Here is a 288,358-nt window from a genome sequence, read left to right on the forward strand (position 1 = left end):
TCATATATGGGTACATATATATTTATTTTAGTGTCTAACAACCACTTCTTTTTACAGGTAAGTAGACAGAAGAGTAGGGAAACAGCTGAACCCTCCAGGTTTGAACAAGAAAATGAACATGCTTTTCTTTTCCTTTTGCCATCTATGTCTGCCTCATCTGGTCAGCACCTTTTTAGCAAGTATTAAGAGTGATTTTCATGGAATAGACTGAAAGAGTGATCTACTTCCTTGTTACAATGATTGGTAAAAAACGGAATTTCCAAACTTCTCTGGACTGCAGATTTACATAATAGGCTGTGTCTCTATTTAACTGTACATAATGACTTGAAAGCTGATAATGACTGATAGCTGATAGTAGTATCAGAAAGTGTGTTCTGGTGGCAACAGTCAGCCAGGAAATCTTTCTGCACAAACCATGCTAACAAGGATGAACTTGAGTAGTTACAGTTTCCATATTTAGTGCTGTCAGATTAAACAAGCAAACAATGCTGCAGCAACAACCTAGCACAGTTTTTTTTTGTGTGTGTGTAAATATATTACAGGTTTCAGAGCTTTGTTCCTAAAGCAGTGATTTTCAGGTTTTCAAAACTTTGAAAAATTCTACACAATAAAGGTTAAAATGGTATGTTAAACCAAATGTTTAAAAATATATTAGCATAGATGCTTAATGCTAGTTGAAATCTATTTCAGACAAGAACGCATCAACTTGTAAGCCTTGTACTAAGTCTTAAAGTATTAAAAAAAAAGCTTTTATCCATCTCATTGTCAGTTTGCAATGTTACTTCCAGGAAAACTTATAAAAATCTTGGATCCTGAGTACTTTCTGTAGATTTCTTATTTCTTTGAACATGCAAAAGAAATTAGCATCTGTCCCTTTCTGAAGACATGAAATTTTGTCTTTCATTCCCTAATTAATACAGAAAGTGTCAAAAAAATTGCTAACTTATCCCTTCCTTTAATTCACCTGCTAGACAAGCACTTCAAAGGCAATTAAAAGATGGGTAATTAGGCAATTTCTCAGGGCTTATGTGTTATGATATGAAGTAAATAATCAAAATTAAACAAAATTTGAAATTTGAAAGTGTGGCCAAAGAGCAATTATGATCAAAAAACCTTTTCTAGCTTTGAAAGTAACTGCTCCCCAGCTTTGCCTTAGTCTCACTGGTAGCAATATTTTAACATCCCAAAACCCAGAAATGATTGATTCTTAGTCTGAACTAGACTACCAATAACAATGCTTATGAACCATGATAGAGATTTGGAGAAAAAATCAGTGAACACATGATGAGGGCAGACTGTTAGTGACTCTCCTTTATTTATCATTGCACAGGAAGATTTCTAATAACTTTTCCATTTATATCTTTACAATGAAAAATAATTCCTAGCCTTGAATGTACAAACCTATAAACGTGCAAAACCCAACCATAACCCAGTAGCATGTTTTATGTATAGCAAAGCTGGTTTTGGCCAAGTGTCTAGTTTCGCACCTTTCCCTGTATTTTATTTTATTCCTTCTCTATCTATGCACAGTGGCATTCACGAGAACTAATTCACTTGACAATAGAGAAGGAGACAAACAAAAATAGTCATTTTAACATTCTAGCATTTCCCCGAAATATTTCTGAAAGAATCACAATAACTATGTCATTATATATACAAAATACATGATTGTATGGGGCGCTAGAAAGGTTTTCCTGGCATGCGTATGTACTGACCTACATAATTCATGAATGGTGAAGAATAGGACCATTATATGCAGCAAAATGAAGACAGCATTGAATAATACCAAACTTCACAAGATGTCTGCAGCAAGCTTAGCTTTTCAGTGAATCAAATAGATTTTATTCAAAGCTTAGAAAGTACAAGGTCAAACAGTTTATTAAAATGGAGATATAATAAATAGATAGATTCATGCCCCGTACTGAAATTCATGCGAACTTCATTGGGTTAAGTGGTAGGTCCAGCTGTGTGAAAAATATCAGCATTTGGCCCCTTGCCACAAGTCATTTTAGTAACATCTCTATTATTTTTCCAAAGGCTGCCACGGCAGTTCACAATGCAAAGCCAAATGATCCACCTCTTCCACTTCATGTTGTGCACCAGATGTTGATACTTTTGTAGACACTAAGTGCCCTTTATTCCATAAGGATATACTTTTACAGCAATGTGGCCCTTAGTGATCTTTCCTGTTGTGCATCTATTTACTCCAGATAATGTCTAAAGAATCAAACTTCCTAATTTACTTCTTAGATAACAAATTGCTGTACTTTGGTGCCTGCAGCTGAAGAGTCTGCCTGTGTGAAGACATTAATAACAGGTTAGTAAAAAACCTAAGTCAATTACTGTGTTTGAAAAACCAGGGTCCAGATGTATTTCTCTTTAGTGTACCTTTACATTCTAGCAGAATAAAGTTGGATATTTAAAAATGGTTTGGGTGAAAACCATGCCATTTTAGTTGTCATCCCAAAATATTTGTCTGTCAACAGGCAGAATCTCAGCCAGCAGCAAATCATAAACTATATCAAATAAGCTTGTTTAGCAGTTTGAATTATGCTTAACTTTACTGTACATATTTTTGTAGTGGGTTCACAACAGAACTGAAGAATGTCAAATTAACACTACAGATAGTGGGAAGTCTTACACTCTGTATAAACAGGGAGTTATTTAATAACTGCTGAAGTACGTGTAGGGGTGTGCTGGGAAGAAAACCATTTTCATTAATAGAGGAAGGAAAAAGCCTTATGTTAATTCAAAACCAGACTCCAAATAAAACAATGAATTTCAAAAGAAATTCAGAAAGAAAGATTCGATGGGTCTTAGAGCTCCTAAAAACCAAGCAAAAAGTTTGGTTGTAAGAATATCTTTGGTTAGGATGCTCGTCTAAGACCCTTTGTTAAAACATGAAAAATGTTGTTGCCAGGCTGATGTAAAAACAGACTTGAACTAATATTTGTTTACTTTATATGCAATAACCCTTTACATTCACTCATTTATTTTCTAAAAAAATATCTTCTTGATGCCTTGAGAGGCTACCTAGAACAGAGGCTAGGCAGTTTTAAAGGAATAAAGTAGGTATTTATTAAAAAGGCTACACCTTGGGCAGTACAAGAGCCTGGCCAACGATACACCTAAGATGGATGAAATGCCACGAGTTTTCACACTTTTATAAGTTTGATCCATTTGCATATTGAGGTTAATTGTTAATTGTCCAGGACAATTTACTGGGAGATTATGAAATCCCATCCTCCCAGATTGTTCTCCTCAATTTGCTGTTTATACTTTGTGGCCCTGAAGCTGAAATAGTGTTCTTGGTTCTCAAGCTGGAAAAGGATTATTCTGTCTGACTAAACTGTGACGAGAACTTGCCAGCACTTTATATGAAGTTCAGAGTTACACACTAATGCAGTACAGTGTATGGAAAACATGAGAGCTAAATCTTAAGGTATCATTCTGAATATGACAAATGTGTAGTTGTATGTGCTCAGGTTTTGCTTTGTCAACCACAATTCAAGGTAACAGAATAATAGTTACCAGCAAGCATTCCTTGACTTAAATGCAGCAAATTCAGATGCTGGGAAAGCTGAGACACCATAACGAGTTCCTTAGCTCCTCTGTCTGTCTTCTGCTCTTAGACAGTGAGAGTTTCTTTGAGGTGGGTGGGCCAAGTGCAGGCAAAGCACGTGCCAGAGTTAATTAACAAAGGGCAGAAATGTTTTGAAAAGACAATTTATGAAATTAATGGCTTTCTAGCATGCAGTAAGGTACTGGGGTACATGACTGAACTACAAGAGTCATAGGAAGAATATCATAGTAACAGTCCTTGTGAATCTTTCCCCCCACTATTTCTAAGCAAAGTAGGTTTTATTTTTTGAATAATCTGATCAATTTTTATATAAAAACTTCAGAAAACAATGGATGATTTTACCCTAATGAATGATTTTCACATCAAATCATTATCATCAAAAGTGGAAAAATGTATGTAACCAAATTAGAGAGATATGATCTCACAGGTAAGATCTAAAGGATCTGTTACATATTGCAATATTCTACTATTCAATGAAACAGAATTAAATTCTCTTTTGTGGAAGTGTACCCGGGAGAAAATCATATATCATGGATCTGAAAACATCAGATAGAGAGGTTGTGGCAATGAAGGCAAAAATTTCCACTTAGAATTTGTCTAAATTAACATTCATCTACCAGAAAGTTCTCGGTGTGGCTTCAGAAGATCAGAAATTCTTCATAGCAATGTTAAAATCATCTCGAAGAAGTAAGCATTTATTTTAGAAATATAGAGCTTAGCTCATAGGTACATGAACAAGGTATGCTTCAGACTGCTGGAAACAAAAGACTCCAGCTTGTAGTTATACCACTCTTCCTAGCTTTAGCAAAGTGACAATTAAGTGCAGACTATGGGTGCAAATAAAAAGTTCCCTAGAAATAAATAAAGTACATGGCCCTAAAAGTAAAATGGTACCTTGTATTCATTAACAAAATTCTCTATTATCACTCAGCTGCATAGAGAGTATTTTTTATAGTGGTAGGGTCAGAAGATCCAGCATTCCAAAGGTGATACATCTGTGAACGCCTTTCAAGCACTCAGATAAAGCATGCAACAAGCCTTCTAACATGACCACAAGTCTATTTTCTTTCTATCCCTAACTTGTTTTATTATCAGAGCAGGTGTGTTATAACAATTAGAGCTTCTGATGCAACCTTATCTCAGAGAAATAAGCAAATAGAGCAACTATGCTATGAATTCAAAGATATTTTTTCTCTCTTAGAAGAACCACCTGGTAACTCAAAGGAAAATGTGGCTGAATGCTTACACATTTCTCTGAACAGAGTGACAGAATTAACACCAACCTTTTGAAGGTATTACTGTTATAGTAAGTGGGTTTTCTGTACCTTCCTTTCTTTTGTGGGTCTGGAAGAGCACTTTGACATTTCACCATATGCACAGTGTATTATGTGTCAAGGAACTAGTGGATATAACAACAGTTTTAGCTCATTTTGTTTTTCATAAGAAAGAAAGCTTTGCTGTGATGCTGGTTCCTTTTATACATATTTACTCCTATATTATTTTATTCTCCTTTTACCTAGGAACAAAACCTTAATTTCATATCTCAGTGAAAATTAATTCGTTGGCATCACTAGCCTAGAAAGCCCTCTGGGGCCAGCTATTTTCAGCGCTGCCATTTTACAAGCATTGCAATCACAGATATATGACTAGGTAAACTGATAAATTGTGGTAGATGTAAGAAGATTGAATATTTTTTGTTCTTTACGTGTCACATATATTTTGCACAAATATTGTCTCATCTTTCTTTGTTTCTACTCTTCATCACTGTAGAACTGATTAATTAATTGATTGATTGATTGTGTTAATTCACAGCAATTTTTTTTATTTATAGCAATATTCATTGTCCATTGTCTTGCCAGGATCAGCAAAACAGCCCTATAAAAAGTAGAAATCCTGGCAGGAACTATACTTCTCTGATAATTACTGGAATACTCCTATATGTCTGTCTTTCTTTTAGTGCAGATACTAGAGCTGTAAAATCACAAAAACTTTCAATCTGGGGATCTTGGGAAGGCATCTTGAACAACCTGTAGCCCAAAACATGGTCAATACTGATTCCAGGCCAGAATGTTTAGGACATTTTATAGTCCAGACTTAAAATTTTCAAAGATGGAGATTCCCCAGCCACTCTGGATATCTTGTTCCAAGATGTAAGATGATATGGCATTAACAGGATTCTGTGTGTGGGATTTGACAGGAGAATATAAATTCATTCATTCAAACCTGATTTCCTGGCTTCAGGAAATCTCCTTTCTGGCAGACTAAGGCCAGCAGTTTGTACTGATGTACTTCTGGTCACTGAATTCTGCAGGGATGATGAGCTCCATCATTAGAATACTTATTTTCTCCAACAAATGTCCATCAGGGCTAAAGGAGACAAGAAATACATTTCATTGCTTTCCATCCAGGATTTTTATTCTTACTGAAAATACTTACAAGATCATGGCTATACTATCTAAATAATTTCCTGTCTCTTCAAGACTACATAATCTTAGAATTGTTTGGAGTGGATCCATTCTTCTGTGTTTCTCTGAAATATGTCTGTGTGGGATAAAAAGGTTAGAACGCCACAAACACAGTTTATGCCTAATATCCAGGTGATATTGCTAACCTGAGTTTTAGTTTTACTACAGGCAGAGTGCAATGTGTCTGGAGACTACCTTGCTTGGAAACAAAGTAAAAAAATAAGAACTTTAGCAGCTGTTTCTCTAACACTGATTTAATCTACATTACATTAGGAATTCACTGAATGGTTTGACTGATGAACCTGCACATCCTGAGCTCCACCTATAGCAAGTGAAAACACCACTAAAAAATTGTCCAGATTTATGTAGGCTTAGAAATTACCTTTGGAAGGTAAGTGTGATTATTGTTCAAAACTAGGAAACCCTGTTGAGGGCCATGAATGAACACTGCAATTGAATAGGTTTTTACCTTTTGCCATCAAGTCAAGAGCCATCTTCTGTGTTGCAGCAGCAGTGTTGGAGATGATAATGCATAATTTTTCAGGAGAAAGTTGCTTTTTTGCAGTGGAAGATGTACACTTCAAAGAACTCAGCCTCTAAATTCAAGTCGAAATTTCCTGAGTATTAGGTTCTCAGACAAGTACAGCTGGTTGGTTTATTGGAACAAAATGTTTTACATCAGTGCAGTAAATAAACATGACAATTTTGTTTCAGCTGATCCAAAACAAAATTTGTTTTTGAATTTGTTCATGGAGAAAATTGTCAAAACTGAGTCTAAACTGCAAGTCGAACAAAAATGATCGATTTATTTAGACATCTGATTCAGCAAGGCTTCAGCCTAGATTTTTGAGCACAGTTCTGTTGTAATCACTAATAGTTGTTATAAATCAGATCTGAGGCCCTACTTAGTAAATCTCAGGTTGTGTACACAGAAAAGCAAGAGTATGCCCAGCAGCCATGTGTGACCATGCATCTGCTTTATGCGCAGGATATCTGTGTGTCAGAAATAGCAACTGGCTGTAGTCATGCGGGGGAGGGTTTCCATCAAAGGCCATCCTCTCTCCGCTTTTTCTGAATCCTTTGAACACAGCTTCCAACCTGCACAGCAGAAGCAGCTCAAAGGCACCAGCTCTATTTCACTTAAAACCAATCTTTTTCCTCAGAACATTGACATGTAAAATATATGTCAAAAGTATTTTGCAAGTAGCAGTCAGTATACAACAGCACAAAATTTGAAACTTAAGATCACCATGTATCTCAGGATCAGGACATCACCTCCCATATTAAGACAAAAAAGGCTCCTTCTTTGACATGTCGTTGATGAAAATGAGCATTACCAGTATGTATGTGTTTTTAAAGAGCCACATACCCATCCGTTCCCCAGAAAATTAAAATCCAGTTAATCAAAACATTTTAGTGAGTAGCCAGTTTACACACTAAAGAAAAGTGATGATAATATTAAACTGGTAAATGAATAGAATAGAATAGAATAGAATAGAATAGAATAGAATAGAATAGAATAGAATAGAATAGGAGTGAATATTGGTCTCTCTGTTGATTTTTGTTTCATACCATGAGAAATCTCAGGAACACATTTGAACATCAATAAACCAAAAAATCCTCAAGGATAAAAAATACCCTTATATGTTCTAATACCTGGTACTTCCTCCAGGAGATAAACCAATAAAAGATAATTTTTTTTCATTCACACCATTTCATTTCATTTCATTTCATTTCATTTCATTTCATTTCATTCCTTTCTGATTTTGTGTCCTTAATAGCCAAAGCAATGCAAATTAATTTCTTGTTCCTTTCTATATCTAGATAAATTAAGTAGTTTTTATTTTTCTCATAAGTATATAAATTTCCCATATTGAAATAGGCACTAAAGAGGGGAATACTCTAGATTTAACTGGAATAAAAAATAAATCTCTTTCTCTTTGCAGCACACAAAACAAAACAAAAAGGAAAAAGAGAGAGAGTTCAACCTAGTAAAATCCCTTTCTATAACTATGGTGCACTGATGCACTTCTGGTTTTCTGTATTGTGATCCTCCTGAAAATAGAAACTTTATGTTTAATTGATTTATTTGTAATGATTCTGGCTTAGGGAAGAGACTCTTTGAAGCTGATTGATTACTGCAACAAGCTTAAGATTTCATACCACAAGAAACCTTTTTGTACTAATAAACAGTGGGACAATAAAGCTCTGGGGCATGGTGTTTCCCTTCACATTAAAGTGAGGATTTGCAACATAAGTATGTGAGGGACATAGTTTATGTGCTCCCAAGAAGCAGACATAATGAACTATTTCTTTTAATGGCAGATTATCCCTGTTTCTATTTCCTGGAGTGAAGACCTCGCAAATTGATGTATCTGTCCTCTGAGGTTTTCAGAGAGGCATTATGGCATTTTAAAATATTAATATGAGAGTACATTTAGCTGAAAGTAGCTAGCCTGGTAGTCTCTTGTGGCTGCCATACAGGTCACCAGAGACCTCCTGTCTCTCAAGGCAAATGATTTACTCTAAGTGTATCATTAAGATATACTTTTTTTTGAATTTATGATAGTGCTTTCTTACAAAGTTATACCTTTTCTATAAAAATTTAAGCATTTTTATGCTATTTTCTCCCTTCACTCACTGTTCCTTAAAAACCTGGTCAGTGTCACGGGCAAATTGAAACTGCCACCCCCTGCACTGCAGTAGTGGGTCTGTGTTGAACACTGATTAGCTAGGACTGGATGTCACATCTTGTTATAACTTTACATAGCTGAAAAATTTCCTAGGAGATTTGAAAAGAACTGCAATTATTCCTCCAATGTAAAAAAAAAAAAAAAAAAAAGAAGGAGAAGAAGGAGAAAGAAAGAGAGGGAAAGAGAGAAGAAGAGAGAAAAAGAAAGAGAGGAAGAGAGTAAGAGAGGAAGAGACAAAGAGAGAAAAGGAATGAGAGAATGAAAGAGTGAGAAAAGGAATGAGAGGGAGAAAGAAAGAGACAAAGTAGAGAGAGAAAGAGGGAAGGAAATAAAGAAAGAGAGAGAGAAAGAAAGGGAGAAAAGAGACAGGGAGAAAGAAAGAGTGGGAGAAAAAATAGAGAGAGAAAGACAGAAGGAAAGAAAGAGAAAGAGAAAGAGAAAGAGAAAGAGAAAGAGAAAGAGAAAGAGAAAGAGAAAGAGAAAGGGAGAAAAGAGAGAGAGGGAGAAAGAAAAGAAAGAAAGAAAGAAAGAAAGAAAGAAAGAAAGAAAGAAAGAAAGAAAGAAAGAAAGAAAGAAAGAAAGAAAGAAAGAAAGAAAGAAAGAAAGAAAGAAAGAAAGAAAGAAAGAAAGAAAGAAAGAAAGAAAGAAAGAAAGAAAGAAAGAAAGAAAGAAAGAAAGAAAGAAAGAAAGAAAGAAAGAATCTCAAATGCAATAAATTTCTAGATTAAAGAAATGGAAAAGTAGTAATTAAAGACATAGCAACATATCAGCTGAAAAAGTTTCCTCTAATGGGAAATATGGTTGCCTATTTCACATTTTCTTCTCCATGATATATAATATTAAGGGTGAGTCTGTGACCTTCAGAACTTCTAGAGGAGTATCATCCGCTCAGCTTAGAGTTATTAAAAAAAAGGAAAGCAGACAGATGCAATTTATATTTGCTGAAATTGTATTGGGTTTGGTACTTTCCCCTTCATGTATCAACACACACAAATTTTGTCTTTTTACAAGTGGCAGAGTGTGATCCTTCCCACATATCTGTTCTTAGAAGATCATAGATATGGTTAAGGAGATGAAGGCTTCTCAAAGAGGTGGTTTTCTGAAAAGCAATCCAAGGCTAGCTTGGATTTAGTTTAACACTAAAATCAGTGTTAAGCTCCAGCAGTGTAGGATCATGACCCAGAATATTAGAGGTTAATTTAAATACTGGTCTTTGTTTTCTGTCTTGATTTATTTAATCCTAAACTGATCAAAGTAACATACTATTATAATGTAATAGCTGAAATGTAGTTTTTCTACATTTATAGTACTGCATTTGAAGCATACCTGCTAGATTTCTCCTCTCTGTTGTTAGTCTGTTTTGGTTCAGTCATCCACAGAAGGAGAAAAATACAGAGTTTACATCTGAATTTGGTCCAAAACTGAAGCCTCAGAGAGAACGGCATAATGCTTGAATATACAATGCATTTCCAAGAAAATCATCAAAAGATAAATTAAATAATAATTTTAAATCTTTAAATTCTAGCACAGTTGAAAACCATGTTCAGAACCTGGGACAGACACTGAAATTTTTGAGAAAGAGCACAGCCCCACAACTTTATGTCAGCTGATGCTTTGGTCCCAGGTATGTGTGCCACAGTGTTATTGCCCATTTCTTTAAGCACTAGTATCCTCTACAACATGTGCATCAGAGAGCAGCAGATGGGCCTCTGCTAAAGGCAGAAGACCCTGGGGTGTCTGCATGCGGGAAAAATGTGTCCATGTGGCTTCCAAGCAAGACATTAGATAGCTGCCACCTGCTCCTCCACACCACTGCCTGGGTTAGCTCTGTGCTGCAGAGCAGGATGCAGAGGGAGGTGGGGAATAGGTACAGCCAGCCATCCCAGATGATGCGCTCCCTTTCCAAAGCTGTGGGATTTTAGATAGCTGTACAGCCACTGCCAAAAGGCAACATCAACTCAGAATCCCCTGTTCAGCCCTGGGGAGCTTGCCATGGGCACAGCTGTGGACGCACGCTCGGCCCTGCTGGGCACCCGCGGCAGAGGTGGCGCAGCACAAGCAGCCTGAGTCTTGCAGAGTGGCAGCTTGTGAGTCCATGTGCTGGTTTCCTGATGGTTTTCCCAGCTGGAAAACCCACCTGTGCTTGGCTCTGTGTGCTTTTTCCTCTGTACATAAGGCAGATTGTGTTGCACTTCGCATCTGCAGAGGAAAACTGGGTAAATTTTTGGAACTGCCTGTTTTGAGCTCTAAGACATGGTCAATGTTCATTTCAAGTTAATCTACACAAAGTTGCTTCCACTTTTCTGTTGTCAGCTTTACATTCATGTGTGTAAGCAGTATGATAAAATTTGCAAACATAAAATAACAGTATGATACTATTTGCAAATAGAAAATAATTATTTTTTTAACACTTAGCTATCAATTTTGACATTTTGAATTTTTGACAGAATTCCTACCAAAAAGTGGAATATTGTCTAAAAATCATGTCCACAAGAAGAGAAAAAAAAAATAGGTATTTATAAAACAGACTTTTGGCCTAATTATAAATTTTTGAGGCTTTTCTATTTTTTTAAGAATTGAATGTTCTTTTTTTTTGCTTTTGGTTTCACATTATTTTGACCCTTATAACTTGCAAAGAAACAAATATTTTCCATTTTCTACATGACAAAACATATTTAAGAAACAAAAAACACTTCTCAGAGGGAGGACGGTAGAAGAGGTAGAAGAAAAATACAAGGAAAATAAGAAGCTTAAAAGTCCTCAAAAAAGGATGGAATACTGATTAATGAATAAACTCTTCATACATTCATCATTCTTATCTAAGTTATCAAATAAAGCAAAAATTATGAACTCTCTAGACTTACACAGAATGATTTTCTAGTTTTCTAATTTTTGAGCAATTCCATTGATAAAAAAACATATTTCAGATGGTTAAATAGCATTTTAGATAAGTGCTTTACGAGTGCCTTTAGAGAAACTGTAAGAGACAGAATACTTCACTTCTGAGATTTTTTTATACATAATTACATTTGCCTAGACACATCTATATTTCTGTGTTAATTCAAATGGTTGGAAAATACCAGCAAGGAACATAAATGTAATAGAAAGTCCTGAATAACACAGACAACCCTACTCTTTCATTCACACTTATTCTGTTTTTTCTTGAAACTATTCTGAGAATGTTATTATTAAATGTATCTTAAGCAGCATAATTCCATTTTATATTACTAGAGAATTCACATCACAGGAAGTGCAAAGACTGATGGGTACTCTTGTGATTCTTTTCCTCCATTTTTCATGTACATATTTTTGGTGGGTTTTCTTTTTTCTTTCATGATGTTCTGTTCCAAATGTGGCTAACTATATATGTATATATATAGTTATATAAACTTATAAATATAAATAAGGGTACATAAAGGATTATATAAATAAGGGTACGGAACCTGATGATGTTGCTGCTCAGTGAATCACAAAATTATTCTGTTGGCAAATAGTAAAAATAATTTCTCTTTCTGTATTTCAGCTATGTCAATTGTGAGTACAAATACCCATATTTAACATCACATTTGAATTGCAGGAAGAAGCAGACAGCTTAAGAAGGCTCCTTAAATATGATATGAGGAAAAGTAACAGTGATAGCTTCTGCAATGATAAGTATGAGTGCTCCACTTGCAGAACAGATAATACAGGGATCTTGTCAACTGTAGCCTGTGGGACAGCAACTTCAGAGCACAGCCAGTCTCTTCTCATTATGGTGAGGGAGCACTTGTATCTTCTGCCCATCGAGTGTTTAGAGTGCATACTAAGTGATATTGAAAGGTTTTTTATCAGCAATCAGTTCAAAAAAAGTTAAGCACTTTACTTTCCTAATAATTAATCTTAAATGCATCCTTAAATTTAACTCTAGCCAGAAGATTGAATGCTATCTTGGAAAAAAAGAAAAAGTTAAAACTGAAAAAAAAGAAAAAGGTAAAACCAGTGCAATGGGAACTAAAGGGACTATTAAAACTTGGTTTTGCTGTTTATTTGCCTCATACTTTCAAAATATTGGCCACAAAGCTTACAAGTAACATATTTAATATATGTTACTGATTCTTCTGTCATGTTTTGGTGCAAAATAAGAGAAAATGCACTGACCACAACTAAATCTAGACCAGATTTTGATTGATATATTTGTAATAATAGACCCAATATTTGAGAATATTTAACAGGACCAGTTACAATTTTAAAATAGGTACATAACTGCCTCATAGGCCATGCATATGTAACATATTTAATAACATATTTAATATTCATAAGTATAAGCATAAGTAACATATTTAATATTTAAGAAGAAAAAGCAAATAATTTTTTCTTTCATTTACAAGGAGAATTATGCCTATGTACATGTAAAAACTCTTTACTTTTCATCAAATCCCTATTAGTGACTTTTGTTTATCAAAGGAATAGTGATGTTCAGTATCTGTAAGCAAGACTTCTCCTTCAATATGAGTCTTATCTTGAATCTGCCTTTGATGGTTTAGCCCATAAAAGATGGTGCTATTGTAGAGCTTCTTGACATTCCTCAGGTGGAGCAGCCAGCTTCCTCTGGACTTTCAGGGAGCTCTACATGTTCACCTTAGAGCTAATCCTGCTCTATAGATGACATCAGCCATGTCTGTACTTACAGACTTGGACTATTATAATGGGAATATTGTATGTTTCATAAGTCATCTTTGGTCCATTCTTGCATTATTTGTTAGTGTTCCATCAGTGACAGTGAGCATAATTCCTCTACTGGAATGATAAGAGCCCAAAGCTCCAGAGTGGTTTCAATATTCAGGTGGTTTAGGGCTGGATTCATCACCTAGTTTTAGTTATCTTAAGCTGATATAATCAGTATAAAACATCCGTTTGTGCTCTTTCATAGTCAGTGCGGGGACTCAAGCATCTGAAGAGCAATCTATCCATGTAACTTTGACACTGACATGAAATATGAAACTCTGTCCAGGCATATCCATTTGATTTCTCTGATGACTGTAGAAGAAAGCAAAACTACCTTAGAACAACTTGCAGGAACTGAAGTAGGATGAAGGTGAGTCTTGCCTATCACAAAGACGTTTTTTGAGCATAAACACTTACTTTTGGATTCTCATGACCGTGTTTCAATTGCCAGTTTTTTCTTCCTTTAAAAAAATCCCTGGAAAATATAAACCAACACTACATGTTGAAGTGAGATTGACAGTGACTGAAACAAAAAGGAATATGTTGGTATAGGTTCTACTAGTGCAAAATTAAACAATTTTTGTAAAATTACAAATTTAAACATCCTTTATAGATAAGGAGACATGAAATGCATGGCCTATGAGACAGTTACGTACCTATTTTTAAAATTGTAACTGGTCCTGTTAAATATTCTCAAATGTTGGGTCTATTATTACAAATATATCAATCAAAATCTGGTCTAGATTTAGTTGTGGTCAGTGCATTTTCTCTTATTTTGCACCAAAACGTGACAGAAGAATCAGTAAATCTCAATACTATGCACCTACATAGTCTCATATTGTGCAAAATGAAATTTCTCAATATAGCTGCTTGGAGTTCTTATTTATAATATAAGGAAGTTTCTCATTATCTATGTAAAATTAATGTTTAATGTTATGAGATAGTGAAAATTTTGATATGGGTTTATCGAATTCATGATCCGTCGCACTTAAGCACTTGACATATCTTTTCTATGCAAATTATCTGAGAGGAACATAAGTCATTTTTAATAAATGTGGGGAAAGGGTCTGAGGTGAAATGAGGTTGGTGGTTGGGGCTCAGATTCTAATAAGATAAATTAAGGCTACTCACTCAGCTAACACTCAGTGCAGTTGTCAGCACTCCTGGTTTTAAAAAGGAAAGAAGATCGAAGAAAAGATTTAAAGATGAATGAGCCATGTGGGCTAAAAGCCCCTCTCCTTTCAGTGGGTAGTGATTCTACAGGGTCAAAGTTGAGGAGTGATGGGAAGAGTATTAAGAAATCTAGCAATTTAGAATGGAGATATATTCTCAAAGACATGAATTATATCTTCAGAAGGTATAAATTTGGATTCAAAAGGGCTACTTTTTCTGGACATTAGCTGAGAAAGTGGCCTGATCCTTGAACCTAAGTCCGGGTTTTCAATTTTCCAATAAGTTTCCAAATTTTGATGGAGAGCAATTAACTTGTGTAGTCCTGTATCCCATTCTCACGCAGTCTTCCACATCACTTCAGAGAACTACATACATGATAGCGCCATACAACAGGATCTTAAATTTTCAGATTGCATATTTGATAAATTACACCACTGAAACCAGAGTGTTAATTCTCTACAGTGATGTTTATAGAGTAGCTGGTATAACATATATAGAGCACTGTAAATAGGTCAGGTTTTATTGTTTATTTTAACAAATGGATAGGGTTGCATTAGCATTGCAGAAAATGTATAAATATTGATTTGAAAACCTGGTGTGCACAATAGAAGAGCAACCCTTGTAACCCTTTTAGAGAAACCCAGCCATAAATAAAGTTCATCTCCATTTTTCAACAAAACAATTAATACATAATTCATCCCAAAAGTATTATCATGCCTATTGGTACCAATGGCAACTAAAGGATTCTAACACTGCTAACACTACTCTGTGAAGACTATATTTATTTGTATATCTGAAGAAAGGACATAATAGTATGTACTGCAACAGCATTTTATTTGTGGTAGGATCTATAAGGGTAATTTTTAATAGCTCTGCATGGGCTGAGTGCTAAAGGATGCAGCTGACAAATGTTTGTATTATTCTGACCATGTGAAAACAAAATCAATAAATGCATTTTTGGAACTAAGGAAACAGTTATGTATTGTCTTAGGTCATGTCTTGTTCATTTAATTTATATCTTCCTGTATGCAAAAAGCTCTCTACAAAAATATTACTGGTATACAGCTGTATATAATTAGAGCCTTTTTTTTTATTAAGTAAACTTTACCTAAGTAGGATATTAACTGACTACAGCACATATGTATTCACAATAACCAAAACTAACCAAAACTTTAGGAGATTCATTTCATTTTAGATGGACACCAGACATTATCTAAGCATTCTGCTCTGGGAGTTGGGTTTGAAATCTCACAATCAGGACTTCTAGATATATTTCCAGTACCCTCCTGCTCTACCAGGACTGAAAGCAAGAAAGAAGTAGCAAGCATCTCATTATATAGTGTGAATAAAAGAGGAAAAGGGTACAGGGAATTTTTTCAAAGCTTGCTTCCAGCCATGAGATGGATCTAACCTCAGGTACCTGTCATATCACAGCCCAGGGGAGAACAATGAAGAGAACAGCATCCACATTAGTAAATCTTCAGGGCCAGCAACTGCCTTCTACATATGGATGGCAACATGTCTTGGTTGGAAGATAAAAACAACAGAGAAATATCAAAAGATAAAAACTGGATTCAGCTAGGGCTAAAAGCAAAACACTCTAATTATTGGATGTCCTAACATCATTTGCAATAGCTTGGATGCCATTTTAAAAATAGTAAAATGTTTGTGAAAATAGACATTTTGATACCATTTAAAAACAGAAAACTTTGATGCCAAAAGCCCCACTAAAGTTTTAAACTGACAAATTTCTTCACTGAAAGAACACTTTGTTTTACTGAAAAATATTAGCAGAACAATTCTTTTAGAAAGCCTTTTTGACTTTGTTGGACGAAGGTTTCAGTACCTGACTGTATTTTATCTTCTGTTCATTTTATGACTAAAAGTTCACATGCAGAGCAAGTAAATCAGAATTTTCTTTTCAACCATCACAAAACAGAAGAGAACAACATTTGCCGTTCAGTGAACCTCAAAGTGTCAAACTGGCTATAATAGGAGGCTTTACTCTGCATTCACCAAACTCTAAAAAACTGTATGCTCCGTTTTAATGGATATTCTTTATACTTTCATACCATACACAGATTTGAGAAGACATGTACAAAGGACAGATGATTCCCTTGTAAAATCTATAAATTTAATAAAAAGTCCCATTTTGACATATTTAGGGTGAAGAGATGTTAACACACTTCTATGCAAGCACATACAAAAAATCTCACATTCTGAATAATTAACTAAAGAAGAAGTAAAAATCACATGTACTAGCAAGAGAATTTGATGTAGTTACAGGTTTAGATTAAACTTCATAGAGTTTTAGCATGATTGAAGTGTTGAAAAGTTGACACAGAAATGTGAGTTAATTTTTGGAAATTAATCTTAACTTTATCCTTCTCAGTTTATATTTTGAGAAGATATCCTTAAAAATAGTACAAACTAAAAAAGTAGTTGGATGTCAACTCTTTGTTTATTTAGGAGCATAACCATTAGATTTGGCTTGAATTCATGGAGGTCTACAAGCCTGAATGTTGAAGAAGAATTGGACAAGTAAGCTGCTTCTATATGGCAAATTGTGTGAATATTTGAAGGGTAGCTGTCTGGCATCTGAGATCATTCCAAGCCTAGGGTAATAAAACTTCAGTGACATGAGGAATTTTATTTTAGATTACTTTATTTATTCTTACCTCTATCTCTAATACTTGAACTTCAGTGGTTTGTAGTGTAAAAATAAATAGTGCAATTTCCTGCATATGTGTGGTATATCCTAAGTAAAGATTTTTTTAAAGTTCTGAAGGCTCCTCTTTTATTAATTTAATAATTTAATTTTTTGAAGTATTTTAAAAAAGAACAATAAATGTCATAAGTAAACCAAATATATGTGCACCTAACATGTAATGCAAGATAGATGTATGTGTTTTAAAAATTTTCTGTGGGATGGGGTGAGATTATTTGCTTTTATCCTATGATGAAATGAATAATAAATATCTTTGAAACATGGGATGCTTTAATTTTATATATAAATAAAGGCAGAAGAATTTTACCCAAGACTATAATTTCAGAGAGGAATTAAATGAATCAAGAGGGAAATGAAAATAAATATGATGAGAAAACGGTCATGACTCAGTAAGAATTTTAAAAGTTTAAAAATTTCATTTTATTTGAAGAATCTAAAAAAGACTTTTCCTGGATGAGAGCTTCTCTTGGAGAGATATCTGAATTCTCACCACATATTCTACTTCTTGATTTTGGAAGAGGTCTTCTAGATATATCTGAAGGAAAATTATATAAATAAAATACAATAGCATTTTTCTCACCACAGGATGGTCTTTCCTATACAAAGCACTCTGTTCATTACCAGCACTGTTCCCCTCCTTTTAAATTGATTTTTAAATGTTTCTAACTTCTGCTAAAGTGATATAATTTTCCCTGAGATGCTGTACCTTCAGTTTTCTGATCTATACTGCCTAAATAGTGGTATGAGAGACAAACAGTTTTAAAAACAGTGTTCTTTCCTACCAGAACAGCAACCACTGCTGAAATTGTTCTGCACCCTCATGTATAGACCACTTCAGTGATTTGATGTTCTCAATCCTTGTGGTGATGGTGTAGGAGGAAATTCAGTGCTCTGAAAACCCAACTCAGGCAATCTGATTTCCTAGATAAATTTTAAAACACGTGTTCTCCATATAAACATGACTTTTACCTTTTGTGAAGCAGTGACTGGATAGTCCCCTTCTTCTTCAGAGAGGCACAGACATATGATTCCTCTGTTCCCATTCCAGAAACCAGTGCTGAATTTCTCTATGGCAGAAATTTCAAATACTGCATTTATTTTCCCATAAACACTTTATTTACCTGAAATTTCACTGGACTTCTAGTACAGAAATTTTTTAGAAAGAAGCCAAATATTCAGAATTACTTTTTATTTCTTGTAGGATTTTTATACTGAACACATCAAGATGTCCTGAAAGTTATTACAGTTTAATCTTCTGTGTTTGAATAATATTCACAGTTTGCAACAGAAAAAAAATTATCCTCGTCCAATTTTGATAAGAAATATCAATTTGATGTTATTCTAAAGTCCGACCTAGAAGTAAAAGAACAAAACTGAGAAAATATGTAATTAAAAAAAGATATATTCTCATGTTTCAAGGTCTGTCAGGTATGAAAAAGACTCTTTGGAGATGTGATTTGAATGATCTAAATCTCATCTCGAGGGAACATGGGAATATTTTACTACAGAGAATGATGCAAAGAGATAGCTAAATGACATTATTGGTCTTCTCATCTAAATTTTCTCTTTCTTTAAATGGACATTTCTATCCAGCCATCTCTGTGAGAGTTTTTCGTGATTAAGATAAAAGTTTATCCTCATATTTGTTCCTGGCCATTCACAATGAAACCAGGATACTGTTAGACAATATATAGGCAGTTTCTGTGAAGCCATTGTAGGGGATATGACATCAAAAAGTAACTTAACCAGTAAGGTTAAGCTAAAACTGAAACTAAAAGTTAGCTGGAAATTTTCAGATGAAAGTGTTTCTTATGCAACACATCACAGAATCAGAACTAAATGTAAATGCTCCAATAAGTGTGTATGAAATTTCTGGACAGCAGCTCTTCAGGTACAATGAAATCTCATGGAGTGATTTGAATTGTTGACATTTTTATAGTCAAAGGAAATATTTGCATATGTGTGTGTACACAGTTTTCCCATTACAGTCAATAACAACAGCTACTTTTTATGTGACTGCAATCATCTCTGTCTATGTGTTTAGTATTTTTGTCAGTAATCTATCTTCTCCCAAGCAGAAAAGAGAAATAAGCTAACCAAAATATCCCAAAATTATAAGCATGAAAAATATCACATTAAACCATGAAACATTAAGGACTATTAATGTAGTTGATTTAGGGTTCCAGTTCAGTAAGCTTTTACTTTTTGTTTAGCAAATTGCAGAAGATATATTTAAATACTAAGTTTCCTCTTCAAAAAATAACTTAAATTGGCTATTAAGAAAAAAATTATTCCAGTATAATTTGAAATCTGTGTTACCTAGTACTCAGATTCACTATAGAAGGATAACTAATACAACTTTCTGTTAATCATTTTTCAAAATTCTCATATAGGTACTGTGTCTCCTGTATAGATGTCACATAAAAGGAACATATGCACTCTTAGAGGTAGATTCTCTTTTTATTATTTTTAATCTCTGAACAGTTTCTGAATTTGCAGTGACTGCATTCTTTTGTAATTGAAAGGTTCCTAAAGATTTATCCTGTCAGCTTCAATCTTCCTTTTGGAAGCATTACCATCATAACTTAAAATAACATTTCCTCAGTGATTTTCTCTAGTAAGAGCCTGTGTGCATGTCAAATCAAGTATGTCAAAGCAGGTTTCCATAGGATAAATTTCAGTCATTTTCAGCATCTCCAAAAAGGTGCTCATACAGACTTTGCTATTATTAATGCACTTCAATAATGAAAACAGAGATATGGCCATAAAGATTTCTTATATGTTGTACAAAACATAAATGAGTGGATGAAGTACTATTTCCTTCATCTACTGGAAATAAATAGAAAACAGCAGTGGGTGTAATGACTACATACTGATTTAGAAAACAACATTAATAGCTTGCATGCATAAAATTTTGCATAAATAAATGAGTAACAAAAGAGTGGGTGACTGAATTTCGAACTACCCTGCAGCCCAGAAACATAAATGAAGAAAATGGAAATGGGTTAATGGGACAAATACATATGAACAAATTTAAAATTCATTCCAAAATTTAGCATAAATAATTTTAATTTTATCTGGAACTCTAATGATGTTCGAATATACATTCAAGCAGGAGAACCATTTTTACATTTTGCAATAAGCCATTACATTACATTGCAAAGAGAGCAATGGAGACACCACTTCTTCGGAATTCCTGGTGCTTTTCTGCATTACACTGTAAGTATTTTACACTGGGTTTCCTAAATTATGACTATTCTATGCAGGAGTCAGTATGACACAACATTTCATTTCATATTCTGAAACAAAATTTAAAATGATCATAAACCAAAAATAGGTCGTATATACTTGAAATTGTTGAGAAACAGTAGTTAAAAAGAATTATCTGAAGGGCTTTATATTTACGTAGTAAGTTAAATGTATGATGAGGGAAGAACCCTCCCAGCTGTTCCTGTTTCACAATGTGAATATTGAATAATCTGACATTTCTTTGTTTGGATCATGAAGTTTGAATAATTAAACAATAGGTTGTTTGAGCTCTGTTGTGTCATCAACTAATTACTACATTTATGCTTGTCAATAGCAAACCCACAGTAGTATTTTAAATTCCATTTATTGTGCTTTAGCTTAATGCTTACTGTTACTTTTCCTCCACATTTTTTCCCATCATGAAAATTAACCCACAATATATCTTTCTGGAAAGAAAATAAACAGCTCTCTTGCCAAGCCTTTCATTACACTGTTGCTTTCCATTATGAATTGTGGTCTAACAGTAGCCTAGTAAAAAGCCGGGGCCTTTGAAGTGTTGTGCTAATTTGATTAATACGTAGTTACATCCTGTTATGATGCACTTTGCCTTATGCATTTTAAATGGAAAATGCAGAGTGGATTACATTTGTGTTAAAAACACAGCATACTAAATGAACAGCATTGAAAGTGGTCTATAATAACAAGAACTGCAACCACTTTAAACATGTAAAAGGTTATTGCTCGCAAGTTAATGATAATTGTACCAAAATACATGATTTTATAACAATTAAAAGGTCAATATAAATACTAGTGAGATTCACACAGCTGCAGTGGAAAATGCTTGATTTAAATTCCATGAATAAAACAAAATAAAATATTCAGAAAAATCCTCTGAACTGTGTGTCCTTCCACTCATCCCCATAAATATTTTGGGACTTGAAGTCATGGTTAATTCACCTTCTGTCCTAAAAGAAAAAAATTTTATGTGCTTTCCCCTTCTGTTTACATGAAGACTTAAACTCAGCTTCCATGTTGGTTCATATAAATTTTCTGCCTCCTAAGAGAGGAGAAACACACTATTATACTGTGTTATTGCTTATATTTGGGTTGGTTTTTTTCACTTATCTTTTCAATAAATTAAATATATTGTTTTATCATAATATTTTGGGATACCAATAATCACCTCAGAATAAGAATTAGATTTAACTTCAAGTCTACTGATAGCCAAAGATATAAGCAAATCTAACTTGGTGCTTCAAGTGTGCATCAATATGGTTTCATTATTCTTGCACCTACTAAATTTTCACCATGTTAGTACAGCAAAATTTTTTCCAGAGCCAGGAGGAAGCATCTCATCAGAACACTGTCCTCTTATTTACTCATGCTAAAACAGATAAAATGTCAACAACCAATGATGACCCCAAAAACCTAAGTATACTTTTAAAAATTACAGATATTGATTATGATTTGCACAGGAACTGCACACAGATTTGTTTCATTTTTTACAGCTCTGTTTGAAGACAGAAAGTAACCATTCTATTAACTCTCTGTGTTTCAATATATTTCAGTTTTTGATGTCATTTTGTTTCTTACTTGCCTAATCTTCGAAGCTAATCTGACACTTCTTTTTTTATATGTATTCTAGCTGGAAAAAAGAGGCACTGTGGACTACAGCATCCTTGTTATTGAAGAAGAAGTCCAGCAAAAGACAAAGAATTGAATTAAAAAGCATTAAATCACTGAGCAGTAAAATAAAATGTGGAGCTTATTTCTGCCTGTTGTATGGATTTGTTGGCAAATTCAAGGTGGCAGACACTTGTTATTCCATCTACCTCCCTCCAGGGAGAGACAGCATGTCTGCATGTGTTTCTAATTTATTTTTAAACAGTTTAATTAATGCTTCTTACCTATTCATTTGAAAAAAACATAGTCATAATGTTTAATTTGTGTTCCTGAAATCCAGTAGACTTTCTTTCTCTACTCAGTATAGACTTCTCTGCTCAGCTTTTATTTAGTCAGTAAATAATGCTGTCCAAACTTTTTTCTTAGAAAGTTTTCATGTGTTTGCAGTTTTCTTAAAGCTTATTCTATCTTGCACTAGTTGATCATTATACTGTTAACTGTTACTTAAACTCAGAAGAAATATTCACCATCATGTTTTAAATATTTTCTAAATTTTCTAATTTTTTCAGTTTTTCTTAGTAACATATTATGCAATGGTTATGGAAACCATTTATGGAGCACATCAAGAGAACACTTTTGAAAATATTTTTAATTCCAAATATTTATATAATGAAACCCTAATCTGATCAGACTGCAACATCTGCAATAAAAATGCAGTGAAGTCAGCTGCAAAACCTTTCCCTTTGTCCACATGAGTTATTAGACCAGAATCAGATAGTACTATTGTCTCCTTTCCAATATGCATTTCATTGACAGTGTATATGGAAAAAACTCTAACCTATCTTCTGAAAAATCTTGGATGCAGCTCTACACCAAGAAACTGAAATTTGTCCCTTTTTTCTGGTTCTTCTTGTCACTACTTGGCAAACTTATAAATTATGTAATGTCCTTGTATAATGATACTTTTGAGCATTTCTTTTACACCTCATAGGTTTTAATATGATAAATCTGTCTTCCTAGTATACATCACAGATATGCTGGCAACACAGGTAAGTCTTTATATCATCATCAGTCAGTACTGTCACCTAAAGCTAATAAGGCCTACTGAAAACAATGTAGCTGTCTCAGATTCCAGTCTTTGATGAATAACTTTAAAGAGAAATACTAAGCGTAGGCTCTAGTTCACAATATGAATGAATTGAACACTTTTATAATAGCTTAATATAGTATAAAGCATTGTAAACCAAGACAAGTGCATTTTAAAATTTAACTGAGATTTTAATTTTTCATAAGATTTTGGAAAGGTATTTTAAGAAAGTCAATAAGCAAAATAATTCCAGATAGTTGAATTGCATTTTTAATTATGATAATCAGCAGCAGAGAGATCTGAACAGCAAAAGTTTATTCTTTTATACAGTCAAATCTTTATAAAACCATCTATCTTACCAAAAGTCACACTGATTTCTGACCTTGAATGAAAGAAGACAATGAGCTTAGTGTGAATAATAACCTGGGAAAAGATTCTCCTTCTCATAGCCTCCTGTTCCTTCTTCAAAGAAGATTCAGAATATGCCTGAAGAAATAGAGTTGAACTTGGAAATCATCAAAAGTATTCAAAAATCATCACCAATAACCTTGATAATATGAATTAAAGGAGAAGGAAATCTTGTTGGTCAATGAAATTACTTGGAGAGTGATACCTGAAAACTATGAATATTTACCTAGGAAATAGTAGGTATAATCTTTATTATTTGTATTATAAGTCTGGATGTTATAATATCATCAATATTATTTTAAAGACATTCGGAAGTCCACACAGAATAGAATAATAATATTTCTTGGATCTTAATCATATTCAATGCATAGCTACCAACAAAATTTTCAATTTTGCTGAGGTTCTGAAAGAATTAAAGACCAGGTGCATCACAATACTCTATGTATCATCAGTGGATGCATTGCAGTTGCTTACATCTCAGAATTCTCAAACCAGAGCCTCTACAAGCTAGTCACTCTTGCCATTAATGCTTCTTCAACATTTTACCAGGAAAGACTTTTTGGATAAAAATGTGAAATTCTTTCTGAGACTGTGGTGGTTTGACAGGAAATGTGTTTTTTGGGATGCTATGTTTTTGGCCAATGGATATTCAGACTTTAATATTGGCATTTAACCTGGCCATTAGGACATGGATCCGCCTCTGAGAACACGGGGTTAAAAGCAGAGCTCTCCCCTGGGAGGGTTCTCTTGGGTTTCCGGCGGGAAAGAGTTCGGGTCTCTGCCCCGGCCCAGCTGCTGGCTGGGCAGGGGGAGGGGAAAAGCCATGTGGCCGGGAGAGGTAGGCCTGAGCCCGGGAGTAGAAGAGTAGAAGAGAGAAGAAGAGAGAGAGACCGGGAGCCATCAAGCAACCCCCCCTGAGAGACACAGAGAGAGAGAGAGAGCCGCTGCCTAGAACTGTAACCTTGAAGCTTGATAAACATGGGCCTGCGCCGGCAGCTGAGACGGAGAAGGGGGGGGAGTGCAGCCGGCCGCTTGTAAGAGCTTTTAACCCCTTTTTAGAGAATGAGAACTTTACAGAACATTGACCTTTCCTAAAAAATAGAGTAGAAGATGAAGAAAGAAATGAGCCAGTGTGAGAGAGGTCTGGGCGAGTGAGAGATAGTAGAAGAATAGAGAAGAATCCTAGTAAGAAGAGATGATGGAGTAGCTTTTGCTGGACTCTTTTTGTATAGCCATGGACAGAACCATGTTCCTTGTGATACAGAGACTGCATTCTAAAGGGAGGCAATGGCCTCAGAACCAAGAGAGTTCAGTGTTGATGCCCCTCGGCCCCAGGGGGTGAAAATATAGGGAAGACAAGTGTCCCAAAAGAGAGATTGTGGAGACAAGTGTCCCAAAAGAGAGATAGACAGACCCATGTTCCTTGTGATACAGAGACTGCTCAGTGTTGATGCCCCTCGGCCCCAGGGGGTGAAAAAATATGGGGGAGACAGGTGTCCCAAAAGAGAGATTGTGGAGACAAGTGTCCCAAAAGAGAGACTGTGCCTTTTTTAAATCGGGACAGAGCATCCTTAAAAGACAACCCTAGAAGCAGTTCTAGTCCGTGTTCAGTGGTAAGAGCACTAGACGTGAAAAAGAAGAAGTCACGACAGCAGATGTACTCCGAGCAGTGCCACAAGTGACACAGAAACACACGAAACTTCGACTGTGTTTCCAAGAAAAGCCCATAGTACAAGAAAGACTCCTCTCCTCTTGATGAACTGAAGATTGATTGTCTAAAAAGTGCTGCTAGACCGAAAGTTAGTGATTTAAAGAACCAAATATATTGTGTTAAAAATTTAGTAGAGAGAAGAAAAAATGCACTTGTGAAGTTTTCATTTTCCCTGTGTGTGTGTTCCTTTTTATCTGTAGTTGTAGAGTAGTTAATAAAGTTCTAGTTCTTTTTCCCTACGTAAGAGCCTGCTTTGCTTATTCCTAGTCACATCTCACAGCAGAAACCAAAGAGAAAGTATCTTCATGGGGGCACTGGCATTGTGCCAGTGTCAAACCATAACAGAGACCCAGGACAATTTACTGTAACCAGATAAGGTCTTTAAGAAAAATTGATAATCCTTCATAATCAAAGACAGTGTGATTCTTTCATGATGGAATTTTTATTCTGAGCTGTTGAAATACAAATGTAAACAGTGCACAAATGCATTACACTCATTAAGGATTTCTAAGCTCAACCAGATCTGTCACCATACTATCCATACATCTGAAACTAAATCAAACCTTTACAGATTAAAGTTTGCCTACCTGATACATCCAATGCATAGCTTATTTTATCTGTAATTGAGTTAGACCCTACTGTTTATATCCAGACAGAGAGATTCTTGAATTCACTTTGAGTTGTGCTGCTTCAGTAGAGCTCTCCAGAAGTGTTGCAAAACTGCAAAATAGAAGTTTTATCTTTTTCTTCAATGACTTGGGTTGGCAGTTCCCTGTATGAAATGCTCATTACCAAGTAACACAGTTAATCTAGGATTTCCAACAGAAAATACCAGAAAGGTAGGCATGAAGATGAAAGTACTTTCAAACCCACACAGGGGAAAGGACTGACTTCATTTTTAAAACTATATATGAGCTATAAGTGAATATGAAAATTGGTCCTGAACTTTTTCTGATTATTTAAATACATAGTTTAATACTGAATCTTTTTTATTCCTGTCACTACAAATACAAGCTTAATATTTATCCCACATTGGTAAAAGGGAGAGTATAAAAGAACAAAGTACCAATCCTTCCCCTTTGTTGCTTTAAAAGGAATTTTGAAAAAATTCCTTTTAATTGAATCCCTGTTCATTGGACATGGGGGGAAACAGTGAAAAAGGATGAAGAAAACACAGAGAAAATGTCTTCTTTACCTCACTTTTCAATAGTAGGACCAACTGGGTTTTGAGTACTAGGCCTCCTAAGCTGGAAGGCAGGGACAGGGAGCAAATGAAGTTCCATAATCCAAGACTACACAGTCAGAGGTCTCCTACACCATCTAGACACACAGAGATCTATGGAACCAGATGAGATCCTCTCATGGCTACTGAGGGACCTGGTGGAAGTTCTCACTGAGCTTCTTCCCATTTATCAGCAGTCCTGGCTCACTGGGGAGCTCCAGTTGACCAGAGGTTGGCAAACATGACCCATCCACAAGAAGGACAGGGAGAATCAAGAGAACTGCAAGCCTGTCAGCCTGACCCTGGTACTGCAGCAAAGCTGGGGAGAGGTCATCTCCAGTGCCATCAAGTGACACATGCAGCACACCCAGGGGATCAGGCCCAGCCAGATGAGTTTATGAAAGGCAAGTCCTGCTGGGCTAACATGATCTCCCTCTATGACAGACTGACCAACTCAGTTTATGAGGAAGAGGCTGTGTATATTGTCTGCCTGGACATTTGTTAAGCTTCCAAAAATGTTTCCACAGCATTTTCATGGAGAAACTGCCTGCTCATGTCTTGGACAGATGCCATTTTCATTTGGTTAAAAACTCAATGGATGGCCGGGCCCAGAAAGTGGTGAATGCAGATAAATCCTGTTGGTGGCCAGACACCAGCAGGGCTCTGCAGGGCTCTGTACTGGGGACAGTCGTGTTTAATGTCTTTGCTGATGAGCTGGATGAGGGCATCAAGTGCACCCTCAGTCAGTTTGCAGGTGACACGAAGCTGGGTAAGAGTGTTGATCTGATGGAGGGCAGGAAAGCTCTGCAGAGGGATCTGAACAGGCTGGACTGATGGGCTGAGGCCAATGGTGTGAGGTTCAACAAGGCCAAGTGCTGAGTCCTTCCTTTGGGTCACAACAGCCCCAGGCAGTGCCACAGGCAGGGGCAGAGTGGCTGGAAAGGACCTGGAGGTGCTGGTGACAGCAGCTGAACATGAGCCAGGCTGTGCCCAGGTGGCCAAGAAGGCCAATGGCATCCTGGCCTGGATCAGCAATGCTGTGGCCAGCAGGGCCAGGGCAGGGATTGTCCCCCTGTGCTGGGCCCTGCTGAGGCCACACCTCCAGTGCTGGGTCCAGCTCTGGGCCCTCACTGCAGGAAAGGCACTGAGGGGCTGGAGAGAGTGCAGAGAAGGGCAATGGAGCTGGGGCAGGGTCTGGGGCACAAGTGCTGTGAGGAGCAGCTGAGGGAGCTGGGGGTGTTTATCCTGGAGAAAAGGTGTATAGAGAGAGAACTTATATTTCTCTAGAAGTAGCTGAAAAGAGGTTGCAATGGCGGGTGGTGGGGGGTGGGGGGGTGGTGGAGATGGAGGGGTGGGGGGTTCAGTCTCTTCTCTCAGAAAACAAGTTGAGTCAGAGGAGATTCAGGCAGGATGCTAGAGGAAATTTCTTGATGGGAATTTTAACAGGCTGCCCAAAGGAGTGGTTGAGTCACCATCCCTAGGGGTATTTAAAAGATATGTAGATGTGGCACTTCGTAAGGTGGTTTAATGTTGACCTTGGCAGTGTTAGGTCAACAATTGGATTAGATGACTTCAGAGGTCTTTTCCAATCTAAATGATTCTGTGATTCTATGAATGTACCACTTGGCCCTCTAGCTCTTTATCAGCCTATAGTAATGTTTTTCTGCAGCAGTTTCCTGAACTGAGTCTATTCTCAAGCTTGTTTTCTTCTACTTCCATTATCAGACTACAGTAATGTTTTTCTGCAGCAGTTTCCTGGACTGAGTTTAGTCTCAAGACTGTTTTCTTCTACTTCCATTACCTGATACCAGTAGAGGAAACATAACCTTACTTCTGAAGCACCTCAATATTCGGCTAAGATCTTCAGAAAGTAGCATGATGACACAGCGTTTAAAAACAAACAAAATAAATTTTGAGACTCAGTCACATGTGTCTGCATTTCTCAGCTTGATTTAAATAGCAAGAAAATACAAATCCCCTATCCTTACATTTTAGAGATTAATATCTATAAAGCATTACACACATTATTTACTTACAATTCATAATAAATAAGGAAAGCTTTATGCTGAAAGTAAATTCAAGCACAAGGACTTAAGTAATCAAGTGTTTTAAATCACTCTGATTAATCACTAGAATATTTCAAAGGATCTGGTTTCTGCATATTTTGCAGAGAAAATGTCTTTTACTCAAACTAACTTCTCTACTTCTCTCTGGTCTATGTGTAATTCATGAACCTTTAAACATTATGGGATTATAGAGAGCTAAGCTGACATTTTTACTTTCACTTAGCAGTCTGAATAATTGGTACACTCCAAGCATTTTAAATACTAAAATAATCATTGCTTTGAATTCATCTTGTGATGTCATAGCAGCTTACGATTGACATAATAAATTTCAAGAATATGAAAGCTTGAAAAGAATGTTAAACATATCTTATGCTAATACATAACAATTAAATGATCTATAACTAGTAGTATATTCTGATGTTAACTTTAATGAAATGCTTTTTAAATGTATAATGTATTGTTATTGGCTTTCCACTTCAGGGCAAGAGGAGAATTCATTAAATTTTTTAGTGTGTTTTTCTCAGAATCACAAAGAAATATATAGGAAAAATTTCAAATTTACTTAATATCTTGAATAAATTGGAAGTTCAGGGATGAAAATTAAAAATTTTACTTTAAGTATTGGAAACTGCCCTGGAAGCCAATCACAATCAAGTAACAAATAGCTGCAGCACGTGTCAGCTGCAATTTAACGTGAAAACTCAGCTGGCAATTCTTTCCTAAGAGACATTGGAGTGGAGGACATATAGCCCCCCAACAATCAGCACATGATGCACTTGATCCCGTGGTTCAGAAAAGTACACAAGGCCATGCCTTAAAGGAGTAGATAAGATCTGTCACAAGCTACAAAATTTCTGGAATAACCCCCCACAATTTAGAGTACTACAACCACTTCTGTCCTAAGGGAGACTTCTTCTGGTTGGTGGAATTAGAATGGATTTAGTATGTTCAACAGATATTGAACAGAAGACATCCATCAAAACAGAAGACCAAAAGTTGAGTTTTGGTTTTGGATCTTCCTAAATTAGCTCTGAAATATTGCTGCCAGTTGAAGAGACATCAACAAAATAGGAATTAAGAAAAAAAGTAATTTTTTCCTTAGAAATAATTTTTTCTATATTAGCTTGTATGGAGCCATGTTTTTTGTGTTGGAATGTGTGGAACATATTGGGATGATTTTGTTATTGCTAAACAGGTCTTAGACAGAGTCAAGGCCACCTGTTCCTTATCCCCTCCCACCACTGAGCAGGATGGGGAAGTGAGGACACAGTGAGGACAGCTGACCCAGCTGGCCACAGGGACATGGTGTACCATGAGACGTCCTGCTTGGTACAGAAAGCTGAAGGAAGGAGGAGAAAGGATGGGACAATCACAGGGACCACTGTTACATGTGATGAAGCCCTGCTGTCCTGAGGATGGCTGACACCTCCCTGCCCATGGGAAGCATTGAATGAATCCCTTGCTTTGCTCTGTATGTGTTCACAGCTTTTGCTTCCCTATTAAAATGTCCATATCTCCACCTGTGAGTTCTCTCAGTTTGCTCTTCTGCTTCTCCTCCTCATCTGCTGTGGGAGCATGAATGAGTGGCTGTGTGTTGTCAGCTTGGATCAAACCACGACAGCAGAAATCATACTGCCCTTCATAGATACCAAGACGGTTATTGAACACCAACACATTGAGACAGGAGAAAAGTCCCATTGTCCTTCTGAAAAAAACCTTAATTTTTTTAGGAAAAAAAAAGTAGCTTAAAAAGAAAGAGTAAGAGAGGTTGCTTTTCCCAGGCACAAACCACACAGAGATAGTATTTGTATGCAAAAATAGTAAGATATTTCTTTTGGACTGATTCCCATCTGCTGCTGCCAGTGTTCTCTCCTGTCATTTATATGATGTTCTCCCCTGGTCAGAAACAGTAACAGGGAGAGGTTTCATTAAGTGTGGAATTTTTTGAAAGGAAGGCAGAAATGAGAACAAACTGCTTTGTATTAGTAGTCTTTTGCTAGAAGAGGGTCTGTAGCTCATAAAGTCTCAGAAGTTTCTCTTTCACCTCCAAATTCAGGTACATTCTTGATCTTCCTATTGACAGTTCATTTCTCCTCTCTGGCTTTTATATACTAGGGTTGGAGTTCTTTCTGTATGGTTACAAAGAATGTTAAAATTTAGTGGTAAAGTATTTAGGATTCCAGTGTCAAAATCCTTGTCAAAAATGGAATGCAACTAAGAGATCCCTGACAACGCATAAACAGCATCAGTAGAAGGTGATCGGATCTGATAACTGTTTCAAGATAAACCTCACAGAAAATAGAACAAGAATAGTATGAAATTCTGGTTTATATTACAGTAGTACAGAAAATCTCTTTTATATTACAGTAGCACCAAACATTCACAAGGAAGACTGACATATTCTTGCTTTGAATACCCTACAATCACTCAGCACAGAAAGGATTTTCTTGGAAAATAGCTTGCTCTAATTCAGAAGAAGCATCCTTTACTTATTCATCTATAATATATGTAAGGATAAAAAAAAAAATCAGTTAAGCTTTTGAAGCTGCACCACAGTAAGCAGTGTAATTGTTGATTGTCTTCAGCTTGGTAATGGATTACACAGGAAACAGATCTGGAATATACATACAACCACACAACTGCCAAGCAATGATCATCATACAAGCATGATTAAGCTGCAGTTCCAAGTAAATATGGCAGTGACAAAAACTCCCATGATAGCAGTCTATAAACAAGACAAGTTCTCCACTGCAGAAGAAGAGGTTTTACATTTTCTAAAATGAGTGAACAAAGATTTCCATGTGGATAATTACTGCAAGGCTGACTGGAGTTTATGCAAAATAAATCACTCAAAAATGCCTGTCACCTGGCATGATGAAAGGAAATATGAAAATTGAATTAGTCATAAATGTAATTTTATCACAGCATCTAAGAGCAAAAGTACTGAATTATTTTTAATGCACAATTGTTTTGTTGATTGTTTTAATTGCTAAGGAACTCAGAGATCTGCAAGATGGCTTCTGCAGAAGGAATACTGTGGTATGTCATTAACTACAACATCAAATTAAAGTGTTCCACAAGATTCACTTATAGCTAAAGTGCCTATATTAATTTTTTCTATATTGCCGTCAGTGTATTGTTTCTTCCTATAAGTGGAGAAACAATTAAAGAATTGATTGAAAGGGACACATCCATCTCCTGTCATCGCTGATGCTTAAAACTCTAGAAAAACAAAAATATTTATGGGAATCCTTTGCTACTAAAGGGAAAAAATTGTTATATTTTCTTTTTTTTTTTCACCATTTTAAAAACATGAAATGAAATTTAAAATATTTTCAAATGCATATTAAAATTTAAAAGTTTTCATTCACAAATTATAGTGACAACTCTACCAGGTAGACTTTTTTTTTTAATTAATGGATAATGAAAATTATTCCCTGCTAGTTGTTGAGTTATCTCATTCTTTCTATTTAAAATTTTCTGTTTATTTTAATTTCAAGTCCTTTTTTCCCCATCTGTCAAGATAGTTTCAAAGTCTTAGAGGGTATATCTTTATGTCCACCTTAAAGAAATGAAAATTCTGAGATATAGAACAAAAAATAAATTTATTTATTTATTTATTTATATATATATACACCTTTCAATTAAAACAGAATCAGAGGAACAAACTCCAAAATGTTTTCCAACACACCAAAAATTACTTTAGTATTTTATCTGGATAGTGGCCTGTTGAAAAGCTTAGTACTTTAAGGGTGAGTGCTAAGGCACTTCTCACAGATGAAAATGGCATCTCTCTCAGTAAAAAGGTCTTTTTTTTTTTTTTTATGACACAGTCTTAAAATTAGAATAGTCTGGTGTGTGATTAAATTTATAACATAATGCATTTTGCTGAAGGATAAATTATTGATGACACTATCCTTAGTCATAAATGTAAATCTATTCCAAAAAATACATCACAGCAAAGCTGAAAAAGGGAATGAAAGTTCAGTTTTATTTATTACCTCTCATATACTTTCGAATTATTTTCCATCAAACAAATTACTGAAGGCCAATACTGCTGCTTCATCTAAAAGAATCCAAACTTTCCAGAAAAAAGTAACATTAATGAAAGCTTGAAACATGACAAAAACCTGGATGAAGACTGAGGAATTTTAAGATGAGTGTAACATATTGTTAAATTCCATGGGCTGTTTGACCTTTCTTCCACCAACGAGTATGATGTGAATATGTGTAATGATGCCTTGTCATGCTGTAGTTCCAGAGATGTATTAAAACTTATGGAGTATGTTATGAACACTTTAGATTCATCAATATAAATAAAGTATTTATTTTCCTTTAGCAAACATATTCAGATAGGTGAGATTTAAAATGCAAATAATAGGTCTAATTTAAAATGCAAATAATTTTATTAACTCCTTTCTGGGAAAAAAAAACCCAAAACCAATCAAACTTAATTATATAGAATCTACTCAGCTGTGGTTTGTCACATCTAGATTGTACATTCAAAGACAGTAGAAATTTACTTTTAGGGTAGAAATACATGAAGTTTTGTTAGCATGCCCCTTAAAGTACTGTGCCTGTGTCATCCTTTTGATGAAAGAACAATAGAAGCTTGATGTTTTTGTACCTCCCATTCACAGTATGTTTGAAAAATAACACAAAAAACAATTAATAATTAGATTTTATAAACAAGGTAATTAATTGCTTTGTCTTTTGGAGTCAGCATGAGCAGCAATCTTGCCTACTGCCCTATGAGCAGTATATCTATTTTTTGCTGCCTTTTGTGAAAAATTAGATGGCAAAGTAGCAACCTTACTCCAGTATGAGTTATTTGCAGTGTTGCTGCAAAATAATAAGAGCTTGCAACAAAGCAATACAAACACAGCATGAGATTTTATGAGTACTGAATCTTGAAGGAGGAAGATAAACAAGTCATGAAAAATGTCCCAAAGGACTGAATGTTTTTCAGTGTTTTTTTTTCCCCAAATGTGGAATGAAATCCTAAAGCATTTGTTTCTAAAATCTCTGCTATAAACTCTCCCTTCCCTATAATCTCGTCAGCTCTGGGGCAACAGAATCTCTAAGGTCAACCTTTCTGCTAACTACAACGCTTATATTTCTCCTCTATTTCTTGGCAGTAGAAAGGAATGGATGATTTATTTTTAGTGAGTTGCTCAACCCAGCACAAGGAACTCGGTAAGTGACTTTTTTTTTTAACTGTCAGGATTGCCAGCAATAGCACTGCTCACAGTAGTATTAACTGCATCTATAAACCCCAGCACCACTTCTCTTGGCTCAGCCACAGTCGTATGTTCTTCAAATTTCTTTCTGATATTTCAGGCTCTCTTTTCCACAACATGATGAGTAATGTGTGAGATAAACTGGCATGTGTTATGAGACTAGCACAGCATGCATGGGTGAATTAGTTGCATTATCACTATAAATGACAAAAAAGTTTTCTGACCCATAACATATGTTTGGGTGAGAGGAGAAAGATGCAAGAGAAAGCAGTAATGACATGATACTGCTACTCCATCTTAAAACAGATGTTTCTTTTAATCAAACAAGAATAGTAACCACAAAACAAAAAGTTGTTTAGAGTTCCTTATTCTTTCCTTAAAAAAAAGTTTATTTGGGAAATTAGAACATTTTAAAGAAGTCTCTCCTCTGTTCCCAGGCTGATCAATTTAAATTTTCACTCTACCTTAAGTGGAATTTATTTGCTTAAATCTCTCCAGCGTTGACTGAAGAATTAATACTACAGTGTCCTATCAGAAGTCTCTCCACAAATAAATCATCAAACACAAAATAAAAATCTGTAAAATCAAAAACAATATTAAAGCAAAATACAGAGAATTATGTGCTGTTTTCTTTCAGCAATGTTATGAAGAGATCCCATTAAAAAGTTTTGTGAGCATACAGATGATTTTTAACACTCAGCTGTCTAAAATAGTAGTCCATAAAAAGGAAATAGAAAGTAAGCTTTGTTGTCTATGGAAATCACTCTTTAAAAGGTTCTTTCAATTACAATATATTGAAGCAGGTCTGCAAATGCTGACTGCAGTACTAAGTTCATTTTACAACCAAGACATGAAAGCTGGAAGTGTAGATCCCAGGCAGATGAGAATGGCAACAGCATTTGTTAAATCATCAGGAAGGCGCCTTTGTGCTCTCTTTCTTTCTGTCTTGCACATTTCAGGAAGTTATACACAAACAGTTTGAAAATTCTTTCATTATCATTATTCCAACCTCCTCAAAATACTCTTTCGCTACATTCCCTTAATGGGGCATGATGGAAATCAAGCTCCTGTTCCCCTGGGCTACTCTGGCTGTGGGAGATGCCACAGTGCAGGGCCACAGCAACCTCCCTCTGCACGTGGGGTGGGTCACAGCCCACAGGAGCCTCTCAGTCTACAAGGGGTAGCTGGGCGTGGGTGGAAATGCAGCTGCTTCAGAGAGATGTGCAACACCCAGTTTCCCCGCCCTCCCTCTGCTCCTCTGCTCTGCCCTTGTGCCACCTTTGGTTTCCTGCTTTAGCTAAGAGTCACTCGGGATGGGCTCTTCTCTTTGGGGTCCTGCATGCTTACACCTCAGCAGCTGCGCTTCTGCGCGCTGGTAGTGCTGAGCACACAAGCAGAGGTGTCCTCTTGGCTTTGCTACTGTGACAGGACACTGTGACGTCTCTGAAAGCAGCAGCCTGCGCTCAGTGGGACCCCAGCGACCCCCCGACCCCTCCAGCTCTGGGGGTCCCACTTGTCACACGGGTGGAGCCACGGCTGTGCACCAGGGCAGGCAGGGGCTGTGCACGCAGTGAGGCACTGTGAAAGGTGAGGAAGGTGATGCTTCACTGGGGGCAGAGTTTCCAGCGAGCAGTTCGTGGAGTTGCTTCTTATTGGCAGAGGTTTGCTGAGTCCACGTGGGATTCCTGACATTTCCTCATTTCCTCCCACCAGGTCTGAGGTTCAAGTAAATAAATAAACTGTAAATGACAAGGAGAAAGGCCAGGAGAGGGTTCCGGCTGTCATCATGCAAATCCAGAATGCTTTTGACTGCAGCTATATTCCATTTATATCAACAAATTAAAACACAAAGTCACATTTGTACAAAAAAATTAAAAAGATGTTCTGTCAGAAAATTATTCACAAAACTATCATTGTTTATGTTATATTCTTTCTTTACATATTTACAGTATGATCTCAGCAAAGTGATTCGTGTGTAAGTTAAAAAGAGAATTTTTCAATTCTTTTTGTGGCACCAATGAAGGGTAAAAAGGAAGGTACATACTTGTCATGCAGGTATAACTCCATTACCTCCCTGTCTCATTGTACAGCAAGGCAATCTATCCACACATTAATTATTTACATTGAAAGACTCCTTCATGTACAAACAAATGCTCTGTAATAAAGTTGGATGAAAAATGTTATTTATATTTTGGCATCACAATAACTGGCCTATCTCCACTATTACTGACACAAGAAGTGCAAACAAACTTCAGCTGGTAGATCTAAACACCAGACAAGGTCTGATTCTGACACAGCAAGCTAATCAGCTTCAACCCTCTGTTTAGTAAAATAACTTTCTGGTTACCTGGACAGTTAAACTTGCTAATATATATGAAGAAAATTTAGGTTACTTATTTTGATATTCAGTTCATTTCAATATCCCCATATAGTCATATTGTCTAAATGTATGCTGTGCTACTACATCAAAGAATTTAAAATTTTTTGCAGACTTTTTGCATCCAAAAAGATACTTTTTTTTGTGAAATATTTCATTTTCTGGGTATTCCCGTTGGAAACATAAGCCATGAAACAGCAGCTTCAATACATTCCTGTATTTAAATTGCTCTTGTCAGACTTCAGAGTCAATACCCACAAATAAAGAGTGGAGACTTAATTCATCCAGTCCACATGAACTTCTGCTTTCAGCTTTGAGGTCTCAAATGTAGGTTTTTCATGACTGAACCATTCCTGTGGGTTCCCATGTGGACAAGAGTTCACCCTCTGTTTTTGTTTCAGGCATGGTGATAAGCAACAGACAGTTTAGGTAACCTGCCATTTGCAGTCTTGATCTAAGTGGACCCCAATTCCTCCTCTGGAGCTTTAATGCTTATTTACATTAAGGTACTTTTCATGAAAAATAATATCTTGTGTAGCGCAAATATGTTTAATGTTTACTGCATTTATTACATAGTAACTATTCTGCTTAAAAAAATATTTACCTCAATCTGAAAGCCCTCCTCATTTTAAAATAACACTAAGCTAGTTTACATAGAGACTTTACAATCACATTATTTTTCAATAACTTATTTTCATTGATCGGTGTAACAGTTTGACATGTTATTTATGGGCTACTGTGATGAATCACATCCGTTTCCAAGGTAAAGTAAGCAAATTCTCTGTTTATAGGATTAAAGTTGAAGGTCAAACTTTGATTATATTTTCTATTCTACTACAGCAATATAAAGCAAGGCCTTTAGACTTCAGAATTGGCAACCAGTCATATGAGATGCTTTTATACTTAAAAATTGACCACAAATTTTGATTAAATCACAATTAACATCTGAGAGGCAGGAAACCTAGCAGTTAACTGCAATAGACTCAGAGAGGAATTTATTTTGTGTTTTGAATATGCTTTTTTTTTTTTTTTTACCTTGCAAAGAGGATTTATTTATTTTTAATCTTTTTTAAGAAAAGAGTTTTTATTTACTGGAGTGTGAGAGCTGATAAAACACTAGCCTTCAATGCTTATGGTGCCTTGTGGTATTTATCTAATTCACTGGCCCACTGCTGTTGAACTCTACCACTGTATATTTATCAGTTGGCCATTGGCAGGTGCAAGTGAAATTTTCTTTGTCGAGAAATGTAATGCATAAACAACATTTAACCCCTTTTTTTAGCAACACATTGTTAAAGTCTCAGCTGGGGTCTCAGAGCTGCTGAAGCACTGGCAACCTTAAATTGTAAAGGAAGTTGTTGTGCAATGCAATAATTAATTACCCAGATGCTCTCCGCTCCAGTCAAAAGCAATGCCCCGCACACTTACACAGCCAAAGGGAGAGGGCATAGATGATGGAAACATTTGTGTTAAAAGATAAACGTATGCAGATCAGAATCCCATCCAAAATATCCCTACCAAATTATTTCAAAAAGGAACAGGAAAGGGAAGATGGTGAAGTACGTGCTTTCACTGAGCTGTGGAAAGGTTGTTTCAGAGGTTTCTTGATACAACATGAGTATTGTTGCATTTAGATTAGAGGTACTGACCTTGCTTCATCACCCAGCTTTACAAACCTGTCTCTATGCTGTATGTCTTTTTTGTCTTGCAAGGATTTATGTCAAATCATTTGTTATCACGTACATTGTTGTGCCAAGATTTGCAAATCCTGGCTTGTGACTGCAGCTGTTCTTTTAGGTCAGGATTATGGAATATTTTTGGTACATGCAGTAGAAGCAGACATGACTCTCCCTTCAAACTAAACTCTTCTTCAGAGAGATCTGAATTATACTTAGAGGTTACTACACAGGGAGGTTTTGCTCTGTCCTTTTTAAGCAAGGGAAGAAGAATCCACTCACACAGGGGCATCCTGATTCACGGAACTTTCTAATGCTAGGTCTGTCCAGGGACCTGTCCCAGTACTAAAAGTGAACTGGTAGAGCTTAGGAAGAACAGGTTTGTACGGAAGGACAGAAACATAAACCATGCTGTGGCACCATGAGGAAGGAGGCTGTGTGAAAATCTCTGTACATTACTGTTACAGGCATAAATCTAGAAATCTCTCTACTTCTTCTTCAGGAACCCATATTGGCCCTTTTTAGCTTTCCTGGCACATTTCAATGGATGAAAAGGATTGAATTGACAAAGTAGACTGAGCTACCTCCTGGGTGTTGTAGCTTTAACTGTATGGATTGAGGTGTGGATGAGGATGAGCTGAAAGAATATTAGGGAAGTCTGTCAGAGCTGACTGCCTTCAGGATGTCAAGACTGGATGCAGAGCTCTCACAGAGTCCCAGAGAGCTGATCAGTGACAGTTTTTTATAGTTTTGTGACTCAAAGTGTGCCTTTTAGGGCAGGCTTAGGCCTGAGCAATAGGAGATACATAAACACCCCAGCCCAGAAAAAAGTCTCAGGAAGCACAAACTCTGGAACAGTTTAGTTCAGAGACACAATTTGTGCTAGAGCCCATGCCCAAAAATTGCTACATACTCTCATGCCATTTTACTTGAAATGGCATTTGTGAAATGGCATTGGTGAAATGGCAATTTCACAAAAAGACAGAATGAAGGTTATACCTGTTTCCTTCCCTGATTACTTGCAGGCTTAGATAGGGGAAAATTTACACCCAAAAGTGAGGGTTTTGATAAGAGAGCAACTGAACCCCACACAACTCCTAATAAGCACTCTGTGGATGCCTCCTGCCATCAGCTATGCATTAGTTTAGCATGGCTTGAGCCAAAGTTTATGCAGCTTGAACAAGATGAAAAGTGGAGCCCCTGCTCCTTTTTATTCTCAGGGAGAGATATGGATGTCACACACGGCCTTGTCCTTACTGAAGAAAATTTTGCATTCTCTTCAGCAATTCAGTCTTTATCTCTGAGTTTCTGCACCCACACCAATTAAATGATTCCATCTTTAGCACTAAAGAATTTGTCTTGTAAAATAGGTCCTCAGCTTTGAAGTTTAGTACAATTAAAATAAAATACTGCAAATTAGGAATGCAGTGAATCAGTTATTACACAAATGCATTCTATTAATGATTTAGGACTACTCTCATGAGCAAGAATTCTCAGGACTGGATTCCATACTCATTAAGGGAGAGCCTGGTTTTACTGCTAACTTGCAAACACCAGATGGAACACAACAGGATCCTTACACAGCATAAAGGTGAGCAAATATATAATTTCTTACAGGATCAGAGTCCTCCCAAAGCAACGCTTGTACTTCACTGATTTCTACCAACAAGGATTAAGCTGTGCAGTTTTCTTGTGTGCTGTGACTTTTGACAACAATAAAATGTTCCCTATTGCCATATGACACAGCCAGGTCCAGATGTGCTATTTTGGTTTGAGATGGTTAAACTTTTTTTTGTTACTATGGATATTATCTACTGAATGGTTTACTTACAGCCTCAAGGCTGTCATCGCATACTGTTTAATTTATAGAGCTGGTCCAAATCTCTGTGGAAAAAAAAGTCACCAATATTTCTCACAACTTTCTTTGATTTATTTTTCAGTGTCAACCAAGACATAACATTTATTATGATTCACCTTAGCATGATGACATTTCATTATTCTTACTGAAGAAGATGTTCCTGAAAAAAAAGAGATCAAAATCTCCTTAGCCTTGTGGATATTCCATAATAAATGAGGGGATCTGTTTTTCTTCAGTGCCTCAATAAGAAGAAGTGTTTATGTTTCAGGACCAAGCCCCCACAGAATATTTACAAAATTTGTTGCGAGGTGTTGAGACATAAATCTGAAGTTCAAAACCTACATCAAATACAAATGAAGACCTTTAAAATATAGAGTAAAACAAAAAGTCAGAGATAAAATGTAAATGTTTTTAAGAATTACTGAAATCCTTGTGTCTTCCCCATAAATAACACATAAAAATCATTTTATCAGATCAGATCATTTTATCATTTTATCAGTTGTTAACATCTTATAAATTAATTAAATTGCAGTGTGCTAAAATAAAAAAGCCAAACATTCTAGAGTTACTATATATAGCCACCAAAGCCCATTACACTCTTCCTTGAGCAAGCAAGAGAGAAAGACTTACAGTAGCATCTGCTTTACATAAGAAATTGTTATCAGAAGCTAAAACCCTGAATTGAAAGTTACTTTGAATTTCACGATGGTAAATGAATATGAATTTATTTTATTAAGGGAAAAATGTCTTCCAGAAATCTCATGGAAAACAACCCAGAGGAGGACATAGTTAAAAATAAGAATAACCAGATAATCTTGACTATAGTTCCTTAGAAAACAGCATCACCCTCATAATTTCAAAATAGCACTTGTTTTATCTCATTCCATGATCTATAAGGCATGCTAGAATTTAATTGCTTCTGGAAAGATTTAGAAAAGTGTCCTGATATATTTATATATAACTGATATTTGTCAAAGCATGCATATTTATTTTTCTTTGTATTTTTGTTTATTAACATTAAGTAATTTATATTTAAATATATACTGAAACAGAATAAATCTCATATTAAGCATTGTATGCAGAAGGAAGCAGAGTCTTGGAGGCATTTGTATTCTGGTCTCAGACTACTTCCCAAGTCATACAAAGGTAGATGTCATAGGGTTCATAAAAAGGTCTCTACTCTGATACTAGCTCTGAGGACAGCATCTGTGGGAACACACGTGAAAGATTATGTGCTTTAAAAATGTGCAGCCTTGCTTGAATGCTAGGACACGAGCAGCTATACAATATCAAGCTCTTATAAAATAGTTTGTGATGGCTGAGGAAATGTATTCTACAAAACAAACTTTTCATTGCTGCAATCAAGTTCATGCATCAGTGTGAGGTGTCAGTGCATCACACAGCTCAGAAGCATAAAGCTGTTTTGTTTCCCCACCTGCATGCTTTCTTAGTCAACCTTGCACTGGAAATGCCCTTTTCTTGCTTCTACCCAGAGTTATACTTCTCTCTCATTCTCCCACCTGCACATGGAACACCAAATGACTGCCTATTCCTTTGGATTTTAGACTAGGGCCAGGGATTCTGCTAGCTATATCTTCACAGTGGGGGCTATTTAGTGACTTTATGCAGCTGAACTACTGTCATAAATATAGGCCATTTTTTCACTAGGTAATTTTTAGCCATGATGTTCCCTGTTTCAGCTGCCAGTGCACTACACAAACACACATGTCAGCACAGAGCAGAGGAGAAGTGCAAGGGTGTGAATAAAAGGCTGGAAGAATGGACAGGAAAGAATTTTCATGGCAGCAGCAGCTTCAATTTGCATCTTATTACAGGCTCACTCAATCTTCCTCTAACAGTCCTTTGCTCAGGTCTGTATACCCCCAGTTGTGGCTTCTAGTGTCTACAGCTATTCCATAACTAGACACTTAATTGTGCCTTTCATTTCACCAGAAGGAAAGAGTTTTAACCCATCTGCTGGTCTTAACACATTCTGCAGTTTGCCCACAGTTCAAAGGTTCATGTGGTATCTGTCTTAATTACTGCTAGGGCAATGGGGAAGCTCTACAGTGAATAGAGAAGTTGGTTTTAATTAAAGAAATAAGTATTTCGTTGTCTCAGCCAATCTGAAGGTTTTTTTATCAGGAGAAAACATTGAACATGTCCCTCTTCTTGTTGTGTAAGTCAAGGCTGGAGTCACAAAATGGGAACTGTGCATTCTACACATCAGGACTGCACAGGTAGGAGCAGCAAAACCCTGGAAACATCAGGTATCTGGGGTAGATAGAAGGTGGTAGGTCAGTCTTGTAACACAGATGGGTTAGGAGGGTTACAACAATCCAGGAAGAAAAGAAAGCAATAGTGTATCCAAAAGCTACATCTAGAGCTTGGAAGTGAAAAACTGAATCTGGTCAAGGAGCTCAAACTGTGGAGTACTGATGGCAGAAGGAAGAAGTGATGGCTGTGTGAAGGCAGGTGGGAGAAGGACTGGTGTGGGGGTGGCCCTGGAGCCCCTCCCCACAAGCTGGGGCCAAGCAGCGAAGCTCTGCTGTGCTGGAGCCAAGGGGCTCCCCCTGCACAGAGCACAGAGCTCTCTGGCTCTCAGCACACACATCTCTGCACCTGACTCCCTTGTGCTGTACAGATTGGCTCTAAGACTCTTTTACGTCACTCTGGGAATGAAATACAAGTAAATCCAGATTAAGGCTTTTTCCTACAGCCAGTGTGGGATAAAGCTTTACTTTCCTCAATATGCACACACTCATGCACCACGTATGCACACACCAGCTTGAGTTACCCTCTTTTTACAGATTCAAGCCCAGCCTTAGACAAGGGACCCTGTTGTAAGCATATATGCCTCGTTATTCTCTGATCAACAATGCATGCAACTTTTTCTGTAATTTATGACATAGTTGAATTTGGCCTACATATGTCATTAGCATCGGGTTCATTTTTTCTAACTCCACTTTTGTCCAAAGATCTTTGATAACAGCATAAATCATTGCCAAAGCTTAATGCTAATCTCCTGAATTTTGAAAGCACAACAGGCAAAGTCAACCCCTGAATATGTCTGAGACATAAGCATTCAAGATACAAACATTTGCAGAAAATAACAAACAAAGCCGTGTTATTTCTACAGTCAAATAATAGCACTAGTACTGAACAGAGAACAATTTAAGAGAACAAAAACGTAGTGAGATTAAAAATATACCTGATTAAATGGGACTTTTTGTTTTGCCAAATGCCTGGGCTTTTGTTAGAAACAGATAATTCATTTCAATTGTGTGGGTTGAAATTTGTGGGAATGAAACCAGCAGAAAGTGTAGGACATGATTTTTGCAATGGGTGGCCAAGCAGTTACTTATATGCAGTGCTGCCACAATCAAGACTTGGTTTCTATTTGCTGATGAGTGAATTCGAAGCTGAGGGAGGCATGGGGAATTTGCAATGATCTCACTTGGGTGCCCCTCATTCTCCTGCCAAAACTCAGGAATACCTAAAACAAAATTTACTTAAAAACAAGTTCTTCCTTTTTAGCACAGATCATGATGTTCCAAATAAATGGCTGTGTCCTACTGCTAAGTATGATGTCACATCCCCTCGTCATCCTTTCCCCATTTAGACACACAGTGAAATTAAAATTGCATTTAGACCAATGCACACAAAGCCAGACCTATTTTCAGAATTACACTGCAAAAATTAAGAATTTAATTGCTCAGCAAAGCAAGCTTCTCACTCTGTTATTTATTTCTCCTTTTAGTTGATGAAGATACAATCTCCTGCAAACATTCAGATGAATATATCCAAACAGTGAAATCAAGATCCAGGAAAGAGAACTGAAAAGCCATCCCTGGTGACAAGTAATAGTAAGCAGGTAAAAGGAGTTCAGACAAGACAGCAAAGATCATGTTTTTAGCTACTATAACCATCACAAAGTATTGATACACCTTTTCACTAAGTAAATAATAAAAATCTTGGCTTTCATAGTGTTTCACATGGCCTGCCTAGTAGGGGTGGAGAAACACTGCCTAGCATCCCAGACAACTCCTCTAGGCTCAGAGCTGTCCTCCACTTGTGCCATGCCACAATCTGTGAGAAATGCCCACTCACTCACTGATGTTAACAGGAGTACAAACCCCAGCCCAGTCCTCTTCTCACCTCTGTGTGTGGCACAAGGTGCACTAATTTCTAAGCACCATTGATCCCAGGCTCAAGCATTATGGCAGCAGCTGAGCAGCCCAAACTATAAATTATCCCTTTGCAATGGCTGGTGAAATAGGGCTTGATTCTCACATCACTTACACAGCAGGCTTGCACCAGTGGAACTGCATGGATTTTTACTGAGGTATATTCAATTCATTCCAATGTAAGCAAGAAGCAGCAGTTACTTTCCAAGTCAAGGGGTTGCTCTGGCAGAGCAATATGAGTAAGGGTGCATCAGCTACCTAAGAGTGCCTTGCCCACAGCAATGCTAAATGCTACCCATGTCATCTGCTTTGCATTCTTCACAAGTCTTCAAATCTTATTTTAAAAAAGGATACAAAGAATTACCATCAAGAATCTATCTCCATTAGCTGGTCAGTCCCTTTCTAACACACTCCAGCCATGATTACCAACAGGTTACACCTTGTGGTGTATAAAGACAGCCCTGTTGAGGTTTACCTGGTTGGTTTATAGGCAATCAAATGTAGATGCTGATAATACCCATCCATCTCAGTCCTTCACTCTTCCCTCCTGGCACTAGTAGAGTTAGTGATATGATATGTTGGCACAATTGGCTGTTTAAGCAATATTTGCTGAGAAGCAGTTCAAAGGACCTATGTGGTGTGTCTGTGTGCACGTGCATTGATGCACAGAAGAGACTGAAAGATCATCCTGCAGGGGTAAGAATGAAGACCATGTCATTTCTTCTTGAATCTGTTCTCTTCCTTCTCTATGTTGAGATTTTCTTAGGTCTCCCAGTCCCTTTGTTCTTAGCCATGGTAGCCTGGGGAATACATAAATATTTAAGAGACAAGAGGGAATGGTGTGAGAAAGAATTATCTCTTCCAAAGAATTACTGGAAAATACTGCTTGGTAAAAGAAAAATATATCAAGTTCCCCTGCCTTCTCTCTGATCCATATTTTTCATCATATCCTTTCTTCCGGTAAGACATCCTTTTTTCTCTCTGTCTTTCCTCTTGCATTTCTCTATATTTTTTCCTAAGCTTTACCTCAGGTATTTTATCTAATCTGTGACATTTTAGGTCGTACCACTTTACTTAAAGCTGAGGTGCAGTGATGTTCTTAGCACCAGAGTCACAAGGCAAAAAACCAAAACAGAAGATAGGGTTTCCAACTTACAAAAGAAACACCAAGCAGGGACCAGCATTCTGATTCCAGGTTTGACTAGTGTGTGGCCCATCAGGGTTTGGTCTCTGACATAATCATCTAGAACAGCTGTAATAATATCTAAAAGACAATCTGCCAATTAATTATTCTCTTAAAGCCACTCCACTTGTCCATGACTACTCTGGAATTTGTGTATTATATGCTGCTGGTCTTCAGCTAATAGAAGCAAAAAACCTCTTCTTTCATGATGAGAAAATTCATCTAAGTAGAGGATCCTGCAGCCTGGCTTGGTCACATCTGCAGGCAATTGCATGTAGGTACTCTCTGTGTTGGTAACTTAAAATTACCCTTCCTGAATAGTGGTTTCTGCTCTTGATATTTTGATATTCAATATCATATTCATTTTCTCAGCCCCAGAGTTTCCAGTACAAGGCATGTGCCATTCTGAAGTGTCAGGGATGTAAGGAGGAATTTGAGCACTTCACAAAAGAGTTTTAAAATGGGTATTATTCTACATCAGAGTGGGTACATTTTGGAATTCACTACATGCTCATATGGAATGTATTAGACATATTTTTCAAAAACTGCACTGTATAAATAAAGCCTAGTAAGAATAATGGAAAATACTAGGAAAAAATGCTTGCTGTCCACTGCAGGGTAAAAATCCAGGATTGTATTAAATAGTAGATGTGTATGTTTTTACCATTCTCTTCCTATAAATTGAATATTAAATTTATTTCAATATATTACTTTAAGTATGTCTTAAAACTTAGAAATATATATGGTTAAAAAACTCCAATGGAATATTATGAAACACTAAAATGGAGGAAATCCATTTAGGGCACCTCATGTTAATCTATATACATAATTCATATGAAGTTTAGGGATCCAGAAAACAAGATCCAAGACACTGTGATCATCTTTCTCACTACAGAAGCACAAATTTGTGCTAAAATTCTCTAATGTTTTGAACTGCACGTGCACATAGTAGCAACACGCTATGATCCCCTAACTGTCGCTGTCTCCTACTGGCCAGCCTCTGAATATATCCAACATCCACCTGGCATAAAACCCTCTCTTCCAGAACAAAGAATGACCTGGATGATGCAAGCTATTTGTTTTATTAGGAACATCAGAGAGTTAATAAGAAAATAGTAACTCGAGAGTGTGTCACAACACAACTATGCAACCAACAGAAATACAAGAATGAAATGAACATAGGACCTGAGGTAGGACAGAATTTGTTCTTCTAAGACTATTTGGATTCCCATGTTAAGTTTATGAACTTTTGTTATGAAAATAAGTGGTGAAGATTATGGAAAATAAAGATTGTTAGGAGCTGGAGAATGTTTTTGGGTTTTTTTCCTTGTTTAAATGACAAATATTCAGAGATGAATGGGTGGCAAACGAAGACTTTATACAGGCCTCATTATATACCTTCTTCAATGGTGGTAGTTCCTAATTCTAACATCAGCTCTCTGCCCCAACTATGTCTAATTAAGAAGCTGATGCAGACTAGATTGTTACTATTAAAATTTGGGATGTTTTAATTTATAACAGATTTGGTGCCTGATATATACACATGAAAGATTAGTAAAATTTGATCACCTGGGCAAGAAAAGTTTATAAGAAAGGTTTTAATGTCTTTTCAAGAAACTCCCAGCCAGTCAAACAAACAAACAAACAAAAAAACAAAAAAACAAAAACCAAAACAAAAACAAAAAACAAAAACAAACCCACCAGTGTAGTTTCTCAGAGATAGATATTATACTGGTGTGCTACAAATCATGAAACTGCTGCACAATACTCTGGTGTGTGCACTGTGCGTGAATGAGCGACAGAGAGACTTTTTGGCCTTTGCCATGTTATTCCCACAGTGTTACAAGGGGGAAACTCGGGAGCTGTTAGATGTTATCTCTCTGCAAGATGACTGTCACGTAGAAATGTGAACGCTACAAATTCACTGCTGTGAATTTTAAGCAGGGCATCAATTTTCTGTAATTCATGAGTTGGATGCTAGTCAGCCTTTGAGTCATGCTTCGGGTAGCTCCTACCGGGTGGTAAAACAGCTTGTGAAGAGTCAGGCACAAGGCTGAGCCTGATAGTACTCGAGAGCCCCACGGCAGCCCCTGGCAGCGTCCCTGGCAGAGCTGCCGGCAGTGACACTCCTCTGCGGCCGGCTGAACTCCAGCTGCAGTGTTGTTTTCAGCTGGGCTGAGGCATGTTGTAATGCCTGGAGGTACAAACTGCAGGCATTTTCCCTGCACTGGAGAGCTAGAGAGACGCACTTCACTTTGAAGGCTACAGTCACGGTTAAGCAAGGATTGTAAGGCATAGATATGGTGCGTGTGGGCAGGAGATACTTGCTTAGGTGCATGGAGTTCACAAGTGTACGTTTCTGTATAAATTGCCTGCTATTATGATCGAGGAAAGCTTTTAAATTATTCGACTCGACAAGCAAACTAGAGGGAAAATATCTATTAACCCACCCAAAATCAGAGTGCATCCTGGCGCGGCGGCCCCGGTAGCTGCCCGCCCGCCTGCCAGCGAGGGGAGCCCGGCGCTGTGTGACCCTGCCCGGTTCAGCCGGCCGCTGCCTCTGCCGGAGTTATAACCCATTCATGCCTTCTGCTTCGGGCTCAGAGGCGTGCGTGGGTGTGATGTCTAAAATTATGCAGACTGGGATTTTTTTTATACACTAGTTTGAATGACTGGTGCAATGGGTAGGAGGGAACAATAGGACTTTGCGGTGCGAGGTGATATGCAGTGGAATAGGATTAAGGAGGACAATAATTATATGGAAGAATCTTGTTTCCTAACCTCCTACGTGATAAGGTGTAAAGCGTAATTGTAAATTACAATTAGCCGGAGAATAAAGGTTTCCTCGGGAGCGGGGTGGAATTTCATCGCGGTGTATTGATGAATATTAAACCCGAGCGGCTTGATCGCCACCGCCGAGCTGCGGCTTTGCCCTTCAGCGTCGTTTTGCGGAGGGTCTGAGCCGCTGCTGCCGGGAAGAGGGAGAGCAGCCGGGGCCGGGGCTGCGCGGGGCTCGCAGGGCGCGGAGGGGCCCGGGCTCGGGCTCGGCCGCTGGCAGGAGAGGGGCAGCGGCTAATCGGATTGGGTAGACTCCCGTAATCCCAGCCCGATCGGCGGTGGTGTCCCTCTCTCTCCAATATCACTAATGTCACTTCTATTAGCTGCATTAGACAGATGTTCAAAAGCTCCCTCTCGCTCGCTCGCTAAATCTGATCCCCCTGTAATACTTTCACTGGTATTAAATCCACATGCACCCACTCTTATTCCCTCCCCCCGCCACCCCTCCTCTCCCCACCCCCGTCATCCCTTTTACTTTCCTGAGTGGACCCTGGCTCCGTTTGATCGTCTTTTCCAGGGCAAAACGAGATCCTCTGGCGAGCAGACAATGGGATTGCCCTCCCTCCCCATATGGTTGTCTCCCACTGAACCCTGTTTTCTTCACAACCAAAAAAAAAAAAAGGGTAACAAACCCAAGCAAACAAGCAAACACACAGAGAAACTCCAGCCAAACTAATACTGCCTGGGATGTCACTGCTGCTGGATCTGATTTGATTTGATTTTCAAATCAGAGGATTTGATTCCACGTTCATAAAAGAGAGAATTGTGAGACTTACCTCTTCGATGCAGGATTGCAATTATTGTTGGGATGCTCTAGATCTCCCTATATAAATGCACAGATGGATAAACAGACACACATTTGTTTAGATAGATCAGATACACATTTTCGGCAGGTGCGTCTTCCCAGTTTGTTTATCCCGACCGACATGTCTTTTCTCTAACTCTTCTTTTTTAAAAAAAGGTTAGGGAACATCCAGCCGAACGGGCTTTTAACTTCATTTTCTTGCTCTGGATCAATGTTCCTTGACACTCTTTCCTGCTTCACTTCTACTGCTCTTCCTTACTTTTTGCAGTCCTTTTTCGTTGTATTCGCCTTTCCCTCTTACAGGGTCACAATCCTCTTTGTAACTGTATGTTTTATTCCACACACACTCCCTCCAGGTGTCCTTTTGTTGTTTTCTCCGACTAACCCGCAGAAATGAAACACATATGCAACTCTGTCTCCTTGCATTTTCAGATGTTTCTCTCACTATTGTCTGCTACAGCTCATTGAAAGTGCAAAGTGAAAACAGATGTATAAAAGATAAAAAAATATACACGCACGAAGTCCATGGAGCAGAGAATAAATCTGGTAAATCCCAGCAGAGAGAAAGAGGGAGAAAGAGAAAGAGAAAGAAAGAGAGAGAGAAAGAGAGAAAAGGGGAGAGAGAGAAAGAGAGAAAGAGAGAGCGAGAGAAAGAGAGAGCGAGAGAAAGAAAGAAAGAAAAAAAGAAAGAAAGAAAGAAAGAAAGAAAGAAAGAAAGAAAGAAAGAAAGAAAGAAAGAAAGAAAGAAAGAAAGAAAGAAAGAAAGAAAGAAAGAAAGAAAGAAAGAAAGAAAGAAAGAAAGAAAGAAAGAAAGAAAGAAAGAAAGAAAGAAAGAAAGAAAGAAAGAGAAAGAAAGAAATGCACCTCAGCTTCTTAATTAGCACAACAGGGCATTTTCATGAGATTTGATCATTTCCTTCTGCCCGGACAAGAAGAAATCAATGGGGTAGGAATCTATAAATCAGTCAGCATGTCAGGACAAATCAAAATAATGCTTCTATTATTTCAATCAATAAACCATTTTTATACCTAACATCTGATCTACACAGTGTGTTTGTGTTGGAAATTTGCAGATCCGCTTTGCACAAAAACAAACTATTAACATAAGTGTCAATCACATTTTTAACTGTTTGAAATGGCCGGAGATTTCAACGCGGGGCTGACTGAAAAATTCCGAGAGAAACAGAAATGCGCGGAGGGGCGGATCGCGATGAAAACACTTCCGAAAGTTTGTTGCTTCTTTATTGTTTGCCTTCCTCCCTTTCCTCTACTCCTGCCTCAGCCCTGAGCTCTGCGACCGGCTGAGCCGAGAGGGCCAGGTGGGGAGGAGGAGACGTGGGTGGGGAAGCGGGGAGGGCACGCAGGACCCCACCGGGTTCTTGCCCCGGAGCCCGCAGGCGTCCGGCTGTGCCCCGCAGGTGCAGCAATCGCCAGCAATGCCCAGGCCAGCGCCGAGCCCCGGGCAGCTCGGGCAGACGGGAGGGAGGATATTGGCTGCCGGAGGGAAGAGCAGCCTCACGCTCCCTGGCCCGCTCCCTTCGGGCCGGCTCTGCTCAGCGACTCCTCCGCTACCTGTCTGGAAACCCCTCCAGCTCCAGACAAGGATGGGAAAGGTGCCAGATGGGTTTCCTCTACATCTTGCTGTACAGTGCTTCGCCTTGCTTGTTTGCAAATCCACCAAATAATTCATGCCAAACAACCATTTAGAAACCATTTTCTTTGTTTCTTTGAAACCCTACTGTACAGCTCCATCTGCCTGATATAAATGAATAATCCTTCTTGATACCATTCCTAATCCATTTCTTTACAGTCGAATTGGAAGGGGGGGGTGGAGATGGGATTAATCATCTTTAAAAATGGAAACACCCAAACAGCCACAGATCCGGCGTATTTATTGCTTCAAATTAAACAGATGTCCCCTCACCCAACCCTCTCCCTTGTGGCTGGATTTAGGACAAACAGGGGCATTTCTCAGAACCAAAATCCCATGCAAAATTCTTTGGAGTTCAGAGCCTGGACTCTTTTTTTCCAGGGCTAAGTAGCATCAGGCATTACTCATATGTCTCGATCAATCCTTCATTAGACAAGAGGAGGAAGACGAAGCAGAAAAGCGAGGAGGAGATTTTGGCCTGTCGGAGGGAGTAGTCCCTCGCTGCCCTGGGTGTCCATCCCTGCAGCTCCTCACTTCCCTCCCCTGCCCAGTCCCTTCTGGTTTGTTCCTTGTTGCCGCATTACAGCGGGCACGGGGCGATCATCTCTAATTCATTGTTTGTTTGGAAGGGAGAGAAGAGTAGAGAGCGAGGGGAAGAGCGAGTAGCAACTGGAAAGGTTACAGATTATGTTGTTTTGTGTTGGTTTGTTTTTGGGTTTTTATACCCCAGGAAGGATAAACAGGATGGGGAGTGTTTGATGGATTCTCTTTTCCCTTCTTCTTCTTCCTTTTCATTTATTCTTCCTCAATGTGCTAATATTTTTTCGCTATAAGGATGACTTGTGTGCGCCCCTGACAAGGCATATCGGAACAAAGAACGTTTTCACCTCTTCTCTTGGACAATCAGCGCCTGCTCACACCAAGCACCTTTGCTCTGCCCCTACTCCAACACCCCTCGGGTTTTGTTTTTCTTCTCTTCTTTTTTTTTTTAATTTAAATTTCTTAATCAAATTTCTTCATTCCCTCCTTGATATTTTCATGGATGTTCTACTTCCCGTCTTCCCTCTCATTTCCAGATCAAACGAATCCTGCCTATCTTCCCGAGCTGGCGGGGGTCGGGGGATTAAGATATTATTAGAAAGCCATATTCCCACACTCAAAAAGGAAGAGAAAGGGAAGAATCTCGGGATTTAACGCAAAACGTTGAGGAGATCGGTGGACACCGGCGGGCAGCCCCGGCCGGCGCACGGCGACCTCGGCCCCCACGGGCGGCCGCTGCTGCGGGGGCCCCGCTGCCCCCGGCCGCTGTTCACACCGGCACCAGCCCCGCTGCCACCGGGCTACCACGGGGCTAACGCGGGGCTACCACCGGGCCTAGCACGGGGCTAACGCGGAGCTACCACGGGGCTAACGCGGGGCTACCACCGGGCCTAGCACGGGGCTACCACCGGGCTACCGCCGGGCTATCACTGGGCTAGCACCGGGCTATCACTGGGCTAGCACCGGGCTAACACGGGGCTAACACCGGGCTAACACGGGGCTAGCACCGGGCTATCACTGGGCTAGCACCGGGCTAACACGGGGCTAACACGGGGCTAACACGGGGCTAGCACGGGGCTATCACTGGGCTAGCACTGGGCTAGCACCGGGCTAACACCGGGCTAACACCGGGCTAACACGGGGCTAGCACGCACCCGGCCGGCGGGGCTGGGGCGGCGGGAATGGCGAGCACTCCCTGCCCCTGTGGCCGTGGGCTTTTCCTCCTCTGTGCCCGTGCCCGCCGCCCGCGCGTTTGGGCAGCGCAGATTTAGGTCCTCTCCTTGAAACAGCAACAAAGGGGGAGACAGAAGACTGACAGCAGATGCTTACACTTTTAAAAGTCAGAGATGGTACAAGTACATTCTCGGCCGAAGAAAAGAATCAGCGATAATTAATGGATTAAGTTGTTGCCGTTGTTATTGTTATTGTTGTTGTTGTTGTTGTTGCTGTTATCGGAGTGGCTGTCCGGTTCCGAGACGAGACCTAAACATTTTTTTCAGTTTCATAATTTCAAACAGAGTTAAGTGCTGGATCATCAGTTTTTCCCTTTGTCTGCCCCGGTTGTAAATAATGGCTTTAAGATTAGCTAATTATGGCGCATTAATCACTGATAGAGAGGAAATAAATCAAAGCTGAGTTAGAATTTTCAAACTCACTAGTAGAGAGGTGCATAGCAACTCTATCTGCAGGAGATAGGTGCTGTTTAAATTACTGAGGCTATAGAGTAAACCACATCCACGTCACTTTAAATAATGAAGATTTTATTTATACATACCAGTTGTGCCATTAAGTGGAGGTTTGGGGAAATTTTTTCAGTCTGGTTTTGTAAAAAAGTGCTGTAGTCTGAAGCCAGCAACGTTGACATGTCGTATTAACAAACTTCTTGTAATAAAAGCAGAATATAGAGGAGACAAACAGAAAGATGTGAGAGAGAGAGAGAGGGAGAAGAGATGAAAATAAAAGTCCTGTCAAAAAGACCCCTTATTATTTTTCCCTGTTACTAGCTTACACAGAACTCTGTATTATATATGTATTTAACATATATATTTACAGAAACTAACATTCATGTCAGTTACCGTATTTTTAAGAATTTCCCTAGCCCTCACATCCTCCAGTCCTCCCGACAGCACAGCGATTTTTGTGGTCATGTCTTCTCAGTATTTTGAAACATTTATCTTCGGGGGTGGGAGTTAGATAAGTATATGCCAGAAAGCAACAAGCCACCTTCTAGGGGAAGAAATCGTGTAGGTCTTCAGAAAAAGTAGAGTCTGCAGACGAAAATTCGGAGCCCCAGCCAGAACACCTACAAACCCCCCACAGACACGGGCGGACACACACACGCACACGCACCAAAAAGCGCTTCTCCAGCTGTAAAGAGGCAGAGACCGCCCCCGCCCGGGTTTTCCCCAGCCCGCCACCATCCATCCCCTTGCCCTCCATCCCCTTGCCCTCGCCCCTGCCGCCCCGGGCCGTACCTTCGCCGGGCGAAGCTGCGGCCGCTCTCCGCGGCGGGCTCTCGGCCCGGGGCTGCCCGACAAGCGGGGCTGCGGAGCCTCCACAGCGCGGCCACCGCTGCCACGAGCAGGTGGCCAAAGCCCCGAGCACCGAGCCCACCGGATGACACCGCCTCCCCCCGCCTTTTAGTCAGGAACCTTGTAATTAATTTCAAGTTACTCCGCATACCGTATCATTAAAAACAGTCCGGGGAACGGCGTCAGCCCCCGGGAGCGGGGGATGGGGAAGGGGAGGGCGATTTGCATACAGCTTTGTCTTTACCGCGGGCTGCTCGGGCGCAGGTTACACCGCTAATCGCACCACACTACCCAGCGCCTCGCCCTCCACCGCGGCCCTGAGGCCGGTTTCCCCGAGCAGCTCCGGGCTGTGCCCCCGCCGCGGAGCCCCCGCGGTCAGTCAGGCCGCGCCGCGGTGCCCGGGCGGAGCGCCGTGCCCGGGGCGGGCGGCGGAGCAGCAGCGCGGCCCCGCGGCGGCGGCGAGCACAGCCCGGCACAGCCCGGCCCGGCACAGCCCGGCTCAGCCCGTCCCGCGGGGTCCTGCTGCCACCTGGCGGGCCGCCGCCGAGCGCCGCCGGCTGCGCGCCCCTCCCGCTCCCCGGGGAGCTTCTGCTGCCGCCCCCGGCCCGGACCGAGGCTGGGGCGTGATTTAGAGGGCGGTCGCAGGGCTCCTGAGGGCAGCCTGTCTCTGTGGAGAAGGTCCAGGAGGCCCTGCGCAGCGGTGTAGACAAAAGAGAGGGACCGAGGGAAAAAGGCGACAGCCTCTGCTGCCGGAGGTGTAGTGCAAGCTATTTTCTTCTGCCTCCGTTTTCGGTGACCAGATTTGGCACATCGTGCTTGCTACCAAGTGAGCGTTTGTCCAAGGCAGTGTTTTCTCCTTCATGGTTTTGGAGGAACGCACATCATCGCATTATGAAATGCAACTGTGATGAAGGGCAGAGATCAGGATAGGGACAAGAGCAGAGGAAACATCACCCCTACTGCCTCAGCACCCATACAGTCCTCTCTTGAGTAATCTGATGTATGATGATTGCAGAGTAAGAGGACTAAAAAGACATGAATTTTCAGTAGAATAGTCCTTCCTTTCAAAATTTTGCTTAAGACTTGCGCTGAATGAGTTGAGACTAACTTCAATATTAACTAATATCTAAAATGAACAAAATACAACTTTTCTTTTAAGGAAACAATCTTCTGCATGCCTTCAGTATCTGTACTAGTCTGAGATTAGTTATTTCTACTTCTTACATCTTTCCCTGAGCTGGTCCCTTCAGAAGAACTAGTTGTAGACCACAGCCAAGCCAGGGGTCTATCTGTGCATAAGCTCATCCCAATCTGTTGTGTCCAATGAGTACCGGGATAGAATTCCTCAGCAATTACCAATACAGGACCTGAACATGAGCCCATTTTATGAGCCATTTAAGCTAATAAGGAGTCACTGGTCACTTCAAGCAGAACCCAAGATGGGTATCTGGTAAATCACTGTGTTTAAACTACACCTCACCTGCCGGACACATTGCTGTGCAACTGTGCAGATCCTGATGGCAGCCAGGTCTCAAGGGATCCCAGGCCACAACTGGTATCCTAAGGACATTTGCAGCACAATCTTGTGATTGTCTTGCCTAATAATTAGTTTGATATGGTTAGTTATCATTAGCTTGGCGTAATCCAACCTGAGAAGGTTTTTTTTCTGTGGCAGAACAAAAAGCCATAATTCTTACTTCCATTACTGTGTAAGCAAATGACACAACCCATTCTGACTGATGGTATATCTGAAGTACTCACTAGCCACCAATCCACCGTAGAAATCCAGTGGACTTTGAGTTTAGCCCATGCCTTCCTCTGCTAGGTAAATATATTTGTGTCCTTTCATTAACTCTTTGCTAAAATCTTAGATGAGGGATTCATACATAAATAGGGACAAAGCATGCTCATAACATTTATATTTATTTCCAGATACTATTAGAAATCCATGGGTCATGGGGACTTATGGATCAAATATTCTTACATTGAAGTACTGCAAAATTTGTATCTGACATGTAAATTGCACACAGAGCCATACTGACTGTCAATAAGTTACCAAGATGAGTGCAAATGACATTCTGTGCTTCAAAGACTGATAGCTCTTTTATCCATCCTGTTGCATCCCTCATCATCCCTTTTTAAATAAAGAATTTTATTGACCCTAGAAATTCCACACAGATTCTTTCCACAGGCAGGACAAGGATCCCAGCTGACAAAACAATGAGGTGAATGTTTTCTTCATTATTATTGCAGAAGTCTAGGAAATTTTGAATGTATTCCTTGATTCTTGGAATGTATCACTGCGGGAATCGCTCCTAATCACGTTTAAATTGGAGTAATTTATTAGACTCATTGGGGACTAGGAACTGGGAAGTCAATGGCACTAGGGCCATTGCCCCTGCTCAGAATGTGGCTATATGAACTAGAAACATCTGTAACAAAATTAATTAGCTACAGAAATTTCACTTGTCATTTCCCAGCAATCAAATGAAATGTAAAACAGACCCTTTTTTTTTCTTTCCATCACTACTTCTTCTTTTCCTTCTATTGAAACTGCTGAAAAAAAAATTACACCATGAAATTATTTGTATGATCATTTCATCAGTTCCCTAGGAGAAAAAGAAAAAAAGAGTATATATAATATATATGTGCTTATCACACATATATGCACATATACATTTATGTGTCTATATAAAATTTGTTTGTAAATGTATAAAAGTTATATAATATATTAATCCATTTAGGCCATGGGTAAATTGTTAATTAAAGTGACCGGATTGTTAACTATTAGATATTATAATAGAGATGAAATATTTACAGTAAAAGCTGTTGCTACCACGTCTACCACAACTATAATGGAACTAACAAACTTTTTTTCCATGCTTTGGATTATACATCCTTGGTTTATTCATTAATTCACAAATAAAATATTAATAAAATCTCTAAAAAACACCTTTCACATGTATACTAACAACCGTAATAACCATTAATATGTCTCTTTGGTTTCATATCTGTTGCAATCTGAAATACCTCACAAATTCAGCAGCTGGAGAGCTGATGTTTTGTATGCTATTCCAGCAGGAATTAATTCAGCCAACACACCTGCTGAATTCAAGTGCAAGCTTGTGTCTCACCTGCTCTCTTTACACTTGGATTGCCCATATCACTGACATTTCCACTCTGCAACATTTCTCTTTTAGCCACTAATTTTTATCAAGATGTCTCAAAAGTCCACTAGCATTAGCATTTTCAACATCACTTCTATGTCCCCAGGGCTTAGTTACACCTTGTGCTCTGTGGCAGAAGAGGCTATTACATCGTTTACTTTTATCCATGCTCTTTTTTTATCCTGGGAAAGAGGGTTGTGGGAGAATCCTCACAGGGGTTCCTACCCCCTTTCCATTGCTATCTTGTCAGTTCTGCTCCTGAGACAATTCCCTGAACAAGACTTAGAGAGAGCAGATCATGAAGAGACAATCTTTCCACAGGTGGGGGCAGAAGCTAAGCGAAGCAGGATAACCACAACTGAACAGGGAGGAAGTGACAAGAGCACTCTTATAATGGAGAGACGGAGAAGGATGTGGTTTCATAAAAATCAAGAGTGCTTGGGATTAGGCCAGTTAGAAAGAAGCAGTGTGCACGCAAGCCCAGGGCATCTGCTCTCCATGAAATATTCAAAGATGAGGAGAAAAGAAAAAGCTTCCTTTACCAAGAAGCAAAGCTATTCTGCATAAAATATCAAACCTCAGCTTAGTACATGGCAGTGTCTGCATTTGTATCCTCCAACAGTACTATGGGCATTTCATTACATTACGAAGTTTCTGAGGCAAGTGCCACCTGTGTTTGTGCAGTTGTGGAGCGTTTGGGGGTAACAAAACAGGCGCTTATTTCAGGTTTCAGGATAAAAGACATCAAAAGCTGCAAAAGTCTTAGGCCCTATGCGTAGTGTCATAACTGCATGAAAAACACCTTCTTTGAGAATCACTTGATCGCCTGTAGTTAATTATCATAATTGACATATGAAGTCTCTTGTGTCTTCATGGGCTTTTTTGTGCTTTCTCTTTTTGACAGTGTTGGGGCAGATCTTGGCATTTCTTGTAATTCCAAATCTAGAGTCAATAACTAAGGAGAACTATGAAGTGGGGAATTACACAAGGTAATAGGGATCCCTGTCATGTGGCATTTGCTCAGGTAGGGTATTTCTCAAGATATAACAATTACATCACAGAAATTCTATTTTTAGCTTCCTTATGAAGTTTAAATAGGCCCAAACAAAATCAGTGCATTTTCCATATGAATAAATAACAAAGCAAAGCAAAACAACAACAGCAACAAAAAAATTAGATTACAGAATTCTTAAAAAGTCAAAATATTCCTGTTTTATTGCTGTATGCCCAGTGACATACTTCTCAACCAGCAGGATAACTGAGACACAGGTAGAATAAAATGAGAAAAAGACCAGTTTTTTGTTGTCTAGATGTTTCCATGAAGAGGATCCATTATGTAACTCTAAATTTGCATATAAATTAAACCATTAATAGCTGCAACATGCTTGTGATGGAGATTACTGCTGTATAAAAGAGTTGCTGTGCAAAGAAGGAAACCCATGGTACCTCCACTGACTGCAGCTTTTTCATAGACTGTCTTAACACTGAATTACCTGTGAGGTAAGGCTTGGTTTGTTTTATGCATTTATGAGCAGGATCTTATGAACCCAAGAGAAAATTCAGTTACTACAAATTTGTCTCTTGGAGGAAGACAGGAGAGAGCTGACAGCATCACTGCTGAGTCAGTAAGTAATGTCTGTGCTTTGGTCCCAGTTACAGATAGACCAGGGGCTAAAATTGCACAGGACACTCTGACTGTCCTAGTGTTTGTCCACAGGACATTTTTCATCTTGTGCTGAATTTCACAGCACTCCAACATTTGCAGAGAGCTGCTTTAAGGCTAAGCGAGTCCTCCCCTCACAAAAAGTACATAAAAACAGCAGACCTAGTGAAACTCCCACAAAGTGTAAAAAAACCATGCCTAAATACAGTTTGTATTCATCAGCCTTAAATGTGGAGTAATCATTAAGAGTGCCTGTTAAGGCTGTTTAGTGCAGAGTGGTTATGGTGTTTTAAAAAAAACCAAAAACTTACAATTTTTCTTCTTAGTAACTCTTCCAACTAATACAAATTGATTCCGTATGTTGTATTTCCAAGCAACCATTTTCCTGGAAGGAAAAGTGCTGTTCCTTTGGGTCAAGTCACTGAATGTGCATTTTAAGGTAAATTATTATAGAATAACCTGTACTAGAATACTATCCTTGAAGAAAGTAACTAAAAGGGCTGCAAAATGGTATATCTGAGTGGAAAACTTTCCAGTACTCTTGAACAGTATAAATTCAAGTCAAAGTCTATGCAGGACATTAAAAAGCACCAACAGGAGAAGGCAGTGCTCAGGAATCATAGTCCACAAACACAATTTCGACTACAGAGAGCACTGAGACCAAGCAGCATCTTTAAAAGCAACATGTTAAAATATTCAGATTGTGAAGTACCATATATATCCCAGATAAAAGGTTTTTATGAGTACAAACAGAATATTATTGTAAATATTTGACCACAGGATACACCCAGCTGTGAGTGGTAAATAGCTAATAAGCTTTGTTTGGAAGTGATGTACCCTGGGCAATCTCCAGAATATCTGAAAGAACTGACAACCCCATCACCATTTCCACCATGAATAGAAATACAAATAGGTGCAGCACTTTCTTTCTGCTTGCCTAGATGTCTGCATTCTACTAGATGTCAACTAGATTGCCTAGATGTCAACTCAGCCTAAGAGCCAACTCAGTCTTCCTTATACCTTAAGACTTCATATAGCCAGCATCAACATTATCTTCTCCAGACAAACAGCCACCATTGAAACATAATTGAATTCTAGTTACCTTATTTTAAGAGTCTGTCTCACCAATAACAATCCTAAGGACAACTCCTTTAATATTTCTTTCATCCCTTTCAAAGTACAAAAGGGATGTTCTCACACAAAGTGGTGCTCTGAGAAATTGCAGAATAAATAATGTGTGGTTAGTGTTTTAGCTTGTGACCATCCCAGAGCTGAGTGCTGAAGCCTTTGAGTCAGACATAAAACACCCCTGACATCAGCATTTCACTTTGATCCTCCACCCATCCGCTTGGCACGTGTGAGGCTCATTACAAGGCACCTAGTGTTCCTGGCTTTGGCATGAGACCAAGCTGGTCTGTATTGACAAGACTGACAGACTTTAGGACATGTAAAGAAACCGAGAGAGTGAGAATTAGCCTCCTAAACCTGAGGATCAGGATCACTTTCCTTTGTGACATTCCCAAGGTTATAAAGGAGGCAGGTGAGGAAAAAGGGAACTGAGCCCAGGCAGCACAGCCCTGGTCAGCTGAGGGGAGAACATGGAAACAAGCTGCCTGCAAGGGACTGTGGGGAGAAAATCAAACCTGGGCCTCTGCTGAAGGCAGAGTACATGAGACCCTGGTATTAAGTCAGTAACAGTCAGGGAGAGTGCCAGGGTTTGGCTGGAAGGAGAACTGTGTTTCTCCTTTCCTTGTTGCTTGGCGCCAGTCTGGAAGTCCCCATCCTGTATACAAAATCTCTGGTTGCACCACCCTATTCCTCCATTGCTGACCCACCTTGCCTGGCCACTGGGACCAACTGAAATTCATTTTCCTGTATGCTTGCGCCTGAACAGAATCTTAATTCTGAGGGACACATAACTTGTCTACATAGGAACTTTGCAGACCTGATCCAGGAAGTGAATTCCTGCCCCTATTCTTTCTCCATCTTTTTGTGAGGTAAAATAAGTACACCAACTCTAATAGAACTGACCAAAGGGATGTTCCAAAGATATGACATCATGGTCAGTATTTATAGCAGAGGGAAGAAGAGGAAAGGAGGGGACATTTGGAGTGTTGGAGTTTGCCTTCCCAAGCTGACTGTGGTGGGGCCTGACTATCCTGAAGATGGCTGAATGCCCACCCAAACATGGGAAGTGGTGAATCAATTCCTTGCTTTGCTTTCCTTGTGTGTGCAGCTTTTGCCTGCTACATTAACTGTCTTTAGCTGAACCACAAATTTTCCAGCTTTTACCCCTCTGATTCTCTTCCCCAGCCCAGTGGTGGGAGACTGAGTGAGTGATTGTGTGGGCCTTCGTTGCTGGCTGGGGGTAAACCCCACCACCTGTCAAACAGTTGACAATTTGTCATGCTTCATTGGGATTTTAATAAATGCAAAGAAGGCAAAAAAGTGTCTTGGGTAGAGTCAGAAATTGATCCAAACATTGAAACTTTTCCTATCCCAACACATTGCAGAGAACTCTTGCCATTTTTGTTTTGTTTTGGGAGGTTTTTATCCTTTGTATTTTTTGAAGACCAAGCTATAAACCTCAAAACAAGATTCTTCTCTGCATATGAGCCATGAGGATCCTCAGTCGGGATATTTGGTTCTAGGTTTTGGGTCATCCAATTACAACATTCTTGAGGCTGCTCAAAGCAGCAGCACCTCCAAACCTCCCACTGAGAGTAATTTTCACAAGTGGGATAGGCACCTGCTTAAAAGATGTTGGTTAACATCCACTGGGTTCAAAATTTTCCACTGTTAAGGGTTTTTTATTATCTGCTAAGGAGTGATGTTGGCAGCATTTTCTTTTTATGTCACTAGACGAGCAGTAGTAATGATTTAAAAGCCAGGAGCTTTGAATTATTGCTTAAGGTTCTTGATTAGCTAGGTACTGTATTCTCCTTACATTTGTCTACATGAAAAGATGCATTTATGGGAAGTTTTCCAGATGTCTCTTCATTAAAGTGAAGAGGTCACATTTTATTTGCTGCTAAACAAAACAGTACATTACATTGCAGATTATTGTACCTAAGTGTGTGTGCTTGGATGATACTTTACAGAAAGCAAATCAAGTACAGAACTATAATTTTTTTCTTCTTGAGAGCCATCTTGGCTCAGAAAATACCTTTTCTCTCCAAATGGTAAAGGATTTGTCAAACACTTCTAATCTTGCCTTCTCTGTACCATAATTTCAAATGCTTTCTGCCAACTTTTAAAACATAAATCACAGGATAGCAGGAGAAATTTTGCCTAGTAAAGGCCTGGAAACAAATTTCTACTGGATTGGAGTTTTACAGGACATATTTGTGCTTGTAATGTTTGACTTACACGTGTGTATCTGCCTCTTGAGCATAACAGCTGCAGCTGTATGTCCAGAATGCAATTACACAGTCTGAAATCTGTGACTTAAAGAATGAACCACACTTCTGAAGTTAAAAAATAGAATTGTCTCCTTTGACACAAATAAAAGTTGTACATGGACCTCTCTCATCTCATCTTTTAGGAATCTTAGATGGTATAGCTTCACTCTGCAGAAACAATTAAAGATTACAGGATAGGTAGCAATCAAAAAAACTACTGAACTGCAAGAGGACTGGTACCTTGACCCAAAGGAACAGATGGAATAGTCTGATGGAATAGTAATCATGCTATTTGAAAGTAAACCATCAGGAGAAATGAGTCCCACACATTACCTCTGAGAGAGATTTCAGAGTTAAAATTTAATAGAAAAATTACAATAAATGCAATCCATAGGTGGGGTCTACTTTTCTCCAGACCTTCTTCCTGGTCTCCTGAGCCAGGGATTCCTTAGGACTGGCCACATCAGTGAAGACTGAAGCAAAATGAGTGTTCAGTCTTCTCTGCAACCTCTGCTCCTTTCAGTAGCAGGCCAATATTTTTCATAGGCACAATTTCCATTTTCCTTTAGTTATTAGTATATTTGAATAAGCCCTTGCCTCTCTCAAAAGATACAGAATACAAACCTTTCTCTTTCCAACAGTTTTTGTGTAAGGTTTTTAGTTTCTACCCATATATCTCTTTGGCAAAACAACATGAAAGGAAGCACACATGCTGGTTAACCAAAACAGTTTTGCTTTTTAAGATAGGCTTATGTGCCAAAAAGCAAGAGGAAGGACTAGAGTGCTGGAGAGACTACATTAAACATTCAACCAATAACTTCTGTTTTATGAATAAATACCTCAACCATGTGAAGTATTATTTAATTTAATGTCAATTCAAGATGCAGCAATGCTTACAGTGATGAATGAGACTTCCATCTCAGTAGCACTGGAAAGTTCTAGTTCCTGACAGATTTTTATGTAGCTTAATAAGGAGATTTCTCTGTGGTCTCTGCCTTACTACCAATATCAGAGTCATGGGGTTCCTGTAATTCCACCCACTTACTAATAATGTTATTTAACCTGAAAATAACTGAATACGCAATGCAATTCACAGTAATTTTTCCAGAGGTGTAATTTTTTTCTGAGGTGATTTTGGTGGCCATACAAACCTAGGAAGTCAAGTGAAATGGTAGCAAGGTGCAGGATTGCTACTGACATGGGTTTTACCTTCCTGCCGGTCTTGTACTCTTGGGGCTGCTAAAGCTGAGCTGCTTGGTACAGTGGAAGTTCAAAATCCTTTGAAAAATCAGTGATGAAACCATGGTTTTTGTGAGTTTGAGTACTTGGGGGACTTAAAATGATACACTAAAGAGGACTACAGACTCTTTTTCTTATGGAGATCTTCTGTTACATATGCAACTGGAAGCTTAGCAGCAACTAAGGTTCAGATTGCATCCTGTTAACTTCAGTTCTGGGTACCAGAAAATAACCACTACCTGTATCATGCACTACAGTTCTCATGCACCTAATCACAACACTCCTGGTTACTTCTTTCTGTTCCATTCTTTCCTGCATGCACCTTCCCCTACGTGCCAAGTTCACTCTACAGTCTCCTATTTCAATTACCCCAGTTTAAGGAAATGTCATGTTGTGCTGGAGTTTAAGAATAGAAGGGGCTCATCAGTCAACATTTTTATAGAGTGCTAATCATCCCTGCAGTGTCCTGATTTAGTACTCTGGATTTTGACCTCTGCCTTGGTCAATCACTGAGCAGTTCTATTCATCACCTACCTATTCTTATGGATTTGTTTTCATCATGGACACCTAGATTAAAAATAAGGAAAAAGAGGACAAAAATCATAAAAATTTATATCACCAATGAAAAGTATTCTACACAAACTGAATTTAATAAATTTAGAAGCTTATGTTAACCTATGTAAAAAAAGAGCACATATTCCCCCCCAAAAAGATCACCTGGATTATGAATAAATATATAATATGAATAGATGATGTAATCTGGTTTTATAAAATAGGTTTGTTTCTGAAAAAAAAATCCCTACTTATTAGAAAGAATGGTTTTCTTTCTTCAAAGGCATTAATAGATGGAAAAATTATATTTTTTATGTATTGACATCCTGTACAGAAATGCACTTTGCATACAGAACTTTAGTTCTTATCCCTACTCATTGTTCCTGTGATTAAGAACCAGCAGAGTTACTCTGATTATAGCTTAAGTTATTTCCAGTGTCAAAGAACACCTACTCATATTATAAAAAACAATTTTATAAATATGTTCGACAAAAGCGCTGAGATTCTGATACACAAATGCTCTCGCATTCTTTTGTGAATATCTCACCTACTTTTGACAAGAAATAATAAGTATGCTTAATAAATAAGTACATATGAGGCAAGAATATTCAGAGCCATATATACCTAAAAAGTATATGGAAGAAGACCACGGATTCAGAAACTACATTCCACCCCATTTCTTCATAGTTACAGCCTCCCACCAAGTATCATTTTCCCTAGTTAACCTCAGTTTGGTAGCTGCCCTGAGGAGATCTGATATTCATGTAACATGGGAAGACTTTTCCTTCTTTAGTGAATCTTGTTCTGTCTTATCAGACTGTATCATGATTATTGGGAGCACCTGGAAACAGGAGCATTTTCCTCCCTAATGGATTGCTGACAGTAAATTGGTTCATTCTTACTGACCTCTACATCCCGGCCATATTTGAAGGAAAAAAACTTGATTGGATTACAACAAGAAACAGAGATTTCAAAGAATTTGCTCACTTCTGAGAAAAATACTTGTCATACTGTGCAGATCTTGCATCTTTGGCCATAGCCCAAGTGTACCCTAGCTCTGAGTTAGCTGTCTTAAAAGCCTGAGGGTGTCTGCCCAGGCCAAAGTTAGTGTCTATAAAGTCAAGAATACTGTCCTGCAGGGCAACATCCTTTTGAGTAAGGCAAATATTTTAAATGAATGAGGGCAAATTCACAAATGAAAATATATCTGCTCTGAAGGGGCGTGGATTTCTGTCCTATATTTAATTCAAAAATATGGAAAAAGAAAGACAATTACCTTACTGAAGAAAATAAGAGGAGAAAAATCAGAACACAACCTGGTCAGGCCTAGTGGTATTATGAAACATAACACACTTTACCTATTCACCAAATCCTAATATGAGTCTAGTTTGAAAGGGTTATCTAGATGTGGTAGTTCATGTCTTGCCTGAAGCTGGGATAACTTGAAAGTACAATGAGATTCTTCAGGATCTTGTACATTCAAGTACTGAATCTCTTCATGGGTGGATATTCCTATGAGGGACCTAACATTCTAGTTCACATTTCCTTTTTCCTTACAAAAAAAAATATTCATTGAAATACTCTGGCATTGAGCTTCTCCTAAGTACCTTTTTTTCAAAAGATTTCATTTTAGCTTTTTTATCAGAGGCCTCACAAATGTTCATTTTGTGCCTATGAAACTTAGTAGTGTAGAAGTCTGTGAACTGACTGCACGTTCTACCTCATTGTCCACCAGGGTGTGCAACCCCTGACCTTGGCTTGGTAGCTCATCCCAGTTTTTAAATAGTTCTTTATCCCAAGGAACAAGGGTCATTTTTAATGTAAAGAACAATTGTTCCAAACAGGAATAATTATATTCCTCCTTGAGGAAGAAAAAAATGTGGTAGCTGTCCTCATTCCACAAATATTACTGTGCTGAAATCTTTACACAAGAACTTCCACTACTTTTTGTAAGGTAGCTCTCAATGGCTAAGTAATTTCACATCTTTCTCCATTTCAGTGTGCTAGTAGGTGTTTGCAAAACCCAGTCATTTGTACTGAAGATTGCTAAAATTTCTTTTTCCTTGGTGTCTGGAGCTGCGGAAGACAGGTAGGAAGCGGAACACTGAGAGGTTGTGCTCAAGAGAGGCACCACAATTCTAAGCCTAAAGGAAGCCCAGTACAAAAGCAGTGTCAGTGAGAAGAAACTGGATGTTCATCCAGGATTTCAGGGCACACTGCAGAGGTGCTGCTACTGCTCTGGGACATTAGAAACCTAAGAATGTTGTAGGGCACTCAATGATATTTAAAAAGAAAGGGATGGCACAAAACTCTCCTGGTGTTCCCTGCAAGCTGTGACAGCTGTGCTGTTTCCCAGGATGCCACAGAGCTGTAACAGAAAGAATGCAGCATGATGCTGCTCTGTGTTGCTGATTTATATTCTAGAATGAAATATTTTAATTAAATTATTGTGTAATTAAAATATGATAATTTTCAGTAAACAGAGTAATTGGACATTAGAGGAGGAAAATGAACTGTGACTGGGGCAGCAGTTCAGTACTGCAGGAAAATTGCAGTAAGCCTAATGAGGTGCTAAAAAGGAAAGTGAAAGCAATCCCAGCTAGACAGTTGATTTAAAAACGCAGTTGCTTTAGGGCTTTCATGTAAAATGTATCAACCTCATTTTTATCTACAGCACTTTATCTATTATTGTCAACCACTGTCATGACAGTGTGAGCTTCACCAAATGAACACAAAGACAAGGGGAAGTCGAAGTTAATTTAAAATGCACTATTTTAAAAAAATTAAAACCTTATTTAAGCCCTGGTCAAGTATTGACTCTCTTTTACTGTAACAGTCCTGAAAGTAACATGAAAAATGGAAATAAACTTTGAAAGGCCTTGCTATTTCATAAACAAAATATGTATATACAGGGTGTCCTCTAACATGGCTGTTTAACCCAGAGATATGCATAATACTAAATATTCACCAAAATAAATGCATTTGCACACTGCCTATATGCCTATTATGCATATCTTTGCATTTATAATATATAGGGCATTTATAAGGAGCACTGGCTTAAATGCTGTAAGGCATTCTAGATTTCAACATTTAGCTCCACTCCATATATAATTTATTTCTTTATATCTGCACTGTTATCTGTTGGCTAATTTTAAAATAGGCTTTCTCAAACAATTATATTCATTACTCCAGTGTGATCACTGAAATCATGCTACACTCATGAACAAGCAAAGCACATATGTATATACTTAATTGTGCCTAGTAGCAAGTAGATTCATTGAGGTCCTGTGTGGCTAGAGCTGGACACAGCAAGGAGCATTCCACAGGATCTTTCCAAACTTTTGCTATTCTTGTTTGAGGAGGTGTATGACAGCCAAGAGAATGAAGGAGGTACATGGTCTGTAACTCAAAAAAAGAAATTTTGAGGAAGGGGGGTTGTCTGCAAATAGAAAGCGAGATGGGAGGTGCATTATACTCATTTACTATATCTTGAATAAAAAATAAAATCAAGGCACGTGTCTGCACATTTTTCACCCTCTGTGTATGGGACATCCTGTGTCCTATTCAGATGCCCTCTGAACAGAGAGAAGCTGTGAGACAAGCAGAGAAGAAGGAAAACACAATTCTTATCTCGCTTGTTGTGCCTGTGTTGTGCTAAAGTAGGATGCAGTATGGAGATTGTTTACCCAAAGTGAGGATGTTTTATTCCCTTGGCCTATCAGGCCTATCAAGAAGAGTGTGTGTGTGTGTGTGGGACTGTCATGGGACAGTCGCAAGAGAATCAGAAATGAGTGCAGTGTGAGCAGTTGTGAGCAAGAGTGAGTGCATGGCAGATTCAGTTTAGATAAAATGTACATAGTATAGTATAATAAAGTTATTCTTTAGCCTTCTGATGATAGAGTCAGATGCATCATTCTCTCTCCCCTTCGTCCGAGTCACCATTGATTTACAATAACATCCCCTGCTGTTGTGGTGTGATGTAATAGCCTGTCCATCCCGGTTCTTTCCCCAGGTGTGCCAGTCACCTCTACCTTCCCCTCCCCTTGCCCCCTGCTGACTGCTGCCCGTCAATCTTGGCATTCCAGAAGGGGTGTCGTGTGATTGGCAAAGTTCAAAAGATGCCTCAGCCCTGGGGAACATTGGGCCATCCGGGTGTCATTTGTCCCCTGAGACTCCCCCCCTTACCTGGTCGGCGGGATCCCTACCCCTTCCCTCCCCCTCTCCCGGGGTTCAAAGGCACGGCAACCACGCCGTTCCTGGGTTCTGTTGGAGCTGTTGCTGCATTCAGAGGCCTGTGTGCCAGGAATAAAGCTCTGGATCAAAACCCTCCAGCAGAACCCGACTCCTTTTCCTTCACCTTGCCTTGAAGCCTCTCCGCCAGAGGTAAACCTGAGCTCCTGCATGCCTGGACTTGTCCCAAGCGCCCAGCTGCAGCACCCAGCCAGCCAAAGGTGTCTCTGAGGTGAAACCGCCACAGCTGCCGCCTTTGGTCAAGCAGCAAGGGCCAGACCAGCCCAGGCGTGTTCCATCCGGCTATATTGGTATTTAACTCCAATACCCTGTAAATTTTTTTTTTTTTTTTAATTAAAAGGAGGTACCAGCAAACTGTCACTGTATTGTAAAGCCAGAGCAAGTCTGACAAAGTATAACATGTGAACCAACCAAGGGAAAGAGTGAGTGAATTTGGAAAGATTATAGAGTTAACAACAAATCATCTCAACCGCCCTTGCCCGCGGGAGTAAGCTCCTCCTTGGGCAGGCAGAGCTGGCTCGGCAGCGCAGCCGGCACCGCTGCGGGGCAGCGAGAGCCCAGCACCACCGTGAGCGGCAGCCCCGAGTGCCCCCAGAGACACTCCTCCCAGAAACTGGTACAGCTGCTCCTCGCTCTCAGAACCCCTCTGTCACCGCCTCCCTTCGGAACCAGCAAGTTTTTCTCAGGCAAACTGTACAACCATACTGAAGGATTTATAATAGTTTCTGATTTTATCATGAGGAACTCCCAAACTAAACGTAACTTCCAACTTGTAATTTAAAAAACCCCAGCCGAACAAATGAACAACAACAAAAAGGTTTCTTTCAGCCTGCATAAAAGCTCCTGACACCTACGACTCAAAGAACCAGAGAACACAGTGACCTGGGGGGTCTAGAAAATAAGTCAAATGAGGAACAGCCATCAAATGAGGGAGCTGGGAGTGTTTATGCTGGAAGAAAGAAGGCTCAGAGGAGACCTTATCACTCTCCACAACTGCCTGAAAGGAGGCTGTGGCCACGTGGGGTTGGCCTCTTCTGCAGCAACCACTGACAGGACAAAAGGACATGGCCTCAAGCTGTGCCAGGGGAGGTTCAGTTTGATCTTCAGGAAGATTTTCTTTTCCAAAAGTCTTGAAGAGCATTGGAATGGACTGCCCATGGAAGTGGTGAAATCACCATACCTGGATATATTTGAGAAAAGACTAGACATGGCGCTAAGTGCTAAGGGCTACACTTTAGTTGACAAGTTGATGAAAATTCGAAGGTGGGACTCATTGATCTTGGAGGTCTTTTTCAGCCTTAATGCTTCTATGATTCTAAGACTCTAAGGATCTTGTTCTGGACTCTCCATGACCCAAGTGCTCTCTACTGGCAGGAGACCTAGAACTAGCTAAGCACCTAGAACACCGTGCACTGGATTTATGACATTAGTGAAGCTACTTGAACTTAGCTGGGGGTTTGGAAAATGTTTCTTATTCTCTGTCATGCCTTCAGTAGGAAGATGCTAAAATGCATTAAAAAAATTAGGTCAAAATGTCCAGCTCACTTCTAAAAATAAACTGTAAGATAAAATTTGCAAAGTCAAAGGGAGAATTTAAAAAGCCTCCAGGCACACCAAAGTACACAGTGGGTTCAAGAGAGGAAAGTCAGACTTGGATCCCAACTTCTTTTGAATTTCTTTTAATTGTTTTTATTTATGCTATTAAGGTGCCTAGATACAGCTGAAAGCTTTGTTTACTTAGCATCCAGCTCCCACCTGGAATTCAACATGATTCCTACCTGCAGACAGCACCTCCAGATGCTGACTCATTCCCTTAAATGTGTGTCGCTTAGGATGGGCTAAATTATTGTGTAGAGGTTCTTGCCTTTTTACCCTAACAGAAGAAAGTAGGTAATTACATAAACTCTTAACATACTGCTCACATTAAATGACCTTATATAACTACTCCACACCCCCAAAAATTGCCTCAGGAATCATACTAACCTAAAAATTAATCTGACTACTCATTACCAGAAGAGGAATTCTAGTATTAGATGATTTCCTGGATGTCCTCAGGAGGTATAAAGATTATGACAGACCCTAAGAAAGAATATTCTTCAGGGAGATACTCTTTTGGAAAGACAAAACAGATCCAAATGCAAAAGACCAGAAGAGAAAATTGTATAAATGACTTAGATTTTATTGTCACAAAAATTTAAAAATTCTATTGTCACAACAGAGCTGTCTGTGTACATGGCTCTGCACAGCCTCAGTCCTCATCTCCCATGCTGAGGCAAGGAGAGACAAAGAGCAGGAGAGACAGGCCGGGTTTCGTTCTGACTGCTGGACAAAGAGGACTAAAAACACTGAAAATTTGGTCCAATTTATGTTAAAATTTTAGCAGAGAAGAATAACAAGTTGATATATACATTGATGCATTGTTTTAAAAAAGTATCTGAAAATACTCTTCCTCAGACCTAATCCAGACTACAGGACAGCACCTGGTGCCATTAATCAGTTCTGCTATTTTCATAGGTGACACTAGTAATAACCTTGAATAGGTCACAGTTCCCCAGACTGATATGTTATAGAAAAGTCCTAATGTTTCTGTTTAAGGATTGCAAATTAATTTTCCCTTTTTTCCCCATCCTCTGATTCAGTTTCCCACTTTCTGACAACTGTCTTACACTTTTATCTCAATCAATAATGTTGTGAGTAGTCAGAGAACCTGACAGATGACAACATCTTTGTTATTTAAGGAGGTCTCTTACGACATGGGACCATCTACTAAGGGCATTTTCTGAAAAAAAAAAAAAAAAGCTTTTACTTTATAATATACTGCAGATGCAGACGGAAAGTGATGTATTATGTGAAGTACTAAACAAAGAAATAAATAACTAGCTATAGGACTATTTTTTTCCTTCCTGTCACAAAGCAATCTAAATTTTAGTATTTATTCTAGAAATGTCCTAGCTCTTAGAGGCAAATTATGCATGAAATAATGCAATTAAAACTGAAATAAAAGATTTAAATGCAGCCTCTAGAGGCATGAAATGGCACCACACTGTCTCACTCTTTACTGCCTCTTAAAATGATTGCTCAATTTATAGGAAAATCTTTCCATCCTTGCTCTTAGAATCCTCTGGTTTTGATGGCACTAGTCATAATTCAGTTTCTCTACTCCATGGGAACACATGTCAACATTTCCTTCATGCTCCAAAATGAACAAACAACCCCATGACCAAGTACAATGTTATTTTTTATGCAAGAAGGAGAGTCTTCAGCCCTGATTTCTTGGCTGGTTTGTGTCAGCTTTTTCCTCAGAAGATACACTTATATCCCTGCTTAGACTCTCAGTTGGTACTTTTGTCCCTGGCAGCCTAGGGAATGACTTTTAAAATTACTGATGACACCACTATGAAGTGAGGAATATTTGGGAGTGGTGGATGCCATCTTCCAAACTGCTATAAATATAACATCTCCAGCACTAAAAGTGATAAGGGTGAAAAAGACACACACATTTGCAATGGTGTGACATCTTGCAAAGAGCTGAAACTATTTCCTCACACTAAATTGCTAGAGTTTTAACGACAGACATGTAACACCCAGAAACACAAGCAAAATAAATTAACGCACTTTTCTGAATTCACTTGTCAAAAGCAATGGTTTCCACAACCAGTTTCATTTGGGAATGGTAATTCATGGCAAAGGAGGAAGGAATTGGGTCAATTTTCAGTTCACAGAACTTAATAGTTTATATTTATCTACTGGCACATCAGGGCCATAAATAACTTCACTAAAGTCTCTCTGACGGTAGTAAACTACATTGCATAATAACAGAAATTGATTTTCTTGACAGGAACAGAGATCAATCTATGGAAATTTCTCTTTGTGGCTGTGAGCAATGAATATCATGACATCAGAATAACTTTAGACAATTCATTTGCAGTGTAGAAAGCACTCTGAGAGAATGACATATATGTGACTGCTAGCTTGAGTAGCTGAAATATTACTCAGTAATGTCAGGATTTGTTATCACACTATAACTGTGATGCTGGGTTTCTAAAAATCAATCTCAAAAAATCTCAGTAATAAGTTTATGAAAATGAGCAAACCAAAAAGATCCCCCTCAGCAGAGATTTTCAAAGCTTGTTACACAGGAGGTCCAAAATAAATGCCATGAATATCGCCAATATTGAAGTAGCCCAAAAAGTTAGATTTTGCCCATTTCCTGCAGAAGTGATTGACATATTACTCAAAGACTTGCCAACATGGGATCCACCAAAGAGGGCACACTGTGAACATGATCATAGCAAGTCCTGACTTGCCTCAGCCAGTGAAATTTCTTTTTGCATGACCTGCTTTCAGTGATCCAGAAACCTTCTTGTTTAAGTCCCCATGCAATGGGGTAGTAGATGTTTTCTGATGGCAATAATTCATTGAAAATTTCATCAGGTTCCAGTTCTGTCATGCTTGAGCACCATCACATGACCATTCAGAGCAGTGCAGTCTTCCAAAATGTTTAGGTGTTCAAGAAAATTACAGAAGCAACATCTTACATAGCAGAATAGTGAAATTGACTTCCCCTTCTCCATAGCAACAAGCACGTTTCATATGTGTTAGTTTAGCTCATATTGACAGAGATAACAAAACAAATTTTTCAAGGGGTCCGCATTTTAACAAACTGCTTAAAAGAGTGGAAGTAATTTAACTGTTGCAAATGTTCCAAAATGTTTTGTGCAATTATTCACTATTAGATCTTTACTGGATTTATCAAGTCCCTTCCAACCCAAACCATTCCAGCATTCCATGATACTTCACGTTGCTGTTATAATAGTATATTAAAAGGATAGAAATTTGTGCAGAATCCTTTAGGCAAGACTATTAATGCCATAGGTAGAGATTTTAGGCCTAAAAGTGCAGCAAACCATATTAGTATATTAATAAGCTAGTTAATATGTTCCAAGTACAGATTTGAAAATACAATGAAGACAGTGCACATAACCTTCAATATCTGAGAAGTTAGTCTTTGACTCCTGCATCTGGTAAAAACCTTCTTGGCTCAAAAAACATCTTCCAGAGTTGTTAATTAGAATTTTGCCTTGTAACATTTCTTTTATAGTGAAATAGACTCCAGAAAGCTGCAGGTCTCCCACAGTGAGAGAATCTAAAATTCAAAACGGACAGCATTATGTTCCTTTCCAAGCTGCACATAATGTATGCCTCACCCAGAGTTAATGGCAAAGCATCAGCAGTGCCAAAACAGCACTAAATCTTGTGGAAGACAACATACAAAAGAAACCAAATGTAATGATCAGTATTACAGAAATGGTAGTACAAAAAGTATTAGGCAGAGAACAAACTGTATCTAAACAGGCATATCAAACCATCTCAGAATATTGTGTCATGATTGGAAGACAATAACAGAGCATGTGTTAACAAAAAACATTGTGACAAAAGCATCTGTAAAAAACTAATAAAAATTCTAGTTACAGATTTCAGAACATCTGTGTGTCAAATAACCACTACTGACTGGCTTGTGGCACTTACCCATTACAGGCCTATGGAACCAAAGCAGCTGAAAGCAAGAATCTGGAGGTCAGTACAGACACATCCAGATTTGTTGTGTGAGTGGTGTTGACAGAACATGAGAATGATTTATAAAACCTGATTTATAGAGCATGGAGTATTCTGCAAAGGTGAGTGAGCAGAGCTAGAGATAAGAGGTTTTGTAAATGCTTTATCAAAGAGTGTACATATAAATACAAAAGCGGATCATATTGTCTTTGATAGTAGAATTTGATGATTTCTGAAGAATTGGGATTTTTTTACAATGACTCATATCATGACATTGAATCACAAAATATTAGCAGCTATTCATGTTGGCAGAATTATGCTTGCTTGCCTTAGATGTATACACGTTAAATACATGGATGCAAACTGCTGGCTAGGAATAATAAAGGAGACAGGGGATCCTACAGGGCTGGGTTGTTTGGTTTTATGAAGAAGCTTCTTCTTACCCTAGAGGACTAAAAACATAATCCATGCGGATTTGGTGGGCCACATGGAAGAAAAAAAATCTTTAGTATTTGCAGCTGAGGAGCACACAGGAAACAGCACTACAGAATGCAGTCAACACTGAGACAGTATTATCAGTATTTCCCTTCTACTGTCAATTTTCCTGCAGAAATGTTGCATTTGTATTTCAATTTAGCTGGTCCATCTCAGCTAGATTGAAATAGAAAAATATAAAGAAAGAAGAAATGTTACAGTCTTTATACAAGGAACCTATTTTGACAATCAAAAAATATCCAGGTAGTACAGATATGAATGCAGCTAATCAGAACTAATATGGAAAAAATAATTTGAAACAGTGTTTCTAAAGTATGAGATTTTATGGGATTATGATCAGAATTATCTACTTTTCTCTAAAGAAAATTCAACTGTTTTGAAATGACATTGAAAATGCCAGCATTTTCCAAGATTTTAGACTGTGCAGCAACTTAGTAGGTAAAGTGCCAGCAGTCATGGCAGTACTTAGGGCAGCTGCTTGGGGCTTCATGGGTAAATCCCCTATCACTACTGAAGTCATCACCAACTGCAAAGCTTATTGTTCTAGAACTCCAGTTCTAGGTCTAGGAGGAAATTTGTAGTGCAATTCTTGATTTTTTATTGGACACTATTCAGGGTCTGTCTTATGTGAGCTGAAGTTCATAGTATCATTACACCAATCCTTTAAGTGATTGTCCTTAACAAAGCAAAGGAAGACACATACTCTAATGTTAGAAGTCTCCATTTCTGTTTTAGGTTGTCAGAGCTATTTATTATTTTGTCACTGTGTGTTTTGGTGGATATTTTTAAAATCCTCAAGGCATAAGTGTGTTCTGAGGAGAACTGGGAACTGATGATACTATTTGTACTACTTATAGGTACTATTTGATACTAACTGTAAGCATTTTTGTTCCTGGCTTTAAGGTCTGAAACTTAAGTGCAGTATAATTATTTTATTGTCATGCTGTTATTATATGCTGTTCCATCTCTCAACAACTATCTTATTGTGCTAGCTACTGTACAAACAATTCAAGTCATCACCAAACTCCTTCTGCAAAGGCAAGGACTTGGCAGCTACCAGCATACTGCAGTTCCTCCTGCCCTGCAAAACTTCAGGCAGTGCTTGGGGCACTTCTGCTGAGGCTACAGAGATCAACTGCACTCTGCCATCTTAATCATTCATATTTTCCATCTTTTAACAGAGAATGTCTAGTCCTTTTTGTAATGTGTCTCAAGTGTTTGGCAGTAGCTGAGCAACAGCTGCTTAGGAGCATTCACAATATTTTCCATTGTTTTGACTGGACAGAGTTATGAAATCACACTGCTGTTTCATATTCTCTCAGTGTATGTATTATGAAAACCCAGGAGTACACTGCTGATTTAGACATTTCATTTTGGTCTGCTGGGATCCAGTTTGTGCATGTTCATGTGGAGATTTAGAATCAGGGTTTTTTTTCAATTTATAATGATGCCAGTTTCATGTTTTCTGTTATTTTGGAATAGGTATTTTCACTCTTCCTCTAATATTGGCTTAAAACCCTGAACCATTTTCCTGATCATTTGCAAACTCCTCCTCTATCTACATTCTTATCTCCAAGTGCAACTGAGACATACTCTATATAATTGATATCAAATTACAGTCTGTATTTCCCTCTCTCATCTCATGATTTAATGTGAATGTGGGATTAGTGTCTTTAGAAGACATGTAAGCTTGCTCTTTCAAAACAATTATTTGATAAGGCATATCAAAGCCTGCTTGATTTTTACACAATGCTGAAAACAAGTACCAGGCACTGTGTTTCTGAGCAGAAGGACTGGAACTTTATGAGATATGCAGCCTCTAGGTTTGTGTACACTTCTATATTTACAGTTTCCTTAAGCATACACCATGACGGTATCTTTACTTGATCAAGTTATGTTTTATTTTGAGATTGAGCAGAGTACAGAGCAGGGAAGAGAGGGAAAGAAGTGAATTAGAGTAGATAAAAGGATGGAGGAAGACATTAAATTTGGATGTGAATCAGTCAGGATCTTGCTTTCTATTAGCAACATTAGACCTGGAAGGAGAATTAAAAGGCAGGAACTGGAAACTGACTGGTAATTTATTGTAAAAATATTATTATAAAAAACATGAGCAAAGGAATTGTATTCATACGGTTGCCAAGAAGCCTGCTCCTAATGGATGCACACCCGATATATCCACATGATACTTCAGGAACTCATTTTCTCTGAAATATACTATCTGTTTTCTTTTTATTTCACAATTTAAAATCTAATGAAACTTTGAGCCAACATATAAAATAATTGTTTTCAAAGTGTGCACAGGACCCAGCATTTCTAATAAAGCCAGATCAATTTATCAAGGCAGCAGCTACCTGCTTCCTTCTTTTACCTGTTAGGTTTCCCTCTCTACATTCCATTCAAAAACTATGTAACAAGTAAAATATAGATTTATAAATAAACTTACAAGCACAACTCTTAAATTATTCCTCTTGTATACTGAACAGAAAAACTTAGATATATAATGGGTATTGAAAATATTTCTTCCTGCTATGACTCAAATATGAAAGGAAAATAATTGTAAAGACTGATATCACCAGAAAGTTAGATGCATTTGAAAGCAGATGTATAGCTTGGTAAGAAAAGTGTCACCTGACACAAGTTCATGTTTTTATCAGTAGGCTGTCTGTATAGCAAAGTCTGGTAGCACCTATATTGAAAAGAGATTTGTTATTCTTTCCTGATTTACCCTCACTGACTTCTGGCTACAACAACAATGATCTGATGAACTGCAGATTGAAGTAGGATCATATCATTTGATGGATTCACCCTCTCTTAACTATCTAATCCTATTCATTTTTTTAGCCTCTACAACACCCTGTGGCAATGCATTTCATAATGTCATTGTGAGTCATGAGGAAAGCACCTCATTTTTTACATTTGATTTTGTATACTTTATTGTGTGCCCTGTGGTTCTTGTTTTATAATAATGATGAATCATTTCTATTCACCTTCTCTATGGTGCCAACTTTACATAGATTTTGTCCTTAAGGACACTTTTTCCACAAGCTGAAGAGTTAATGCCTGTTTTATTTGGAGTACCTAGCCACATATCCATCTTCCTGCAATATCTAATTATAATAATATATAATTATGTATTTATATTGTAAAATATGTAGAACTAAGTATCTGAATGGTATACAGACTACAGGTTTCACTCTGAAATTCCTTCCTAGTAACTCCTAAAATTCAATTTGACATCTGGACCCTGAATACAGACCTCATATTCTCAAATGACTATCCACAATTACCCCATAGTTTCTTTCTTGTTGAAAATAATTTGCAAATAATGGTTTATTTTCTCACCTTTTTTTCATCTTTGGGGAAAACTTTGTCTCATTAAGTGCAAATTCTCCTGTGAAAAACAAATTAAGTTACTTTTATAGAATTTGTTACCTATGGGAATTAGCCACATATGGGAATATGTATGGGGATATTTTCATTAATTTTGGTATTACCATACTTGCAGTCCCCCTAAAGAGTCTGCTTTATAGTCAATAGACTTGGAATGGCCCTAGTGGGCAAGTTTTTGTACTTTTGAATAGTTATCAATTACTTCTAGGCAGATGTCTGTGGTAGTAAATTTGTGAGATAGCAATTTTACTACTTGTCTAACCAGATAAGAAGAGGGAAAAGTTAATGAAGAGTTTTATATAATTAATACTGTGAAAAATAGACATAGCTATCTTATCTGAGTTCCTGCACAGGCCAACTCATTATGTTTCCCCTTGTAAGTCTTTTAAGCCCTACAGATGTCTTTTAGGAAAGCATATATCCTTTGGATGAAAACTACAGATAACTTCAACCCATTCCCATTGGTTACATCTGCTAAAAAAATGAGTGTAATTTTGTATCCTTTTCATCTTCTAGGGGTAAAATTGTCTTGATCTTTCTCTGCCAGACTCCTCAGTTTGTTTTTTTTTGAAGATCTACTTCCCTGTTTCCACCAAAATATTACAAACACTACACAGAATGGGAAATAAGAGTTATTCAGACCATTACAACCAGACATGATTTGTTTTTCCCTGGAAGGATTACTTGTCCAATTACTGCTTTCAAACATGTTGCAGCTGATGTTATGGAACTATGTGGAGTTAGCAACTATATTTTACAAAACCCTTCAAAAATCAGCACAGATTTCAAAATGGAACCATGCAGGAAACAGTGGTAAGAATGTCTAGAGGAAGAAAAGGGACCAGGCTTTAAAATCTATTACAAGAATTACTGATTTTGTTCCTAAGAAATTTTTCAAAACCGGCTTTATGTCATCTCAATTTATCTCCTAACTAATTTAGTCAACTCTGTAAATAGAATAGGCCTCTCTCTGCAATACATCTGAAAAAATTTTGTCCAACAACAGTAACTCCAAATTTATTTTTTTTTAATAGTTCTCACCTATACCAAATATTTTTCATGCTATCACATGCAGATCAGGTACAGGACAGAAGGTGGAATACAAAACAATGCGTGGATGACTATGGAAGAGGAGGTAACAGAGATTCAGATCACAAGACACTAAGTTTAGAGATATTTTTCTTTTAATATGTGTTGAAATAACCTGCAGTGCAAAAAACAGCTGTAAGCTCAGCGTAGTTGTTTTGGTTTTTTTCCCAGAAAAACAATTATTTGTAAAATAAGAAGTTTGTAGTAGGAAAAGAAATGTGTTTTGTGTAGGCTAGAAATATGCTTACAAATGAATGCAACACAAATCAGATTACCTCCTGAAGAGTTTGGTGGTGGTACATTATATTAACTTACACTACTATTTGGTGCAGAAAAACCAAAGAAAAGGTGACTTTGGGTGGCATGAGAACGTGGTATATTAATTGGTTTATGAAGATTAGTATAATTGATCCTCAGAAGACCTGAGCAGGCAGGAAGGGAAAATAAAACACTCAGAGTGCAATATTAATCAGGTATGAATTACCAGAGGCACAAGTTTAACTCTCATGAGTATTGGCTGTACAAGTGGCAGTAACAGAACCATTACAGTGCTTGGTTGTCCTCACAAAGCTCTGAGCTGCACCGTAGATGGTCAAGTTTGGTCCAACATTTTTATGGGCACCTACCAAACTCAAGAATAGTTTCGGGTTCAAAGTCCGAGTTTGCACTCAGCACTAACGTCTTTGAGAAGTCCTGTTCCATAGAGTGAAATAAAAGCATTACAGAACTGCTATGAGAATGGAAAATCTAACACAAAAAAGCTCTAAAGTAAAACATTAGAGGTGAGCAGTTTCAATGATTCTCAAGGGTAGCTCAACGTGCTGTAGCACAATTCTAGGACACTGACCATCTGCATCCTGAAATCCTCCCCAGTTCTTATTTTCCTAATGCCCTGACAGAGTCCCAGGAATCCTTGAGTATCCTTGGAAGCAGAGATCCTTAACACTGCTGGAGGCTGGCCGACTGCCCAGCAGACAGAAATTTGGGAACATAGCCTCCTCAGCTGTGCACTGGCAGTACTGCTTGTCTCTATTTAATATTAATTCACAGAAGACAATATGTAGGAACACAAACTCATAGAATTGAATTGCCGTGGGCAGGGACACCTTCTGCTAAACCAGGTTGCCCAAAGCCCTGTCAGCCTGGCCTTGTACATTTCCATGGATGGGCCATCCAGAAAGCATTCTTAAACTTTACTGAATTGCTACATCCCAATAAAGTTGCTTTTTCTTTCTAATATTCCTGTGCAGTCTTGCTTCTGGGGCAATAAGAAACCAGATATCATGATGTACATCAGCACCCAACTGGCTGCAGCTGTCCATTTTTTTGCCCAGAAATGATAAAAGTTTAGAAATCCAGTTCTGCTGGATTTCTGCTGGAAATCAATATGCTGAAGTAGTAAAGCAGTTACAGAAGTACTCTCAGCAAAAAGGGTTTTAACATGGAATTTAAGGTTCCTACACATCAAATGCTTATGAAAACTTCCCTCTTGATCTTTGGACAGACTGCAGATCTTTTCTTGCTAAAGAAGTAGTTGGAAGCGGTCTATCCCTGGTCATGGATATTCAGGCAGTGCATGGAGCTCGCCGTGCCACCAGCGGGAGGATACCCTTTTGACATATAAATTAAGCTCAAAAACAAGTCTAAGAAATGCCCTCTTCCTGTGTTTGCACATCTTCCATTAGGGTGTCCTGCTGCTTCTCAGTACACTTTTCAAGATGAAATGTTGTTGCCTCCATTTCATTCTATCTGCATAACCAGAAAATGTGTTTTGCAAGGAGATCTAAGTAGTGTGATACTCTGCCCCTCCCACAGAGCCAACTGCTAGGCAGCTAAGCCTGGCAGCACCTACCCCCTGCACATGGCAAACCCTGACATTTTGCCTCTTTTTCTGAGGAAATGGTTCCTTTCAGTCATTATCTGAAAAAAAAAGAGGGGAAGGACAAAACTTGCTGGTTTTTCTCTTCTTTCCCTTACTTTTCTGTGAATTTAATACCTTATTTAGGAATAAAGTAATAAATGAGAACTGATGACCTTAGAGTCATTTCAAAGATTATTTAAATACATGTTTTAGTGAAAGACCTAAATTTGCTGTGATGTGCCAGAAAATCTGTTCTGCTGCATGAACATGCATCATATCTTTTAATGGTAAGGAGTTCTGGCCCAAATACCTGTGCCGCAGTAGAGAACTCTGAAGCTCCCTTGCTGCTCATTCTGGAGGCAGGAGAATACACTGGAATTTTGCTAGGCTACATAATTATGTCATTTAATTGTCCAGTGCCAGCATACAGAAATCTCTGCCACAAATGAAACATTATTGTGTCAGACATGGCAGATGCCCTGAACCACAAGCTGGCCACTGCACCCTCCTTTTGTGTCCCTCCTACCAGCCTACTGCTACCTCCACCTTCACACTAATCACTTTTTTTGCCTGGATGTACTGTCTTTCCCTGGAACAGCATATATGCTGGAATTTTCACACCAGAGGAAATTTTACTCCCCTCTGCCTCAGTTGCCCTTTCTGAAAGACACAATAATAGTTTTCTTAGAAGAATTGTAAGAAAATTTTAATGTAGCTGTAATAGTACCTATGAGATTTAAGTAAAAGAATCTTCATTCATGAACAAGACATTACAGTCACTCAAAGCATTGCCACAATGAGGGCATCCTAGTAGGCAGCAACCATTTCTAATTAAAACAGATGAGAGACAAATATATGTTAGGGATTTTCCTCACCTATTTATACAAAGTATTTAACATACCACAGTCACTGTGTTTGGAAATAATTTTTATTACCATCATTCCAACAAGAACACCTGGCTAAATCAGCATCCTTGGAAATATACAGAAGAAAGTACATGGTCTCTGCAAAAGCTCCAGACAAGCAAATGTTTAAATTGAACAGGTATGTCTACTCTTATGCCTTGGATATCAGTTCCCAGCAGCTAAAGATAATTTTTGGTTTTAGTCACTTTTGCTGTCAGTCTAACTTTCCTATCCTTTGGTATAAGTAACACTTCACCTATGTATGTGTTACAAGAAAAAACAATAACTCAGAGGAAACACAGGGGTAGGACCATCCAGAGAGTGCTGTATTTTATATCACTACCTTTTAGTTACCCCATGAGATGTTAGTACATTTTGGCAAGTCAGGTTTGTATGTGTATCTCATGTGTACTTCTCATGCTCATGTCAGGGCCAATCTTTCCATGGCAAAACCCTTGCTCTTCTTTGCCAGGATTTAATATATACAAATGTGTGCTCATTTAAGAGTTGCTGGCATGCCAATATACATCTTTATTTTTTAAAGACTGTTGCTAGTGTTCTTTCCAAGTAAAATAAAATATAAAAAAAATCTTATTAAATAATCCTTATTCAAAAGTGTAAATAATATAAAAAACAAATGTGAAAATTATTGGCCATGTTGAGAGCCTTAACTGGTATATTTCTGCAGATGACATCTCAGTGAAAAGACAACCCTTATTGTCACACCAAAAGAACACAGAAAGCAAACCATATCATATTCCAAGAGAATCAAATCTCTTAAATCTCATGCTGGAGGAATATGTAGAAATATTACACATTTTTGGACTGCACATTTTGCAACAAAAAACATAAATATTCAGCTATTCACAGAGATAAATTATTTTATCCTACTCCAGTCAAGAAGATGTATTGATGTATTGGGTGTGCCTGGCCAGGTCTTGGTAGTGAGGGGTCTACAGGGGTGGCTTCTGTGAGAAGCTGCCAGAAGCTTACTCCATGCCCAACAGAGCCAACCCCAGACACTTCCAAGACGGACTTGATGCTGGCCAAAGCCAAACACATCAGGAACTATAGTAACTTCTCTGGGATAATGAATTTGGTGAAGGTAAAAATTTATTGCACAGTTGTAACTGTGGCCAGAGAGGGATGAGAATATGAGAGAGGAACAGCTCTGCAGACACCAAGGTCAGTGGAGAAGGAGGGGCAGGAGGTGCTCCAGTCTCCAGAGCTGAGTTTCCCCTGCAACCCCTGCTGCAGACTGTGGTGAGGGCTGTGCCCCTGCAGCCCCTGGAGGTGCAAGGACGGGCAAAGATCCACCTGCAGCCCCTGGAGGAGACCCATGCCAGAGCAAAGGGATGCCTGGGAGGAGGCTGTGGCCCCATGGGAAAACTCTGCTGGAGCAGGGTCCTCACAGGGACCTGAAGACCAAGGAGAGAGGAGCCCACGCTGGAGCAGGTTTCCTGGTAGGATTTATGACCTGGAGCAGCCTGTCCTTGAAGGACTGCACCCCATGGAAGAGAACTGTTGCCCATGGAATGGACTCATGTTAAAGACGTTCATCGACAATTATCTCCCATGGGAGGGACCCATGCTGGACCAGGGGAAGGACTGACTCCTCTCCCTGAGCAGTGGCAGGAGCAACGTGTGATGAACTGATTGTAATCCCCATTCCCTGTCTCCCTGCACTGCTGTGGGGGAGGAGGTAGAGTTGGGAAGGAGGGAGGGGTGGGGGTGGGGGAAAGGTGTTTTTTAAAGTTTATTTTATTTCTCATTGCCCTGCTCTCATTTTGTTAATAATAAATTCAATCAATATCCTGAAGATGAGTCTGTTTTGCCCATGACAGTATAAATCTCTATTCAAGCCAATATTAACATAAAATTCAGAAAACATGAACTAGATAACATTTTTATAGAGATTAGATACCTGCTGGGTGGCTGCAGGCAAACACTTCTACAAACAATTAGCAGAGAAGGCAAGTGAATTACATATATTCTTTTAAGAAAAACAGAGATTTTTCATCTTCTTTTCCTTATTAATGATTGCCAAAGAAGGCATTGGCTTTTATGAAAGAAATACATAGTTTATCACTAGTAGAAAACTCAGTTCTATGATTTGCTTACTTAGATTGAGATAATTAAATTTCATATCTACTCCACCAGGAAGAAGAGACCCAGTTGTGAGGGACACACCCTGCTGTATGACCCTTTCTATGACATGACCGATTCCTTCTCTGAGCTTTGGGAAATGTCTTGCTATCCAGTCTTCTATAGAGATTCTAGCAGACAGTTTTCTCAGTTTAGGATACTCACAAATTTTAGAAGCAGGACTAAAGGAAGTCCTATGAGAATGATTCATTTGAGTTAGTTTTATGAGAAAAGAACAACAATAAAGATAGCCCTGCCATTTATATGGAAAATGAGTGGGAATATAACATGGCACACACATTTCTCTACCCGCTGAACACTACCGAGAATCCATTTGTTCACTGGTATTTCTGGTAGAAAACACGTTGCCCACACACCCACTTTTCTGCAGATCTTGTTCTGGTAAATTATGGTTTTACCTTTCACAGACTAACCTCCCTCTCTCCTGGACTTTTCTACTGACAGCTGGTGTTGGCTGAGACTTTCTGTCCTGAGTCCACAGTGAAGGGCTGAAGGAATGGGACATCAGCATAGTGCTTGAGCCACATTTCCTCAGGGAATGCTTGCACTGTCAGTGTTGCTGAGGAAGAGCTTTCTTCCCTCTGCCCATGCAACCAATGACATAACTCAGAAAATATTTGCTTTTACTGTACTAGTTTTATAAGCTTAAGAGCACGTTGCATTTTGTAAAAGATGCACTCTTTGTGGTTTCAGTTGTTTTTGGTGTATATTACGTGTGTGGTTTTATGCCACTGTCCTCTTCTTCTTTTGTTGTTGTGCACTGGGTGTGCCTGGTTTTCCATGAGTTATGAACTGAGAACTGCTGCCCTGCACCACAAGGAGGATAATGGAAAAGGGGTTCTTGGAACAGAGGGACGAACCCAAATCCCACATCCTACTTAGGATAAATCACTACCATCTGTTCCTACGTCTTTGACACAAGGCTTTTTTTTTTCCTGTTCAGAAAGAAGTCTCTACCCTCACAGTTACAGATTTGTAGCACTATTTTCCCTTAGGTATGACACACTGTATGCATTTCTGTAGATTTTGAGGCTGATGTCTCTCAGGACTGCTGTGTTGAAGACAGGCTCTGACTTGAATTTAGCATGCACACCCATTAATGGGATTGTGGAGGAAAGGGTACAGTGCATTCATCTCACATAGCATTGATGAGAATCCAAATCTGATCATACTGAGGTGAGCAGAGAGTTTGACAAGTGTTTGAAAGCTTAGGCTGTTATATTTTTGCTACTGCAGTACCGGCATTAGATCTCAAAAGTATCACTCCCTAAGTCCATCAGGGATTCACACATTTTATTTTATTTTTCTACCAGCTGACCTTGTTTACACAGGAGAAGAATCACTTGAACAAATCTGTGTGTCTGGTAATGTGGCAATCACAGCCAGTAGAAAAGCCAGATTTTCTGATGCTGGTCCAGGGCCATGGCCACTTTTCCTGTGAAACTCCTGTATGTGTATACAGTAAAGACAGAGGCTATACTGTCTAGCTAGTAGTGGGAAAAGAGAAGAAACAGGCTTCCAGCCTTCAGAGATTGGCCAGGAGATAGCCAGGTGATTACATTCTGGTAAAGGTTCTCCACACAATCATAGAATGGTTTGAGTTGGAGGGGATCTGGAAAGGCTGTCTAGTCCAACTTCTTGTAATCTGCCTCAACTAGATCAAGTTGCTCAGAGCTCCATTCAGTCTGGAATGTTCCCAGGGATGTGCATTCACTACCCCTCTGGACAACCTGTTGCAGTGTTTCAATGTCCTCATTGTAGATAATTTCTTCCTTATATCTAGTCTGAATCAATCCTCTTTTATTTTAAGACCCTTATCCACTATTGTCCTATTGCAACAGGCCCAGATAAAAAAGTTTTTCTGTCTTCCTTTTAAGTCTCCTACAGGTACTGGAAAACTGCAGTAAGGCCCTTCTCTTTTCCAGACAGAACAGCCCCAGGCTCTCTTGGCCTGTCCTCATGGGAGGGGTCCTCTGACCCTCTGATACTTTTTGTGGCAACAATAGAGTATAGCTCCAAGACAGCATTTATGCAAATGCCTAAAATGTGAGAACAGAACTAATCTAAGAACAATTCTTGGGCAAGAATATGTGTTCTACTGTAAGTGAGCCTTTGGAGCCGCTGAAGCTGATAAAAAATAAGTTTTTGTTTGTCTCTCTCCACGAGACAAGTAAAATGCATTTGGGCTAGTTGGAGAAGGTGAAGGATGCCATGTTTCTGGTGCAACTAAGATAGCACTCAGTTCAGAGGGAATTTGTAGGAATGGACAAATTTTAGGCACACTGCCTGGTACACCCTGCAGAAGAAAACCCTGCCCACCAAGAAACACACTGGAAAGGTATTTCATACCAGCAGTTTGGTCTAGTATGGACATTGAAGGAACAATGCTGTAAGCAAAATTGCTTCCTCAGTTACGTAGCCCTCAGTTGATTGATTTATCCTTACCTAAAGAAATAAAATCAAAGATACAGAGATGAGCTCAAATCACAAGAGAAAGAATAAATTTCCACCAATGCTGTAAGGGCTCTGTGAAACCAAAACCTCAAGTCCAACATTCCTCTTCAAAGCATCTAACTACTATAACCTGATTTTCATCAAGTGATCACATTATATTGATTAATCACTGCAGGAAATGAGTACCTCAATTCAGGTTTTATGCAGACCAGCAAGAGGGTGCAAGGAAGTCTGCCTTGTATATTGCTACTATACCTTTCAAGTTTTTATGACCCTCAAGAGGAATGAGGCATTCATAATGTGGGGGGAAAATAAAAATCATAGAGAGCACCATAAATCTAAGGGACTAACTTGTGGAAATCACATCCTAAAACTGACATAGCTGTGATTAACCAGCAATGGCTTTTACAGTTAGAAAAGTTTTTGGATATAGTTATTTGGCCAGAGAAAGTTTCTGGTGGGGAGGAAAAAAAAACAAAAAGGAAGGGGAAAAAAAAAAGAGCAAGTACAAGTATTTAATCAAATCCTTGTTTTGGGGCTGGTGGGATGGAATATATTGAACAACAAGACTTGCACCTCAAAAAGCTTTGTTCTGAATCTGTCCTGATCAGAGTGAATTAGTTTTCCAGTAGATGTTTGCTCACATTTTTTCATAAAACCACCCACAGGATTCAGTAGTCTCTGTTTAGCAGAGCACTGAAATAAATCATTGTTCATAACTAAGTTCTTGCTCAGCTTTCTTAGCAAGTCTAGACAATCTCTGTGTATATAAAACAATGGTGCCCACTTTCTTGTATTCAAAGACCTACTAGGCAATGAATATATCAAAATTAAAAAGCATACAAGCATATATATATATATACATATATATATATATAGTCAGAGAAAATCTATTATTGTGGATACTGAAGTGTATGTAGAGGCCTGAATGCTGTGGAATGACTTTTACTTACTCATTAGGTAGGAATAATGCTACAAATCAAAATAATAGTATCCTTTATCCATTTTGCATTTGTTTTTGTCATAGAAAACTGTACAAAATGAAAAGCAAGCACAAATGTAACCTTCTATAAAGGAACAGCTTTGTCACTTCACAGCAAAGATCTTGATCCAGACAAACAAACAGATCAAGTCTGACCAGATTGGCTGTGCCTATACAAGCAAAATGAACAGGCCCAAGAACACTGATGGGCATGAAAGGCAACTGATCAACTCACAGAACTGCTAGAGTGACCCCTTGCAATATTTTACCCTACAAGAACCCACACACAATTTCCAGTCAGCAGGGACCATGAACCACATCTTTATTGTACCTTTGTTTCTTTCTTTGCATTCATGCATAGTAGAGTTGGCAGGAATATATATGAATAGAGAGTCACAGAGCAGATAATGTAAAGGAACAGTTTACACAAAGTAACATAATTTACAGACAACAGAATTTGATAAGAATAGTCAGAATTTTTAGCTTTATCCAATGGGTAAATGATACCCTAAAAGCCAAAATCAAAATCAGTCCTCATTGGGACCAATTCATAAATTGCTGCACTACACCAAGAATCTGCTGCCCAGGCCACTGAGACACCACTTACAAAGACAAAAGTAAAATTTTCATAATAAATCTCATGCACACATACCATCAAGTCTTTCAATCCCCTTAAGAAAAGATTTGTTCAAGTAAAAACTCAAGACTTGAGGTTTACAAACATAAAAGAAATCTCCATGGAAAGGAAGCAAATGCCTATGGTAGCTTATTGATCAAAAAGCCCATTTCAAACCAATCTATGGAAATTTTTCAAGCAGATTAATTTAGGAGATCAGTAACACTCTTTAAAGTAATTAAGACCCCAGTAAGCTTTCCTCATAAAAACATGGGAAAAGAAGAATCTGTGAAGGAAAGACCAGCAGTTCAATTTGAACCCTGTTTAAAGACAGAGCAAGAAGTACAGGTAGGGAGTATTTTGAACTTACACTGCCAAATTTGCTTAGATGAAAGGAAATTATGACAGGAAATAGTATTTATAAAACTCTTTAGCTTTTAATAGCATCCTTTTTGGCATACCTATCTGGCCACACATTCTTGTTTTCATGTGCAAGTTAATAGCTTGTACACATGATTTTTGTATTGAAGGACCATAATTTCAATACTTTTTTTACTATTCATGGCTGCATATTTTTGCATTTTAACAGAAATATACTCAGAATTGTCCTTTAATGCTCATATCTGATGCTCTTCTAAAGGCTAGCTCTGTGAGCAATTAAAGCAACAGGAGAGAACCAGAAATTCAATGAATCAGAAATTCAGCCCACATTAGCATAGATATACAGAATGTGAAGTCATTGAACAACATAAGAAACAGTAAAATCATCTCCCCAACAAGTCCTCTAATTTTTTTCTAATTTTTGGTAGTGAAGAAGACCACTGGAGACTTAAAAAAAAAAGGAGATCTTTGCAAAAAATATGAATCAACTCTCAGAGAGACAGAAGTGCCACCTCTCAGGTTTAGCAAGGTGTTTAACAACCACCCAAAAACTTTTGTAACCAGGCCATAAAATGGAGAGATGCAGCTGAAAAAAAAAGCTGCAAAGTTCCAAAGCATAAAGTATCAGCAGGAATCTGAAATGAGACTGGTGCTAGAAGATCTTGGGATTTTTGATACTCAGTACTACTGACCAGAATGGCAAGCATGAAATCAAAGTTTGCGTAAGACAATAAAAAGCCAAAGAGTGGAATAATACAATTTCACACATATGGAATACCGCATGAAGCACAACATGCCAGCTATGATAACACATACAGAGGAGGAGTGACTGAATTCCCCACAGGCAAAAATTTAAAAGCCTCTAGCAAAACATGTCCTTGACAAAAAGTCAGCAAGGCAGATCTACCAAAACCTATCACACTAGGGTAGTTAAAACTTGTTTGTAATACACTGCATTTTTCAGAAGTGTTGTAAACAGTGAAATTTTGATCCTTAGTTTTGAGTCAAAAGTTCTGTTTCAACTTACGCTCCTACAAATAGATGCAAATTTTTAAATATATACTTACATATTTTCATCTATATACATTCAAATTACATTTATACCTATTCCAATTAGTTTGGCCTCTGACTCCTCTCATCTTGAAACTCTTTATACTGAATAAACCTTGATAGATGTTTGTGAACAGAAATACACCCAAACTCCAAACTATTGTCTAGGAGAGAAGGAAAGATCAGGAGAGATTAAGGGGTTTTTTTAAGCAATCAGCAAAATTGTTTTTTCAGCAGCTCATGGGAAGAAGAGTCTGATCACACTTGAAAACCATCAAGGACAGTATCACGCACCTATTCCTTTTCTGGAATATGTTACCTGTACAGACTCCATTAGACTATATATAAAATACATGACTGGCTCCAAGGAACTGTCAGCTAATTGAGACATTCCTCCTTCTGCCTTAGATCACTAAGAAAGTTGCTAACTAGTGCTGTAAGTAAACCTGCTACATGCAAGTACAGTGGGACACTGCCCCAGACATGCTACTAGACTGAACTATCCAGCTGCAGTACAGCAGGTTGAAGAAAACTACTCTTTTTTCCCTTCTCATTTCTCCCTAACAATGGAAAGCTTTCTCTTTAAAAGTTATGAATTAGAATTGCTTTGCTGATGATAAGCTCTGGCTTTTGTTGAGCAAACCATAAGCCAGGAGTTCCTGTATTTTGCTCCAGACACAATCCCTGGAGACTTGTGCTGTTCTTGCTTCTGCAGCAGTCACCGTTCCTGCTGCTAGTGCAATTCCCACAGCTTCAGCATCTTGCAAAATGCCAGTTTTCTGGAACTGGCTGGAATCCAATAGCTGACGCCTTGCACATGGGTTTGCTACAGACTGCTGATGCTAAAAGGGTCTTATGCCCTGTTCAGAGGCTTCAATTTCTGTGTGTTGAATTACACTTCTCTCCCTTAACTGTGAATGGAAAATGTTTGCAACATTTAAGAAAATCAGCCTGAGGGATTGACAACGTTGTTTAATAAAAATGCCAATTTAGTATTTTTTCCAAGTGCTGTTCTTTTTTTCATCTGTTTTGACACTAGATTTTTGCAAGGCTCTGAGCCCTTTGCTTCATTCCTTAAGTTTTCTTGTCTTAAAGTGTTTGCACTGTGCTGAGAGCTGGGCGCAGCAAAGTTGTGGCCCTCGGCTACTACTGGCTTCATTCAATGGATGCAGCTCTATTTAGGCTACCTCAGGAGGACAAATCCCTCTTGGAGGGGGCCAAGGCTGTGACCTCTGTGCAAAATTACTTGCTTCAATCTGCACTGCACACTAATTCCAAAATAGAGAAGTTGGTCAAGTGTGCAAACACAGCTTAATATCCTTTAAAGTCCTTTTTTGCAATTGTGATATTTTCTTAGAAGATACTCTGATCTTCCTCCTGTTAAAAATTCAATGTGGGCATTTGTAGCTCTTATCCATTGCAATAATTTTTTTACTGCTGTCAATTACTGTTTGGATTACTAATCTCTTGGGTCCCACATGGAACTGTTCAACAGGTGAATACAATGTAACGAAGACCTTCTCAGCAGAAAACTTCATATTGGTGCATATTGAGAGAACTTGTGATGTAGCCACTTGGAAAATATAAAATATAAATATAAATTCTGTCCCTCGTGCTCTCTATGGGTACCAAATCTAGAGAGGTCTGAGACTTCCCCACTGATTCAGCTCTTCTTTTGTGAGTTTGGAGGTTACTGCTTCCAAATTCAAGATCCCCAAAATTTGAAATATCTCTTCCATTAGAGAATTCAAGCTCCAGCCTCTACACTTAAAACAAAGGCAAACTATCAGTCATTTAGAATAGCAATGATGTGTCTTTTTGTCTCTCTGACAGTCATATTTGTGTAATATGCTTCACAGCAGTCAAAAGATTATAAGTACCACTTTGACTCTTTCAATCCAAAATCTGCAATCACAAAATAACAAATTTAACAAACAAAAGGTAAAACTTTCAAAAGTTTCAAGCTACATCCACCCATATAATTAAAATGAGCTCACAGGCAGTGAAAAAAACAGTACACTCATTGAATTAATAACCATTCCCACGAACATCTGCATATTTTATGAGTTGCAGATGTGTATTTATACTTTAAACATAGCCACATTAAAGTATGACACAGTTTGTCATATATTTGCTGTGTTTTCATGACAAAAACAGCTCTACAGAAAAACAGAGAACTTCTTTAAAAGCAATTATAAAAAGCATCTTGAGACATCTTTATGCATTTTATGATACTGTACATGCAAAATAATGTTTTTATTATAGTTGGGTGACCCATTCAGATAAACACAGCAAGAAAAGCTGGTTTTAACTGTTCATCTAAGTGTTTTTAAAAAGACCACTGCAAAAAAATTTTACTTCAAAAACATGTGTAAAAGCATGGCATAACTTTTAGATGTCATTGAGATTAGCAAAAGTCAAGAAACTGCTTCAGATGCAGTTTAATTCTTAGATGGCTGTTTTAACTTCCAACAGAGTTCTCAAAATAGTGCCCAAATGCCCAGTGCTTGTTGAACAAATTCTGATTTATTGAAGGTAAACATTTACATTGGCTACAATGCTATAGCTGTTACAAAGCTGAATAAAAGAGGCTTAAATAGCAATAGAAAGCAAGTGCAGTAAAAAGTGAATAGAGAAAATATTTGGCCTTAGTGATCTTCTGGCAGTATTTACATTATCTCCATTTTGTTAAATATTTGAGTTACTCTAAGGCACCATAGGCTAAATAGCAGGCTGCAGTATGATTTTTGTGCACAAAATTTAATAAATTTATTTGGAGAAAAAAAGGCTATGGTGTTAAAAGAAACATTGGCATATTTTATGTTTACATAAAAGACTGGCTGTTTGTTAAAGTTCAAACATACAATATATACTAGGTAAGTTCAAAAATTATTTTTAGAACATTAAATTAAATGTCTATGTATAAGGAATATTTTTACTGACTTTTTGATAAATGATCAATGCAATCTTCTAAACAGGTTTTTAACACAGTAGATATGTTCATCTAAAAACTAATCTTTTTTTCCCCTTTACAAAAGCCTTATGCCTAGTACATGTACAAAATCCCAATGCAAAGTGTAATGGGCAGTAATTTACATCCTAGCTATTCTGTGTCAGACTGAAACTTAGCAGAAGCATGCAATCAAAACGCTATGGAACAGCAGTTCAAGCTGTCTTATTCCTTCAGCTCTCGTCAGTGGCTGTTGCTGCAGCCAGTGAGCAGGAGTACAACACTAACATGCCAGGACAGACAGAGGAGGTCAGTGCTTTCAGACCGGTTTCCAAACACAAATTGGGAAATTCAAACTCCTGGCGACATCCTTGTGCACTTCACACAGAACGGTGCACACAGAATGACGCTCTGCTTGGAGCAAACTTTCCCGTTTTTATTTATCCCCTTTTATTTATCCCCTTTTATTTATCCCCTTCTGAAGCACGTGTCACTCCACTCCTGAGTGGAATTTTTTTAAGGAATAAATTCATCTGACTGTACTCAAGATCATTTCTGAACAACTTCAGGTGTTTCACAGAATCCTGACTGATCTACAAGCAACAGACCTTGCTTGGTTTATTCAACAGGCTCATCCTTCACCTTGAGGTGGTGTTTGTAATGAAGAAATTGCACAGACACCAGATTAACACCTGAATTTTGCAAATAAAACACCACAGGATGCTGTGTGCCACAGGAGAGAAGAGAATGGGTGGCCAAGGCCATTCCAGCTGCAGCAGCACTGCCAGCAGAGGTTGCATGTGGTGAGTCATGGCTCATATTCTTTGTATCTCACTTTCATTTCCCAAAGCCAAGAAAAAAATCTGTCTAAATTATTATAATTCTTCAGTAACTAGATACTACTTTTGCATTTGCTTAGAGTTTGGGGGTTTTTTGTATCTCCTTAACCATGAATCTTTTAATTCAGTTGTTCCCTTTTGGATGTCTTTTTCCATTTTGTATTTATCCTTGTAGGAATTAAGCTAATTGTTTTCACAGTAGTAAGTGATTATAAGCAAAGTTTAATTGATCTATGCACAAAGTCTTAATCTGGAGTGAGTTTTTATTTTTATTAACAAAGGACAATCTTAGCATAATTCATCAGATGCATTTTAGTACCAACAGCTATATGTTAAAATCATTTGGCTTAAGAATTTTTTCAAGGGCTGTAGAGGAAAAAAGTTAAGCCTAAAATATTCCAATGTCATTGATTAGTTCTTGTAAAACATTAACCAAAATATTACACAACCTGGCCACTTTATGGTAAGTAATAGGAAGCCAAAGATTTGGTTATCAAAGCAGTGTAGTACTGTTGAAGACAACAGGGCCATGTTGATTCATATCATAGAAGAAGATACTTCAAATTGCTTAATTCAGCCCTTGAATGCTCAATACTTGCCTGAATCTCAAGGAAGATTTAAAAGCATATTTCTGGATTCCTTTCACAATATTTAAATACTCAGCAGTATAAATACAGCAATTCATAATTAGAGTGCAACATCAAAGGACTAACACAATTTTTTGTCAAACCTTTCCACTGTGAGGAGGGCTTGCATTTTGTTGTAGGATGTAGCAAGAAGTTAGAAAGTTATTTACCTATAACTCCCTTGGTTGCTCCATACTGGCTATGGTGACAGCAATGACTTAGTGGAAATTTCTATCAAGAGAAATGGCAGAGCCTGGCGCTCTACTTGCTTTGATTAAAAGCCATCTTTGGAAAGCCTGCATCTTTTACAGCAGGAGTTACAATGACTGGTCTGTCACTAATATGTGAGCATGGTAAGCGAGAAATGAAAATGCAAGGGCTCTAGCCATAACACAGGGTCTTGCTCTGGGATTTTTATTTTTCATCCCCTGGATTCCATGTTAATGCAAGTTATTTGGAAGCATTTGGCTACATGCAACTGCCACCTTTGCAAAAAACCTCAAAGGAAAATCCTTCAAAGAAAATCTTATCCTCAGGCTTTTTCATTCCAGTTCTTGGTGATAAAAGTCTTTTGGCTTTGACGTTTCCTATATAAGGAGTAACAGATGCCAAATGAACATGCCTCCTTCCCCTCATCTTTTGAAAATAATGAGAACTAATACTTTGTTAAATGATCTGAAGATTCAAATTCCCCTGCAAATAATACAAAGCTTTGGAAGTTTCTCATTAATATACTGGCTAAAGAAAATGTGACTGAGTTTCTGGCCAAAGAATTTTGTTCTAGCTCAATTGCTGTTTATGTGTGACACCAGGCTTATGTCTCTGCACTGTAGCCTAGTGACAGCTTTTCAAGTGGCCCTGTTGCCCCAGGCATGATGCTGGGGCATGCTTGGACTGCCCCATATTGCTATGGGCTGTGTATCCCCATGCTGCAGCGTGGTTCTGCCAGTCCCTTTTCCTGCCATGCACCACGTGGGACCTGAGCTGCTAATGCCATCTTGTCTCTTCAGAACTACCTTTCTCCCTGAAAGGCTTTGCCCTCTTCAACTGGTTTGTAACCCCTGTGCTTGTCACAATCTACCTTTTATTCTTGTTCACTATCCTTCTCCCCTCTTAAGTCAGTCACCAAAGTTCTCCCTGAGACAGGCACAACAGCAAGGCCTCCATACAACTTGGAGTCCTGCTTTCCCCCACACTGTCCCTTGCTGTGGCTCATCCATTTAAAGCAAACCTCGAAGCAGTCTTAAAATTTGGCAGCAATGTATTTTTCTCTTCCCTTTCCTGGGGTTGTACTTATGATGGCACCATGCAAGACCAGTATCACAACCCCACAATCCAAACAGAGGTCAACTCATTAGCTATATTTCAGATTCCTTTCTTCAAGGGTTTAATTTCTGACCCTGCTATAAACTTGAGGGGACGGGGAAGATGACTGTTTACTTGGCTTCTCCAGTTCACTCATTCTCAACTCTCTTTTCTCCTGTTCTTTTTAAAAAAAGGCATCCCAGAGTGGTGGACTATCAGCTCAGGAAATAATCATAGAACATCTTTGTGGACTTGCTTCCCAGTTTCTTTTTGTTAGGCAAAACAGAGTGATTCAGACACATATGGGAGCACCATTACAGAGATGGTCACGCCAGGGTTTCAGCTCCACTTCTGAATTATGTTGACTTTTTGCAGTTACACAATCTATGGCAGTCCTTATGTAGACAGACAAATTTCTGGAAACCTCTTTGTTTCAAGAAGTTAACCTGTGTCCCAACATGAAAGACAACAATTGGAGTAGTGTTTCTCTAAGAGGTCCACCAAATGAGAGGGCAAGTCAATAGAACTAACAGCAAAATGGGGATATGCAAACAGAATTTGCTTTACAAGTCTGGATATGAACCCAGAAAAATTAACACTAAAGCAAATAAGTGTAGAATGCTAAAATACATCCCATCTATGCTCCTAGGCCAAATACCACTATTAACTTGTAGGGCACTTCAACTGCAGCAAGTAATACAGGAGTGTAGCATGGACTAGAAGGAAGGAATCATCCATTACAGCATATCTAAATCAGTTCTCTTTAAAAGAAACAAACACAGCTGTGCTCTCTTGTGCTGTTATTTGGTGCTTTAGTATCTTTATTATGAAAGTAACATAAGAGAAGTTTCAGTCTATTTTGCTTTCTGAGGTGGCTCACAGTAGTTGCACAGATGGGAAAGTTCAACTGCTCTCCATATTCAAGGGTGTGATTGATGCTTCGGGATAGCCACCATGAGGGCTGCCAAAGGCATTCATCAGGGCACAGGGTATGCTTTTTGTCTTGGAGATTGGACCCTTCTCTATCTGTGTTGCCATCCTACTCACTTGGAAAAAACCACAGTTAATTTAAAAGACAGAGATATTTAAATTGATTTCTTATAGCTCAGAAATTAACTAATAAAACTATTTTACCAAGACAAAAATCAGTAGAATTTTGCATTTGTATATATTTTCTGATGTACCAACAATCAACTCAACCATGTAAAAGCCTTAACTCAGCACATACTTTAAAATATGTGGATAAATTTCATCACAGAGCAATTTCACTGAAGTTAAGATGCAAACATTAAAAAATCTTGTTGATCTAATGAAATTGTAAAATCTAGTATATAAACCCAAAAATTCTAAAAAGAAAATTAACAGCTTTAGGTTTTCCAGGTGTTTCTGAGGCTTATATAATTAAAAAATGCAACTGAGCTGCTTAATGGGTAAGACAGTGTTCCAGAGAAAATAAAGAAAGCTGAACATATACCATCACATTCATTTTGCTTTGTTGCACCCAGTAAATAAAAAACGCATTGTTGTTTTCACCTTTGAGTCTAAATTCTAACTGCATTTGAGTAAAATAAAAAGAATCAAAGACAGCTGCAGGTAACCAATCTCTTCAATTTTACATATTCCAGACAACCTTTTATTGTGTTTTAATATGAGAATATTTTACTTATTGCAAAGTATCCTGCATAATACAGGTGCTCCGCTATAAAATCTTCTCTCTTACTTGTAATTCAGTCATTCTAAATTTAAAATACCAGTATACAGTACTAAAACTTCCAATTGAAGTTTAGTATAAAAATATCAGCACGAAAGTCCTTTTTAATGTCTGTTTATTGTGAGCAACCCAAATGCCTATTTAATTATTAATTGTTTTAGTATAATAATAGACTTTGCACCCCTACAGTTGCTAATTGATATCATCTCAGGTATTTTGATGAGATACGAAATACTAAGTAAGAAAACAGTAAGTATTCAAATGGTTAATTTGCTTAGTGTAGTAATAATAAATTAGTTTTTTGCATCTTCTTCAGTTCAAAATCCAGCTTTGAGACTGAGGAAGGCTTCACATCAATTAAATAAGAGTGGTCCTTTTAACCAGTAGCAGTTTGATTGCCAATGACTCGAAGAATCTCTTTATGAATGTTTGGTTCCTGTGTATTTATACTTGTATCACCCACTTGACCATCTTCATAACTAAAAAAAAAAAGTACAGAAAATAATATCACATTAGTGTTTTATTAATCTACGTAAAAACATCAAAAAAATCTGATTCTCTGAGTGCTTATTCCGTATGTTCACGTGCTTCTACTGAGGTGCTCTGCCGTGCTTCATCTTTATATGCAGATCCTAAACTCTGGGGAGTTTAGGAGGCGGTAAGGCTGCCATTGTCACTGAAACCCTGAGGCTGAATTAGCCACTAGGACCCAAAGGGGACAAATATTAGGTGAAAGGGGAAAATGCTCACAGCACAGACAGGAAGTCTTTAATGAATTCCTCAGCTTAAATACACACAGCCAAACAGAAATTGTGCTTCACAATACATGGACAGATTTACTATAACATGAAGTAATGCCACTGAACAGGAAAAATAATGAACTTTCCATTCATTTGTATTAAAGACATTTACTAAACTTCTGACACTAGCTTATCCATACATTTCTAGCACAAGTAAGTACAGTAAAAGATAAAAGATGAAGGAATACTGAACAAAATTAGGAAGAAATGTCTTTTATCTACTTTAATTACAGCTATTGGAGGAAACATAAGAAAAAGGTCTAGTATGAAGTTGAATGTTAAGAAAAGCTTTGTACTCACACAAAGAAAAATCTTGTACACACGTGATCCGTGTTGGGAACTACCCATATCTCCCCATGTTTGTGCAGATCAGGTGAGGTTATCACTGTCAGAGAAAGAACAAATTTCATAGTGATGAAAACATGCCTGGAAAACTGTTCTAAAAGATTTTGGGTTTTATATATCGTAAATGGCCTTTTGGGAATGTGTAGCTTTCCTCTACATGTCTGTGCTGCAGTGCAGATTTTGAGTTGGCTCCTAGTACAAGAAGGGAGATGAACTTGATTCTTGTTTCCAAAATATACTTTTCTGAAAAAATAGATGTTTGATGTATGGGACAAAGTTGTTAAATTGAATGAAAGCTTAAAAATATACTTATTAAAACCTGAATTTAAAAAGCCATAGGGCTGTTAAAGATGGTCTGAGACATCTAACCAGCACTTGGAACAGATATTTGTGTTTAGTGATGGTTGATCTGAAACCAAGATGCTTAAGACAAAGCCTGAAACTGCTATACATGGGATGTGCAGTACTACCAAATATTTAAAACAAAGCAATTATGACTCAAGAGGTTCAAAAAAGCTTGCCAAAGCTTGCTCTACGTATTTGACGAGGGGTTGTTTACCAGCAAAATGAGGACAGCACAGGAGAGAAAGCTTTCCATTGCTAACTAGAAGCTATTACCGTCAATCTACCTTTGAAGATATCTAAATGCATTTGAAGAGCATCCTTCTCAACAAGTTGTTGAGCTGTGTGATGAGCAGGTTCATGGAGTGGTGGGTGAAAAACTGGCTGAGGGACTGAGCCCAAAGTGTTGTAGTGAGTGGGGCAACATCTGGTTGGCGACTGGTCACACCAGTGGTGTTCCTCAGGGCTCCATTCCAGGGCCAGTTCTGTATCAGTGCTGGAGGTGAGTGCACCAGTAGCAGGTTTTGCTGATGATCCAGACTGGGAGGTGCTGTGGATAATTTTGAGGTACAAGAGGCCTTGCAGAGGGATCTAGATAGATTGGAGCACTGAGCAATCTTAAATAGGGTGAAATTTGTCAAGTCCAAATGGTGGATTGTGCACCTGGGAAGGAGTGACACCTGGCACAGGGGTGGAGTGGGAGAGGGGTGGCTCAGAGTGGGTCAGCAGTGCCCGGGCAGCCCTGAGGACAAAGCCCATCCCAGAGCACCGAGCAGGGCACAGCCAAAGCCCATCCCAGAGCATGGAGCAGGGCACAGCCCAAGCCCATCCCAGAGCACTGAGCAGGGCACAGCCAAAGCCCATCCCAGAGCACCGAGCAGGGCACAGCCAAAGCCCATCCCAGAGCATGGAGCAGGGCACAGCCCAAGCCCATCCCAGAGCACGGAGCAGGGCACAGCCAAAGCCCCTCCCAGAGCACTGAGCAGGGCACAGCCAAAGCCCATCCCAGAGCACGGAGCAGGGCACAGCCCAAGCCCATCCCAGAGCATGGAGCAGGGAACACTGGCCCAGGGAGGGGATGGGCCCGCTGGGCTCAGCCTGGGGGCGGCCTCGCCAGGGGCCTGCTGGGCTCTGCAGGTGGAGAAGGATGGGAAGGTCCTTCAGTGCTTCCTGAGGAGGGAAACAGCTGGTGGGAGGGCTGGAGAACATGTCCTGGACAGTAATGGAGGGGTTAGGCTTGTCTGGTTTGGAGAAAAGGAGGCTGAGGGGTGACCTCACCACTGTGCAGCTTCCTGAGGAGGGCAAGGGCACAGTGTGGGAATGATTCAAAGCTGTGCTGGAGGAGGTTTAGACTGGACATTTCAAAGCATTTCTTAATTGAGAGGGTGGCATGCTAGGTTGGACTGGGGTAGAATTAATTTTCTTCCCAGTGACTGGCAGGGGACAGTTTTTGGATTTGTGCTGAACACAGCATTGATAGTATAGACGTGTTTTTGTTATTGCTGAACAGGGCTCACACAGAGCCAGCCAAGGCCTTTTCTGATTCTCATACTGCCACACTCCAGGAAAGCTGGGGATTAATGGGAGGTTGGCAGGTGACACAGCCGGGACAGGTCACCCAAACTGACCAAAGGGATATTCCAGACCATGTGACATCATGCTCAGCATTCAAAGTGAGGGAAAGAAGGAGGAAAGGGGAGAGATGGTGTTGGTATTCCCAAGTAACCTCTACACGTGATGGGGCCTGGACATGGCTGAACAGCTCTGTTGGAAGCAGTGAATTAATTTCTTGTTTGGCTTTGCTTGCATGCAGGGCTTTTGCTTTCCCTATTAACACATCTTTATCTCAACCCATGAGCTTTTGGGCTTTTACCCTTTGGACTCTCCCCAGCCCTGCTGGGGGAAAGTGAGTGGCTGTGGATGCTGGCTGGGGTTGAACCATAATAGCTGGTCAAACACTGGCTTCCTACAGAGTGGTTGGTGTGCCCAACCTGTCAGTGTTTAAGAGGCATTTAAACAATGCTCTTAATGATATGCCTTAAAGTTTGGGCAGCCCTGAATTGGTCAGGATTGGACTTGGGTGACAGTCGTGAGGCACTGAAATAACCTGGTTTATTTTATTCTAACACTAATGTAACTGCATGCATATTCAATTTTTATACTACTTCTTTCATGAATTGCAATTTTTAACAAACATTTCTTGCAATTAATTTTGCATAAAATCTTTATTAATCATCTTCCCTAAACCACCTTCTTACACAGAGAAATGAATATGAAAGCTGCAAAATGTATTTTACCAAATATTTGAAATTGACTCTTATAAAATTGGTAATCCATTAATAAATGAAAGGAAAGAAAAACATGGATGAAAAAGTCCTTGTGAAAGATGTAATTTACATTTAAAAATTAAGGCATAAAAGGCCAAGTAATTAATATTGTTCCATATGTAAGTTTTAGAACTAAAATTCTGTATTTTCTCTACAGTTCAAGTTGCATTTTCATGTTGACTGACACATCCTTACGTCTATACAGCTGAAAGATTCTATTTTTAAATACTACATTTTCCACATTCTTAGTTTTTACTTTTTAAAACAATCAAATGTTCCAAATGATAGGCAAATTAGGTTAATGTAATTTCTAAGACTAGCTCCTAACTAAGGTGCACTTCTTATTCAAATGTCACAATTTGTTCTTAAAACCTGCTGAGGTTTCACTAGTTATTAACAGAATAGCCAATTCTTTCAAGAATGACTGTACTCAAGCATTAGATTTTAACTTCCCAAAATTTCTGAAGCAAACAAAGAGCACATACTGGTTGCCAAATGATCAGTATGCTTGTTTGAACAATGAAAAATTGTTTGGAAATTCTATATTAAAGGTGTTTTTTCCTGACTTTCATGTGTTTAAAGCATTTGTCAAGAGCTTGCAAGAAGTCAGTGCTTCAAATAAAGGACATGACTTTGGTTTTCTTGATGGTTTAGGAAGAGGATCACATTTGAAACACAGACCAGATGATCAGTCACTATATGTATATGATATTCCATGACAACTCAGCATCTGCTATAGGTTCTGTTCAAAGAGAGGAAATGTTCTTACTGGAGCATAAAGGTCAGCTGTTGAGCAGGTACTCCTACACCTACCAGTAGTTTCTTACCTAAACAACCAACTAAAGCTCCCACTGATTTGCAGCCTGTAACCTGTGCATCCTGTGGCCATGACTAAAGCAGCTTCACAAGGGCTTCCAAGCTTACCTTCACATAAGGCTATGCATTTTAAGTTACGGCTTTGCAAAAATTGTGACTGCTGTCCTTTCTTCTGGGACTGAGATGTAAAAAAGTGAGAAAATAGAATTAGCACAGTAAAACAAACAGAGACATAAAGCAACAAAGGAGACAGCTGCTATTTTCAGTGATTTATTAATGAAAAAAGGTAGAGGCAGTCTTTCTAAATGTCTCTATTTTATCTCTAAATGTAATAGAATTTATAAAAAAAAACCCTATTACTTATTTGCATTATTGTAGGAGATATTTGAACTCCTTTATCCAGAAAAATAATATCCAAAAGTGCCTAATTATTGCAAAATTAAAAATATTATCAGAAATATCAGTGTTACTGAAAAACAAATTAATATCAGGAAAAAAAAAAGAAAAGAAAGGTAAATAGTCACTAATTCTTTGGTCATTACCCTGATATTTTATTTTCCTTCCTACTTCTGAGAGCTTCTACTGGGACATGCCAAACTACCTTTAAAGCCAGATTATTCTGTAATTTCTATGTGTTAATCAGGGAGACATAAGATAGTTTCTTGAAATTTAGCCCTGTGCACAGATGCTGTGAGTTTGCTTTAGATACAGCAGAATTGTAATGTTCAACATGTAAAATTTGTGAAAAAGAAAAAATTGCTTGCTATAAATTAAATGCTGCTTATTTCCCAGCAATAACCATTCTCAATTTCTTTTGCATCATTGTTCTGGAAGTCTAAAACTCAGAAGGCAAGGGGTTGCCAGGGGCCATAATGCAGCCTGTATTTCATCTTCATTCTCTTCCTAAATTCTTCTGCTTGGAAAAGAACAGCACAAAGTCTGCAATATGCTCCGTAAATTTTTACAGGAGCAGTTGAACTGTATTTGATATTTGCAGTCTCTGAAGTTGTTGATTTCATTCAATGCAATAACACTGGTAAGTTGCACAAAGGAAATATTACCTCTCTTTCAGCTACTAAGTTCCCAATAATAAATCCCACTATTCTTCCAGAGACAGTTGATGTACCATACCTGTGATGTATTACTGCCCTTACTGCCTGAAGCTGGTTCATCTTTAGCTGACACCTTCTGCTGCTTCTTGTTCATCCCTAGGGATATTAAAATCATGTAAGATACCCTGGCCTATAAATACCATAAAAAGCAGAGTTCACTATGAGAATGGAAGAGGTAGCACAGTGAGAATCACAGTCTGTCTTTTGCATGGCACTCAAAAAGCTGGTTAACTCTGTCACAGAATATCACAATATAAATCCTGTAAATTACAGGTACCTCTGCATGTATTGCAAAGACTTTAGCAAAGTCAAGTTAGCATTAAGTAGGTGCAAAAGCAGATAAACCTGAGCTTAAATGCTACCGAATTCAGATCAGGAATATTCTTATGTGTTGACTTAATGGGGTTGTAGGTCAGCACGTCCTCAGTCCACTTGACCCTATTCAGGCTGAAATAAAAATCTGATTACTGTGGGTGGGAAGGCAAAAATCATGAGAGAAAGAACTTTAGATATACTTCTTTAGCACTTGATGAAATTTGATTAAAAGTCTAATTAATTTGTATGAGTAGACAATTTAAGTTTTGAAATCTACCTTGGTTTGATCTCCTTATCTACACACAAAATATTAAATTATTAGTCAGTAACATTTGATCCAATTCCATCTCAGGAACTGAAACATCTACATTTGTGCCTCAGATTTCATTCATATCTCTCATGTTGGCTTATGTAAAATTCCTGTTTTGCATGATACTAGGGGCTTCCTTGAGTTTCCAGGACCCTGTATTTCACAGAATCATGGAATATTGTGGGTTGGGAAGGGTCCTGAAAGATCATCTTGTTCCAACCCCTCTGCCATGGGTAAGGACACCCATCTTCCGCTAGACCTGAGCCCTGTCTAACCTGACCTTGAACACTTCCATTATTTGGCACTTTGCAAATATGACTGAATTATGGCAAAGCTTAACTCTTTGAAGGAATGTGTAGGACTCCTTCATCAATGTGAATGTGCAGGACTCCTTCATGGTTTTTATTGGCATCAAGGATTACACACTTCAGTGGAACACAAGCCTCCTTTCTGGAGGAGACAGGATGGAAGAGGCCAAGACAGGCAGAGAGAGGAGCAATAGCACATTGAAGTTGACAAAGCAGTATTGTCCAAAAGGAAAGACACTTTGTTAGATAAGGATACTGCAACCAGCACATTCAGTGAGACCTAAGAAGCCTTCATACTCATGTAATCTCTGACAAGCTAAAAGTGCATCTAGAGATAACTGATGTTGAAGTTCCTCAAATAGTAGCTTAAAAAGCTGAGCTCCTAAAACATGACCTAGAAACACTGAGTTTCAGAAAGCAAACCAAAACTCTCAGGATCATATACATGCACATGAACACACACTAAACTATATACCTGCACTTTCATATGTGAGGAAATGGTAAATACTACACATCTAAAGAAGAAAGTCACTATATTTTAAAATCCCTTTAACTTCTCAATACGTATCCACTCAATACGTATCCACTGTCTTGTTTTTAATATGCTTTTGTTTATTATTTCCTTCTTACATGGAAAACTCTGCGCAACTCACTTTAGTATTCAATAGTGGAACAAATTATGTTCCTTCTCAGGCTAAAATAAACACATTGAACTGTACTTTCTAATGTAATCTTGACATGGTGATACTTGGGAATACTCTTAAATATACAGTTTTGAACATGTCTATTGATCAATACTTGTTTTGTCAGATGAAGTCATAAAAGACCATGAACTCATGGGTAAAGTTAGATGGAACTTAGGCAGGTATTGACAAAAATCACAAAGTTGGATTTCAGCAGAATCATCAAGACCTACTACATACAGCATTCAGTATTAGCAAATATTTACTTCAAGCACAGCTTAAGAATTCTAAGCATATTGAAAAATAAGGACAGTGTTTAACAAGGTAATTTTCTATTTTCTTATTATTTATTAAAAAAATTCTCTTTTGGAATAAATTTAATCATGGTCAACGAAAATTAAATTGAATATAATGTTTTAAACAGTGAAGCTATAAGAAGAAACAGCAGAATAAGATACACCCTTATATTTGTCCAACTTTAGAGTGATCTATAAATATCACCTGAGTAACCAAATGATATGCTTGACAATGGACTAAGGTAGATTCCACTTCCAAACATTGCACCATGGAGCTGAAAAAGAGCAGAGTGATTACTTAGCATTAATTTGGTTACCTGGACAAAATAATAATAATTACACGAACAGGTCATAGCATGCTTACCCACCCTACTAATTTATTTCAGGTAATTAACAATGTTCAAATAAGTGTTTTTAAAAATCATGCCCTGAGTATAAAATTATTTTATATATATATATCCTGGAAATTATGTCCAAACAAAAAACCAGATGCCCACACAAAATTCTATGTAAGACTTACACATAAGATTGTGGTTTCTGTTTTTAAATCTAATATTACTATGGAGGATGTCTATAAAGAGTGTTCCTGTACTTGACCAAATATGCCCTGGGATCCTCTTCCAAGGTACATGGACTCAGCTCTGTGGAGAGCTGCTAACCACAATGCTAAAAAACTCTGCATTAGAGCTCCCCAGTCCCTCTGTAGTGCCTGCTTTGCTCTGCAATAGTGGTGTCCTGATGATTCAGTCTGAGAAGTTTGCATTAGATCCCTTATGGCCAGCACACTTCATGCTTCCATTGCCAAAGAAATCAGAGGCAGACAAAGTGCTGCAAGCCTAGTTCCTGTAACTCTAGCATGTTTCATGATCCTAAGACACCGAGACAGTTTAGGCAGCTCTGACTTTCACTTGCGACTGCTTTTAAGCAGTACCGAGCGAAGCCTCCTAGAGGTGCTGCTCTGCAACATAAAACTGAAACACTGATTCCCACAAAGAGATTTTCTAGATGTTTTAGCAGACCATTACTTCATCTTAATTGCATCAGAAAAGTACTTTTCACAGGAAACAAGATGGTATTTGAAATTATCCCTTCTTCTAGCTATATATGGCTACCAGAATGAAACCCCCTGAAAACTTGTCAAAGCTAGTATGTAACCAAGTATGCACAGGTTAGCTAAAATCTATTTTGTTTATTTACCTGCAGCCTTGTATTGGAAGCGACAACTAAGCCGTTCCTCAGGATGGAATGCCAATTTTCAATGTGTGAACCACTAAATAAAATGAAAAAGGAAGCCATAAAATTCACAGTGTAAAATGCAAAAATTACATCAGAAATCCTTTAAGACAGTAGATTCACAGCTGCAAATCTCAAATGCCAAAAGTAAAAAATATAGCATGGCATTTCAATAACCTTTGGTTATTAGGAATACATGTACTCACTGAAATGCAAAGGTACTTCCGTATAGATTTTTAGCAGCTCGGAAATTGGATTCTTTGGCTGGTGGACTGCTGAGAAGAAGGAACTGGTGGGGAGTGTGCATAAACTTCAGTTGCTGTCAAATATAAGAGTGCACATGTGAAGAGAAGTTGATTAATATGAAAGTATTGTAATTCTCTGGTGGCAATCCTTAAGATATCATGCTTTTCCACACCATACATGACTGCATCTAAATAACTACACGAACTAAGTTGAAATTGGTCTCACTTCCACAGTTTCAAGCTGAAATCAAACAGTAAGAATGACTTACAGTTTATGAAACATATGGAAGTTTTTGGAAAATCTAAAATGGCTTTAGTAATTAAACTGAACAATTTCATCATAGTATTCTATCACAGATGAGTTTGAATTAAGGTTATTTGGAAGGCTGCGTATTACTGCGCCCTTAATCAGAAGTTATATGTGGATCTCCTGATACAGAAAGTTTGTGTGCACTGCTTTCTGTACAATTCTGCATCTAATATTCTATATGGTAAAAAAACCAAAAAGTGATGTTTTTCTCATCTAATTCCAGATGATTACAAGGCAGACACCTGAATTTGAGCTACTCACCTCAAATAGGTTTTTTTTATGAACATTATTCCCTTGACCTGTTTCAGATATTCACATGTTTCTAAAAATCAGGACCTAAAACTGCCTTGTCTATTAAAGGAGTCCATGCAATCAGTTTGAATGCATACACCTACGTTTTGCTAGTAAACTCCCACCTAAAATGCTAATGCATAAAAAAGATCAGAAAATAACAAGAAAACCCACAGACACTTACTCTATTCACCGGTAGCTTCACAATATGCGATCTATTACTAGATATAACCCTAAAATAAGAAACAGATGTATTAGATGTAGTAACCAAACCAAACTTAAAAATATGTTATGAATGGCCATCACAAAGCACCCAGCTGCAGGTCTCTAAACCTACCAGATGGAAGTAGGCCAAAAATTAACTAGAAAATTAGATCAGATGACCCAGATGAGGTCCAGAAACAGTTCAGAATAGCTGCAGTTGAGAATACCAACGTTAATTATTAGGCTGACCTTATACCACATTACATTGGTCAAGTGATTATTCATTACAAGTGATAATTTAATAATTATTATCTCTGTGAATCAACTTTATACCATTGTAGAAGAGGATGTGCAAGCGGGTCTTGTTTATCCATCTGCTTCTTTATTTCCAAGTAAGGTGCCTAGAAAAGAGTAATTATGTTATTTCTAGGTTGAATTTTATATGTTACATTGCCCGTGATTTCACCTATTTAACTGAATACATTATTAGGTTGAAATCACAGCTTTACTGATATACAGCATAGTAGAGTTATAAATGTGTTTTGACAACAAGAATTAATATAGCGATTATTTTCCCTAGAGTAAGATAATAAGCATATAATTAGCATCAAAATGACTATATTATAGCAAACACTGGTGATCACAGGGAGAAAAGAAGAAGACATCTATTTTTGTGTGGCTCTTGATTAAGAAATTGGGACATTACAAAATTAAGGTTCTCAAAGAAACCCAAAATAATCCATTTGGTATTTTCAACTGTTTCAAGGTATAAGTACCATGTCATATTACATTTTCTTTTAAAACTGTTCTTGATTTCAATCACAATGCAAAGCATCCCCTTAAAATTCATTAGTCAAGAACTGTTTTAACATTTAAAAAAAGCAGAATGGTAATTATTTTTTATTTTTAAAAGACATTACAAATCACAGAAATGCCTGATTTTTAAAATTTTTACAAAATGTTACACAAATTAACAAAAAAAGTGAATTTTAATTTTCAATTTATTTTATTCCTCTCTATACATTATTCACTCAAGAATCCCAAAGTATTTTGTTAATACAAAGAGCAAGATTGAAAACTGTTCTGAGGATGCATTTATATAGCAGTTGGAAAAGCAAGATATATGGAATAGATTTAAACAACAACATATAATCAGCTGGGTTGTTTGGGAAAGGAACATAAAAATAAACAGATATAAAGGAACATAAAAATAACAGAAATATAACCATCAGATATGCCATGAGAAATAATATGACAGTAAATCCAAGTCCCCAACTATACTTAGTTAATCGAGAATTTTGCTATAATAGAAATAAATATCATGTCATTCAGAATATCATTCAGAACATTTGACACAAGATCAATTTCTTTTGCTTTGGAAGTAAAGCCTCTGGCTTTGACATTTCCAGAAAGGTAGCAGTTGGTGATTACCTCATTACAATGTCTTATTCTGTTGTTATTATCTCTTATTTAAACTTCAAAAGATCTGAGTTCTACTTCATTACTTTTATTTAATTGGCATTAGGGATAGGTTTGTTATTTTGAGCAAACATTTCAATATCATTACAGTTATATAGGAAAGAGATGATACTATTGACTTCCCAACCCATCATAGGCAGGCAATGCAAACATCTTTCAAGTTCTAGAAACAGTGATTAATTAGGTAAATATTTTTACATTTACCTGTGTCATCTCTCTGATGGAAGTGATACTGTCCAATGCTTTCATGACTCGGTCATAGTTCTTCTTCTAATGTGGCATAAAATACACAAATAAGTTCAAAGAGTATTAGTTTTTGGCTCTAAAAAACCTGAATTCTTTGAGTGTGTATAAAACGAAAGCTAGGCAAATGCTGGGCAAAGCAATTCTTTCAAACATTTCAAACCTTTCTTCCACAGACTGTCCTTCATCATCCAGAAAAAATCCTTGAAAAAATATTGTTATGATCTTTCTTCTTTGAATTTGACGGGGATCTCCAAAACACTCAAAAAAATCAGATTATTTTTCAACAAATACTTGTAACTAAATGTAACTAAATTATTTGGACAACATGTTCTTGAGGTAAATAATGCAGTGACCCAAACAGATTTAAAAAAAAAAATGCATGTAAACAGATATGTTTCCTTGGCTAGCAGGCCTATAAAACTTCATAGATCCTTCAGTGGTCCCTCTGCCTCACCCTGATCTTTGCTGACCTGCTGCTTGGGAGCCACTACCAGGCAGCTCCACCTGAGAGAACGGGCTAAACATTCCATGCTCCACCACTCCACAGCAGCTCCACTGCTCCCCATATTCAGGTCTTGCCAACACATTATAGAACACCTCAGCCTCTCCTGACAAAGAACTCCTGCTAGCTGGCCTTTGTTCAGAAAGAGTGAGATAAATCCCAGTGCAGGACATGCCGAGTTCTCCTCTACGCCTTTTGGGAGATGGAATATTCACAGCCTGAGGGCATTCCTGAAAGGCAGCATTTGGAGCCCAAGGAGCACGTAACACAAGCACAATTCTCTTTATTTCAAAATTGATGCTTGTACAAAACTCACCTATTAACATCTCATAAAATTACATACAAGAAAATAACTGCTTGCAGTGAGAAAATGAGATGACAGCAATGACACTTCTAAGAATGAAAAGATGGACTGGAAATCCCCTGGCTTACATGACCTCTATCTCTCAAAAGCCATCTTTCTTTTTGTGTCCAATGTGCACATTGATAGAAAAATACTTGGAATATAAAATTTTTCATCCAGAATTTGTTCCTTAGAAGAGTTTCTTTGCTTTAACATAACCTGCACGTTTGTCATGGTTTAGGGATGGTATTCTCCAATTTACTGTTCCCATTAAGACCTGGCACTGCTCACTGTCCTCTTCCCTCTCCTCCTTACACTTCCCCCCTGCTGTGGGATAGAGAATTGGGAGGCACAAAGGTAAAGATCACGGGTCAAGGTAAGAACAAGCAGCTGGAAACAGCAAAGAGATAAGAAAACCAGCCACAAACAACATCCAACTGCTCCCTCTGCCAAATAAAATGTGAACTCTTTTCCCTCTTTTCCCTGGAAGAGACTCCCCTCCCCCTGCTCCCAGAAATTATGTGAGGTGGTATAGAATAACCTCTGGGTCTTAGCCATATCCCATTCTGGCTACTGCAGAAATTAACACTGTCCTGGCCAGAACCAGAACAAGTCTATATTCAAGTACTTTCTCAGAGACAATAAATAAAAGATGCAAAGTCTTGAAAACACACTTTTTCTATATTCTGGAGCTGTATCACATAATAAAGGAGACTCCTCCATGAGAAATCTTTGCTTTGAAATCTCATGTAGGACTAAAACCAAGTGATGACATAATTAAAGGTAGCTACTTACCCTGGGGTTAAAGGCCAGCATCTGAGGATCATTAGGATCAACTACAGAAGGATATGGCTCAAAAATGACAACTTTCCTAGGTGATTCTAATGCAGACCGACACATAGATACTAACAGATCAACTACCTGGGGATAAAGAAAGACATATTTATTATGTTTATTCAAAATAAAGATTTTTATAGTATATCTTCCAGTCTGCCTTTTTTTACACATTATAGATATATTGTATTTCATTGTTACCTATATTGCCCAAACTGTGTTATCCAGAGGAGATAGTTCAGGACTAAATTTTTTTCACTGACCTAAGCAGAGTTTTATTGGAGATAAATAAATATTGGAGATAAATAAACTCCAGAGCCATGGAGTATTATTCCATGTGTATATACATAGGACCAGTATCTGGTCCTAGAAGTATTATAACATCAAATATATTGCTTGAAGTGTTGCTTGCTCTTGTGCACACATGTGAATTCCTGTATCAAATTTATTCATTAAGGAAATGAAACTGGTGTATCTCTGTATAGACATGCCAGTAAACACTTTGCTCAAGAACAAGGAATAGTCTGTCAAATTTGTACCACTTTCTGCTCTTCTCTTGAAGACTGTAATCACAGAAACACTTGAAAACATCGCTTCTGCTAAACCCATAATACTGCAATGATTTAACAGTCATCTGCACAGTTCACGCTGGGGCATTCTCTTCTTTCCATCCTGTTATACATAATTATAACACTTCTTTGGTTATCTTTGATTTTCACAATTTCCCCACAGGATTGTGCATGTAATGTGCACATAGACGTGTGTACAAAAGTAAATACACCACTCAGACACAGATTCTCAAGTAATTGTGTCAAAATACGTAATTCAGAGGTTAAAAATAGAATTCAGCAATAAAAAAAATGAGAGAATGCAGCTTTCTGGCAGCTGTGAAATGTAAATTCAGCTCATAATGAAATACAAAATTGCTACATTAAAAAGTAGCTGCAGATTAACTCATTTTCTCATGTTTTTTCTGTGCCTTCTGAAAACATTCCTGTGTGAAAATGACTTTTCCACAAAAGAAAGGAAAAGCTGAGACAAGCTGGAGTTAATAGGTACTCCTGGTTCCCCCCACAAGTCCACGTGGTACAGATCTCATCTCACAGCTCATACTCATCTACAAGATTTTCTATGTCTGTCATTGTATCTGATCATTTGTATAGAAAAAAATTACAGTCCTTTAGAGAACCAGAATGAAAATAAGAATAATGATGAAAGGGGAAAAAGAACTGTGCTGTGGTGAGTCATATAGCTGCCATTCTCCTTCTCTGCTCCTTCAGTATTAATGGACAATTTTCTCCATCAGTTTTAATATATTCTGTTAGTTCCAGTTACTAAATATCTCACATATATTGAAAAATGAAATTACTTAAATAATGATCCCTTCCCCAATGGTTCTCTGATTACTTTCCAGTTAATACTACCTGTATGTGAGATGAATGTTTTGAAATAGGGCATATGCACTAGCATTTACAAAGGAGATCAGCAGCCAGATCAGGCAGCAGACTTGCCCCTGTGTAAATGTATTACTGTGAAATTGAGCATGAGTTCACCCTGCTTCTCAGAAGCACTTCTTAGTCTGCTGTCACAAAACACTTCTAGGGAAGAGCTGTTTGAGTCCCCAGATCTTTAAATGCAGAGACTCAAAGTTGTCTTGTCTTATGATTTGCATGATGGGACACTGTCTTAAAACTGGCACAGTTCTACTCAGACACCATCCCTAAGCCCTCCTTTAAACAAACTGTTGAGACCTAGATTGTTTCCAACTCTGCTTTTTTTTTTTTTACACCTGATTTCCCCTGAGGTCATTGTTTTGAGTTGATGCAATGCAAAAGAACTTAAACTGGGAGGTAATCTAATAGAAACCCTATAATAGAGACTTGCATATACATTCCTTGGGAATAGGAAGTGCTGTGGATCTAGCAGATGTCCTTAAAACTGGGCATTAACTCCTCAATCAGAGGTACTGAAGTAAGTAAGGATTAAAATAGCTGTGTGAAGGACAAGACAACACTTGCTGATGACAATTCCTCTTATGACATCAATCCCTCAGACAGGGCCTCTCACTCTCAAGAGACTCTTTACAGGGAGTAGGAACTATCAAGAAATCAGTCATCTAATTTTCAAGCATTTTGCCTACATGACTAACACAAGGCAACCTGAGTTCAGGATGGAAAGTTTTAGAAAGTACAAGCACTTATTATTAAGGAGAGGCTATTAGATTATTTACAGTGACAAAGTAGGGTTGTACACCTCAGGAAATGAGCTGAAAGCACAAAAGACAAAATGGGATATGATTTCTAATGATGGGAACCTGTATTTAGGTTTCCTCACTAGACAAAATGGTTTGGAGGAGGATAAATCAGACAAAATGTGAACACCTACCTTTTACTAGTCAGCCTAAGCTTGCTAGACTCTTGGAGAAATAACCTCTGTGCTGACAGCCTATGCTGTGATTCATACTGTCCTAAACTAATGGCAAAAAGAGCTCAGATGGATCACACTCTAGAACTGATGATTTTTTTTCTGCAAACAGGAACGGGGGGCTCAGTCAGATCCAATATAGTGAGCTGGCTGCAATGCTATCATTAGAAACTTAGCATAATTTAGCTACATAGGTCCAATGGGACAACAGACAAAACCCCTTATCTAACTCTTTTAAGCACTCTTAAGGTTGTAATTGCTTCAGAATTCTACAGTAAAGCTCTGTAAATGTAGAGGTACTCCAGAGATCTACAGCTCTGCACGTGCCTGCAACACTGATACTTATATCAAACAGAGTGAGAGCTAGCCAGGGCCACCTCTCCTCTGCTTAGTCAGCTCAACTTAAAAAAGCTCATACCTAATTCTTTACTCATTTTAGGAAAGCAACCTTCCAGCTGTTCAAAGAGTTTTTCAATAGGATCCCTTGGAAAACTGTTTTCAAGGAGGAGGGAGCAGATCAGAGCTGGCAGATCTTTAAGAATGCCTTCCATAGAGTACAGGAGCTCTCAATCCCCACGTGTAGGAAATTGGGAAAGGAAGACAAGATGACAGCATGGATGAGTCCAGACCTGATGGTAAGACTAAAAGGAAAGAAGAAAATACACAGGGAAGGGATGCAGGGTTAGGAAGAATATAGGGACATAGCCAGTTTGTGTCAGAATGAGGTGAGGGAGGCCAAGGTGCAACTGGAGATCAACTTGACAAGAGATGCAAAGAGTAACGAAGAGGCTTCTGAAGGCATATGAGACAGAAAAGGAAGGTCAAAGAAGTGCACCCCTCTTTGAACACGACTGGGAAAATGGTAACTGCAGACAATGAGAAGGCCAAGGAACTTGACAGCTCTTTGCTTGTCTTCATTGGCAGTCTCCCCTTCATACGCCTCTTGAGTTAATGAAACTCAAGACAGAAAGTAGGGAAGGAAAGTGCTTCCCACTGTCAGCAAAGAGTTCACATTTGAGAGTTCCTGAGGAATGTGAACATAGAAAGGTCTATGGGACCTGATAAGATGCATCCCAGAATCCTGAGGAACTGGCTGATAAAGTTGCCAAGCTACTCTCCATACTAACTCAAAAGGCACGGCAGTCAGGTGAAGTCAAAGGTGACTGGAAAAAGGGAAATATTGCACCTATTTTTAAAGAGGGTAGAAAAGAAGGCCCTAGAAACTACCAACCTGTCAGCCTCACCTCTGTGCCTGGGAAGATCATAGAACAGCCTCTCCTGGAGCTGTGCTAAGGCACATGGAGGACAGGGAGGAGATTCATGACAGCCAGGACAGCTTCACTGAGGGCAAGTCCTGCCTGACCAACCCAATGGCCTTCTGTGATGGAGTGACCACATCAGTGGACAAGGGAAAGGCTACAGATGTCATTTATATTGTTTAAAACAGCCTCTCCCAATATCCTTATCTCTAAATTGGAGAGAGATCAATTAGATGGATGGACAGTTCTGTGGATTATGAACTGGTTAACTAGCTGCATCCAGATGGTAGAGGTCAATATCCTGATGGCCACTGATGATGACTGGTGTCCCCCAGGGAGCAATACGAGGACCAGTGCTATTTAGTGACATAGAGAGTGAGTTTCAAATGCTCTCTCCACAATTTGCACATTAAACAAGCTGAGTGGTGCAGCTGATGTACCTGAAGAATGGGAAACCATCCAGAGGGACCTGTACAAGCTGGAGAAATGGGCCCATGGGAATCTCGCCAAGTTCAACAAATCCAAGGGCAAGGTGCTGTACCTGGGTCATGATAACCCCTGCTGTCAGCACAGGCTGGGCATGAGCAGCCCCAGAGCAGCCCTGCCCAGAAGGGCTTGGGGGTGCTGTGGGTGAGAGGCTGCACATGGCCCAGCCATGGCACTCACAGCCCAGAGAGCCAAACGTGTCCTGGGCTGCATCCAGAGCCCCGTGGGCAGCAGGGCAGGGAGGGGATTCTGCCCCTCTGCCCTCATGAGAATCCACTTGAGCACTGTGTCCCCAACATAAGAAAGAGCTCCAACACCTGTTGGAGCAAGTCAGGAGGAGGGCCACAAAAATGATCAGAAGACTGGAATGCCCTCCTGATGAAGACAGGCTGAAACAGCTGGGGGTGTTCAGCCCGTAGACGAGAAGGCTTTTGGGAAGCCTTACTGCAGCTTTTCAGTACTTAAAGTGGGATGACAAGATAGGGAAAATCTTTTAGCAGAATCCGCTGTGATAGGATCAGAGGTAAAGGTTTTATACTAAAGGAGGGAGATACAGACTAGATATAAAGAAGACTTTTACACTGCAGATGATGAAACACTGACGAAACACTGATGAAACACATGGTAGATGCCCCATCCTTGAAAACATTCAAGGTCAAGTCAGACAGGGCTCTGATCTAGTTGAAGTTGTCCTGGCTCATGGCAGGGCACAGGACCACATGACATTCACAGCTCCCTTACAACTCCAATTATTCTATGATTCTCTGATTCTAAATGTGCATGTAATGTAACATGTGCCTGAATTAAAAAAATTAAATGCTCACAGGACTTCAGGCTGAGGAAGAGGTGGGGCTTCATCTGCACACCTCCTTCCATTTCTTACAAGCCTAAACTGTTATCCCAATATTCAGTATCTAGCTATTACAAATCCAGTGGTCTTCAGACATCAGATGAAGAGCTGCTGTTCTGATTCCAGTCATATTCTCAGTGAGGAAGCTGATCTACACTGCTGCAACTTTCTACCTTTGAGGATATGCTCATGGTTGTATTCAGGTACCTACCTGAATAGTTTATTTCCAGTGACTATACTCACTAGTGCTAGTTAAAGTTAAATAAACTGAAGGTTTGCCCTTCCAAAAAACCCGTGCTACTTACTACGTAGAAACACAGTAACCAGAAAAATGGACACAAATGCACTTTTCCTTAAGATGTTCAGGCTTTTACCATGAGATCTTAAAGGGAACTTAAACGTAAGATCTTTTAACTTTTTTTTTTTTAATGAAACATTAGGTTAGTGATTTGGAAGTGTAATTTAAAATACTTTAAGAAAACAATGATAGGGTTGTAACTACATCAATAACTGAATTTAGAGCTAGGAAGCAGGTTTATATTAAATTCCTGATCCTTGAGAAGAAGAAAGAACCCTATGTAGCAATATCAGTAAGGACTTTCCCACTGCTATGTAATGATGGAAACAACAGATGCTCAGTGGATCCCTGCAACCCAAGACCATGAACAGGAAGTAACTTATTAATTGCATGAGAGTAGTAACGGCTCATTAGGTGAAAATAAATGTGAATTATCTCCAAATTACAATGGCTGCCTTTATTAACAACCCAGGTGACCTAATTGAATACAACAGGGCACAAAACCACAGTTACTCTAATTACATGGAAGCAAAACAATGGAAACACCTCATTAGTACTATTTGAATACAGCGTGCATAAATCCAGTGCATTTACAGCTATAACACTGGACAAATTGCATACAAGTCAAAACACATACCAGAAGAGACAGAGAGGACTGAGTTAACTACAGAAAACTTTAGATAATCCTACCTGTGCCCCAGTTGCAATTTCATCAGCAGCTTCGTTCATCACTCCTAATGTTTGGAAAGCAAATACACAGAGTTCCCGTTCACAAACAGTGGGCTATACAAAGAAAGAAAGTTAATTTTACTTCTGTTCTAATTTGAATTCTTGCTTTTAGCATGTCATGAGCTACAAAAAAACTCAAACACAATTAATTCTAATTCTTCATATTTTAACTGCAACATTAATTTTAAATAATAAATACATATCAATTATTGAGGAAGATACATTAGAGAAACATTTTAATAACCTGAAGAGCAAAAGTGAAGAATTCTAAAACACCTAAGTACTCAGAGAGGCTAAATTTAAAAGAAATCCCAGCACTGTTACAAAACCAAAATTACAGGCATAGTACTCAAATGTTCTTAAGACTATCTATCTGAAAGCTTTCTACATAATTAAACTTAATGGAGAACAAATTCTGAAGCTAATGGGAGCAGGTTTATTCTTCAGAACTTCTTACACTGCTGTTCAGAACATACATAAAAATCTGATCTGGAAAACAAATTTTTTGAAGAGGCTATTTTTAATTTTTGACAATTTAACAAATTATTGGTAGACTATAAGAAAATCCATTAAATTTTTACAGCATAAAGACTATTTTGAAGCCTATGTATTTTAAGAAATAAAGGTATTTCAAGTCTTTTTTCAGATATATATTACTTCTTGTTGAACCAGCTTTTGCCTGTTAAAAAGTAATTAATGATGTCATCACAAATAAAAAAACGTTATCTAAACTGCATATTGAGAATGGAACATTTTGCCTTCATAAGGCAAACAAAGCAGAAACAAATAGGAACACAGCTTTAGGTAATGAAAATAGGCATGTCTTCATGGGCTTCCTAACTGTTTACAATCCTTACAGCAACTCCATATTATTTACTGAAAGATAATTAGCAGACCAACTTTATAAAGGCTCAAGTAATATCACACCATGAATTGTTGCAAGTATTCAAAATGAACAAATAGATGAAAGAAATATGAATTAAAACCTTCCTTAAAACTACCCAATAAGCACAACCCGTTATGACAATGCTGAAAACAATCAAAAATACTTCCTGGATACTATTTATTTGAATGCATAGGATTAAATCCCAGCTCACTGAAACTTAAACTAATCTTTGTAACTGAAAGTTCTGAGTCTAGTGATCACAACAAGTACAAGAACATTTGTAGTACTATGCTTTGAAGTTCAAGCCACTGCCTCTACAAAGCACTTGCAGAAATGAAAAAATTAATTAAACACACAAAGAAAACCTAAAATTTAGCTGAATTCTGTTTCAGGCAACAGCTTTGCCAGTAATAAGCATACTGTTGTCCTTGCAGTCACTTGCTTTGCAGAACCTACAACATTCATCTGCCGTGTTTCAAAGATTCAATACGTCAATAAACATCTCAAATCTTCTGGACTCATACAGTCTCACTTCATTTGCTTTACAAGAGCTATCATCTTTCAAATCTGATAATGTCACCCATTTGATTTAGTTTATCTGTCATGTTACATTGCATTAGGCAGCAGATGAAGCCAAACATGATCAAATTCATTGTGCCATGGCAAGCTGGACAAGAGGTATCTATTGCTGTCATTATTCTTGGGTTTTCCACATTTAGAAGATGGTTAAATCATTTGTTCAGTGGGGCAACTATCATAACCAACAGAATACACAGACTTCCTTTATTTCAAAGCAAGGAATAACTCCGGAATAGGTGAGCAATCTAAATTTGGCCATGCTGGTCACAAAGAAAACTTGTAAGAAGATATTTATTTTTGATGTTTTGTTTACAGTCTCAGCAAAGTAATTTATCCTGAAACTTGATGATGGTAAATTTGTACCATTTCTCTTTTTCCTGCCCCTTTGTTATGATCCCAGAAGTGTCTGAGCATCTGGAGAAGGAAGTTAGGAAAACAGACATTGCACTTATGCCTGACTTTGGAAAAATTTTTGGTGTCTTTTTGGTAGGTTTTTTTGTTTTTTTTTTTTTTTTTTGGGGGGGGGTGGTGGTGGTTGTTTTTTTTTGTTTTTTGGGGGGGAGGGTGGTTGGTTTTTTTTGCCTCAGGCTGACACTGGACAACTCTAGCTATAACGACAAGAAAGACTGCAGAATTTCAGCCCTGAAGTGGAACAGATAGTTCTGTTAGGATCTATACAATTCTTCTCATTTTGACAAACCTTTCTGTCCACTACATATTTTGTCAATACAATCAAATGGGGAAAATAATCCCAACCCTGCAGCTAAAGGGACATTTCAACCGTCTGTCTTCATTTATCTAGTCTGGAGGCCTTTTAGCCCACCCTACAGACATTTTAAAAGTACTTTTGAATTCTGTTTCTGGAATTGTCTTAATTTATCAAAATAAGATGTTTTTAGCTTAAATTTCCCACAGGTGTTAGCAATGCATTCCAAGAGACATTGATATGGCCATTTCAGAGTCCTCTACTCCAGTCACTAGTTAAGCTCAATCATTTGTATTGTTTAAATCCCTACAAAACGAAAATACTAGCTTGCAATTAGGAAGCAAAAGTTTCGAGCACTCTTGTTTGTCACACTCTGTGACTTACCTATTCAGTGTTACTTATTTCCTTACTTATGTTTTGCCTGCAATTGTGCATGCTAGAACCAATGAAAACATATGAAAACTAAGTTAATAAATCAATTCTAGAAAGCAGAGTTTAAAGAAAACCACAAGCTTTATGGGGAAACTGGGATTCAAGGCTGTTCCTACTCTGCTGTCAAGGTTTTGCATATTGATAGTGTGTTTCCCTTTATATGGTGTCCACTCTTCTCTTGTTATGGGATGTGAGCCTTTGGGATGGGAACAGTATTGTTCTGACTTCAGATCAAAAATATGAGAAATGCCCCTAGCCACACCAAACAAACAAGAACATCGCTGACACAATTATAAAAGCTATGTTGTTCCAATGTCATCTTTGGATACTCTTTGGTTCATTTAGATGTAACACTCAACAAGCTAGACTTTCTAAGAATTTTTGTGTCTGTACCTGAAATATTAAATGAATAAGTTTTTACTGATGCGGAATTCACAGCCACACGTGTACAGATTAATCACCTCTTCTTGGATTACTATCTCCCATTATTTTCAAGGGGAAAATACACAACAAAATAGTGCTTAGACACTTAAACATTTATTTCTGAATGAGTTTCATCCTAGGTGCACACAGTTCCACAGATTACAACAACCACCTTGAGGACACTAGCTGACTGTGTGGGGGACTTTGTTGTTCCCTGAAGAAGGCAACAGTAATTCCTCTCAGAAACAGCAGCTACCAGGGTCTCACACGGACTTTATTTTTTCTCTTGAAAATAGAAAATTAACATAAAGCCATTGGTCTTCACAGAACTATTAGCTAAGTGAAGATCACTGGGTGCTGAAACACTGTCATGAGGATCATTATTCCAGTTGGGAAAAAAAACCAGAAAAAAATAAGACGAGGGCAGTTAACCTGAGACTGCAGATGCTTGGAGGCAGAAGACAATGACAGAACCAGAGAGCATCTTCTGAATGCTTGAAGTTTTCAGATTTCTCCTTTAGCCACCCCAATTCTTTGCATGAGCAGTAGCTCCCACCCAGCTGCTGCTGTGGTGAAAGAAGCACAGAGTTCCCGAGTGTTACAATGCAACTGTGGTTTCTTTCTGCAGCGACTGAGACTGGCAGATACACAAACCACTTACACACTGTGACATATCCTGGTTCCTGGACTAATACACTACCTAAAATGTTTTCTAGACATTCTTTTAATTTGAAAAAGCTGAAACTTTCATAGTCTATATCAATCTAGCAGCTTTCTAATGTGGGCTGCAGCTGTGCTCAGAGCAACATGTCACCCTTTCAAGTGTTCTCAGGGATATCAGACACTAAAGAGGCTGTAACATGACTGACACACCTAAAAACTATTGATCTAACATGAGATGCTTCAGGCAAGACTGACTGCCTGACATACAGCAAATGTAATAAATGGTGAAGGTGAAACCATTAGTGACATCCCACTTTTCTTAATGAAAGCAACAGACAAGGAGACAAAATGGAACTTCAAATCTCTGTTCTGCTTCCTACTTTCCACCATGCCAAGTCTTAGTTTTACTGTAAGGTAAACTCTCTGAATAGTCTCTCAATATTCATGTGTTACATGGAACACACTGCTCAAAGACATGGGAGATACCACAGTGGTGATCAGATACAACCTGAAGAAAGATGAGAGTAGTCTGTAGCTGAGTAAGAAATGCCACTTGTTCTGTTTGGCTTTGTTTTGTGTGATTTAAATTTTATTTTCTGGGTTTCTTGGGGTTTTTTTCTGCATCTTACACACCTTCAAAAAATATATTTTTACTTCACAGGTACAGAAAAAATGGTGAACAAACAAGCTTTATAGAATGCTAGATAGGCATGATGCACTTGGTAACTTGTTGGCAACAGGAAAAGCTATACTGCAGTCATTTTACTCTGTCAGTATAATATAAATTAATTGAAATCTATTCTATTAAAATACAAGTTGTAACTGGAAAGGCTTTTTTCATAAAAAGAGATAAAACTAGCCTATTTTGTGGCATAACGATTAGAAAGACCACAGTGCTATTCCACAAAAATCTTGGAATTCCATAAGCATCTTCGCTTAACTCCAGTCTGACTAAACATATTTGTACACCTACACTTTTCTCCACAGTTCAGCGACGTTTATTCTGTTCAAGAAATTTCCCATTATTAAGCAGCATACTCAATGCTCCTGTGTTTTTTTCAGTAGCATCTAAGACTCTTGTATTCAAAGCACAGAGAAATCCAAGACCTCTCCAAGTCAACAAGAACCCTCCAAGGTCGAGATTTCACCCATAGTAAATAAAACATAACTGAGAGCACTTTGGGACAAAAAACATCAAAAAATTCAAGCTTACTAATGGAAGAAATGTATCAGAATTACAAGACTGCACTTATTTTTACAGCTAAATAATATGAACAGGTATTTCAAATATTACTTAATGGTATTTTACCATTCATATTTGATGGGAAAAACATTAAACAGCAGAAATGTATGCACCATAGTACAAATTTCAAAGAAACTGGTTGTAATACTTAATTTTGTTGATTTTTTTACTAGTCCTTTCTTTGTTCAAAGGAGGTCTCAGTCTGAGCTTTCAACACAAGATGGCACTCTACAGAGACTTCTTTACTAAAAAAAACAAACTGGTACACAGATGGTCTTTTATTTACCTTAGTGAATATATTCTGAGATTATTTTGCCCTGTATAATTGTCTCACAGCTCTTTAAAACCCATTCAGTCACGCTGTTCTGTCAATGGCCTTGGTATTTGCAAATGAGGAATTTGGGAAGGCACAGAACAGCAAGATGGACATTAGCTTTACAAATTACACTATGTAAAAGCTGAATAAGATCAAAGAATTACAGAAAGATTGAGGTTGGCAAGGATCTCCACAGGTCATCTAGTCCAACATCCCCGCTCAAGCACGGTCACCTGAAACCAGCTGCCCTGAACAGACAGCTTTTGAATTTCTCCATGGATGTGAACTCCACAGCCTCTCTGGACAACTTATTCCCATGCTCACCTTCGGAAAAGGTGAAAAAGGTAAAAAGCGTTTCCTTTTGTTCCACTGAAACCTCCTGTGTTTCAGGTTATATCCTCTGCCCCTTATCATGCCACTGAACACCACCGTAAAGGGCCTGGCCCCATCCTTTTTGCACCCTTCCTTCAAATATTTACAGACATTAGTAAGACCCCTTCTGTGCCTTCTTTCTTCCAGGCTCTCAGCCTTTCCTCCTATGCGATGTGCTCCAGTCCCTTTAATCATCTTAGTGACCCTTCACTGGACTTTCCCCAGTAGCACCATCCCTTTCCTGTGCTCAGGAGCACAGAGCAGGCACAGTGTGGCCTCACCAGGGTTGTGTGCAGGGGCAGGATCACATCCCTCCACACACATAGACAATTCTACTGTTCAATGTAGCCCAGAACGCCAGTAGCTTTCCATACCACAAGTGCATATTGCTTTCTTCTGTCCAAGCTGGTGTCCTTTCCTGCCCAAGCCAAGTTGCTTTAGCTGGGTGGCCCCCAGCATACACTGGTGCCTGGGTTTGTTCCTCCCCAGCTTCAGGACTTTGCACTTCTCCTTGCTGAACTGCATGATATTCCTGGCATCTCACTGCTCCAGCCTGTTGAGATCCCTCTGAATGGCACCCATTGCTCAGGAGTACTGCACACTTCTCAATTTTTTCCATCTGCAAACTCTCTGAGGATACAGTTTGCACCATCATCTGGGTGATTAATGAAGGTACTAAACAGGACTGGACCCACTGCTGATCCTGGGGTACACTGTGAGTTGCTGACCTCTAAGTAAACTTTACCCTGAACATCACACTCAAGGTCCAGACAATTCCACCTCACTATCTCCTCATTTAGGCCATACATCAACAACTTGTCTAAAAGGATCTTATGGCAGACACTGCCAAAAGCCTTACTCACGTCCAGGCAGACACTATCCACTGCTCTCCCCTCATCTACCTGATCAGTCGCTTCCTCAAAGAAGTTTAATCAAGTCAGTCAAGTATGAATTCCCAGCGGGGAAACCATGCTGACTCTTCGTGAAGATTTTCGTGTCCTTGATGTGCTTGGAGATGGTTTTGAGGGTTAGCTGCTTCATCACCTTCCTACAGATCAAGGTGACGGTGGAGTTCTCTGGATCCTCTCCTTCTTGCCCTTCTTTAAGAGAGGACTGACATTTTCTTAACTCCAGTCTTCAAACATGATATCACATTTTTTATTGCACTTCTTTTAATCAGATCCTTAAATATAATAACCACTTTTGTTAATGACTCGTGATCTCATTACATGAAATGTTTGTAATAGAAGTACATGCTGAATTCCTTAACTTATTTCTCTGTTACAGCAGCAAAACTGTTGCATTATTAAAATGCAACTTAGTCCTTCCCTAGAATATTCTAGTAATAATAAAAGGAAGACTTTCATACAGCATTAAAAGAAGTTAATAGCCCTCTAACATTGAACGAAATAATCCTTAGGTTTCTTTATTACATTCTTAAATCTGCTTTGGAAAATACATTTTTGAGATAGATGAAGCAAATCAGATGGTTGAAAAGGACCTTTAGAGGTCAGTCAGTACATTTATTCTCTCATACAGGACTAACTTTATCTAAACTTTTCCAAAATTTTAGATAAACCTAAAATAAGTTTTTCCTAAAGCTTTATCAAGCATTGTAACAGCCTGCTCAGAGTGGCTGTGCAGTCTCCATCCTTGGAGATCTTCAAAAGCCAGTGTAAGGCAGTGGATGAAACAAATTCCAGTTTCAGGAATTATTCACTAGAGACACATGCCCCATGCAAGAATCTGTCAGTGCTATATAATGGGTTTTGTGGAAGTCATTCAACTTTCCTATGTTAGTTTTTAATATTTAATCGAAAATTGTAGTTTGACGGAAATCAGGATAATTTATGTAACTATTTAAACAACACAGATGTGAATGAAATACCAACTAGGGGAAAAAAAGCTAGGGGAAAAAAAGCATTTCACAATGCTATTGAGACAATCCAATCTAGCCATTTATTACAAACACATAATAGTCCATTCTCACTCACCTAAACAACTTCTCTGTTGAAAACAAAGATGGGAACATGAGGCTAATAATTCAAATGACCAGACCCTTACTTTTTTCAGTATATTTGCCATGTCTGCCTTCTGTGTGTCTCCTCCATCAAACTCTGTCTGACCTTTCACTTCCCCCTTTTTCAAAACAGAGCAAGGAGCTACTTCAGAAGATGGCAGAACTCCTGAGAGCTCTGTAGCACAGGCTGCCTTGCAGGAAGATGCACTGTGATTCTTCATATGAGTTAAGGGAGCTGTTTGGAGACTGTACAGACTGCAGTCCCACATTTGCTAATGATTTAATCTTTCTGTGAAAAGTGAAACATGCGGGATTCTGATCATCATTAGAAATGACTGCATGAAATAGCATTGGTCCATGTTATGTAAGAGCTTAAATAATATTTTTTATTCTAAGGATCCATGTATTCACTGCATTTTTCTTCTGCTTTGCAGAACAACTGCAAATCATTCCATGCAGTGATTTCAAATAATTTTTCAATTTTGGTGGTACTCTATATAAGTGTGTACCTCTAAGTATCCAATTTGGCTTTTATAACTTCTGGTGCACTGGAAATAATACTTAGATCTCATTGTGCTTTTGAAATAAATACAAAAGAAACATGCTATGATGAGAACTTTCATTCATCCCCATCTTATCCAGGGAAGGTGTGAAAACTTACAGGAAAACATTGCCTACTTTACTACTGGGTTTTTTTAAGCACATGAAGTGAAGCAGTGGACCATCAGCCTTTATAAAAAAGAGTGCTATAACTTCAGGATGTGTTATAGTACTTTTCCAAGACTCCTTCTTCCATTCAAGAGAACCTTTGTTCTTCCCCTTCACAGTAATACAGATGCAGTTCCTCATGAGGGCATTAGGTTTGGGCATGTACTAAGATCACACCATCTACCAAATCTGTTTTGTTTTCCACACACACAAACTTGTGGAGTACACAGAGGAACTCAGTATTTAAGTCTGGTCTTCCGAATTTCAGGAAATTTTGGAGCTCAAAAGAAAGCTGGTTATTCTCACAGATACTCACTTTGCTCTGTAAAGAAATTCCTAAGAGAAATATAAGAATTTCTTATTTATTAGTCTTCAGTAGGCCAATAAAGCAGTCCCTTTATTTATCCTCAATAAAGGACTAAGAAGGCCTAAAAACACCCCAAGATTTCAATGTACAACAAGGATCCCTGAACCAGTAGGGTACATTTGCACATTTGCATGATCAGATAATTATTGAGGGTTGTGGACCAAGACAGATGTCCACTGTAAAACCATCAGGTCAAACATATGCAATTGTGTCATGCAGCTGTTCTGCAACAGAATCTTCCATACACTGATACGTCTGCCATGTGGATCTAGTGCCTAAATAAAGCCATACAAAATGAAACATCTTGTTGTCATCAAGTGGTTGTTATCTTATGGGAAAAAAGATGTCAGGATTTTTAAAAAGTAACTTAAATTGAAATAGATATTAAAGCCAGACTACTCCCCCAGAAAAATTTATTTAGGCAAATGAAACACAATGCTGAGAGAGATTGATTGAAAGATACTTTACAACTAAGATAAAATGATAGCCTGCAGAAAGAAAAAGGTTTTATCTCTCAGTTTCAGATGGTTTCTTCAGCTGTTGTGAGGATGAGACATCTGAATTTCCCAAGTCAGTAATAACTAGCACAAAAAACTATGCACAGCGTAAGAGTTTGTGATCAGGTATAGCACTTCATAGTATTAAAAGACTGTAATTGTTGTATGATGGCAATAGTTCAATTTTTTTAACTGCATTTAAGACAATTAATAAACTAACTATAGTTCAGGAAAGGTACCAGGCTGACATATGGGAGGATCAGAGAATCAAATTTCTCTGCAGCTTCTTTATAACTGCATAAAACTCCATAAAAAAATCAGAAAACCAAACCTATGTACATATTAAAGTAACTTTTCAAGCAGTAACTTTACTATGCTTTTATAATTTCATAGGTCTTCTTTGCTGTTGAAAAAAAAGGTCCAAAATGTAGAAGGGAAAATCACCATTAAGAGTACCCACACCTAGACAAGAACTCATGTGCATCTGTGTGGAGGAACTAAATTTTAATGGGGGAAACTGGTGACTGACCCAGAACTATACAGCCTGTGGCATGCCTTGTGACACAACCTGCTGCATAGAGAGCCTTTCATGTGATGCCTTTGGGATGCAGGATCTGTAGAAAACGAGATCTGGATACTCTTGCTAAGCACACCATGGCAAGGCACCCACCATTCTGAAACCTGGTGAGGTTACTGTGGTATCCAAAAGGAGAACCCTTACAAAGATCAGGGATCCTCAATAAAGCTACACTGCATGCAGCCTTGGCTTAAATGAAAGCTTGCTGCATTCTTGTAACAAAAGTACTCAATTTCTGAGATCCACTCTGGTAGCTAAAGAGAAAATGCTCTTTCTCCTCACACATGTTATTTATATACACATATATATATGTATGCGTGTATGTGTATGTGTGTGTTCAGCTGAAGCATGTATGTATAAACCCCACAAACTCTCTTCTTCAAGCTGCCCCTGACCAGAGCTCTCAGTAGAATGAAACATAAATTTCCTTAATACACTTCAGGGCAAGCTAATGCTCAATTCACACTGAGATCCTTTCTCACCTTCTATAAAAGTGCAAACTCATTAATGGCTCTATATTGCTTATTGAGTCATTCAAGCATACACAGAGTATGCTAGATTTCTTCCTGGTATCTAATTTTTCCTAGGTTATATAAGACACTCTTTCGTTTTTGCCAAGCTTGTCAGGTTATGCTACTTCAAAGGCACTGATGAATATATGTTCAAAGCAAAGATGGTTGCAGCTTCTTTTGTTGTGAAATGCTGACAAACTCTTAAACAGATAGCTATAAAATGATCCTTTAAATTGAAGACACAAAAGAGTAATTCTGAGAGATTTTAATCTTTATGGAGGGAAAGAAGGAATATAGATTTTTTTCATTTAGAGCAGATAACTTTACATTCTGGTTCTTTTTAGTAGAATAAATCCTACTGTTTGCTTTGACCTATAGATAATAGATAAGCTCCAGTAACTTAAATAATTATCTTTTTCAAACTTTAATCACTCTTCAAACATTACTGATTTTGTCTTATCTCTTTCTGTCACGGGTAATATACATAGCAGTGTATTCAAAGACAAACAGTGAGGAACTGATGCCTTTTTACAGGCTTCTAATTAGTTTTGGCTATTGATAAACCTATCAGAAAGCCTTGCTTTTAAAAGACAGATATGAGCATGAAGAATCAAAAATAACTCTGATTGGATATCCAAAACTATAGGGGTTTAACCATTACTTAAACAGTGTTAACTGGGTATGTATATGCTTTTTCGAATTCTACCAGCAGCCCACTTTCACACCTTGCATGCAGTCAGAATGCCTGACCCTGGTGCCAGTCAGTGCCATGGGGAGTGACACTGAGGTGACTTCTGCTACCAGGTAGAGCAATAGTCCTCATGAATTTAGTTCCATGGAACTATCATAGACAAGATCTGCTTCAGCTTATGCAGAGCTGCTGGCCACACTGTGGAGAAACTGCCTTGTATCAGACCATTTATTCACTGGAGTTAGATTTCCATGGCTTTGATCTTTTTATGTTACTCATGTTTCATTACTGGATAAAGGGCAGGTGAAACAAAAGGATTCTAAACTGCAAGACCAGTCCTAAAGCTAAGAACTGTATTCTGTTAATATACTCTTTCACAAAGCTGCACAGATCCAGCAGCTCCAGGCAGTGTCTCCCTCATGACCAATCTTACTCTTTTCCACTGTTCCACCAACAGCATGAGAGAGGCTACAATGATCAGCAGGCAAAATTCTGTTCCCAATCATAGAGGAATGAAAGGAAGAGCTGCCTAACTGGCCAGACTTTGGACATACTGAGCCACAACAGTGCTCCTAGACTGGGTCACTGCTAGATCAGGCACTTCACAGAACATCTCCTTCTACTGCCTTTTTTATCACATTTGAGAATGGCTCATTTCAGCAGCCGGTGAGCAAAACAAGGTCAGAAGAATTTTGCAGAGTGCTGGCATTAACACCAGTGTATGCAAATACCGTGGTCATGACTTGATAAAAGCTCAGGGATGAGGTGCCCTAAGCTTTCAGAAGAATGCCAGAGCACTGGGAAAACACTCTAATGCACTTCTCTCTGTTATCTGGCTGTGACTACTGCAGCACAATAGTGTTCAGTGAAATACATGCCCTTTTTCACTTCTGTGGTATGATACAAGCCTACTTTCTCTCTCCCTTCCTTGCAAGACTTTTTTTGTTTCCAAATTTACAGCAAAATCTAGTTAATATGCTTCATATTTTTGCATCTCAAATGAGTATTAGGATGAAACCCATCTGAAATAATTTAATGGTTTTCCAACAGGTTTGTATGGTCCACAGCTATTCAAGGCACTATAAAATGCATTGTTTTACCAGCACACCACTTACCCTCAGCATAGGGCCATTCTGGAACACATGAGGTTCATCACAAACTACACAGTATTCATTCAATACTGGTATCCGCTGCTCAGCAAATTCAATAGTCTGAGAACAATGAAAATGAGAATAACAGCATCTGCTTAAAAATAATTAACAGTCAGCTCATGCTCCACACTGTTTCATATATGAATAGGATATGACATCCTACCTGCACAAGAAAGCCACGGTCTCGCACTGGAATGCATTTTGCACCATAATTTTGCTGTAAGGAAAAAGTTGAGGCAATTTCAGTGTTGGCAGACTAATTATAAGGGAATGGTTAAAGCATCTGTAAGTTTTTGCATGTAAATATGTAAACAATTTGCATCTAAAGAGATCTCTCAATTGCGTTAACCAGGCATTACAAATAATCAATCCTTTTACTGTTTACTGAGTATGGCGTAGGTTTCTAGTATTTCTTTCTAGTTCTTAAATCTAATGAAGATTTGTATCTCACCATCTGAAAAACTTTAATCTCAAATGAAAAACACCAGTGCCTTCACTCCATCGTAATAAACTGAAGTTTGGTAACTTCCATTGTGTTTTCACTGCGTATTGCCTATCCAAATATAGGCAGTACATTAAGGCTTGAAAGACTACTGTAACTCTCAGTAGGCTGAAAACCTTTTTATTTTATATGTACTAAGGTCTCACTTTTGGAACACTGCACTATCAGATCTTTATGCTCAGATACTACTCAAATTATTTTTCTTTCAGCACACAACAACATAAATTAGAAGTAACTTCTGTTAACAAGAGTCAGTAAGGTTCAGACTTCCCTCCAGAAGGGAGGCATCTATTGTGGAGGCATCTATCTATAAATGATGCCTACTTCAATCAAACATTGCTTTGAACAGAGTTACATCAGCTCCACTTACAGTGTTTTGGCAGGCTTTTTTAATAGGGTTATTTCCTTTCATTTTTCTACTGTTTAATTGCTTAACTGCTTTTTCATTTTTCTTCTGGGAAACAATCCTACTTGTATTCATATATGAGATTCTCATATTTTAGCTGAGAATTGAAGAGAACTCAGTATCTTGATTCATCACTCCTACATTCCACTGACTTCAAACTGCAGTTAGGCACCTAAGTTACCCATATATCTGATGCCTGCATATAAAATGTGAAATAAGACTCTTGATGCCCTTCCACTAAAGCCAAACTGCATCTGACCATGTATGTGATGATCTTCCCTCAAAGTAAGTGCATTGAAGCAATAAATTATGGGTAGTTTTTATAGGCTGCCAAACAGGGCTTGCCTTTTTTCTTTATCAGGTGATAACATCAGTAATGAAACCTGGTCAGCTCTTCATTATCTTAAAAAACCAGAGGGACTATTCCTATTAATGTCAGGAGTGAAAAGTCTTGCTATGGTAATGCATCCTCTGCTGAATCAGAAAAAAAGTGCTTCTCTAAACTGCAACAAGAATAAAGTCTGATGGCTCATCTTAAATTAATTTTGCAGTGCACATCACATATATCAACCACACAGCATACATATAAATGATCTTATGATAGTCTATCCCTGCCTTTAGATCTGAAGAGTACAGCTTAAAGCTTACTAAACTAAATTACCATGAAACATAGTGCACTCAATGTAATTTCATTATTTAGAATCACTATTTTAAACATATGTATGGCATCTGAAAGAAGAATCAGCTTCCAAGGCACCACCAGGCAAAGGGAGTAGAGAGAACTATTTTCTAAACACTTCTCCCCACATCAAACACAAAAAACAGGCTGTTGCCTTGAAAGACTGCAAACAAACCCACTCTTCCTTCTAAAGTAAAAAGCCATCTTTAAAGAGGTATAGGCAGAAGAATCGATTTTGAAAGCTCACTCTTAAATGCAAGAGTATATTCTGATCTTTGTTTTCCCAACTGATCATGTCTCTGAGGAAAGTAAGAGGGCCAGCATGGGCCCAGTTCCTTGCATGGCCTCCAATGTCCCCCAGCACATTTGAAGCTTTAAGTTTAACCCTTCACAGATCACAAATGTGCAAGAGGTGAGTGGAACCATGACTGAGCTCGTTCCAGTATGATGGTGATGATGATGATGATAATGGCAGATGCAAAGACTAGAAGGAGAGGTGATGTGGCACTCAAACCATCTAATGGACAGTTGTTTCCCCCACAAAACAAGCAGGGAAATGATAAAAGTCCTCTGCAACCAATCTAATTCTGCAGCACAGAAGTGCACTCCCCCTTCTTCCTGCAGAAAGTATGCAGGGAAGAAGTGGGTGACGGAATTTTTCTCATGGCAAGCAGCTGTGCGTTGAGCTGCATTTCAACACGACACATAAAATCTCTGTCCTGACCCCAGCAGATTCTGATTTTATAATTTAAGTATATGTGTATGCACAGCTGTTTGAATCCTCCTTAAAAAGCTGACTTCATTGCTCTTGTCTCCTAGTATATCCAATATAGTCACTATCATATATCCTAAGTATTAATGCCTTCAGACAAAAAGCATAATAGCACATTTGGAAAATAACAGGAGGAAAATGAGCAGAATACAAAAAAAATATTACGCACAGCAGCTTGTGAAGGTGATGATGAGGATGGTGTTAAGATACCAATAAGCCCTGAGGTAAGAGAGAGCCTCCTGCTCTCTGCCATGGTGGACTCCTTGAAAGGTTCCATTTTGGATGATTTAGGGGCATTGGAGTAAGTCTTGCTGAGCAACTTGTGGTTCTTCAACCCATCCAATTCTTCCATTCTAAGGTTACTGGAGTAGGATCTGCTTAAAAGTTTGTGGGGCTTCAAGGTGCTGTTGTGCTCACATCGAGGATCCCCAGAGCACGACCTATTTAACACCTTATGGGGCTTTAAAGAGATGCACTCCTCTTGCTTGACAGCTGCAGAGCAAGCACGGCTCAGCAGTTTGTGCGATCTGAGAGCCATTGTCTGTTCAGCCCTCGGGTCACTCGACAACGAGCGGCCAAAGGTTCTGTGGGATTTTGTGGCACACACATCCTCTGCTTTCACCGTACTAGAGCAAGTCCTTCTCAGTAGTTTGTGGGTCTTGGAGATGCCGTCCTGTTCTGACTTCAGTTTTGATTTATTCTTACCACAGCCAGGTGGAGGATAACTTGGCGACCTTAGCATAAAGAACATGGAAAAGTTGGAGAATAATCAAAATCCTGGGCAAATCAAGCAAGATCACACAGATGTAAAGACTTCTAAGGTCACCTGGGTTTATGTTTTTCAGTAGTGATAAATGCAACCCAGACTTTTAATAAACAAATGTATATAAATGTATATCTTCCAATATCAAAACAAACAACTTACTGCTACTTACACATGAGCTCATCAATCAAAAAGACAATCAACTACTCAAGTAGAAGTTAGATCTGTGACCTTACAGCTTTTTGTAAGGTCTTCTATGTCTCAAAACAAACCAATTGTTCAGGAAATTATCTTCAAAATGAAATTCACCTCTTATAACAGATTTTCCTTATCAAAATCTGTATTTTCTATGTAATGATCACAGCATGATCCCATGAAAGTTATTGTATTCTGGAAGCAGCATAAGAAATTCTATGTTCAGATCCAATGGAAGATACAATGAAGTACCAGTGAAACTTGGAGACATTAAATTTAATTCAGACGAAAAGGATATTATTTTAAAACCATCCTAATAAACTGGGCACTTTGTGAAAGACAAATTTACCCTTCTTTCTGGTTATAGATAAATTCTACACTTGTACCACCAGAAATGAGAATGTGAGAGACCTAAATAACAAATGCAGGAAGTAAAGAACAAAAGGTTTTTATGAAACAACATTCACACAAACTGTCACATTTCTGTAAGGTTCACATTCCCCTCTCCTTGCAAAGAACCTGTAACAGGTATGCTGAATCATTTTCCTATGTTTTATAAGCAACACCAATCTTTGGAGGTTTTTTTCTTTGTTTTGTTTTTTTGTTGTTGTTGTTGTTTGTTTTGTTTTGCTTTTCTTTGATTTTTTGTTTGTTTTCTTGGGTGGGGTTTTTTTGGTTTTTTTTGGTGGGTTTTTTTTGGTGGTTTTTTTTTGCATCAAATAGAGAAGTCAAAACCCAAGGGGAGAGCCTGGCAGGTTTCCCCACCCCGTTAGCAAGTGTTGACAGTGGAGGATGCAGGTGGAGGCTGCTGATTCACTGTAAGCAGCTGGCTCACTCAGATGGGAGGTAGGAGCAGTGCCCCGGGGACAGAGAGGGTGAGACAGAGAGGGTCCCTGCACTTGGGCTGAGCCATCTCTGGACTTAAGCTCCCAAACCAAGAGGAAAAAGAATGGGCTGATTTTGTATTCTGAATAAAAACAAGCCCCAGGCTACAGCCTGTGCTTGGCAGCGGTGCGTTGGTTGGTAGGGAATGGATAAGACTTCTACTCAAAACACTGTCCTTCCTCCTCTACCTTTGAATAAACAATGTTTTGTCATTTTTGGCATTCCCTCCTTTTTCAATCTGAGCGATTGCTGTACGCTAACTCTTTTTCATACTCTGAATTTAGAATGGTAAAATTCATCAAAAAGAAGGAATATTCAAAGAAGCATTCGATTCAAATTCAGTAACTGAATCGAAGGGGTGATCTGTCAACCCTGCACAATCAGGAAAACACACTAGAGTAAATAGTCACAACCCTGATAGAGGGAAAATCAGAGCCTGATTCTACATATACTTACGAGTATGAGCAACTGGCAGAAATCGTATTAAATTCAAATTCATTCAAACTATTCATAATCTCTTTCTTACGCTTTCTAATGCCTTTTCTCTTTGAAATTCTGTGCCTGCATTTCAGAAGTGGAAAACATTAATGTAGTCAAATACCGGAGAGGGGAGGGTGCTCAGCATCTTTAAAAATCATTCTTTCAATTATGATCATTCCAGTTAAAAAAAACTAAACATACAAACTGCTGTATAAAGAAGAGCTGGAAAAACAAAGTTTTTTAAAATACACACAACATATGCTATACATATATATGACTTGTATTTTTATTCTTGCTATTCAAGTAAAGATAAAATAACAATACCAACACAAGTTAAAATAAAACTACTTATTTCCAGTTCTGGTTGTAACGTGGCTGTTTCAGAGAGCAGGGCACTGAAATGCTCTGGCTTCTCATAATCTTAGAAGCTGCAACAATACCTAGTTCACTCCTGATGTCATGCAATGCAAGGACAGGAAACCCATGAGGTAAGATATAAATAGAGAACTTCTCTGTGGAGAAAAGTCAAGATTTCACCTTGTGAAGTCTGCTGTGGATTTTGAACAGTTTATGGTAATAACAGCCCATTTTTCTTGCTATTACCTGCGCAATGTAGAAAAGATGTGCAGAGGGGATTTCACCTTTTTGTCAGACACCTTCTTATTGTGCGTACAGTTAGATTTTTCTTTACTGTTCTTCCATTGTTGTGTAACAAATGTCTGCATGATTCTGCAAATTAAGACAGAAAAGAAAGGTTTTCTTATCCCAGCCAGGACGTACTCATTTTAACACTACGGTCTCAGTGGTCACCACGCAGATGACAACGCAGTGTTCTCACTATACAGCTGAAATTTTCATGTATGTGGCAGAACACTGACAGTGCTAGCTAGAATAGTGATTGGGTGCCCCAGATCCTCAAAAAGGCTTTTTTTTCCACATAGAACTAATTTAATATGGGACTCCTAATGAGAATACAGTCTGTGTAAAGAACCACTGCAACTGCAAAACTTATGCAGACTATACCTATCATGGAGGTCTAGAGACAAACTGAGTCAGGGGCATCAAATCCAGCTATAGGGGTCTACCTCTCACATGACCACAGGCTACTGCATCCGCATGGCTAAGCAGAATCTTGTTCTCTGACTAATCTGGCAGTGGGGGTCATAATAGTGATAAAAGTCAAGGCTGAATTTGGTGAGAAAGAGAAACATCCCATTGCCATAGCCATGAGGGACCACTGGGCCCATGGGAATTTTTACTCCTGCTCAGTTGTGAGCTGTGCAGCTATGTTCTTGAAAATGTCATATGGGAACCTTTAGTAATTACCTGGTGCAAAAATCACAGATGGGGTAAACTGCAAAACATTTTAAGAGAACATTTTGAGGGAGCATTTCTTTTTTTTTTTTTTTCAAAGTCAGGTACCATAGAGATTTTAATAAATTGCTTCATTTGTAAGAACATGAGAAAGCTGCGCTGAATTTCTTAAAACACTAAACAGGATTTTTTTTTACCTCAGGGGTTTCTTAATGTTGTAATGGTGAGATACTAAAGCCCATATACTTAAAAATTTATCACATGTATAAAAGCATATGCAAAGAGATGACTCAGCAAAATTATATTAAAAAGAGTTGTACTATGACCACATGAAACTGCCAGTTTTTTTGACTATCCTTCCACCTTGTCCTCAAAACATGGATGGTCTAATTTCTGTGGCATATCCTAGAGGCAACCATGAAAGCATAGCCCCCCCAGGGTATGCATGGGGCTCAAAAAGACTCCTGTTTCAGAGGCTTCACCATCTAAGCAGAAACATGAAATTGAACATTCCAAGATATGGTCTTTATACCTTTTATAGATTACTTCCTAAAAGGTACCAAAATGACAGAAAACTCTGGCAAGTAACACAAATCAAGTTCTCATCAACAGCTGTCAAATCCAAACTTAATATGGTAAATATTGACTTTTATTTAAAGATAAACAACTTCAAGATACTTTGATCCAACAACAAACCTGACAACATGAATTTTATTCTACTTGACATGGTCCAGTAACTAAAAGAGTGCAATATTTGCCTATAAACATGGGTTTGTACTTTTCTAGACTTACTTTTTCAGCTGATGTCCCAGCCCAAATCTTTCCTTAGTAGAGATCTGAAATACATCCACAGTTGGCACTAGGGAAAAAGGATATTTTGTTGGTATGTGAACTTACAGCAGTAATGACAAACTTGTGACCACCTAAGTCTTATTTAAGGACCCTCTTCTTTGTGGAGCTTGACTACAGACAATTAAATTGAAACAATGGCAAGGGTGGACATGTCATCTAAGCATATTACGAAAGAAATAGTCCTTTTTGAAACCTCAGCCAACATAATTTACAATTTTACACATGGAATTCTCCCAAATGTATCTCTTCCCACTCATTTTATTTACAAAAATATGTCGTTTTATACATATACACTATGCAAGTGGCAAGCAGCATCAGATTAAATGTATATGGACTGGCAGTTCATCTCACCTAATATTTTAAACTTTTTTCCCAAGTAAGTAGTCTATACACAGCAGAATTCCTGTGGCTACAAAGAAAGTCCAGACTGAAACTGAATTCATTTGTATCTGGCTTTTGTTTTTGAGGGTGTTTTAATACAAGATCAAATACCATCATATAAGTGCCTGATATGTGAATTCCAGTGGCTAAGGATTACCCTGAAATGTCCTCAAGGCCTATCCTAACACTGGTATATCCATATTCGTGTCAGAAATTGCAAACGTACAGGGTAAAGGATGGCAATTAGCTAGTGGCATTACGAAAATCCTTCAATAACATTTGCTAGACAGAAGTGGCAGATGGAAGCCAGTACTTGTTGAGAGCCACAGGGCCTCAAGGCAGGACAACAACCAAAGCATATTACAAGCACAAACAGACTGCATACTTTGTATCGCATAAGGTGATAATGAGCAAGGTAAAATAAAAAAGAAATTAAAACAAAAAATTTGGAGTTTGTTCAAATTTTATTAGAAATGGAAAATCAATATTTCGGTATTATTCTGACCATTCAGCAGAATTTTATTCAGAATATCCAAGTTGCACTTTAATTCTGCTTTATTAGATTAAATTTGATAATAAAATACAATATATCTAGGTTTGCCATGCAATTTAACTTAGTTCAAAGGTCAGTAGTTACCTCTCCTCTAATGTTACTATTCAAATAACATCAAACATAAACTCATTTTTTAAAAACAAACCAATGATTTTTTTCAAAAGGGATGCATGATTTCATTAAGTATAGCAATATCTTTGGATTATCAAATTTCAGACACTCTAGAGGGGGCTGGTGGGATGGGGAATACTTTAAATATTATTATACCTACAACTAGCAATCTTAAAATCTGATACCTAGACCAAAATTTTTGTCTAGACTCCACAATCAGATGAGACATGCCAATACCTCCACTGGCTGATTCATCCTCTCTAAGACAGGCTTCGAAGGCATGAGGGACAAACTGCCCACGCAGACACTGCTGAGACAAGCTATTAACTAGAAGAACTACCTAAAATCAGTACATTACACAGCTACAGGGTGGTGCTCATATCCCCCACCGTGCTTTGCAATATACTGTGTTCCTGTTTCTCAATCAATAGAATGTTGTACAGCAGAAACAGATACAGCACAAAATTCTGGCTCTGTATTCTCAAGAAAACAGAAGAGGAATTCACATAATTAAGACAAAAGATGGTGGATCTCACTGTGTTTTGCTAGTAAATAAAGAGACGTGGCTGCAACAGCAGCTGAGCTCATAAAGCCAACGTCAGCAAAGTTCTTGCCTGTGGCCCTGCTCCTGCCTTTCTCAGAACACCGGCACTCACACAAGCAGCCAGCTGCAGCACTGGGAACTATGCTTGCCACCTTAACCTTGTCAGAATATATATTCTTGTTACTTCTCATTTCTCATTGCACACTGCTCTACATACCTCACCTTCCCATATTTGCTGCACCTCTTTATTTTTTAAATTACATTTTGATAGGAATGTTCTGAACACTTAACACTGCTTCCTGCTATTGCAAATGCATACTTTAAGATTTGTATATTAACAAAAATGATTGAAGTAATAAACCACAGACAAAAAGACTACAGTCAAGGGGAAAAAAAAGATTGGCATAATGAAATGCTTATTTGAATGAACAGAATATAGCTTATATCTAGAATTGTTGGACAACATATCCTACAGAAATAGCTCACTGGGACGGATTTTGCTGAACAGGACTGGAAATATCTATTCATTTTCCAGAGGCAGAGTTCTCCCACAGACAAAAGCATGAGCTGACAGCCTGTACTGCAAGTCTCCAAGTCTGGGCAAGCTATAATCCAAACTGAGTCTGATTTGCACTGTAAAAATATATCTGGAGTTGACTCTCATATATGAATGCTTACAAATCTTCAAAATCAGTTGATTCTTCATGAGCTTGACCACTTCTCTAATGAGGAAACTTTACTCACTTAAAAATTCTTTTAAATCTGAAGATTTCCAGAGGTCACATACTTATGTAGAAACCAGAAGCTGAAAGGGCAATTACCATGGACTGGCTCTTAAAAGCTGCATGAAGAAGGGCATGTTAATGTGCTGCACAGGTCTGTGTAAGTCTTCATTATCAGTCATACCTCATCGGTGCAGATGATGTTTGATTTCAAAAATGAGGAAATCACATATTAGAAACTCTCAATCTTTACTGCTTAACCCTGGTTCCTAGGGGAAGCAGTTGCATCTCAAAGGATATCAGGAAAACAAGTTCCCAAAATCAACCTATGAAACTTTAAATTAGATGCTTGTGTCACTAGGAAGGGCCCAGCCATGCAAATACGTGTAAGCCTAATTTCAAATCAATAGGACTCCTCTCAGCAGTAGAAGTCAGCACAAGCAGGATCAAAGATTTGGTAGTAAGTGTCTGCCCCATGGCTCTGACTGGACACCACACAAGGCACAAGAATAATACAAAATTGACCAACCTGGACCATTTAGGTACTGTGTAAGCGAGCAGTGCAGTCGCACTATTATAGGCTCTGTGCGAATTACATCCCAGGCCACAGCAATCTCCTCCTAGTGTAAGACATAAAGAAAGCAACAGACATCATTAGCCATTGTGAGGAACTACTGCTTTTTGTCAGTCTGCCTTAGGGTTGGTACAAACACCATCCATCCATTTACCCAGTTGTTTAGCATCTACTCCAACATAACACATTAGATTCAGGACAAATTATGGCACGTCAACACCCCCCAAAGAGCAGTGTCAGACTACTTCCAATTCTTGGCTGAGCTCATTTAAACCAAGCAGAGGTTTATACACAACACTGCACATACAGGCAGAGACATTCCCATCTACTAACAGGTACTGCTTCAAAGCTGAGAAGCAAAGGAGAAAAAAAAAAAAACAGAATAGAAACTAGCCCCATAACTAAGGGCTAAGGAAACTTTATCTCCTTAAAACTGGTCTAAATAATTCAAGCTATGATCAGATTTTCTTAAAAATTTAGTAAGGCTCAATAACTGTTTTATGTGCTGTGTGGACCTGAAAATAAGACATATCTGTGCAGAAGCTAATGATGACCTTAAAAGTTCTCATTTTTGTTCTTTATTATATAGAGGCCAGGAAGGTGCTGCACAGATGAGGTGAGGAAGTGTGAAGCTGAATGACAGCACAACAGCTAGAGAAGCTGTGTTGCCAGCCAAGAAACAGCACTACTGTCCCTTTGCCAGTCAAGCCTCTCTCTAATCACTGTACAGGAGCACTCCTGACAGAGTCCTCCCCCCTTCAGGAGTGTAAGTGCTTTCTCCTGACTCATGCCTAGGTTAGCATAAAAATAATGGTGTTTCGTTTATATTTATTAAAACATTTACCATTCACAAAAAATGTTTGGAAGGAAATACACATATAGCAAATAAAACCCTAACTCAGCATTTTAACAATGTGGTCTAAAAGGGAAGAAAACCTTTCCACCGTGTATTAAATCAATAATGTGACACCCACTTGTGAAGATCAAGTCACCCAAAAAAAGGGACAGTATCAGTGGTTGTCTAGAGAGTCTGATGTGTAGCGAAATTAAATGGGTATTAATGTTCATTATGGAATTCTATGATTAGATTACTTACATCAAGAAAGCTAACATCAATATGTAGATCAATATCTACATCATCAATGGCTCCATATTCCCTGAAAAGAAATAATTACATTACATTAGAGCTCTTTAAGATACTCCTCAATCCAGGAGTACTTACAACATGGAAGATTTTATAAAGGATTATTTTATCTGTAAAATCAGAATAGTTATAAAATACACATTTACATAGATTGGATCAATATTCACAGTGGGTGACTATCTCCTGAACTTAGAAGTTTTTTTCAGAGCATCTTGCTTACACAGGCTTGCTTTTCCACTGATTCCCCCAAAATATCTCTCTATCCACTGATTCCCCCAAAATATCTCTCTGCTGTTATGTACTTCTGTCTCACTTATTGCACAGATAAACAAAGAAAAATTAATAGTCACATGCTACTCCCACTTATGACACAAGAAAACCCTTGTTAATTTTCAAAAGTATTTCGGGTTAACAGCCAGTAACCTAAGAATAGGCTTCGGATAAACCACTGTAGACAAATACAACATAGCCTAGAGGATGGCATGATATACCTGGGGGATTGCTTCATACATTCAAGCATTTGTTTGTCAAAAATAAAGACTGCCCTGTAATGTGCTCCAGGCAATAGTTACCTGTTTTATCTGTTATGCGTAGTATTGCAAGATTCAGAATTAACAGGTATTTCATTGCCATCTGCAATCTTACATTTAAACTGCAACTTTTGTCCCTCTTACTTTCTGACTCACTCTGACTGCCCTCCCCCAAAGTACTTGAAGACTTCTGAAAAACAGAGCTAGAAAAAACTTATTCATGCACCTAAACAAAAATCTGTTTTCCTTTTCATTTACATTACTTAAGTGGGCAATGTTGTAAAAGTACTATCTCAAATTTTCGCAGATTAGCTTTCAGCCACTAGGATGTTTTTAACTTTAAAACTCCACTTCTCTGCTTCTTGTCACAGCGACTTTCAAGCTTTTCTATTAAACTTGACTAAGTGCAGAGCAGCAGTTGTGCATAAATCAGTCAATAAGGCAGTTTTGAAACAGTAAAATGTAACTGTTTCCTACCAAAGTGACCTCTCGGCTGTGGTAGGGCTGAGTTTGCACTGGAAATCGCTTGAGCTCTTGCAGAGTTTGATGAAGGGAGCCCCTTCCACCAAAATTCAGCAACCCAATGGTTCTCTCTGGTCAGGGAAAACCCAAGATCACTCTCTAGATCAGGTCTGCCCACGCATTGCACACACAGGGCAGGTGAACAGCAGGACAGGGCCTCCTGTATTACAGGAGACTTCCCAGCCACCTTCAGTGATGCTCCAGTGTCACCTCACCCAGAGGTGACCTCCTACAGCTCACTGAAAACCTGGCTTTGAAATAGGGAAGCTCTACACCTACTGAATGGCTTAGCCACTACCCTACCCATCAGTGGCATCATTTTTGTTCACTTTCCAGAAGATCTAAACATTTTTATGGTATCTTAAGTAATTTTTTATGAATGCAGGCTGGTGTTACTCACGAAACTGAGATTCAAAAGGCTGTAAACAAGAAAAATTTTATAAATAAAACTGAGGAATGGTTAAACTAATGGAATAGAAAGATTAGTGAAGAATGAATAAGATAAAAATTAGTTTTAACTGTGACATTTCCATATTCACTTGAAATCCCTTTGCCCCCACCCCACTACTATCCTAGAAGATGGATTTTAGACACATGATGCTAACTCTGGTTTTAATTTCCCAAGCTGACATGAGGAGGAAATCATGTTTTATTCCAACACCTGCATCTTATGATCTGATAGCTTCATCAACACATCTTGAGTTTGAAGCTCCCAGAGGTCCTCTGCCCATAAATTAATAAGCAATGTAAAGAGATCAGCTGGATGGATCACTTTCTCAGGGCTTTTGTGGCCAGATTTCTAAGGGCAGTGGTGAAAAGCATGCAGGTACAGAAACTTCACTTTTGCATGTAAAACTGACTCTGTGACAGCAAAAGATTACTGAAAGGAGGGTCCACTGTCTAGGAAATATCCACTCTCAGTCAATACTCTTGTCAGACAAACTTGTCTCTTCTTAGAGAAGTGGAGCTGCACAAGGAGTATGAAAATGAACACTTAAAGCTGTGGGGTGTATTTCCAAGAATTTGTAAATATTTTCAGCTGCAATAGAGTGGATAAAGCATTAAAGTTTTACAAATGCCAAAAGCAGCCACAGGTGCCAGTTTCTACTAGAGTGAGCTCAAGGGCATCACAGTGTTTCCAGTGAAACAGCTGATTCAATAAAATACATGCATTTAACTTTTCGAAAGGTTACACATAATGTTTCCATTTTAGGAGTTTGAAGAAATTTCATAGTTATCAGTTTAGCAAATACACATTTATCCATTTCCTAAACCTATATACAGCTATTCAGATTTCAATTCCCCAGGTTCTTGACCTTTCATAAATTTCCATTTAATTTGAAAAGATATAGTACACCAAAGCTGTAGGTATGGTCTCTCTTCTTACTTGGTTTGTATGATAACTTCAGTATTTTCCTTGCAATACAGGACAGGTCCGTTACATCTTACCTACCTGTTATTTTTATGGAATTATTAAGATTATGTTGATGGAAAATGAAGTTATAAAATACCTGATGCTTATTAAAATATATACGTGACATGCACTATGGCAGAATCGTACACATTCATGTATGCCCAACAGAATCAGTGTGTAATTACTCTTAGCAATTCACATCTGACCAAGGTTCTACTGCGTCCCTGTGTAGGATACTTTAGATCCCCACAATCTGAAAACTTCCCTAATCTCTGATCAAGCCCTAGCTTCTTACTCTCTCTCTCATGATGACAATACAGAGTATTTGATCACTCATTCTACCTACAAACAGCTTTTCTGAAGAAGAAAAACTGTTATTGTGTCTTCTCTCTCTCTTTTTCTCCTAGACTAGACAAATCCAATTCCTCCAGTTCTTCCCTAGGGAAAGTATTTATTAAATCTCTTACCCTTCCTCTTGTTCACCTCCGGGGCAAAATAGAGAATATGACAGAAAAAGAGTTTAACAAGGGTTTAGAGAAATGTTGAATAATAATTTACAAGAAAACACAACTGCCTGACTAGAACTGCAAAAGACGATGTTTTAGAACAGGGCTGTTCTCAGCACAGCTACTTGCAACCATGCTGAGCAACAAAAGAACCCCCAAAAACCCAGCACTGACGCTGGTTTGCAATACTCCATCCTTTGTCACACAACATGCAGAGATGACCAGAAAAGACTTGTGCTTTGGCAGTCAGGGAAGGTCCATAGAGAACTCAAAGTCCAAAACATTCAAGGTTCCACAATACAGAAAGGCCAGTGCCATACCTGAGAGATACTGCATTAGGTCCATAGATCTCTCTCACTGCTGTTAAATCAGCCTCCAGCTGTGGGTGCTTGTGAAGTTCTCCATCATAGCTAACCTGTTGGGGAAAGAAAAATTTCTTGGGAGTTCTGTATTTCATTTCTGGCACGTGATTTAGATTATTTACTCTCTGTAAAATATGTTGCATTAAGATTCTTTAATGCCACACTCAGAAAGACAAGTTGAAGCCCTGAGGCCACCTCATCTGCTAAAGCAGTAAGATTTTCAAAGCAGGCACCTCTGCCTTGAAGTGTTTTGAGGTTCTCTTCCTGTTTGCGGGAAGAGAAGCTGCAAAGGACTCATCCATCTGTCCTAGTTTGTCCCAGGGTTTGTTCTGGGACACTTGTGTATTTTAAAAATGTTAAGTAGGGTAAGAACCACATGTCCCCAGTCTTGTCATCCTAGTCTCCAACCACTACAGCACAAAGGTTTGCTCACTCTTGCTTTGTTGTCCCACTCTCATATATACTAGACACTAGAATGGCTTGGGCACAAGAGAAGCATGAAACTATTCTCTATACCCAGCACTCCAGCATCTAAATTACATTTTTAGCTCACTTACTGGCTACATTCTGCCCACCAGTGCAATAGTATCAGATGAAGAAAATAAAATTAAAAGAACAATTTCCCACGTTAAGTATTACACCAGAGAAGGTATAAAGAAGTATACATCTAGACACCAACCCCCCCTTTTTTCTTCAAACTCTACATGAAAAATGGAAAAAGTAATGTTTGTGATTATACCAAAAAGCAAAACTTGTGAAATGGTTTGGTTGGACTGTATGAAGTCAAAATAATTAATATCCTTCTGCCTTCTACAAGGTCCAAAATACCTCTTTGGGCATGTAACAATCTATTCATCATCTGTCTATTATTACCTTCTTCTCAAGAAAAATGATCCTTATTGTGTGAACTTAAATCTATGTATTTAGAACAATTAGAATGACAGTAATTCCACAGAAGTCAATGAACTTCCTAGATTTGAACAGATTCAGAAATGAGCGTAGGATTTGGTCTGTAGCATTGACAAATTCAGAAAGCAAAGCAGCAGAATGCAATTTATCCCTTTAGACGCACACATTATATATATAACCTTACACAGGAATCCTGCAGAGAATTCTTGTTATTGCAGAGCCACATCCATATGCAGTACTATTTCTTCCATTTGTACACCCAAATCTATAGGAAACCAGTTCTATGACACTTTCAGCTCTGATACTTAGAGATGTGTTTTCAATTTAATTAAATGTCAGTAGTATTAAAATAATAATCAGATGATCATCTTTTTACATTTGAAAATCAGCAGAGAGTAATTTGATTAGACTTAGACCTAGAATTCTTTAAGTATAAGGCACAAAATTCATCAGCATGGCATGGACATGTATTTGTCAAAGATATAAATGTTATCCATAACCAGAAGATTATAAAAAAGTATCCTTCCTTGGTTTGGGCAGGCATGTCAGAACAATTTTCCAAGTAGAAGAGCACAGGAAGAAAATTGTTATTGCAATTTTTTTCACTTTAGGTAGGGGGAAACCAATCCTTTTTCCATGCTCATTACTCAAAGAAGAATTCTTTAAAGATGCGTAAGTAATTGCTGTCCTGCTTCCAAAGAAAGCACAGCAATCGTTTCACAAATCGTAGCAGTGGTGCACTTGCCACCTTTGTTGGTCCTAAACCAGATTTTTAAATCACTCTTATGTTTCAATAATAGTAAAATACAAAAGGAACATTATGCAGAACACCACACTGCTAAAAATAATGTTTTTTCTAATTTATTTTCTCATGGCAAGAGGCTATAAACTCAAAAAGGAAATAAAACAGTGTTCTGGCAAATTTTAAGACCACAGTATGGTACTTCCCACCCCTGAATTAGTGCCACAGACATATTGATGTACGCAGGGGAGGCTGTCAGCGTTTTGTATTTCTGCATTTTCAAGTACGTCTTGTAGCAGAAGCACAAGAGACATGCAGAGAGAGAGCCAAAGGCAGCAGTATTTCTGTTTTCCTCTCCTGTTCTTATTTGCAAATGTAGAAGATAGTGATTCAAAGAAAGAATTAGCAGAGTTGCAGAAAAAGTGAGTATAAAAGCTAAAAAAATCTGGTAACTTTGCTTTGTGATTGAAAGGTCTGTGTTCAGAAAGTCTGTTTTTTATCTGAGACCTTATTCAGATTATTTTACAAAAGGTTGCTTTTTAGAAGGAGATTAAGCGATTTACAAACCTAAATCCCATTGAAAATCAATAGGCCTTAGACTATTGAACCACTTAGCTACTTTAAAGTATTTATCCATTAAATCCTTAGGGAGGATTACAAGCAGGTGTTTAGGAAGTGGATACAAACATTTAATTTACAAGCAAAAGGTTGCATCCTTACACTGCCCATCAAATGCCACTTCCCATCTTCCATGGGCCTTGTTTCATCAGCAGCAGCTCTTCTGCCTTTACAGCTGCAGCCACTTGGAAATGCTAAGAATTACCCTGACCTCCATCTTTCCCAACTGTACTGCACACAATTGCTCTGGCATCTCTCCCCTCTATTTGTTAAAGTCACTATTTCTGCCCCCTCTCTCTGGGGGCACCTGACTCAAAGGAAGGAGCCTGTCTTTTTTGTTCCCCACGTATATGGTCTATATGGTCAAATCTTTTGTCTCCCCAATACATCTGGTGCTCACTTGACAACTCCTACAATCCCTCTGCTTGAAAAAGGGTTGTTCTTTTTTGTCTTTCAAGGGACTTTGCTCATTACCTGATTTCCTATTTATTTTCTGAGTCCTCAGTGTTTTTATTTAACTCTAAATGTCTTCATTAGACTTCTATCTTTTTGACCATGAAATTTTAAATTAGAAATGTCCTTTTTTCCTCTTTTTAAATACACCTTCTGTGATGCCTTTTTTTCTTTTCTTGTTCACCGTATTTTGTTTATGGATATTTTATATTCAAAACAGTAATAATCAACTGATATTTTATTTTTATTACAGACCTGATTTTTTTTTGCCAGTTATTCCTTCAATTAAATGTACTACCTCATAGCGAAGACAATGCAATATAATCTAGTTTCCATTTTAATATCAGGCACTTAAATTCGAACAAGTCTTGTCTATTACACAGGTCTTTTATGCCTTGCAAAATGCTGTACTGCTATCTGTGTTCGTAACTCACAGGCAGTGCTAATATTTATTAATCCATTTGGGCATTGCCAGGGATCCTTCACCAAATGTATCAGCCCTGGTTCAAGAAATAAGCACTCCCAGCTGTTTTTTGCCTTTTCCTTCACCTTCAGGTTACTGCCCTTCCTTCGGAGTTAAAAAATGAAGCGAGTACACACAACTCATCACTACAGGACAAGATCAGAAGCTTTTTCCTCTCAGGCAGATTAAAATAAAACATCTCTCTTTGCAGTGAATTATGTGTATGGTCCTCCCCAGCACTCCCCAGCATGGGGCTGTAGGAGTCAGCAGCTGAAGAGAGGCAATTCCTGCAGTCATTTCTAAAGCGAACATGAGTCAATTCCCCATGTTGGCTATTTCAAACAAAGAAAATAAATCACTTCAGTTCAAGCTTCAATATAACTTTTAATAGCTTTTCAGGGGGATGGCGTTGTTTTTTTGTTTGTTTGTTTGTTTGTGGGGTTTTGTTGGTTTGTTTTTTTTAAATTGTACAGCACCTCAACATGAATTTTGTGTGCTAGCCCCACTGCACTGTTGGCTCTGCAGGAGAGGAGGCTCAGCGATGTCCTGCTCATCAGCATCCCACGCTCTCTGCACCGACCCACCCCGCTGGCACTGCTGCCGTGCTCCTGCAGCCTTGGCTCTGCACCCAGGGCACGGATGGCTTCAGCCTCAAGGCTGAGGTAAGGGACAACCTTCACCAACAGCGACCGTAATTCACTAAAGTGTTCATCAAAATAAACAGTTCTAATAAACGTAAGCGAGGAATGACTCCTTGGGGCAACATTGAGGCTACAAAACAAGAGACATCAGAATAAAGAGACTAGCAGCGCAAAGCACACTGCAAAAGAAAAAGGCATGAAAAGATTTTATTGCCCAATACACAAGAGAATGCAAGAATTAATTCTGCTGAGGGAACAAGAAGGAAAGACACAGAGCAGTGCAATCATCTAAAATATGCAGCATTTTTCAAGGTGAATTTTACTCTAGAGCTCAGAAAAAGAATGGACTATTGCCTAGACCAAAATTGTTTTGTAATAACGATTTTCACCATAAAAATGCACTGCTCTTTAGTTTAAAAAATGGATTCTCCAGACGGGAAACAGATCTGGATCCAGTCTGACTTCCCATTTGTATTAATAATGGGATAAAAGCTTTACAGAGTCAGTTATCTGTTTCCTGGAAGTAAGCAAGTAGCTTCTATTTTCAAGCTTTCTGAGGGGTATATGCTTTTTCCATTTTTATAGCTTTGCAAAAGCAAGCAAAGTGATGTTATTTTGAAAATGTTGCAATTATAACTTTGAACAAATTCAATATTTATGCCATAAAATGCTATGTACATACATACACATGCCACTCTACTCAACACTGAAAAAAAACATAAGAAAAACAACATTATAAATTAAAAATGGATTGAACATAAGAACTCTCAAATATTACTTTCCTGGAACTTGTGCAAAAAATTTCCTGCATTACCTGTCCTCCATAATAAAATTCCTCAGAGTCATTATCTCCTTCAGAGTCCTCTTCAACTGTGCTGCTGTGTCGTGACTCCTTAATGGAAAAGGAAAGTTAACAATGATAAAAACAATGTTGACCTTACATGTACAGATCTAAATGTAACTACAGGAATTATGCTTTTATGAATAAACTCATAGCATCCTTTCTTAAGAGATCTTTTAGTATAATTTTTCCAGAGACCCAATTTAAGAATAATGAAATATCACATGAAAAAAGCACCTAATATAGGGTACATAAAAACACCTTGAATATATGTTGGAGAAATAATACTTGTGTGGTTAGAAACACAGCATGGTATTTTAAAGAACTGGAAAATTCAGCAGACTTTGTGGGGATACTTCACTCTGTGCTTTTGCCTAACAAAGCCTAACTTTCTCATCAAGACTGGTTCTGTACATAGATATTTTGGTGTGTCAGCAACCTACTACATCTTTATTTTACTTTATTCTCATAATTAAGCCCTAATAGTTTCAGGAAACAAGTCCAAACATGGAATATCTTATGGTTCCTTCTGTGAAAACCTGACACTCTGCTGCTTAATAATTATTTTTTACAGAAGTTCCATCCTAGTGCTAGGAAAGTTGCAAACTTAATTTTCTGAGTAGCTCTTCTCTGAGACAGTGAAAAGTAAGGATTAGAGAGTCCTATGCTTACCTAAGTAAAACCTGCTCCAAATAGGCTGCTTTGTGAATAATATCAAATAAACTGAACTGATCCTGCTACTGACTGCAACTCAGCATGAGATAAAATGTTATATTCTGTTTCCCACCACTAGAGCCTTTACTTATAATTATATAATTGCTTGAGAGAGTAATTCTTGTTTCCCACAATGCATGTGTTATTTCTATTTCCTATGGTGACTAGTAGCCCCTAAAGAACGTAAAATCATCATTCTTCACTTCAGCCTGAACGTAATGTATTCAACCCCTTTTTTCTTACTCATTTTCTACACAGACAGGCCACAATGGAATAGAAATCAGAAATATTAATCAAAAAAGCAAAAGTTACCCTTAAATTCCACAGCCATAAATGTCAGTATGTATATACACTTATCACCAATTTCTGTGGTCAGATATTGTAATCCCATTTGCTACCTCTGCCTCTAAATTCCTACTCTATTCACTGTATGTATACATACAGTGCAAAGGTGTATTTACCCAATCTCATGGCAATTTCTGCCATGACATGAAAAATAATTTCTGCTTCTACTTCACTGAAAATAGATTAAAAGAAAACTTTAGTCTTCTTTGCTTTATAATAAAATTGCTTCAGAGGGAAGTATGTTTCAAAACAGAAATCAACTGAACAAAAATTCCACACAGAACTCTCACATTAGAATTGTGACAAACCCATCATAACCTAACCAAACCTTGAACTGTCTAGCCAATAGAAATCATCAGTTTTAAGAGATTTTTTTATAAAGGGGTTTTTCTCAGTACTTTCACATTTAAGTACCTGATTCAACTAGAAACAAAATAGAAGCTCAAACTCAGTCCCACAGAAGCTAACTATATTTCAGGCTTTTAAAGAAATGGGTAAATTCTTCCCACACTTGTTTTTCTTATGTTCACAGAGCACTGAATACAATGATGAGGCAGAAGAAGCAAAGTATTTTCAGTGCAGATTTTCACGTCAAATGACATTTCATTTACTAAAGCACCCGATACCCATGGCATCCAGGCATGCTTACCTCCCATTTCCAGAGCACTCAGCACCCACCCTTACCAAAGGAAGACTTTAGGTCAAGCACCTGAAGTCCTGACAATGCTCAACCCCCCACTTGAGGCAGGAGCCTTTGTGGCGCCTTCTTTGAGGCCATGACATGGCCAAGCCCCAAGTGCGGATTTCACCTTTGTGCCTCTTCTTCCTCAGCAAGGCTGGTCAGAGAGCTGTGCAAGAGGCCTGGGGTAAATGCCACTGGCCCTGGAAGACCCTAACACTCAAGACCCTGCTCATGGTGACAAGATCCTACACAGGTCTAGAGTCTGCAGTGGGATTGCTGGGGGATATATGAAGGAGCACTCAGGAGGAAGTAATTGAGATGAGGTCTTATGTGCCAGAGTAGGTTAAAAGGTAATGGAATCACTATCTACCTTTCCAGGAGAGCTGTATATCTGGGGCCAAAAGAGTCTAGAACACTGTTGGACAAAAAATGAAACACCAAAAACATATTTCCTACAATAGAAGGAGAATCTCTATCCCAACTAAGTGAATCGCTGGTTAATCCATTTATGAAACCCAGAGAAATATGGTAACCTTCTAAAACATGTAAACATGCACAGATTGAATAAGCACATTTTGATAGAAAATCTATGTTAAACATTCATATTCTATTATTTTCTTTTGTTCCTTAAAATAATTTCTGTTTAAATATGCAAACAAGAAATACATACCTCTCCATTCTCCCTCTGTAATTTTGACTTTATGGATAAGCAATAGTTGACATCATTGGTTTTTCTTAATTCTTGAACAAAAAAAAGGAAAACAAGGAACATACATGTGGAAAAAAAAGTGAAAGTAGTTTTGCATATGCAGACTTGGAATTCTTAGTTGCAGTAGTAGAGCAAATAAGGAACAGAAAGTTACAGATATGAAATACATCAAAGAGTTTACAATGCAACAGTCTAAAATTAGGAAGCCTCTACTTCCCAGAAGACTTTTTTAAAGTGTGAATAGAAACTCAGCTGATCCATCTAGGACATTTGTTTTTCCCAATTTCTGATTTACAATTTAGTATCATTCATTAATTTTCTGTAATTTATTAAAAAAATGAAAAATCAAATCCCTCAGGAAAACAAAATCTTCTATATAAAAGACAGGTTTTTACTGTATTGTAAATTACAGGCTTAATTTCTATTCAAAGTAAAGAAATATTTGCAAGTAAAATTTATCTCAAACTTCTGATGATAATAGCAAGATTGTGTTTGTGTGCCCTTGCAATAACTTCAGTAAGATTATTCTTGATTTACATCTGTATTAATGAGATAGAGAGTAAAGATCATACTTGTCCCCCAGTAGAATTCAAAATAATTCTCTGTTATGCAAAAAAAGTATAATAATAATAATAATAATAATAATAATAATAATAATAATAATAATAATAATAATAATAATAATAATAATACTACAAAGTCAAGTGTTCCTATCTGAAGACCTGTCAGAATTAAGAGTGCTCTTGCAGTTTATTCTGGAGCCTGAAATAATCAGAGAATTTGTCTTCTAGAATCTAAACTGTCTCCATGAAGTGCGTGCACAAATCTCTATTAAATACAATACAAATGTATCTGTATGTCTCATAAGCATACCCTTTCATGTATCAAGTACTTTTTGAAAATAAGGAAATAATTTATAATGAGAGGGCCCCCAAAATCATTTGGGAAAAAAACAAATCATTTTTCTATAGTGGAATTTAGTGAAACAGCTGAACCATTTCCTGAAATAATTCACCAGAGGCAGTAGTAGTTACAGACTGTTTCATCTGCAGTGGTGAAGATTTAGTGAAGTTTTAAGCAACTGATCATGAAAACTCATAATTGGAAAGTATTAAGCATCTCTAGCTGTATTCAAGGGGAATTGCTCTAGCACAGGCTGCAAGACATTAAAAGCAAAAAATACATTCTGCACACAATTGTAGTGATCCCCAGAAGAAACATTTTAATTTCTTCTATTCTGAAATGTTGGACAATTTACTAGAACAAGCCCAGAGAAAATAGCAAACTGTACAGCTGAACCCTTTAACATCACATCTCCCTCTAAGTTCAGACAACATCTTTGCTTTCCTCCAAAATTATGAATTTGATAAAACTCTGTGGATATAGGATTACCTGTAGCAATTTGGTGGAAAATTACTGGAATTGGCTCTGTTGTAACTAACACATCTTCATCGTTATCAGAACTGGAAACATAAGTGTTATCTACAAAAGAAAAACACTTTGCATGGTGAAGTTCCATTGTGTTTTGTCAGCCCCTTCCAATGTTTCCTATCCCAGATTTTTGTCACAAGGAACCACTCCCCAGATGCTTAGGGAAGCTGAGCACTACCACCTTCCTGGTGTGTTTGGATTTCATCCTTTGAAATTGTTAACAAAAAGAAAAATATTATAAGTACAGGAGATTCAGACCCAAACTTTATAAAGCAAAACCATGGAGTGTAATGTCATGGCTTTTGTGAATCACACCAAACTCTGCTCTGAACCAACCCACAAGGCTTAGGGTGGGTAACCCTTCCCAAAATTAATACTTGTTCTCTGTTTTTTGCTACATCTGACACCAAAACTCAAGCTAGATCTAATAAGCAGAGTGAAAGCTGCACTGAGAGCTGGGTGTTAACAGCCAATTATGCCAAATACCTGTGCCTCATTTTGCCTAGCCTCATAAAGGTTATTTGAGTGTCTTCAAATCTGTGGATAACCTTTCTTCCACCTGATTCGGGGAGAACAGAAATCCCTCCCACTTAACCTAAACATTGGTATGTATGAATATTATAACTATTTCACGAAATTTTCTTAAAAAAAATGTAGGGATTAGACCGCGGAATGTGTCTGTTGGGTTTTTTGGTTTTGTTGGGTTTTTTTTGTTTGTTTGTTTGTTTGTTTGGAGTTTTTTTGTTTGTTTTTTGTTTGGTTTCTTTTTTCTTTCCAACAAAAACCAAGAAGCAGCAGGGTCTCCTGTACTATCTGCAGGAGTTAATTTTGCATGTATTGCTGAACTGCTTATGAAAGTAATGATACTTTGTTTTCAAATGGTCTGGGCTGAATTGAAACCTATGCTCTAGAGCAAAAAGGCCAACAATTAGGATAATCACAGAGAAAGTGACTTACATATTATAACTTTAAACACTTTGGTCCCACATCAGCAACGTGCATGAAATCACACGCAATTTTGGCATACTGCTGCAGCCCCAAAGCTTTTGAGTGCTCCCAGTGAAATGTTGCAGGTCTTAACATTAATTGGGAGGAAAGTACAATAATATCACCCTTTGTATCACAGCAGTTCTTGTCCACCTTTATCAAGAGGGAGCACGGGGCTGCGGCCGTTCCTTGCACGGTGCGCCAGGCTGGGCAGGGCAGCAGCTACACCCCACACACAGATGGGTTTTCCTGGCTGCCAGTGCAAAACAGCCTTTCTGCCACACTCACACACATCTGCCAGGTCTGACTCTGCCCACACCTTCGCCTACTCCCACTCCTGTGCTGTCCAGCGAGGCAATCTGAGGGATCTGGGGCTGGCTCCACACACACAGGCTGTGTGCAGGCAATGCTGCAGGAGGCCAACACCACTGATGGCCAAGCCCTGCACTCCTGAGGGCACAGCAGAACATCAGTCTGGGGCTGCTCAGATACACACTGGCCACGGGGACATGTTTTACAGCCATGGCATCGTGTGAACTAAGCGGGGTCAGCATTCATTCTTTCTCCCACTTTTGTCTATTGGCAGCAGGGGCTGTGAGCTACAGCCCCAGGACAGCTGCAGCTTGCCCTCTGCAAGAAGCCCTGCCTTGACTCTGTTTGCATTCTCTATCTCGTCACCATCATTTCCATGTCCACCTTGCACATACAACACAAGCACATCTGTTTCCCAGTTTTGGGAGTGTAACTTACTGCTATAGAGTCTAATGAACTGAGATAACTGAGGCCATCATTTGGCTCTAAAAAGACCTAACACTACATACATGGAAGGGAGAGAGGGAATCCTTATGCTACAGCCTATTGCTGTACAGAAAACTAGGAACAGAGTATGCTCTGTACAGAACAGACATACATATATGGGAAAGGACTGCTCAGCTACAGGTTTCATAGATTTTTACTGTATTTTTACATCCATTGTCATTTTTTCTTGGCAGCCGGACAATATGACTTTCACTGCCAAGTTGGTTTTTTTCTTCTGCTATTCAGCAGCTATTTGGGTTTTTTTTTTCCTTCCATCAATATGATGAGACTTGAAATTAAGATAATGGCTTTGATTTGTTTCCTTCAACAACCTGTTTCTAACACTGACACCTAGGACTACTTACCCTCTTCACTGGAGGACATAGTGCCTGGACCTAGCAGAGGGATGCAGCAAACTATGAGCTGCCAAACTGTTTCTCTCCATCTCTGCTGCAATCTATTGAGGTCTAAAAAGGTGTGTAACCTACAAATCACTGGGATAAAAGACTACAGCAGTTCTTCAAGTTTCTGTCAGCCAACACAAATCATTCTGAACATAAATTCATTAGCAAAATGCTTGCTGCATTGCTGGTTCCCACAGGAGTCATGATACACTCATGTAAGTGGGACTTCAGTCTACTCATGGACGTTATATTCTATAACTGCTCCTTAGAAGAATTATTTTCTCCAGTTGTGTCAATGTTATGAGAAAATTGTTACAGTGATACTTTGCTGAGATGTTATTACCTGGCTCTAAACTTTTCAGTTATGTTTTCACAATTCCAGCAATGGATATGTAACTTCCAGACATTACCATCTCAACACTATTACTGTTAAGTCCTCAGTCTGCCTTTGTGAGCACATTTTTAGCTTTCACTCCTAAATATGAAACCTTCAAACACCTTCCAATATTGAAAGTTGTCCCGTCACACTATGGTTTCCATAGGTACAATTTAAAACCCAGCTGCCTCTATTTGATGCTTCAATAAGTAATTCAGCAACAGCTACACACTGTTGGCAGTACCAAAGTGCTGATGCTGCATACATTACAGCAAAGCAGGCTGTGGGAGTATGTATACTACCCAAGGCTCTTCATTTAGTATCCAAATTTACTTTTGGTTGTAGCATTTTAGCTGAATTACATCACTTGTATCATGGCCTAATGTCACCTATTTTCATATATTTATTCCACACATTAGCAATTTATCAGATTACCAACTCTGATCATCTGATAAATCCAAGCCTTGTCTTGGATTTACAAATCTGATCCACTCTGTATTACACAGTCTTAATCTACACAGGATAAAAGTTTGCTGTAGCTATGCACTAATGGACTCAAACCTTTACCTGTAAAGGTTTATCCTGTGAGAAATTTAATTTGAGAGCACATGCTGCTCTGAACTCTATCACCTTGCAGCAGTACTTGAAGAACACCTTCCAGCTGAGGACATCAGCACAGAACGTCCCAGACTTGACACCATCACACCCTGATATACCCCTGAAACCTTCCTTAAGACACATGTCAGAAAAGGAAGACACAGTCAGCAATAACATTAGGTTAGAAATTTAGGACAAAAACTGGTGACAAATAATTGGGCTCACTGAGTCCAAATGAGTGTTTTATGATCAAAGCTGCAAAATGGCAGAAAGTCCTTATTGCTCCCAACACACTGAACATCTCATCATCATAAAGCACACTTATATCCTGCAAAAGCTTGAGATGTGAATGAAATCAGCTCTTCTAAAGGCCTGAAGGACTGGATTTTAATCAGTAAACATGTACTGATTTACTCTCTGCTCCAAGCTAACTACAGTGCGAAATGTTCAATTGCTATCTGCCTTTAAAATATAGGGCGTGATGGCACAGAATATTCATCAGATTTCAGGGACACTAAAGTCACTCAAGCTTGTAGGCTATCAGGACATGCTGCAAATAACACTCAGAAGGAAATTCTGAGGTCTATCAGACAGAAGAGTTGGCCAGGAAATGAGCTCCCATGTGCTGTGCAAGTAACTGCTGCTGGTTCAGTGCTTCAGCTTACCATTTATGTAGAAGTTCTCAGAGGTCAAATTTTGTGATATTTAATGGAAGAAACTGTTAATAACACATGGTGAAGATTTTTTTCAACTATTTGTCCCTCTGTTCATTGTCAGCTCAATGCAGTAACTGTAAATCCATTTATCACTGGTATGACTGTGCATTTTATGAATCTCAGTTTCTCCCATTTCTAAATGTTGAACAGACTAATAATATTCCCCTCCACAGTTTTTACTGGTAAAAAAAATAAATCTAATAGAGGTTTTAGCACTCTTTCACAGAATCCATTTTTTTGGCACCACTGTTAATTTCTTTCTCTATCTGCTTCAAACACTGGTGTTTTGATGAGACACAATCTGCTGCTTATCAATGAAGAAGATCAAAGTCACACTTCTTTAGAGTTTCTAAAAGAAATAATACTTCTTTGAGAAACATTTCAGAAAAGCTACAGATAAAGATCAAAAAAGGGCAGAGGGTTTCATATCATTCACAGTACTTACAGTGTTAAATAATCACAGGTGCACAATGTGGTGCAGTCCAACAGTGCTACCATAAACCTTTATTTGCATAGCACCTGTCATCCCCACTTTCCTCTTCTGCTTCTGATAGCCTGTGCTGCCTGAAGAATCTGTGCAGTGTCTTTGTGAAGGAAATTGGGGAAATAGGCTCTCTGAAAACTTGCTTTTGTCCTCACCTGCTTCTGTTTCCTATGAATAACACACCACGTCAAGACTGGCCGCGTGGTTACACAAACACCTTTGCCAGTGCAGCTCAAAGCACTGAAGGGAGGCTGTGCTGAGCAGCTGGGAGCCCCTCTGGGAGCCAGCACTACCAAAGGGCTGCTGCACACGAGTGCTTGGCTCCGGCTGACCCCGAGAGGCACAGAGCCTGCAGGCTTAACCTGGAGAGCACCAGCAGCCTCCTCCAGGCCTCCAGCACAAGCGCTTGGCTGGCCCTGCGCCAGCCTCCTCAGGCTCCTCAGAGATCCAGCTTTATCCAGCATGCCAAAGAGACGCTGGGCACTTTCTCACTCCTATCCCTGTTGGCAACAGCACCCCGAGCTACAACCTGTGAACCTGTGTTCTCACCCTGACCCAGCTGATAAATGATGCCTGAAAAGGGGAAGTGACCGTGAAAATAATCTTAACTAATGGAAAATGATTAGTACAAGATGCACCTGGAAGACATCAACACCCTTTCAGCTATTCTCTTTTGAATATAGCAAACTGTGGTAACATGTATATACATGTGTCACGGGCAAGGATGTTGCACTGTACCTGGGTAATCCTCAGAGACATGCACTGAATAGGACACACTGTAAAAAAGAAGGAAAAAAAACAACAACAAAATTAGAAACAACAACATTAACTGCTGGCACAACAATTTTTCCTACTCCTGTATTATTTTATGCTTATTTATAGCTTTCTGACAGTTTCCAGAACAGAAGGTAACATCTATTTTGATAGCTTTTGAAGTGCTCAGCTGAAAATAAAAAGTGTCATGCCCATTTTGAAAGCTTACTTTGCTAAATTGGCATATCCTGATTTCAGTGTTCTTAAAAGGAGTATCAAGGCTGCATTATATTCCCTTTAGACAAACAATTCACTTCTGATTTAAAAAAAAAGGTCACTCTTTGAACACCAGAACTAGACAACTAGTAAAGCCCAGTTTTTCCTCTATCTGGTTTCTGTAGTTGACTCAAGACTCAGCAGGACGCCTTTCTCATTGTTGTACATTTCTGTTTCACCAAACACGTGAAAGGATCTGGATGTCTTGGGCTCCTTCCTTCCATCAAAACTCTTTATTTTATATAGTATCTGTACCTATTGTCAATCTGTGTTAAAATTAAAATTTGAGAGAGTCACAGTCACACTGAAGAGTGACTTCACTACGTGGATTCCCTGAATCTGTTTCATCAGAAAACGGCCACTCAAAACCACCATCCTGATTATGCAGCTCAGTTACATCTGCTTTCCCTATGTTCCAGTGAGATCTTCACTAAACTCGCAGCTGAGAGCAGGACAAATAGGTGTGATGGTTTGCTCAGTTATCTAACTACCCACCAAGTCCTTCTGATTTAAGTTTAGTGTCCATCTTAATTTTTGGATTAAACATTCAACTATGAAGCCCACTGAAAGGTTTCTGTTGTATAATTCATATTCTCTCCAATTCTAAATCCTATATATTGTGTCAACTTACACATTTAAATAATATATGGTGTGGGCTCATGTCTGTAGTGAGTTGAGTCAAAGCAGGATAGTACATGGTATGTATTGCACTTGCTTAAAAATTGTTAAAAATTGGTTCATACAATCTTTCTAAATGACATGAATACAGCTTCCATGTAGACAAGAAACTGAAGCCAGGTATGATTTTTAATGTTTCTCCCTCAAGGATTTCCATTAAATGAGTTCCACTTTCACAATCCAGTGACTGTAAGAGGCAATCAATTCCCTCACACTTCCTTTTGCAAGTCTATCTGTTAACACACAGCTCTCTCACCTGTTTCTGCACACCATTATTCTGGAATATTTAATGTATTGTTTGGCTAAGACACAAAGATGCCTGTTTCTTCAACAGCTGCAAATGTTCTCACAAATTGAAGCAGAAGGAGCATTTATTACAGCTGACCATGGATTTTGCCACACAACTGCTGATTAAAATCCCATCACTGTAAAAATTCAACATTTTATTACTTTTCTGGTTTAATTATGTCTTAGATATTTTGAATAGGCAGCATCTGTATCTCCTCATCTTGGAGCATTTTTCCTAAGGACTGGGTTATTTAAATCTAATTAATCTGTCACCATGTATAGTATCACTATTTTAAATAAGGAAATATTCCAAAATAAGGAAATGTTGTATCTCAGTGCAGTCATATATAGAGAATTTTGCTCTGTGATGCAGGAAAAAAAAAAAACAGAATACCCAAAAAAATTCTTGAGAACTTAACTGCATGCCTGTTCTCAGCAAACCCCATCTTCTAGAAACATGTAACCATCTCCTAGAAACATGTAACATGTAGTCATTGTAACCATGACTTCTTCCTTCTACTACTGAAAGAGGTAGTGAAAGAGCCTTACTTTTTTAGACTGGCTGCTTGCACACCTCTTTGCTGCCTCCAGAATTTCTGGGTATGGGTTTGTTCCAATATTGAGAACAAGAACAGAGACTGAAGGGTTTCCCAACCTCTTGAGTGCAGATACTCAAAATTCAGCTGGGAAAAGACATCAGCAACCTAACCCAACTTTGAAGCTGGCTTTGATTTCAAAGCTAACTTCTGCTTGGTCAATGTGTTCATGCGCAGAAACCTGACGGAACTGAGTTTCCCTTTTTCTTCATCAAGTGGTTAGCTCTGCCAGCAGCAGCTGTGGTGCTGCCAAACGGAAACTAGTAACCAAACAACATACTGTTTGTCTTGTGAGGCGGAATAAATTAAAAGGTTAAGGAAAATGCAAGCTAGAAATAGTCTCAAACCTGACTGTTCAAACTTGGGATCTGATCCAGAGCCCAGTGAATCCAGCAACAGGGAGATTAAATCCACTCCACCTCCCCCAGAGAGAGGTGGTAGTGCTTTGCTTCAGCTTGTCAACTCGTGTTAGTTATATGTGGATCATGGAAGCAAAAAGTGGAAATGAAACTACTGAACAAAACAAAACTTGGATTTTTATCTGTGCTCTCCTCTGTGATTGTCACACATGGTCACCCTTCAGCACATTTTTCTGCTCTCAGGATAAACTGCTTCCTATTGCCTGCACACCTGGTTTGTCAGAGAACAAGATATGCCAGGCAAACAAAGGTCTCCCAAGGGTTCCTGTCCTCCAGCCACCCAAGCATTTTCCCACTGACTTTAACAAGATTTAGAGCCAAGTCACAAACACACAACCGTGATGACTTACAGCACCTTAAGCAGCACAGACTTCAGTGAAGATGCAGATGTTCAACACCTCTCAGTGTCAAATCCTCCCAAAGCCAAAGAAAGCCTTTCTTGAAGCAGCTTTTTCATTTAAGAACTCAGAAATGCAACTGGAATTAATTTAGGCCTGGCCCTCACATAGAAGTACAACATGATTATTCCAGTGAGGGAAATGATTTTTCCTTCTGGCAGTGCAGCTCCTCAGCCCTCCCCTACTGCAGTTACTAAATACAGCTTACAGCAGTATAATTTATTCCCGTTCCCATAAACACGTTCACCATTCCTCGTTCAGTTATATTGCTTTAGCTACAGGAACAGTTAAACTCCTGGGTGTAAACAAAGCCTCCATGATGGTGCTGTTTCTGTTTTACTCTGACCCTCTGCAGAAGACATCCTGCAATACATTTTTTTCTGAACACTTAAGCTTAGAACAAGCTTCATACTTGAAATGGCCTAGTAAAATTTTTTGTTATTCAACAAATAGTAAACTACTACATGAGAAATTAGTGGGAACTGTCATGTTACATGTTTTTAATGTAAACTTCTTATTGCTTGAAATATTATTAACATCAACAGCCTTAGCTTAGTAACAATTTTGCTCAGAGGGGTCTCATTGTAAGAATTTTCCAATGTGTTTTAACCATATCTATTTCTTCTACAGAAAAATTATTATGCAAGAGTTCATCTCCATTGGAGAACTAATTCATCAACCAGATGGGTATGCACCATGTAATCGCTATTTTTTAAATTAATCTTTCCCAACTGAATACAAAATAAGCAGATTCATCTTCATCTGACATTACTACAATTTCTCAAAGCTAGTTAAAAAGGAGTAGAAAGTCTTAACTGATTATACTACCAGGCAAAATGTTACCCCAAAACTGCATCTCCAGAGCAAAGGAAAATACTCATGAAAACCGAAAAAGAGAGCAAAGCGAAAGTTACTGCAACAAAGCACATTCATAAAAAGGAAACCAACCAGCTTCACCTCCCTATATCCATCTGTAAGATTGCTTCCTGAGCCTTGAACTGCAGTTTTACCCATCATGATACAAACCCCATAATCAGATACACATCCTAAAGCCACAACAGTGATGCTGTCTCTGGGATGCAGCTTCCCATCAGTTTCGGGTTATCTCAGCTCCATGCCACCCATTGTTTCTCTCTAAGAAAGAAATCCTTTAAGCTGCACTTCCAGCTGTTTTGCACAGCAGGAACAGTGTGAAGCATCTGGTGCAAGTCTAAGATTTATGCCTATGGAATAGTTATGACAATTCAACCAGCTCTGTCCCATGGCAACAACTGACTTACTGCCTTATTAAGTGTGGAAATTGTGATCTAGTTTCTATTCCAGTTTTAGTCATCTCTATTAGAGCCAGAACTCTATGTCCTAATGTTGTTTCTTGCAAACTTGATGAAGAAAGAAAACAAGATTTTTTTTCATGTGGAATCTGATGGTAATGCCAATCTATAACAAAATACAAAAGAAAGAGTAAATAGGACTTAACCATAATACATCCAAAACTACAGAATTCAGAAGAGATTTTGTTTATGATACATCAAAATCTCAGATCTAGCTCATCAATGATGTAATGCAGCACAAAATTTTATAGCTAAAGAAGGATACTAAAACTCAGCAAATCAAGCTATGGATAAACTTGAAATATGAAATGCTACTGTGGTATTGATTATATGCCAGGGTCAGCTTTTGAACAAGTTGGTGAAATGAAAAAAATATGATGGAAACTTTGATACAAAAACAAAATTATGCTAGTGACAACTTTGGGCCAAAGGACCTCTTTAATGATCTACATAATATTTCTGAAAGTACAACATCATATACACATCATGCTTTTACTGTTTTCTAGGTGAAACTGTAGAAAGGAATAAGATCCAGCTGAGAAGGTGCAAGTGGAATTGTAGTCTTTCACCACTTACTAGCTATAAACTCACAACATTCTTACATATTCAGTATCTGCACACAACATGCCACAGCAGATCAACATTTCATGAATATTCAATAATTTTACAGTAAATACTTCTATCTTCAAGTTTTTGTTTTCTTTGAAAATGCTTACAAATTCTTCAGTGGATTCCTATTACTGTCACAGCGTTTAGTCTCCTTTTCTGCTTCAATAAGACCAGCATTTGATCCTGAAACCAGACCATTCATATTGCTTTACTTCTGACCAGCCTTTGTCCTCAAACAAAATAAAACTGGTTCCAAAAAGCCTTTCACCATGAACACAAGTCACTCTCAACACTCTCTATTCTGAGATCCACTTTGAAACCTTATAACCTGACAATAAATCACATCACAAATACAGGGTAGAAATTATGATTTTCGGAAGACAAACTGTGGGATTGCACCCAAACAAAACTTTCAAATTGCATTTCTGAAATAGATGACCTTTGAAGAAGTGCCTTGAGAACTGGTAGATGAAGGCATTTAGGAATCGACCAGATGAACATCTAGGGTACATGATTTACACAAAAAACTGGATTAGTTAACAGAAAAAAAAAATTTTTTTTGGTAAATGACCTCATGTGAATTAGACTATGTGAAGAGAAGTAAAATTCAAAATTGATATTTAAACACACTGCAAAAGACACCAATGTCAAGTCTTTCTTCCAATTTGTGTGTAGGTTACATGCATGCAAATAACAGCAGAAGAGACTTACAAGCCAGAAGCACCAATTATCAATGGCAAAAAGGCATCTCCTGTTTGATGGACACCACCAAAGGACAAGTCTTATAAAGTTACAGCCTGGAGACATCCATTTCATTTTATGTTGAAAACAGAACAAACAAAATAACTTTAACAACAACTGATATATAAGCAAAAAATACTACAGCTATGACAAAGAAACTTAACAAAACCTCTCCATTTGGTGTTCAACTGCCACAAGTATGAGTGAATGATAAATGTTAGGTTTTTCAATAGATTATGAACAAGTAAATTAGCAAGATACTCCATCACTTGGTATATATGAGTGCTGTGCTGAGAAATACTTCATTACATTTCAGTGGAGCTCTTAAAAAAACAACAGAAGTATGGGAAAAATAATCTTGATTTCCACTCTGGAGCTTTTAAAAGATTGTATCTCACTTAGCACACATCAGCTGAGCAAGTGGTCACTGAAGCTCATATTCGGAAACAGAACTGTGGCAGCATTTTGCATTTTCTTACCTGGCAGATTTTGTAAACAACTCTCGCTAGTATTCACTTTTGTCTCCAGCAAAGAAAATGTGGAGACTTTTAGAATGTATTTATAAATGTACATTTACAATTATATAACACAAATTTTGTTCTGCTTCTGCATTAAAAGGGTGATTAGGCATTGGAACAGGCATTCCCAGGCAAGTGGTGGAATCACCATCCTTGGAAGTATTCAAAAGGCATATGGATATGGCACTTGGAAATATGGTTTACTGGTGAACTGGTGGTAATGTGTTAAGAGTTGAGCTTGATGATCTTAGAGGCTTTTTCAAATCTCAGCTGTGCCATTAGTCTGTTACACATCACAGAATCACAGCAGAGGTCAGACTAGAGGGGATCACAGTGGGTCATCTGGTCCAACCTCCCTGACCAAGCAGGATCACCCCAAAGAACACGGCACAGGATTGTGTCCAAATGGTCCTTGAACATCTCCTTTATAGGACACTACACAGCCTCTCTGAGCAACCTGCTCCAGTGCCTGGTCACCAGCACAGAAAAGAAGATCTTTCTCATGTTCAGGTGGAATTTCCTGTGCATCAGTTCCTGCCCCGTTGTCTCTTGTTCTTTTGCTCGGCAGCACCGAGCAGAGCCCAGTCCTGCTCTGACCCCTCCCTGCAGACACTGACAGACACTGATGGGGTCCCCTCTCAGTTGTCTCTTCTCAAGGCCTGAACAGGCCCAGCTCCCACAGCCTGTCCTCATAACAGAGATGCTCCAGTCCCTTGATCATCGTTGTCATCTTTCACTGGACCCGTCCCAGGGGTTCCATGTCTCTCTTGTCCTGAAGACCAAAGAACTTGGCGCAGCTCTCCAGATGTGCTTCACCAGGGCGGAGTAGAGGGGCAGAATAACCTCCCTAATCTGCTGACACTGTTTTTCCTAATGCACCCTAGGTTACCATTGTCATTTTTGGCTACAAGAAGACAGTGCTGTCCTGTCTCATGGATACCAGGACCCCCAAGTCTTTCTCCACAGGAGATGAGGCTGACCAGCAGGTCAACCCTGAGCCTGTACTGACACCTGGGGTTATTCCTCCCCCAGATGCAGGACCTTGCATTTGTCTCTGCTGAGTTTTGGATTGTTCTTCTCTGCCTACCTCTCCAACCTGTTGAGGTCCCTCTGAAGGGCTGCAGAGCTCTCTGGGTTATCAGCCACTCCTCCCAGCTTTGTGTCATCAGCAAACTCCCTGGGGAGGCATCTACTCCTCCTCCAAGCCATTGAAGACATTAAACACTACTGGGCCCTGTACTGACCCCTGGAGTACACACTGGTGACAACACACTGTGACACTGATCACAACCCTCTGGGATCAGCTGTTCAGCCAGCTCCCAATCAGCCTCGCTGTTCTCCCACCCAGTCCACACTCCCTGACCTTGCCACAAAGGTGTTGGGAGAGACAGTGGCCAAAGCCTTGCTAAAGTTGAGGGAAGCAACAAAAAAAGTTCACAAAACACTTAGTGAATCCAGGAATACTCTTAGGCAGTACAAATCAGTGCGTGCTGCACTCCACTCACTCACGATACCCTTACAATACAGTCTCAGTAATGTGACAAAACCATAGAGAGCACTAAGTAAATGTTTCAGTTGCATAAAACACTAACCACAAAGTGGCGTGTATCTCCAAACACACTGACAGACAAAGAGTGTAAGAATCATGACCGTTAGAAATATACAAGAGAACCTATCTCATAACATGCTTCTGGAAATAAAAATTTGCAGAAGGTTTTTTTAAAATACAAATAATTATACAGACTTCTGCTCTTTCACATGGGGAAATAGCTACCAAAGCACAGGATTTCCACCTTTTTTTGAAGCAATGATTTTAAAACTGATGCCATTAAATAGACTAATGATTAGTGAAAAACAACTATATTCTGGGAGAAAGCATCAGAGACCACAAATGAGACAAAAATTAAAAGGAGGTGGACTTGGGTTTTTATGCATATATTTGCACAGCTATGAAAAAAGTGACTGTCAGTCAAGCACAGCAAGAATAATCTCACAATATTAAAGATTAGTTTATTTTCTTTTACAAAATTTAGAACTTGAACTAAATCCCACTGAAGTCCAAGGGAGACTTTAGTACTTGTCAAAGAAGATTACAGGCAAGTTGCACAGAAAATAAAGGACTTCTGGCCCCCTACCACACTTCTGTTATTTTCTAGAAACAAGTACTTCCTTGATTTGCTAAAAATTTCAGTATGTACTCTAAAGGATGCAAATCTTTTTGAGCACTTTTTTCTTTTTTTTTTTTCTTAATATTTGCTCATTGCTACACAACTGGACTGCCAACTATTTCACATCCATACCATTTTCTAGATTCTTTATTGAAACAATATTAATGGATTTCTAAACACCTTTTGAAGTACCCTTTAAAATGTTTTGAATGTACATGTCTGCATCTCAGTAAATTTTTTTACAGATATTTAGGCCACTTTAGATCTCCTGAACAACCTCAGCTCAATGAGTTTCTGTATTCCTTGTGATCCAACAGCTGATGACCCAGCATTAGTCACAGCTATTTTTTGCTGCTAGATATAGACAGATACCCATAAAGAATTGAAATTTCTGCACAAGCCCCTTTCCCCACACATCGTAACTCCCCATGATGCACCAGCAATTATACAGAAAAGAATAACAAATGATTCTGAGTAATCTTTTCCTCTGGATGATGGAGAATGTGCGTGTGTGGTGACATATGAAAAGTCCCAGGCACATCTATTGGTGACAGATCAGAACTACTCCAAAGAGAGATGAGCAGTGTCAATGAGTCAAAATTATTATAGTTTGCATTTGTCACTAAGAATAATTGAGCTAGTGGTCTTCTCATGAAACTGAATTGCATCTGAATCAAATGGGGAATGTTACTCACAAAGCCCTGCGGGATTCAGCATGTCATTCAAATAAAGGGGGCACAGAAAACTGCAGCTCCAACATTCCCCTTTAGCAAAGCCTCCAATGAAGAAGGCATAAAAACTTCTAGTAACTACATCAAAGTCTACAGGATTGATCATTACTTTAGCAAAAATGAGGGGACTTTCAAAAGTAAAATTAGCAAACCAGGAACACTTGGGGGGGGGGAGAAATGTATGTGCTGTGGGTCATTCGGACATTCAAGTATGTTGGTCTGTTTTTTTAAGTTTTTCTAAGCCTTCTGATGTTTGCATTCTTGTAGCAAACTTTCTCACGTACTTTATGTAAATAACTTATTGTTTTGCATTCTTTTATGGAGCAGGAGAAATTTGATGGACTGTTAGTTTGTCCAGTGTCATTGGAGAGGTGGCACTGTCATCCTCCAATCCACTGTCACTTTTAGAAATCTATAAATGTTGGAGTCTGAAATTGCATGCTCTTATTTTTACCTTGGGGAGTCCCATGTCCGCGTCATGTTATTTCGTGTCCTATAGTGACACAAGTGTGTCTACATTTGCAAAACCAGGTTCCACACAATCAGACTGCACCAGAATCTGACCATTTCACTGAGAACTACTAAAGCCTCCTGTTTGTCAACTTGCCCAGTTTGACCAGGTGCAGCTCCCTCCTCCCAACATGGATACATTTTGTACTTCTGGTCAGTATTCTTTCTCTCCGCAGATCCTGTGGGTTTGAATTCTTCCTGTGTATTCCCCATTAGCTCTTCATCCAATTTCAGTCTTCCTCAGGAAACAGAGCACTAAAAACACCTCAGGACGGTAAATTCTTGGCCCAGCTCAGCAGCAGCCAGAGCATCACATAGCATCATGTGCCTTTTGGCCACGTTATTTACATCATCGTGTCCATTTTCTTCCACCATGTGCTTTCTAGAGGCTGATTTTGTTTTAGTTTGGGTTTTTGTGAGGTTTCAGGGTATTTTTTTGCTGTCGTTCATGGTTTTGTGGGTGGTTTTTTGGGACTGGTTTTCGAGAAGAAAGTTTTTTCTCTTTTCAGCTTCCACCTTTTAATTTTAGAGCACTGCTGTCAGAAGACACTGTGATATGCTCTTTTTGAAGCCAGTTAAGAGTTATTTTAAAGCCATAAGGGATTAATCCACATTGTTCCTACTAGAAGCCTGTTTTGAGGGTCCTATGGTTGTAATTCAAGTAATCACATTTTCATTTCAGATCAATTGAAGAGTAACACCCTGTCCAGCCCCTGTACAAGGCCTTTGTGTTGTTATTTTTCAAAACTAAAATAAAAGGACACAAAAAAGAAACTACCACAAACCCAAAACACAAGGTAAATTACAAACTGAACAGTTATAGCTATCCAAGAAGAGAGAATCTTGACATAAGAAATTTTACCTGATAATTATATTTTCAGTGTCTTAGCAGTAATGAAAACCAAAAATTAAGCCCATATAAATCCCTGGAGATATTCACTGTTTAACTTCATTATATCCCTGACAAGCAGAAGGGCTCCTTTTCATTGCATGCAGTGCTCAGAAAAGGAGGAAAGTCTAAGGCATTGTTCTTTGAACAATCTACACATTCATTAATTAGTTGGCATTTTGCTCGTTTATCTAATGAGGTGTGCAGTAGGCACTGCTTGCAGGGAAAAAGTAACAAATTTAAATACTCTTTCTTATCCACTCTTTGATATATCTCACAGAACTCAAACTTTTCCCCTTGCCCCTAAAGTCAGCCCTGAATACTTCTTGGTTCAGCTGAAATACTGTATTTATGAACTAAAATTATTCTTTTCTCTACTTTCCATACTTTCAGGTTCCATTATCATTTGTACAAATTTAATATTTAACTTCCAAATATATTACTTGAATGTCAAACTATTGCTTTTGAAATTATTCTAAACCAAAAGTGCACACATTCAATGTGATAAAGTCCCACAGAGCAAGATTTTTAATACACGTTACCTGTGGAATTGTCCATAGTAATTCATTCATGCCAATATAATCTATTCACATAATTCAGAACCACTGGCATACCTACAGCCAGTTATTTATCCACTGCTTACAGTTACACAGAGTCCCATCTTCAAATCATTAAGGGGAAGTCCAGCACCTCTGAAAATGACTAGATTGTGGTACAGCATATCCTGACCCATATCCTGCATGCATTCAAATCCAAGGCAGCAGCTGCTGTTCCTGCTCACAGATGCAAGGACTGCTTGCAAACCTGAGGGGCTGGCTCATCCGCCTGGCCCATTACACTAACATGCTCAAAACCTTTCTGTTTTCTGTGGTTAGAGACACAAAAGGCCAAGTGCTACATGGCTGGGGCAATGCCAGTGGAATTTGTCTCCTCTGCCCAAAAGACCCAAAAATTACAGGGATGAAAGGTGCAACATGAAAAGCAGAGTAGGTCATTCCTCACACTTGGAGCCTCACTGGGATACCTATCTCTGCCACTACACCATGGTCATGGAAGAGCATGCACTCACAAACAGCAAATAAAATGAAAATTCAGTATGAGATTATAAGAAAACTTTTTTTTTTTTTAATTCCTTTCTTTTCAGGTATGAGAGTTTCAGTCTGAGGGTGCAGATACACTTCTAACACAATATTCAGTCCTGGTGTCCTTAAAATTAGAAAGACGTCAGTAAATTAAGAGAAATACAGCCATCATCAAGAAACAACCACAAATCTGGAAGAACGGACAGTGATCAAAAATATTTATGTGGGTCCAGACAGCCAGGTGTACAGAGTGTGGCAAATCACTGAGCAAGCATGGTAGGAAATGTGATGACTGCTGCAGCACCTTCTGCAGAGTGCCAGCATAAAGATGGGTGTAATTTTTTACACAACAGCCCAGGGAAAAATGGCAAGCCATAACCATGTGAAATTAGGGGAGAAGGTATAATTTTACTGAGTATCAGAAATGGAGAACCCCATTAAGCTTTGGGTTAGTCTTCCAGGGAATGGGTAGAGGGCTAATCACATAATCATTTAAAGCCAGGATGGAGATGGAATTTAAGTAAAATTAATGGAAAAATTTTGCAATTGCAAGGTTACTAAAAACTGTGTTTCCTTTGCTAATTTCCATGAGTAAAATGTTAATGAGCAAAACGTCACCTCCCTTTCTCACTAGTAGCTCAGAGAGCAAAGTTGTAGGTTGAATACGACATTGACAACTCTCAATGTGACTCAGGGAAAAAATTCAAAGCATAACCCAGTACTATATTTCAATAGGGTGCAGAATAACAGCAGCAGGGAATTTCAGTTCAAGAGCTTTTTATACATTTGAAGTGGCAGCATTGGCGAGGATCTGAAACAGTTCTTCCACCTTCTCACAAATTTTAGCTAATCCTGAATATCACACAATCTGTTTCTTCTTCCTGACAGAAAGCAATAGGAAGCATACTGAACTTTTTTTTTTAAATGTAACTATATTTAGTAGCAGCTCATCTAATAAAGAAGAGTTTTAAATATATAGGCTGTTCTTGAGCCAAAGAATGCTTCAAGATGCATGATTGTTCATAGAATATTAATTTTATACTATATCCAAACACACCATATTTGAATATTGCCTGGCAGACATTCCTACAGAAAATGCTAAGCAAACTATAGAACAAAAAACAACAGGTAACACTGGTACCCTACCCCAACATGTAGTTAAAATTTTAAATACCATTTTAATTTGTAAAGATAAAATTAAAAAAACTCTCTACCAGTCTTAATTAGATCCCCGTCTTCTCAAAAAACTAATTACAAGCCAGATGAAGCACTGGTTTAGGAAGCCCCTGTATTCTTGCAAAGGCAGAGATAATTCTATTCCCAGCTGTGTCTTGTTATATGCCTCCCAGCAAGAAAAAATGCACACTTTCTCAAAAAGCGATCTGTAACTACAAAGCCTTATAGTCATTGATTTACCTTTCATGTGTGCTGAACCACTACATCTCCAAGAGAAATCAGCAGGAACCATCAGCAGTTTTGAAAAAAAGGGCTTAGAGTCTAGATTTTAAAAATAATTGGTCAACAATAATTGTGCAGAAAAGGCAGTTAGAAAACTAAATTTCATATTCCCTTGAAAATACCATCAGTACATACCCACCATTTTGAATAATGCAATGTACTCACTAAGGTACAAAAATTTCCATTCTGTTGCAGATTTCAGTAAAAATTTAGGTATCTTAAAAGGGATATGGCTACCTAAGCACCTTTTATGAGGCCAGCATTTAAATACCTTTGAGAAAATGGCAAAACAGGACTCATGCTAAGGTACTCAAAATTGGTACATGCTTTTTAAAACACACAATAAAATCCTGGTCCCATGAAACTTCATAGGCAAAACTCCCAGGAAAAAAGTGGAGGTTTATCCTTCTGTCTGCTTCTTCAAGAGCAGATTTGCAATTTAAAATTGTCAAACATGATGCACTCCCTTCATCTTTTCCTTACTCTTTGTTCTGACTGCACTATTTAGCACATTCACCCACCAAAATTATCACCGAAATATGGAAAGCATCCAGAACATGAGAAACAACCTGTAAAGTGTAAGTTTTGTAATCAGGCATTCTATTATTCAGCATTTCTAGTAAGTTTAGAGAATGAAAGCAAACACAGCCAGAAAACGTCAGTCTTCTACTAATGTGAGGTTAAGACCAGTAAGCCTTTCACTAACACAGAGCTCTTAATCTGAAGATCTCCTCAGAGTCTTTAATAAAGACAGAGCTATGAAGACTTAATGTAAAGAAAAATTAGGTGGCTTGAAGAGAACAAAACCAATTAACCAACAGAACGAAAGAAGAAAGGATCAGACACCGAAGATGGATGTCTCACTGATACCACACACACTCGCAGTGACTTGAAGGGCTCCTCAGCTAGCAGTGGCCCAGACTCCACAGAAAGCATCAGTGGAAACAGTAATGCAGCTGCAAGTGCTTGTCATCCTGTTTTTACTGAGGCCATTGTACAGAGGAACCTAAATATAGAGATTAAAAAAATCCGATTCAGACATCTACATCTTAAAATCTGGGTCAGTTTTACCAAGATACAGACTGTCACCTCAGGCACATCAGGACACACAAAACATACAAACACCCAACTGCAAATTGTTACAAGTAGGAAGAGCCCAAATAACATAAATATCAGCACATGTGAAGGCTGTTTTTCAAATCTGAGCCTTGAGGTCCTGAGGAAAGAGAATTCACATGAAAAAATCTTCAGGTAATACTGGCACCAAGTATTATTAATATAGTGTCAAGTATACTGGCACCTGTGGGTGGGTACACCACATTTTCATCTCAAACTAATTCCCCTGGAAAACTTACAAGCAGACATGCATGGGTCAAACTGCTCACCTGCTTACAGGACTGTTTATTCCAGAGGCACTGGTGATGTGAGTCCTGCGAGCGCCTGATCAATGAACTCCCCCCTCTCTCCCACAGGCCCCTCGGGTGCTAGAAGGTTACTGTGGGGGCTGTTCCTTCCAGAACAGAAAACCAGGAACTCAGTGGCAGAGTGATTATAGTTCACTCCATTTTGAAAGGTCACTCACTTTCCATCATCTGATAGTGTCATTAAGCCCAAAAGAAGTGGTATAACCATTTGAAATTATTGCCTGTGGTGAAGTGGAACAGTAAAGCAGTACCACTTATTTGCACCAGCAAAATTAAAAGGAAAAATAGCAGCCTTCTTTCACATAAGGACATGAGTAACAAAGGGCCTGAAAAATTTAGCAAGATTTTACTATTAAACAAAATACGGTGATATATTAAGCCACAGGAACTATTACTGTAGGAGGGCCATGACATATTAACTAAAACACGTTTGAAAACCTTCATCCTATTTTTAAATTATGCTACACTGTGTGTGACCTGGCTCATGAAGATCCTGCCACCTCCTGGGGCAGTGCAGTGCTCTCAGCTCCTACTGAGAAGGCTGTGGGAGCATAAGGTTATTTAGCACCTTCCAGGGTAAGATCCTCAGTGTTCAAAGGAAAAGTCAAATAAAATTTAGCCTAAATTGCGAAGTCAGATCAAAAAGATTTATTTAACAACATTCAATAACAATGGAGTTAGTAATAAATGCAAATAAATTTCAAGCTCTACAAAAAAACCCCAAAACCCCAAACTACAACCACCACCACACAAACCCCTGACTATTTCACCCCAAGTTACTCAGATTCAAAACTCTGAGTCAAAGGGAACAGAAATAGACCTTTCTTCCCCTCATCCCAACTTCTGTAGCTGGTGGACCACCACAGGACACAGCTCTTGCTCTTGCTCTCAGCTGCATTCTCTCTGGGCCTCTGCCCTTGGGGAAACACTATCAAAGGTGTCGGGACAACACCTCGATGGAAAGCCACAGCTGCCCTGTGGGATGGTGGGGCTGCCATCTCTGGGGAGATGTAGGGTGCACACGGATGTGGCACATGGGAATGTGATCTGGTTGTAACCTTCTGAGTGCTGTGCTGTTGGTTGGGCTTCATACTGGAGGTATTTTCCTTGATGGTTCTGTTTCCTAAGTGGGAAACAAATACTCAGCAATGACACTGAATCGTGTAAGCCCCACAGACAGTCTGTGATAGATTATAAAAGATATCTTCCATCACAGGTACAAGATAGAAACCATCCTTCCTCACAGCACATTCTTCAATGACACCAAAACTACTGTTATCCACAGGGTACTAGTCTTTCACATTGATAGTGTCCTGCCTAATACAGATACTTTCAGTCCCAGTAGGTGATTTACTACCCATTTCCCAATAGGTAGGTTGACTGACTTTTTGCTACAGTTTTTTAAGTCACCAGACACCCAACCGGAACATTACATCTACCCCTTGCCTACTTTAGCTAGGTGTATCCACCCATGAGTACATTATGCAATGAAAATCCACGTAATGCAGATAACACAGCTTTGCTCCTCCACATGCTGCAAAACCCTGCCACTTCCATTTTTCAGAAGAGTGAAAAGGCTCACACAGAAACAACTGCATTTTCAATAAAAATAAAGACTTTGAACTTTACCTTTGGAACACTCCCTGTACATTTTTACCAAACTTCCACTAAACATCAGGTCACAGCAGCTGGTCATGCAACTGCCACTACTTCTCAGAGCAAGGGGATTTTACTGTCCTCACATTTGCTAAACTGCAAAGAGAGCCAAATGTGTAGTAACCAGTTTGATTTTTTAAAAGATTGAAATTTTACTAACCTTATGTCTGTAAATAGCAAAAGAGACAATGGGAACAAGAAGTAATTCTACTGGGAGAAGAGGTATAGCTATACCTCTCTTGCAATTGGGACAATGCAATCACACAAGACTTTACTGAATATGAGCACGCTTCGCCCGCCACCATCCCAGCATTGCCAAATGCTCTGCAGCAGCAGCAAAGCCAATGCAGAGCTCACAGATGTAGCAATGCTATAGAAAACTGGTAAGCAAAATTCAAAGAAAAAGATCATACAGAGTGACTCTGTGACTTTAATCTAAAGAAAAACAAATCCTTTGCTTTATAGAATTAGTTCTATTTCTTTTGAAAACATTCTTTGCAACAGAGATCACACTGAAATGTAAGAAAGAAAATTGCCCTTGTTTGATATACTTCACTAATGAATCCAGGCTTTAATGAGAAATTACGGTAATTCAAATTCAATCTCTCAAACAATTTGTTGTTCCTCCCCTTCTGTGAATTCACCATGTCATTCTAACCTAATGAACATCAGCATAATCTTTCTAATATCAAAACCACTTGCCTCTGAAAATTATAATTAGAAAGAAATGAAATTACTGAGAAATAACTGCATTTCATTTGTTTGATTTGTTTTAAAAATAAAAAGCAGATCCTGCAAGACACTTCATCTACTACTGAGTAAGTATAGAATGAAGCTAATTTAATTTGACGTACTATTTTTACTTTATTAGATCAGAAGAGAAACAAAAATGCAGCATACTGTAAATGTGCCTAATAAAGTAAGCAAACATAGGCAACCACTACTCTCACAATGCATTTCCAATGAGCTGTATTTGTTCTCATCAAAGTATTTGTGCAAGCAGAAACAACAGTCCAAACCTAAATCTGAATATGAAAAAAAGGGTACAGCTGATTCAGGAAACTGGAGGTCTAGGCATATGAAGTATTTAACAGGACTCCATTCTTCTCTTCAGGGTCATGCAATCCCTTCAGTGACCTCAGAAAAACAGAATTCTAAGGCAAAAGTTGTTTTGTCTCTGTATTTGCCCCTCTTCTTTCAAATCCACAGAGACAAATTAACCTCCTTTCTAAAAGAAAGAACTGAGAACACCCTGCTGGCCCCTCTTCTGTAACAGGGGGGCAAGGAGAGGGTATGCTTTAACCCAGAGAACATGTGAGACTGAAAAGATATGGAGAGTAATATGAACTGGGAATGCCTAGCAATTACATTTCTAAATAGAGCTCTTCCTAAACCCAATGGGAGACATGACATCCATTTCCAGGGAAGAACTGCTTCCATGTGGTTACAAAGCTTCACAGAGGATCAGGCAAGGGGATGTCTCAGTAAGTGAAAATACAGGACAAGAAATGCAAGCGAGCTGTCTTCTCTACAATCCATTAAGAGATCTAGCCAAAGAAGAAGTAAAAAAAAAACAAAACAGGGAGGAAAAAAATTCAGTTTGCACTCAAATCACAATTTAAATACACTGACGCAAGGGTTCAAGGAGTTCAGTTCTGCCTAGGAAAAAAATGAAAGCTATTATTAGAAGTTATTAATAAAAGTTATTAATAGACAGATAAAAACATAGGGAAACAGCCTAATGAGTCAGTACAACTCAGCAGCTGAGGGAAATCTCCACAGCTTTCGCACACCATGGACACCTATGACAAGATCTAGAGCTGAAGCCACTGGTGGCAACATGCAGCTCCCTGGGGTGGGGGAGCTCTGAACAGCTGTACTGGAAACGGGCTCGGGCTGCTGGCCAGCTGGGTGACACGTCCATTCACAGTGACACCAGTCAGGGAAGGCAGGCCAGCAGCCTGCTCTGACCAGGGCAGTCCCAGGGCAGCCACAGCTGAGCCAGGACTTTCTGGCTCCATGGCTGGGGGCCGACACCCAACACCAGGGGTCACTGGGAGGTGTTTCCTGCAGTATCTTCCAAACTGCAACGTTTCTGCCAGGGCAGGGGACACTTCACCAGGCTCCTGGGAAATGCACTTGGGAACTCCTGAAGTCCTGCAATGGTGAGGACCAAAGGAAGGCAACAAAACAGAGCAACAGCGTGATAGCATGAAGCATGGGGAAATAGAGAGACAAGGGAATAAAAGAGGGTGGCCCTGTGCCATCAGAACTGTTGTTTTCTTGCCCTGCACTAGGTAAGCATGATCAGCAAGCCCCTCATGAGCAGCAAGCTGGCCTAGCTGGTGAGCAGGATGGGGGCAGTCATACAGAGATGTAGACCTGTACCATGCCTATTGGGAAGACACGCCCAACCCCACTACCTGCTGGACTTAGTGACACCAAGCGGTGTCAGCCTCACCTTTGGCAGGCTACCACAATTGACAGCTACTGGCAGACACAGTTTTTGTGCTGGATTTACACAAGCAAGTGTCAACTCCTTATGTGATACCCAAAAAAGAACTATATAGGCACCAAAGCATGGTTAAGGACATCCTAACTATAATCCTCACAGCTCACAAACTTCCAAAATTCAGTTATCACGGTGAGTTAGCCCCGGCTGGATGCCAGGTGCCCACCAACACTTCTCCCTCACTCCTCTCCACAAGAGAAGAGGGGAGACAAAATGTAAGGAAAGGTTCATGAGATAAGTACAGGAAGAGTGATCACTCACCAAATACCATCACGGGCAAAACAGACTCACATTGGGGAAATTAACTGAATTCCATTATTAATCAAAATCAGACCATGATAATTAAAATAAAATTAAGAACACCTTTCCTCCACCTCTCCCTCCTCCTACGAGGAAGGGTCTACCTCCTCCTCCACAGTGGTGAAGAGGGAAATGATAATTACAATGAGTTTATCACACATTGCTCCTGCCACTGCTCAGGGAGAGGAATCAGTCCTTCCCCTGGTCCAGCATGGGTCCCTCCCATGGGAGATAATTGTCCATGAACTTCTTTAACATGAGTCCATCCCATGGACAAGTTCTGTTCCATGGGGTGCAGTCCTTCAAGGACAGGCTGCTTCAGTCTTGGTCCCCCAAAGGTCATAAGTCCTACCAGGAAACCTGCTCCAGCATGGGCTCCTCTCTCCATGGGTCTGCCTAGACCCTGCTCCTGCAGAGCCTTCCCATGGGGTCGCAGCCTCCTCCTTTCCCAGGCACCCACTTGCTTCACTGCAGGTCTTTTTCACAGGCTGAGGTGGATCTCTGAATACCTGGATTCCTTCATGGGCTGCAGGGGCACAGCCCTCACCACTGTCTGTACCACGGGCTGCAGGGGACTCTCAGCTCCGGCACCTGCAGCACCTCCTGCCCCTCCTTCTCCACTGACCTTGGCCTGCAGAGCTGTTCCTCTCACATCTTCTTACTCCTCTCTTCTCTGGCTGCAATTACATCTGTGCAATAACTTTTTCTTCCCTTCTTAAATATCACAGAGGTGTTGATACCTTTTCTGATAAGCCCATCATAGACCAGCAGCACATTCATCTTGGACTGCTGCCAGCTTCTCACATAAGCCCCCCCAGTAGTCCTTCTGCTACCAAAACCTGGATGTGCAAACCCGACAGAACAACACAGAAAGCCCTCCAGATGTGTGCAAACTTGGTATCTGAGAGTAAATGCTAACAAAAGTACAAGGTAGTAAAAGGGAAAAACATTAATTCAACAGTAACACTGGCTTGGCAGAAAAACATGTTTTGGGTGATAAATACTAGTTTGGGTGTGAGAAATACTAGTTTGTGGTTGCAGGTTTGTTGTTTTACATTCCTCTGAGCCACCAGCACCTCTGAAGAGCTTAGAGGAATCAAAGTGTGGTCTAGTGAGAAGCAATGAGGATGAGGTCTGCGCTTTGCAGATCGATTTCATTAACTCCTTTACATGGCTTTGAGCCTCAAGTTTCCTACTCCTCTTCTGCAAAATGCTTTAACAATGACAGATAAAATCCCTATGTTTGTTACACATTATATTGAAGCCTTCCACTCCAAAATAAGACACAAATTAAAAGTAGATTAAATGCTCAAATTCTCAGATGGCAAACAGCAGCATGCCCAGACATCCCAGACGATTATATTCTCAAACCAAGAGGCCACCTCATGATTTAGCTGATGCTAACTTTTCACTTGTGACAGGAGACTTCTAAAAAACTTATTGAAAGCTGTGATATGTCAGTCTACATCTCCAAAAGTAACAGATGTCCCTGGCCATATCTGACAGAGCTGAGGCAGAGCTGGCAAGCAGGCCCTGTGCTGGCAGACCCACCATGCCACTGCCAATGGGCTGGGGCAGTGCTTGCTGAGGGGCCTGGGACCATCAGCCTCTGCTGAGGATCCACCCCAGTTTTGTCAAAGCAGACTCAGACCCTAGCAACTTGGCCTAGTCCTCAGATCAGCCATTTCACACAGCTGCCACAGTGGGAGCCACATCTGAGCTGACTGTGAATCCTGGGGAGTCTCTGCTGGCTGCTTCTTGGTTCCAAAAGAAATAAAATCTGTGCAAGCAGGATCAGACCTCTTGCCTAGTAGATCAATTGACACACAGTTTGTCTGAAGATCAACATTTCTCTAGTGTCTGTTGCAAAGTAAAAATACCTCTTCTTGATGACTCATTTTCCACACTGAGAAATGTCCGTGGGTGGGAGAAAAGAAATGAAGCAACTCTATTTTTCTCCTCCTGTCACTATTGTAGCAGCTCTCAACTCGAGCATGAAATATAATTGAAGCACTTGCAAGATGTTTCCAGCAAGTGAACTGCACTGTTTTGCTACCTCTTTGTCATCATTTTTATCCAGAATCATATTATATTAAAACCATTTCAGCACTGTTGTACTCACCCTCAGAATATGACCTTCCAAGCAAACAGGCAGAAATGGGGTTTTTTACTGAATAACCTACACAAATGTATGCTATATTATTTGCAAAAAAACTCTTTGCTGTTAAGTGTTGAGAGTCCAGTCACGCCTTAGTTAAGTTAGGATGTGAGCCCCTGTGAATTTAATGAGAATATATTTATCCCACAGGATTAGACTAAACAACAGCCTCTCAGAGTAAAGAGTGACTCAGAAAACCTCTCTAACATTGCTGGACTCTGAAACTCTACAGAGCTTAGCAAGGGCTTTCTCCTGCCCTAGTTCCCCCATGACACTGTGCTTTGCTTCGAGTGGAGATGAAAGATTATCCCTTTTGTTCTAGATGGGGAAAGGCGTGGGATACTGTCACCTCATATCAGGACAAGTAGGTGATCCCTCTTAGGGAAGGAACAATTTTCACACACTGAGAGCCAGGCAGAAAACAGCCCACAGCTTCTGAACCAGTGTGCCCAAAACAGAAACAGCAGGAAGTGTGGGAAGATTCATCATAAAAGGAGATTTCCTTGCCTCCTCCTCCTTCCCTTGAGCAAGCTGACTCATGGTTTCTCAGCAGCACAGGCTCAGAGTCTTTCCCAGCAATGGCAAAGCATTCTGCAGTGACTGTAATGAAATTCTAGTGAGTTGTAAGGGGTGACAGAGAAACAGAGGTTTTTTGAAAGGCTGGGGTACAGAAGAAGCTTGTCCAAGGGGGATCAGAAAGCTCATCAGATGGGGGACTGGGCAGAGCTTGCTCTCCAGCACCCCTGTTATTAAACACCTCCAGGATGCAGTATCCCTGCAGCAGAACCTGGAGAGCCATGCTGCATCCTGCACTCCTAGCATCCCTTCTGCCATCACCCTGGGTGTCTCCTGCTGCCACAGACAGGAGAGGACAAGGCTAGACAAGGGGCAGGCCACTACACTTTGCTCCCTGCCACTGTGGAAGGAGCAAGCATCAAAGAGAAATACTTCTCGGCGTGGGAAGAGGCAAAGTTACACTCTTCATTGAGCAGGCTATCCAAATTCAGATTACCCCAAGGGTCCTACGCTTCTTGATAAATCAAGATCTGCCTTATTCTTAGCTTAAGAGGGAAGCCACATGTGCTCATTTTCAATGCAATAAGAATATTTATTAATTTTATTGAAGTACCTCTTGTTACTTTGAGACAATTTTCTCTAGTGCTTTGCTGTGTTGCAAAGTCACTGCTTTCTAAGGGTGTTTGTGACAATGCAGGAATTCCTTCCCATGTTCTCTCTTTACTTACTAGATAAACTTATTTATTTATTCAAGTTTAAACATTACACAGCACCAAGTCCATTCTCTGTTAGAACTACTGAAAACACAGGCGTCCAGCTAAACCTGTTTGATAACAAATATTTGACATGGCTCATAGATTTCTCTCTGAGATACTACAGGCTTTCAGCCTGTGATTTTACACTTATAAGGGGGAAAGATCAAAGTCTGATCATACAAAGAGAGAGCACAGGTGCTTTCAGGCAGAGACAAAAATGTTCAGAAGCAAGCACAGGTACACCCAAAAGAGCAGCGCTTTCAGGGAGCACTTGTGTGAGCAGCCCTAAAAATGCAGACAGAATAATCAGTCTCCTCAGCCCAGCGACTGCTGATCTGAGCACAGATCTCAAGATGCCTTTTCATACTCTTTATCTCTCATGTCACTACCAAATACACATCCATAGATTACTTCCCAGACTTCCCAACATGAGAATAAGCTAGGGACTTCTTACTATATGCAGTCCTAAAAGTGGGTAACACCAAACAGACTAATGTCTGTGTGTGATATGATGAAGGAACTACATAAAACTAAACAAACAAACAAACAACAGCAAGAAAGAAACAACAGAGGCATGTGAGACGTTCCAAACTGCAAAACAGTGCGTCAGAAGTACTAAGGCTGCCACAGACAAGAGAGGATAAGGCTAGACAAGGGGCAGGCCAGTGCACTTTGTTCTTTGTCACCATGGAAGGAGCAAGCACTGAAAAGAAATACTTCTGGATGTGGCAACAGGCAAAGTTACTCTCTTCATAGAGCAGGCTATCCAAATTCAGATTACCCCAAGGGATCCTATGCTTTGTAAGTAAATATAAATCAGAAGTACTAAGGCTTTTTAAGTTCACTGCATTTCCAACACATCCATGATATTCTTGAAACTCCTGACACAGTCAAAGAACTGACAGCTGTTATATATGGAGGCTTTATCACTCCTGGTGAACCTTTTAATTTCTGAAATCTTGACAAATGCAGGTGCTAAACCAAGAAAATGTAGTTTGAGTTACTATTCTATATTGACCTTACAGAAGAAATTACCCTTCGTGTATCTCCCAGGATTAGGAATAAAGCCACAATAAATGGAACACATCCACCATGTAAATCTGTAGTTAAAAACACAGACCATATCTGTTTGAGTTTGTAGTACAGAAATAATAATTAAACACAGACCATATCTGTTCGAGTTTGTAGTACAGAAATAATAATTAAACACTTATCCTCTGCTAAACAAGAGATAAGAGACAACTATTTTCTGAAGATTGGTAGAACTTGGTATCACTGGACCACTGTCCAACTATGTCTTCATTTGGGGTCCAGATTTTGTATTAGTCATGAGTAGTCATAACTCATCTGAAATACTTGCAGGCAAAACAAATCTCTCCTTAGCTGAGAACTTCCAAAACAATTTATCACTGAAGAACACTATTTGTCTGCACAGGGTTTAAAGATTTATCATTCTTTCAAGGTATTGTATTATACTTTATTTCTTTTAAGAGCAGGTCAGAACAGAACCTTCCTGCTGAATATGAAAGATCCCCACGTCCATGTCTCAGAGGGTTTTTTAATCCGTTCATGCCCCTACACCCCAACACAAACAAGAATGGAGAATAGCTGATTTCTCATTCCCTCAATTTCAAACTCATCAGGATGACAATCCTGTACTTTCAGTGATAGCTTGTTATCTCCTTTGCAGAGAGATAAACTTTTCACCCTTGACACCCCATTTAGATATGGTGAGATCAGAAGTCTGGCAGAAACATCTTTGCTGACGTGTATTTCACAATGATTAACAGGAGGAAAAGGTGGCGGAGGGGGAAAGTCATTGGAAAGAAAACCAGAAGAAGCCAATGGCAAACATGGCACACAAGCCTGTCAGGGTGTTGGAGATTATTTTTAAGAATAAAGAAAAAAGGCCTTGTCCCTCTCCTGCAGTTCAAGCAGGATGTTTAGATGAAGTGCAACACTTGGTTTGATGAGAAGAATTCCAGTTGGGCTCTGCCTGGGCAACTTGGGGCTTCTGCCACCCACAGCCAGCAAATAGAAGAATACTTGTTTGTCACTTCCCCTACCAATTTAATTCTCAGGACTGAGCAGCCCAAAAAAATACTATTCATATTCCATGCCAATTTGCTTCTCTATCTTGCAAAAAATCCCCATAAAGTGGCAATAAATTCAGGACTAACTAATTTTAACTTAGAAATGCGTAAGTTACTATATTGTCAGCATAAAAATAAAATCTGGTAGCATTAATTTGACAGTTTCTAAAGACTGAATTTCAAATACAAAATAACATTAGGAAACCATTGCTGGCCATGCAAGTAGAAGTTTACCGGTTTTGTAGAAAACTAAGATTTCCAATGCATTTTTTTAATAGTTCACATTTATAATTTTAAAGTACACATTTACTTATTAAATTACCAAAACTAATTTTGCTAAGGATTTGTGCATTTAAAATTGCATTGCTTTAATATTAGTCATTTTTTCTCTTTGTTATGTTATGTTAATCACTTAATAACATACAAACTTCATTTCATTCTACTATAATGACATTGTCAAGTTCCCCTTTCCCTCACTCCTCTATGAAGTCTTTCTTCCTGATTTGCATATCAGATTCTCTCCTTTCCAATTTTCTTCTGCGTTTTATTTTCTCACCTTCTCTTTACATCCATTTCTTTTCTCGTGATCTGCACAGAGCTGTAAAAGGGCTGTAGTTTATCATGCAAAATGAAATGGATTTTAAAACTCTCCATCATTTATTTAACCACAGAAAATCGTGTCTCCAGAAGAACAAAAAATTCTGTGAGAAACACACCCTCCACACAGATGAGTTTTTAACCAAAATGGCAAATATCTTACAGCTGAAATGTATTTATAAAGCCTTAGTGAATCCTGGAAACTGGAGCTGAGAAACCTCATGTCCTTTGTGGCCTGAACAGAGTAAGCATCCCACATTTAATACAGTGTCAGTCTCCCTTGCACATGATCCATCACCCCAGGCAAATAACCAACCAACCAACCCCACATTTCACTGCAAAGAGGTAATAAAAGGAACACTAGAGGGACAAAAGGCACAGAAGCCTCACAGGAGACGAAGTGCAAAATGTCTTGGGCTGAAATAAGAAAGTTAAATTTTTCTGCCTTCAGCTGCCAGGTAGACCAAGAGCAAAAGGTGGAGCAGTAAGAGTCCAGGGGTCACCAGAACAGTGACATTTGTTTGCTTTGTCATTTCCTTGCCAACAACACAGTAAGGAAGACATAATATTAGGCCAGTATCTGAACTGAAACGCTTACAAACTTTTATAATTAGACAATTTATTATTAAAAATCACTTTAAGTGAGTTTTACTATGAAGAGTCTAAATTAAACACTTCAGCAATAACTAAATCGGGCAAAAATGGGGCTCTCTGTGTCTTTCATAGATATATATTTCAAGACTATCTATCCAAGCAAAGCTACAACCTCATTCAATCAAGGTCTCTTACTATTTGAATACACAAATACACAGCAAAATTGGACTAAAATTTGTGGATTTAGATGTGAGTTACTGAAGGCAAACAGGAAGGGAATGGCCATATCAGGACTTGGCAAATACACAAGGCATATAATGATGTGCCTTTTCTGAATTTAATGTAGCTTCACCTACATACACTGGACAGATAACTGATCTAGACCTTTCAATTATTTTCCATCCTGCTAGGATACATGACCTAGAGGTGACAGACATAAAATTCAGCAATTATATTCTATGCTCTGGTAGGAGGCACTAAGACGATCTTTTCAATCTCCTGTAGATAATCGCTGATAAAGCCTCACTACAGTACCTAATAACATAGGAGACTAAACAGTGAAAAGAAGTGTAATGGCTTTGCATGACTATTTCTGCACAACAAAAACTGCCAGCCAAGTAAGATCAGTCCTGCACAAGTTTTCAGTCAATGCCAATGACTGAAAAACAAAACAAAGTATTTGGCAAAGCAGGACTGACCTGACTTGTGAGGGAGGCCCAGTAGTGCTCCATCCCCTCAGTTTAGTCAGTCCCTCTAAGACTGACATCAGCACCACTGTAACAGGGGACTTCTTTGCCTCTTCACGGAAGAACAAAAACAAAATTTGGCTGAAAACTGCACTTGACAATTAAAATCTTCCCTGGGCTATACTTCCAAGTACTCAAGAGTTTTTACACATAAGCACTAACAGGGATGAGATGCATGAGCCTCATTAGAGAACACACAGATTTCTGTATGATATTAATATTCTCCTTCTTTTCCTAATTCATATTAGGACACCGAATTAACAAAATTCCCATTTAAGTGCCAGTGATTATTGTTGTTGTTGTTGTTGATAATAGTAATAATAATAATAATAATAATAATAATGATGATTATGATGATGATGATGATGATGCTAGTGCAAGCAGAGGAATCTCACCACAACCTAAGGATACAGAAGGTATATCCCCTAAGACTTTGAACACAGGCTATATTGGTTATGTAAGGAAATCAAGCGCACAACTCAAATCCCACTGTCTCTACAATAACTGAATTATATTAGAGCAAAGCTATTAAGGCTATTAAATACTAACATCCAGAGTTCCAAACAACTTTAACATTTTGCCTACTTACAGATACATTAAAATGGATCCTAGCTAAATAATTGGTTTTGTTGCTTTGGAGTCTGTTCATTAGCAGAACCCCTACCTTCTCCATGCATTATTAAAATTCCTTTCTTAATGAATCTTTCTACACATGGAAATATTTTACTGACAAAACTCAAACAGAAGTATAGACAATGTCAACAATGCTAAATTATCTTTACAGCAATGCATAACTGAAAGAAAAACTACAGCAGTGCACCATATGATAGAGTATGACAGTCTAAATGGTCCCACTTCAATAAACAGTCCAAAAATAATGGATTTCAAAGGCAAGAGCACTTATTGATTTAATACAGGTACCTGAAAGACACAAGGGAGATTTGTAATCCTTGCTTTCTCTAAAATGCACAGAGATGGGAAACAGGTTATTTTTCCATGAGTAAAACAGAACAATTGAGAAGAGAATGCGTGGAGAAAAACAGCTTATTCTGAACATTCACTGTTCACATAATCAAACATCACAGCCTCAAATATGAGACAGAAAATACAGGAAAGAATAGAATACTATATTAAGAGAGTTATATTAAATAATACACCTTTCAATCATTTCCACTCGTTGGAGCATCTGCTATAAGCAAGTAGCTGACGTTAGAAAGGATACATCTGTGTTATACAGAAACCTAATCTGAAGATGTGCATTGAGAAATGAAGGCACGCCCTTGCAGAAAGGCACACACATGTGAAAAGAGTCTTGGCTAAGGGCCCAGTCTGCAGCTGGGTACACTGCACTCTTTAATATGCAAAGTAGAAGCTGGTAACCTGTAAATATAAATTCAAATATAAATTCAAGTATAGGTCTATCAGACATAGTGTATCAGAGGCAAGTACAAAATAGACACCAAGGAAAAAAAAATATGCTAGTGCAGCTTTTCTTTCTTTGCCTTTTTTTTTTGCCTTGTGATAAAAGGAAGCACTTCTACAGCCATTTTGTAGCTGTGTCTACATTCCATGTATTGAGACTTTCCAGCAATGTCTGAAAACAAACTACATAGTACATTATCAAGTATTCTTACATACTTACACTTGTTTTAATTTTATCCTAACATTTCCAAATTTTATATAAAAGGACAGCCATGCCCTTAATCACCACAATAAATTTTTCATCCAATTTTTATAAGCAGAACCCTGTGCAAGACATACTTTAAAGTACTGAGAAACTTCTCTCCACAGGTTTTTGCTTCCACTCCTACTGTATGTGGATGTACAATACATTAAACTGTATTATAAATTAGCTCTCAGAATGGAACAACCAGGTCCAACAAACAATAATGTTACACAGTGTTAGGGAACACTGAGTTCCTGCATTTACATTATTTGCTTATACTAAGAATGGATGGTTCAACAGAAAATGCAAACACTAAGATGCCACAGCATTAATGGCTGTTGCTTTTTAAACTGCTGAATTCTTTCAAACTGAGCAAATAAATTAAATGCAGGCATGAACAAGAAGCTATGTCTTTCACTTACAACCCTCTCATTTAGGAGCCACTTTCATTTAATCATATACACTCGTCAAAGGTGCAGTTAACAAACATTTACTACTGATTTAACAGGCCCTAACATAATAACCCAAAGCAAAAATACACTAACCCAAAGTACAAAGACAAAGATCAGAGTTTATTTTTCAGTCTGAAATATAAGGCTCTTCACAGCCATTTCCAAACTGAACAATGATGTAGAGGGATCTAACCAGGGAGGCCAAGCAAAAACAAAGTAGTGATGAGTGTAGCTTGTGTCTGACAAAATTGCAAAAGGAAGAGCAACTATTTCATGTAAAGGAATATGTTTTTGCAAGAACAAGAGAGATACTGGTTCACTACCTACAGTGTGGTCAGAAATTGGAAAAGCATCTCATGTTAAAAGGAAAGTGTCTAAAATATCTCCCAATGTCACCAATTTCTCTCTGGAGATTTATACATTTACCAAGTGGATTACCACAAAAGAGTTGCTCAGAAATAGGCTGGATTCAGTGTTACAGAATCTTTTCAATCTTACATTCAAAGCTCCAGCCAGATCTCTCACCAGAATTCATTATCTTCAGGAAGTCCATCCCATTCTCAGCAGTATTATAAGTAGGCAAATCCAAAGCATATCAATAAAACATGACTTCTCCTTTCCCAGTTCTCTCTTCACATGCCTGCCTAGTTATCACAATTACCTGCCTTACAAACACAAACAAATAGCTGGAAGTCATAATGCCAGCACTGCTGCCCCACAGTGATTAATATGAAGAGTATGAAAATTTTCTGATAGCTAATTCTCACCCCAACAGCTATAACCAGAGCCTAGTGGGAGAACTGCTCCTGAATCCTTAACTGGTCTGTGTGCAGCAAGGACATGCCTGGTCCTGCTGCTGCAGCATGACAGTGAGAGATTGCCTGAACGTGCTCTCTGCACAAAGACACGAGTCTGAAGGAGCAGATGTTACAGCAGGCATCACATCCCGGGCATCAGAGGGACCAGAAGGTGTATGCCTAATGAAATCCAAACCAGACCACAGGGGAGCAAGGCAAGAGGCTCATGGCTTTCTCTATCAGAATGTGTACGGCACACAGCCGTGTCTGCAATGACAAATATGTAACAGACGAGGCAAGGCGAGCTGAAACCAAGGGAGAATGAAATGGTCTGACTGACAGGGGAGATAAGTAAGCAAGGGCAGTGAGTTACAGTGCTACTAAAATATCTCACATATTATTAAATATTAGACACCCAAGAGAGCAGTTCTGTACTGTGGTTAATTTGACCTAAACACTGGGCTGCCACCAACAAGAGAGTCTCCCTTCTCTCCCCTCATCACTCTCACTGTTCCCAAGAACCAGCAACCTATTTAATCTCTCCCTTGTACTGCACATAACAACTGTGCAGCCATAATCACCAGTTCTCTAGCAAATCAAGGCACTGGTGGAAGTGAAGGAGAATTAATATAGCTGTATACCCCTCTTTACCAGCAGGTAATGAAAAAGCTCCCTTTGGGCAGCAGTCTGAGGTTAGGCTGGATTGCACACAATGAGAAAGAAACCACACTCTGGAACTGCACAGCCTCTGCACCCCCATTTCCCTAAATACTTCATTCATTTCAACCTTGTATTTGCATTATCTGCCTTAAATTTTCCGATCTGGGGAGCTGTACACTTGAGAGACCATCTTGGTTATAAAGATGTTTTCCCCATCTGGTATCAAAACTGCAACAAAAAGCTTTCAGATGTATCAAGGAATGTCAGAACCCCTGAGAGAATAACTTGCATGGCCACAAGCATGAACTGTGAAATTTTCTCCTTATAAGTCATCAAAAAGCTAAGCCCTGAAATGTCAGGTCCTAAGGAATATATCCACAGCGATTTAAAGTACCAACTGCATATATAGTTCATGGATATTCCCAAAGAAAAAAAGGAATGCAAATGTTGCTCAAGGAAAGATAGAAAAAAAAAAAGAAAAAGAAAAAAAAAGTTTGCTAGACAAATAAATGGACTACCTTACAATTCTCACAATAGCCACAGCAGGCAAGTACAGAATTCAGCTGGAGAAACTGAGATCATCTGGTGCTGAAATTGCAACTGCTCTTGCTGCCTGAACCTCAGGTATCATAACAATGCTAAGTTATAACAGTCAGGGTTTTGTATTAACAAAATAATCTAATTAATCTCAGAATACTACTATGAAGTAAAATCAAATTATTCCCATGCAATACTGGTGAAACTGAGGTACTAATTGATACTTAAAATATGCCTGGCCACCAGGCATATAGTCTAATCTTGCTTTTGGGAGAACAAATATTTTCTGCAACAAACTAAATTCACCAGACTTATCATTTGGTGTGTGACCAAACAAAGGTTAAGGATATGACAGCAGAGAGACACAAAAAAAAGGATATAATATTTTACCAACACAGTTGTATATCATGTGCTACAAAACAGGAACTCTGCTGCTTAGAACATACTAATCTTTCAGCCAAATCTCAGTTGTGAAGTCACCATGTAAAGTAAACAACTACACATTTTCTGTGCTCATCACATTAATTCTGGCAACACAAGTCCTGCCCATACACGCCTTTGAAACTGATAGTTTCCTTCCTCAAAACTGCTACACAGAGCTATCATCTTCCCCAACAAGTGTTTCAGCCTTTCTTTTAGCCCACAGACCCAGGACCTCTGTGATTCCAAGTGGGGTTTGCTGTGTGGGTGACAATTATTGCAGCTAGAGGAAGTGAGCACTGCACAGTATTAGGAGTACCCCCCTCCAAATTTACAGTCTCCATGTAGGCACATAAAATCCAAAGGAGGACAAGATGGCAGAGGCAACACACAAGAGAGACAGCATGAGGAAAAAAGAGTATCTGCACTGGGCATCTTAAGCCTATAGTTTTTTACAGACAAAAAAAATGCACAAAAACTGAAAGCATGGCAAAAATGGTAAAGAAAGAAGGAGAGGGCACAAGTGAAAATTGAAAATGCTGTCTGCAGTGCTGTGGGTGAATCTGTGTGCATAAAATATAAGAATTCTGTTCTGCCTTTATGAACTGCCTTGATTTTTATGTCTAAGCTGCTTTTCACTCTCAAAATACACTGACCTGTGCTCCTTCCACTAAAAGAAGAGAAATAACAACTACTAATTTGTCAGGGAGAAAAAAATAGCCAACACAGTAATTAAGAGCTAGTAAGTAATGAGCATGGTTACTTCAACACACAATGGCTTTTCTGATTTCTCTGGAAAAAGTGTTAAGTCTCGAAATAAATAATTTGGAAACAGCATAAAGACTCCAGGCTCCAATGTTGTATTCTGTGATCTCTGGGGACTGAGGGGAAGGACACACAGACAGAAGTGCCAAGCCAAAGTCAGGCTGAAGTAGGGTTTTTCAGCAAGCCAGCAAGCTCCAAGTTTCAAGATCAGCCTGGAATCTAGGAAGGAGGCTTATACATCAGAAAAGAACCTGACCCTGATTCAAGGCCACAGGATGTTCACAGCAGCAAAGAAAACAAGACAGTGAGCCCCTGTGTATAATATGGGCTAAATTAAGCAAAACTGAGACAAGAAACCCATGTTGAACCTACCTTCTACTTGCTTTCTTCACCTCTCACTCAACAGCTACCTATTAAAGCATAAAAATTCCCTGGTAATGAAGGTCTGGAAACAGATGTTAATCAGCAGTGCAGAGTCTGAGGCATCAGCAGGTGCTCCATGACCTGTAGGCTAGCTGGTTCCAAATGTGGAAGGGTCACAACAGAGTGGCCATTCCCAGGGAATGCAGGAAATAAAAAAAAAGAGTGGCAGCCTCTACAAAACCCAAAGAAAGGCAGAAGCTACTATTATATGACCCAAACACCATCTCCTACTGTCTGCACAGTACCAAGCAGAGCTAACAGCAGCCCTGCAGCTTTCCTTGCTTTGTCCTGGAATCCAACCCACTGTCCTGGTTTACCATTTTCTCACTGCCACCCCCACTACCTTGCTTTTGGAAGAGGACTCACAACAGTCAAGAGCTGAAGCTAGTACCACATCTGACCTGTTTCTAAAAGGCCTCTTCTGAATTAAAGCACATGGCCAAGAAACTGCTTGTCTGAAAGATCCTGATCTAGCTAGGGAGACACTGCTGGTCAAAGGTGAGACAATAGTGCATTTCAAAACCACCATGGATGACCAGGTAGACTTCTTTATGAAAGGAGAAAATAATAACTTGGGAACATTTCACTTCTCTAAGGAAGATCAGCTGAATCCACATTCTGAGCATCTCCAGGATATACAATAATCTGTTCCTGTCAAAGTATTTCTAACACTATTTTCTATTTCTATTCAAAACAACATTTACAACACAAAATGCCTTCTGTGCAGAAAAGGTGGTAGAAACAGTAGAAACAGTCTTCATGAAAGGAGAAGTATTCAATATTGAGAACTACTTTGGCAAGAAGGGCCTAAGCTTTCACAGGAAGAGTAGCCAAATATGTGCAGTATTTTATAAACCCAAAGACTTAGTAACATATATCTATCTACAGATAGACAGAGGCCACATTCCCAGCAGAATTTGAGCACTTACGGTTAAATGGGAGAAAGGTTAGGAGTTTAACATTTGGTACAGGAAATATACATCTGGGATTCCTATGCAAGCAAAGAGCACACTAAGAGCATGACCAGTACACCCTCCCTCCCCTTCAGATACAGCATTCTGCACCGCTGGAACAGAGCTGCTGCTCTGCCTGCAAATGTGACTACCTACAGACCTCACTGATCACGCAGTTTCAGCAGCAGATTTTTAACAATTTGGAAGTGATGCTGTTAAGAAAAGCAGTGGCAGCTGCCACTTACATACACCTTATTCCTCTTGCAGAAAACAGGAAAACTCTTCAAAGGATGGGAGCTGGGGTGTTGATATTCCCAACGCTACCTTCAGAGACAGATGCCTCTAACCCACAGCCTGTCGATGCTCTAAAGATGCGTATCAGACACTCTTCTTTTCTTTAGGAAACATAAACAGATAATGGAACCATATATTTTAATTCTGAAGTGTCTCAGCACTGATGGATTAAATACATGACATTAAAATGTCAGTCATCTTTCAGGTGTACTATGTATCTCTGGGTTGCCATTGCTACCAGAAGTCTTGAAGTAAGAAAGAAGATCTGAATTAAATAATATTCTCCCTCAGACATATCCTTTCCTATGTCTATTGAACAGAAGTGATCTAACATTTAATTTAAAGTGAAATGGTAAAGGAAAATAGCTCTTGGTCACGTGAACAAATCCTCTGAAGAATAAAAAGCACAATGATGTCCCAACCTGACTTCATTTCCCTGAACCCAGAGAAGTGCATTTGGTGTCTCATTTCACCAGAGTTTAATTTCATGCCGATTTAGTGGCTAGACCTATATGAAACATGAGGGATAGAAATTAAAGAAATCTTAGGAACAGATACAAGTATTTGTTTAATATGTTTCAATTCACTTTAAAACATTTTAAGGATTTTATGCAAAAATAGGTAAGTAGCAATGGTTCCGATTAAGGATCACTGATCTGCAGTCTAAGATGTGAGAAAGAAAACACAGAAGGTGAAAGAAGTTTATTCTTTTTGCTTTGTTATAATCCGTCCAAACTTTATTGATTTCCAAGGAAATAGTTCACAATTCACATGTTGTTAGTGAGGGCAGAAAGGGACTTGCTGAGCTGTGAATAATTACCAAATTATTTCCTTCTTCCTGGAGGAAGAGAAACTCCCAGAACTGCCAGTGTCAGTGCAGATTGACACATATCCTATTAGCTTATGTGTTACCTATTCCTTGAATTGTACATGTGAAAGTACAGCATTGTACAGATTTTAGCTGAGCTCGAGTTAATTTTCTTCACAATAGCTTGTACAATGCTGTATTGGGTATGTGACCAGAAGAGACCAGTCCAACTCCTTCATGTAGGGTTGAAGGAGACTGCAACAAGGAGATGGCAAAACATCAACAGGAAATTCATGTTCCTTGGAAAGATGTTGAAGAACCATTTGCACAAGAAAGATGTGGACCTGTTGGAGTGGGTCCAGAGAAGGCCACAAAACTCCACAGGGCTAGGAGCACCTCTCAACCTCTCATATGAGTAGGGTCTGAGGGATTTGAAAGTTCAGCCTGGAGAAGAGAAGGCTCTGGGGACACCCCACTGTAGCCTTCCAGTACCTGAAGGGGACCTATGAAAAAGACAGAAAGTGATTTTCTACATTGGCAGATAGGGACAGGACAAGAAGAATGCCTTCAAACTAAAAGACAGTGGGTTTAGATTAGTTACTGGGAAGAAATTTTTCACTATGAGAGTGGTGAGGCACTGGCACAGGTTGCCTAGAGAGTTGGTGGATGCCCCATCCCTGGTAGTGTTCAACACCAGGCTGGGTGTGGCTTTGAGCAACGTGGTGTAGAGGGAAGTGTCCCAACCCATCTTGGACCAAGATGCTATTTAAGGTCCATTCCAGCCCAAACCATTCCATGATTCTGTTATAACCAGTGCTGGTAACACAGGGCTCTTCTACATATTGCTGTGCAGAGTTTATACAGCACCAAGGAAGTGGTAGGGGTGGGCAAGAGTCTAGGAGAGGGCACAACCCCAAGTCATTCTGGCTGGGACCAGCAAGTGACTGGCAGTGCCCTGTGGGGCTGAGCTGCCCCATGGTATTCACTGGGACAGCAAAAGGAGGATGCTCCTAACAGTAAATGCTGTGAGCTTGGATTTCATATAGCAGCACTTCATACAGCAGCTCTTCAAGTACTTAAGTAAAATTTCAAATACATCCAGATGTGCTTTTCTTATCTCCCTTTTCCATTTTAACTCCTGCACATCTGAGAACAACTGTGCATCTCCAGCTTTGAAGGAACTTTGAAAACCATTAAGGATAACATCTTTTCAATGATAACCAGGCTTGTTTCAGGTGTTACTTTTGGAATACTGTGATAGCTTTTAAAATACACATTACAGACCAGCAACAGACCGACACCCCATGTGGCTCACCATATTTCCCATGTACTGCTGCTGGTGCCTTTTTGGGACTACCTAAAACCAGAGGGAAGACAAAATTAAGAGCATAAAAAGCAGTAATACTTATTGAAGGGCCTTCAGGTGCATTTAGGGCAGACAGAGCCCACCCAGGGGTTACACCCAAAAATGGATGGTGGGTCACAGGTTTTCACACTTTTATAAGTTTGGTCCATTTGCATATTGGGAGTCTATTTTCCAATTACAGCTTCAGGTAATGAAGTAATTTACTGCAAGTTTGCTCCCCCTCAACTCACTTTTGTTTGCATTTCTCAGGGCCTGAGAGAGTGAAGTGTCCTTGATTCCCAGGCCTAGAGAGGAGTTGTTTTGTCTGACCAAAATGGGAAAGCAGTAGCTAACACTTGATATGGATTTTAGTGTCATACACTAAAGAATTGGAGCATAACAAATACATGAAAAATATAAAAGCTAAAATCCTAAGGCATGACAACAGGCCTCATTGCAAACCCTTATCTGATCATTCCCTGCAGTAACCTGTTATATGAGTAAATTTATGTGAATCTGGATTACAGTCATTATTTAAAATCCCATTGACAGATGTTACAAGCACTACAAATGCTTCAACTTTATGCGTGCAAATATGCAAGTATTTTGTTTTCAGACTGAAGACAAGAAAGTAAAGTATTTTAATAAGAAAACTACACTATTTACATCCAAATGGTTTTGTATAATTAACTCAATTTTAATTTGTTTGCCTGAAATGAAAATGTTAGTTCAGCCAGGAGTTATATCTAGTGACTATATTAGTTTGCAATCACACTTACAAGTTACAGGGACACAAATTAAATTACATCCAAATTTGAATCTGATCATGGCCACCATTATAAATATTGTACAATTTTTTCAAACTGTAATGTTTGGGGGGCACTTCCTCCAACAGATTATCTTTAGTTTTCTTTTTTTAAAAAAGTAAAATCTAAACTGGGACAATTATTTCTAAGAACGAGACTAATTAAGACTTTCCTTTTACCCACATGAAAAAATATATACTTATTTGCCAGACATGGAGGCCTCAAGCTTTATATCAAGAACGTGATATTAAGAAAAAGATGATGTTCCAGGTATCTATCCATACAGACGTCTCTCCATAATACATGCTGAAAAAACCTGTCTTATCCTACAGAGCAGCACTGAATACATATGCACTGACAGATTCTGATTTTTACTCAATTTTGTCGTTGTGTAGTCCATTTTCTCCCTAAAGCACCAAAGTTTATTCTTCCCTTTATTTCTAGCCTATCAATATGGAATGCTACATTTTCTTAGAATATAATACATTCCTCTCCTTTTTTCTCAAGAGTGTTACTTTTCTTTTTCCCTGAGACACCGTCTTTCTTCACATGCTCACACTGGCGTCATTTTCTCTCTGACTCAAGCTCTCACACCTATCTTTCCATTTCCCCTTCCAAATCACATGCTTATCTCCTTGTCACTCCCCCTGCCCTTTCTACTAATAGCCAGCCATCTTCCTTCTCTCAGTTTCTCAGTGCTCGCTCCTGATTAACCCTTTCTGTGCACCCATACCTGGCTCCCAGTCAGTAAGGCAGCTCCAGCACACCCACCTGAGCACTGGTTTTGTGTGTCTAGTCTGAGCTATGCTGCCATGTCAGATTTCCAATCTGCCTAGCTGCCAAAAGGTGTGAGGACATGAAAGGCAATTAAAGATCATTATTCCTGAAATATCCCAAAGCATTCCAGTAAAGCCTGGGACACCCCTAATGTCACTAAACCTTTTCATCTGTAGATTTTGTAACAAGACAACAGCACTCACTGAGCCATGAGACATTCACCAAAGCTACATTAGGACAAGATCTGCACAATCATATTGTTTTAAAATTGGTACAACAGCACTTCTCATCGAGAGCCACAGATATTCATGCTGATGCAATGGTATGTCACTTTTCCCCATGCCATTAGATACCACTTTAAACATTAATTTCAAATACCTGGATGCAACTATATGCATTCATATGGTAGAGATCTTGAGTTCATAAGCTACATTATGTCCTCAGTGCAATACCCAGCTGTGAAAGACAAACTCATCCAGACCTTCTCCTCCATTATCTCTAACCTTTTTAAAACATACCATCAGAAGAGCAGAACACACAAGAGCAGAAACAGGTTATAAACCACACTGTACCAAGGCAGCCTGAGGTGAAGCTGTAGAATGAGATATATAGATTTGGAGATCACAATGCACAGACTTTACTGGTGTGGGGGGAAAAAAAATCAACTCTTATTTTTCTTTAATGATTAAATACAATCACCATATGGGCCATTCACTTATGAGCTGGATTTGAGGATCCTTGTGGATCAAGCATGTTTCTACCATGTTTGTGGGTCGTCCCTTTCAACCCAGAAAATTCTGTCATCTGTGAAATGTATCTTAGGATGTCAAAGGCCTGATGTCACAATTCAGGGGCACCTGAATCTCACACAGCGAGTATGCTGGACATGCACTGTCATTTTACTCAAAACACCACAGAAAGGCACAAATCTCACAACTGCTTTGTATTAAAAGATGAACTTAGACCAAAATCCCATTGAAAAATACAGGAACCTATGTCAACTGACTCAGTCAGTTGAGTTTCACTTCACCAACAGAACTCTTTAGATGACCCAGGAGACCAAAGACTGAATGCTCATTAAAAGGTCTTTGACATCTCCATTCCTAACCAGCTGCCTCCACCAAGCACCTATGCTGTTGCTCCAAAGCATTCATCTAAGCTTCCAGCATCCAAACAGCCCTGCACAATTAGTCACACCCAAAAATCCTTACAAAAGGATTTAGGATCCTGAGCCCAAGTTTAGAAATAGTAAAAGGTAAAAAATGAGAAAAGACCTGACAACGCAGAGGCTTTAATAAAGTTTTAGGCTCTATTTTCATGCTGGTACAGCCTAATTGTGGGGCTGGATTGTGTTGTCTCACAGTTGAGCACCCTGACACCTCTACCCTGGGAACAGATCAGATTATACACCAGTGAATGGAGGGCAACCACTAGGACAAAACATTTAGTCATATTTTGAAACAAAAAGGGCCTGCACAGATACCTAATGCTACATTGTCACTCTTGCAGGAGGCAGTCTTGTAGAAAGAGCAAAGAAGGCTTTATTCAAGAGAACCACACAGTTTATTTAGTGATACGATACATTCTACTTGATTAGCTAACTGACAAAAACATCTTCCTCATACACTGTCCTTGAAAAGAACAGAGAGACAAAGTAGAAAAACACCACCTGCAGATTGTTTATACTTAACAACTTATCACGTCCCTACAACTCCCTAAAAGTTCTCACAAGCCGCTGTGAGAAACGCTTGCCATTTCTCTCTCTCTGTCCCATGGCATCCAATACATCACTCTAGACAGGAGCCAAGTACCTAAATTCCCTGGGAGCGCAAGTCCTGACACAAGCCTCTCAGCTTTTCCTACTGGACAACTTTGCAAAGCCTCTCCTCAGCACCCTGACAGTGCCATCCAGAGCTGGGTGCTCATACTGTCAGCTGCAGTGCACAGGAAACCAGAGAAAGGTTTCCAGAACCTTACGAGATAGGTGCTCTAAGACCTAAGTAAGTTACTTTTCAAATTATTCAAAAGACCAACAAGTGTAAGCTTCTCTGACCCAAATGTCCCACTGCCTTCTAACTAGCACATGGGCACTTACTTGGCATGTTCATCCATCTTCACTGTCAAGGAAAAATAAAGTAAAAAATAAGATTTTATTTTAAAAGGTGGATGTTTCTACCATGCTGTTTTGTAAGACATCTCTGCGGGCTCATTTTGCCACTTTACTAAATGTAACTGTGAAGCAGCTGGTTATGAAATAATGCAAACTGAATTACTCAAAATGCTATTGATGACATTGACCATGTGATATGGTCAAACTTAATGAAAATTATATTAAGGAATCAGAGAGTACTTTGAGCCTCTGTAAATACATACATGTTACTCTTAAACATAAGGCAGGGTGGGGGGTGGTTAGCTAGACAGACGGCCAAGATACACACATAGATACACTGGGTTAGGTTCATGGAGTGTAAATAAAGCCAGTATCATTGCTTCACCTTTATGCAGATGATTGCAGCTACAGAAATAATCAAATAAATTTAAACTATAAATGAGATTATTTCTAAATTAAATTTGGACAGAAGTTAAATATTTTCCTGAATTACTCCAATAAACTTTAACTGAAAAAATGGAACAGTAAAGGTAAAAAATGACCATATAAAAGAAATTAAACTGTGCTTTCTCTTTAGTTTATCTCATCAGTTTCCTTTCACAGTCCAGAGGTGGAGAGGATCAGGCTAAATGAAGAAACCTTTTATATATTCTGTTTCAATCAACATACTGATCAGCAGCAAAATGAAAATGTTTCTGTGATTATCTCCTGAAATTTATCAAGTACAATAATAAAAACCTCAGCAGTTCTGACCAATTGACTTCAAAATTGAAACAATCTAGGTAGGAAAGTTCCAACATCACCCCAGCCCACTCAGCCTTCACCTCACCAACCAAGCATTTTTTCAGTACAATATATTATGTAGTTAGTTCATCATAAGCATATTGCAATCATGAGACATTGAAATCACTGAAGTTTGAGAGCTGTAAAGGATTCTCACTCAGTCAGTAGCAGCTAATGTCCCCATCACTGGCATAATGTGCCACTGCAGAGCTATGGGCTGCACCCAACAAGGAGCTTAAGGATATTAGGGGTATAAACAAACAGCTCAACTGTTTTATTTATCTGAGCCTTGAATACACATCAGTCAGATGCAAAAATATTACTTTTTGAACTTTAGGTAGAAAGTTTGAATGAAGTGTGGTATTAGTCATGCCCAGCCCTTTAGATTAAAATAATACAAAGCCTGGCATTGTATCTCTTAAGGAAATAACATTACTATAGCACGTAGTACATTCAGCTTCAAACTCTTGCCAGAATTATTTACTGCCATTAAAAATAAATTTAAAATAACTCAAAGAAAATAAGAGGTAAACAGATAATGAGAAAACAGATATTTTTCATTGTCCTTATTGTCCTTTAACATATATTAATTGTAGAGGAAAGTACATCTTACTCTGTCTTTGCTGTGTAACACAATCTCTTTAATAAAGATGCCTTCCCCACACAGGCAGGCTTGCACCTTAAACTGGTGTAACAGAGCTGAATATTGACCTGTGGTCTTTCTTTGCTCTACTTCCTCCTGATTTCACCTCTGTAGTCCTTCATGCAACAGAAGCAGCAACAAAGAGGAAACAGTGAACCTCTTCCTGTGACAAGGATCTTCCACCTTCAGCCACACATTAGCAACACCCTGAGCAATGCTGCAGAACCTCTGCCAGCCTCAGGGCCACTGTGACAACTTAGCAGGGAAATGAAGGGCAAAACTCATTTGCATGAGTATTTAAAAAAAAAACACACAGATTTGAAAAAAAAAATTAAAGGGGAAAAATTCTTATTATGAAGAGCTCAGATGTATTCAGATCTATAAATCCTCTGAGAAAGGATGGAAAGCTAACAAGAAAGCTGACACCACTTGCCAAAATTCAATGTGTGTGCACACACTGGATATGGTCTGGAGTGGCTGCATGTGCTGCAGGTTGGTTCTTGCTGGATTATTGCATAAGATTAGCAATGCCAAAGAGATACTTTCTGCATAGTTCCTCTTCAGTAGCAAATATTTTATGCTTAACTTGAAGGACTCCAAGACCTCTGGGAAGCAGAGGCAATAAAAAGAGTCTGTGATCCTTCTTCAACTCCTTCCTTCCCAGATTTTACTGATACTGAACTTACAGAATTCCTTCTATTTGCCTGGCAAGCTTTTTGCTGACAACAAAAGGTTTCCCCCAGCCTCAATACTATTTTTTAGAAGTTAATTTTACTTTACTTGACCCAACTTCCACCAAACTGCCCTGCAGGGTTTTGCTATCTGCCAGCCTGCCACTAGTCCTCAAGTCCCACTTGCCCTGGGAATGGAGGAGAGCAGCCTTTTGGAAGTGCAGGCTCCCGTGGCAGACTGCCAGGCTCTGTCCCACAGACAGCAGGGATCACCTGGGGCAGCTCTCTGTCCTGCTCTGACAGCTCTGAAAAAGACAGTCCCTGCAGGTGGATGGCAGTGCACTAAGGGAGGTGTGACAGAGCAGCCTTTGGGGAGGGTGCACGCACAGGAAGGAGTTTCACACTCTCACCATTTCTGTGGCTCACCCCTCCAGCTGTACACACTGGTACACCCCCCAGCAGATTTGCTGGGCACTACAGGTCCTGTGTGTGGAGGGCACACCTCATCCACCCTCTGCCTTTGGTGCTGGTGATCTGCACAACAGGCAAACCTGGTTTTCAAGCCTGACCCTTAAAGAAATCACACCCAAGGTGTGCAGTTCACACTAGTGAAACTCCACTATCGGGACTCCACTAACAGGACAAATAACTCAACTGTGACTTATACTATTATAAATCAAATCAGAATCCAACCAAGTAAAAGCTCAAATATTACAGTGACTAAAAAGCCACTATCAAGCAGTTCTATTACTGACCAAATACATGAAAAGAACATTTGTCATGTTCGCCAAAGTGAGTACTGTGAGTGAACACCTTCAGCATCCAAAGTGACAATTAAGAGTACCATGTACCTAATGAACCATGCATTGTTACTGATCAAAATATCAGACTGCCTTTATTTAGGGGAACAGAATTAAAAAATAGTTACTGGAGAGAGACTCACAAAGGTCTACAGAGGTTGCTTGTTCAAGCATAAGGAGCCTGTAATATGAAAAAAGGGGACCACATAGGCAACATTGGGTTCATCTCCTTTGCCATTCTATTTTACAATTTCTATCATGATAAGAGCATGCAACTTCTACTGGTTCAAGAAAAAAATTCCCTCTTACACCTGTGCAGCATCTACAGTTAAAGAAATACATACCACTGCCGAACATCTAAGTAAGTTTAGACTTACTTAGGTGCAACACAAATCACAAAAACACCCCAGCTTAAAAGGACTTTTAAACCTACCCAGCAAACAACTCAGGCAGCAGCTGCAATGATTTCAGCAGTGATTTCTGGGGGATTTTTTCCTAGCCACACAGCAACTAACATGTGCATCCGTTATTCTAGTGAAACTTCCAAAGAACTGAAACAAGTGTTTCAGAATCTACATCTAAACTGAAAAGAACTGGGAGATGCATGGTCTAGAGCTGCTCTGTGCTGTTAACCTTCATGGCACACTTGTGTAACTGTTTAACTGTTTCATGTCTGTTTTGTCTGTCTGCTTCAGCAATGTGAACACAACAACCAGAAGTTTTTGTTAGAATAAATCAGTAATCAGTATGCTATATATATATATATATATATATATATATATATATATATATGTTAGAATAAATCAGGATGTTAGAATAAATCAGTAGAATAAATCACTTCTGGAAAACAAAAGGCTGTAAGAAAGAAGGTGGAAAATTACAAGTTGGGAAGAAATAGGAAGACAATTGCAAGGAGATTATGCTCCCCAGTGGCATAGACAAAATGAAAATAGCCAGAATTGGTGTCAAACCTTCTCTAACTTCTGCAGACTGAAGTCATCATTACTGCACAAGAGGGAATGCAGAGGTGGTATTTTCTGTGGGATAAACTCTTCCTTGTGCCAGGGGTATCCCATGGGACCACCAACATTATAAACAAACTGGTCAGTGCTTTGCCAAGTTCAGCTTAGCACTGAAAACCAAGAAAGAGACAAAGAGACCACTGTGGTGTCTTGGCCTTCGCCTACAAGTTGCAGCACATGCAAACCTCAGACTCAAATGCCACACTGCTGGGAAAACTTGTTTGCTGCGTGGGAGAACATCTCAAGTCCCTATCACTTCAGGCATCTCTGCACCATTTTGGTCCTCCCCACTTCAATACAAGCCATTCCTAAAAACCATACTTTGTATCTCCCATTATCCAACTTGTCCTTACTTGTCACCTAAATGCAAACACAAATAATGTGTAATTTCACTTTGGTATGTAACTAATCATGAATATACTAAACTTTTCTATTAGAAGTCAAAGAAGATAACATTTATATTTAGCTTTGCTCTACTTACACTTCCTTAACAAGACGAATACAATTATAGACAGGTCCGCAATGCTGTAAATTGGCATGACTTCACCAAATTCCATGGCAATTTGTCAATTTAAATTAGCTGAGAATATGGTAATAATGTTACATCACAAAAAGTACGACAGAGAATTTAACTTGTAACAAAATAACGACAGGAACATCTTGTAAGCAGCAACAAGAAGGACAAAACACTCATTAATGCCAGCAATATATTGCGATCTGCTCAGTACTTATGTCAAAAGCTCTGCAACTTACACACACTGAGATATGCTGGAAATGTGCTTTAGAAATTGCCATGCCACACAGGACAGGCCACCTTTCACAGTGGTCTTCCAGTCAAAGACTTGACTCACTGTGCTGCTGGCTGATTGTGACTTTTTAATAGGTGAAAATAATTAAAGACTGTAGCCAGCTTTTCTTGACCCCAAATGGTGATCGATTTATGTGCTCCATAAAACCAATAGCTTTTGTAATTTTTATCCTGACTCATTTAACTACAACTCCTGTTCTCTTCACAGACAGCAATGCCTAATCCTTAGGAGACCCCTGGGAGGCCAGCATCTTCCACACATCCATATCTGCCTTGAAGCCAGACAGAGCTAGATATAGAAGATATATATTTACCCAACATATCTCTTTATGTTTGCTGCCCTTGGCAAAGGTCAGTTTTCTGCTGAACTGCAGAATGAATGTGTTTCTTCATGTCTTAAATAAAGGCATACATTTTAGTGAAGTAATATTTTTTAATACCTAATCATTGATAATTAAACACAGAAACAGCATAACAAGCAATTATTCATCACAAGAGGGACAAACCATAGCAAGTAAATGATTATGAAGGAGATGTAAATTCAGGTACAAAAAGAGCCTGGAGTCTCCCTGTACTTGCCTCCTCCCCATCTATGATTCACAGGGAGAATGCAATTTTTCTAATTCACTGTATCTAGCTAAAACCAAGGAAGTATTAGAATCACTCACAACTCACCATTTAAAAATAGAACACCAAAATGAACAAATTAAATGGAACAGCTAAAACATGGAACTGTAAATGTCCTCAGATTACACAGCAAAATAGTTTTAAAAAAACTGAACTGGTAGGTGTTAACCCCATGTTATTTTACTTAATGCTTTAATCAACATTGAAGTTTTCTGTAAAAATTCCATCAACAGCTAAATCTGGCACAGAGAACATTTAGAAAGCAGGACTGCATAGCAAAGGCAAAGGTTATGTTCTCCATGTTGCCACTTAAACATATCCAACTTGTCACCCACTGACAGAACAGTAGTCCTCCTTCAGCATGAGCCTACAAAATCCTAGCACTGAAATTTTATGCCAAGAAATACAGAATGGTTAAAAGTCTTCACAGCAAAATTCTTTAACATTATACTTTCTTAAAAGAGCAGAATTAGCATGTTTAGTTTTCAGCTGTAACTCTACTACAGCTACAACTATGTATGAAAGAGTTCATGAAAATTCATAGAACTGCATTAAAACAGTAAACTACTTCATATAAGTCCTTGTCTGTAACAGAAGACTACTCTTAGTGCCCATAACTTCTGCTCTACAGTATAAACCAAGTAGGTTTTCCAGAAGATTTTAATACATGAATACCATTTTTTTTTTGGTCTGAAATACTGTAAAACTTTCTTTTCCTATGTTTCCATTGTAGCAAAAATATATATTGAAATGACCAGATTTCACACAGTTTCAATATAGACAAAATCAGTATGATCCTTTTAGTTTTTTTCATTGAACTTGTTTCACTGAATTTCCTGAGAAGAAATCATCAATTCTCTTTCAACTAATGGGTTATACCTACAAAAACATCTTGAACCATTTCCAGACTCAGCTTAAGAATTGATACTGATTCTGGCTGAATGACAGGTAAAGAGGCATTTCATGTGGCCCAGAAGATTACATTCTTAAAAGATGACTCTGTGACAACCAGATTTTCAGATGCTAAGCCTAGAAAGACAGAGGAGCAGGAGTTTGACAACTGCCCATCTGTCCGTGCCCTCGGCAACATCAGCAACCTGGTGAGCATGCATGAAACAGAGTTTTTTCCATGGATAGATTGCAGCTCTCCAATCCACAAAAGTACTCAAAAATGAGAAAACATCTGCAAAGGTGACAGAAAACAGAACTGTGGTCTTCAGAATTTCCCCCACTCATATGAAAAAAATCACTGTTCACTATGAGTAGTCAGCAAAAAGTCAAATATTCAGCAGTATCACTGTGCACACAAGTGAGCTTCATCACATCAGCAGAACTACTCTCGACTCAGAGCTGTAAATCAGATCAAGAAGTTGACTATCAACAGGTACTTTTATTACAATGGAATTCTTTCTGGTTTCAACACCTTTATCAACTCCAGATGGACAGAAGAGCATCCTAATTATTTTAATATGTTACTGTGTGTGTGAATATTCTGGGGTGAGAATTCCCTATCCAAGATGATATTTCAGCATTAAGGAAGAAGAATAAGCAAGAAGGAGTGATTACACACACACACACACACACACACACACACACAGAAAAAGTAATTTGCTGAAAAGCTAATGACCTGAAATACTGTGTCTAATCCATAGACTATTTTTTCTACTTGAGAGCAACCAGTGTCTGTCACAAACACCTTTTTGGGCAGAAAGATGACATCTTAATGGTGCAAAGCAATGCTGTCTTCTAGCTTGGCTCTCAATGTGAAAAAAATCTTCTCTAAAAGCTTAAAATGGAACACTTATTTAAAGCAACAAGATTTGAAGATAGGAGCCTGCACAAGATGAAATGCAGAATGCTACACAATCCGAAAGGAATTTATCCTTTAATTACATACTCCTTTCTACAAATGGTATGTGACCATTTTTTGCACTCTGTTTTGGCAAACAGTATATTTCATTATCCAGGTGACATGCTGTTGCCCTTTTTATTTCTGTTCAATGCCTTGAGGCTGGAAGGAAACATCTGAAGGGTTAGCTAGTTTCTTTGAGCTTCCTCTCTGCCCTTAATTCCTGGCTCCAGACAGGCTCCCACTGAGCATTACAGGCCTTTCCCTCAGAACAATTCAGTTCCATCCTAATTGCCAGGATATGCCACCATCCTCTGTGACAGACAGGAGAAGACAACTGCCCGTGTTCCTTACTCAAAGCACTTTCTTGCTCTTCTGCCCATAGAAGTGGGATGGATGCTATCTTGTGTGAGCATGCAGAGGGCTCTCAGGGGAAGGAGATGTTAATTCTGTACCTTGTTAGGGCTCTCTTCTTTCAGTAAGACTTTCTAGCTACTGCTACATGGGACAATAGGTTTACCCTAAGGAGTCAATTTTGTCATTAAAAAGGAGCTTTTCCTCAGATGAGGCATATTCCATGAAATACCTGTAAAAATCTTCACCCTCCCGTAGCAAGGAGGATATAAACTGTCCTCTTCCATAGGATTTATTTAATGCTGAAACAGAATTATACATTGGACATTTTTTAGATTTACTCACATTTCATCCCTTTCTTAGTTTTAAGTGAACTCTCCCAGCAAGTTTAAATTTACTTTCACTCTAGGTGCTGAAACTATTTTGACTTGGGAGTGGTTAAACTCTGACTCAAATGAGAATTCAGGTTCTACACAGTAAGTAATCCATGGAAAAAAATATGCCAATAGGTATCTTCAGATCTTTATTTATGAGCATTGAAATATATGGCAAATTAGTAGAGACTAACAGGAAAAGGCAGAAATGGCATTAGTCCTAATATAGAGGAAAATTATCTAAATTAATTTTGGCAGAGTGAACTCTGCTTTCAAATTTATTTGTCGTACCACATTAGCACTTTAACAGTGACAGCCTAAAGGTTTATTTTTAGGTACTAATATGTTAAAATATGTGATGAAAGTAGAGAAAAAAGTCACTGAAATTGTTTTCTGTAAAGACATTCAAGCACTTTCCCCAACTCCATGCTGGAAAACCATTCAAAAAACAGTGCATTCATCTGTATGGCAAAAACACCTGCAATAAAAATGGTGGCGCTTTTAAAACATGCTAAACAACCCATGTTAATACCAAGACTGCTATGTGGTGTGGCAGCTTGACACTTCTGAAAACTAGACCATTAATTTAAATGCCTAAAACAACATTTTTCTCACAGAAAGGAAGGGGTTCACAATTTAAAGCAGTTGTTCTTAGTATCAGTACAGTAGGCAGCAGAAAGAGGACAGCATCTTGCTTCACCAGGCCTGAACAGGATCTCCACAAGATCATGCTCTCCCTGGAGTATATGTTTTTTACATGATGTAGTGATGGGGACAGAGTTAATTTCAGATAGACTTTTTAACAGCAAGGTAAGAAGGAGCTGTCAGACACAAACCCAGCAAAATAAGGCGAGCTCAGTATCACCCTGAGTAGAATGGTAGTGGCAATTTTGCTCTTCACAACCTTTCAGCATTGGACTTAATGATGCACTCTTACTATTGTGTCTACTAGATCTCTTTCTAGGATGAGTAATTTGTTAAATCACACCTAGTGAACTTCTTGCAGCATTTAACAAAAAACTGTCTACAGGAATGTATGGATAGGTTTCATGTACGTACTGCACACAGACAATATTAGAAGTAGTACAAAGTTAGAATGAAGGTATATTAACAGAAGCTCATAGAATGAAAAATACTTGTCTTAGAGAGAGATTTTAAACCTGAAGTTTAAGTAATGCCTGACCCAAAACTGCTATTTTTGAGTATCCAAGGCTGTATTCAACATTATCTTATCTAAAGAATCTTTAGTGAAAAAATGAAAATCACAATTCTTCCCATGTTATAGCTAAACTAGATTCCCATCTCATACCACAGATTTCTCTCTCATGGAAACAGTGTAGGAAATGGTGCAGCAACAGCAAAAAATGTTAAGCCATATTTGATAGGAAATTTTAAACGGAAAGATGTAGAAATTTCCAGGTATTTTGAAGCAGCAATTAACAGATGGCTAGGTAAAAGATGTGTAATCTAGTTTTCACCCCTCTCTTACTGCAAGAGTAGATTTTAGGAATGTAATTACCTACCTAAAACCTGAACACAAAAGTCATACACAGCCATCAGCACCAGGAGATGAACTGTGCTTGCACCAGCGCGTCCTAGGCTCTGCATAAAACTGATTGCATCTAAACTAAAACCAGTCAGGGCAATGGATTCCATTAAAATCAAGTTCTCACTTTCGTAAGCCATACTTTCGTCTTATGTAAACTACCACTGTTTCCAAAAGGAACAGTCCAACCTTGCCCTTCCAATCCTGACACAGCCAGTAAGCACACTGCCGTGTAACAAACCTGACAGAGGAGCTGAGCCCAATCCAAAAGACACTGATTTTGGAAAAACTACATGATTTTGGAAATAAAGAAAACCAACCAAACAAATGTGCTTCATTTTGGGATTTTCTGTTGGACACAATTTTATGTTTTAGTTTAAAAACTGTTTTTCAGTTTTCTCTTTTTTCCTGTATTTTACATAAAGTGAACATCAATATCAAGATATGTATTATTTACCCAAACATGTTTTTCTTTACAACTTTGCGTACCAAAGACTTCAGTGTTATCAGAATTACACCAGAATCTCAAAATTCTTCACCAAATAGAATCTCTCATGTAGGCAGCTTTATAAATCCACAGAAGAATCAATAGAGTATACCATAAAAGGGGAGAAAAAGGTTATCTGTACCTATTTTATTTTCAAGTGGTTTAAACACCTTGTGGACGTAATGTGCTAGAACTGCAGATAGTGGTTTCATCTCTAGCTATATAGTTACAAGCAATGGTAGTCACTCTTTCAGTGGCACAGCTCCCTATCTGTGAAATGCTTCACTACTACAGCGAAATGGAAAGTAACTCTTCATTTTACATGAGAGCGTCTGATACTACAATAACTTCCTGAATAAAACACAAAAAGCCAAATATTCAAAATGAAAACCACGTAAGACAACAAACTGTCATTATTTTAAGCAAAAATAAACAAGTACTCCAGACCAAAATTTCCTTGCTTTTTCAGAACTGCCACTGTTACAATCACTGTGCTGAAGCACAGAAGGCAGAACCTAAGTCCACTGCAGGAATAGGAGATGAGTACTTTGCTGGCAAAATTAATCTGTATGTTCAGGTGTTACCTAGTTGCAATATGCTGCAGTATTAGATCTCATTACTAGTTCTCATGCACAACATTATCGTCATTGTCCTTCACTGCCAATGAGAGTTAAGAACGTATTTGAATGAAGAAGTATTTCAGGACTGATATGATGTCCTTGTTTAGCCTCAGGGAAAAAAAAAGAGCAGGGTGGAAAAAATACTAAAGAGAAAATATCTTTTTTCAGGACAACCAAGCACTGTTTCTATGTAAAGCATGTCAAATGACATATAAACTGAAAACAACTTCAGGGCAGCATGCATTTTTATCTGAAAGATGACAGATCAGCAGATCTGTTCAGTCTGCTTGGTTTCTGGAGGAACAGTGTTTCATACAGGGACAGAAAAAGGAAACTAGAGATTCTTTTAAAATGGAGAACTCCACACGTTCACAATTTAATATCTGTTTTAGATCCTGCAGAAAAAAAAAATTACTAATTTTTAAATTTTCTTCTTGATATAGTTAAAGGAGAGTAAATCTTGCACAGTCACAGCACCTGGCTGAACACCTTTTTTTATAAGAACTCAACCTACTTACTGCTTTCTGACAATGAAATAAAAACATATTAAATTGATAAACAATTTGCCCTCTACTTAGTGCCCACATTATGCATGAAGACATGCTTTAACTAATAAATTGCTAATTACAACCTTCCTGAAACAGGTCACATCTCTGTAGTGACAAACAGATCTAATAATTTGGAAGCGTGAACACAGTGCATTAAGGAATACACTCTAAAAGGATTGTCTGAACTACTACTAATTTACTATGGGATTACAAGTTAAATCCACATAAGCAATAATAAATGTCCTCTGTATCAGACTTATCTATTTGGATGGATCTGCAGCATGCTTATGTACTACCTTAATATTTCAAAAGTGCAGGAAGAGGCTATTCAATCAATCCAAGCAACAAGGGGAAAATCAGATAAAACCTGAGAAGCTGGTCCCAAGAAAAAAATCTCACACAGATAAACTTAGCAGTTTGAAGGAAAAAAGCATAAATAAATCTTAGGTCCTCATAATAACTGAAATAATACTGGTAAACTAGACTGACTTACATGGACTTACCCTGATGTACTGTTAATCTAGCTCTGGGTTTATAAATTTAAGATCACTGATAAACAAACATAATGGGCACTAGAGGCAACTACAGTATGCTGAGGAAAACCCAGAGAGATATTTAACTTGCTAGTATCGTCATTTGCCAAAGAATCCTGCTTCTCAAACAAATTGCCTTTTTTCAAGGACTTCTGCTCTTCCATGTAACTAACCACCATGGCTAAACCAAGGCTGTATTACACACTGACCTAAAAAAAATATTTAAAGGAAACAAAGCATGAAAAATTCTTAGTTACAGGCATGGCTAATAATGAGTACTAAAATACTTTAATCTTTCTTACACACCACTTCTACTCTTATTCATTCAGACCTTTTCTTGGTTTGAATATCCATTCAGTGAACATCCACTGCTCTGCCCATTACTCTAATGCTTGTGGCTCCTGTGGACTGGAAAAACAAAAGTCATCGGGCTGAGTATCTGAAACAGGGCCCACTGGCTGATGACCATGATCTAAAAGAGGGTCTATCATTTTGGGACAACTCCTGAGTGCAATAACCAGAAAATGGTGTTACCACTCAGGAAGAGCGCAGCTGCAGCAGTGTCAGCAGAAAAAGCTCATACCCAAAGGCCAGAAAGAGGGTCCTAGGATGACCTTGAGCTCTCCTGAACTGTCACCATGTATAAGTCACTGCTGCTGACCCTTACTGGAGACTTGCCCAAATGCTGCACACGTTGCAGTAGAGCTGCTGCTGCTCCACGAGAGCCTCCTCTAAGAAGAAACCACTCACACACCTTTGATGTACGAAGCTGAAGTTTTTTTCTGAACAGCTTTCATTTTACGCACTTTATACATATGAGAGCTTACTGGCGTAAGCCTGCCACTCAGCACACCACTGTACACCAGGAATACCACAGAACAACTTCCTAAATCACAACACAAACAAGGAGGGAACACAGAGAACACAAAACCCTCCTCTAAAAGGATGCTTTCTTAATGTGCTTAAAATGTTAAAGGAAAGTGGAATTTGAGTGTGCTCTAAGTAACAACCCACTTCCACCAATTTCTGTAAGCATTACGATTGTTTCTCAATTCTGTTTGAATCATCAAGGTCCTGAGACTGTTTTTCAGTCATCAATTTCCTAAGCAAATGCTGACCCCTGTTTAAATTCAAGGCTGAGGAATATAAGGCCCTCTTCCGTTTCTCATTGAGCAAGTGCCAACACTTTATTTCAACATTGATAAACCAGTTTGTTTGCCATCAGTTATGCCCTTAGGCTTTTCACTTTATTCAGCTCAGAAAATGGAAACAATAGACAGGTTTAACTTCCTGTTTTCTTCTATGATCTTTGGTTTAGAGAACAGTTGAAAGCAACTTTCAAATTCAGTCATTTTAGTTAAATGATAAATGGTGTCTCTGTTAAATAGTTTTTACTTTATTGATTTGAAGGAATCTATTCCACAGCGGATACTGTAAAGAAAAGCACACATCTTTATTGATGCCAAGAGAACATGCAGGGGTTAGCACCTCCATATGCATGTCTGACTGTGGTTTATTTTACACAGGCTTTTATACTTTTACAATTCTGGCATCCACCCTTTTTTGTTTCCTTATATGAAAGGTACAGTTTTAGGGGCTGAGATCTTACATAACTTGTGGTTTCATTATCATAGGGTTACAAACATGGTAGATAGTTCCTATCATATTCATCACATTTATCCAACTGATACTATGCTTTGCTATGACAGTGCTTTATTGATTACATTCTTCTCTTTTCTATCTATTAAAACAAAACTTATGAACTTACGATTCCACATTTTTCTTGCCTTTCATGACAATTAACATGCCTCTCCCTCCTTATCACCGTAGCCCACCAGATCTAGGCCCTGCTTGCAAAAGTGAGCAGCCACACCTCTCAGGATTTGTGAATTCATGCCTATGCTAAGGTGCTTATGTCACGTGAAGCCTGTGTTTCAGTATCAATCCTTTCAAAACTGTCTTAAAACCACACCAAAACAAAGCATATATTAAAAGACTAAAGGCAAAGGTATACTATGACCAACCCAAAAATATATTGGTTGTCAGATACTGGGTGAAATATTCTGCTTCACTGAAAATGAAAGTTGTCCTTTCCTTTAGTAGGAAGTGGTAGGGTAGTGAGGTGGGAAAACATTTTTCTGAGCAGCCCTGAGAGCCTGGGGACCATCTGGGAGCCTGGTCCTACAGCCAGATCCCAAAGTATGCACAGAGGGAGCATTGATGGCTGTGGGAGTGCTGCCTCCACTGACAGGCTCACTTGCAAAGAATACAAAAGAATGCAGTACTTTAATGTGATGAACCCTGCAAAAGAAAAATAACTGACAAAGGTAGAGAGAAACTGAATTATCTAAAAAAAAAACCCCAAAATAAAAGCAAAACTTCTTGCTACATCAAATTTTAAAAATCTAGCTAAAAGAGACCAACTTACCATTCAATTTTCTTTTAGCACCTTATAACTAACAATCAGGGAAAGCAGAAAAATGTGCTCAAGTTTCTACATATATTTCCTTTTGAAAACTGACACGTACAACAAATGAATGCTGAAATATATTTTGAAAATGTGTACACGTTCAATCCAATTTATGACCACAAGCTGGGATCTACTTAAAAATACTATTTAAAACATTCAATACAGCATTTTTTTAGCCTTCTAGGTAATACTGACATTTCATTTAATGTCTCAGGAATTTAATTTGGTCAACTGCAGACAGCCTTGCATCTGCCATGGGACCAAATATGGCTCTCATGCACTGAAGTAAGCGGCTGATGTGAAATTTGGCCTATTTGTTATTACAATCTTAACTTTTCCCAGTTTTTTAACACCGATTAACTTTACACCATACATTGATGCCTTTGCAATGTTTCTGTTAGGTTTACATCTGGCAGGAATTCTTTATCTCTACATAAATTGAGGAAAAAAACAAAGATAAAAAGCTTCACAGAGCAGGACTCTAAGGAAGGAGCCTTTGACGACTAGGATCACCTTTCTCATCACCTCCCTCCACACCTCTTCCTCACTTTACGTTTGCACGAAGGCTGATGATTTAATCATCCTTGCAAAAGATAAGGAAACAAAAAAACCTGCCACGTTATTGAACCACTGCATTTTACTGCCACCAGGAAATGGAGTCATTACTGTTAAAAAAGTACCTTTTGGAGCCTCCAATATAGGTGAAGGTAAAGGTGGAGTCTGAGTACCTGAAATCTGAAAGACAAAGAGCTGCTTTATTACAACTTGTCTTTATTTCGGCTGAAGTAGCCGAGGCTTTACGGAGCAGCATTCAGCTCCCGACACGGGGGCGGTGGAGAGGGAGTCGGGGTGAGCCAAAGGAAATGCAGCATCTCCCCCCAGCCCCTCGCAACAAGTGCCCGGTGCTATGGCAACGGCAGGGAATTCCATTGTCACACACGGCAACAGGCAGCCGACAGCCGGGCTCCTGCGACGGCTCACGGCCGCCGGCACCGCACCGGCACCGCCGATCCCCAGGGAGCCGCTGGCCCCGACCGGGCCCCGTGTGCGCCTGGGTGTGCCCCCGGCCTGGGGCCGGGCACCGGGGGCGGCCGCCCGGGAGCAGCCGCGTAGCGGAACCGCGCGGGCTGCGCCGGGCTCGGACTCGCCCCAACGCTCCGGGGCTGCTGCGTGCGGCCGCCGCTCCGCTCCCCGCCTCGGGATGCCGCCCCCCCACCCCGCCCGCCCCTTCCCAGCCGGCGCCCGGTCTCCTCTGCCCTCATATGCCCTCGGAAGGAGAGGAGGAAGACGGGATCTGAGAGCGGCCCCGCGGCCGGGAACGGCGGCGAAGGGCACGGGCACGGCGGGAGCGCGGTCCGGGGCGGGCGCGGCGGCGGCGGCGGCGACGGGAGCCTCCGCGCCGCCAACCTGGCGCCCGGGGACAAACTCACCTGCAAACAGGCAGTCCTTTTCCGCCTTGCACTTTTGGATCACAACGTCAATATCCTTCTGAATCCTCTCTTGTCTTGAACACATCCCCATGAAATAAATCCCAGGGGAAAAAAATAGCAGCCTTTATTTCCACCCCACCCCACCCCCCGCGCTGCCAGGGTTTTTTTAAGATTCAGCCCGAAAGAAGGAGCCCGGGGCTGACGAGCAGGAGCCTCTCCGGCGGCACGGTGAGATCCGTTCGGCCGGTTGGAGGACGTTGGAGGCAGTCGGCGGGAGCCGATGTTGTTTGCCCAGATGCGCCCGCCCAGATGTGCCGCCGCTGCCGGCGAATGGCAATTTCCTCACAATGGATCCAACGGAGGGTGGCGGCGGCGACACGGGATCCCCCCACCCTCCCCCTCCCCCCCCCCACGCCCTCTGGGTTTTTTGGGGTTGGTTGGCTGGTTTGGTCTTTTTTTGGAGGCGAGAGAAAAAGGAGAAAAAAAAAAAAAAAAAAGGAGGAAGAAAAAAAAAAAAAAAGAGGGCGGGGGGGCCAAGCCGACCCGGCCGCTGCCGCTCACATCCCTGCCCCTCCCGCCAGCAGCGGCGATCGCCGCGCAGCAGCGGCAGCAGCACAGCGCGGAGAGCCGGCGGCGGCACCCGCACTCGGTCCCTGGCGGCGCGGCGGGGCCGGCGCTTGCTGCAGCGACGCCGAGCCGCAGACCCTCCCCTCGCTCCCGGCCCGGCACGTACGGCCCCCGCCGGCTCCCCCGGCGGAGGCGGCGCGGGGGGAGGAAGAGGCGGATGCACAGAGCCGTGCGGGCGCCCCGGGAGGCGGCGGCGGGCGCGATGGTCACGGCAGTGCCGCCCGCGCTCGCCTCCGCCCGCCCGGGCCCCGGGCACAGGCTGCCGCCGCCTCCCGAGCAACGGGGAAATGCCAAGAGGAGTTCCGCGGGCGGCGGGGCGGCTCCCCGGCCGCATCGGGAGGAAGCGGGCAGCGCCGTGTTGCGCAAGGCCGGCGGCGGCGGGGCGGAGGAGAAGGGCGGCTGCGGCCGGCGGGGCCCGCTGCCCTCCGTGCCCCCGGCGGGAATGCCGGCCCGTGCCGCCCTTCCCGGGAGCGGCCGGGCTGCGCTGCCGGGGCTGCGGCTCTCCTGCCGCCGGCCCCCGCGCCTCCGCCGCGGCGGCCGCGCTCCTGGCCGGCCGGGAGCAGGGCAGGGCTCTGCCCCGCCGTTCCCGTTCCCGGCAGGACAGCCCGGCAGCCGCACCTCGGCCGGTGCCGTCCCTGCCAGCCTCCCCCTCCGACCTGTCGACGGGTGTGCGTGCCCATGGAAACAGTAAAAGGAGGATCTCTGTGACCACCGCGGTGTTAATTGCGCTCCTCTCCCTTCATTCTCCCGCAAAACTGTCTCGCAGACCTAAGGGCTTCGGGAGAGGGCTCGGGTAGTACAGTCCCTAGCAGTGGGCGCTCATCCAAGTTACAGGCTTGGGGATCTAGTCCAGAACAAGTAATGACCATAATATAACTTGGAACGAATCATCAAGTCCGCAAAAACGGGTATTCTTCCACCCCAGCGCAATACATAAAATCAGGTCTGAAAGTAGTAGAAATGGGTTTGGTATAAAATTGAAAGAATATTCACAAAATTCAGGTTTTATGTATTCACCCTGCTCTAAACAGCTCCAATGGATTATTCATTCATAGTGGGTGGGGTTTTCTTTCTCATTTAGGAAGTCTGTATTAATCTTGTGTTATTGATTTCAAGCACAGAACACAAGCAGTATTTTATGAAAAATTAAGTCCATATTTTTTTCTATGTATAGGAGGGAGTGGAAGGGAACTTTAAATCCACATGATACTTCCTGCCTCTTAATAAAATAATTTATCTTGAAGAGAGACTTCCAGATGAGTTTTCAGTGTGGAAACTGTACAAGATTGCTTTTCATGTGAGTCTGTCCTTGAATAAAACTTACATACAGTTAGGAATAGATTTTTTACCATAAAAGCTTATACTTTCTTCTGCTTTGGTAAAGCAGATGGGACACCATGCTAATGCTTTTCAGCAGGAGATTTATATGAGGAAGCTTTTCTGGAACCATGGCAGGAGGTTTGGAGCTAGATGATCTTCAAGGTTCCTTTTAAGCCACACCATTCCATGGTTCTATGATTTTACTCAGCAAGAATTTTCCAAGGCATACAGAAATTATCACTATAGTCCAAAATACACTATAATATGGTAAGACACTGTCATTCTGTCAAGTGATGCAACATTGGTTAAGAAGTGCTGCTTCTTGAGGTGTCTTTCTAGCTCTTCCATCTAGAATATCAGCAGCCATGTTTGCTGCCTTCCCCTTCATCACAGTTTAAAGACTTAATCAGAATTTGATTTATTCTGGTGGGGGTTTTGTCCTGAACCTTGTAGTGAAAGGTCTCTGTTATCCCTCCCAGGTGGATCAGGAAAGGGAGAGGTTATTAGCCAGTTGCAGGATATTTATGCTGACAATTCTGCTTACAGTTTATTCTTACCACAGGGTTCTTCTCAGTGTCATGTCAATTAGCACGATTCTTGACTGCCTTTTTAAGCCTCAGACTCAGTTTTCATAGGCTTAGTAACAGTGAATTGAAAAGTCATCCACGAACTAAAAACACAATGTTCTAGAAAGTTAGTATGTTTGGCTTGACAGCATCAACTGAATTGAACAAGAAGTCTGAAAGTACGGTTATTTATTCTGTTGTTGTTGTTGTTGTTGTTAGTGGCTCTTAAATTCCTATTTTCTTAAGTCAATTTGACCATTGATTTACCTGGTGACTTCAGTACGGTTATGGCAGCAATTGCTGATTTCAGTGAGGAAAAGCTTGATCATAGCCTGAGGTCATTCCATGTATTAAAATACTGAAAATCAGGTGTTGGAAAGTCAAGGTGAATCCATAGAATTGATCCCTAAATTTGTAAAGATTGACAAGATGTTGGCATGCAGGTGCCTTAAGTGTTATTGCAAAGGTGTCTGTATGCATGCTTTGATCCCTCTACAGGGGATGTACCCCCCGTGCTGGTTTTGGCTGGAGCAGAGACACACAGCCATGAAGAAACTTCCTGGAGAGCTTTACAAGTAATTTCATGAGCAATAGAACAGTTGGCCTTGAAAGTAATGGTCATGGCTCAAGTGAATTCAGAATATGGCTTTCCAGTTGCTTTCAGTCTAAAAAACTGGTTCATGTAATTTCTAGTTTTGTCCCAAATTCAGCTCAGCTCAGTTATATTGTACTGAGCTGATTAAGTAAAAAAGAAACACAAATAACTTTTATGTTGTTTGGAAACCTGAAAATATTTACAGAGGTGTAAATGAAGTGAAAGAAATTAAATTAATGGAAGTACATGATTAGAAAACTTATGTGACAAGACTGGCCCAAAATGTAACAGGAAAATAAGAAGCAACACAGTGAATGTGTTTCAGTAATGTGTGAACAGTGACTGAGAGGAAATGCATAGGTCAGACAAATCCTGCTCATAAATGCGTTTTGCCTTTTTTAGACTAAGCAGATATCTTTCATTTTATGCCAGAAATAACTCCCCTTCCCACCTATTAGTAAAGCTGTTAGAAATATTTCAGTAAGCATCAGGACACCCTGTTCTCTCCCCAGCTCTCTTTACATATTTTTCTAAACGTGTTCATGTGACATATAAACACACACTAGAAGTCTTAAGAAAAACTAAAAAAAAAAAAAAAAAAACTTGAAAGCTTGCCATTGTAGGGAATACATACAACTTAGGGCAGAGGTATTTGGCATCTGTCTAATATCTCTAGTGCAGGAGAGCATTCAAAAGGGCAGAGGCTAGAAAAATAATTCAAGACCACAAAATGGCCATTGACACTCTAAAAGAGCAACAAAAATCTTTCTCCGCTTTTATAGGCTCCAAATAAAGCTGTAGTACAATCCAAACCAAACTTCTAATTTTTCTCCAAGGTCCAGGAATAACTGCCAGTCACCAGTAGAGTGAAACTCAGAGGTGTCCGAAGACAGTGACTTCCAGGGGTAGAACATTTAAAGGATCATATCCATTGCACTCTTAAGGCATAAAACACAATAAAGTGATGGTAATTTCTAAAGCAAGCCGTCCATGAGCCAGCAGTATGCCGTTGTGGCCAAGAAGGTTGGTGGTATCCTGGGCTGCGTTAGGAAGAGCAGTGCCAGCAGGTCCGGGAGGCCATCCTGCCCGCTCTGCACAGCCCTGGTGAGGCACATCTGGAGAGCTGTGCCCAGTTCAGGGCTCCTCAGGACAAGAAGGACATGGAGCCCGGGCAGCACATCCAGCTCAGGACTACAAAGTTACCAAGGGATAACTTTTGAGGACAGGCTGGGGGAGCTGGGCCTGTTCAGCCTCAAGAGGAGACAAGTGAGAGGAGACCTCATCAATGTCAGTGACTGCAAGGAGGGGTCACAGCAGAGACCGGGCTCTGCTCGGCAGTTCCAAGCAATAGGACAAGAGGCAATGGGCAGAAACTGATGCCCAGGAAGTTCCACCTGAACATGAGGAAGAAATGCTTTCTGATTTCCCAGAGAGGTTGTGGAATATCCCTCACTGGAGATGTTAAAAATTCATCTGGGTGCAATCCTGTACCATGTGGTCTAGGATGGCCCTGCTTGGGCAGGGAGGACCAGATGACTTCCTATGGGCCCTTCCAGCCTGACCCATGCTCTGGTTCTGTGATTAGCCTGAAAACAGCACTGAGGTGTGAGGGATGTAGGAGCAACACTTACCTGTTCATGCTAACAGAGAAGTGACACATGGCATAAAAACATCTTTGGTGTCATTTTCACTAGCCACCCATTATTAGCAACTACAGTCTAATATTCTGATGTAATAGATGTAATGATGTAATAATACTCAGAGTTTATGTAATTTTCTTTAAGCCTGTATGAGTTTTAAGAGAGATATGAAGTCAGCTGTGCTTAATACCATTACTGCTGTCCATCCAAGTAGTCAATGGCACTCTACGTATATACAATCCATAATGATGTTTTCCTGGTGAAGTTATAAATATATTGACTTCTTTGGGTCATCACTGCAAGTCTGTGATTACTTGGCTTAAAATACACTAACACAGGGAACTTAACAGGATTTCAGACTGAATTTCACTATAAGTAAAGCATCTTTACTGAGTTTTGGAGTGAGCTAGCACCGATCCATTGATAAAAGTAATTTCCTTAAAAAAAAAAGTTAAAATGTAATTAATAACATGACCTAAAGTATTGGTTTAATTCTTAATAAAAACTTCAAATATTTTTGATTTTAAAAAGTAATGTCTTCAATTACAATATGAAACAATAGTTTATATATATATCAGCTGTCCAGCCCTCAGTAATCTCACTCTTGCACCGAGAATGGCACAGGAACAGGCGGAAGGCAGTATTATAGAAAGAGCAAAGAAGGCTTTATTCAAGAGAACCACACGGTTTATTTAGTGATACGATACATTCTATTTGATTAGCTAACTGACAAAAACATCTTCCTCATACACTGTCCTTGAGAAGAACAGAGAGACTAAGTAGAAAAACACCACCTGCAGATTGTTTACACTTAACAAGTTATCACGTCCTTACAACTCCCTAAAAATTCTCACAAGCCACTGTGAGAAGTGCTTGCTGTTTCATAGTAATAGAGGGGGAGAAAGCATTGAAGTGATAGAGGACTAAGCCTTATTTTTTTCAATTCAGTCCAAAATAACTGTATTTATTTTTAATTTTAAAAAGTGTATGTATTAAACAGCCAGAATAGTCACCTCAAAAAAAAAATAATCCATAAACATGTACAGGTGCTACACGCAGATGTAGTGTGGATTGCTCTGAATTGCTATGACAATGTTCTCTAACATTCCATTCAAGTGAGTGCTCAGTCTTTCCAGATGGCACCGAGGCCCACAGTAGCTAAACCTATGGCTCCTAGCAATGTTTAGTAAAGCATGCAATTAGAGTCCCAAATGACACCACATTTCATTGTAACTCTTAGTTTTATACTTTGTAATGATGGTTTTAACTTGTTCTTCTTTTTCCTCCTTCACTAGTATCAGATCAGCTTTCAGTCTTTGCTTGTTTGCCTCACTTCCCCTCTTTATTTTTCCTTTCCTCACTAACTCTTACACAATTAGGACATTTCTTTTCCTACTGCATGTAATTATTCCCTCTTTTCAACTCTGAACTCCTGTGCATCCATTCAGTACCCTTCTTGCAGCCCACTCTTGGTATCTCACTGCATAAGCAGCTCACATTAGAAGGGCTGAAGTGGAACTTTTTTTACAGAAACTGGAGTTTTAAAAGAAAGGCAAGCAGGAACATTTCAAAACCTTATATACACAACTTTGTGATGTCAGTCACCATCAAGTCCAGAGGGAAGCCCTTAAGTACCTGTCAGTTCCTAAACAGATTTGTCTCTTTCCAGTAACCTTGCGGTTTCTACAAGTAGTGGGCATTCCTGGCTGCACAAAGGCAATGCTCTCTAATGGAAGCGATGGGGCCTCAATTCTCGATTACTCTGCAGCCGGGTAGGTAGCATATTTCTCTAGAATTTGAGAGTCCTGAGTGTGTAATAGACTGTCATTAAGTTGAGCTTACTGTGCCTCTTATCAGTTACAGCCTAAGGCCAAGCAGTGATCAGTGCTGAAGGTCCCCCTCCTGCCTGAGCATAACAAAGCCTCCCCATCAATCTGAGGCACCTGTCTCCAGGGGTGCAGATAAGCCCAGGAGAGAGGCAGAATTTCAGGTCCCTTCCTTACCTGGCCACAGGCTGTGCCTCTTTACAACTCTTCTAAATAACCTTCCCAAGAGCTTTACTGCTTCCAGTCACTTCACAGGGAGCCTGGATGGCTTTGCTATGCACACAGAATAGCTGAATTTATGACCCTGAGACCTGTAAACACTGCTCCCAGTTCACACACTGCTCCTAGGGACACACTGGTCCCAGAAGTTTAGTGAATGGCTCAAGAGTACACAATTCCTGAAATTTGTACTATTTCTGGTGTCATTAAGTGCAGCATTAAGCATTAAGCATTTACTACATGGTAAATTTCTCAATTTCTGAGCAAACAGACAGTTAAAAACCTTAAAACAATCTACTCTGTTCTCTTATCCAGATTGCAATTTCTTAATAGCAAATAGTCATGCCAGAAAGTACTGAAACCATAAAATACTTACCTTGCTAAAAATAACCAGTTAAGTCCATTTTCTGCTATAGTAAATATCATTCACCAAGTCACCATCTATTATCAGGTACTGATGCTTTCTTTCTGTAACAACTTCCATTGCAGCCAACCTGTTCCTCACCTTAACTAAGAATCTGTTACCCCAAATTAAAAGGGATTGTCAAATATTTCCTATTTAGATGGAATTGATAGGGTGGGAAGCATTCAGCACCTTGCAAGATTAACCCTTAGAAACTGAGGACTAATTCCATCAGTAGACCGTGTCACATTTACACTGCAGGCTGTGGGGTACTGATCTCTGACCAACTCTAAATGAGAGGCTGAAGAAAGGGGAAGATTAGCCTCTGTGCTGCTGCAGCTATACTCTTTCCTGTAGCAAAGTCATATAGTGTTTGCTCAACCACTGCTGCACAACCTTGCTTAACTTCACAGACATAATTAGATTTGGGTGCCTACATTTGTTCCCTTCAGAAGATTGGAACCGGGAGTTAATGCAATGTTCAGTCAGTCTTCTTAAACCAAGGCTCTCTTTAATCTTAAAGAACTAAACATAAAAGAAAGTGACATTTACAATGATTAATGAGCGTATGCAACTGTCTCCTCTAACTCTTACCAAAAGCATCCCAAGCTTGTATACAACAGCCAAACTTTCAGACTTCATAAGGGTGTCTTCCTTGGTCACTTTCCCATAGTCCTCCATCCAGTGCCTCAACAGCTAAGGGTTTTTTCTTTTTAACTGTTTACAGGCTGTCTTTTATGGTTGTTTCTTATCTGGCAGAACAGTTGTGTCATGTGGCAGGAGCTAAGATAGCTTTTTCTCCTTTATAAATAATAGCTTAGCCATTGTATTTAACATTAAAATCATGGAAGAGAGTGCATTGTGTGGGGTTTTGCTTATTTCTGTAGCTGTTAGGAAACACAGCCAAACATGTAAAGTATTCACCACATTGGCCATGCCTTTTGGTAGTTATGCAGACAATTTGTTTGCAAGCCATGCTCATGATTGCCACAAGTATAGCAAATACAAAAAGAAAATGTGGAATATTTAAAAAAAAAATCTGTCCCAGGGAAATGTACAATGTTGCAGGGGAAAGAGAAGAAGGGGAGATAAAAACTGAAATTAATAAAAATTTAAGAAATAACTGGAAGAAAATGAGTGAGATGGCTTTTACTTGGAAGAGAAGAAATATTTAGGTAATTGAGGTTTTTTAAAGGTCCTAAAGTCAGTATTTTAGCTTCTGATTAAATAAAATAATGTCCATGGGTATTAACTATTAATGAAGACCAGGCTTCTGCAAAGCATATCTAAGCTTTCAGTATGAGTAGTCCCACTGATGCAAGCAAGATAAGTTATGAATTAAAATTAAATTATTAATTAGGTTTTTAACACAAGTCGTAGTTGTGCCACATCCATACTTTGTTGGATTTTTTAAGAAAAAGCATATTAAAATGGTGGCATTTTCTGTAAATCTATTGATGCTTTGCCTGTTCCAGTAATAGTATATATCGATCTATCTATCTATCTATCTATCTATCTATCTCTCTATCTATCTATCTATCCAATTTAAATTAATACTAAAAGCAAGCCCTCATAAATACAATATATTCTTGAAAAGGATTCCAAAATAATTTAGTGTGCTTATTGTAAAGATTCATTAATATCTTTGGAAAGGAAGTTGGTGTATGAAGGACCTGGGGGTGCTGTGGGTGAGAGGCTGCACATGGCCCAGCCATGGCACTCACAGCCCAGAGAGCCAAACGTGTCCTGGGCTGCACCCAGAGCCCTGTGGGCAGCAGGGGAGGGAGGGGATTCTGCCCCTCTGCTCTGCTCTGCTGAGACCCACCTGGAGCACTGCATCCAGAGCTGGGCTCCCAGCACAGGAAGGACAGGGACCTCTGGAGACAGTCCAGAGGAGGAGCACAAAGATGGTTGAAGAGATTGAGCTCCTTTCCCATGAGGAAGAGCTGAGAGAACTGGGAATATTCAGCCTGAAGATAAGAAGGTGAATTGTGTCCTTCCTGTACCTGAAGAGAGCCTACAAGAAAGATGGAGAGAGACGACTTACAAGAGCATGTAGTGACAGGAAAAAGAGAGTATGTTTATATTAGATTTTATAAAGAAATTCTTTACTGTGAGAGTGGTGAGGCAGTGGCCCAGGTTGCCAAGAGAAGCTGTGGATGCCCCATCCTTGAAAGTGTTTAAGGCCAGGCTGGGGATGGGGCTTTGAGCTACCTGCTCTAGTGGAAGATGTCCCATAGCAGGCAGGTTGAAACTGGATGAACTTTAAGGTCTCTACCAACCCAAATCATTCTATGATTCTGATTCTATGGCACAACGACTAATGAAGCAAAGCCTACAGCAGTGTATGTACTATCTACCTTCTCCATTTCTTCCCTGATACAAAAAACATGCAGTAAGACCATGGTTATATCCTGAAAGTAAAGATACACTCTTGTAGGCAGTTTCTCTACCTTAGCTCAGAGAGAGGGGTGTCATATTAGTTCAAAACCACAAAAATATTGAGGAAAAACATGCAAAAAAAGTTTCTGGATTAAGAGTGTTTTCAGATCTTCTATGCGACCTTTTCAGCTTTTCTTTTCTTTCTCAGCTCTGCTTTGATTCTTTCTCTTAAATGAGATCTAGGCTGCCAGCAGTGAAGTAACCCATTTTACAAATCCTGCTGTAGCTCCATCTGTTTTGGTTGAACTTTGTCTTTACTTTGTCCCATCAAAAACCCATAAGAACTAATTAAATATATTATAAAATGCAGATGAGCTCTCTTGTGACTGATAAGGTTCTTTTACAAAGCTTACAATGTGTTTATACTAAAGCTTACATAGAATAAGACCAATTTATTTTAACATTCACAACATGAAGTATATAGTTGTCTAAATAGTCTAACTGAATTATACTATTCTTGCTATGTGGGAGTAGTATAGAAAAGCAGCAAAATTGGTACTAGGTCATTATTAATGATTTCCAGGTGTAAACTTCAAGGTTTTTATATTTTTATATAAAAACATATTTTTTCTTATTTGTTTTCTTTTTTTCTTTGAAACATATACATTTGTGAAGTATTTCAAGGGTGAAAATAATCAGTTGATAATGTGTCAGCAAATTTTCTTTTTGCATTTGCATCTGCCGGCATTAATTACTAATATGCTCATCGTTGTCTTTATTTTAGTTTTTTATATATGCTGCATGAGGTCTGGTGTGCAAAATAGTGATAAAATGTTACATAAGGAGATTTACCTTGGTTTTCTTATCTTTATGAATTTATTTTATGCCACTATGGACACTTCTATACTATCAGCTTTTTTGGTTTCTTTTTTTCCCTTATTAAATTAGATTTTCATCTTCCTACATAATCTGAATTCTGTAAACTACACAGATGTAGCTCTTGGCACAGTATTTCATACTGACAAGAGAATGCTAAAAGAGAAATACAGATGGATAGACTTCTAAAATATTCAGGTCTGATTTCTGCATTTCATTAAGCATGGTCACAAGAGCAGCACTGACTAAATAGTGGGAAAAAATCTTCATGGAGACATTTACCAATTCCTCCCTTGACTATAATCCTACCCCTTATACTTGCTTATCTTAGAAAATATTCAGCAGGATTGTTGTATTAGATGATATGAATAGGCAGACATGATAATTCTGGTACCAGTATTAGCATTTACATTAAGACAGCAAATTATTCTTTTCTGTTTACATAGTCCAGAAAGACACAGCATTATGTAACATAATCACAAAAAATACAATAAATAAATTACTAAAAATACTAAAGTGAACTATTTTTAAGCAATATAGTACTCAACAGATGTTGACAAAAAGGTGATTAAATGAAGAAGTGATACACATATTCATGAAAATGGCAGGGCAATGGTTTTTGGTATTCTGAGGTCATTTCATCTGACACCTTGGCTGTTGAATCAACAAAAAAGGTAAATCATATTTGGTTTTTATAAAGCTAAACTTATTTTTGTCAACCCTTCTTGAGATTGAAAAAGGATATAGAGAAGTTCTGGTCCATTTAACAAAATATTGATCTTTTAAGCCTGAAACAAAAAGTTTTGTTTTGGGACTCTCATTTGAGGAAAAACTAAAGTTCATAAAATTGCCCTGTGAAGAAACATCATTTTATACAGGATTAGAAGGCCTGAGGAGACCTCATGTCAATGCCTCACATTTATGGAATGCCTATTGACATGTATGTAAATATTTTACAGAAGATGAAGTAGCTTCAACAAAGGACCCCAGCTCTAGAAAACTCTATCAGCTCCTAGCAGGAATATTTGGCAGAATTCAGGTTTGGTTTTCTTTCTGCCTTGACTGGAACAGAGAAGCAGTGAACCTTCAGCTCCACTGTTCTGAAATCCCTCAGGAGGACCCCAGGCCCTTGCTCAATGTTTTGGTTTAGACAAAGAGAGACAACTTTACAAGCTCAGAGCAAATGCACTCATCTGAGAGCTGTGTTTTTATGGCACTCTTTTCAGGACCGTAAATCTGTCTCCTGAAGAAGGAACTCAGTTCTACTTTCCCATATGTGGAGTGAATGCACAAGCCACATTATTCAATGGAGGAGAAGATTATGTTCTGCTGGGAAAAAAATAACCTATTCATGCATTTAACCAGAATAAAAATTTTAAATCTCCCTTAGAAGGCATTTCTGTTACTTGATAAAAAGAGCAATTGTTCATATACCACTCTGATACTCTACTACGAAGGAATAAGTAAGAAGAATGTCCAGGAAAATTAGGCATAATTTGAGCACCTTTGTAATTTGGAAATCCTTAATTTTCAGAAACTTGTTGATTGACATAGTCATTAGTATTCTCAAGGCCATGTTCCTTGAACAAGAACAACCAGCAGGGCAAAATATGATCAATCAAAATCACTGTAAAATACAAAGTTTTTAAGCATTATTTTAAAGCAATTGCAAAAAGATAATAAAGAGATAAAAGAAAAAAAAAATCCAGACTAAACTTTGAATGTGAATGTCAACAACAGCCACTACAACATAGTATAGAAAGCAGTTTCTTCCTTCCCCTCCCCACTTCCTCCCCTGAAATGATGATGAAATTTCACCAGTTCAGTTCAAGCTTCCACTATCCACTTATCTTCTACCTTTGCCTATGTGTACCATTTGACCTTGTGCAAAGAGTGAGCTGAAGCAGAGAATGAAACCAAAAATCAAATATACATAAAAAGTGATTTTCAACTAGATCAACTCTTGAAATGGATTTTTGCAAAGCTGTACACAAAGTAACATGCTGATTCAAGAGAGGGTACAGGACTGGATGGACCAAACCACACCGATCAGTTGTAGCTACCCTGAGAAGTTTCCCGTATTGGTTTGGCACAGCCTGGTTTTTTGTAGTGGGGCTGCATCCAACCCCACCAGCTTCCAGCAGCTTCTCACAGGAACCAGCTTTTGGTGGCTCCTGTGAGAAGCTGCTGGAAGCTTTCACTGTGTCCAGCAGAGCCAAACCCTGATGTCAAAAAATCAAAATAAAGTCACAAGGTTTCAGCTTCTAGTCAGCGAAAAGGAGGAGGTGAGAACATGTGAGGAAAACAACTTGGAAAACACCAAGGTCAGTGGAGAAGGAGGGGGAGGAGCTGCCAAGGGGGAGGAGGTGCCAAGATTCCTCTGCAGGCCGTGATGAGACCAAGGCAAAGCAGCTGTGCCTCTGCAGCCTGTGGGGATCCACAAGGGATGCAGAGATCCACCCCCAGCCCATGGGGATCCAGAGGGATGAAGAGATCCATGCACAACTTGTGGGAATCCATGGGGGATGCAGAGATCCACCCCCAGCCCATGGGGATCCACAGGGGATGCAGAGATCCACCTGCAGCACATGAGGATCTGTAAGGGATGCAGAGATCCACCCCCAGCCCATAGGGATCCAGACATCCACCCCCAGCCTGTGGAGATCCATAAGGGATGCAGAAATCCATGCACAGCCTGTGGGGATCAATGGGGGATGCAGAGATCCAACCCCACCCCATAAGGATCCATAAGGGATGCAGAGATCCACCCCCAGCCCATAGGGATCCATAGGGATGCAGAGATCCAGCTGCAGTCCATGGGGATCCATGGGGGATGCAGAGATCCACCCCTTGCCCATGGGGGGATCCATGTGGATACAGGGGATGCAGAGATCCACCCCCAGCCCGTGGGGATCCATAAGGGATGCAGAGATCCAGCTGCAGCCCATGGGGATCCATAAGGGATGCAGAGATCCAGCTGCAGCCCATGGGGGAGTTGCCCATGCAGGAGCAGGTGGGTGCCTGGAGGAGGCTGTGATGGGAGACCCAGTGGAGAGACAGGGCCCAGCTTCCAGGCTGGAGCAGCCTGTCCTTGGAAGACTGCACGCCATGGAAGAGTGACCACGCCACAGGAGTTTTGGGAGGAGTTTCTGCCCGTGGGAGGGACTCACAGTGCAGCAGGTGTGGTCTGGCTGCTGCTCCTGGGAGCGAACCCACACTGGAGAAGTTCACAGAGAACTGTTCCCATGGGAGGGACTCCATGGCCTCACAGGGGAAGGATTCCTCTCCTGGAGCAGTGGAAGGAAGTCTTGGTGATGAACTGACCAAAACTCCCCTGCCCTGTATCCCTAGCAGTGGGAAGGAGGAAGGAGCTGGGGGGAAATGGTGTTTTATGGGCTTATTTTACTTCTCATTATCCTCCCCTGATTCTGTTAGTAATAAATTTCACTTTGCAACTAAAGTTGAGCCTGTATTGTCCTATATTCCTCCCAGTCCTTGTCTCACTCATGAAGCCTTCGATAATTTTTTTTCCCTTCTCCCTCCTTTGCCCAGCTGTAGCAGGGGAAGGTGAGTGAGCAGCTCTTGTGGGTGCCTCTGGGCCAGTGTCAAACCACAACACTTCCCAAGTCCAAATGTCATCGTGCATACACTGATAAGAGCCAAGCAGTCTACTTACCCCTTGCACAAGAACATAAACATTATGGTCTAAAATATAAACCTTTTACAGAAGTACAGAATATGTCACTTCGCCTCAGTTGTAAAAAATGCCAGCTGAGCTGTACTGCTGAAACATTTGATGTGATGACAAAATAACTCATCATAAAGTGAGGTTTTAGAAAATGGGCGGCCCACGTAACATGATGCACTTGTCTAAGTTACCTCCTTAACACGCAACAGATCAGAACACCTGGACTCTGGAGATGGGTAGGCAGCCAAGTGGGAAAGGACACAAACTACCCAGGAAGGAGTGGTCCTCATAATGCAAACATCAGTCTCTATTTTTCAGATAGTCTGGGAACAGATCCATGTGTTCCAATTTATGAGGGCACAGATTCTTGAGTCAAGCCTCCTTTCAGTCTGGAATAACAAGTATCACTGTCTCACCTAAATAGGTACCAGCAGTTTTGATTATGTGAGCTTCCCACTGGCTGATCCATAGAAACAAACATTGTTAAGACCGTCACTCACCTGTCTTCCTATCTACAGAGGAGTAGCAACACTACCCAATTAAATTGTTCTAAACACCATTTGTGAAGAATATATTCCAGAAGAAATATTGCAGGGGAAAAGCGGCATTTTATCACACATTCAGAAACTAAATTTCTTCAGCAGCAAATGCCCCAATAAATTCTTCACATTTTAAAAATTATGTATTGTCCTATGGCCTTATTACATTTTAAGAAAGTAATGTAGCATTCCTAATTCTTCAGGAATAAATGAGTGTGGAGACCTGTGCACTTGTATTCATTCTTTGGCTGCTGCAGTATTCAGCTATAGAATTAGTCACTTTATCTACATTATCCTGAAATATTTTTTAACAGTAAAGACAGTGTACTGGCATCAAGCTTCACACTGTGAGTACAAAGAATAAAGCTCTTTATGTGCCTGTTTGCAGCTTTCTCTAATTATTCCCTGTGTTTACTTTCTCATTTACATCCAGACATAGCTGGTAGAAAAGTTTGTGCTTCATAACTTCATCCCATTACTAAAAGATTTGCTAAATCCCACCTCACTATCTGTCTCTGAGATCATAGCAAATAATAGACATCTGAGTAAGCCCTTTAATTGTATGTATTCAGAACTATTCAGTTAGATATCTGAGGCCTTTTACATTCATTACTTTTGAAAGCTAAAAATTACTTTTGGGCTGTACATCTTCTTTCAGTTCTAGGACTGCGCATCAGGTTGATTGGTACAATTTTGTTTTTCTTGGAGTCTTCTAAGACATGGGGGGACTTGAGGGCTTTGGGAAGTATGTGTTTGGGGTTCAACACAACAGGTGAACAAGAAAGGAAATGTGGCAGGTACATAAGCCAAGCAGACAGCAGAAGCTGGTGATTTAGTTTTAATTTAAAAGTTGCCTCACTTTTTTTTTCCCTAAGCAACTGTACTTTTATAGCAGAAGCTTGAGTTCTAGATAATTTCTGACAAGAAGCACTAGTCTCTTCAACAGTTTGCTGCTCACTCCTATAGGTAATACCACATGACAAAAACTGGGGGTAAGTAGAGTTGGGGGTAAGCAACTGTAGAGATAAGGCTCCTATAGACTCCCATAGCTACTCTCTCTATAGCTGGAGGCAAGTTGCCTGTCCTGCTAAAGTGCATGCCTATGTTAAGAAACCCAATCGTCCCTTTCTGACTAGTTGCAAAAGTCATGAGGTACCCAGAGCTTCCTTCACTGCTGTGGGCTGGAGGTGTCCCCAGACTACCTGTTTGTTTCTGGCTGCCACACCTTCAGTTCTGTGCATTCTTCTGTTGCTGCTGTTAGCCAGGCTGTGAGCTCTGCACCAGTCATACAGAAGACTTGGACTCCATTGTGCAGAGATTTCCTTCAACAGTGAGAGTAGGGATGGGGAACAGGGAACAAAAAGCAATGACAGATTTCCTTTGAAAGGCATGAAGTTCATACAGCTGAAGTATACAGTAAAACAAGGGCCTAGAACATTCAGTTGCACAATGTCCAGGCTGGTAGAAAATACATTGGATGAATTGTTGCAGAAAGAACCTACAAATACTCTGTATGGCTACAGCCTAAATCTGTGCTTTGAGATTAAGGAAGCAAAGCCTCCTATAGACAATGGAGAACAATATGGAATCTGAATTTCCTCTAGTTCAATATTATTTCCTTGATAAAAGGATATTACCTTTCAAAAACAGTATGATTGCATATCTCAATTTAAGGAAGCACCTGTGGGAACTGCCCCCTTCCCCCCATATAGGTTCCAGAGCATGTACATATCTTCCAGATATTACTTTACTATCCCATATAGATTTCCTCTTTTTTTTCAAAAAATTCTTCCCACAGAATTAGATCATTACTACTCAGTGTTATTTTCTGTATTGAGGAAAAGAAAAAACACTCCTGAGTATTTGAAATAAAAACATAAACATGACCACTTGTAGTTTAAGCAAAACTAAGTAGGTGGATTTGTTGTAAACTACTGTTTTTTGTGGTTAATAAAGAGAGCCGTCTGCATATACAGACTGTAGACTACTGGGTTATAAGAAGAGTTCCACCAATATTGATGAAGGGCAGCATAATCAGATATGAACACTTTGTCTCCTTGCACATGCAAGACTTATGGCAGGCAAATCTTTCTATATTTTATATAATGTTCATGGTATATGTTGCATACAATTTTACAGTGCACACTTAAAGAATGAATAACAAATTATTAGATTTTAAATATATATCATGGCAAAGAGTTATAATCCAAGAACATGTTGACAGAAAAAAAAAGGGAAAGACTGCAAGAGGTAAGACAGTCCAGAGACTAGTAAGAACAAAGAAAAAAATAAAAACAAGCAAGAAAGATCTTTCATGCTTATTGTTTTTTACACCAAAGACACTGATTTTGCCTCTGTAGTTTATATTAATATTCTCTGATGCCTGTTCAGAAGTTCTCAGATCTAAGAGCATCTTTTTAATCCCTAAAATTACAGCCAATTATGGTAAATAGTAAGTTTACCACTGTTTAGTCTGTCACAGTAGCACATATTTTATTACTTCTCCATAATGAACTATAAAGTTTTCTCTGTTCAAATAGTACAGAACACTACACTAGATATCACGTAAAAAACCCTGCTCAAACTACTTTTTGATCTGAAAAGGCATTTACATTTTTGCACTGATAAAGCTTATTTCACCTTCAATGGAGAAATCTCAAATGACCATGATATATTTTTCAAATCTTATTTACATGATATATTTGTCAAATCTGAGCTACTGACAGCTCCCAAAAGAAGTGACTGGGGATGAGTCCATTCAATGCTTCTCTTAATCTTGATGTTTCAGTACTTGGCATTACTCACTTAAGTTTCTGACTTACATGAGTATTTTAAACATGGTCATCAGAAAGGACTAGACATCTTCAAAAGCATCAACCAGCCAAACTCCTTGCATTAGCTTATTTGTTGACCTCTCAAATTCTTCCCAGCTTGGAATGATTATATTTATTTGCATGTTATTTACTGACACTTTCTTAAAATTATGTGAAAATCCTTCCTCCTGCAAATATCTGGTTGATTTTCATCATAGTTCAAGAAATGTACTTGGTTATGGGACAATTAACTTTATGTGCAAGCTTCAATATATTCATACAAAACCAAAATCCCATTTGCTACAGTTTATAATACTTCTGCCACTATGCTTTCTTCTGTCTTTTACCAAGGAGCCTCAGGAAGAAAAAAGTAGTCTTTGAACACTGCAATTACAAGAGACATTTTAAGAAATCACTGCCAAGCCTTAAAGAGGCAAAAACTGATGACAAATTGCATGCATAAAAATATACGCAAAATGCTGATGACTGTACAACATGAGCAGCTCCTACTGAGGCTTAAAAGTAGTGGGTGAGCAAAATCGTACACAGAGGTGTATTTTTACTTCAAGAATCGCTAAAACGGTAAAATCAAAGATAAAATTATTTTTCTTTGATTATATGTTGTTAACCAGATTTCACTGTTCCATGTCAGGAAATACCCCCCTAATTAAAGGAACAAAAACTACCATATTTCTCTGTTGACCTTTTTTTTTTTAGCTGAAATGAAAAACTAAAATTCTTGACTGTTATCAAAACCAGAATTTCTTGAATGAGAATAAAAGAGGATATTTAAAGACTGAACTACTTAAAAGCACTTCAATTTTGAGGAGATTCACAGGGACAATAATAAAAGAGCGTGTCTGTATTTAGGCAATGGAAGACTACTTTTTCTGAATAAATTAGTGTGTGTCTCCTTTAGGGAAAATGTAACCCTTAGGAGGTATGTAGCCATCAAACAACAGCTAATACAAACCTGGGCTGTATCCAGGGAAGAGAGAGGTCCTTTGTGTAGGTGTTCAGAGAGGAATTATCTACTCAGCCTGAAAACAGCATTTAGCAGGCACCTTGCCTTGCAGTCAGCCAAATGCCACAAAGTGCCACAGGCTGTGCATTAGATAGGCATCATTCAAAAGGGCTCTGTGCATCACACGTTCGTTCTGATAGCACTGAGGTGCTCAGAGTCCCCAGTCAGACTGCACCATAATCCTCCTGCATGTGCCTCTGTGTGCCAGGGTGGGCTTTTAGCACACTGCTAAGAACCGGCTCCCTTCCGGAGGGCAGCCAGTCTGCAAACACCAGCTTCATGCAGGACAGGTGGGGAACAGCCCTGCAGTGAGCCCCAGGAGCCAGAGGTAAGGATCAGCAGGTAGGACCCTCCTGTGAGGCACAGACACTGCTCCAGGTTCTCCTCCCCCAGTGAAGGTCCCGAGCCCAGGTCTCACCTCGCAGGTGAGGGCCCTCCAACACTGCCAGTCCCTGTTCAACACCTGAGATGCAGGGGCTGGCAGGAACATCAAAGGGATTTCATGTCACAAGGCCCTTCTTCTGGTCTGTGTTTCAAGGTCTGTAATTAATTAAAGTGTCACTAGATTAAATGCTTATGGAATGACTGGAGCACTCAAAGGTGCTGGAATTACCCAGAGTGCCTTGAACACCTCAGCGCATGGGCTCAGCATCTTCCCCTGCTAATGGGGCTTCTTTTGCTTCCCATCAAAAGCCTGAAAAATGTTTCCACCACAGGAAACACATGAGTTGACAGCCACTGATAACAGTTTCATTCTAAAAATAAAACTTGAAATATGAAATAAAATAAAAAGTTTGATACCTGGTGCTGTTTCAAGAACTGTTACTGAACAAAGCACATTAATGGGATTTAGAGTATTTCCAGATACTCTCCAGTGACCATGTGGCCACAGATTCATGCCCTTTTTCAGTCTGCCTCTTCCATGCAATTAATCTTTAATTATGCCGTAACAAACATGAAAGCGACTTCAGAAAGTAGCTGAAGTACTTTCTGAAGTACTTCAGGGTGGAGAGACAGGGGTGGGGTTGGAGCCTGATGTGGTGCAAGAACCAGTACGATTTCAGTGCCATCCAACTTTAGGATTTTATCCCACTTTGGACATTGAGAAGATGTCATTTCCCAGTTTCCCACTCATCAACCAACTCAGGGTAGGGTCAATCCCTAGGACACATCTCTGTATCTGCTCTAATTATAAACATGGAAAGTGCAATTTAGTTGTGATGTTGGTATCAATAACTCCTACCTTGAGTATGCATTTTCTGATTAAGTATTTTAAGTAGCATATTAGGGAGACAAAGGCAGGTTTGTTTTAGCTTTTTCCTTAAGAAAAATATTCTAAAGTGTCTGTACAAGCATAGCTAGCAAAACAATGAAAAAAAATCACAAAACCAGACAGTACAAAAATAAAAGCATTCTGAACCTAGGACAGCCAGAACTCTATTAAAAACACAAAACTCCGAAGAGTCTCATGACAAACCTGAGGAATAGGGAAGAATAAAGACAATCTCTGAGAGAGGGAATGTGAGACCTAAGAAGATAAAAATTATGAGAGACTACAAGCATAACAGCATATGCAAACTGCTGACTGTAGTACTGAATTCAGCATAATGATAGATGAGCAGATGTTTATGTGCGGGAGTGCACAAATTCCTTGCTTCTACGAAATAAACAACTGAGGCAAAATCTAGAAAAACAGTTGGATTGTAAACAGAGAGAGAACACAGTCAAAGAAAAACAGGAGAAAACACATGACTCTTATCTTAAGGAACAATTTTATCAAGTCTCAGCCTTTCTCACCATGAAGAGATATGTGGAAAACATTTAATTCAGGGTGGTTTGAGCAGACACAGCAAGAGAGAGAAAAAAAATAAAAGAGAAATCATTAGGCACACCAAGAAATACTGAGATACACAACTACTTTTTTCCCCAAAAAATGATTTCCCTACCTTTTCCACTATATTCTTTTCATTAGATGCTGTATACAACATGAAGCATCCAGAACTTCAAGGTGCTGTGCCAAGCAAACTTTAAACATCTGACCCAGATTTTTGCATTTTGTTCCTCTTTAAAAGAAATGAAAGCTCTCAAAAGCTCCTGTACTGCATTTTTCACAATGTATTTATCACTATCACTAGAAGTCTGGAATTATCAACTACAATTAGATAACTAAGGCTTTGCTTTACTAATTACTAGATTACAGGAACATCCTCAATAGCATTTAAGTACGTATGCTAGGATTAAGTCTAGCACTCAAGTGTTTGAAATAATGCACTTCAATCTTTACAAGGAAGAATAAAGGCATTGTTTTTAAGGCCATCTCATTTTGTATTGACTGCAACAAAAAGAACTCTTTGCCACATTCAGTATTCAGCATTCTCTCAGATTTCTAAGTGCTTTAAATTCACCTAACTCTTTTACCATTTAACATACCATTATAATAGGCATGAGAGAGGAATAATGGTTTCAAAAGTTGAGTTTATGTAACCATAATCAGAAATAACAGCAAAAAATCACACAGATCATGTTAAAACATTCACACTTCTTGATCTGGTCATACAGCTGTCGTTCATCATCTTGCATCCTGCTGTCAGGAGGAAATGTCCATTCCCAGCCCAGAAAACCAGCCTGGGCTGCATCAAAAGCAGCATTAGGCTGAGAGGTGATTCTGCCCCTCTGCTCTACCCTTGCAAGTGCCCACCTGGAGCACTGCATCCACTCTGGGGTCCACAGCCCACAAAGGATGCAGACCTGCTGGAGTGAGCAGAGGAGAGCCACCAAGGTTATCAGTGTGCTGGAGCCCCTCTCCTATGAAGGCAGGCCAAGAGGTTAGGTTGTTCAGCCTGGAGAAGGGGAAGTTTTGAGGAAACCTTACTGTGGTCTTTCAGTTCCTGGTGAAGGAATGCAAGAGAACTGGTGAGGGACTTTTGACATGGGTGTGCAGTGCCAGAACAAGGGCAAATGGCTTCAAACTGAAACAGTAGGTTCAGACTGGATATTAGAAAGTTTTTTACCGTGAGGGTGAGAAGGCACTGGAACAGATTGGGGAGAGAAGTTGTGGACTGCCTACATCTGAAAGTGTTCAAGGCCAGGTTGGATGGAGCTTTGGTCTAGAGCAAGGTGTCCCTGCCCATGGCAGGTTTGGAACTAGGTGATCTATAAGGTCCCTTCCAACGCAAACCATTCTATGATTCAATACTGTCAGTAAAATTCAGTTACTAGGAACACTGATGTTATGACTGGCATTTTACTAAATGTATGATTTACCTCAACCAGTGGTAAATCTTCCACTCAAAAAAACCAAATCTTCAAAAAAACCCAAACATATAGTATCTGCCAACAAGGATCAAGAACACTTTTTTACATTGGAAACTATACAGTTCTTTAGGTGTCAACAGAGAATGAGGACCTCTCCTTTCATCTTACATGTCAGCAGTCAAAATGAGCTTGTCTAAGCATAAGTGAATGCTGTTACCTTCATGAAAGTATTCAGTACTTAATACAAATTCTTGTTGCATTCTGAGCTCTTTTGCCGAAACTTTATTGCAGTATATGGAGTGCAAGCACATTGCAGGGATAATTTTAGCACTTTTAAAAACAACTGAAATACTTACTTTTAGTCAGGTCCCATGTAAAAGAAGATGCAGCTCAGAAAAAAAAAAGCTATCCTAGGCTGCTGATCTGTTTTTGAAGACGGATGCCTTTAAAATCTATTACTGGAGGAAGATAACTTCTAGAATGAAAGGATGCAGTGAGTAAATATGTGAGTGTCCAATGTAACAACAATAGGATTCCAAACCTGGCTGAAAACTACACACCAAAAGTACACCAAAAATTATTTATTGTAACACCATCAGATTCTCATCTGTTTAAAATAGTACCATACATTGTAGTCTCAGGAATTTCTCTTCAGTTTCAAAGACAAACACAAAACAAGGGAACTACAGTTTAAAAGTGTGTTCCCAGTGCCTGCTAAGCATGATCCAACCAGCTATGAGCGCCAGGATCCTAACCTGCTGGTATGTGGTGTCCAAACACAGCCTGGCTGTAGGGATGTTTGCAATCAGGCACTGTGCTGTTGCTTGGAGCTGGAATTCAGGAGAGACACAATTTACAAGTATCAGGGGGAGATCAAGCTATCTCAAGTGGGCTGACTCTTTTCCAATATGGATTTGTGTCATAAATAGAGAAAGCAAGATGGTGTGCCAGTTTTGGACATCAAAAGGAATTGAGATATTAGGAAAAATTTCCTCTCAGAGAGGTTTGTTAAACATTGGGATGGACTGTTCAGGGAGATGGTGGGGTGATCATCCCTGGAGGTGTTCAAAAAATGATTTGAAATGTAACTTAGTGCCATAGCCTAGCTGACATGCAGTGATCAGTCAAGGACTGGACTTGATGATCTCAGAGGTCTTTTCCAACGTAAAGGATTCTGTTAATCTATGAATAGGGTATGCTGCTAGCTCATTACACAGAACTGAGGTTCAGAAATGCATTTACTTAGCCAGAAAGCATAACTGTGCCCTACATTACATGCAGCACAAAGTGGAAAAAAAGCCAAAACAATTCCAATTTTATTCTCCAATTTATTATTTTCTAATATAAAACATTTGTAACAAGATTTGGTAAGAACTCACAGAAGGGCAGATTCAGTAGGATTTTAAGATATATATTATTTTTGTTTGTCTTTGAAAGAGAAAGTTTTTTCTTAATATGTATCAGTAATTTCTATTATACACAAATGTAACCCACCACTGATTCACTACAGCTATGTAAACTTATTGTTAGCTTGACAGAGCTTACTGAATTGAAAAATAAAGACTGATTTAAAAATATGTTTACTGGATGACTGTGATAAAAATCCATTTATCTTCCAGATGAATTGAGACCACCTTCCTTCCAAAATTAAATACCCATCTACTCTCTCCTGTTGCTGAATCCTGTATGCTTGCATGTCAGTATATCCCTATCAGCAGTGAAGTTATCTAGAACCTGAAAAAAGGAGGTTTTCTTTCCTGCAGAGTTGTGCCCCAGGACAGTTAATGGTATCTGTGAAAGAAAAGTAATGATTTGTCATTATCATTCAAAAAGTTAATCTTGCATTGGATAAAGGATTTTTGTTTCAATTTAAGCCTGATTTGCATATTCATTGCTAGCTGGGGTTTATATAAATGTGACTAGTTTAGATATGTGTACACTGTTTTCCAGATACAGACCCAAACCTGCACACAAGTCCAAGTTCATCCATGCCAAAAGTACATGGACTTTGGGCAAGACTCAACCATTGCTAATAGGACAGCAAATCACACAGCACTGTTCAGTATGACCCCCAGCACATTCCTGCCTGGTCTCTAATCAGTGCCTACTGACAGTAAAACTGCTACCTCACTCTGTGAAAAACTGTGCACATTTCCAACAAGGCAGTTTTTTGTGCCTGTAGTTCTAAATGTATTCTACTGATAGCATTTTCCCTCTAGGTCTGTAAATGAAGAAGAGCGATTAAAAAAAAAACCCACAGTATAAACTTAGCATTAGGGATGATACTCACATTCCCTATCTCATCTTTTCCAATAAGAACTACAACTGATGACTGTACTTGTTCATTCAGATAATATTCACATGCACACACAAAAAAAATGGCAAAAAGCTATTGCAGATAGATAACACCAAGAGAGAAATAAACAAATGTACAGTTTAGAAACCTTCTCTAGCTTCTGTTTTAAGAGGGAAAATGTAGCAAACACTGAACAAAGGCCTTATCTGAATAAGTGACATAAAAGTGCTATTTGATAGCCCTGCTGTTCTCAGTAGAAATCTTCTGGAGAAATGCTTGCTCAGTTCCCAGAGAAATTCAGCCCTTTTGTGAGGTATCTCCCTTTCATACTTTACTTCCTTTTTAATTTTAATTTTTTTGAACTACAGAGGATTTCTGTTTAGGACTAAATGTAGACAGTCATACTGTGAATCAGATAAGCTGCATACTTGGCAGACAAAGAATTGGAAAGTGTGATGCTTCTGGCTTCAGGTTGCCATTACAAGATCCTGTCTCTTTATGAAAAGTTTCTCTTCTAAAAATCTCCAAGTGTGGATTTTTTGAGTGTTCACAATGTTGCAAAGTATGTGTTTTAGGAAAACGTAGATAGTAATACCCTCTCCCTTTATTCTGGTATTTTTTTAATGAAAAAAGTACTTTTTCATTAAAAAAAAAAGTGAAATAAGGTACCTGAAAGGTTATGTCATGGTGTAACCCCAGCTGGCAACTTAGCTCCAGAGCTGCTTGCTCATTCCTCCCCCAACAGCAGAATGGGGGAGTGAATCAGAGGAAAACAAGTGAGAAAACCCATGACTCAAGATAAAAAGCAGATTAATAGGGAAAGCAAAAGCCACGCAAACAGGCACAGCAAAACAAGGATTCATTCACCGCTTTCCATTGGCAGGCAGACATTCAGACATCCCTAGGATGGCTTGTGGGATGAGGGAAGGTGCAGAAAAGGCCTTGATACTATAAAAGAACTGTTCAGTGATAACTAAAACATCTGTGTATTATCAGTACTGTTTTCAGCAAATCTGAAACACAGTCCCATATCAGCTACTGTGAAAAAACTTAACTTTATCACAGTGAAAACCAGCATATTCATCACTCATTCGGCCAGTAAGATAAAACTATGTGCCTTATGAACCACATTATATTCCTTGTTACAATCCCATATAGAGATGCCCTTTCCTTGCAAGGTTCTCTGTTTCTCCAGTAGTAATTAACGCCTGTACTGCTTCTACCTCAGATGTTACACAACATGCTTTGAGGGTCTACTAATAGGACAAAGGTTTTCATGGGCCATGGATGGGTCATTTTTTTTCCTACTAGGAGGGAAATACATGATTCACAGAGTTTCAGTGGGCAGAGCAACTTCTGCAGTACACAACAGCTGGAAAAATTAGTGCACTGTCATGAGAACTGCCTGAGAACTGTTTTCTCTTTCACTGTTCAAGGATAAGGCTGCAGAGGAGCTGTAGAAATAGTGATGAATTATACTGCACTGATAAAACTGATATGTACTAGATGATGCAGGCTTGTCCATGCCTATACAGAATCATCACAGAATGGGTTGGTTTGGAAGAGATTTTAAAAGGACATCTAATCCAACCTCCCTTATCAAGATTAAATGAAACAGTGATTAAAAAAGGTGTGTGAAGAGTGTCATTTATTTTCCAACCACTCTAGTCACAGATTTCTGGCAGTGTCTTCTGCAATCCAGATCTATTATCTTATTTTCCTACTCCTAAATTCAATTAATTTATTGCATGGAGTTCATGGTCTCTGTGTGAAGTAAAAGCTATTTAATTATTACTTTTTAAAATGTAATTAACACCTGCACTGCCCCTGGCTTGATGCATCATACTAGTGAAGCTCCACCATCCTCAAGAGTGTATAACTGAGAGAAGAAAAAGACTCAATGTAATTTAGAATTAATAAGCTTTGTCTTTATAACTTTATGAAAAGCTTGAAATAATTTTATGAAACTTTCAAGCATATTTAAAAGAAGTGTGTATCAATACGAAACTATAACTGAAATTTTATTTCTGGTCTGAAAATCCCAAGACAGTTAAAATGTAGAAGTGAGCACACCACTTTTACAGTAAAGCTGGACAGTATTTTTCGTAAACCTAGAAAAGACACCTCTGTAAGAAATTTTTCCTTAAAAGGAAAGCAGTTGTTGTAGTTGATACACTAGCTACAAATCGAGATCTGTAACCACAGAGCCCCTAGAGATCTACAAACAAAATTCTTTGCAGAAGTCCTAGCGGATAAAAAAAATTGAACAGCAATTTTCGGGTCACTCATACTTGGAATCTAATTTCCAACAGTGCCAATGTATAAAAGTGCTGAAACATTTGTTTTCATCAAAATGGCTGTGTTCACAGAGCTGTCTGCTGCCACAGATGCTCACCTGCAATCTGCGCTGTGTGCTGCAGACTGCAGCTCTCACCCTTCCCAAACCAAGTCCAAACATGCTGTCTGTACAAAGGGCATGGTGTGCTCTCTCCTAAAAGAAAGAAGAGTAATAAAGGTCAGCAGGGAATGTCTCTGACTTTTTCAGTGCACCCTAAGTAGCCTTTTCTATCTACTCAGCTTTATCGTTGGAATCAAAAATAACCTGGCACGGGGCAGAAAAAACTAAAAAGAATAGTTAAATGTAACCCTTTTCCTGGGTTATCTCGGGTGAGCCACTTTGTGTTCCACTGGACTTCACACTACCCACGAGGCTGATGTAAGGACAAACACATTAAATGTTGTCAAGCATGGGAATAGGCTCCACATGGAGAGATCACATTTCCATCTGACAGACTTGTTTTAACCCTGAGAGGAACACAAGTAAACTTAATAGTCAAAATGACCCAATATCCTCAAACTAGAATGTTAAAACATTTTTATCTGAAACATAATTTTCCAGTAAGTAACTATGCAGCCCTTAGCAGTATGTTTTCTAAAGCCCTACCACTGTCAGATACAAATTATTGTTCTTCTTATATGAGTTATTTAAATATCAAATAATTTCTTTTTCTTATAAAAGACTGTCTTAGTGGTACTAACTCTAATTTGTAGCTTAATCAATCAAAATTCAATAATTAAATGAATCCTTACACTAGAAATTGAAATGCTACAGTACAGTTAAGCATTGGTTCCAGTAACTTTCACAACTAAAAAGAAGGCAAAACACACTACAGAGGAAGCTGGAACAATGAAAAATGAAAGTACACCATTTTTTCCCCCCGGCATTTCTGAGGTTTACAAAACTGGAAATAAAATTCATAGATCGGCCAGGATAAGTTGGTATCAGTTATTGTTGGAAAAATTTTATATTAGCTCTGTAGATTTTTCACTACTGATATGCTGTGCACATTCTTCTATTCATTAATAATTTTTAAATTATTTTTATATTGAAAGGTAAAACTCAATTAGAATAACTTATCTTTGTATAATCCTCCTACAGTTTACCAAGACCAGAAGTATCTGGAAATATATTAACAATTGCTGAATCATACTAAAATTAAAAACTACTTATGATTATTCTTTTTCACTTTGAAATTCACATTCTATACACTAATATATTTTAGGCTACTTTCACTTCTAAATATATGTATGCATTTTGCCACTGGAAATATTACCCAAGTTGTAATATAACCCTGATGAATCTTTTGTGGAAATGCCTTGCAGAACAAATCTGCTGTTAAAAAGTCACACTCAGAAGTTCATCTTTGAACTCCTCTGGTGTGACATAATCTTAGCCTGCAAAAACAAATAAGGGAAAAATAAATATTCCACAGATTCTTGGCATGCAAAACCTGAGTCCTGATAATCACTCTTACAGCAGCAGGCAAGTAATTTCCTTAATATTGAGGCTCAGACGGCTTTCCTTCGTCTGAACTCTGCTGCATGGTATTTTTCCACTTATCCAAACAAAATATTTGCAGACTGGAAAACAGCCCATATGCAAAGAACTAGCAATGTTTGCAGACAGTTCTGTGTTAAAATCGTGCTTTCCTTCTCATATGAAGATAATTATCCAAGACCATCTCTCCCTGAACCAACATACTTCTTTTTATTAAAAGTACTAAGTTCTGTACTGTACAGTACTGCTACAGTTCTGAACTGTACAGAATACTAGTGTTCAGTTCTAAGTATGCATCATTTCAGTGAGTGTTTCAATAGTTCTCTATCTGTTACATAAATGTTGAATTTGGGTGAACTAAAAACTAGCTGAATTATCATTCTAGTAAGCCTCAAAACTGAATTTTCTCTTTAACAGGAAGAGTATGGTAAAATAAGCATGGATATATTCCTGTAACGTGGAAATTCCAGGGTACATTTGCTTGTGCTGTCTTGGATGGTGCTTGTTCTACCATCATGTATATGTATTCTTAAAATTTAGGAGAGTGAATATGCACATTCATTCAGATTCTCTACTATTAGGTATGTCCAATGCACACAGACTGAGAGCTGTGCCTCTGTGCTGATGAGGACAGGGGCATTTCTTACTTGCCTTCTGCAAAGTTTTAACGTCAGTTCTTTGGTTTTGGTTATGATGGCTCCGTAGTCAGTAAAAGTGCTGAAGATTGTCTTATGGTTTTCAAACCTTTTTCATCTTTCACATTTCTGCTGCCTTATTGGGAGTAGAAGTCCTGTCATTAGAACAAAAAACAAAATGCTTAGCTTTCATTTAATAGACAAAATAATTAAATGGCAAAAGACTAATAGAAGCTGCTTAAAGTCTCAGGGTTTTGGAATTACAAATAATACTTCTAGCTACATAGCTTTCTTCACTTTTTTCACAGAAGCCCTCTTTTCCCCTTCTAAATACATAAAAATGAAAGGAAAAGATGTTTTAAGTAAAAGGATGCTGTCAGACTTTCTAAAGTTTACTGAAGTTTGTTCATAAATAAATGGAGTGGCATTTAACTTGATTACTTCCCTCCATCAAGGAAGGCTTATGCCATTTAACTTGTTACTTATTTTATGCTGCCTTATCTTCAGGTTTTATCTTCAGAATTACAAACATATTTCCAAATTAAAAAAAAAAAGATGAAACTGAGTTTCTGTCAACTTAAAAAAACTAAACCCAAAAAAAACCCCAAACAAATTACAAAACCTCCCCAGCCCAGGAAAACCATAAAACACATAATTTGGATGAGAAAAAGTCTATATTCTGTCACCATACCCACAAGAAACAGAAAGCATTCACACATTGACTACCCCAGAGCATGAGCCCCAGGTAGCCCAAATTCAATCACTTAAGTAAGGCCTGGTTCTTCAGGCAGTTTAGTGCTCCTGCTTATTGGTGATAATTGAGCAAGTACTGCAGCAGAATGGAGGATACCTTTATTTATAATTTATACTACATATAAAATTCTCACGATTTTTTATTGTTGCCATAGAAGAGAGGCTGTTTTTAAAAGTCTGAAAGGTTAGAAAATGGAGAGTTTGTGATAAAGAAAGACTTATCAAAGGTGATCTTCATTCTGATATTAAAGCAGTAGGTGAGACTCGCCTGTGTGCCTTCATCATAATTACAATTAGAGGAATTGTTCTCAATTTGCATTCAGATTAGAGGCTGCCTTACTTTTGACATATATATTACTGCAATGAAGGATACTGCCTCCCTTCCTCCTTTGAAGTCTGATCCTGTTTGAGTCACTTAAAATATCTTCTGCAAATTTTGAAGCACAGCTTGCAAAGCAAACCCTGTGATGAGGTGGCATCCATTTGTATCACAGTGAACTTTAATTCTACATTAAACTACCAGATTGTAGACATTTCTTGTCTGTACATAATGGCTGCAATTTAAATTGTGTTTTCAACAAAGTACTGTTTTTTTCATTATATTTTCCATTTAAAAAATTTAATTTTTTCAGATATCAGAAAGCAGGGGACTGGTAGGCAGAAAGAATTCTTTGCCAAAAATCTGGCTTGAATTTTTAGATGCCAGTTCCTTATGATGGCATGTTTGCTATGTGGACACTATGCGTTGCTAATCTGCAACCCTGCACAGTAACCCTGTCACCCTTAGTAACAACGGAGTATTGACAGTATCGATAATCAGTATCAACAATCTCAATAATTGGTACTGCCAGCAACCTAGAATTTTCAAAAAACACAATCCTAAAGCACTATAGCACCAATTTTTGTTTCATATACAGCTCTGATCGTACAATGCGACATTAAACATTTGACAAATGGCAGAATAGAGATTATATGCTTAATCTTGCAAATTGTCTTCAAGGAGGTAGCAGGAGATATTTGGATTTACAGCCACTCAGCAGGATGCAGACAGTGCAGAGAAGGCAGCTGCAGAGTATGCAGATTGCATAAACTGTAATTTTGAATCCAGACAAGACCTCTGTTTAGCTCAATCCTTAAAAGAGAGCAAGCAAAAGATAAATGTTTAAAGGAGACAATAAAATTCTGCTTTGTAGTCTTGTACTAGCACTCAGTATATTACTTTGGCTCTTAGAAGCATGCACATTTTGCACTGTTTTCTAAAAATTTTATTATAATCTGACTGTTACCACAGAATGGAGAACTAATTCCCCAGTGCTTGTGTTGCATAACATCTATTTCAGCACATCCTTTTGATAGTGATCCACAGTTTAGTAACACATTATTTCCTGGGCATGCAAAATTATTTCCTGGTAACCTAGCAAGACTTATTTCTATAGTAATTCTAAATTGTGCCTCCTATTAACTAATGTTTATTTTCATGCTTTTATGATTAAAAATGTCATACCCATAAAAAAATAAAAATTTTCTAAAGTCTAATAAGGTCTTGATGATTCAGCTTCAGATATTGAAAGCTGCTAAGCACCGTCCCTGAAGTCAACTTCCACCTTAAGAGGTTTTAAGTCCATTTTGCTTGTTTCCTTCCTTTTTCACAGTTGTTCTGATATACGCATCAGTTACCTTTGCACAATCTGAGTGGATTTTATAAAAAGCAAACCTCCAACGTATGCTGGATCACATACATCCTTTGGTTATTTTACTGTTTCAGTTTTTAAAAGAAATAAATGAATGCCAAAGACTGGGCTTTGAGAACACAGGATTTGGTTGTTACTGAAAATGAGCTGTAAAAGTACAAATTACAATCCACATTTTTATTCAGCCAATAATCAGCATATATCAGTATTCAGAGTTTCATTTACTTTCCTTTTGTCATGAAATTTTTTAGCAAAGATCTTCCTGAATCAGCTGAATAAACAAGCAATTTCCCTGTATCAGAGATTTTATTAAATATAAGTTTTTTTATACGCCAGAGTATGGTGCAACATATGAATTCTCGTTCCAAAACAACTGTCACATTTGCCAAGTAACTACCATGTGAGAATAAGTCAAAGTTTCTCTGTGGAAGTGAGAGAAGAGAAAAATACACTGCAAATGAATAAATGGAGTAGATTAGTCTTGGTATGTAAAATTTAAATACTTTTCTTGAAATTCCTAATTACTGGCCGGACAATGTTTCCAAATGCAAGCTAATAGTTGGGGTTTTTTTTTTTTTTAATATACCAAATATTCTAATTTACCATTGTTATCACTAACCTTATAATTTCTGAAATCTCTCACTATTTCAATGATCTAACCAAATACAGCTGTAGTTCTCAGTAAATAATCTAATCTGGTAATCTAATTTAATCATACTATAATGCTAAAGCAACCACTGGAGCACGGAAACCCTTAGAGGGCTGTTTAGTTGCTTGACCAGTTCCTCTAAATTCTGCTTCTTTTTTGCCTTCCTTCTGCCATCCTTCCTCTTGCCTTTGCTTTTCTCTTTACTGTTCCATTCTCACACTGTTTCATTTATGGTTTCTGTACCTCATACCATGAGTAAAGGAAAAACCAGCTCCCTCAGCAGCAGTTTAATAATTGTTTTCTTTCAATTCAGCATTAAGTAAGTGTGGGATATAAGATGACAAGAGCTAAGATGAAACCCTGAAAAGATGTTCATCATATCTTCTGACTGCTCACCAAAGTTAACTTGGTGGAAAAAACAGTCCAGTCCTTTACAAGACTAAACACCAAGTACTCAAAAAAATTGTCTCCATCTGAACCTCCACAGTTTCCATTTAGTAAGAGCTGACAAAGCTGCAGCTAGGTCCTAGATGGGACTGCCCTAGAGGATCCATTTGTGCCAGATCCCAGTGTTTAGTCATAGATTTCCACCAACCAATCCATGTTGATTCCAGGTGGATAAAATCTGTCTTACCAAAAGGTGCTGCACACCCAACCAGTAAATAAAGTTAATATAAAATTCTCTTTTCACCCATTCCAGGGAGAGCTAACTGGAACTATAAACCAGTCCTTCCATATCTTTAGGCAGTTGACACTCCTCTCTCCTCTGCCTCTCCCTCTCTTTTCCTCCCCTTCTCTCTCCTGTCCTTTCCCTCACCCTCCCCCACTACCAAGAGATAAAGTCTCTTCAGTCCTAACTGGTTCAGATAAAACAGCTTTCAAGTGCTAGCCAGTTTTTTTCCTATTAAAAGCTGAAGATCATCTACCATTCCTAAACAGCTTTATCTGAATTGGATTCGCTGTCTGAATCCCATCCTCTGTGCATTTTAGCAGGCTGGCAGATTAACAGTCATGGGGGGCTTCAGTCTCTCCTCATAGCACATTGCATTGTGAGTACACCTGAATACACAGCCAAGGGCCTAATGAAACAGTCTTGTTCCCAGTCTTTTGTTCATTAGTTGTATTTACTGGGAGTCTTTATGAAAGAAAATTTTATTCTGAAGGTTACTGTACAGGTATTTGGAAAACATGGATGGAAGCATGAACATGTCTAGTGCTGGAAAATCAACATACAGGGCATTTACTCTGCATAAACTCTTACAGCCCTGTCAGGATGGTGAGCTAAGATGACAAAAAGGCTTTTTTGCAGCGACCTTTTTGTATCGATACAAACCTCTTACATAACTCACCCTCTGCATAAGCTGAAAAGAAGGAAGAAGCAAGAAGTACGCCATCACAGAGTTATTCTTTCAGAGAATGCCACCTTGCTGGAGTTAATTTTGCAGTACCAGAACACAGTTATTTACCAAGCAATAAACAGAAAAGCATATAAAGCACATCTCTAAATATATATACACACATATGAGTGGGCTTATTAGGTAAGCACACACACATATAGAAAAAAGTGTAAACAATTTCACTTAGCCCTAATCAAAAACCTGAGGAGCTTGCCAGAAATTGTGCTCCCCGGTCACTGTTGCACAAGGTGGGAGATTTAGAAAAAGGGATGCAAAAGATTCGCAGCTCCCATACAGTATAACCCAGCTGTCCTGGAGGCAGTGACCCTCGAAGCCGGGCTCTCCAGACGATCACCAGCCAAAGGCCAGGGGCAGACAGCTCTGCCCGAGGCAATCTTCCCCGTGCAAGCCCTCACGGAGCCGTTTGCCGCCGAGCGTTACTCCTGCCCAGGTGGTCTTGCGGCCACCGCCCCTCTGGGACAGAAACAAGTCCCGATCCTGTGTCTCCACCTGTCCCGCCAGCCTCCCGCCACCCCGGAGGTCTCCGAGGCGCCTCAGCCGCCAGGGCCTCGGTCCAATTAGCCCCCGGTCGGAGCCCCCGCCCTTCCTCCGCCACTTAAAGCGCGGCGGGGCCGCCGCGGAGCATGTTCTCACGCGAAGAGCAGCAGTTGTGGCAGCGGTTGTAGCAGCAGCGCCTTCCTGGCCGCTTTTTTTGTTTTTTTTTTTTTTTTTTTTTTTTTTTTTTTTTGTTTTTTTTTTTTTGGCCTGTTTTTTTTTTTGTCCCAGTGAATTTGGAGCAGCTTTGTTTTGCGTTTGACCCCCGTCATTGCTGTAGTAGCCGGCTCTCCCACAGAGCCGCTCTGGCCTGCTCGAGGCTTCCTCAGGTGGTGTAGCCCGCGGGGTGCGGCTCCGGGCCGAGCCAGGGGAGCGCGGCGGGGGCACCATGCCTGCCACCTTCTCCGGGCGCTGCCTGGTGCGCCTGCTGCTGCTGCTGCTGCTGCTCTGCACCAGCCTCTCAGGCGGGAACCCTGCAGGTAAATGTAAACTCTCCCCGGGCCGGGTCCCCTCCGCCCTTCGTGTCGGGAGGGCCGGAGCAGCGCCTGGGAGCAAAGGTCCTCCTTGCTCCGCAGCATCCCCCCGGCTCTCAGGGGACGTAGCGCTGCCTCGGCACGGCAGCTGCCTCTTGGCCTTGCCTGTGGGAGCGGCTGAGGCGTTTCTTTTTCTTAGCGACCCCGACCCTTCCTGGCGCCCCTGTCTCCCTCAGGAGATGGGGGTTCTTTGTCCTGGGACAGCGGGGGTCGCGCTCGCTGTCCCCCAGCACCGAAGCGGTGAGCGGCCGCAGATGGGGAGAGCCGTATCGGCGATCAGCCGTCCCGTAGCCTCAGCACCCTCTCCCTCAGTTACAGAAGGGTTTATTGGCTCGCAGGTGCAGGATTGGGAAGGTGTGGTGTTGTGTCTTGTTTCTGTCGCGTTCTTACTGAGTAAAGCGTTTAAATGAAAAAAAAAAAAACCGCTAAACAACCAACCCACCCCCGGACAGATCGATACATTACATTACTAAGGTGTCAGTGTGCCTCGTGGATTATGAGGGGTGCTCCTTGGGATTTGTTCTTGCGTTTTTAAATATAGCATTTAAAATCCATGAAGGAAGAGGAGCTTGAGCTTTCTGGGCCCCGTTCCTACTCGAGAGGCTTTCAGCAGTTCAGGAGCAGGCCAGTTCTTTCTCAGGAAATACGATCTTATGCCTAAAACTAGTGGATTTCTGTCATTTTTTTCTTATGTTTGAGGCATTGCAGATTAGTAGAAAATGATTATAGCCGTAATTACCAGATTGCTGGTGTTTGCTGTCCAGGGTGAGATTCTTGGAGTAGGGCTTGGCATGGCCAAGAGTTCTGTCCTGTGTACGTGAGCTTATACATACTTGTATGTCAACATCTATGCTGTGGCCTGAATTCATTGTGGTTTAGCTGCTTTTTCAGTGTGTGAAATACAAGCAGTTATGGTTTTTTTCTGCCTCTGGTGCACTTCCTAGTACTGAGAAGACCAGTAGTGGTCCCTAGGTGATGTTACCTTTTCTAAAATTTCTAGTAGTTTCACATAACGTGAAAGGAAACACACTTTGTACTTCTCAAGTCTTGTTTGAAATGAGTATTTAAGTATGTACATAGACAAAATCTACTTTGTAGTTCTTAAGTGTTCTTTAAAATACATGTGTATGTACACACAGAACTTGACATCATTTCCAGCAGTTTACTTAATTGAGGAGTTTTTTGAGTGTAAATGGTCTGATATTTGTAGGAATGTGTGAGTTAGCATGTTTTGCCATAAGATAGTTAGTTTTGATAGCTGTTGATGCCAAAACCCATACCTGATGCTGGTTGAAGCAGTTTTAAGTTTATGTAAAGCCATTGGTGAAATGAAATGATAGCCTCTCACGGGAAGAAACCAAATAAACAAGTGAATCAAACAGCAAAACCTTCTTTGTGTTTCCAAAAACTGCGCAAATCTACCGTCTTCCTAAAGTGGGGGTTATTGTGGTTTAGAGCAGACTTCAGAAATGAGCCACTAGCTTTAGTACTTCTCATCTGTATAGGGTGAAGGTGTTGTTTTCCAGACTTCTATTAAATGTTTTTACAGCTGTATGAACTAGATAGGGAGGCATCATACTCTGACTTCTTTGATGATTTACATGAAAAAATGGTAGTTTACTCTTTGGTTATTAACTAAATGTGTATGAAGCTAGTTGAGCACAGGAGCTCTCTACACAGCTGCAGCAAAGGGAAGTTCATGACGCATGAAGGAAGAAGAACTTAAAACTGTTTTCCAGTGAAGTCCAGAAATTGTGTTTGTTTTGGAGATGTGAGGGTGCTTCATCCAAAAGAAATGCTTACAGTAAAAGTAAGCAGAGGGAGCACTTGCACAGACAGACTGAGCTGCGGAAAGGTGAATTGCATGGTCTGCAAGCTGGTCAGGCAGATGCCCCAAAAGCCCTATTAGATTTTTATTTTGAGATAATATGTTGAAGATGATCCTTATTTTGTTATTCTTATCTTAGTCATGTAGCTGTTTAGTTACTTGTTTTGGAAAAATCTAAACTATTGCTTTTATTTTGCATTGATTTAAGGGTATTTTCCAACCAAGTGTTAGAACACTTGTTCAGAGCTTGCTGCATTGTGTGGGTTACCTTTGTGGTTGTCTTAGTGTAGTTGCAGCAAGTGCTGTCAGATTGATTTAGGACAAACAGTCCCACTACTCACTTTCATCTCTCAGTTCCTGCTCCTGAAGAATTCAAGGAGCTATGAGTATAGAACACACCTCATTCCTTACAGACTTTGCTTCCAAGTTGGGTTTTTCTGGTTTGGCCTGAGGGAGCAACTTTTATCAGGGTATTTGGGAGGCCTTAAAGTTGATTCTCTGATGTCTCTGGGGCATGAGGAGGATTCTGGTGGATGGTTTTGGATGCTACTGAATGCATGTGATCTTAAAAAGTATATTATTGATATTAAATTAAACAGTAAAATAAAGATGTTAAATTAAACCAAATTGTATTTCAGTCCTGTCTTACGCAGCTACTTTTCTGGCTGGAAGAGAGCAAGTAGATTAAGCCTGAAATTACTCTGGCAATAGTAAGCATGGTACATCAGTACTTTTTTGCCCCAAAATACCAACTGCCATATGAAGCAGAAGTAGTGTACAAAACTAAATTCATTATATCATACTCTTTCCTATTCCTTGCTGCATGAAAATCAAGGAAAAGAGACCTCTACAAGCTACCACACTATTGGTTAAATCTAGTGCAAAACTACTATAGGCTAAGGCATGCAGCCATGATTCAGTAGTTTGAGAAGTTACTCCACAGGACTTGCTTACATCATTGCCTGGCTGGATGACACTAAAGGTGCAGTGTTGGCCCATGCTGATCTTCAGTGCTATTCAGTAAGTACATATGAGAGGAAGAGAGTGGGGCAATGCTAACTCTGTTTTGTGTAGTTTGATGTGTGGACAGGTAAGGTGAAAAGATACATAAGCAGGGGTGACAAAAATAACACTACTTGACTTCTTTCACTTTCTACATCAATTAAAGGAAGAAAGCCAAGATGAGAACCCTGTTAGTATGCAAACCACATTGCAGGTTATCTGCCCTCATTGCAGAGAGATAACAGAGCTGCTGTACAGCTTGGCACTGGCACCTTCTAAATTTATCATCTTCGGGGATTTTAATTAATGTGGAGGTGATCCATGACTTAGAACATCTCAAGATGCTGCAGATAAAAAAAATTCATGGAGATCTTTCTTCAGTTGTACTATGAATATCAGAAAAATAATCGCTGTCTCTGCTCAGTACCTCTGTCAGGCAAAGAATAAGACTCAGTCTTTTTAGCATCTGGCTCATAAGCCAGCACATCATCAGAACAGATCTTTTAAGTTCTTCTCTTAACTGAAGGGCTAGGAAGGAGAATCTGGTTGTGGGACCAGTGGACTGATAAAAAAGTGGGTTGCTGTTAAGAACCACTAATGTTTAATTCTTATCATATCTTTTGACTACTGTGTTTTACTCGTAGTCCAAAGTGGTTGACGTATGAAGTATGGGCAGATTGAGACAGCAAATGGTGTAAACCAGCCATGGCTGTGATGGAGTGACTGTGTGCTGGAGGTGCCAGTGGAGGAATCTATGGGTTGGTCTATGCCTGTTGGTGCTGAAATGGGGTAGGAGTGTTAGTAATGTTCATTTGTAGGAAATGGCACAGTGCTGACTTCACCTTCTGCAGAAGGCATGTGGTTCTCAAGTTTGAATGCACTTAAAATGTGAGGCAGCTTTTCACTGTTCACTTAAGAGTTCACTTAAGACTGGATGGCCTTCCAATTCAGAATGTTCTGTGATCTGTGCGTGTTTGTTGCTATCTTGGATATCCAGAAGAGTTCATGATTCCAATTCCATCCCCCTGCCAAAGACTTTAATTACAAATGCAAGATACATGTCTTTTCCTTGTGTGGCTGAATCACTCTTTCTGAGTGCTGTGGCACTAAAATATGTCTTGGAATACCTTTGTCAGTGAAGATAGTACAAAATAAATACTAGCTTTCTCACCCAAAGGTGGGAATAAAGGAATGAGGACATGCTTCCATTCTTGTAAAACATCTAGATATCTTGATTTTCTTAAAAGAGTGACATGACTACTAACCAAGTAGTCCTTTGCCTTTTGCGTTGCTGTTCTTTTTCCAGTCAAGAACACAAAGCAGACTAGAGTCTTAAATGGTTCTTGTAAAAATTGTATTATAGGAGTAGGATCAGATTTGCAGTGGTACTGAGGAAAATTGGAAATAATTGTTAGTATGGGATGCTGAAGTTACTGTTTGATACAGATGTCTTTTTTCTTGTTTACTGTGGTGCTAGTGGAACCAAAGGAGGTATGTTCATTGCTTGTTCCTCACACTAGATTTGTAAAGGTGTAATGAAGTCTGTACTCTATTGGAAAATCTGCTAATCTGTATTAAAAGTAATTGACCAATGTCAGTGGCATAAGTGGTGTTTTAAGCCTATGAACAAAAAGGATGTGAGTACAGCTTAAAAAGTTGCTGGAACATTCTGAGGAGTGGCTTTGCCAGCTGGTAAGCTAACTGCAAGAAAATATACAGAAATTAGAGATCAAATAAATATTGCCTCAGTTCTTTAATCTTCTCTTGCCTAAAGTGAGCTAACAAAAAACAATTCTTGTGAATTTTTTCATGTGTATGCTCAGAACTTGGGGGAAAAAAGGCTGAGGTGAGGACATTCTGTTGGGATTATTTTCCTGAAGTAGCTTTTTCTAACTCAAAGTTTCTTTAAACTTTTTCTGATGTTTTGTTTTGTTTCTTTTAGATCCAGCTGTGACAACACAAGATTCCAATCAGACTCAGGTGAATTCTGTGACTAAGATGTCCGTGACTGGACATGAATCATCTGGTAATTGTCTTATTTCAGTACACTTAAAACTATAGTCCTTTTTCCTGTTGATACTTGTTTGTCATACAGAGTCAAAATTTTCACACTTAAGTCTCTTGAAATAAGATTGTGACTTTTTGGAAGAAGCAGAAGTAGATACAGCACAGGTCTTCTAAAGCCACCGCAAGAGCTTGAGTGTCGTAAGTATCTCCAGAACTGGAAAAAGCTATGCAACTACCAGTTTTGTGACCTGTTGCCCTTAGGAATATATGCCTTAAGAGCAGGCAATGACCCTGAAGGTCAGGTAGTGCCCAGCTCGTGCCACTGCAGGGAAGGTTGTGTTATAGCCTTAAGTTTTTAATATGGGAGCTCCTTATGCCTGTGTATTAGTGAAAGGTATAAAAAATACCCTTGCATCACTGTGCCTGCTAGCTTCATCTTTCTTAATTATGGCTGTGTCAAAACTGTCTGTTGTCCCTTATACATTAATTGTATTTTTAACAGGCAGCTGAGAATAAGTTCCGGGCAGGACAGGAAACCAGTGATTATTGGTTCTACTTCTTTCTCCATAAAGATCAGAGAATCAGAATTTCAGCATTGTCCCAAAGCTCATGTTGATTAGTGCAAGTCAAACATGAGCTAAATTATATTTCTATGTGAACTCAATCAATTTCTGGCAAGTTATTTCACCTACAGGTTGGGTTTATTTATGAAATAATGGTATTTATCTGGTGTTCATCTTCTGAGGTTTTTAGCACAATGTGAGAACTAGGAGTGCAATAGCTAATAGATTCAATAACTCTCTATGTACATAAACACACATATACATACATAAAATATAGAAAATGTTTCATATTGTATGACCTCATCTGAATATTATCATTTGATATGTGAATTGAGGAGGAAAGTCATTGTGAAAATCCTGTTTGTTGCAAGACACTTTAAAGGCTGTCTAGTTTTTTTCTGGCTGGATCTACCATATGAACTAGCACTGGTGACTTCTGAATGTATCATTGCGAGGGATTTCTGTGAAAATGATGTGTGTACTGGACTGACATAAACCCAGCTGATCTGTGACAACCCTGGCATGCTGTCCGAGTGTTTCTGCACACAGGCAGGCTAAGATCTGCCAGAACTTTTCAGCCTTGATGTTATTTCCTGGGTAAACACTTGGACTAGTTTACTTCTCCATGGGGCAGAGATCAAGGCTTGTTTTGTTCATGTCTAGAGCCAGCAGGACTATTGTCTACTGCTAAAGACAGCTTTGATTTCTCTGCTTAAAAGGCCATTTTGTACTATCAGTTAAGACTGACAACAACCTACTGTTAACAACGCCAAATGAAATAGCCTGAAGTTCTGTTCTTCCATACAAAACACCTTAATATACAGGTTTATTTTTACTTAAACTGATTGAAGCTTGAGGGAAAGTATGAAAACGCAGGTGGAACGAGCCAGGAGAAGGGTGATTACCAGTGGCACAGAATTCCTTGTGCTGTGAACTTGAGAGAATGTTTTCTGAAACTGGCCAACAACTTGAAAAGGCAGGTGTACCTCTGCTTATACCTTTAGATGCAAATCACTAGCAGGGGCCTCCTTCAGCACAGCCAGATCCTCTCAGCTGTAGCTCAGAGGCATGCATTTAAGATCTGTACCTGAGAGTTCACTATTTTATGCAAGGGAAGAAAAGGATTCATTCTGATGAGAAGTAGGCTTTTAGAGATGCTTTTTCAACTTTATAGTGGTCAATTTTGCCACCCAATGCATCTCTCAGTGGGAAGGCTAAAAGTGTAGCCCAGTTCCTCTATCTTCTCAATTGTGATTAGGAATCTTTTCAATCCATGAACAGCACATGTAATCAAGCCCCTTTCCTTCTATGAAAACCAGAATAATTTTCTCTTACAATGCTGTGTGACTAGGCAGAATCAGTCTCTAACTACTGTTCATATATTTCTGCAATGCATTAGGAAATATTTGACAATACTTTCCAAGCATGTAAAAGCATGTGTGGCATAAAGAATTTAATGTATCTTTGAGGTGGTTGTGAAATCTATTTCTTTCTTTTCATCACCTTACTTAAAAGAAGATTATTGTAGCTGGGCTACATCTGTTAGAGCTGCAGCTTATTAATTTGCTTTCTTTCTGTGTTCTTGAAATGCACGAGAACAAGTGATAGGAACAGACTGTGCTTAGAGTTGCTTTATCAAGCTTTGTAGATCTTTATAAAAGATCTCATACTCTCTGAAGGGTGTGTGATCCACAGCCTCATCAAAAAGGAAGTTTGGTGACCATACACCTTGTACATGTAGGTTTTCCTAACAAAAGGAGAAGAATATCATTAGGTCAGCCATATGATGGTTAATTTTGGTATTCTTTCTTTGTAGAAGGGCATTGCCTTCTATATGAGAAGTTTTGAGAAGCAGTGACAGTCATGACCATTTTGTAGTTGACCACAAGGTGTTCTTGCCTCTGAATTCATTAATTAGCACTTAGATTAGATTGTCTACCTCTAACTTCCTGGCTGTGTTAGATTGTAGAAGCTTTGGGAATGGCAGCATTCTGTTGTTCTGGGCTTTTTTTGTTGAGTGAGTTGTGTTGGTTGGTTGGCTTGGGTTTTTAAAATTTTTATAAAGCTTATTACTTTTTCAAGAACTGTTCAAACGTTGATGTAGTCCTGTATGTAAGCTATAGGTGACTTTTTGAGTCAAGCTGTAAAACAGCAATGACATTTTAGATCCTGACATTCACAACTGCAACATTATAATAAAGCTAGAAACCTTTATCTAACAGCATAATTGCTATAACAGCAACCCCACAGCCCTGGCTGCTAAGACAGGTTTATAAAGGGATGGCCACAGTAGTCAGCACTTGACAAGGTCTGTTTTCTCCTTTCAAGGTTGTTATAACTAATGATTACCAAACCATATTGTGTGCTTGTGTCATTATTTATTTAGGATAACTTAACTTTGTTTCCACCCAAATCTTGTTACGTCCAGATGCTGTCACGCAAGAGCTCAAGCCAGGAAACAAGCTGAGCACTGATCTCTCAGAGTATGTGATAGTCCTACCTGGTGAGTCTGTAACTTTTTGTCTTCCAGTTATTTTCTACTGAATGTGAGTACACACAAACTTTCACATGAGTTGTAGAAGCATCTAGAATGGCAAGTTCTTGATAAAGTGAAAATGTTCACAATGAGCATGTAATGGGCCCAGTGAAAGGTAAGTACATTTATGTTACTATTAATTTCTCTGTTCTGGTAATAACTATTTTGCAGTGGAAAATTAGATTCCTACTTTTATTAAAACTAAAATTAATTCATAACTCTTCCACCAAATCAATTGAAACAATAGTTTTTTTGCACTAGTGAATCCACTTGGAGAGACCACGTAAAACGAGAGTACTTGCTGAACAGCAGGTGGTACCTTAGCAACATTGCCGGAGTTGAAGTGGGAAGAGCAGCAAAAGTAAACCTGTTCCTAAAGTACATATGAAGTTCCCAGTTGGCAAACAATAGTCTAGAATTAATTTCTTGGATAGCTGAAGAAACTGATCTAACTGAAGTATCTCTGGGAGATTTGCAAAGTACTAGTGTGATATTTTAAGGATGTAATTTTGCAGCATTTATGCTGTATTTTCTTCTAGCAGGAAACTTAAAGTACTATCTGTTACCTGTTCTTGTATCTGCACTCTTAGTACAGGGATGCCCCAGGCATCAGTCTTGCTATTAGTTGATCTTTAACATCATCTGTTTCTATGTTTCGTTCATTCACATTTTAAAATTATTTCATAAGGGACAGATAGTGTTTTCAGCTTGTGTAACTAGGCTGACTGTGAAACCTCTGCTGCTGTGGAACCAATTCCAGTTGTAAAATACCAATCATAAACAACCTCAACAAGCTGAGTTATGCTTGGCTCATATTTATTCAGCCTAATTGCCCTAATAAATGAGTTTCAGTGATTGATGTTGCTCTGCAATGGAAGACTGAGGTGTTGCACTTCTAAGTTTATCTCCAGTTCAACAGATTTGAATGATTTTGGCTGGGACTTGCAGTTCTGAATATGCTGTTCTTTAGGTTGTACATGTCTCTGCCAGACCTATTAAGGTTCACTTACTCTGGATCTCGTGCTATCACTCCAGTGAGACTTGGCTGCTGCATATGTATGACTTTCTTTACTAGGTCAGTGAGCTGTACCTTAAAACTTCATTTTCTCCTGGAAGGAATGTCAGCTGTGCAATGCACCTATAGTTTTTTGACCACTACTTTGACCACCACTAGTTTTGAATACTACAGGGTATGTCTAGAATTGAAGTGAGGCATGCATACATTTTCTTGGAGTATTTAGATGACAAACCACACTTCTATCCAGAAGGCATGAATGAAAAGGCCAGTTATGAAAAAGAAAGGCAGTACTAATGGGTAAAACATACAAAGTGTTCTCTTATAGGAGGCTGTTTCTATGGATCAGAGAAATATTTGCTGTTGATAGTTTATTTTATGCTTATGAACCTATACTCATAAAAAGCAAAAAACTGACAGATTTTTCTATTGTACTGTAATATTTTCCTACTGTGATTCCACTCGCTTGCCAGGAAGGCAAAGGTGGCCCTAAATGGGTTTGAAGAGGATTTGATGTCAGCTTGGGTAACTATAGGCATGAAAGGTCTGATCCAACTGCATTAAGGTTGCAGATTTTATCAATAGCTTCCCCAGCAATAGGATATACCTGTGATCTCACAGTATCATAAAAATCTGCAACTGGCTAAGATCCAAATAGTTACTGATACTTACGTCTTACTCTTCTTGACATTAATATAATTTTATATATATATATTAAATACTTAATATTTTTGGTTTGGATTAAATCATGTAAAAGCTTAAGTCTATCTTGCTCTCAGTTAAATGAGTACTTATGCTTCTATATTAGAGCCCTCTAGGAAGTTTACCTACAAATTTGGAGTGTGTTATTTTGTAAAGGGATATGTATTTTAACTCAGTTATTAGTTATAAAAATTGCTGTGAAACTCTGATTTTGCAGGGGCTTTTTTGCCCTGGAGGGTATAAAGAGCACCTGTGTCCACCTCTAATCCTGCATATGTAAATGCAGTCTCTAAAGTTCCTTTACCTAGAATGAGGAAATGTATTTTTTCATTAAATGTTTTTAAACTTCTTATAGGTGCATCTGAAAAAAATATCTCTTTGGCCAGTCCAACTCAAGTTGATCTTACATGCAAATTAGATGAGAATTCCAATTTGAAAAATCCTGAAGTGACATGGAAAAAGGGAAGTGAAACAATCAGTCACACCAGTAAAACTCCGAACAGCTGGACCATCCAGTAAGTACCGTTCTTTACATTGTGATTTGCAGATTCTAATGAGTTACCATCTTACCTACAGTGCCTAATACTAGTAACATGTATATTAGGAAAGGGAAAAATGCAGAGGTCAATCAAAAATGCAGAGAATGATCTCCTGTCAGAAAGGAGAAGGGCTGCAGGCACCTCAAGCCTGGAAGATGAGCTCCTATTTTTCTTCTAGTGCACATAATTTGTTTTTAAAAAAGAACATAGAATAATGAAGCAGTTCCTTAAAGTCTAGTAAGTCTGTTCAGTAAGTGAAATAATAATCAGTCTGAGATCAAAATATTTTAGCAATTTCTCTTTCCTCTCCCTCATTTTCCACATGCTCTTTTCCCACCTCATTGCTACTTTGCAAGAGTCTGGGAGGCATCAGTGGTCATTTTCTTTCCTTCATAGGTAACAAGAGGTAGAAGTGAGATTTCCAGTAAAGATATTTTTAAGGTTTTCTTAAGTTGTTCAGACCTCTACAGAAACTCAAAAATATGTTGTTGTTCCTTAAGTCGTTCAGACCTCTGCAGAAACTCAGAAATATAGAAACCTTTCTATAATCAATACAATTTATTGTTCTTTAGAATTAGTCCAATTACACATTTTAACTGACTGGTCTCCATTTGATTTCTGTATAGCTTTAAGAGCAGTAATGCTTAGATAAAATTTCTTTTAATCTATTATTGTCTATTAGTTATCTATTATAATCTATTATCTATCTTCATCTATTGTTATCTATTTATTCTTTTTCTGTAGAAAGTATGATAATATAACTGTCACTTTCTTGATAGTCCATATACACAGACACATAAATCTTTTTCAAAGCGACAGTAAAATGTATAGCTTGCCAGTGGAGAAGATGCTAGACTTCATTAGATGAAAGCTCTTTAAACCTATTTATTTAGTGTTGAAAAGATTGCTTAAATGGTTTGTTCTTCCTGAAGCCCAGATAGACATGGGTTCACCATGGAACTAAGAAGCATATCCTAACTCAGTAATTTGTAGATAATGCTGCTTAAAGGTGTCCTTCTGTCAGCATGAAGGGTGAAAATGTTGTTTATGATCCAAAGTGTGCTTGTGCTCTTCTATTCTCTTAAAAACATCACACCATTTCTGCATTGCATTAAACCTGAATCCTAGTGTCTCAGTGGTAGTATCTTCTCTGCTCCATTACTAATTCTTACTGTTTTCTCTGGAATGTTAATTAGCAGTCACTTGTAGTGCAACAAAAATTTGTGTGTTTTTTTGTTTGTTTTTTTTTGTTGTTAAGAGTGACCATCTCAGGGAGCAGCGAGCTGGGAAGTTACACTTGTTTTCTGAAGGCTGAAAAAGAAATCAGTGCTACGTTTCATTTGCATGGTAATTAAATTGATTTGTGTTTATTTAACATTTTTGTTCAGCTGACTACTGCAAAGCTGTATTAATATTCTTTCTGGACAGTATGGAAATTGCAACGTAATTTGATAAGTAATGGCTAATACATTGAGGCTAAGTGAGAATAACTATCGAAGTAATTTCTCTAGCATAGATTGAAGAATTTTGAGCCAAAAACTAAAAGCCTTTAAAAAAATTCTAATAATCAAAAGAGCATACAAGTCTATTTTTTACCCTTCTTGACTAACGGGTTTCCCCTTCCCTCTCCAGATGTGAATGCACTTGAGTTTCTGGGGCATGAGATTACAGGATGGTGTCTCAGATAAATTTCTTCAAAAAGAGCCAATAATTTGAAATTTGAGTCTGAGGTTAGGTGTTAAAAGTGAAGCAGTGATTGGTAAAATGGAGGCAGGATTTTTAAAATTTTATTTGTATTTCTGAAACACTACATTATTGCTTTAGTGCTTTTATTCTGTAATACTATAAGAATAGTACTTAGATGAACAATAAGCGTACTTCATTGAATAGTATGAGTGCCCTTCTTTCTGTTTTTTTTTTTCTCCAATAATGTTACCCTGGAACTAGTAGGTGAAATTCAGATGCATGAAGATATGTGGAAATGATAATACAAGCTGCTGAGCTTATGAATATCTCTAATGGGAGTTAATACTTTCTCTATTCCTACCATCCATATTTTGCAAAGAGCAAGGCAAGCATCTGTAAAGGTGGATATAGAGACATTTTCCATAAACAGGCTCTGAGAAAACCTAGCTATTTAAATCATTACCTAACCTTAGCTAAATTAAGCAGTGGGTCTCCCTAATTATGAAGCTGCAAGCTGCCTTTGTTCAGTGGGATATCCAGTAATAGGACTTGAGGAAACTCACGTGGGTTCAAATATCAGACATTGATACCTGCTTTCAGACCTTCAGCCAGGAGAGACGATATTGCAGTGCTGAATAAGGACAAGGTTGTAGTTTATTCAGGCCTTTTAATCTCTAAAAAATAATTATGTGTTTTTCTTGTCAGCATGTGGGTAAGGTTTAGTCAAATAGCTAACCAAGTCAATGTAGATGGAAAAAAGTCAAAGGAGAATTTTTTACAGAAATTTTTTTTTAAAGTACACGATAACTATTACAGTAAGGGCAGCAATGACTCAATCGGAAAGTCATCTTTTCCAGAACAGTGCATAGGACTGGTTGATTTATTATAAGAAGATGAGAGAATTGCTGCCTGATGGTTGAATGCTGCCACTTCTGATGCCATAAAACGTACTGGCTTAATGCTTTCAAGATCAAGGCAAGAGTGAAGGAAATGGGAAAGAGAAGTCCTTGAATCTTCCAGTCAATAATGCAGGGAGAACAATTTTCAAACTGAAAGATGAGTAATGTGTTGGTATAGACTCAGTGGCTTAAGTCATCACTGTTGTAACTAACTGCAATATCTTTTCCACAAGGCAGTCAGGGATTTGCATGTGTTGCCTCTCCTTCCCCCCCGATTCCTGGCCTGGCATAACCCCTCAGATTTTGAGGAGTTTTTTTACTCAGGTTTGCAGAAAATAATGAGATATTTACAGAAAGTTCAAGTTAATGAACACAGAGGATATTAATGGGTGTTACAAAATATTGTGAAGTACTGCTAGCATCTAAAGGGTAGAATAGATTAAATTATTTGCCATTTGTTCATCCTTAAAGCAGCACTTGAGGTATGGGCACCATGAAATAGCTCTGTTTTTTAACACTGTGTGGATATCTGATTTGTGTACGTGCTGGTGCTGACACCTGTATGTTTGTTTCTTCAAAAGTTGGCTTTGTGTGTGCAGCAGAAGTATTTTGTCATGAAATTTGGTGTGTAATCTACTTGCAAAAATACCTGTCACAAGCCTTGCATGCATTCAGGGATTAGCTGTTACAGAGCCAGATCCCAGAATTTGAAATGTATATTCATATCCTTAATCATGGCTAATGTGGTCACATATGTTGCTGGCATGCTTACAGCTGACCTTGGTCACTCAGCAGTGTGGCTAAATCTCTTTGACTGCCACGTAAGGTTGTTGTGCTGGCTATACAGGGTTTTTTTATCCTGACCTTCTACTCTAAATTGCAAGGGAGATTGCAGCAGTAATTAGTGAGGTCATCCCTTTTAATGGCAGCAGAGAAGATACACTGCCAGTACTCTTTAAAATTAGAGTGTTTAATGATTAAAATATACACATTGAGAGAACTTCACTAGTCAAGAGTATTGATGTATGATGCAGCAAATTCTGAGACTGAAAACAGTGTTCTTATTAACAAATTGGTTTCATAGCTATTTCTGTATAGGAAACATAAGTTTGAATACACATGAGAAGCAGACTTCTTTGGGAAAAAATAATTTGTGTTCACCAGTCAAGAAGGGGTGAGGACGAGAAAAATCTTAGCTTGTATCAAATTGTTAATCATAACTGCCGAAAGCTAATACTTGGCCTATTTAGTCTAGTGTGATCCATAAAATCTGAAGTATGTACTGGATCTGTACTTAAAAAGTACAGGAAAAGAAACTTGAAGTAAAATTTCAAATGAGTGGATCTGTGGAAGGCCTGTTGGTAAACGTCCTAATGAAGAGGGGAAGGAAGTGGAAATAGATACTTCAGTATAATGCATTTGCTAAGCTCTTAACAGTATCTGTAGGAAGTCTTAATATATTCAGTAGCCTTTCTGGGCACATGCTTTTGGAAGTTTGTGGGGCACAAGCAGTGACAATGGCTAGGACAAGTAGCTCAAAGTTAGACTGATGTCTTGTTTCTTGTTGACTGTATTCTGTCCTCAGTAAGATTGGACCAAAAGTCCTTTTTATTGGCATGCACCCAAAAGTCATTGCTTCAGCTCAGAAAATATTTAACTACAGATCTCTATAAATCTGCATTTTTTTTCTCAGTTACAGAAACATTCTCTGTATGTACAACTTGTCAGATACCATTATGTAGTCTAATTGTGGCTGAAATAGACTTCTAGCAGTTTCTGCAGAAAGAGTGAAATTGCAGGAAAATTATACATTTGTTTCTAGTGTACTAGAACTGAAGCATGTTGCTTGCAGCTGCCAAGGAAGGGAAAGAGGAAATGGGCAAGAGTAGAAATCACAGTCTTATTTTTTTTTTCACTTGACATTTGGTATTAATTGGCAACTTCACAAGATCACACAGCAACTGAAAACAGGATTCTACTTGTTTTCTGCATGGATGCCATATCTGCCCAAAATAACTTCTCATGTCATAAATGATAGAATCATGAGGGCTTTAAGTAGAAAATGTGAATGGAGTACTGTAAATGAATACCTAAATATATTCTTTGTAATACTAATGAAAATCTGTATCTCTCACTTGGATTTTTTTTTCTCCTTATTCTTAGTACCACCCATTGATGGAAGAGAAAAACCCATAATCACTTATATAGGAGATACAGGTGTAATGGTTTGTAAAACTGAGTATCATGCCAAGGGTTGGAGCTGGTATATGACCAATGGAACCGAGCTGGTAAGATCTCCCTCTGTTGGGCAAGCAAAACAGAAAAAAAAATGTACAGCTACTTCATGCTTCACTGCAAGCTCTACAAATTCCATTTCCATTAACTTTAGCAGAAATCTTTATGGAAATGGAAAAAAAAAATCTGTAATATTTGCAAGTATTCATTGTTACAGAGCTGTGGTTTTTTGATCTGGTTTGTATGTTTCTTTTTGAAAAAGGCCCTGCCATACTCCCAAATAAGGTGAGTCTTGAGAGACTTGTTTTTACTGTATTTATACTAGTTGTACTACTCAAATCTTGCTACTGGATCCAAAAATAATCTTACAGCAGGACATGTAAGATGTTGTAGGACCCTTTACTTCCTCCACGTACAAGTAATTCTATTTCTTCACCTTATGACCTATCTAGAAAGCACAGCTTCCTAAAACACTTTCTTTTAGCCCTCTTCTGAGGCCAGCACTGTCAACTCAGAGAAGGTGAAGAGATCTGTCTCCTTAATATGGCTGGAGACTAGCACTGACCTTTTTAAGAGTATCAGTATATTTCCTGGTGAAGGAGAGCTCTCTCTTCCTGAAAGTGCATGTTTTGTGCTGTGGTGAAACCCATGCATTAGATCTGGCAGCCAAGGATGCCTTTGTCATTGGAGAGTCAATAGAGCCAAAGGTGCCTTTTATCTCATCTTAAATAAACTAAAACAGGTCAGACAGTTTGCCCACTGAAACTTTGTATTTTCTTCCAGTGAGTTTAGAAGGAATTAGGGCGTCCAGCTAAAATAAACCCTTCCCTTTAATGTGGGGTAATTGTGCTTCATGAATGCCTTTTGTTCCTAACTCATTGCATGTATCTATACAGAACTGAATGTTGATGATACTGTTTGATTAAATACCTCCTCATTACATTATTAAGACTTGCAATGTATTTTTTTAGGTTTCTGTTGATAAGATTTTGCCTGCGGACAAGTATGAAATTCTGACCCCATCTGCCAGTACAAGCCGCTTGGAGATACACAGGCTCACTGCGGCAGATTCTGGCGTATATTGGTGTGAAGCTGCTTTTGAATTAGGGCCCAGTAAGGCGAGGTTTAAAGTTAAAGTTCTGTCCATCGCAGAACCTCTAAAACCCTTTATAGCAGTTGTGGCTGAAGTTGCTATTCTTGTAACTACCATTGGCCTCTACGAGGTGTATTCAAAAAGGAAGGCAAAAGGTAAGTTTTGGTGGGGGAGTTTTTGGTTGGTCGGTTTGGGTTTTTTAAATTCATTTCTAGCTTTCTGTTGAAATTACAGCCAAAGGTAGAAAAGTAAGACCTATAGTGCAGCATATATGAAGTTAAGTCATTTTCACATCTGTATTGCTGAAAATGCTTTCATCTAAAACACTGCAATTAAAAGAGCTTTCACTAAGCAATACTTATCCATAATAGTTTTGATGGTCCTGGGTTTTTTTTTCCCTTACAATACAAGAGAATTTTGAGGCTGTAATTTTTGGGAGAATACTTAGAAATGTAATCAATTCTTGGTAGCCTTGATGGGAGAAGTTGCTTTAAAGACATTTAGGAAGAAGGAGAAATGCATCGGTCTAATAATACAGACATAAATGCATGTTACCTATATTTTGAAATACAGAAATGTATAAACCTATATATATATAAAAGATGATTTGTTTTAAAATCAGACTAATAGAACCTTATCAGAATAAGCTTTTTCACTACCTTGGAGGTGATTCCCTTGAATAGATAAACAAGGTAATTTGAAATAAATATTTAAGAAAACTAACAAAATAAAAAAATAACATCTTGTTCTGATTAAACAGTTACTAAATGTACTAAACAAGAAATGTTTTATTGTTTATTAAATGGATACTTCTATATAGTGCTTCTTTTGTTCTGCAGGAGGTGAAAAAGAGTTTGACCAAATTGAGCAACTGTAAGCAAAAAAGTTCCTATACTATAGTTCAATATTTATTCTTATGTGTATTTGTGTTGTACAAAATTACATGTTGTTGTTGATCCCATTGGCAAGGGGGATGGTGGTCAATGTGAAAGAAGGATTTATTCTTTTCCTTAAGAATTCCTAATTCCAGAGTGAGCAGAACACTTATTTTCTACCTGGAAGTTGATTCTGAAATTACTTTTTTTTGGGTGGTGTTTTTTTGTTTCTTTGTTTTGTGTTGGTTTTGGATTTTTGTTGTTTCTTTTTGTGAGAGCACTATGTGTCCTCATTATAAGCTCATTATAGAAGACTATAACTGCAAGGAAATAATTTCCAGGTGAAAGTGTATCAGAAGTGGCCCTGGTTTTGGTGGGTTTTTTTGGGGTTTTTTTTGTTGTTGTTTTGTTTTTTGTTTTGGCAGTTTTTTTCTTCCCCAAAGTAGTGTATTTGTCCATGTTAACATACATTTTTCTACTTTGCACGTGGTCAAAGCCCTGATTCTCATATCTAAGCCTGTAGTTGCTGGCATCTTGGGAGCTGGCATGCTTGGCTATTTTGGGGGCTAATTCCAACCTCTCAGGTCATTCACACTGTGGTGGTAGCTTGGGCTTCCTGGGCTGCGCTGCTGCAACCAAAGGAGCAGGTGTAGGCACTTCTGTTGCTGTTCTGCAGTTCCAGGGTCTGTGCTCCCATGCTGGCTCCCCTGTCCTTAGGATTATGTATTTCTTGGGGCTTGCTTGCTTAAGTGCGCTATACTTGTCTCTCTGCCTGTCCCCTGAAGCCTGGTTCCCTTATTTAACCTGTTTACCTCTTAAAAGAGGAAAGTTGCCCAACAGGTCATTTTAGATGTGTCCAGTCTACTCTAGTTTTGTCATCTTGCTCCCTTTTCTCCATGTGTTTGTCTCCCCTTCTGACCCTTTCATCTCTTTCCTGCTTTGAGTTTTTTTTTTTTGCAACGATCTTTGTTTTTCTGTGTTGTATTCACTTTCTCATTCCTTTTTTAAGTGCTGAAAATATATTTTGGTTATTTTCCACTCATCTGAACAGACTTAAAGCTCTAATTAAATTACAATATAAAGTGGGAGTATGTCTTGGGAATATAGTATTATATTATACTGCTGAATGTTTGGGTATATGTCTTGAGTTGAAAATTGAAAATTTGTCTTTATTGCACAGCCTGCTTCTCATAAACATGCTGAAAATACTAGGATGGTAACACAGACTAGTTCACTAAAATAATGTTTTTTCAATGTGGGATGTAGTTCTCTACAGCTGCTTAATCTTTATTGTGTAATTCTCATATAAACACATATGAGGAAAATTTATTTAACTATGTACTTCCCTTACTCAAGAATTGAAAGCTATTTCAACTATGGCTGTTTAGAAGATGGATTTGTGTACCAGAGAGTGGCTCCAAAGGAACACGTCTGGTCTGTTTTGTCATGGGATGACTAATACAGCTGTATTTGGTTGATGAGGCTATAATTAAATGTCACATCCAGCAGTGTATTTAAGTGGGAGCCTAGTGAATCACAAACTTTTTTTTAGCAAGAGAACTTTTAATTCAAGTCTCTTTTGTGATGCACAGCATAATAGCTAGTTGCAGTTGTTCTAGAAGGAGACTGGGAATGATTGTGCTGTCTTACTGTTCAGTTTTGGAATTCACCCTTTTTTCTTGTAGTAAATCAGACGACAACGTAACTGAGAAAGGCAAGTAGTTCTATGCAGAAAGGGAAGGTTCCTTTAAAGGTAAGTAAGAGATGAGAAACCAGAGTTTACTTTTCTCTTGAGCAGCCTAATTCTAGGACAAAGAAGTCCACTTTGCCATCCCAGTCCTTTTTTTTAATGCGGGAGCAGCATAGTAATTAAATCATTGCTTAGGTGAAGTAAGAAACAGTTGTATAAGAAATAAGTCCAAATCATTTTAACTCAATTGTGTTGTCATTGTCATTGTGATTTACTAGCTCTGTTAGCCCATGCAGTCTTTAAAATGGGATGCAGGTTAACCTGCTTGACCTGATCATGAATGCCAGGGTAGGTGCTGAAATGCCTAAGAGGTACTGCTGTATTCAAAATCCCACTTTTCCAGATGTATTTTGGGTGTTGAGCGGGTTTATGAAGGAAGGGTCCTCTGTAATAGCACGTGCCAAATATGAAAGTTCTGGAGAGATCTAGAGGAGTCTGGGAAGGAAGACTGGGCTTAATAGATAGTGATTGAAAGGGCTAGTTGTAGAATAAGGAACCAGCCTGTGAGTTGTAGTACAACTACAAGCTGTAGTTGCAGAATAAGGAGCCAGCCTGTGAGTACATTGCATCACGTGCACTGGACAAACCCTCATTGCTGGCAGCAGGTGCAACCCCAGGACAGGATTGGCCGTGAGCGTGACAGTAAATAAAACAGGGACAAGTACAACTAGAGTGCTCAAAAATCAAAGTTTAATAAAGGAAAAATAAAAGGCCTGCTAACAATAAATGCACAGCAAAAACATAAGCTGTACGCTGTAGGGAGCTACTTCAGAAGACCATAAAATGAGGCAAGCACAAATATAGAGGGCAGGGAACCAATGAATAAAGAGAAACATAAACCATACCTTATATAGAACACAAGACTAACCAATCAGAAAGCAAGCTTCATAATATAACCTTATATGGAATAACTTAATCTGCATAATTGCTCCCATCATTCCTTTCCTCTCACCTTAACTTAAGGGGGATTCCCAGAGCCTATGATGTACCCTTCTAGGGCATGGCCCTGGTAGGCTCACAGGCCTCCAATGTGTAGTGCTATGAAAGCTATATAATGAATTTCCTGATTCTCTGCCCTCTTCACAGTCTGATCATAGGCTGTTTCTACTTCCACCATCTGGAAGTGCTTGTCAGAGCAGTCTGTCAGTTGAGGAGCAGTCCTACACACACTTGTTTCTCTTCTGTATCTGGCACCTCAACCTCTGATCTATAGAAGAGAGGTGTGAATGACTTTGCAGTCATGTGGCTGCTGGTTCATCCTTACCAGAAGCCATCTACCTGAGTAAAGATTGTTGCCCTACCAAAGAACAGAAGGAAACATGTCAGGTAGAGCTCACATAAAAAGAGTTACAGCTCAGAAAATTATCCAGAACAAATGATTTCCTAGATTATATGGTCTCTGTTCCTCTTAGGTTTAATCCCAGCTGGCAGCTTAACCCCATGCAGCCACTTGCCTTTACTCTCTGGTGGGATGGGGGGAAGACTCGGATTAGTAAAAATGGATGAGCTTAGGGGCTGAGATACAGACAGCTTGACAGAAGAAAACAAAAGCTGAATGCAGAAACAAAAGAAAGAATTCATTCACTCTTTCTTATGGGCAGGCAGGTGTTCATCTGTCTCCAGAAAAGAAGGGCTTCATCATGTTTGAGCATGTGTAATAGCTGCTTGGGTTAATCAGGAATACTAGTGCCGTGGCTCAGAATGTGTGTCCCTTCCCCATTTCTCTCTCTTCCCCCAACTTTACCTACTGAGCATAATGCCCTATGGCATGGAGAATCCCTTTGGTCAGCTGGGGCAGGTGCTCTGGCTGTGTCACTTCCCAACTCCTTGTATTCCCCAGCCTCCTTGCTGGTGAGGGAGAGGACAAGGCCTTGTGACAGTGTAAGCACCTAAGAGCAATACCTAAAACATAACTCTGCTATCAACACTGTTTCCAGCACAAATCCAAACCTAGCCCTATAGCATGTGCTGTGAAAAAAATTATTCCAGTCAAAACCAGCACACAAGAATTTCTCTTATGTTGGAATTTGAGGTTCTATTCTTACAAAGTTCTTTTGACACATAGCAGTGAGTCAATAAATAAGGGTTCTTCTCTGAGAATCACCTGCTTTGTCTTCATATACAGTGTCAAAAGTTTTAATGTCTTTAAATGATAAATTCCAGTTGCTCTCTATAACTCCTTGAAAATAGGTTGTAGCAAGGTGGGGATGACTCTGTTCGTTCAAGTAACAAGTGGTGGTACAGGAGGAAATACCAAGTTGTATCAGGGGAGGTTTAGTTTGGTATTAGGAAAGCTTTATTCACTGACAGGGTGGTCAGGCACATGAACAGGTTGCCCAGGGAAGTGATGGAATCCTCAACCATGCTCAGAAGGTGTGTGGATGTGGCACTTGGGTTTCTGGATTTCTGCTAGATATGGTGGTGCTGACTTAATGGTTGGACTTGATGTCGTAGAGGTCTTTTCTAACCTAAACAATTCTGCAGTGGTCCATTGGAAAAAAATGGATGTATTGATTAGAATTAAGTTTATTTTCAAACAATATGGGAAAATGCTAAGCAGCAAAATAACAGAATTTCTATTATAATGAAATGTGTTTATTCTTATTTATTGTAGGAGATTTAAGCCAATAGAAGTGGAAATCATCACAAAGCTACAGAAGATGTATGCAGCTACTTAAACATTCACTATATTTTGAAGTAAAATCCTCTACATTTGAGAAACAAGATATTTTTAAAATAGCTCTGAAACTACTCATTTTATACTGATGATAATATGATATATTGTATTTAGATGTTTATCTGTAAAATTTTACTACTAGCAGGGAGTTTTTTATGTGATTAGGCTTGCTGTTGGTTTACGGTTGATCTGTTTGATTTTTATCTCCCAAATTGGAGCTAGTATTGTATTCACTGAAAAAAATGGTTAATATAGAGTGGGCATATTATCTGAATGTTATAAAACTGGATATGTACAATCAAAAAAGTACTTCCACCAAAGAAAATGCCTTTTACTAGCTGATGAAGCAAATGTGATGCAGCTGTTTTTACCAAAGAAATGGTGAAAGGGGAATCTTTATCAGGACTTAAATGAAACATTGAGAGAGTTGCAATTTACTCTGAGCAGTAAAATGTCTTCATTCTAATTTATCTTAGCTTCATTCTTAGTTCTACTGTATTGTAGTCCTCAATAGGCTAAACATTTAGATACCATACAGCTCAGATATTTCAGAGTTGATGAAAGAAGTACTGGGGATACAGTACCTTCTCAGACTAAAACTGCAATAATTCCTTATGCTTGAAAAACTTACTGCACTCTCTGGGGCTGCAAAATCAGTTTGGTTATTATAATTTATATGGAGTGCTGAATTTTCAGGAATATACCTATATAAGCTATTGATCATACACTGTCTAGTTGGTACTTCTGCTTCTTTCAGCAAGCTGTTTTTTCTTACATTCCTTGCAAAGCACAGAGTGGGTCTTGAGCAGATAAAATTTTCAGGATAATAGGATGAAGCAGCATACATACAGTATGTATAGTACATACCAGTACTACTTTTACACAAAAAAATTAACACTGCTGTTAATGACTTACAGTATCACTTTAGAGGAGTGTGTTGCCATATACTGTTTAGTTACATTATGCATTCAGCAATTGAAAATGTTTAGCTAATAAGAAGGCAGTTGGTTGCATCAGTTGTCTTTGCTTGAAATAATTAAAGCTTCAATTCTGATAAGAAGTCTTCAGAAAAATATCTTTCCTCCATAAAAATGTAAGGAAAAAGGCAGCACTTGCAGACTCCATAATAAAGTGAAAGAAGAAAAAAAAGAAAGAAGAAAAAGAAAGAATTGATTAGCTGTGGTTCCTTCAACTCTCATCATCCTGGGGAAGAGAGGGACAGCTCATCAGTACTGATGTTGCTACTAGAATCAGCATCTATGTGCCTCTAACTCTTTTTCAGCCAGAAAAAGATTTATATTCTGCCTTTTAATTGTGCCTCAGAACCTTTGAATAGTTGACTGCTGAGCAATGACAATTGAAAAGAAACTGATTGGTACGTTAAGGGCAGGGGAGGTTTTTCAGATGCATGGCATCCTAAGTGTTGAGCTACCCAGCACGTGTTGTCTGACCACAGTTAGCTGCATGATGATTCAGTTCTAGCTGGAAGCTACCCTGAAACAGGAAGGTGTGGATAGTGAGGAAGCAACCAGATGAGGACATTTGAGGGACTTGGGAAGGAACGGCATTTTGGTGGTGTGTAGGGTCCTGAGGGATAGACAGTAGAAGCTGAGATGATTTACAATTAGACATGTACAGGGAAGACTGAATGCAAATCTGTAGAGAAAACGTTTTCAGTTGTACCACTCAGACTGTGTAGGAAGTTCTGTACAGCAGCTGAAAACAATCTGCCATTGCTGAACGCTTGGACAGATGAAAGCACAAAGCTAAATGAGATATAAGAGAACTAGAAGTTACATGCTTAGAAAATACTTCTCTGCTAGTTTAACAGTTTTGTAGTCTTGTTTACTTCATTATGCTAGAATGTGCATAATTCTTTGTGAATAAACAAACCACCAAGTTCCAAACTTAACTTCTAATGGAAGGTGTTGATTTGTCAAAATTTACTGTTGGCAATTGAGTTCACTTATCTAGTTGTATAATGTTCTGTCATACCCAAAATTCTGCCCAAAAACTTCCTTACAGAAACTTCATCTGCTTTGTTTTTGTGTTCAGCTTTATATTTAACCAAAGAGATTTTGTGGTTTTTTATTACTTATGATATTTCTATCAACTAATTTGCTGAATTATTTTCAGGTAGATACTAAAAATTAACAGTGCCTTGAAGGAAGATGTTTACCATGGTTAATTTTGTTTTTTTCTTTCACAATATATTTGTTAAAAGTTTTCCTCTGAAACTTGACAGCAAAATCTATTTGTCTAGTAAAAGACTACTTAGCCTAATGCTTTTTTCACACTTGCCTTATTTTACATTCTGATTTTATATTCTGTGCTCACGACTGTTCCCTTGTATTACTTAATGGTATATTATTATTACTTAATAGTGAGTATTCCATTACTTAAGCAAATGGAAATACCCTGTTTGTTTGATATATATCACATAATGAGGATGGTAGTTATGAATAGTATGAATTGATATGTGTACTTAGAAATAATTTCAATAAATGCAACCATAAACTGATTGTGATCTGATGTCTGGTGTCATAGAGAAACAAAATCAAACTCCCTCTTTTGTAAATTTTTTTTTAAAATTTACTTACTTCTCCATACCCTCAGATCTTTAGGCCTAGACTGCACATTGGCTTGATTACCCAATTGTCTTTACTTAGATCTGTAAGTATGGTTCTTCACCCATATTGCTTTGTACTTTGGGCTTTTTCATATGGGGAGAAGTAATAAATATTTCAGGAGAGACAATTGAAAGGCTATTGATTTTCTTTTCCTCAATTATATTTTTTAGGTTGGAAGAGCTGTATTAGGGGTACATGCCCCAGGTCTGTGCTTTTCCTGTTCCTGGGTAGCTAGCTGTGGGGGTGGTTTGACCCTGGCCAACAGCCAAAGACCCACAGAGCTGCTCACTCCCTCTGCTTCCCTGTGAGACATGGAGGAAATGGGAGGCAGGCAAAGCCACTCTACCATCAGGACAGTGACACTCTGATAGGGGAAGCAAAGGCCTTTGGTAGGCAGATGTCCAAATTCTTCGTGGGAACCAGGGCCTCAGCTTGTGTAACAGCTGCTTGAGAGGGCAAATGTCATGTCCTCTGTCATATCTCATATATTTTCTCTGAGTCTTTTTCGAAGATAAGGATGCTCTCTGGGGTGGAAAATTCCTTTGGTCATTTAGGCAGTTCTTCTGATTAGGTGGCATTCGAATGCCTGCCCACACTGGCTTTACTCTCTGGGGAGTCAGAGCACAAAAGATAAACCCTTGACACTGTGCAAGTTTTGTTCAGCTGTGCCCAAAACACTGCTGTATTACCAACTCTGTTCTGCCACTTGGCCACAATTTTGAAGCAAGCACTGTTTGGGCTGCAGTGAAGGACATCAACTCATCCCATCTAGACCCAGTACAACAACATTTTGCCAGGTTGAGTCTCCTTTCCAACACTGGCTGGAAATATATGGCCAAAAATATCTTTTTTTTTCTATATAATTGTCATAAACTTATCAAGCTTCTTGCCCACTGAGTTAATTGACTTTTTAAATGTCTAGCAGGAGTCAAAAAGGCAAAGGCCTAAGTAATGAGAACAACTATTTAAGCAATACAATTCCTGCCCCTTTGCTGAAAGCATTCAATAGAAAATATATAATTCTTTAAAGCATATATCCTTCAATAGATGGCAATAGATAAGGTAAATATACTTCTTTGGGGATTTTATATTTTTTCATATAATCCTTATTTGCCACTGGTAATTTTCAAGATTTGGGGTGTTCCTGGAAGTATTTTCATGCAAGATGAAGCAGCAATATAGTCAGATTCAAGATTGTCAGATGCTAGATTATTTGCTTTTCATCTCTCTTCCACAAATCTTAGCAGAAAATGAAATTTAATCTTTTACTTTAAGATCAAGCTGGGAGATTGATCCTTGGTCCATCACATAGTGTAAGATTTCATTATTGCCTCTCTATTAATCAAAAAAGAGCTAAATCTGCAAAAAAAGAGCTGAATAATTATCTGTATATGTGGGAGGAAATAAAGCAAAATAAACTCCTCATATTTTTGTACTTCACAAATGGAAATTCAAGATTATAATTTCCTTTAATAAAATTATTCATAAAAGCAAATTACCTCACATTGCTCTGAAAGCATTACCGCACAGTGCTCTGAAAGTATACCTTGTAACTAGGTATATATTTATGCCCTACCTGATTAGAGTTGGATCAGAGTAAAGGCACCTGAAGGCTTTGGTGCAACGTGTTTGGTCATTTCTGACATCAAAAAACACCTAGACATCAAAAAACTGATTCAGGCTTGAATTTGGTGGTATAATTCTGTTGACTCATTTGTCAATCCAATGATTTCACAGACCAATGTAGCCTATATTTAAATTATTTTACCCAGAAAAATTATCTTGATGTTCTTATGGAGAAATGGAAGAACTGTTTCTGCAATAGTAAAAAGGTCACAAAAATTCCTTTTCCCTGCTCACCAGGAGCCTGAGTAACTGGTGACTCCCAGACTCTGAAAAGAAAATTCTTGCAGCAAGATACTGAAAGCTACAGAAAGTTTACATGGTAAAATCTGTACCCCAAAATGAAGGGACCAAGTGAGGCAGCTGTAAAGTTATTTCAACAGTGGGAAGCCAGTCAGAAAACATTATTTGACACTTGATGTGACTTTACCAGGAAATTATTTATTTAAACTACTGGTCAATTAAACAAAAAGTACCAATGAAAGAAATTCTACATCCTGTTTATCAAAACTTGATAACTGAAATTAAAGTACTGCTTCCTTCTCATTGCTATAGCTCTAATGACAATGAAGAAATAGCTGATAACACATGCTGTCATTCAATTTCTTATTGAAACTGTCCAGTATCACTTAGTTATAAAGAGTTACTGATTATCGTCACTGAATGGAAGGGATCAGAGAAACATGATTAGAAGGCAAAAATGCAGCCTATGATGAGACATGGTGCAGTGGTTTTACTGAACGACCACAGACAGAGATTGTTGCTGAAAAGAATACAACAGAAAAGATTTCTGCAAGCAGAAATATTAACATAGCATTTGAAAAAAATCCTAAGTGGAAGTGAGGTTTCCACACAGTGGTTTGGTAAATAATTGAAGATCCCCAAAGGGAAAGATCTATAAGGTGTACCTGGTTAAAATTATGTGCAATAGCAAAGCATCAACTTATTCAATCAGAACATGACCACAGTCTCTTGGTTATCAATATACTACTAACATTGATTTCTTTCTTTTGGGGAATATTTTTAACTACAGAACTGCCCAACTACACAAATTAGGAGAAAATGAGGTTCTAGTCTATTTCATTTCACCCCTTGACTTATTACAAGTCAAGTTGAAGCCATTTGGCTGAGTTATTAAGTTCCAGGTCATGCTTAAAAGGAATAGTATTTTTATGTTATGGTAGTTCATAAACTCTCAGTTGGTCTAAAGGTACAGAACTGACACAGTTAAGTCAACCAACCAAAACCCCATCTTGCTCTATTTCCCCTGGTCTCACCACCAATTCTATTCATCAATAGCTATGATGATAGGCAGCATTTCAATCAAAGGCACACTTTCTGAAGACTTCTAGCAAATTCAGTACATAGAAAGAATAATATAAGGTATTTATGAGCTAGCTAATCCTGGAATGCTTCAGACACTCAGCAGCCTTACCTGTCCTTCCATTTTCAGACTCTGAAAGAAATTGCATGCTGGTGTTTGGCACCTGTGTCACAATCTGTGGAACCCCACATTGCTTGAGAAGTTCAGTGTGTGTCACATGAACACTTCTGTGCCTGCCACATAGCGTTAGGACAAGGTAATGATGGTACATTACCACATATCTCCAGAGATCTTCACATTCTCCGTTCCCTTGAGTAAGGAATATTCATTAGGTTTTAAATGAATATTCATAAAAGATTTAAAAAATTATTGGCGTTGATTTATTTAGTTCAGGCCAATTCGAAAACATCGCTGGCCAAATACCAGCCGTGGAGTATTACAATTGCCAGTATCTGGCGGTTGAATGGTATCGGTGGAAAGCAATTAGCTACCAATATTTTAAAAGAAAACAGAGGCTGCGGGAGACACAATGATTGGTCTCTCTCCACGCGTGCACTACCCGAGCTACAGGAGTTTGGGGCGTTTTGCAAATCTTCCCTTTGGCCGGAAGGTGTCACTTTGTCACCGTTGTTTGCAGGTTCGGGACGAGCTGCTGTCGGTGCGAGAGCGCCGCAGTGCCCAGAGCCCCGCGACTCGAGAGCCGCGGCCGCGCAGGGGTGTCCTGAGCACAGGGATGTCCTGAGCACAGGGATGTCCTGAATAAAAGGATGTCCTGAGCACAGGGATGTCCTGAGCACAGGGATGTCCCGAATACAGGGATACCCTGAGCACAGGGATGTCCTGAGCACAGGGATGTCCTGAACACAAGGATGTCCTGAACACAGGGATGTCCTGAGCACAGGGATGTCCTGAGCACAGGGATGTGCTGAACACAGGGATGTCCCGAATACAGGGATACCCTGAGCACAGGGATGTCCTGAGCACAGGGATGTCCTGAGCACAGGGATATCTGAGCACAGGGATGTCCTGAGCACAGGGATACCCTGAGCACAAGGATGTGCTGGGCACAGGGATATCTGAGCACAGGGATGTCCTGAACATAGGAATACCCTGAGCATAGGGATGTGCTGAGCACAGGGATGCCCTGAGAACAGGGATGTCCTGAGCACAGGAATGTGCTGAACACAGGGATGTCTTGAACATAGGAATACCCTGAGCACAGGGATACCCTGAGCGTAGGGATGTCCTCAGCACAGGGATGTCCTGAACATAGGAATACCCTGAGCACAAGGATGTGTTGGGCACAGGGATATCTGAGCACAGGGATGTCCTGAACATAGGAATACCCCGAGCATAGGGATGTCCTGAGCACTGTGGCTGCAGCCACCAACCTGAGGCTCTCAGTTGGGCCTCCTGACAGCAAAGACAAAATGGCACTCATACTGCAAGTGTACCCAGCATTCTCACTCCTGGTGCTTTTAAGGAATGTTACTGTTTTCTATCCCAGAATTAGGTAATATCCATGAATTTCTGCACCCATTTTATTAGTTTTCTTTCTGCCAGCATTTGGCAACATGTTCATCACAGGAGATAGGACTGCCTTCTGTTCAAAGAATTAAGTTTCTGAACTATTCTGTTTTGTTTTAAACTACCCGAGCCAGTACTGCTTCTGACAACTAACAGATGATGGGGGAGCATGAGACCAAAGGCAGCAATGTTACTGAGAAGTGAGTGGGAGGGGAGGGAAGAACAGCAGTGGATTCTCAGACCTGATGTTTTCTTTCCTAATGTTTGGCACTTCAATCAGCCTCCCAGCTCTATTTATCCTAGTCCATCTGGATTTCATGAAGACACAGAGAGAGATGTGTCCAGTAGCAACTCAGAGTTAATGTAGCCATAAAGCTGCCCTCTGTCTGTAAAGCAGCCTGGGCTAAAGGACTCCCCCTAGTTCAGCATCTCAGTAAAATGCTGATAGATAGCACCAGGATGAATCTGGACCACCTCTTCTTCACTGGCTTTTTTCAACAAGGAAGGACAAGAATGCAATGCTTGAAACATTGATTTATATCAGTTGTAAAAGGTATAGATCTCTTGTTCCCTGGCAAGGCTCTACTTGTTTCCACAACTGTTTTCCAGCATCACAGATTTTATTCAAAAGAAACACTCTGTGAGTAGCAGATCTATGCAAACATCCTTGCAAATGTTCTGTGGAGTAGCAGTTTTTAGATAATCACTTTCTGCACAGCCTTCACACACTCTCCCTGTCAGATCCTATTAGAATCACTGTGAATAACACTGCTGTGTTATTCCAACATTATAACCCACTGTTGTCAACCATGGTAGTTCACAACGTGCTCTGCCAGTACAAAAGACATGACCTTCTAGAATGGAGTTAATGAAGCATTAGGCAAGCGCAGTAATTCTATAAAAGCAGAAATATGTAACAAGTATAATATATGCAGAAAATCACTGCTTGGTATGTTTTCACTTGTGATACATCACAACAAAATGGCTCCCTACATTTCGTTTTAGAGACAACAATAAAGTTCATTTCGTATGTTTGATCCTTTCCACTGTCATCGAAAGAGTGGCAGATTATTTCTCTAATTCATACCTATATTAAAAACATATCAGGAACCTCTTGTAATTCACTACTTATCTTAAATAATATTTTATGGAAATCTTAAAAAATGTGTAAAAAAATAAAAGGAAGGCATTGCCCTTACACATCATACTAAATACCAGTTTCTCATTACTTTTCTGGAGACAATGAGGTCATCTATTTTATAAGGTACAATAGGTCAAATAAAAAAATTCCCATCAGCATACTAAAAATGTATTTAGAGCCCAGAGCATCCCACTAGGGAGGCTGTAAACTGAGAAAGCCAGAAGTTCCTGATGAGCTCTCAGGAAGTCCTTCCTTTCTGGGAAAGATAGCAGCTCCAAGGGGTTGCCAAAAAAAAAAAAAAAAAAAAAAGTGGCCGCTTTGCAACTGTCTGTGTTCACTGGAAAATGGGCTGTTACTGTGTATTCAGTGCCTGGCTTAATTTGCTAACAACCGGGCAACATCATTATACCAATGTATATCATGTGAATTATATACATTTTCTAGTTTGTTGGCTAAGAATGTGATATTTGAAATACCATTATGTCAATCTGTATTGTATTATCATTCTATATCTACTAAGCATGTGTATTTGAAATAATTCTTGATTATTTTAACTTTATTTTGGTTTTTTTAAAGGCTTCAAGATCTCTGGTTCTAAAGTATTTATGGACTTTTTTCTAAAATTTGCTTTATGTGCTTTCTTCTCAGACCCTTGAGGGAAACACAATTCCCTTCCTATCTGAAGATCTTTAACACCATGTCTAAATTTCTGGAAGAAATGAAAACATAATGCGTCTATTTTTTTGAATACAGCTTTTGATTTGATTTGGAATGAGTATCCTGGACAAAGGTCAAAATATACTCTTTTCTAGCAAAGAATTGAAAGTCTCTGCCAGAGTCATTTCCTCTCCTCCCTCCTATTACAAACTCTCTTGTAGTAATCTCAGTAGAACAAAAAAAAGTGGTAGTTTTAATAATTTATATAATGTAGATGTCTATCACTTAAGATATAGAAGCTATTTATTTGTAGCTAATATTGATGAATAGTGGAAAATTAAGAAAGCAAGCTGAAATGCATATGAAATATGTATTTTTAAATAAAGAAATGCATATTATAAAGTGAATATTGTAGGACCATACTCTGTTCTTAGATGTGAAATATACTAATATTTTGTTTCCGTTAATTCCACTAAAACCCAGGTTTGCTCTGCCAGGTCTTATCTCGCTAAATACATTGTTCATAGAATAAGCTCTCCGACCTCCTATTGGTCTCCCAAATATAATCAGATATTGCTGCCTTTTATCATATGTCGACACAAGGATTTTGTTTTTCACTGGTGATTAGGCCAGGCGGAGGTTAATGAGGAACAGTGTGCACAGAATGTGACCTTGCAAAGCTTTTTTATCCCCCAGCAGCTCACAGAAAACAGTCCTTTCTAGTTTGCAGTGAATCATTAATTTTAGCTGACAGACCTGAAGGCAGCATAGACATTAGAGTGCAGCCTGCAAGCCACCTCTCTCTGCTGACCTAACCAATGAAATCACTCTAATTTTTACTGTCTTATCCAATTTACCAGCAGTTCAGAAAAACTCCTCCTCATCCCCAGAGACCGCTTTTCAAAATGACCCTGATCTTACAGCAGTATCAAATATTGCAGCAGTATGTTTGTAACTGACTCACAGATGTCCAGCCTAATATACAAGAGGGGCCAATTAATATTTTATATGATTCATTAGCAATTAAAGAGGGAAATATCAAATTGGTAATCATTTATTGAAGAGAAGCTGAAGTTATTCACAGACTTGAGGTTTTGGGTTTTTTTGGGTTTTGGTTTTTTGGGTTTTTTTTTTTTTTTGGTTCAGTTGTCTCTCCATCAAGAAAATGAAATTGAGCAATGAATAAAGGACTTTGACCAGCATTCTGTCATTTGCACCGCTCTCACTTATAAGTCCTGATGTCTCATATTCTCTTCCTTAGTGTCCCACCAGGGATCGTATTCTCTGTACAAAAGCTTTAATAAAATTTCAGCATTAATATGCATGAGACTCACTTCAGGTAGCACTGACGGCTGCAAGAAGGAGGGTACATTGATTACACCACAGGATTGATAACTTCCTCAATCCAAATGAATTTGAAAAGGATGAGCTGTGACAGGACATTGAAATATCAGGACAAGGACATTATTTTATGACTGCAGAATCAAAGAAGTTTGATCAGCTGAGAGAGATACATTTCATCAAAAAGGGTTCAGTTAGAATACTTCAAAAGGTCCAGATCAAGTTGTCTGTCTGTGTTTTTGCTGTTTGTACTTCCATTTCACCATTATATTTTCTAGTCCATGAAAAATGGAGTTTTATCTTCATGAGAAACATCATATTATTTCAGTGTAGATAGGGCAGTAAGAACAAGTATTTCTTATTACAGGTCAGGAGGAAGAATTAGACTGTGGATAGTGTCAGTTCCCAAAGGCAGAGGCTTCTTTTCCCTTATTTGCTTCTGCCCAAATTAAACAGATTAACTTAGTTTAAATGGATGTCTGAGTTCATCTCATTGACAGCTCTTGCAGTTAAGCATTTTGAATATGATAGCAGCAAGTTGCCAGGTATCAGTCTTCAGTATTTCCTAGCAGAAATATTAATGTGCCCTGTGGAAGTATTAGTGGTTCCTAGCACACCACAATGAATTTTTCTGTAAGTTTCTTTGAGGCATGTAACAAAAAAGGAGATGTTGCAGTATCCAGTGCTGTGAGTGCTAAACCCTCCTGCAGGTCCAAGGTGCCTGCATGTCTGTCTGTGAGGGCAGCAGGAGCTGTGACACCAGAAAGTGCTGTCGTGGAGGGATGCTGAGACATGATGTGCTCCTGTGAGGAGAAGCCATGTCCTGGTCATTTGTTTGTGATGTCTCTGTCCCTTACTGCTGGGGCAGGGCAGAAGGCTCGTTAAAGTATGGGGAGAAGGGAAAGAGGAGCTCTGGCTTCAACGATGATATATAGAGCTGTCTGCTTCTCTATGCAGGAAGACGAAAATAAAGATGATAGAAACAAGTCAAATGAGTCTGCCTATACTCTAGTTCTACAATGAGTAATGATGTTCTTAACCTTTACCTTGATCGAAAATATTTATTATATGCTTTTAAAGCTAGTCTGTAATGAACACTCTTTTTTCCTAGGGAGCTCAGTACATAAACTTATCTTTTTTTATTCTCAGGGTAAATTTGTTTTTGAAGTGGCTGAAAAAATTGGCATTCAAGCTTCCTTATAAGGGTCAAGGACTAAGGCTGCAATAATCATAACACAGGGTGCCATACAGGTAATTTTGTCCTGAGAAGGGTTAACTCAACCAGTTTGCAAATGAGAAAAACATGGAAGGGAGCCTGAGACTCTGGGCTACTGCAGTAAGGCAGATGATGCTCTGGCTCTGATGATCCAGCTGCTACAATCGGGATGGTCACACTTCCCTGTGACACCTCCTGATCCCCCAGGTGTTCTGTGAGCTCTCAGGAAGATTATTCAGAGAGTTCATACAGCAATCATTTTTTTTTTGCAGCATTAGTTTTCTAAAGTGTCTGAAATTATTCACCGGTCTCTAAGGTGAGGTGCATGCACAGGAAAGTCCTGGTTTTCAGATTTTTTATGTTGTCAGTAAAAGAGATTTTAGAAAACTATCTCAAAATTTATCTTAATCTCATCCTTTTTAATCTCTGGTTTTGTGCATGCATTATATGTGCATAATAGTACAATAGTAAATATGTATTACTTTAAAAAATACATAGGAAGTGTGCTGAAAATAATTTTAATGATGGAGTGTGTGATCAAAAATTTTGAAGACTGCTGCATTACAGAATCAGTTGATGAACAATCTGAGTAATGAGGGTAAAACCCATGTGGAGGGGCTGGCACCCTTCTTAACAGTAGCTGGTAAAATCAGTCCTCAATTGTGATAGTCACCCACCACTTCCTCTTCTCATTAGTGAGGTTAGCAGAATTAAAAAAAAAAAAAAAGACAACCAAAAAACCCCCCAAAAACTCCAAGGCTTTCAAATGCACCTTTAATTCTAAAACAATGATGTTTGTTTCAAACTTTAAGGCATCAGATCACATGTACCTACACATTGTCATTCTCTCCTCTCCGGCCTGGATCTACTACACTTAGGGTGCCTATAGTTACAGGATCAGAGATCTAATTTTAAATGGACTATGATACAATGCTTACAATGCTTACAGATGTTATTCTCTTGAGTTATGATTAATAACTGGACTGAAGGAATCACCATACCAACTTCAGAAGACATAATAACGTAAAAATCTGCTTCATGGCTTCACAGCATTTTATGCATGTAATTTTCTACCTGAAAAATTCAGCTGGAATTGTAAATTCTAGGCAAATAATTCTGTAGAAAGCTAAAGGTGAAAAAATTCCTACAAAAATATCTAGCAAAACCTAAGAAAAAGTACTATTAGGTGGGTAGAAAGAAAAGGGATTTTTCCATATGTTGAGAAACAGCATTTGTATCTGGATTTCTACATATTCTAGTTCTTGCTAGATAGGTTAAAATGTAATCATTTGCTTCAAAATCATCATAGAAATAATACTAATGGCAAGCTGTACTTGCCAGATGAGACATTCTACTGTGGAAAATTCTCATTTTAAGAAAAGGCAATGTTTGCTGCAGTAATTCCAAAGGGCAGGTTTTTTTCAAAGACATTACTGTCAGCATCTATGCTTCACAAGCAAGTGACCTGGCAGAGAGAGGAGCACATGTTGCTAAAGGGAATTTTCAGTTAAGAGAACTCAAATTAACTGTGCTGGCAGCTCCTGCATCAGCTGGAGGAATATGCCCACTTTAGGGGTCAACAGTCCAAAAAATTCTGCAGCCTTTAGAAGGCAATCATCATCCAAGATGTCCCTGATAAAGGACTATGATGCGAATCTCAGTTTTTATGTTTTCTTCATTTTTGCAATATCCTAGAGAAAGTAAAGACAGAGAAACTAAAGTGACAAAGCAAGCCCACAAGAGTGCAGATCCCAAGGGCTGCATAGATCGGTGGCCCATCCAACGCATTATACACGCTCTAATACCTGGCTGCAGTGGATGCCTAAGTAGAAAAATTAGAACAGAATGAGCATACTGTAGATTTTTCAAATGCCCGTGTAACCTTCAAAAACATGCAGGTCTAGGGCTTACTGACTGAATGCAATGCCTCTGTACTAATTACTTGCAGATGATTTTCTTCCCATCATTTGATCATAAACTTATTGAATCCATGCAAATTTTCTCTCTCCATAGCAGCTCATGGCAGCAAAGTCCCATAGTTTAATTGAACATCAGGAGAAATACCTCAACCTTTGGTTTGTTCTCAGCCTTTGCACAATAGCTTCACCCAATGCTTTCTAGCACGTACTTTGGAAAATATGAACTGTATTTTCACTCAATTCACCGTCTCTCCTGATTCCACAAGCTCACCATATGCTCTCCATAGGCTGGAGAATTTCAGGCTACTTAGCTGTTTCCTGGTACGCCCATTCTGGATTTCTATCAGTAAGAAAGTATTTTCAGGAGAGGTATTTACACTTCAGCCCACAAGTGGCTGGTAGTAGGATTTGCTGGCAACCTATACATGAAAATTGAATTATGAGTGGCACAAAGAAGGCAAATACAGAACAACTGTTTGTAGTTTCTTCCAGGGTCACTTTAGACAATTGCAGTTGAGCTTTCAAATTTCTTGATTCAGGATACTGCAGATGTTAAAAGCTTATGCAGGATCTGTAAGAAGTGAACAAATATTCGTCCAAGAAAAATATATGAGGATGGTATATCTGAAACAGACAGACCTTTAGTTATGAACACTGGGAGTACACCCTGGGGAATTGCTACACAGTCTTCATTCCCTTCTCCTTCACTCTCCTCTGTATTTGCCAGGATTTATTGCTTTGTCAAAAGATTAAGAAGTTTCTGAGACAGAAAGATAAACTTGTATGTTCTGTTTGCCTGTCTCATTCTCTCAAAGAGTTATTCCTTTCAAGAAAGAAAAATGTTTTGATAACCTGCATTTCAGAGTTATGGGCTCTTTGGGCCCTCAAATAGTTTTGAACAATTCATATGAGTTTAGTAAATAGTAATTAATTTTGACTGATTTTCTCTTGCCTTCCATTACTAAAGTATGGTAAACCAAGACAGGCATGGAGCAAAAGCACTGATTAACTTATCAAGGGTCATAAAGGTCAGGGCCTAATGCATCATAATTTTCTTGCTCATTTTTGAGAATGGTAGGCAAAAACATCAATAAAGTTGAAATAATAATAAAGCAAATAAGTTGAACATTAAGTTCTATCTACAGTGTACATTGTGTCTTATAAAGTTTATCTCAGTAGAAGGGAGATCTTTCCTCCCTAGAAAGGTTTATGTCAGAGCTTTCTTTTTATATATAGCTACTGAATCATTGAGTGACCAGATAGGTTTTACAGATTGAAAGGTAGTGGAGAAGTTATATAATAAGGATTGTAAACATAACCCTTAAGTCTTCTTTTCAATTTCTTTATTTCAATTTTAATTCCTTTAAGCATGAAGGTTAGACTTACACACTTTGAGGGGCAGACAGTATTTTGATGTTATTTGCAAAAAAAACAAAGAAAGGGTAAATCTTAATTTTATCTTTTCTTACAGTTCTGCAACTAGGGCAGCAAATTGTCTAGACAGTTACATTTTTTCTGTCTGTCTTTTAGAATTACTGTGTGACTCAAACTCAAAAGCAGAAGCTAACTTCTTCAAATGAAAGACCTGTTTAAAGAATGATGATTTATAGAAACTGAGTCATATTTTTTGTCTTGTTTTTGAGGAACAGATAGAATGTACTACAAACACACCTGGTAGTTCTTCAGAACTAAGTATTTCAATAAGATTCTCCTGCTGTGTTCTCTTTTATTTGGAAGTATAAGATTATGAGGTAAGAAATCTGAGAGGAAGATTATTGATGATTACTTGTCCTTGCAAAGACATGTATAGTCTTACCATGAAAACAATGCAAAGAGAAGGCCACTTCAGAAAGAATTTTGGCCAAATGACAAATAAAATATCAAAATATCAATAATTTGTCATATCAAATTAAGAATCCTTCTCCCATAGTTTCGCAGGGGTCAGCAATAGGTAAATAATCTAGGTGTGACCACTGCCATTGTTTATGTATTTGAAGAAAAATAAATAACATACTCTGCAATTTATATTGAAAGGGTCTGTCTGATAGGAGAAAATATAATAACAATATAATTAATTTTCAATTTATCCCCTTAATAGACTGAAATAGAATTACCATGATTTACACTGAACAGATTAATGGTCAAACATAAACAGGCTGAAGCTTCTGCTAAAAGAAGCAATACTGAAATAGACTGTAAAGGCTGAAGGCTTTCTGTGGAAAGACAGCATAACTAAAAATATTTCTGAAATACAGAAAAACTGTGTGAACTTTAGAAATGCAGTAACATTAATACTATAATATTAAGTGTGAAGATGAACACATAGGGACTAAAATATGTAAGAAAGAGGAGAAAAGATATCAGGTGACAAAAAAGCTGTAGAAAAGCCAGAGATCAACTCTCAACTCTGAATAATCCAGGTTAGATTCACTCAAGAGAAATAAGGAGGTATGGCCTTATTAAAAAAAAAAAAAAATAAAAGGTTTTACATAGTCTCATGAGTATTCTGAAATATTCACCTTAAATATTAACAGAGTTTTTGTCACAAATTCACATAGTTTGTAGATTATACTCATCTTTATCTCACAATCATATTTTCTAAGGATACAGTTATTTTTAAATCATTTTGAAGGAAAAGAAAAAATCTTACAAAACTATGCTAAAAGTGTTATATATTGCAACAAGCAATTGGTACTGGAGGGAAACTGTAAGAGAAGTACTTGTTGCAGACATAATTGTGTTAAACAATAAAATGATCAAGTTAAGATAATGCATTTCATAGGTGTATGAATTGCTTTATAAGTATATTTATCTGTTTCATCCCTAACTTCCTTTTCATAACTGAATAAGCTATTTTTTTACAACAAAGAAAAATATAAATTTAATATGTAAAAATATAATTAAATACATATTTTTAAATCTATCTACATTTTTCTGTATCACTGAAAAAAGATCTTGGTAATCTACTTGGCTATCTTGCTGGGAACAAGTTTGTCCTCTAAACGATTTCACAAAAGCATCAATAGATGATGTAATTCTGACATCAACATTCCTTAACATATCAAAGCAATTACCAAAGAGAATAATTTTTAACTTTTGCATGTACAGGTTATGAAAAAGTCACATGAAAAAGCACACACAAACACAGACACATAAAAATCACCAGCAAATCTCAAAATCAGTCAGAAAATCTATGCTGATTTGCTCACAAAAATGTAGAAGACACATACCAAATGTAGAAATTTATTGTCTCTGTACAGAGGGCAAAAATATCAATCATGCACTGCATACTGGGCATTTTCCAAGCTTCCTGATGGAAAGATACCAAGGACAAATGGCTTGGTATGTTCAGCTGTCTGCTAACCAATAATATACATGATTGATTCCCTAATAGCAACATCAGCTTTTTTCCCTAAGACAAGTGCTTGTATAACAATTTCTTCTGCAAAACTACTGTGCCTCTGCTACTTGTTACATTTTAGAAATATTATTACATCTTTCCTGCCTCGACTGAATAGTCTTTTCCTTTCTAATTAAAAGCTCTTTGCTTTCTTTCCCTACACTCCTATATGATAGGGACCTAATGGCTGGAAAATTACTGTCCAGGAGACTACCTGGGAATCCTGGTGGGCACAAAGTTGAACAGAAGCCATAAATATTCAAGCAGTTTTTGAAAGTTTGCATGAGACCAAGCAAAGGCACTTCAGCTTACTGAATTGTAACAGAACACACATCAGGAAGATGAAAGAGTCTTGAGACACTAATGGGCAGCTGCCATTAAAATCAAACTTTTATGAGCTTTGCAAGGAGCACAGAATCCCACCAGGAGTCGATCTGCCCCAGTCACACAGTACTATTTCCTTACTCAGTGATCAATGCGCCTCAGAGGAAATGTGTGAAGTGTCATGTCCAGAGAATTAAGTCAATGGATATGCAGATTAAGGAACATCACCCTTCTAGCCTTTAGAGAATATCTTATTTTCTGTGGGGTTTAGTTAGTTAGTTAGGTAGTTAGTTTTTTCTTTTGGGTTTTTTATTGTGCTATGGTTCTTCAAGGAATGAAAACTATGCTTCCTTCATTGCTGCTTTTATGTTTCACCCGGTCTCTCCTCTGAGAATAACCCCAAATTTTGTTGTCTTAGTTACTGAAAGTAAGCTAGGTAACATTCTAATTTGTTTTTTCCAAAATCATTAGCTGTATGCAAATTATTTATTAAAAGTTTGCCTGTTCCAAATTAAAACAGAAAGTAAAATTTTCCTGAGAAAAATCAGCTTATGTATTTGCTCAGTGCCCAAAACCTGATCTTCTAGTCCTTGTGGTGATACTGTACATCTGAAAATAAAGTGAAAGTCTTCAGACATCTATGATAAAAGCATAAAATCTGATTTCTTGGGCAGAAAAAGAATGATCTTTTGGTAAAGGATATTGCTGCTGCCTCCTAATCAAATGAATCCTCATATGGACACCTGGGGGCAGTAAGTCTTCACTGGCTGTCTTTCTAACTTATTTTCTCAAAGCAAGAAAAAATAAGGGAAAAAACTCAAAAAATAAACTAATAAGCTTCCAATAGTTATTTTTCTAACAGGATAAAGAGTTCGCAGCAATCCCAGATATATCTACAGGTTGGAAGGAGAGGTGATTGAGAGCCACCCTGCAGAGAAAGATTTGGCAGCGATGGTTGATGAAAAACAACGTGAGCTTGCAAGGTGCACTTGCAGCCCACAAAGCCTGGGCTACATCAAAAGGAGCATGGCTAGCAGGGGAAAGGAGGTGACCCTTTAACTAAAACTACTACTCTTTGTCCTATTTAAGCAGGCCCTGATAAGATATCTGTCCTCATCTTTCTTATCAGCCCCCTTTAAGTACTGAAAGGCCACAGTGAAGTTTTGCTGGAGCCTTCTCCTTTCCAGGCTGAAAATCCCAACTTTCTCAGCCTTTCCTCAGAGGAGAGGTGTGCCATCCCTGTGGTGATTTCTGGCTTCCTCTGGACCCACTCTAAAGCTCCACATCCTTCCTATGTTGGAGGGCCAAGAGCTGGCTACATTAATCCAGGTGATGTCTCATGAGAGCAGAGGAGAGGGGCAGAATTACCTCCCTCAGCCTTTTGGCCATGCTGCTTCTGATGCAGCCCTGAACAGACAATGATGGATGAAATCTAGAAAAAAAAATTTAAAAAGAGAAAAGACTAAAGACAATTCATCATTGGAGATAGCTGAAACACATCTGAATAAGGCCCTTAGTAAGACAGATACTAACACAAGGAAGTACATCTTGCTGTAAACCAGGGCTGGATTAAATGGCTGTGAATGATCCCTCAGTTATCTGATCATTATAAGGTGAACATATAGCACAGATACACACAAAAAAATGTTAAGATCTGAAGATCATTCTGGTCAAAGCTTTATTAAAAGATATTGAGAAAATGGCCAGGTCTTGAAATAACTCCTCAAACAGTTCAACAGTGTAAGCTTATTCTGTGTAAAGCACTGACCACTGTCAGTCTGGATAACAGTTCTGCAAATGATGCCAGAACCCTGGAGACAGTGAATGGCAGAGGAGCCACTGTAAAACTGCCAGCAGGAAAGGGCTAGCAGTATCCAGCAGTGGAGGAATAGGAGCACAGCTTCCAGGAGGAACATGATGATCCCCCTCAATTCCACACAACTTAAGGCAAATGTAGATACTGTGTCCTCTGAGCTGGGGTCTCCAGTTCAGGAAAGACAGTGCCAGGATTAAGGGAGCCCAGCAGAGGCCCACCGGGATGCTGAGGGAACTAGACCACCTGCTCTGCAAGGAGAGCCAAAGGATTGGAGCCTGTTCTGCCTGGAAATGAAGGGCTTTGGTGGAAATTCAGATTAGCCATCTCCTACCTATAACCTTGCATGTTGGGAAGGCAAGGCCAAACTCTCAGCACAAGAGACAGCTGGCAAATGTTGAAACAACACAGCTTCAGAATGGACATAAAGAAAAACTATTTTTTTTCCCCCTGGGGACAGCCCAGAGTGGTGCAGGCTGCCCAGAGGCTGTGCAATCTGCCTGCCTGGAGATTTTCAGTGCCAGACTTGAAAGAACCCTGAGCCACATGGTGTGGCCTCCTCAGTGATGCTGCTTTGAGCAGATAGTTGCACAGGGTGCAAAGGATTGGTGTTATTTCCAGTCTGAAACTTCCTATAAATCTATGATTACTCCTCTCTTCCAACACTGTTTTCTCTCCCATCCAGACTACCCCATCCCATTCCTCTCACCTTCAGTTCTTGCCCAAATCATTTTTGTGGATGAGTGTGACTCGTTTTCACAACATCCCTCCATCACTTTTGTGCAACTCCAAACACTCTTGCTTCACATCCTGCAAAGTCTCTCCCAGATCTGGAGGCAGTGACCCCTGTCAGCCTACAATAGCCCTGCACAGAGTTTTTGTGGCCGACTCATCCTGGCTCTGAAGAAAAGGATGTTGAGATCCTGGTGGACACAAAGTTGAGCATAAGCCAGCAATGTGCTCTTGCTTCAAACAAGGCTAGCAGAGTCCTGGAACAGACTGGGAGGATTGTTGCCAGCAGACTGAAGGAGATGATGTTTCCCCTTTCCTTGGTATTGGTGAGGGCACCATGTTCAGTTTTGGGAAATTCAGTGCAAGAGAGAAATGTACATTTTGGGAGATGGAGTCTGAAGGAGGGTCACTAAGATAATAAAAGGAATGGAAAATCTCTCATAATAAGAAAGGCTGAGAGAGCTCAGACTGCTCAACATATAAGTTTTAGGAGAATTCCATGGAACTGAAGAGAGGGTGCAAAGACAACAAATCCAGACTCTTTCCCTTGCTGTCCTATACATCTTAGCACTCTTTCGTGCTAAGATGTATAGGACACAAACTGAAATACAGGAGGTTTCTCCTAAATAGAAAGAAATATTTTTTTCTCTGTGGGCATGAAGGAGCATGGAAACAGGTTTCTCAGGAAGGTTGTGGCATCTCCATCCTTGAAAGTCCTCAAAAGCTGTCCAAACAAGCTGTCTCAGAAGACTCTGAGATGAACTTCTGGTATGCCAAGGTACTGTTGCAAGCATTCCTAAACCAGCAAGATCTTGGAATTAGTGCCAAGAGAGGTGCCCCAGCCCGTCTGTCATATGCACCATACACCCTATCTCTGCAGGATTGCCAGCAGGAACTCAGAATCAAGGCCTCAGGGAGGGCAAGTGAGAGCAAGATGACATCATAAATCCATCAAACAAGTGAGAAACAAAGGAGAATGTCACCATACATTCCCCAAGCAAGGAGATAACAACAAAAAATGGTTGAGAAGGCCAAAGAAGAAATTTGCTTGAACTTTTGTGCTAACCTTTAGTCATTGGCTTAGTAAAATACATGACCATAGGCTGCAGTGGCCTCTTACTCACTGTTGGTGTCTTACTGTCTGAAATTCACAAAAGTGAGTAGCTGGCAGGCTGAGGGTGTGCTGGCCCTGTGGATTCCCCACAGGCTGATAAGAGACTGGAACATTTCCCTTGTAAGGAAAGGCTGAGGTTTTGCATCTGCTCAGCCTCCAGAAGAGACGGCTAAGAGGGAACCTCATCAATGTCTATATGTATCTGAAAAGATCTCATCAAAAGGATGGATCCAGGCTCTGCTTGGTGGTGCCAAGCAATGGGACAAGAGGCAACAGGCAGAAGCTGGAACACAGGAAGTCCCACCTGAACACAACAAAGAACTTTACTGTGTGGATGAGCACACACTGGAACAGGTTGCCCAGAGCAGTAATAGAATATCCTTCATTCAAAAACTGCCTGGATCCAATCTTGAATTACATGCTCTAGGGGATTCTGCTTGGGCAGGGAGACTAGATTTGATGACTTCCAACCTTATCTTGTCCATTCTGTGTAGCAAAACTTCAGATCCCAGAAACTGGACTGTATGCTGGAATGAAGACTGCCATGGAAGTATAACAGCTTTGTTCCATGGGCTGGAGCTGTGAAGGAAACACAGGTGCAGCACCTGTAATCTTGTGTTCAGGAGGAAGCCTGAAAACCAATTTTGAAGGTGTATTCAGTGGCAAAACTCAGAGGAAGCAGCTGTACTACTAGTCATGTCATCACCAGAACTTGCACACAGCTGCAGAGGTACTGAATTGCCCTAAGCATAAATACTCTTACCAGTCTCAAAAAAATCAATTCACAAACTATCCAAACATGTCTTCCTTACAAACCATCATAATGAGATGTAAACTATCCAGCCCATTTGATCTAAACCATTTTGTGATTCTTTGATGCTGTATTTGAGGAAACACAGACCTCCTCTGACCTTATTCAGAGATGTGTCTCAGAACCAGACATGCTCGCTCTCTCTCTCTCTCTCTCTCTCCCCCTCTCTACCTCTCCACAGTTGCTCCATCTTTTATATTTTGCTTGCTGCTTTAGTTTGGGCTGTGACTCCTTGAAGTACTGTTAGACAGCAAAGATCAGTTCATACCTGAGTCTGTCACAGAGTCCCTTTTGTGGACTGGAGTAATGAAATCCTTACATATATGATCACTGTAATGACTGCTGAATGTATCATCTGATTGATTCTCAGACTTCAGAGACTGAAAAATCAGGGGAATGAGGGACAGAGAACGGTTTCTGATTTATAGAGACAATGGCTGATGGATGGCATTCATTAATGGTGTTCAGCATTATGGAACTCCTACTTAACTTCCCTCTGACTTCCTTCCACAATCACCTGCAAGACAAAGAGTAAAGAAGAGAGAACTCTGTGGAGCTGTGTGTCTCTAACCTGCATTAGGGGGAATACTGGGATGGGGGAAGGCGAAGATCACAGCCAGGGCAGAAATCAGAAGACAGAGATGAGTTGGAAGTGCAGCACAGAGCTGAAATATCTCCTGATGAGAGGAATGAATCCTGGGAACACAAGATTCCCAGATGTGTTTGAAGTCTCCATCAAAATACTTGGTTTTAAAATCGTTAAAACAATATGTTATAGGGACTGCACCCAGATATTAAATGTGAATTTATTATCTGCCTTTGTTAAATTTTATACATATCCTTTGGGAGATGCAGGAATATGTGCATGCTTGATACAATTGATTTGTATGGATTTGAATCAAAAAGCCTCCATTTCGCTGGGGAATAATGTACATACACTACGTGACATGTTTTTCCCCACTAAAGAAACTAACACTCATCAAGCAATAGGTTTTCACGGCAATTTATTCTGATTTGTGGAAGTGAATCAGCAAAAGGTATTGTGGGTGCTTTCAAATCAGAGACTGCTTCTTCCACGAATTAATTATCACCGAGCAGATGGTTCCGAAGAGGCTGTGGCGACCTTTGGACGGGAAGCTCGGCATTTTTAATTCGCTCTGCCCGCCGTGCGCTCCCGTCCCCGC

General features: G+C 39.0%; 3 protein-coding genes across 3 annotated transcripts; 2 read left to right on the top strand and 1 right to left on the bottom strand.

The window, feature by feature from the left end:
- The first annotated feature begins 27,240 nt into the window (after positions 1–27,240).
- Positions 27,241–69,198, top strand: LOC136569373 (uncharacterized). Its single transcript, XM_066569768.1, is given in 4 exon segments — positions 27,241–27,415; positions 27,549–27,680; positions 27,683–27,902; positions 68,832–69,198. Coding segments are annotated over 4 exon segments (894 nt in total).
- Positions 69,199–91,326: 22,128 nt separating this feature from the next.
- On the bottom strand, positions 91,327–210,413 carry PARP8 (poly(ADP-ribose) polymerase family member 8). The gene is made up of 26 exons (XM_066568953.1): positions 210,076–210,413; positions 209,326–209,380; positions 155,640–155,677; positions 150,501–150,590; positions 149,070–149,140; positions 146,632–146,709; positions 141,950–142,044; positions 138,610–138,670; positions 137,469–137,559; positions 134,569–134,635; positions 133,066–133,191; positions 130,309–130,873; positions 127,944–127,997; positions 127,745–127,840; positions 115,599–115,691; positions 109,553–109,678; positions 107,871–107,936; positions 106,521–106,588; positions 106,168–106,216; positions 105,344–105,456; positions 105,102–105,174; positions 104,110–104,179; positions 102,012–102,088; positions 100,989–101,058; positions 97,351–97,435; positions 91,327–96,729 (listed from the first exon to the last, which is right to left on the bottom strand). Exons 1-26 carry the CDS (start codon positions 210,164–210,166, stop codon positions 96,627–96,629), a joined length of 2,571 nt encoding a protein of 856 aa, XP_066425050.1. The 5' UTR covers positions 210,167–210,413; the 3' UTR covers positions 91,327–96,626.
- A 33,637-nt stretch (positions 210,414–244,050) lies between these two features.
- EMB (embigin) lies at positions 244,051–262,897 on the top strand. Its single transcript, XM_066569769.1, has 9 exons — positions 244,051–244,549; positions 248,968–249,051; positions 252,024–252,098; positions 254,204–254,363; positions 255,646–255,734; positions 259,136–259,260; positions 260,179–260,455; positions 261,140–261,173; positions 262,861–262,897. Exons 1-9 carry the CDS (start codon positions 244,051–244,053, stop codon positions 262,895–262,897), a joined length of 1,380 nt encoding a protein of 459 aa, XP_066425866.1.
- Positions 262,898–288,358: the final 25,461 nt, after the last annotated feature.

The sequence above is a fragment of the Molothrus aeneus genome, chromosome Z (assembly GCF_037042795.1).
Source record: "Molothrus aeneus isolate 106 chromosome Z, BPBGC_Maene_1.0, whole genome shotgun sequence".
Lineage (NCBI taxonomy): Eukaryota > Metazoa > Chordata > Aves > Passeriformes > Icteridae > Molothrus > Molothrus aeneus.

Bases quoted from the DNA above. Each gene is read 5' to 3' on its own strand.
- EMB (XM_066569769.1), top strand. From the start codon at position 244,051: ATGCCTGCCACCTTCTCCGGGCGCTGCCTGGTGCGCCTGCTGCTGCTG. The intron at 254,364-255,645 runs GTAAGTACCGTT...TTTGTTGTTAAG, and splicing joins CCGAACAGCTGGACCATCCA to AGTGACCATCTCAGGGAGCA. The intron at 259,261-260,178 runs GTAAGATCTCCC...GTATTTTTTTAG, and splicing joins TGACCAATGGAACCGAGCTG to GTTTCTGTTGATAAGATTTT.
- PARP8 (XM_066568953.1), bottom strand. From the start codon at position 210,166: ATGGGGATGTGTTCAAGACAAGAGAGGATTCAGAAGGATATTGACGTT. The intron at 142,045-146,631 runs GTAATGCAGGAA...TTTCCCCAACAG, and splicing joins AATTTTATTATGGAGGACAG to GTTAGCTATGATGGAGAACT. The intron at 138,671-141,949 runs GTATGGCACTGG...ATTTCTTTTCAG, and splicing joins CCTAATGCAGTATCTCTCAG to GGAATATGGAGCCATTGATG.